At 56.8% G+C, this 282,490-nt stretch overlaps 4 protein-coding genes, 2 long non-coding RNA genes, 1 other non-coding gene and 1 pseudogene across 22 annotated transcripts in view; 3 read left to right on the top strand and 5 right to left on the bottom strand.

The window, feature by feature from the left end:
* Positions 1–51,720: 51,720 nt before the first annotated feature.
* On the bottom strand, positions 51,721–55,314 carry LOC117981522 (uncharacterized). 4 transcript variants are annotated; one of them, XR_008626523.1, is made up of 5 exons: positions 55,082–55,314; positions 54,735–54,841; positions 54,257–54,428; positions 52,160–52,265; positions 51,721–52,007 (listed from the first exon to the last, which is right to left on the bottom strand). It is a non-coding gene; the product is annotated as an uncharacterized LOC117981522 (long non-coding RNA). The 4 variants fall into 4 exon arrangements; XR_004673098.2 differs by having other exon boundaries at positions 52,160–54,428; XR_008626522.1 differs by having other exon boundaries at positions 51,721–52,454.
* A 64,186-nt stretch (positions 55,315–119,500) lies between these two features.
* On the bottom strand, positions 119,501–124,482 carry C7H8orf90 (chromosome 7 C8orf90 homolog). Of its 3 annotated transcripts, none has more exons than XM_055117014.2 (2): positions 123,863–123,969; positions 119,501–120,014 (listed from the first exon to the last, which is right to left on the bottom strand). In XM_055117014.2, exons 1-2 carry the CDS (start codon positions 123,939–123,941, stop codon positions 119,515–119,517), a joined length of 579 nt encoding a protein of 192 aa, XP_054972989.1. In that variant the 5' UTR covers positions 123,942–123,969; the 3' UTR covers positions 119,501–119,514. The 3 variants fall into 3 exon arrangements, 2 of the variants coding, with proteins under 2 accessions (XP_054972989.1, XP_008971101.2); XM_008972853.5 differs by having other exon boundaries at positions 123,905–123,969; XR_004673097.3 differs by lacking the exon at positions 123,863–123,969 and adding an exon at positions 124,347–124,482 and having other exon boundaries at positions 119,885–120,014.
* A 6,961-nt stretch (positions 124,483–131,443) lies between these two features.
* Positions 131,444–206,274, top strand: LOC100987797 (maestro heat-like repeat family member 5). The gene is given in 31 exon segments (XM_055117013.2): positions 131,444–131,581; positions 142,046–142,227; positions 143,067–143,212; positions 143,613–143,741; positions 147,489–147,648; positions 149,163–149,215; positions 157,343–157,450; positions 157,765–157,881; positions 158,463–158,582; positions 159,024–159,170; positions 159,897–160,019; positions 160,313–160,392; positions 161,648–161,870; positions 163,569–163,664; positions 164,871–164,975; positions 166,640–166,775; positions 167,068–167,234; positions 170,342–170,491; positions 171,326–171,480; positions 188,144–188,303; positions 189,808–189,989; positions 196,426–196,569; positions 196,948–197,061; positions 197,835–197,979; positions 201,112–201,288; positions 201,909–201,996; positions 201,999–202,063; positions 202,704–202,826; positions 203,028–203,130; positions 203,329–203,403; positions 203,887–206,274. Coding segments are annotated over 31 exon segments (3,954 nt in total). The 5' UTR covers positions 131,444–131,501; the 3' UTR covers positions 203,988–206,274.
* Positions 177,839–178,795, bottom strand: LOC100988142 (heterogeneous nuclear ribonucleoprotein A1-like; annotated as a pseudogene).
* On the bottom strand, positions 190,347–190,421 carry LOC112440774 (small nucleolar RNA SNORD5). Its single transcript, XR_003028786.1, has one exon. It is a non-coding gene; the product is annotated as a small nucleolar RNA SNORD5 (small nucleolar RNA).
* Positions 206,275–206,421: 147 nt separating the features above from the next.
* On the bottom strand, positions 206,422–252,728 carry PTP4A3 (protein tyrosine phosphatase 4A3). Of its 10 annotated transcripts, none has more exons than XM_055117010.2 (7): positions 252,605–252,728; positions 217,464–217,686; positions 216,733–216,897; positions 213,843–213,935; positions 211,941–212,071; positions 211,186–211,260; positions 206,422–206,981 (listed from the first exon to the last, which is right to left on the bottom strand). In XM_055117010.2, exons 3-7 carry the CDS (start codon positions 216,835–216,837, stop codon positions 206,864–206,866), a joined length of 522 nt encoding a protein of 173 aa, XP_054972985.1. In that variant the 5' UTR covers positions 216,838–216,897; positions 217,464–217,686; positions 252,605–252,728; the 3' UTR covers positions 206,422–206,863. The 10 variants fall into 10 exon arrangements, with proteins under 10 accessions (XP_054972985.1, XP_054972987.1, XP_054972984.1 ...); XM_055117012.2 differs by lacking the exon at positions 252,605–252,728 and adding an exon at positions 221,073–221,206 and having other exon boundaries at positions 216,805–216,897; XM_055117009.2 differs by lacking the exon at positions 252,605–252,728 and adding an exon at positions 221,073–221,204.
* A 47-nt stretch (positions 252,729–252,775) lies between these two features.
* LOC117981521 (uncharacterized) lies at positions 252,776–256,575 on the top strand. Of its 2 annotated transcripts, XR_008626287.2 has the most exons (4): positions 252,776–253,139; positions 253,538–255,199; positions 255,290–255,397; positions 256,080–256,388. It is a non-coding gene; the product is annotated as an uncharacterized LOC117981521 (long non-coding RNA). The 2 variants fall into 2 exon arrangements; XR_004673096.3 differs by having other exon boundaries at positions 252,776–255,199; positions 256,080–256,575.
* A 20,868-nt stretch (positions 256,576–277,443) lies between these two features.
* The window catches only part of GPR20 (G protein-coupled receptor 20), a 13,709-nt gene continuing 8,662 nt past the window's right edge, over positions 277,444–282,490 (top strand). The window contains exon 1 of the mRNA XM_003819490.7: positions 277,444–277,529. The gene's annotated coding sequence lies outside the window, so the exon portion shown is untranslated. The remainder of the gene's footprint in view (positions 277,530–282,490) is intronic.

Genomic DNA, 282,490 nt, shown 5'->3' with positions numbered 1-282,490 from the left:
TTTCCCATGCTGTTCCAGGACCTTTGCCCACACTGTTCCAGAACCTTTCCCATGCTGTTCCAGGACCTTCACCCACGCTGTTCCAGGGCCTTCACCCACGCTGTTCCAGAACGTTTCCCATGCTGTACCAGGACCTTCACCCACGCTGTTCCAGAACCTTTCCCATGCTGTTCCAGGGCCTTTGCCCATGCTGTTCCAGAACCTCTCCCATGCTGTTCCAGGACCTTTCCCATGCTGTTCCTGAATGTTCACCCATGCTGTTCCAGAACCTTTCCAATGCTGTTCCAGAACATTTCCCATGCTGTTCCAGGACATTTCCCATGCTGTTCCAGGGCCTTAACCCATACTGTTCTGGGACCTTTCCCATGCTGTTCCAGAGCCTTTCCCATGCTGTTCCAGAGCCTTTCCCATGCAGTTCCAGGACCTTCACCAATGCTGTTCCAGGAACTTCACCCATGCTGTTCCAGGACCTTACCCATGCTGTTCCAGGAACTTCACCCATGCTGTTCCAGGACCTTTCCCACGCTGTTCCAGGACCTTCACCCATCCTGTTCCAGGAACGTTACCCACGCTGTTCCAGAACCTTTCCCATGCTGTTCCAGGACCTTTCCTGCACTGTTCCAGGACCTTTCCCACGCTGTTCCAGGACCTCTCCCATGCTGTTCCAGGATCTTTCCCATGCTGTTCCAAGGCCTTCACCCACACTATTCCAGAACCTTTCCCATGCTGTTCCAGAACAGTTCCCATGCTGTTCCAGGACCTTCACCCATGCTGTTCTAGGACCTTTCCCATGCTATTCCAGGACCTTCACCCATGCTGTTCCAGGACCTTTCCCATGCTATTCCAGGACCTTCACCCACACTATTCCAGATCCTTTCCCATTTTGTTCCAGGACTTTCACCTATGCTGTTCTAGGACATTTCCCATGCTGTTCCAAGAACTTTCCCACGCTGTTCCAGGACGTTCTCTCATCCTGTTCCAGGACCTTTATCCATGCTGTTCCAGAACCTTTCCCATGCTGTTCCAGGACATTCACCTATGCTATTCCACGGCCTTCAACCATGCTGTTCCAGGACCTTCCCCATGCTATTCCAGAACCTTCACCCACACTGTTCGAGAACCTTTCCCATGCTGTTTCAGGACCTTCACCCATGCTGTTCCAGGACCTTCACCCATGCTGTTCCAGAACCTTTCCCATGCTGTTCCAGGACATTTCTCATGCTGTTCTAGGACCTTTCCCATGCTGTTCCAGAACCTTTCCCATGCTGTTCCAGGACCTTCCCCATGCTGTTCCAGGACCTTCACCCACGCTGCTCCAGAACTTTCCCATGCTGTTCCAGGACCTTTCCCATGCTGTTCTAGGACCTTTCCCATGCTGTTCCAGAACTTTTCCCATGCTGTTCCACGACTTTCACCCATGCTGTTCCAGAATCTTTCCCATGCTGTTCCATGACCTTCACCCACACTGTTCGAGAACCTTTCCCATGCTGTTCCAGACCTTCACCCATACTGTTCCAGGACATTTCCCATGCTGTTCCAGAACCTTCACCCATGCTGTTCCAGAACCTTTCCCATGCTGTTCCAGGACCTTCACCCACGCTGTTCCGGGACAATTCCCATGCTGTTCCAGAACCTTCACCCATGTTGTTCCAGGACCTTTCCCATGCTGTTCCATGACCTTCACCCATGCTGTTCCAGGACCTTCACCCATGCTGTTCTAGGACCTTCACCCATGCTGTTCCAGAACCTTTCCCATGCTGTTCCAGAACCTTCACCCATGCTGTTCCAGGACCTTTCCCATGCTGTTGCATGACCTTCACCCATGCTGTTCCAGGACCTTCACCCACGCTGTTCCAGAACCTTTCCCATGCTATTCCAGAACCTTCACACACACTGTTCCAGAACCTTTCCCATGCTGTTTCAGGACCTTCACCCATGCTTTTCCAGAACCTTTCCCATGCTGTTCCAGAACCTTCACCCACGCTGTTCCAGGACATTTCCCATGATGTTCCAGGACCTTCAGTCATGCTGTTCCAGGACCTTTCCCATGCTGTTTCAGGACCTTCACCCATGCTGTTCCAGGACCTTTCCCATGCTGTTCCAGGACCTTCACCCATGCTGTTCCAGGACCTTTCCCATGCTGTTCCAGGACCTTCACCCATGCTGTTCCAGGACCTTTCCCATGCTGTTCCAGGACCTTCACCCATACTGTTCCAGGACCTTCACCCATGCTGTTCTAGGACCTTCACCCATGCTGTTCCAGGACATTTCCCATGATGTTCCAGGACCTTCACCCATGCTGTTCCAGGACATTTCCCATGCTGTTCCAGGACCTTCACCCACGCTGTTCCAGAACCTTTCCCATGCTATTCCAGAACCTTCACCCATGCTGTTCCAGGACCTTTCCCATGCTGTTCCAGGACCTTTCCCATGCTGTTCCAGGACTTTCACCCACGCTGTTCCAGGACCTTCACCCATACTGCTCCAGGACCTTCACCCATGCTGTTCTAGGACATTTCCCATGCTGTTCCAGGACCTTTCCCATGCTGTTCCAGAACCTTCATCCATACTGCTCCAGGACCTTCACCCATGCTGTTCCAGGACCTTCACCCATGCTGTTCTAGGACCTTTCCCATGCTGTTCCAGAACCTTCATCCATACTGCTCCAGGACCTTCACCCATGCTGCTCCAGAACCTTCACCCATGCTGTTCCAGGACCTTCACCCATGCTGTTCTAGGACCTTCACCCATGCTGTTCCAGGACATTTCCCATGATGTTCCAGGACCTTCACCCATGCTGTTCCAGGACATTTCCCATGCTGTTCCAGGACCTTCACCCACGCTGTTCCAGAACCTTTCCCATGCTATTCCAGAACCTTCACCCATGCTGTTCCAGGACCTTTCCCATGCTGTTCCAGGACTTTCACCCATGCTGTTCCAGGACCTTCACCCATACTGCTCCAGGACCTTCACCCATGCTGTTCTAGGACATTTCCCATGCTGTTCCAGGACCTTTCCCATGCTGTTCCAGAACCTTCATCCATACTGCTCCAGGACCTTCACCCATGCTGTTCCAGGACCTTCACCCATGCTGTTCTAGGACCTTTCCCATGCTGTTCCAGAACCTTCATCCATACTGCTCCAGGACCTTCACCCATGCTGCTCCAGAACCTTCACCCATGCTGTTCCAGGACCTTCACCCATACTGCTCCAGGACCTTCACCCATGCTGTCCTAGGACCTTCACCCATGCTGTTCTAGGACCTTTCCCATGCTGTTCCAGAACCTTCATCCATACTGCTCCAGGACCTTCACCCATGCTGTTCTAGGACCTTCACCCATGCTGTTCTAGGACATTTCCCGTGCTGTCCTAGGACCTTCACCCATACTGTTCCAGGACCTTCACCCATGCTGTTCCAGGACCTTCACCCATGCTGTTCTAGGACATTTCCCATGCTGTTCCAGGACCTTTCCCATGCTGTTCCAGGACCTTCACCCATACTGCTCTAGGACCTTCACCCATGCTGTCCTAGGACCTTCACCCATGCTGTCCTAGGACCTTCACCCATGCTGTTCCAGGACCTTCACCCATGCTGTTCTAGGACCTTCACCCATGCTGTTCTAGGACTTTCACCCATGCTGTTCCAGGACCTTTCCCATGCTGTTCCAGGACCTTTCCCATGCTGTTCTAGGACCTTCACCCATGCTGTTCTAGGACATTTCCCATGATGTTCCAGGACCTTCACCCATGCTGTTCCAGGACCTTTCCCATGCTGTTCTAGGACTTTCACCCATGCTGTTCCAGGACCTTCACCCATACTGTTCCAGGACCTTCACCCATGCTGTTCCAGGACCTTTCCCATGCTGTTCCAGGACCTTCACCCATGCTGTTCCAGGACATTTCCCATGATGTTCCAGGACCTTCACCCATGCTGTTCCAGGACCTTTCCCATGCTGTTCTAGGACTTTCACCCATGCTGTTCCAGGACCTTCACCCATACTGTTCCAGGACCTTCACCCATGCTGTTCTAGGACCTTCACCCATGCTGTTCTAGGACTTTCACCCATGCTGTTCCAGGACCTTTCCCATGCTGTTCTAGGACTTTCACCCATGCTGTTCCAGGACCTTCACCCATACTGTTCCAGGACCTTCACCCATGCTGTTCCAGGACCTTCACCCATGCTGTTCCAGGACCTTCACCCATACTGTTCCAGGACCTTCACCCATGCTGTTCTAGGACCTTCACCCATGCTGTTCCAGGACCTTCACCCATGCTGTCCTAGGACCTTAACCCATGCTGTCCTAGGACCTTCACCCATGCTGTCCTAGGACCTTCACCCATACTGTTCCAGGACCTTCACCCATGCTGTTCCAGGACCTTCACCCATGCTGTTCCAGGACCTTTCCCATGCTGTTCCAGGACCTTCACCCATACTGCTCCAGGACCTTCACCCATGCTGTTCTAGGACCTTCACCCATGCTGTTCTAGGACCTTCACCCATACTGCTCCAGGACCTTCACCCATGCTGTTCCAGGACCTTCACCCATACTGCTCCAGGACCTTCACCCATGCTGTTCTAGGACCTTCACCCATGCTGTTCTAGGACTTTTACCCATGCTGTTCCAGAACCTTTCCCATGCTGTTCCAGGACTTTCACCCATACTGCTCCAGGACCTTCACGCATGCTGTTCCAAGGCCTTTGCCAATAGTGTTCCAGGCACCTGTGTCCATGCTGTTCCAGGCAGCCATGACAATACAGTTCCAGGACCTTTCCTGCACTATTCCAGGTGTGTGTGTTTATGCTGTTCCAGGTAGCTGTGTCCACACTGTTCTAAGCCTTCACCCACACAGTTCCAGGCACCTGCGCCATGTTGCCTGCAAAGTGGCTGCCTAGTCTTCACATTTCCTTAAATTTTACCTTTCCTTCAAGGCCTGCCCTGACTCCCAGAGGGAAAGAAGGTCGTCCTGCCCCACCCCACACCGTGGTGGCTGCCCCACATCGGCAGTGTCACTGCACTGGTGCACTGATAGACGTGTCTCCCTTTGCCTGATAGGGCAGGGCAGGTTGCTGTTCACAGCCCTGAAGGGCTGGCCTGAGGCCGGAGGTGCAGTTTGCTTCCGTGGAGCCAGAAGAGAGAGGCAGGGCCTGTTGGGGACCCTGGCTTGGTCTTGTGGGGAAGCTCGCAAGTGGAGGAAGGGGGAAAGCGTGTGCCTGGCACCTCTCACGGCAGCCTCATCCAGCCCCCAGACCCTCTGCACAGGGCGAAGCCAGTGAGCATGATTTTTTGTAGACCCTCAGTTCGATAAACGGAGGCTAGAGCTTTCCCTGTATGGAGTGGGCTGCCTTGAAACAGGTGGTAGCAAGACCCCCAACACAAGAAGCTGCCAGGCCAGAGCTGCAGGTGCACATGGCCGGGATGTCATGGAATGCTCTCCAAGATTCTCAGCTCTCAAAGGACCTCTGAGGTGCAAATGGTATCACTCAGCATCGGGGACAGGCAGAAGGACAAAGAGACACGAAGCGGGGGTGCTCAGCCAGCTCTGTCAGGGCAGAGGGCCAAGTGCTAAGGCTGTGTGCACAAAGCAGGTCACGGAGCGGTTGTGTGGCCCCATCTGGTGAGTGGCTGAGGCCCACAACAAGCCCTGGCAGATGAAGGGTTCACTGCTGAGGCCCCATCAGCCCGCCTCAGCCCCTCAACCTGGAGACAGGGCAGCTCCATAAATGTCCCTGGCCTCTGGCTGCCGGCAATACCCTAAAAAGGACCCTGGGGCAGAGCCCTGGCCTTTGGAGGGAGGAAGCTGGACCACCACTGCCACCCAGAGGCTGGCTGGGAGCCAGGCCGCCGGCTCAAGGACCGCCCTAGAACCAGCCAGCCATTCCAGCAGGCCCTGCAGAGGGGGCGTGTGCCTGAGCCCGGCAATTCCCTCCACAGGCCCAGGGAGTTTTCAGGTCACTCCCTGAGGCCCAGAGAGGGCACAGAGATGCCCAAGGGCCCCGAGAGCCAGCGGCAGGCAGCACAGGCTCCCGAGCCTTTGCCCACTCCTCCAAGCTCACAGGTGCCCCTCCCAGGACTTGCAGCCTCAGTCAGGAAGGGGACCAGGATCCTAGGAGGCTCCCCAGCCATGTCGGGCCATGCCGGGCCCCAGCTCCCTCCATCATCCCCCAGCATCCCAGGCTTGCACATGGGTCTCTCCTCAGACCTGGGCTTCCTGGTCACACCCAGCAGACTGCCTGCCAGGTGACACCAGCTGCCTCCCAGACCCGCACCAAGGCCAGGCCTGGCCTGTTAGTTGCTTTTCCCCAGGATAATAATAATAAAGCATCATAAAAACAGGCCAGGCACAGTGGCCCATGCCTGTAATCTCAGTGCTTTGGAAGGCCGAGATGGGAGGATCACTTGAGGCCGGAGTTCAAGGCCAGACTGAGCAATATAGCGAGACCACCAACCCACTTGCTCTACAAAAAATTTAAAAATTATCAGGGTGTGGTGCTGTGCACCTATAGTCCCAGCTACTCGGGAGGCTGAGGCAGGAGAATCGCTTGAGCCCAGGAGGTCGAGGCTGCAGTGAGATATGATCACGCCACTCTGCACCACTCCTGCCTGGGAGACAGAGACCCTGTCTAAAAAAAAAAACCTTTAAAAAGTCATAAAAACAAAAGCGTAACCCAGCCCCCAAAGCATGGGCTGGATGGGACAGACAAGTGTGAGGGAAAAGTTGTCTCCCACACAGCAGCTGAGCCCCTCAAGACCCACGGCTGCTCCGGATACACACACAGCAGCTGAGCCCCTCAAGACCCACGGCTGCTCCGGATACGCTCTCACTGGCTCTCCCGCGCCCTGCTAACCTCTCAGCAGGTCCCCAATGCTGCAGCCCAGTGAGACCTGCCGCTCAACAACCTCCGGGGAATACCAGCGCGTCCAGTCCCAACCGCCTGCAGGAGGCTGCCTGCTTTCAACCACACCCCAACAGCTTCACAGAGGACAACATTGAGGCCTGTGAGGGAAAGTGACCAAGTGCCCAGGCCAAGCCCACAGAGATGGTGTCCAGCATGGGGAGGGGAGCAATGGGCAGCTCCCTGGGGCTCCCTCCCAGGCTCTGCCACAGGGTGTGGCCTGGTTACACCCACCGCTGCCCTTCAGAGGCAGGTGTCCGGCCAAGACATCACCTGGGAGGAGGAACCATGACTGAGGATGTCCCTGCAGCCTCCACCCCTCCAGGCCACACTCAGGACTTGAGTGCCCTCTCCCGCCACAGCCCCTGACCTGCTTCCAGGCTCAACGACCAGTACTGTCACCCGGGATTCCTCATCTCCCAGCCCTGAGCCTCAGCTGTGCCCAGCGCCCCACAGAGCCTCGTCCTCAACTATAAAACGATGGAAGTTACCACCCGGGGGGAGCCATTGGGGCCGCCTCCCTGCACAGTTCCATGGGAGGGGATCTGGGGCCGTCACTGCGGGTCCTGAGCCCTACACAGGCCCTGGCACAGAGGAAGTACCGGTGCGAAGTCTCCTCCCTCCTGCAGTCTCAGAGCCAAGAAAGCCAGGCTGAAAGGGACCTAAGAAACGCCGGGGATGGAAATGCCTGTCACATGCGTTCATCAAATGGGAAATTGAGGCCCAGAGAGGGGATACGGCCTGGTGCTGGAGACACAGCTGTGGTGCATCCCTGTCTCCTGGAGCCTCCTTTCATCAAACACACAGGTCCCTAGGTCTGTGATGGTCCATATTCTGCCCTGGGTCCCAGGGAGGCCGGAGCGGGCTGGGGGTCCAGCAGGAGGACTGGGGGGGTCTGTGGATCCAGCCGGCAGGGCTGCGTGTCCCACCAGCAGCAGCTATGCAGACAGGAAGGAGGAGACAAGGGCCTCATCACTGACAACCATGGCAGGCACTGTGCTGTCGCTCACAGCCTAGGAGGCGGGGTATGTTCCCCTCTACAGGAAGAGGCAGGCCTGAGGCCACCCATCCGCAGGGAGCAGAGCTGGGGAGGGGACTCTGGCTGGCAGGGCCCAGAAACCTAAACCATTACCACTCAGGTTCCCCACGCTGACACACGCCAACGTGCATGCTCAGAACCACACAGGCCCTCCAAGGTGCAGCATGCGTTCTCACTATTATTCCAGTTCTAATTCTCTAATCGTCCTGGAGAAAATGTCAGTTCTTCTCTTCCTTTTCTCACTTGTCCCATGGACACCCTGCCTTCGGGGCAACATCAGGTGGCTGATAGAATGATGGAAGGTCGCGGGTTGGGAAGGCAACCTGCAGTGTTTCTAGATGAATACTTACACTTCAACTTCACCAAAAAAGTAATCATAACAGAAACAATATGATTCCCCACCACAGACCGCCACCGCCAGATGGCAGCTGTCTGAGACCACAGAGGGGGCTGTGTCCTCAGCCAGGGAGGTCACACAGACAGACAGCCCCCCGCAGCCCTTAAATGACAACCTGAAGCCGGCTGGGCACCGGCCCAAATCTGGCCAGGAGCTGGCATCGGCGGTCCCTTCTCCAGAAGGTGTCGCAGCAGGACCACCTGCCCGTCCTTCACCACAGGTCAGCTGAGCTGCAATCCCCGGGAAGGCCCTGAATCCCAGGTATGCTGGAGGGAGCGGAGAGTGGACCCCTGCCCAGAAGGGAAGGTGAGAGAAGGGGCAGAGGGCAGAGAGGGCAGGAGACCCCGGCTGCCCCTTTACAAAGCAAGGAAACTTGGAGGCAATGACTCCAATCCCTTTCATTTTGCAAATGAGGAAGGGAACATCAGAGAGGGTAAATGACTTACCCAAGGTCACACAGTGACAGAGTGAAAATTATGCCCAGAGATTCCATCCACCATACCAGGGCTTTTGATGGGCACTTAGCTCCCCCACTATCTAATTGCTAATAGGAGAGAAAGCCCAAAGTTTTGCTACTAGAAAGGTTGCAGGCATCATCCATCCCCTTACCCAAAATCTATTCATCTGGACATCTTCCTGTCCCGCCACGCATCCCCCTATCTATTCATCCATCCATTCCTCCATCCACATATGCATCTATATCCATCCTCCCACCAACTCATCCATCCATCCATCCTCCCATCCATCCACCCATCCATCCATCCATCCACCACTCAATCTATTCATGCATCCATCTACCCAGCCACCCACCCATTCATCCATCTACCCATTTATCTGGCCACCCACCTCATCCATCCATCCACCCCTTCCTCATCTGCCCACCCATCCATCCAACCACCCTCCAATCCATCCACCCATTCATCCATCCACCCACACATCCATCCTCCCATCCATTCATCTACCCACCCATCCATCCTCTCACCTATCCATCTATACATGTACCCATCCATCTACCCATTTATCCACCCACCCATCCACCCATCCATCCATCCACCCTTTCATCATTTACCCACCCACCCACCTATTCATCCACCCCTCCATCCATCCACCACTCATCCACTCTCTCTCAGGGCCATCTATTCATCCAAGATTTGCTGAGCATGTATCTATATGCTCCTGGCTATGCGCTCAACAAGAGCAATATGCCATTATAACTGGAAAAGACCCCAAAACTCATCGGCCCTTTATGCATATGAGGTAGCAGGATTAGGAGGGAGCAGAAAATAAGAGGGAACAAATCATTCTTAAAAACAATGACACTCCTGCCACTCCCATCCCGCCACCCTCTCCAAGCTCCTCACCCTGTCGCTCTACCCTGGACACGCAGCCTGCACTTGCCAAATTGCACATGTCCCATTTCCCCATCCCCACCACCATTTTACCCACCACGGTGAGGTGCAAGCCCTGGACCTTTACTTCCTCCCCTACCTCAGGCTGTAGCCAAAACCAAGTGGCCCTGGCTCTGCCTTCCATGCCTAACAAGACCCTAAGGAGCAGACAGATAAGTCAGGTCCTCGCCTGCACACCTGCCTCCTGGGCTCTGCCTCCCATGCCTAACAAGACCCTAAGGAGCAGACAGGTAAGTCAGGTCCTCGCCCGCACACCTGCCTCCTGGTGTGGGCACCATGGGCCACGCACGCGCTGTGTCTGGGTCCTCACCCTGTCCCTGCCATGACCCCTCTCTGGACCTCAGTCTGCCCACCTGTGCAAGGTGACATTAGGACTAGAGAGGTTCCAGGACCCAGGGTGTCCTGACTCACCAGGGCAGCCCGGGGAGGGGACCGGAAGCATGAGGTGGGGGTGGGGCCACGATGAGTGCACGGTGCTGGCATAGGGTCGGCCTCCCAGGCTGCGCTGTCAGTCAGCCCTGCTCTGAGCCAGCATCTCAGACCCTGGAGACCGTTCCCCAGCTCCCCCTGATGACTCACCCCATCAACACCTGATGAGTCACACTGCTGGCAACAGGGGGCCCTGCTCCAGCCACCCCCACACGGAGGACTCAGCCCAGCCCGGGCACAGCCTGAGTGATCACTGCCCCTGCCAGGGAGAGAAGCCCTGGAGGAGGAGGCAGGTGAGGCTCAGCTCCGAGGGGCTCTGGAGCCAAGGCCTGGAGAAGCCCATCCTCGACATTTTTGACAGTGAGGCCACCGCGGCCCTGAGAGGGGCACTGGCTTGCCCAAAGCCACACAGCTCACCAGGGGCAGTGAGGGTGGGACCTCAGCATGGCTCCTCAGCACAGCTTCGCTGCCTCTGCCTGCTCTGTTCCCTCCCACCATGTGGGGCTCACGCCACCAGAGCCCAAGGCGGGGCAAAGGCCCCTGTCCTGGCCACACTCATGCCCACCTCGGGCTCTCAGTCCCCTCTTCACCCTCCCCAGAAGAGAAGAGGCTCTGCCACGCAGGTTCAAGGCCCAGCCACTCCCCCACATGGGTGTGTCGCTGCCCCTGCCAGGGGAGCCAAGGTTCTGAGAGACTCTAATCACTTGCCCAAGATCTTAGGATAGGAACTGATGTGGCCGTATTGAGAGCCAGTGGGTCCGTCTGCCCACAGCACCCACCACTCCCATGGCCCCTCCCTCTGCTCTGGAGCACGCGGGGCTCCAGTTTGAAGGCCCAAGGGGCCCTGAGATGCTGTCGATTTTTGTGTGGCCTCTGGATGGGACAGGGCCCTAAGCACGGCCATCTGCACAGTTCACCCTCACTCACTCATTCACGCAGCAAGTGTCTAGTGAGCACCCACCCTGTCTGAGCATTAGGGCTGGGGGGAGAGGGCCACATGTCCACTCTCCCAGACCCTACAGGCCATAGAATGAGGGCCCCCCATCCTCAGCTAGGAGGAAGCCTGCCTGATTGCCTCTGACCCCACCCCAACCTGGGCCTTCCCAGCTGTGAGCCCTGTCTGGGCCCTGTCCACACCTCCAGTAGGTACCCTCAGCACCAGCTGACTGCTCGCCGCGATCCAGCCCACTCCTGTGACCAGGAATAGGGCCAGCCTCACAGCAGGCACTTGGCCAGCGCAGCTGAGTGCATGAGAGTAGGAATGAAGCATTGGGAATCTGTTCCTGTCATTTCACCAGACTGACCAAGGACGCCGCAAGCAGAGCCTGCACCCTATGCTAGGGAACAGAGACAAAGACAGCAAGGCTCTGTCCCGCAGGAGACATGGGAGACGCCTCCTTAGAGCACGTGGAGAGGCCTTGTCCTGGGCGCTGGCGGAAGCCAGGCTGTGGCCCAGGGAACAGCAGGGGCTGGAGTGAGAAGATCTGACAGCAAGCTAGGAGGGAAGGTCGGGGCCAGGGGCCTGCAGGAGCTGTCCTCGAACAGCCTGGGGATTGGGGGATCCAATCAGCACTTTGTGGGTGTTCGGACATGAGATCAGAACTCAGAATCTCACCAGGTCCCTGCGGCCCCATAGCGATGCCAAGAATGGCAGCCAGGCCTGCCTGGGCATCTCCAGGGACAGTGCTCACTCCCCCGGGTAGTAGAAAGAGCACCCCTGCCACCAGCAGCATGGAGAAACTCAGTACCCTGTCCATTCCAGGGTTTGCTCTGCCTCCTGGGGACAGAGGGTCAGGCCATGACCTGGGCGCCATGACCTGGGCACCGTCACCAAGGAGCTCACGGCCACGTAGAGAGCAGGTTTCAGGGCCTGGCAGCTGTGGACATGGTGTGAGACGGTGTAGGAGTGCCAGCTGCTATGAGGCCACGGAATCCAGGGCCTGCTCTTGGGACCCTTGAGCTCTGCAGATGCGTGCCTGTCCACCAGTCTGCACCTTGCCCCTGCTGAGAGAACCCATCCACGACCTCCGCCAGGGAGCCAACTTGCAGCGGGCCAGTTAGGCCTGTTGGTGCTGGGTGAGCAAAAATGGAACAATGTTGGCAGAGGCCCCATGGTGCTGGATGAGCAAAGATGCAACAATGTTGGCAGAGGCCCCGTGGTGCTAGGTGAGCAAAGATGGAACAATGGGACCTTGGGGAAGGGTGGCACTGGCCCAGCTGAGGATGCCGGGCAGAGTCAGGTGAGTGGGGCAGGAGCGCCAGCTGGGAACTGGCTCTTCTCAGGCTGCAGTGATGTGCACACAGCCAGGCCCATGGCCCAGGCCCACGCACACACAGCCCCCAGGACGTGGCAGCCACAAGCTGAGAGCTTGGACCCAGTACCTGTAGAACCGGGCCACGTGTGCTCCGGGTGGGGCCTTCAGAGCTGCAGCAGCCCCAGTGGCCTCAGTGCTCAGCCCTCCCATCAGCAGCCTCCCCTGGGTGGGCTCTTATTGGCCCCACCTCCTCTGGGCCTGGACTTAAGGCTCATGTGATGGGCCAGCACAATGCCCAGACCCCAAGGCACTAGGACCCAAATCCTCCCCAAAGAACCCCAGGTCAGAATGGCCACATCAGCCCTTGCACCAGGGGCCTCCAAATAGACCTTCACAGGGCCCTGCACAAGCCCCTCAGGCTGGGACCCAAGAGCAGATTGGTGTGAGCAGTGGCACCGGAGAGGTTCCGTCACCACCCGAATGACAGTCATAAGGACAGTGAGCATCAAGACTGACCAGGTGATGGGCGTGGTGGCCACTCAGTGACGGCCGATGACAATGGAGTGGTGACAGTGATGGAGATGCAGTGATGGCGAGGGTGACATGGTGATCTGATGACAATGGTGGTGACGATCATGGAGGCAGTGACGGGCTGTGACAATGGAGTGGTGACAGTGATGGAGATGCAGTGATGGCGAGGGGGACGTGGTGATCTGATGACAATGGCAGTGACGATCATGGAGGCAGTGATGGGGACAGCAATGAGGACATCGATGGTGAAGACAAGAGTGACAGCGGTGGAGATGAGGTGATAGTGACGTTGCAGTGAAGATCGGGGCCCTGCCAGAGACAGAGGGGTGGTGGCGGTGGGGACGGCGTGGGTGGTGCTCACGGTAGTGGGGCTCCCCATGGCCTGCGGAGGAGGGAGGTGCCCCTGACCCTCTGGCAGCAGCAAGGGCTGGGAGGAAGCTGGAGGAGCCCCACCCTGGACAGATGCGGCTCCTGCCACTGCCTCCGCAGTTCCGTTCTCACCTCCCCTGCTTCCCTTAATCTGTGTTATTATCTAATTCACAATATCAGTGTTTTAATACTTAAAGTGGATTGGAATTAGCATAACTGGCCCTAAGTGGAAATAAATTAATGTTAGTGCATATGAAGTTTCTCCAGACAATTAGAACTCGAACTAAATTAAATTAATGTCTCTAATCTTCCTTATTCTTACTTCAGAGCCTTAGTTTCCAGATGGTACAGGGTCTCCGGTGGAGCAGAGACCCGCCTAGGCCAGGAGGAAGCTGGCCCAGCACCACCCCGCCCACAGCCTCGCAGAGACGCTGGGAGGCCAGGAGTCGGAGGGGAAACTGAGGTTCCGAGGGGCGATGCGCGGACCACGGGCATGCGGTGGGAAGCTGCTGGGCAAGGCTGAGCATGGTGTTTGGGTGGCTTTGGGCCTCTCAATAGAGGGGCGGCCTCAGGAGCCCCAGCCTAGAGGGAGAGTGACCCCAGGGGTGGGCAGTGTGAGTCGCCGCTGTGGACACTTGAGGGCGGATTTTCAGTGCCTTGGACTGAATTTTGAGAGGGGTCTTGAGGCAGCCACTCTGCACTAGACACCGACATCCATTTCCGTTTTCTCCCCAACAACCTCAAAAGGCAAAGGCCCTAATCCCTACCCCATACCTAGAAAAACCAGGTCTGAGCCTGAGGCCACCGAGGGGTGAGGGGCTAGCAGGGACTCCAACCAAGCTGCAGCGTTCAACCCAGCTCTCCACGGGCAGCGGCTGCCCTGTCTTGGTCAGCATCTGGGTCTGTTTCAGAAACTCCACCTGGACTCGCCACTGCCCCAGCCCAGTGAGGGCTGGCAGTGGAGAGTGCTGTGTCCAGAGGCTGTCCGGGAGCTCCACGCCCCTGCAGGAGCCGGGGTGGACGGTTGGGCTGCCATGTGCTTGAGTTAGCCCTTCTGCCCCTCGAGGATCGTCCAGATGAAGCTGGGAGGCAGCTTACAGCCTCACTGTCCAGCCTTGGCCAGAGGGGCTCCGGGAGGGCCAGCGTCCACCCAGCTCCTCCTCAGAGGAGCCTCAGACACACTTCTCAGCCCCCAGGAGTCACCGTGTTTCTCCCCTTAGTCCTCATCTCCTTACGATGGCTGTGGGGTCACCTGTGGTCCCCGTGCCCCATGATCTGACCCCATGCCTCCTCTGTGATTGGCTGCCAGGGAGCTCGGTGCCAACCTGCCTGCCCCTAACAAATGTACAGGGCCTCAGGATGTCTCAGTTCCTCCCTGGCTGGGCTGTCTCTGACCCCCTCTTTGCAGTTGAGGACATTTCAGGTTCAAAGACATGAATTGACTTGCTCAAGGTCACACAGAGAGAGACAGGGTTGGGCCCAAACCAGGCTCTCCCGACCCCACCTCTGCATTCTCTAGCTCACCCCTGGGAGGCAGCTCCTACAGGAGAGGCCCTGCCAAGGGTCTCCCAGGTGGGCAGCTGTCATGGTGGCATGTCTTTGCTGCGAGGACTGCATGGGGCATCATGGTGACAGGGGACTCTTTAAGATTCCCCCTCACTTCCCAGATAGGAAAACAGTTCCTGGAGTGAGCCCCACACTGGTGTGCCAGCCAGGAACATGCAGGGCTGGTACCCGCAGGTGCCACCCCCAGCACTCCATCTTGGATGAGCAAACACTTCTGGCAACAAAGGTGAACACCCCCCACCAGCATCCCGGGGTGAGCACCACCCTTGGCACCTGAAGGCCCCTCGCCTCCTTCCACAGCCCTGGTGTTGACATCTTTGCCCAATCCCCACCAGCGCTCCGGGGTGCGCACCACCCTCGGCACCTGAAGGCCCTCGCCTCCTTCCACAGCCTTCGTGATGACGTCTTTTCCCAGGATTGCTTTTCTCAGTGGGGGTCTAGGAGAGAAACGTCAATTGAATGACTTTTGCCAGAAAGGACATAACCCAGATGCCTCCTGGCCCCCCAGTCCCCATGCCTCATCCACTCAAAGTCTTGGCTCAGCAACTGCCCCTCAGTGGGGACTCGCCACACAGTGCTCCTTCTGTGGCGCCACAGTGGCTGCTGGGTGGCTCTGGCTCTCTCTTGGGAGGGGGTCATGGAGGAGACAAGGGGACAGACATGCCCACCACAGCACCATGGTGTCCTCTCTGCAGTGTCAGCACACAACAGCAGCCTGGCAATCCCTGAACCGCACAGCGCCAGGACCCTGAGGAAGATGCCCATGTCCATTTTCCCTGCCAGCCGCTCTCCTATGTCCTCCCCTGGGCATGTGGCTTCCAGCTGGCTTCTCCAAAGTCCTGCCTCCCTGTCCTAGTGCCTAAAAGCTGATGGTACCCACACACCCCAGTTTGTCAAACTAATAGCAAGGAGCCTCTGAGCCTGGCAGAGGGTCTGCTCCCCACCCCCTGGGAATTACTCTTTGATTAGCCAACTGATCTGATATTGACTCCTGTATGAGAAGCAGCTGGGAGGCTGGGGAGCCCCAGGTCACCACTGCAGTGTGGAGAGGCCTCCGTGAGACACCCAGCCTCTCCGCTGATGGACAGCCTAGTGCATGTCATCCTCGCTTGGAGGGGCAGGGATGTCAGGTAAGCAAGGGCCTGAAGAACCATCACTAGGCCCACGCCAAAGACCCAGCCATCCTGGCTCTGTCCCCTCTTGCTGATGGCCTCAGGCCAGTCACTTCCATTCCCTGCGCCTCAGGGTCCCTTGTGTCAAACAGGGTGCCAATGCGGCCTCGGGGATCAGCTGCATGGATTTGCATCCACCTGGGTAAAGCTCCTTGAAGCCAGAAGCTTCTCAGCAAATGCCAAGCTCCCCGCTTGCAGTGAGAGAAGAGCGCACTCTGTATTTCAATATCTGCACTGAAGCAACCCAGAGGCAGGCGTTAAAGGGCACCCGCCCTGGGCCCAACTCCCAGGGAGCCCTATTTTTGTGTTCAGTCATGGAACAACTGTTGCTCAGGGCCCCATCCTGTGCTAGCTGCACCCGGGGAAAGGGAGATGGCAAGGCCTGGCGCCCGCCCTCGGTAGTTCACGGTGCGGGAGCTGGTGGGGGAAGGCCATGACCACATGGGGAGTCACAGCGCAGGCTTCCAGGATGAGCAGCATGCAACACCCCACGCAGGCAGCCGCAGAGGAGAGCGGGGTGAGGAATCCTGCTCGGAGCCCTGGCAGACACCCTGAGAGATGCCACATGGCTTGGATTTTGAAGTATTAGAAAAGCATGCAGCAAAGCAGTACAGGGGTGGGGGATGAAGGTGGATGGAAGGATGGCCCGGGATGGGGAGCACCTCCTTAGCACAGATCACACAGGAGGACATGGCGAGCATGCTGCCTGCCTTATCAGAGTCCCTCATGTCCCAGACCATTGTGAGTGGTTCAGGTGTGGACATGCCACCCAGCTTGGGCCAATTAGAAAGAGCTCCCTGGCTCCCTGGTTGCAGGGTGCTCTTTGTCTCTGGAGTTGGCACTGGGAAGATGTGGGCTGAAGTGGATGGGGCTGTATTGCTGCCATGTGGAGCCTGGGAAAGAAGCCAGCCAGAAGGCAAGCAGAGGCCTGGTCCTGATGGCATCATTAGACCCCTGGATCCAGCCATACCTAAATCCCACATCCATATTGGCAGCACACGGGCCCTTCATGAGTTGGGCTCCCTGTCTCTCACACCCAAATAAAGCACTGTCTGGTTGTGGGGAAAGTAGAGATGGCGTGGCTTCAATCCTGGCTCTGCCCTGTGGCCATGACCTTTAGCAAGCCACTGACCATGCTATCTGTGCTCCATCCTCCCCGTCTATGAAGAGAGGCTGCTGCCACTCACTTCTCTGCAGGGTTAGTTCCCGAGAGGTGGGGCTTCAATACAATGATTGCTGTGAAAGTGATTTGCTCGTTTTTCAATTGTTGTTACACGTGATGCCGTACTTGACTTATTCATTTGTTCTGACCTCTGCAGCAGGGAGCCTGACCTGCCTCCATCACTCCAGGGACACATACACCTACAGCCTGGTCCGTCTTCATCACCTCAGGGACACACACACCTACAGCCTGGTCTGCCTCCATCACCCCAGGGACACACACCTGCAGCCTGGTCTGCCTCCATCACCCCAGGGACACACACACACCTGCAGCCTGGTCTGCCTCTGTCACCACAGGGACACACACCTGCAGCCTGGTCCACCTCCATCACCCCAGGGACACACACATCAGCAGCCTGGTCTGCCTTCCAGAACTCAAACCCCATGGGAACCCATTCAGGCTGTGAGGCAGGCTTGGGGACATTTTGGCAGGGAATCCCATGGTTGCTGGAGCATGGTCTAGAACTGGTATGAGCTGCAGGTGTGAATGTTTCATTGCCCGACAGCCTTTTCGTGTGGTTCTCAAAGATGCAGCACCTGTCCCTACCCAAATTTAAGGCATCCCAAAGTGAGCACCCTGAAGTCTTGGAAGCCTCCCCTTGCACCATCTGGTTGTGTTTGCCATGAGCCACATGTGTTGAGCCTGCTTGGTGCCAGCTGCATGCAGGACGCAGGTACTTGGCAGACCACACAGCCTCTGGCCTCCAGAGACTTCCAGGGGGTTCCGACCACAGAGCCCTTCGGGAATCCCAGGGTGTGGAGACAAAGGCGCAGATGGAGGCAGGCACCTCTGCCCGGGGGCCTCCACAGCGCCTGCCCTTGCCACTTCCTCGAGAGGCTTTGCTTAACACCTCTTATATGTTGGAGTCTCATGCAAGATTTTCTTCCAGAAAAAGATGTGCACTGCTCTATAAAAAGTTAGAGAAACCGTGGGTCTGTGTAGACACATGGGATAAAATAGACAAGGCGGATAAAACGGCTGGGACCACGCGGGTGAAAGGTGCCGGCCTTGTCGCACCCGTGGGAGGACAGAGGCTGCCGTGGCGAGGGATCGGAGGGACCCCGTTGGAGTCCTCCGTCCCCATGGCTTGGCACTCAGTAGGATAGATAAGCATTTAAAGAACGACCCTAAACCCACAGAGCAGGGGGCAAGGAATTCCTTTGATGGGGAAGAGGGAGGGCAAGGAGCATAGCGGGCAGGTCCACGTGGCAGAGATCATTTTATTCCTGAACATGGAGCACAGGACACAGGGCACAACCACCTCACAGCAGCCTGAGGTGGAACAATGAGATGTTTCCAAGCAACACAGGAAACCAAGAGCCCGGGGTTCCTGATGCCTAGGAAATGCCGAAACAGCAGGGGCCAAACACACCCCACCCCCTGCAGGTCCCTGGTTCTCAGACCTCGGGTGCCTCTTCTACAGGCTAACGGGAGGCTCTCATCTCATTCCCAGAGCACCTGAGCTGCCGCAGCCTCGCTCTCCAAGCATTTTCCTTGTGCTCCCCCAAACATGTAAGTGCACTCCCGGCCTGTGCATATGTATTTGCGTACAGGTCGTATAACGTCGTGCCAGCGTTAGCTTCTAACCAAAGGCACAGGCATGCTGAGGAAAAGATCAGCTGTTACTGACAGTGCATGTAGTTCATATCTCAAATGATTTTTTAATTATTTGGAATCACTTTGCCCATTTTTTCTGGGAGCTGGTCAGTTGTGACGTTTTGGATGGCATCTGCTGGCAGAGCTCTGGTGTCGGGATTGAGAGAAGCGTCACCCCACTGCTCCCGGGCTTGTGGGGCGCTTGACCCTCTTCAGCCACAGTCTCTGGAGGTGCAGTAGTCAGGCAGGCTGGTTTACATGGCAGGAACAAACAGCACCCCCAAGCCTCAGGAGTTTCAACAACAAAGCTTAGTTTCTCACGCACACTGTGTGCCCACCAAGGGCTGCAGGAGCCTAGTGCAGTCTCTCCTCCCTGTGGTCATCCAGGAACCCAGTGGAAAGAGCAGCCCCATCTCCAATGCTGCCATGGACGGGGGAGGGAGAGGGAGCCTGGAAGCCATGTGCCTGGGAGGGGAGGCACTTAAAGTTCCTCTAAGCAGCCCTGGTGATCTCCAGGGACACATTCCAGGGCGCCTGTCCATTCCGTGAGGGTGATGTGAAATATGGCTGGAGCAGTTGGCGAATAAATCCACAGCACTGGGCACTCATAAACTGCAAAAGGCGCAGTACACTGGAAGGGAAGGAGAGAGTGGGTGCTGTCCATTCCTCTGCACTGTGGACCCCACTCAGGGGTGCCCTGGGGTCCACAGTGCACGCCCCTCCAACATCAGGCAGGAGCAAGGGCCAGGGCACTCCCTGCCTCAATGCTACCACTGCAGTTCCGCAGTGCACAGAAGAACCACCCTACACAGAAGCTCTCACCTGCTCCCTGCTCTCTGATGGGCGATCCTGCACACCCCCATGACCATGCAACCCACTTGAAGACCACTGCTCCCCAGGAGGGGGCCACACCCACTGTGGGAGCCGGGCAGTGAGTCAGGGGGACACACCTCCAACTGAGGCTGTCAGGAATCCTTCAAGCAGCCATTCCCAAGGGGTCATACCTGATGGCTCCCACCAGCCCCCTGCCCGTTGCCTGGTCAATACCTCTTCATCCAATTAAATGAGAGTCCAGAAACCAGGGACACAGTGGATGCTAAGCCATCCGAGCATCTCAGGGGACGTGGGCAGTGACCAGCAAACAGTGTGTGATGCTTTCTGCCTGAGCGTTCACAGAGCAGGGCTGCGAGGCCACCGGGGCAGCAGGAATAAAGCATGTCTATAACCAGCCTTTCCTTGGGGGACAGGAGGATGGCACAGAGAGCTGGGCTTTGTTACAACCCAGCTCTTACAAACAAACCACAGCCCTGCCCTTGGAGGAGAAGGGCATCTCCCCAAAGCACCTCTGGACCGAGCGGCACCCCCAGGCTGGACCACGCCTGATTCTGCGGGAGGTGCCCCCACCTCACCTGCCCAGGATCTCAGCTGGAGTTGGGATATCGCAGAGGCATGCATTCCCAATGTTTGTTTCTAGCCACCTGAAGAGTTTCTTACAACTCAGGGCATTATAACAGAAGAAATGAATTCATCAGGAACTATTTGATCCACGGTGGAACAGCAAGCATTGCAGTTTTATAAAGTCATTCATTGTTAGTATACAGGATCGACTACAAAATAATGAGGAATCTCTTTACCCGCCCTCAAGATTGTTGGAAACCATGACAACCAGTTTTGAAAACCTGGAGGTCCTCTTACAATGTCCTCCCGATTCTCTGCCCTCCCTGGAGCCTGTGGAGGTCCTCAGACCCATTCCATGAGCCTCGCAGGCCTGTCCGACCCCAGGGCCTGGAAGCCAATGTGGTCAGGAGCAGGGTCTCCTCTCCGGGCACACGTGAAGCTGAGCAAAGCCTGCCCCACTTCACGGCTTCTCTCTGATGATCCCCTGCTCCTGACTCCGACACCGGCTGCTTCCCAGAAAAGGCTGGATCGCCCTCTCCTCTGTCCTTGTCCACTCTGGCTGTACCATGGTCACAGCAGAGAGCTCATGGGTCACCCTGGGCCCCGGGGAGGGGGAGGAGAGCAGCTCCCATGATGAATACAGCCCCTGGGCTGGGGGTGGGGGGGAGCAGGAGGCCTTTCCTGTCGCTCCTCCCTGGCCTCTCTGATGTTGAGTCATCTCGGCCTCTCAACCTGCTGCCACTAAAACAGCTGTTTAGTTCTTGATCAGACTTTGGGGCCCCAAACTGGTTTGATTAAAATATAACACCTCCCTCCCCCTGCTCCAAGGAAGAAGGCCTGAGATTTCTGGCTCAACAAAGCCAACTTCAACCCGTCTCAGGTCCTGCAGCATGTGGCTGGGGACTGCTGCATCACCACGGTGCTTATAAGAGGAAGAGTTCCCATGACCTGCAGATGGAAAGGAGGCCCAGAGAGGGGCAGCCACTAGCCCGTGATCACACAGCTCATGGGGGACACATCCGTCCCCTTCAACTGTGCACACCACGCCTCCACCACTGGAACCAGCAGGCGCCTTCCTTCCATCTGGAAGCAGGGAGCACTCGAGGCAACCGAGAGACAGACGGGGACAGATGTGGGAGCTGAGGTCACTCAGGCCTGTGCTGTCAAGACAGCAAGGCTCTGTTCCAGACAGGAAGCAACATTTGGCTAGGTCAAGTGGCCAAAATCAGTGACCAAACACAATTAGAGTTATTCGATTCCTAGAAGAACACAGAGGAGTGACTCAGCCAAATCAAATGGAAAATGCATTCATTTGTTCAGCTGCAGCTGTTCTTATTATGAATTTTTCTGTGGGGAATACGCATGTAGTATGGGGGCCCAGGCCCCCCAGCCCTGGCCAAGGAACTACAGATGTTGTGAAGACAACACTCGTTCAGCGTGGCCACCAAACTCCACGGGTCCCAGCTGAGCCACCAAACGGGTGGTGGTCCCAGCATGGCCACCAAACGCCATGGGTCTCCACCTTCTCCTCCCAGCCCACTCTCCCCATGGCCTGTGGGTCAGGGGAGGGAAAGGCCCTCTTCCAAGTTTCCCCCCACAGGCAAGATCTAGGCTTGCCAGATTCATCAACTAAAATTACAGGAATTTAGATTTTTGAATTTCAGATAAACAATGAATTATTTAGTATAAGTATGTCTCAAATACTGGATGGGATATACTTATGCTGAAAAAATATTCATTAATTATCTGAAATTCTAACGTGACCAAGCATCCCTCATTTTACCTGCCAACTCTAGAAGGCGCACTAGGGTGATTGTGGCTAATTCCAGGCCACTCCCAGGACTGCCATGCTCTCCAAAGCCCTGCCCATGGGGTGAGCCGTCCCTTCTCCCAGGGGTCCCCAGCCCCAAGGCCATAGGCATGGAGCTGCCGGTGGCCTGTTAGGAACCAGGCCACACAGCAGGCAGTGAGCAGTGGACAAGTGAGCATTACTGCCTGAGCTCCACCTCCTGTCAGGTCAGTGGCATTAGATCCTCACTGGAGCTTGAATGCTGTTGTGAACTGCGTGTGCGAGGGATCTAGGTTGCTCGCTCCTTATGAAAATCTAATGCCTGAAGATCTAAGATGAAACAGTGTCATCCTGAAACCGTCCCTACCCCATCCATGGAAAAATTATCTTCCATGAAACTGGTCCCTGGTGCCAAAAAGTTTGGGCCACTGTGTTCTGCTCCCTGCTGAGTAGGCTGGGCTGCCTTGTGCTTGGCTGGAGACATCTTACTCACAGCTCAGCCTCTCCTTCCACTCCTCTTTCCAGTCCCAGCTCAGAAGACATCCCCAGGCACATAGCAGGTACTCAGTTACTACCTGTTGGGTTGAGCAGATAAAGAGTCAGACGCCAGAACCCAGCTAGCTGTGAAGCTGAGAGCTGGCCAGGAGCAGGGAGGCTGTCCTGGACCCTGGGCACAGCCTGCCCCTCAGTTCCCTAGTTAGCCTGTGGCCCCGGGTGTGGGCACCAGCGTTGCTCACCGTAGTGATGCCTGACCTCTCCTTGCTGACTGTTCCCTGCCAATGTGCACCAGGAGGAGCTCAGAGGGGAAGGAGTGAGGACAGCACATCAGGGGCCAGGCTTCTGCACCCCAGGCACCAGCTCTGTCCCCTCAACCTCTCTCCATCCTCCCTAACAAGTGCCCCCAGGGCATCCAAAAGCTGCAGCCCTCCGGCTCTCCCCTGGCCCCTGCTAGGGTGATGAGTGAGGCTGGGCATCTCCAGCCCAGACAGGGCCACAGGTTGGCTGCAGAGTAGAGATGCCCACAAGGGGCCGATCCGAGGCTGGGAGGGTAGCAGCGATGCCACGGCCCCGGGCAGCACTTGAAGGTGGCCAGATGCCCATGGAGCCTGGGGCAGCACCAAGGCTGATGTGGGACCCTCGGGGTGAGCCACAGCTCTCTTAGCCAGGCCAGCGCTGAGCAAGTGCAGGCTGGAGAGCTCCAGCTGGGGACAGCAGGGATGGGGCATGGGGGATGGCACCCAGCAGTTCTCACAGGCCTCCCCAGTCTCTCCTTGCTGCCCTCCAGCAGGGTGAGCCCCCCAGATGTGGCTCACAGTGCCACTCCCTGCTCAGCCTTCCACGACACCTCCACACCAGTGGGATGCCTACCCTGTGACAGTAGAGCCCACCTCTCTTCCTCCTGGGCTGAGGGGCCACCCACTGGGAAGGCTAAAGTCCTTACCCAGAAGTACAAATCACTCGGAGCCCTGAGTTACCTTTCCACTGATGCCATTTGCTCTGTTTTTAATAAGATGTCAGGCCTCCCACTGCCAGGAGAAAATCTCATGTTCTGAGCAGCGGGGATCCGGCAGCCCTGGTCTATTTTACGGCTGAGTTGAATGCAACCTGAAAAGGAAGCAGAGACGATGGGGGCTGAGGAGTGGGCTTGGAGGTCAGGAGGCATCCCTGGAATTCAGGAAGCAGGCCAGGCACAGGCAAGACACAGCTCCTGGGCTCAAAGCAACCGATTCACAAACTTTGCTCTTGAAGTTTGTGTTAAAATGGCATCACTTGCTGGGGCCCCTGGATTAAGAGGACGGGCTCTCGGAAGGCGGCGAGCAGTCAGCACGTGACATCAGCAGTATGAAGGGCTCTACTGTGTGCCAGCGTGATACGGATGGAGGATGAGAGACAGGCACCACTGGGACCCCTGCATGCCCCAGAGCCAACTGCCCCTGGAGCATAAGGAGACAGGGAAGCGCCTGGCGGACGCAGCCCCAGGCCCCAGCCCGGGACCCTCTGCAGAGCTCGGCTATCCTGCCACAGGAGCTGGACTCGGAGTGAGGCCGGTGATGGCAACTACTGGTTGGTGCTCACTGCGGTGCTTTAGGCTAGGAAAAGACTGCCAATTTTCTGGTGCCACGTCCTCGTGCAGAGAGGGAGGGTGGGTCTAGACGGCAAGGGATTTTTCTGCTGTCACACGCTCGGCCTCTCTGAGACCACCCTCTGACTTGAGCCTCTTGGTCTCTTCAGGGCACCATGGATGGGCAAACAATGCCTTCTGGACTCCTCCACCTGGAAGTCCTAAAGCGTCCCAAGCTCAGCACATCCAAACCCAAACCCAGTGTCTTCACCCACGTGGGTTTTGCCATGGTTTTCTATTGCTGTGTAGCAGATCGCCCTATACTTAGTGTCTTAAAACAACATCCTTTTTAGCTCCGGTCTTTCTTGCCATATGAGTTCAGCTGGGCTCTCTGCTCCGGGTCCCATGGGCCAAAATCAAGGTGTGGTGGGGCTGGACTCCAACCTGGAGGCTCCGGGAGGAATCTTTGCCCGGGCTCACTCGGGCACTGGCAGAATCCGGGTCCTTGAGGTTACAGGCCTGACACCCCTGTTTCCTTGCTGGCGTCTGCGGAGGCTGCTCTCTGCCCTAGGGCCCCCATTCCTCCTTGGGTGACCCCTCCACCTGCCAGTCAGCCACGTGCACTGCATCCTCCTCCAGCTTCAGTCTCTCTTCCTCTCCTGCTCCCTGCCAGAGAGCATTCTCCAACTAGGGGATCACCAATGACATTGGGCCCCCAGGACAGTTCAGGCTCTGGTCCCTATCCCAAAGTTGGTTGTGCCCAGAGGGGCCAACAGGGCGAGGTGAGCATGTGTGCACAGGGCACCACGTGCCCCACGGAGCCAGATACAAGACTAAGCTGCGTGCCAACCATGACGTCAGCTGTGTAGGTTCAACCTGTGGAAGAAGAAACAAAAGATCAGAGTGGTGAAGGGGCTTGCCAAGACCACATGGCCAGGAGATGGCAGGGCCAGTTTTGGAGACACTGTTTAATATATGTCTGGGGGACAGTGGCGTGACTTGGCACTGTGTTGAGGCATCAAATGAATGATATCTGGGGAGAGGAAGGCAGGCCCTAGGGACAGGTCCTGCAGGGCACTGGGGCAGTCTCACCATATCTCAACCCGGGTCCCTGTGCTCACTGGGGCCATCTCTTCTCTTCTGCAGGAGCAGAGCCTCGCCCAGGGCAGGAGCAGAGGGAGGAGGCGGGCACGGCCGGCGTTCTGGGCTGAGAGGGTGGGGCCAGATGTCCAGGACCTGCCGGTGGTTCTGTTCACACCGTGACCTTCAGCAGCATCACAACACTCTTTCATGTTTGAAAAATATAATTGTCACAAGCTAATCATTTGTGAGTTATTGAGTGAATTAAAGATAGATGAATCCTAGCTCTGAAGCCTGGCAAAGCTGTGCAGATCCTGGCTGGCGTGCCGCTCGGCATCTTTGTTGCTCCTTGCAGGATGGTGTGGTTCCGGCTTAGACCCCCTCTCGGAGCCTGACGTGGCCTCCAGCCCCCTCACGCTGGACTCAGAGCCACTGGCAACCTGGAGACTCATGGCTGCCCATCGGGAGCCACCAGGGATCCCGGTCATTACAGAATGTCTTGAAACCACCTTCCCCTGGCCCTCGGCTAGAAGAAAAGGAGCTGGTAGGGGAAGGCAGGGACATTTTAAATAAAAACAAAAGAGATGACATAATTTACAACTCCGGAACAACTAACTTCTCGCTGGCATCTGCTCAGAAAATGTAGTCCCAGCTGCTGGAGCTAATTACCCTACCAGCGCAAGAGAGCTGGATAAACGGGTCTGCTGGTGAAGGCAGCAGGGCAGGGCCCCCGGCCGTCACCCCAGGCATCGGATTCTGCAGGTGCCTAAGCAACGCTGTGGTGACTAACGGGCCCCACGCTGTGGCCGGTCTGTACGGCCTCCTCCGGGCAGCCCCACCTTGGGAAGGAAGCTGGAGCCCCCAGACTCTATTAACTCCACCACCACCTCCCCGCAACCCCCCAGCACAGCCCGGCTTGCCCCCAGCCCCCACCCCCTGCAGGAGTCCCTGCAGGCGGCGGTCCATGGAAGCCGCCCGGAGATGCCTGGCACTAGGTTCTCGGGCTTCAGCTCACAGTTCTGCCACTTTGGAGCTGCTGAACCTCAGAGATGCAGATCACTCTCTCTGCTTCACCTGTCTTCACCTGGACAATGGAGAGGTACCTGCCAGCAGAATTTCTAGAAGGGTCAGATGGGGAAATGCAGGAAAAATCCTAACATCCCACCTGCTCAGAGGATGTGTTCAGTAGCCCTCGGCCGTTGTTACCATCACTCCCCCACCCCCCGCAGCGCGAGCCCCAGCAATGCCGGTGGATCAGAGGACACCAGCACTGGTCCCTGCTCCTCATGCAGCTCCCACAGCCTTGGCCACCTAGCTGTCCCTGCCCTGCAGTACCTGTTCCTGCAGCCACTAGACGTGGGGTGCAGCCCTGGTGTCCCCAGATGCCCAGGGACAAATTCCCCTCAGCCCCTCTAATCCAGCCAACCTGGGAGCTCATCCTCAGGCATGGCTCATGACCCTGGGGGCCAGCAGTGCCTCCAATGACTGAAAAACAGCCCTTGGGCATGTGGAAGCCACTTTGCACCAACAGGAGGCTGGGACTGAGCCCCACGGGTGTCTCTGGGGACATGGAACAGCCACGGAATAGCCAAGCAGCTGACAGCAATGAAGTGCCTCCTCTCCTACGACGCGCACCTGGGCCGCACCACCTGCAGGCTGGACCCCTTGAAGGCCTGGTGTCTGAGCCCATAGAAGCTGCCATAACAGAATGTCAAAGCCTGGTGGCCTGCCTGGCAATGGGGACAGATATGGAGCCTGGACAACCGTGGGAAGGGAAGCAAGCTTATCAACAAGAGAAACTGATTTCGCACAGTTCTGGAGCTGGAACTCTAAGATCGAGGCACTAGCAGATTTGGCATCTGGAGAGGGCTGCCTCCTGGTCCATAGATGGCTGTCTTTTTGCTGTGGCCTCACATGGTGGATGGGGTAAGGCATCTCTCTGGACTCTCATTGTTTAAGGGCGCTGATCCATCATGAGACTCCACCCTCAGGACCTCCTTGCCTCCCGAAGGCCCCACCTGCCCATCCCATCACCCTGGGGGTTAGGATTTCCTCAAGAAGACTGGAGGGACAGAAACATTCAGCTGTTAGTGCCCAGCCACTGCCACAGGCCAGGGAGGAGTGCAGCTGAGGCAGGAGCTGCGGGCGAGACCCCACCAGGGCCTCTGTCTTATTCCCACCACTCCTTGCCCCTTGCAGCAGCCCATACTGCCGGCAGGACAGGGGGTGTTTGGGACTCGTGGAAAGGAAGCCCAGCCTCAGAGAGCCCAGCCACTGGCCTGTGGCCCAAGGACAGGACCTGCATTCTGTATCAGAATTGCCCTTTTCTAGGTTGTCTTTCCAAACACTGGGGACTTCATCAAGTTTTCCTACAGTCCCAGGGCCCTCCTGGCCTGAAGCAGGGGCTGCCCAGTGAGAGGGAGGAAGGAGGAAGAAGCCAGCACCAGATGCTGGGCCTGGATGGCCTCGGGCCCAGGACCCTGAGGCTGAGGGTGGCAGCCTAGCCCCAGGCTTACACAGGCAACTCCGTGTTTGACCTGCAGCACCGCTCTCTCCCGCCCCATCTAGCAGTGGAGAAGAGAAAATAATCCATAGCAGAACGATAAAGCAGCAATGAGCAGTTGTCCCAGTGGCTTTTTTTTAGTCCAAAAGCCTGGATGGAGGAGGGGGTTGCAGAGAGGAGGGCGTAGAAGACGTCTGAGCCAGCCCAGGAAGCCAGCACCTGAGTGCTTTGTCTTAAAGTTGCATTTATGAAAAGCCATGTCCATTTTCACTTAAATCCCGAGCCTAGGATACCTTCGCCTAGGATTCTATTTTAAAATGTCAAAAGCACTATTTCAGGGCAGAAATCAATAAAATACACCCAAAAAAAACGGAAAAGGAGCCTACTGGGCAAAACATCTTCCTGCCTCTTAGCACACGCTATTTTTCGAAAACATCAATAGCTGCAGTTTTAAACTTAATTCTGGGATCTGCAGTCGGTCTGTTTAGATATTTTTATGGCGACGCGGCACCTGCTGTCTTGTCCCAGACTACACAATCAGGGTGGGCAAACCAAAGCCGGGCAGGACCTGGCAGCTGCTGCCCGAGCCCCTGCAGGAACGGGGTCTCAGCACTCAGTGCCACGGCTCACAGCTCCAGGCCCTCTGAGGTGGTTGCACAATGGTCTCCAAGTCCACCAGGAAGATATGCACAGCTTACGGAAGTCAGCAAAATCCTCACTTACCCCCAACTGGGCAACAACTAAACCGCAGATAGAATAAACCTCACAAGGCTCCAGTGCCTCTGAAGCTGCAGCCTCAGGAGGCCAGGGCAGGTGGGAAACGGAGGGGAGAGACAGGGGGTTGGTCGGGGGGCCCCAGGAGTGGCCCTGAGCGCCCCAACATCCCAGCTCCCCCCGTTCATCAGGATGAATGTGGGATGAATGCCTACCCTCCTCCTTGCTCCCTCTCTTGGGATGACAGTCCCTACACCTTATCAACCTTCTCTTTTCTCCTCTGTCTTCCCTAAAGGCCCGGGAGCTTCACAAAGGTGTCCCCGCACCTACCTGGCAATGAGGGCAGACGTGAAGCCTGGACACCCTCAGGAAAGGAAGGAACCCTGCCCTGTGGACTCCAGGGGTGACTCCAGGAAAGAGCAGAGCCCTGGAGGATGAGACCCCAGCCCATGGCCTGGCCCTGCTGCCACCTGTCTGGGGGGACTTAGGCAATTGCCTCTCCCCTCTCTGAGCTAAAGTCTCATTGGGCCAAAATGCCTCCCTAGCATAAATGGAGGTTGGGCCAAACCAGCTCATGGGACCCTCCTTTTTCTCAGATCCAGTTGTCTGCTGGGAGGCTGGAGACCAGGGTGGGCACCAGGCACACCCCAGTAGCTCTGCCAGCCTTTCTGTGCCTCAGCTCCCCATGGACCCCTATCGTCCTGCAGGGCCGGGAGGCAGAGGAACCCGGCCCCTGCCTAGAAGCCCCTAGAATCTGCAGCTCACCTGCACTTGGACATGAGGGGCCCAGGCCCACTTGACCCTCTTCAAGACAAGCATCCGCTCCCATGTGGAAGCACACACAATCCTAGGTGCCCTTCCAGAAGCTTCCGAGGCTTTTGCTGAGGTCACCACCTGCCCTGATGCCCACAGCCTCCCAGCAGGAAGTGGACAAACATTGAAATTAAGAAGCATCCAGAAAACTATCAGTTGTGCAGTTGCCTCTGCCCACTCCATCCCCAACCCTATCACCCTGCAGGGGCAGGTAGGGAAGAGGAGGGTGGGGCGGGAGGGATGGGGCAGGAGCCGGCGCTCAGCCAGGCAGGAACCCACATGAGCCTCCAGCCTCCACTGCTGCCAGGAAAGAGGGTGGAGAGGAGCCCGGATGTGGATCCTGGAAGCCCGGTGTTCAGAAGCTGCCATCTCAGACGCCTGCCCACCTTGAGGCAGTGGCGGGGGAGGTGACTGGCATTACAATGATCATAACAAGGGGACGATGAAAAGCCCTGTTTGCTGAAAGAAGCCTCACTGCTGCGATCAGCTCCAGGTAAGCCAGGCCTCCGCGGACCCACTTTACAGGGGATGACTCCATGGCTTAGGGACACGGCTGCCCACCTGCGGGGGTGAGCTAAGGGTGGAGAAGGATCTGAACATGCACAAGCCTGCCAGCCTGCTCCCCAGCCCCGAGGCGCCCCGGTCACACCCCTTCTGCTCCCCTCCAGGGCACCCCTCACCCCACCTGCTCAAAGGTCCCAAGTGAGGGAGGCCTCCCCTGCCCACCTCCTAGAAACTGCCCCAGCCTCCCTGCGCCTCTGGGCTCTGGCTTTCTCCCGGCCCTTCTGGCCCCCTGATTCGGGCTTGCTGCCCCTATTTACTTCTCTGTCTAACCCCATTAGGATGTAATTCCAGAGGGCAGGGCCGGCATCGGTATCCTTCAAACCCACACTGTTCAACCGCCAGGCATCCAGGGTGCCCCGAGTGCAGGGGACAGGGCAGCCCCGGATCCAGCCTGTGGAAACTTTGGGCTCAGGACTGGCTGCCCACAGGTCCCCACTCACTCCGTCAAGCCTCAGGACACCGGCCTGGGCTCACCTGCCACCTGGCTGCCCAGAGCTCTTCACCACATCACTCAGGTGCCCCACGGAACACACAGCCAAGGGCCTGGTGCTTCTGCCCCCTCCTCACTCCAGACCCTCTGGTGGCCTTTCTGGGTAGGTGTGAGGTCCCCCTGCCCACCTGCCTGTGCACAGCACTGCCAACTCGGCCCTGCCACGAAGGCATCTGCCATAGGGGCACTGGCCATGGTCAGGCTGGGCCAGCGAGGCCCAAGCAACACCCATCCTGGCCTCTGGGCTCATTCCTGCCTCCCATGCAGATGGAGGCCACTCAGGAATTACCATGCCCTCCACAGGAAGGACAGCCGGGGCCTGCCCTAGGGCCCCACAAGATTGTCACCCAGACAGGACACCATGAGCCCTCCCCAAGCAGGGGGCACCCCCACACACCCATGCACAGGGCAGCGAGGTCGGGGTCCCTGTCTGCATGGCTTCTGAGGGCCTTGGACAGGAGAGGCCAGTGGCTCTCGGGGAAGGGGGGAACCTTCTGGAGGGCAAAGTAGAGGCCCTGGTATGAATGACAGCTGTGGTCCTTGAGCTTTGCTCATTGCCGCATGCCTTCAGCTTCTTGGGAATGAGATGGGGATCCAGCAATGTAAGAAAGGATATAAAAAGATAACACAGCATGCAACATGCGATCGATACCAACCCTCACAGCAGACTTACGGGAGGGGCACCCTTTTTTAACGGGGCTGCTGTGGCTTTGAGATTAAGGGTCGCACTGTGGTCACACCAAGCAGGGATTTGGACACTGGGTTTTCTCTTCTCCAGCCATGTCTAACCTCGCTCACCGAGACCCAGCCCACACTCTCTCTCTCTGAGCCTCACCTGGGCTCATCCTGTCCCTCTTGGGGCCCAGCAGAGGCTGCTCCTTCCAGACCTTGACCTGTCCTGGGGTCTCTGCCCAGCTTTGAGGGAGCCAGGCCCCTTGAGCCTCTGCCCGGCTCATCCCCATGAACAGGAAAAGGTGGTCTGATGCAGATCGGGCTCCCGTGGGAAGGCTGAAGCGTGGCCCTAAAAAAAGATATGGCAAAACCCTAACCCCTGGAGCCTGTGAAAAACCTTATTTTGAAAAGGGGCCTTTGAAGATGTCATTAATTTCAGGATCTTGAAATAAGGAAGTCGTTGTGGATTATCCAAGTGGGCCCTAAATCCAAGGACAAGCATCCTTAACTGCAGGAAAGGCAGAGGGCGATTTGGGCCGTCTCTTCTAACCGTCCCGGCAGGCTGTGTGAGCTTCTTTCTGGGAAGAAGAAAACTGAGGCTCAGAGAGGCCAGCATACTTGCCCAAGGACACCCAGCTGTGAAGGGAGAGAACTAAGACTTGAATCCATGCCTGGGTGGCCACAGAGTCCCTCTCTTTCCCTGATACCTGCTACCTCTCCAAAAACCCAAAGCCGGATATTGATAGCAGCTGGTTCCTCCTGGCCTGAGCGGGACTTTCAGAGACCGCCACGCCCAACTTCCCTGGAGAACGCGCCTCAGACCCGCCGAAGAGGAAAGACAGCTGTGGAGGCCCTGGATCTGGGAGGGCCGACCCAGCCCCCAGCCTGCGGGGAAGTGCGTTCAGAACCCGGAGATTCTGCTCACCCCTAGCTGCCCGACGTGGGGAAACCCCCACCCTCTCCATTAGAAGAGATCGGTACCGTCTGGCCGCATCACCAGCTCACGCTGACACACGTTTATTGGGGGCCTCCTGTGTGCCGGGCTTGGTGGGGGAAACCACACACATTCCTACAGCCTCCAGAGGAGGCCAAGGCCCCCTCCCCGTCATCTCTCACGCCTCTTCTCCTTCTCCAGGGAACTCGTACGAGAGCCTGCAATGTGCCAGGCATTATGCCAGGGCTGGGGGCCCCTAGGGACACCGTAGCCTTGAAGGCTCGGGGTTTTATTCACTGAAAATGGTGAGGACGGGGGAACTGAAGGCACAACCGGACCAAGAGAGGGATCGATCGTTTTCCCGGGGGTTGGGGGGTTGGAGGGGATGAGAAGACAGAGGTAATGTCTCCATTTCACACCCGGGAGCTGCGAGCCTCTGACGGCCCAGCTGCACCTTGTGTGAAGCGGCAGAACTTAGGTTCTCGCTCATCTCACTGTGGGTTTGTCCCATGTTCCCTAAGGCCCCAAACCCGCCTGCTGAGGCTGAGACTTTGGGCATGAGAAGCTATGCCATGGACCAATTCTTTCAGGAGCTGACGGTCACCCTGAGGAGACAGCTGCCTTCCAGTAAGCCACCGTTCTGAATGGGGGTGTGTCCAACGTGGCCGAATCAAACCAGACTGTCTCTGAAATTCCTTCAGGCGGGCCCACGGTGGCCTCCCCACACAGCCTGTCCACTGACCAGCGCAGCAGGGCAGGAGCTCCCAAGCTGCCCTCTGGCTGCCCCACGCCCGTCACAGGACCCTCTAGGCATGGAGATCTATAAGGTAACACCAGGGCCCTGTGTTCCCAAATCGTCTCCACTATTAACACCATGGAGTTGCCCTTCGCTCCTCCTGGGTGTGGGTGTTGAGGAAGCAAAATCTGATTAAACCCCAGTGTAACACACACAGGAAAGGTACTATGTTCCCCAGCACCTCCCTCAGCTCACACGCTCTCGCTCTCACTCCTGTGCTCTGTCATCCTCTTTCTCCCCTCCTCCCTCCCTCCTCCTCCCCTCCCTCCTCCCTACCTTCAGCATAAGTGCCAGCATCAGCTGGGTATCAAAATACTGCATGAAGAAGCTAAGTGTAGATAGGTAGATAACATTATATAATATCTGTACATGTACATACAGTCACATACTATGTATGACATCCTAGGGACAATCGGCAAGTAATAAGTGGGCGTTTGTCTGCACAGGCTCTCTTTGTGTTGGTGGTGGAAGCGACACAAGGCAAGTTAGCCCCAAAGTGGGGCTTAGCCAGCAAGGGTTCTTGGCTTCACCCAGGAAAGAACCCGAGGGCCAGCCAGAGGTAGAAGGGAAGAGTTTTCCTGACGCAGCAGCTCAGGTCACAGCTCCAAGGCGGCTCCTGCGGAGCAGGCTCCCCGAAGGCAGAGAGCAGCAGCCCACGGCAGTTCAGCAGTCACAATTATACCCACTTTTAACTGCATGCAGATTAAAGGACGGTTTCTGCGGAAATGTCTAGGAAAAGGGTGGGAATTTTGGGTCTTGGGTCATCGCCATGGAAAGGGGCGGTCACTCCCAGGCGCTGCCATGGCAATGGTAAACTGACAGGCACACTGGTGGGCATGTCTCAGGGAAAGCAGCTTCCACCCGCTCCCTGTTTTAGCTAGTCCTCAGTGTGGTCCTGCCTCTGGAGTTGAGTCCCGCCTCCTACCTCAGAAGGAGGGTAGGGAAAGGCAGAGAAAGACTGTGTTTGTATCCAAACAGACCCGAATAATTCAAACAGCAGTCCTTTTTTCAGAAGGACACTCAATGAGTATCTGCTCTGAAGAATTAAATTTTTCATCTTCACCTCGTCATTAAGTGAAAACAAACACATTGCTTGACAAAAACAACAGCTAAACAGCTAACACATATGTGCGTGCTGGGCTCCAGGCACGTATGATCTCAGTTCATACAGCCTACCAGGTCAGTGCCATCACAACCCCACGTTATAGCCAAGGAAACAGGCACAGAGAGACCAAGTCCACCAGTGCAACCCGCATCCAGGCCCTGGCTCCAGGCTCCAGGTTCCACCTCAGGAGGGAGGGGCAAAGGGCAAGCAACAGGGCCAAAGGTCACTGGTGTAGGTGTCCCGGGGCCAGAGGTCACTGGTGTAGGTATCCTTAGGCCAGAGGTCACGGGTGCAGGTGTCTCGGGGCCAGAGGTCACGGGTGCAGGTGTCCCGGGGCCAGAGGTCACTGGTGCAGGTGTCTCGGGGCCAGGGGTCACGGGTGCAGGTGTCTCGGGGCCAGGGGCCTGAGGCCCAGGTGTGCTATCTCTGCCCTTCTGTAGCAGTGAACTTCCGGTGGCAGTGAGGGGTAGATGGTTAAGGAATAGGAGGCCCAGAGAGGGTGCGCAAGCTGTCCAGAACCACACAGCCCAGAAGCAGTAGCGCAGGCCTGCTCACACCTGCATGTGTAGAGGGTGCCTGGCTGCAGCCAGGACCAGGACCAAGTCTCCACCACCTGCAGATGCCAGGCCAGGCTGCCCTCCCTCCTCAGGCCAGCCAGCCTCACCTGCCTTTTCCCCACCTGTGCCCCAGAGCCCCCAGCACAGCCACTTCCTCCAGCTCAGCTTGAGATTTCTCATCTCGCACTTGGGCTCCACTGGCAGCCACCCTCACGGGCCCGCCCCTGTAGCCAACCCCCAGAATAATAACATAACGGCGTTCCCTGCTCAGCCAGGTATGCGATCGCTGCCTTTGTTTATTTGATATTAATGTCCATCCCCTGGCAGCCAACACCTTCGTCAGGCTCTGCTGCATTCAAAGGGAATTTACGGCTGGTGGAGAACAAGATAAGACGTGTAAGGCCGGACGTGCTGTGACCTTTCTTTTTCCTCCGAAAACCACTTGCTTAAGAAAAATCTCAGCCATCGTAAATCACCATCACTCAGGAGCACGTGGGCCCACGCTGGAAGCTCAGGGGCATTTATCATGGTTTTGGGACTTTGACAGCCTGTTCACTCTCAAGTTTACAAATTGCAGCACCTTCCCGTCTGCCACCACTCCTCCTTTAACAGAGAAAAGTTCTTCAACTGGGATCCCCTTCCCCCTCCAGCCTCTAGGTGTCACCTCCTATTTCGAGGTAGCCTCAGACGTCACCTCCTCTAGGAAGCCCTCCCTGACCGCCTCCCTATGACTGAGTTTGTTCATGAGAGAGAAATCGGTGCTGTTGACAAGGTCATGGCAAGACTTTCTAATGATGATGTTCATTTCTCCAGGATCTGAGCACGCACAAAGGGATTTTCTTTCCTGTTGACCAGTCAGCATCCCATAGCCTGCCGATCCCATCCAGCCCGCTGTCTGTTTTTATAAATAAAGCTTTATTGAAACAGTCATGCATACTCATTTCTATATTGACTGTGACTGCTTTTGCACTACAATGGGAGAGTCTAGCAGCTGCAACAGAGACCATGTGAGTGAGCCATGAAGCCTGAAATATTTACTATCTGGGCCTTTCCGGAAAAGGCTTGCCAAGCCCTAGCTTTGACCTTGACTACTCCCCATGAGTGACTGCTCTCCTTGTGAGCACCTCCCAGTGAGCTGGTGCAGAAAGATAAGGTTCAGAAATGGTCAGAGGACCTCCCAGGGCTGCACAGCAGCACATCCTGGAGGCAGAAGGCTGGAACCCAAGTTGAGCTCTCCCAGGCCAGGCCACACTCTGCTCCCCAACAGCCCTCCTGGAGGTCTGCATGTTTGACCTTGAAGGCTGAGCTCACCTGGAGAAAGATAGCCAGAAACGGGACATCCAGAGGAGGGGACAGCGTGATCATTCCAGCAGACTCCCGCGAGGCTCAGCAAGCCCAGCCCCAAGCCTGCCTCTTCTCATGTCCCTGCTTCAGGAGCAGCAGCTTACAGGCCTCAGCTGTGTGACCGCGCCACTCATTTCCTCAGACCGACCCCCTCTGCCCAGGGGAAAGCTTTCTCAGCCCAGAGTTGACCATGGGGGAGCGACCCCCAACCCCTGGCAGCCAGGCCGCATCACACATCACAGAGCACCCAAGGAGGGGGACAGAGGAAGCTTCCAGAAAACCAGCTCCAGGCTGCAGGCTCAGAGAGGGAGGAAGCCCCAGGTGGCACAGCAATGCGGTGGGCACCTGGGCTGGGGTCCTGGCGGGAGCAAGAGGACACAGTCACGGGTCACTGAGGAGACTCTAAGGGAGGAGTCTCACAGAGGACGGGCAGGGCTAAGGACCCCAGCAAGGGACACCGAGTCACCTAGAGAGTGGCGGTGGCAGGAGCCGGGACCCGCCTGTGGCACAGGGGCTGGGCGGGAGAGCAGGCATTGAGGCTCTGCCAGAGCCAGAGGGCAGGGTCGGCAGGGTCTAGGGGTCAGGTGGAGGAAGCCACTGCCACACAACCACAGCTGGGGCTGGCATGGCCGCGGGAAGAAACCGCAGACCTCTTTCTCCTCCCACCCCCAATCTCCTGCCAGGGCCTCCCAACGCCAAACCCAACCGTGACCTAAAGGCAAGGGAGCCTGGAGGGGCGCAGTTCAAGGGCATGGCTGTGGCAACGTACCTGTGCTGTGTTCTAAGACTGGCCTTTCACCCGCCTGGTGGGGCCAGTGAGAGCTCCTGCTGTAGGGATGGAAGAGACGGAGGCCAAGGGGGAGGAGGAAGGAGGCTCTGCAGTGCTCCTGCCTCAGAGGAGAGTCCTCAGGCCGTGGAAGGTGTGAGAAGTACGAGTTCTGAGTCAGGAATAGCCACTGAGTGAGTGGGAGCTGCAACCTCTGAGGCAGTGCCTGCCAGAGAGCCCCAGGCTCATGCAGCCTGCAGCTGAAGAGCTGAGGTCAATGGAACTAGCGAGCTCCAGTAGAAGCAAGCAGACCCCCAGGAAAGTGAGGGCAGGTCAGGCCTGAATTAGGAGGCAGATATGGGCAGGGAAGAGCCTCCCAGGCTGAAGGAACAGCCTGTGTAGAGGCCCACACGGGAGACGGCGAACATAGTCAAGAAATAGGAGGCCAGGCTCAGTGGCTCACGCCTGTAATCCCAACACTTCAGGAGGCCGAGGCAGGAGGATCCCTTGAGGCCAGGAGTTTGGGACCAGCCTGGGCAACCTGGTGACACTGTCTCTATAAAAAATTTTTTTTAATTATCTGGGTTTGGTGGCTTGTGCCTATGGTCCCAGCTACTCGGGAGGCCAGGAGGTCAAGGCTGCAGTGAGCTACAGTTGCACCACTGCATTCCAGCCCGGGCAACAGAGCACGACCTGTCTCTAAAGAAGGAGGCAGAGAGAGCCGAGGCTGCAGGGCTGTAGGCACTGAGCACATAGGGCATCGCTGGCCCAGCAAGGAGCCGTCTCTGTCCTACGGGCAGCGGGACCCAACCCTCCGGCTGCCTGGTGGGGACTGTGTTATGGGAGTCTGGAGCAGGGCTGGGAGACCACACTCACCCACTCTGCCAGAACTCAGAGGTGTGGGGTGATGGATTGCAGGAGCTAAGAAAGAAAAGGGGGAATTGATGGTGGAGACCCCCACAAGGCCTCCTCCTTCCCCCACCCAGCCACCATGCCGGGTGTTTTCGGCCCTCTTCGGAGCAGCATCTTCTGCCAGGGTTGCCGGCATCGGAACAGGACGCCATACAGCCAAATACAGCCATTAGAACAAATGCCTCTGAAAGCCTGTGCCCCCATGCTGATGAAGACAGGAAGCCACTGCCGTGCCCATGGTTCCTGTCGGGGTGTATGAAGAGCCCAGAGAGGCTCCCTCCGGCCCACCCTAGTATGCACTCTGCCCCGCCCGGACCAACATGGGAGGAGAGACCCAGCCCTGGCTAAGGGAGCCCACGGTCTACGTGGGCGCCTGACACAAAAGCGAGAGTGGTGCAGACAGTCACACATGCATTCATTCAGTGAGCGCCTACTGCGTACCGGCCCTAGAGGGGAGCAGAAGGCCGGCCTGGCTCCCACCCCACGGCCACGGTTGGTCCTGCAGGGGTCAGGCACAGCTGCTCACCAACCAACGTCAAACCTCTGTGGAGGGAGCAGGCCCTGGGAGCAACTCTGATGGGGTCTGACCCAGCTGGGCAGGGGAGAGGGACTGGGAACTGCATGCCATCGGCAGGGAACAGAGCATGTGGAAGGGAGGACACAGGCCGCAGCTGGAACTGGGGATGCGGCGGTGGCAGAAGCCGGAAGGAGCCTTGCGGACCTACATGAAAGGGTTTTGTCTTTATTCCAAGAGCGAAGAGAAGCCATTGCGTGTCTGGGTTTTTGGTTTGGGCTTTTTTTTTTTTTTTTTTGCCGGGCGGGGGTGTGCTATGATCAGCTTCACAATGTGAAGTGGGAGAGCTATTTAGGGGGAAAAATTGACAAGGCAGGGTGGTGGGTGGGGTGAGGGGAATCCAGACTCCAGGCTCAGATCCTCCATGGAAGGAGGGCCCTCCCCAAGCTGGAGGGAGAGCAGGGGAGAGAGAGAGAGAGGGAGGGAGGGAGGGAGGGGGAGATCAGGAGAGCAGCTTTGACTCGAATTAAAGGGCCCATCTCTCTTTCTCTCAGGGGAGGCACGGGCTAAACTCTTGGGCTGCCAGAGGAGGTCTGCCAGAATGGGAGGCTCCCCCAGCGCGCCCTGACCTTGTCCGGGAATCTCCTCCTCCCACTGGACAAGCCTTGGGAAGTCCTGAGGCCTGTGTGGAGCCCAACCAAGGGAGGAGACGCTAACACCCCTCCCCAGCCTCCTCCTGAGTCTTAGATGAGGGACAATGTGAGGGATGCGGGAAGACGGTGCTCAGAAAAGCTGCCTCTGGGGACAGGACAAGGGGAGGCATTCTGCCGGAATCTGTTTGTTGGAATTTTCTTAAATGCCTGGAGCTTAGGCCTTTATGAAATCTGCCTGCATATTCATGCAAATAATATGCAAATCACACCACCCCCAGATCAGCTGCAGGGAAGTGTAGCTCTGTCCTCCTCCCCGAGGGTCAGCTCCGCCCAAGCAGCTGGGCCAGGAGGGACCTTGTCATTTGCCCTCACACACCTACAGCTGGGGAAACTGAGGCCAGGGAGAGGGATGGGCGTCTCTAAGATCACCCAGCGTGCCTGGGTGGAGCAAGGCAGGAAGCCCCCAGGCTAGGTGCTTTCTAGACCCCCTGCTTCCTTCTACTTAGAGAGAATGAGCCAGGCTCCCCACTCTGGCAGGGACCCAAACAAACAATGTCTAGGATCTCGCTGCTGGAAGGAGGCGTCTGCAAGAGGCTCCTAGATGCCTCTGAGAAGAAACAGTAATATTTGCTCCTAAATCTACTCCCAAGGGACATAGCTAACAATACCCTCCCCAAATCAAAGCCAGCTCCAGAAATAAAGCATCCGCCAGCCCCTGCATAGATTAAATGTCACCACAGAGAAGCGGAGGAAGAATGATTCTACGTAGAGTCGGCTGAGGGAGCTGGGTGCCGAGGGAGAGAGCGCCTCTCGCTTTCAGATAACCCCTGAAGGCCCGGCCCTGTGCCTGCTCTGGGCCGGTGCTGGGCTGGGTGCTTAGTCACCTTGAGTCTGCTCCCCACAACCAAGCAGCTCTCAGCCTCCAGCGCCATTGCTCAGGTGAGAAAACTGAGGCTTAGGGAAGTTAGCAATGCTTCAGGAAGAGCATGTGCAGGGGCCGAGATTAGAACCAGGTCTCTGGTCTTTGGCTCCCATGCGGGGATGTGCAGGAGGCTCGGATCTGCCTCTCTGAGGTTCCCCAGGCGCCTCGGAGCCAGAACACCAGGGAGACACGTGTGCTCGGGTTCAGGGCCATGGCCCCCTCTGCTCTGGAGCCTGAAGGCCCCGTGCGCTGCAGACAGGCCTACAGGATGGAACCCCAGGGGGTAGATCCCATCGTGCTGGCACAGCATGGGGGGCACCGTGCAGGACCTGAGGGGCCTCTTTTAGGGAGTGGAGGCCAAGAGCAGGACTCGCAGTGAGACAACATGAGGCCATGCCCTGGCTCTGCCACTTGTGACTCACTGGGGCCTCAGTGTCCTCATCTGTAAAATGGGGTCAAAGCAGTGCTTACTGCTCAGGGCGGCCATGCGGACAGGGTGAGATCTGGGCTCTGGAACATTAGCACTAGAAAGAACCACTCATGAGTGCATGACAAGTGTTTAGGAGGGTACACGGCAGGGTGGGGAGGCTCCAAAAATGCCAGCTGTGGTGGCTGTTAGCACTCTTAGAGATGAGAAAATAGGGTCAGCAAAAGCTAACAGCTCCGGGGCCCGAGGGCTGTCTTCCTCCACAGAACTTCTCCAAGCTACACACGCAGAAACCTGTCCACACTCCCCCAGTATTTCCTAAATGGCCTCCAGGCACTTCTGGGGACAAAGGGACACTGAGGAGGGAGGCCCAGACTGGGAAGTCTGGAGCTTAGCACAGCAGATGAACACTAAAGGGAAACCTCAGACCTGGGACTTCTCTGGACACTCAACTGACCCCTCGCCTCGTATAACAAATTACCCAGAATCTAGTGACTTCAGAAGACAACCAGGTGCTCATGAATCTGCAAGATGGGCAGGGCCCTGCAAGGATGGCTCATCTGTGCCATGAGAGCAGCTAGAGTGAGGCTGGAGGACTTCCTTTTTACGTGGCTCACTCAAGTGGCTGGCAGCTCAACCAGGGCTGTGAGCCCTGGGCCTTGGCTTTTCTCCACATGGGCCTCACCACGGGCGACTTGGGTTCCTTACAACATGGCAGCTGGGTCCTAAGTGTAAATGTCCTCTGAGAACAAGACAGAAGCTTACCACCTTCTGTGACCCAGCCCAAGAAGTGACCTAGCATCATCTCTGCCCTCATCACAAGGCCACTGGGGTGCAGGGGATGGGGACACAGACTCAACCTCTCTCTGGGAGGAATGGCAAAGCCACATGGCAAAAGAGAATGTGGCATGGGAAAGATTGTTGCAGCCTATTTGGAAGTGGGAAGCATCCATGGTCTCTGTCATTACGTGATGGAGTGGGAGAAACCCTCATCACCCAGCCACAGGATCTGGACCCCTGCTCCCTGTCACAGCCACCCTGACATGTCACCTTTGTCCAACACAACACAAGCCCCAGCATCCGGTCTGGCAGCAAATTCTGTTGGCTTCCCCATCGAGGCACACCCAGGTCCCAGCCAAGTTTCTCTGTTCTCACAGCCACGGACCCCACCATAGCCATAGGTCCTGTTAAAGCCCAGGTCACACCCTGTCCCTCCCTGTGTGGCCCCTGCCCCACTCAAAGTAAACCCGGATTCCACACCACAGTGCATGTCCCCTGGCTCACTCTGCTCCAGCTACACTGGGCTCCGTTCTGCTCCTGGGACCCCTGCCCGCCCCTGCCTTGGGGCCCCTGCAGCACCATTCCCCCTGCGGGAACTGGGCTCTCCCACACCTCCTTCACGTTTCTGCTCGGAGCTCCCTGCTCAAGGAGGCTACCCAGACCCCTCTTCACCCTCAGTTCCACATCCCCCTCATTCCTCTCAGCTTTTCCTTTCTCCTCTTGTCCAGCTTGCTCTAGAAGGCCTTGATTACAATGTTTCATATGCTTTGTCACACATACACACCCCTGCACACATGCACACACACCCTCATGTGCATGAAAACACGTACGCACATGTGCACCAGAAGGTAAGCTCCACATGCCTGCTTTGTCACTCATGGCTCTGGGGGTTCTGCTGACGACACACACTGCCCCGCTGTCCCACCACCTTGCCTGTGCAGACACTGGTCCCTCAGCCTGCAGTGCCTTCTCCCTGCTCACAGTGCAAATCCCCTTCATGGTCCTGCCGCATGCCTAGGACAGGGCAGGGCGCCACCCTCAGCGTGCTCCAAGGCCCTGGGTGCCCCTTCCCAGCCTGTACCTCCATGTGTGGGAGCCGTCTGGGGACCAGCTTGGGTCTCCCTGCACAATGGAGGCCCCTTGAGAACCAGACACAGGTGCCCTCAGCCACACCTGGGAGCCACGCCACCTACCTGTCCCCGTGACCAGGCGTGGCTGTGATCTCCATGCCCCCTCCTATGCCCACCCGCGGGTGTCGCCATCCTGGATGTGTGGCCACACTGGGCCTCACCACGCTCCCTGGCAGGAGAAATTGTGACGCCTCCTGCATCTCCATGATGAATGGCGTGTTCCATACCCGGAGCTCCCGAGAGGAGGTCGCCTTGGAGGCGGCGTGGCCTCCCAGGCCGGAGGGAATGAGGCTGAGATTTATGAAATGGCAAGAAGACACCAGGGGCAGGAGATTTAGGGAACGTGTGAGTCCCACAGCTCTCAACCAAAGAGGCTGGTATGAAAAGGGGGGAAAGTCCATCTCTGCAAGGAATCAGTGGCAACAGTCAATCTCAGCGCTTCCCGGGGAGAAAATAGAGCCAAGGAAGGCGGGGATGGAAAGAGGAAGGAGGGCAGTTTGATCCCTGGAATTTAAACACACGCCTCAGAGCTCAAGACTGGGCCCAAAACAGATACACACACTCAACTGAACCAAGCAACACACACCCAAGCTGAGGGAGCAACACACACCCAAGCCGAGGGAACAACACACACACACCCAAGCCGAGGGAACAACACACACACACCCAGGCTGGGGGAACAACACACACACACCCAAGCCGAGGGAACAACACACACACACCCAGGCTTAGGGAACAACACACACCCAAGCTGAGGGAACAACACACACCCAAGCCACGGGAACAACACACACCCAAGCCGAGAGAACAGCACACACACACCCAAGCTGAGGGAGCAACACACACCCAAGCCGAGGGAACAACACACACACACCCAAGCCGAGGGAACAACACACACACACCCAGGCTGGGGGAACAACACACACACACCCAAGCCGAGGGAACAACACACACACACCCAGGCTTAGGGAACAACACACACCCAAGCTGAGGGAACAACACACACCCAAGCCACGGGAACAACACACACCCAAGCCGAGAGAACAGCACACACACACCCAGGCTGAGGGAGCACCACACACACACCCAAGCCGAGGGAACAACACACACACACCCAAGCCGAGGGAACAACACACACACACCCAGGCTGGGGGAACAACACACACACACCCAAGCCGAGGGAACAACACACACACACCCAGGCTTAGGGAACAACACACACCCAAGCTGAGGGAACAACACACACCCAAGCCACGGGAACAACACACACCCAAGCCGAGAGAACAGCACACACACACCCAGGCTGAGGGAGCACCACACACACACCCAAGCCGAGAGAACAACACACACACACCCAAGCCGAGGGAACAACACACATACACCCAGGCTGGGGGAACAACACACACACACCAAGGCTGAGGGAAGAACACACACACACCCAGGCTTAGGGAACAACACACACCCAAGCTGAGGGAGAAGCACACACCCAAGCCAAGGGAACAACACACACCCAAGCCGAGAGAACAACACACACACACTCAGGCTGAGGGAACAACACACACACACCCAAGCTGAGGGAACAACACACACACACCCAAGCCGAGGGAACAACACGCACACACCCAAGCTGAGGGAACAACACACACACACCCAGGCTGAGGGAACAACATACACACACCCAAGCCGAGGGAACAACACACACACACCCAAGCTGAGAGAACAACACACACACACCCAAGCAGAGGGAACAACACACGCCAAAGCTGAGGGAACAACACACATCCAGGCTGAGGGAGCAACACACACACACCCAGGCTGAGGGAACAACACACACACACACCCAAGCCGAGAGAACAACACACACACACTCAGGCTAAGGGAACAACACACACACCCCCAAGCCGAGGGAACAACATACACACACCCAAGCCGAGAGAACAACACACACACACCCAGGCTGAGGGAACAACACACACACACCCAGGCTGAGGGAACAACACACACACACCCAAGCCGAGAGAACAACACACACACACCCAGGCTGAGGGAACAACACACACATACCCAAGCCGAGGGAACAACACACACACACCCAAGCTGAGGGAACAACACACACCCAGGCTGAGGGAGCAACACACACCCAGGCTGAGGGAACAACACACACCCAGGCTGAGGGAACAACCCACACACACCCAAGCTGAGGGAGGACCACACACCCAAGCTGAGGGAGGACCACACACCCAAGCTGAGGGAGGACCACACACCCAAGCCGAGAGAACAACACACACACACCCAAGCTGAGGGAACAACACACACACACCCAGGCTTAGGAAACAACACACACCCAAGCTGAGGGAGCAACACACACCCAAGCCGAGGGAACAACACACATCCAAGCCAAGGGAACAACACACACACACCCAGGCTGAGGGAACAACACACACCCAGGCTGAGGGAACAACACACACACACCCAAGCTGAGGGAGGACCACACGCCCATGCTGAGGGAATGACACACATCCAGCCTGAGGGAGCAACACACACACACCCAAGCCGAGGGAACAACACACACACACCCAAGCCGAGGGAACAACACACACACACCCAAGCTGAGGGAGGACCACACACACCCAGGCTGAGGGAACAACACACACACACCCAGGCTGAGGAAACAACACACACACAGCCAGGCTGAGGGAACAACACACACACACCCAAGCCGAGAGAACAACACACACACACTGAAGCTGAGGGAACAACACACACACACCCAAGCCGAGGGAACAACACACACACACCCAGGCTGAGGGAACAACATACACACACCCAAGCCGAGGGAACAACACACACACACCCAAGCTGAGGGAACAACACACACCCAGGCTGAGGGAACAACACACACCCAGGCTGAGGGAGCAACACACACCCAGGCTGAGAGAACAACACACACCCAGGCTGAGAGAACAACACACACCCAGGCTGAGGGAGCAACACACACCCAGGCTCAGAGAACAACACACGCCCTGGCTGAGGGAACAACACACACCCAGGCTGAGGGAGGACCACACACCCAGGCTCAGAGAACAACACACACCCAGGCTGAGGGAACAACACACACCCAGGCTGAGAGAACAACACACACCCAGGCTGAGGGAACAACACACGCCCTGGCTGAGGGAACAACACACACCCAGGCTGAGGGAGCAACACACACCCAGGCTCAGAGAACAACACACACCCAGGCTGAGGGAACAACACACACCCAGGCTGAGAGAACAACACACACCAGGCTGAGGGAGCAACACACACCCAGGCTGAGAGAACAACACACGCCCTGGCTGAGGGAACAACACACACCCAGGCTGAGGGAGGACCACACACCCAGGCTCAGAGAACAACACACACCCAGGCTGAGGGAACAACACACACCCAGGCTGAGAGAACAACACACACCCAGGCTGAGGGAACAACACACACCCAGGCTGAGGGAACAACACACACCCAGGCTGAGGGAGCAACACACACCCAGGCTGAGGGAGCAACACACACCCAGGCTCAGAGAACAACACACGCCCTGGCTGAGGGAACAACACACCCAGGCTGAGGGAGGACCACACACCCAGGCTCAGAGAACAACACACACACACCCAAGCTGAGGGAGGACCACACACCCAAGCTGAGGGAGGACCACGCGCCCAAGCTGAGGGAGGATCACGCACCCAAGCTGAGGGAACTTGGACCTCGGCCCAGGTGGGAGGAGGAGGAATGAGGAACAAGGGCTGTGTCCGCCTGGGGTCCCACACAGGGCAGGCACTGAGACGCTGCCTCATTCAGGCTGCACGACCTCCGTGGGAGAGAAGTGCTGTGACCCTGTTTCACAGAAAAAGAAACTGAGGCTCCGGAAGTTCCAGGCAGAAGCATGGATGGCAGGGCTGAGACAAACCCACTTCCACACAGCACGGGGCCTCCCCCAGCACAACTCCGTGAAGGCGAAGTGTTCTCTCCCCAGTGTTGGGCAAAGTGTGCTCCATCTCCCCTCACCAGGCTCCACCACAATGGGGACGTCACCCTCCAGGGAACCTTTTCAGTGTTCCAGCATGGGGGCTTGGGAACGTGGGGGACAGTCTCCACTAATCACCAGCACTCCAGGTGAGGAGACCTCCCACCTTCACTCAGAAGGGGAGGGAGCCAGGCCCTCCAGAGGAACAGGAGCTGGAGCCGCCAACGTCCAGAACAACACTGAGTGCCCTGTAGGTCTCTAGGGGTGTTCCCTGCACTGTCCCGAGGTGTGGCCCCTGGGAAAGCTGATGGGGCTGAGGCGGTTTCCAGGGCTGAACATTCCTTGTTGTTCCCTTGCAGGGACAGCACCCTCCCTGCCTGCCCCTGCAGGCAGCCCCCCTGTGTCACCCGTACTGCAGATGCTGGGGAGGTGGAGAGAGTGTGGGGCTCGGATGGACATAGGTTCAAGTCCAGGCTGGGGCATTCCTGAGCTGTGGGGCCTTGGAAAGCTGGGTCTGCCTGCAGGAACATGAGGAGGGCGTGGAACAGATGGTACCGGTCGGCGCTGCCCCTGCCAGACTCAGGCGGCCCCCACAGCAGCCCCGCCTCTGCCTGCAGATGACGGCTGTCATTGCAAGCCCTGATCCCTGACCCAAGCCCTGGGTCCAGAGGGAGCGTGAATCAGAGTGTTTGGGATTTTAGAAGAGCGGTATGGTGCTCTCTTATCGCAAAGTGTCTATCATATAACACCCTCTTGGGGCTGGGGGCTCCCATAACACAGACAGCAGTAGTTTCGCAGCAAAATCCACTCATATTCGCACTGGGTGAGACAGACAGAGATCCCAGATGCATCTGTTGAGGTTGGGTGCACCGCCACACAAATTTCAAGTGGGCTGGTTTGTTCAAGCACATTTTGGGTTCATGTTGCGGATGGGGGCTGTGAACCTGCATGCACGATTTGCGGATGAGGAACCTGAAGGTCAGAGATGCTGAGTCATTCACCTAGGGTCACGCAGGCTGCAGGAGAGGGAGCCCGCACCAACCAGGTCAGGCTGTCAGTTGTAGGTCTGGCTGGCTGGCTTCAGCAATTTTGCTCACTGGCCCTGTCCAGTCTGACTCCCAGTAGGGACAGCAGGGGAAAGTGTGGGCTTCAGAGATGGACACACTAGAGGTCAAAGCCTGGCCCTGGAAGCTCCAGGGGTTGATTGATTTCCTGAGCCTCAACCTTCTCCTCTGTGAAATGGGAAGAATACCCACTCTAGGGGACTGCTGGAGGGGTAGAGACAAGCTGTGTTGGGCATTATCAGAAGGCAAAGGCAAGGCATCCAGTAAAACTCTCCAACTCTTCAATTCTCTCCTTCTCTCTGGCACACACACACGTGCATGCACACACTCACACGCCTGTACACATGTGTGCACACACATACACATGCACACACGCCTGCACACACATACGTACACACACACATGCACATATGCACACACATCCCTGATATGTCAAGGTTGAGAGCCATCGTCGGGAATGTGCCCAGCCTCCCGGCCCCACTGGCTGTCTGCCCTGCACAATTCCTCTAGCTCCCTGACCACTCTAGGCCCTCTTAACTTTTCTGTCACCAGACACGGGGATCCCACCACTCCTTACCTTGAGGGACTCTGGGTCTGAGAACTTTCCTGGATCTGGCACCAGGCAGCTGACATTGACCTTCCGCTCGTCCATCCTTGACTTCTACTGATTATATATTAGCAGATGTCTTCGTGCCTGCCCAATTATCTTGCCCCTAGGAGCACAGTGTTCTAGGGCCCCCTATAGTTCCCCCCACCTTGCTTCTGCAATGAAGTAGAGTCCCCCACCAGCTTCTGCAAGTCTGGTACCTTCTCACCCTGTTGCTTCTGGGGGAGCCCAGTTCAATAACAGCAACTCCTGCTGTCAACAGCTAGAGAGGACAGGCATCGCCGAGCCTCTCCTCGCACAGGTGGCCCTTGTTGGGGCAGTCCTGATCACCTTGGTGAACACCTGGTGGGCTCCAGTTCCATGCAGTGAAGCTCTCCCGGCAAGACCACTCCTCAAAGCCTCCTGACCCCGTCCTCTGGGGCTGGGCGTGCAAGTGCTGGCCTCTCCTTCATTTAATGGAAAGCTTCCAGGAACTGCCCCAGGAGCACAGCAGCCCGGCTGCCCAGGACCCTGGTGGGCCGAAATCCAGCCTCAGGGGAGAGCACCCCAAGACCCACGGGCTCCTTTATCTCCCTCCGTGCCCACCTCCCCGCCACTTCCAGCAGCACCTCGCCCCAGGCCTGCAGGCACCACCACCAGGCTAGCAGCTGCCCCCTCAGCAGGCCCAGCTCCTCCCTCCCATTTTGCCGGGATTTGACCCTATTGTGAGTCCAGCTGGCAGATCCAGGAAGGGGCAACACTGTCTTGCAGGTACCCACCTTACTCAGTGCCTCTAGGGCCGTGTCTGTAGAACCCCAGGGCAGGGCAGGGTGGGGAGGGGGCTCAGGGTTCTCACTGCATCTCTCCAGAAATGCCCCCAGGCTCAGGGTCTGCCCCTTCCCCGTCAGGACCCAGCGGTGGTAGAAGACCCAGCTTCTGAGAACTCAGCTCCCCTCCTTCCTTCCAATTCAGTCCTGTGTGTCTTCCCAAGCCTGCTTGGCCCCTGATGCAGGGAATTAGTTCTCTTCCAATGCTTCCAAGGAGGCCCTCCAACCCCCACAATTTGTGTTAAATTGATGACTAACAGATCTGAGTGTGTCAATGTCTCTCTTGTAATCGTCAATGGCTCTTAGCTGCAGCCTCCAATTGCACCATCCTCATGGCCGTGGTGCCTCTCATCCCCTCCATCCCCGCCAAGATGTGCCTCCACTCCAGGTTCTTGTCCACCCTCCAGCTCTCTCGCCCACGTCCCCTTCCACCTGGGCTCCTCCTGGCTCACTCTGTCCATCAGGGAAGCTTCGTCTTGTCCCCTAGCCCCACTCCCAGGTTGGCACCCTCCTGGGGCAGATACAATGGCAGGACAGTGTGAGGGCCCCAGAAGCTGTCCTGCTGGTGGGGTCCTTGCTAGGACACAGCTCGCTGATCTGGGGCAGGGTTGGAGGGCTCCCTCATTCTGCCTGTAATTACACAAATATAGGGGGACTGTGGGGACTGTGGGAGCCTGCCTTCCCCTCCTCTGGCTTTCCATACACCCCAGCTTTCAAGCACATCTCTAGAGGACCCAGAGAATCATCCCATCACGGACATTAATAATGGAAGACTGCACCCGGATCATAGAATAAGATAATGAGATCACAGAAACAAGTCATGTAGTCAAAACAGAAACTGAGCCTCCCAGAATAGAATCACTGCACTTAAGTGTTACCGTGGGGTTGGGTCACAAAACCACTGGACAGGCCCAGAGAAGGCTGGATCTAGAAGGACCGCAGGGGTTACCGAGTGGACACCTTCAACTTCTGGATGAAGAGACAAGAAGTGAACTGCCCAAATTCACAGTGAGTCATCACGTCCCAGGCTTCCCAGGAAGTTGCTGCTGGGAGTTGGGGAATCTCAGGGGAGGGGCACCAGCCTGCAATGAGCTATGCTCCCTTCAATCCAGCAAGTCTCCGCTGAGCAGCCCTGGAGGCCCTGCCCCACACACCGAGCAGGAAACTCGAGGCAGAGGTGTGGACTGAGGGTTCAGGCAACCGGGAGTCTGGCTAGAGCACACCCAGTGGCACAAACACGTGGGCAGGAGTGGATAAGAGGCAGGCAAAGCCACAAGCCAGCAGGAAATTGAAGGCAGTCACGGCCACACTGGAGTCTGGTCTCCGGAGCTGGCACGCCATGGGGCTTCACGACCTCGTGCAGGAGTTTGTTGAGTGAATAAACAAGTCACCAGGATGCAGACTCTGTGAGAACAAGACACCCGCCTGCCCTGCCGACCTCTGTGTCCCCAGCCTGTGCCCAGCACAGTGTTGGTGCTCGGTTGGTATTTCTGGAGTATCTGGTGAAGAATCACAGCTAAGGCTTTTTTTAAATTGAGGCAAAATTCACATCACACAAAACCAATCATTCTGAAGTGTCCAATCCTACAACAATGAGCACATTCACGATGCTGCGCAGCCACCCCCTCTTCCTAATTCTAAAACATTTTCATCACCCCAGAGGGAAAGCCTGCACCCATGGTCAGTCCTCCACGTCCCTCCCTGCGGTGCCTGGCAACCCCCTGTCTGCACTGCGCCCGTCTCTGCAGATGCACCCGTCCTGGGTATCTCCTGGGTGGGATGTGAGGCCTTTTGCATCTGGCTTCCTCCCCTTTCACTAACACTTCCTAAGCACTGACCACATGGCAGGTGCTGCCTCTTTGGCTGTGGGCAGCTGTCCCCCTGCCCTCCAGTGGAGAACTGGCCCCAAGACAACATAACAGGGCTGTACCTTTCCTCCCCATTTTACAGACAAGGAAACTGCAAACCAAAAATAAATTTATAAGCCCCCCAACCATCTTCATGGAGTTCCTCCTCATCCAGGGAACTCTAAAATTGAACCTGAAAGACTGGCTTAGGTCATGACGGGAAGCAGGGGGGTGGACGCGCCTCATCATACCTCTCCGGCATTCACATCAACACAGAACTTGAGTCTGATAAGAAACATTTGCAATCTCTTTTCTCTAAAGCCTGCTACCTGGAGCCTTCATCTGCATGAAAAAAATAATTCTTCCAACCAATTGCCAATTCGAAAAATTTAAATCTACCTATGACCTTGTATTAGTCAATTTTCACACTGCTGATAAAGATGTGCCTAAGACTGGGCAATTTACAAAAGAAAGAGGTTTAATGGACTTACAGTTCCACATGGCCGGGGAGGCTTCACGATCACAGTGGAAGGCAAGGAGGAGCAAGTCACATCTTACAGGGATGGCAGCAGACAAAGAGAGAGCTTGTGTAGGGAAACTCTCATTTTTAAAACCATCAGATCTCTTGAGATGTATTCAGTATCACGAGAACAGCATGGGAAAGGTCCATCCCCATGATTCAGTTATCTCCCACCAGGTCCCTCCCACAACATGTGGGGATTATGGGAGCTACAAGGTGAGATTTGGGTGGGGACACAGAGCCACACCATAACAGACCTGGAAGCCCCTGTTTCAAGTTGTTCCACCTTTCTGGATCAAAGCAGTGTATATCTTCAATGTATTTGATTGATGTCTAATGTCTCCCTAAAATGGATAAAACCAAGCTGTGCCCTGACCAGCCTGGGCACATGTTCTCCACCTCCTGAGGCTGTGTCATGGGCCATGATCACTCATATCTGGCTCAGAATAAATCTCTTCAAATATTTTACAGAGGTTGACTCTTTTCTTCAACAAAACTAGGATGCAAGGAGACTAAGACACGTGCCCGAGACCCTTCAGCCAGGGAGAGCCCAGGTCGCATGAAAACCTGCCAGACCTGGCCCTGGGGTCTGTGTCCTGGACCATGAAACTGCCCCGCCTCACTCCATGACAGACTGAATGACCAGGGAGGGCTTTCTGGGGAACACGAGGCTGGGCTGAACCTTCAACAAGTGCGTGTGAAGCACCTACTATGTGTTGATCCAGGGTGAATGACCAGGGAGGGCTTTCTGGGGGACATGAGGCTGGGCTGAACCTTCAGTAAGTGTGTGTGAAGCACCTACTATGCATTGGTCCAGGGTGGGTAAGTGTGCAGTGGACTCATGTCCCCACCGTCCCCCCCACATTCGTGTAATTACAGGCAGGATAGGGGAGCCCTCGGGTACATCCATCGCGTAGACAGGTCCCCCTGTGGGCCTTTCACTCCATCCACACCTTGGCTCCTCTTGCTCCTGACAGTCCCCAGCCTCGGCCTGCTGCAGTCTCTCGGGGCTTGGGGAAGACAACTCTCCCTGATTGCTGTGACCCTGAAGGATCTGAGACAGACCTCAGTCAATTTAGAAAGTTTATTTTGCCAAGATTAAGGACACAACTGTGACACAGCCTCAGGAGGTCCTGATAACATGTGCCCAAGGTGTTCAGGACACAGCTGGGTTTTATACATTTTAGGGATACGTAAGACATCAGTCAATATATGTAAAATGATTGGTTCAGTCCAGTCAGGCAGAGCAACTCGAAGTAAGAGGCTTCCAGGTCGCAGGTAGATAAGAGACAAGCAGTTGCATTCTTCTGAGTCTCTGATTAGCCTTTCCCTGAGTCCTTAGTGTAGCTCAGTGAATCTGCATTTTTACATAAACAATAGGGCAGAGGAAGTGCATTAGTCTGTTTTCACACTGCTAAAAAGAACTACCTGAGACTGGGTAATTTACACAGAAAAGAGGTTTCATTGACTCACAGTTCCGCAGGGCTGGGGAGGCCACAGGAAACTCACCATCATGGTGGAAGTGGAGGCAGGCACATCTTACATGGTGGCAGGAGGCGGGGAGCAGGGGAAGTGCCACACTCGAAAACCATCAGCTCTCGTGAGAACTCACTCACTATCATGAGAACAGCAAGGGAGAAATCTTTCCCATGCTCCAGTCATCTCCCTCCAGGCCCCTCCTTCATCACGTGGGGATTATAATTCAAGATGAGATTTGGGTGGGGACACAGAGCCAAATCATATCAGAAAGCAATCAGATAAGTATTTGTCTCAGGTGAGCGGAGGGTGACTTTCTGTCCCATGCCTGTGAAGATAAGCTATCAGTTTACATTGGTGAAATTCAACAGAACTGCTTCATAGTAAAGATCTTGAGGTCCACAGGGAATACCCTGTGGGCAAGTGGTGAGGGAGCTGTGTAGCTTTTTTATCTTCGTAGCTGTCCTATTTAGGAATAAATCGGAGACAGGTTTGCCTCACGCAGTTCCCAGCTTGCCTTTTCCCTCTAGCTTAGTGATTTGGGGTCCTGAGATTTATTTTCCTCTCCCATTGTCATTGTCTCAGTCCGTTTGGGCTACTACACCCAAGCTCCACAGACTGCATGACCTACAAACAACAGAGATCTATTTCTTGCCATTCCGGAGGCTGGAGGCTGAGATCAGGGCACCGGCAGTGTCTGGGGAGGGACATTTCCAGGTTTCAACCCCACCTTCTCACTCAGTCCTCACACGGGACCAGGCACCTCCCTGGGGTCCCTTTTATCAGGGCGCAGTACCATTCATGAGGACAACATTCTCACGCCCCCCTCCCCTCCCATAGGCCCCACCGCCTCATACCATCACCTTCGGGGCTAGGATTTCAATGTGTGAGTTTGGGGGACACAAACATTCCATCCTTTGCACCATTTAAAGCCGCTCTGCTGCCAAGCCCACTTTCCATCTCTGGAAGCAGGACTGGCCCAGAACTGGCTTTGGCCTACAGAATACGGCAGAAGAGATGACCCCGAGCCTGGGCCTCAAGGCACGGCATGAGCTTCTACCCCCTGCCTCCCCAGACCCAGCCCCTGCCATGAGAAGCCCGCAGGGGAGCGAGCCCACCCAGCCCCACTGTCCCAGGCATGTGAGAAGGCCCAGGCCAGACCAGCAGAGCCTCCCGGCCAGCCCATTGCTAACCACAGACTTGCCAGCAAGCCCCGCAGGTGGATTAGACCCACCCGAGGCTCGGGAGAAACCACAGCACCTTGTTGTTTTGAGCCACTAAATGGCAGGACACTTGTTCACGGTGCTGCTATGGCAAGAGCTAGCGAGGCGGCTGGTACCGGGTGATGCTTCGCCACGGCTTTCCAGAAAGCGCTCCGTGACCCCAGGCCCACCCTTCCCGACACTCACGGTTCCCTCAGAAATGCTCCTCCCAAATCTCTCACTCTCCCGGCAGCCTTTGTTGTTTCTTTTTTCTTTCTTTCTCTTTTGCAAGATAGGATCAAGGAAAGGTCTCAGACACAAAACGCAACATTTTTCTTCCATGACAGATCCGATATTGAAGGGCTCAGTGAGGAGCCCTGCTCTGGGACAACTCCATGATTAGTGCTCCAAGAGGCAGTCACAGAGAAGCAGGTGCTCTGTTCCCCTCCTGGCTCACCAATCCCGCAGTCCTCCCGTCCCGCTCCAGGCCCAGCCAGCCTGGCTGCTTGGATCCGAGACAACAGCTTGGTCTGGAGGCGGCTCAGGGTGGGAGGGACCCAGGGACCCGGGCACCAGTACAGCAGCTGGGAATTCAGGCCCAGGGATGGGGATGGGGCACAGGACACCACCCCCGTCTCACACAGGGAGATGAGGGTGGGATCCAGCATGGGGACTGGACATCCCTGAGTCCAGCTGCCCCGTTACAATGGGGGAACTGAGATCCGGGGATGGGATAGTTCTCGAGCATCTCCCAGTTCTCACAGAGCTGGGAAGAACCGAGATTCCTGCCCCAGCCTGTACCCCTCAGCCTCACAGTGCCAGCTCACAGAGAAGGGGGAGGTGGCAGCACCCACTGATGCCCTGGGGAGCCTGGAGGCCCTGCGGAGCCCGCTGCTGCTCAGTGCGGCTCCCGGGCACAGTCACTTACCCTCCTGAAGCTGCAGCTTCCAGTCTCTGCAACCACAGGCCTCTGCGGGAGCCCACGGATGGACCCAACCCAGAGAAGGAGAGGCCAGGTCTTTTCCAAGACAGAGTCCGGGGTTCCCACATTCAAGGAAGGCAAGTGGAGGGAGCTAAGCAAACAGAGGTCTCTGCTCCCCCTGGGAAGTTAGACAAAAAGAGAACAGGAGTCAAATGCAGCTGGATTACGACCTAGGACAGCTGCTCGGCTCAGCCAAGAAAGAGCCTGGGCGCCTGCTGGCAGTCGGGGGCTGAGTGTCCAGGTGCTGGTAGGAAGGCGGCCTTTGCCCTCAGCCCACCCCCATCTTGGGGCCCAGAGCACAACAGCATGGCCAGCATTGACTGGGCCCTGGTTGAGCACTTTCTATGGATTAACTCATTTCATCCCAACCACCCCCTTATGAGGTAGCTAAGACTCAGAAACCAAGGCCCAGAGGTCCACTCACAGTCCGAGGTCACACGGCTGGAAGGTCGGAGAACCCCGCGTGTACCCTTTCATCTCCGATGGCAGAGCCAGTGCTTGTAACTGTTATGGGAAGCAGCAAGGCCTGGGCTGAGGAGAGAGACGCAGGGTGACCCGCCTGGGAGCGCAGAGCCCTAGGGAACCCCAACCACGCTCTGGGGGAAGACCCAGCACAGCGCAGAGCTCTCTACATCCCTCCTTGGCCTCACCCTTTCATCTCTGCCCTCTGCCCTCTGATCTCAGCCTGCCCCTTGCTGAGTCTGTCCCCTCCCTTCACTGGTCCCTCCCCTGTCTCTCCTGCCCTCTCCCTCCCTCCTGCCTCCGGCTCACCCAGGCTGAGCCTTTCCAAGGGCCGCTCAGACCAGGGACGGTGCTTTCAGGCAGTTATTCTCCGTTCCTGTGCCCGTCTTCAAGATGGAACTAAAAATACTCCTCCCCTCCTCGACATGCTGGGGGCGGGCAGGGGGCCGATGACTATGGGAAATGCCCGGCTCTGGGCCTGGCACCCAGACGGAGCCAGGCATGTCCCCTGTGCCCTCCTCAGCGCTGACTCCTGCTCCGCCTCCCAGCCTCGTGACTGCCTCGCCGAGGCGGTCTCTGTCTGTCTCTCTCTCTGTGCATCTGTCTGTATGTCTCCCCATCCCTGGGTTTCCCGCCTCTTTCTGTCTCTCTCTATCTCCCTGTCTGTCTCTCCCCAAGTTTCTCTCTGTTTCTGTCTCTCTCTCTCTGTTTCTGTCTCCCTGTCTCTGTCTCTTTCTCTGTCTCTCCATATCTCCCTGTCTCTCTCTCCCCAAGTCTCTCTCTGTCTCTTTCTGTCTCTCTTCCTGTCTCTCTCTCCCAGTCTCCACCTGTCTCTCTCGGTCTCTCTGTCTCTCTCCCAGGCTCTCTCTGTCTCTATCACTGTCTTCCTGTCTCTTTCTGACTCAACATTTTGTCCCCCACCCTCTCTCAAGGGGTGGACGGCCCAAGCCCTGCCATCAGCTCCTGAAGGGCCTGGTCCAGCTTCACCAGTGTCGCCCCAGCTGCCTCTCCCATCACTCATCACAAAGCCATGAGGGGTAGGCCTCAGGAGGCAAGAAGTGCCTGAGCCCCTTTGCCCCATGCGGAGCTTCCTGTCCACTGCACACAATCCTGAGGCTCCCAGCCCCACCGCAGCCCTGCGTCTCCGGCTCCTCCGCGGGGCTTTGGGTGGAGGGTCCTTCGGTCTTTTCGCTGTTAGTCGCGACAGCTCTGCCCTGGGGACCCTGACTCCTGACTCTCGAGGTTCCGCCCCATCTCAGTCCCATCACAGTGTTGTCAGCCGAGGGGCGCTCCCGGCTGGTGGCTCCCCCAGGCAGTGTTGTCAGCCAAGGGGCACTCCTGGCTCGCGGCTCCCCCAGGCAGGAAGGGTCTTCTTCAGTTACGATCTGATGGGTCTGCTGTGTGGGTCGGGCTGAGGCCTCCCCTTCTTCATCCTTGATGGAGAATCTTCTTCCACTACCCCCGGGGAGGGCGAAGAGACTGCAGCCGCATCTAGTTCCTTCCAGGCCCTGAGCACTTTAGAAGGGCTGCTGTGGCCTGGGGGGCTCCCCGGGAAGGGGAGACTGACTCAGGCCTGGAGGCATCCACAGAACTGTGTGGCCAGAGTGAGAAGCGCTGCCCCTCAGCAAAGAATCACCTGGATTTCTTTTGGGGGAGCGCCCTTCCCTCCCTGGAGGCGCATGACAGAGGGTGACCTGGTCAGAGCACCAATGCCCCTGGCCACAGTGGCCGGCTCAGAGCCGGGCCCGTGGCGCCAGGTGATCAAACAGAGGGACCACTGGGATGGAGAGGAAATTGCTGTGAAGATGTTTCCCGTTTGCCATGAACATCAGCCTGGCAGGAATCTGGCCAGGAGCTGAGGGCTGCCACTCCGCCTCCGCGGGAGCCCACAGATGGACCCGACCCAGAGAAGATCAAAGGAAACGAGAGAGGCTGAACGCTGCAGATACTGTTTGTGCAGCTGGAAATGAACGCTGGAACCGAACGCTGATCTTTTCAGTTACACCAGCCAATAAATACCCTTTCATGTTTAAGCCTTTTTGAGTTTCATGTTCTTCCACTCACAGCCCGAGCATCCTGGTGGTTAAGCTCTCTTTTCCAGGGGAGAGGGACACATCCCAGAACGTCCTTCCCATTTTGCTCCCTTACTCCTGGCCCTCCTCCTTCTTGCAGGTAACACGACGGCATGGACAGTAGGGGTGGGCCCAGGCCACCGTGTGCTGAGCCGCATCTTGTCATGTGGCCCAGAGGTCCTGTGGGCTCTTGCACAGCCAGGCCACTGCTCCAGGCGTGTATGGGGACCCCAAGACAGCCGGAGGCAGCAGAGCAGGAGCAGAGAGCCTGAGCGACAACCTGAGAGACCAGAGTCACATCACCCCCGCAGAAACCTCTCCAGGATCCCAGGGCCCCACATGCCCCGTGGAGAAGAGAAAAGGATGCAGGGGTCTGCCATGCCTGCCTTAGGGCCTGCTGGCCTCCCACACCTGGGACTAGTGGGCCCTCGGCCCCCCGACACCTAGGTGCTGCCCCCATGTCCACACAGTCCTCTCCCCACCAAGCCGGCTGTTCTTGGAGTCCCTCGGCGTCCAGCTTCCACACCAGGAAGCCTGCCTGAATTGTCCTGACCACGTAGCCAAGCTGACTTCCTGGACTTCCAGAGTACAGATGGACTCAGCCTGATGCTGTTACTTAACTGTGTCTGGAATGTCCATCTCATCCCTGTAGTCACACTGTAATCTCTTTAGAGGGATTGGTAAGAAGGCATCAAGATTCAGGCTGTGACCAGAATCAGGGCTCCATCAGTGGCCAGGATCAGGGCTCAGTATATAAGGGGATCAGTGCCCAGTCTATAACCAGGGTAACAGTTCAGCCTATGACCAGGGCTCAGTCTGTGACCAGAACCAGGACTCAGAGTGTGACCAAGGGCAAGGCTGTTTCCACAGTCCCTTCCAAGAGTGGGACATTTCTGCAAAACTGGAAGAAAATTCGGGACCAGCAGGACCTTCCAATGGCCGTGTTTTCTCTATGTCCACTGAGGGAGCAGGAGCCTGGCTCGGCCCTTCTGGCAGGGCCTCCTGACTCTCGTCCTCCTCCCTCACTCCCACCCTCCTGGATGGACCTGCCTCTTGGGCCTTGGAAAGGAGAAATGAGCTGCCAGCACCTCCCTGCCCATCTCTTCCCTGCCATTCCACACTGCAAGCTCCAACTCATTATTCCCCTTCCCGGCAATTGTGAGACTCTCAACCAATTCATCATGATTCCCACAAAACTCTGAGCCATCTCTGGGCTGTGGGATAAGAGGGAGGATGCTGAGGGCTCACATGGGGTCCAGCCATGGGGGCAGCAACGCCAAGACACTGGCCCAGGATCCAGGCTGCATTGCAGCACAGAGGCCGGGTGACCGCACCTCCTGCTTCAGTTTGCAGTCTTCAGAATGGGCTGGTGGAAGGGGGTTGCTGAGGAGTGAAGGTGAGCAACCTCTCTGCTGGCTACTCCTCTCCTCCTGCCCTTGAGGGGTTGATATGACCCAGCCCCATCTGTGGGGTTTTCACCTCAGGTACCATCTGTGGGATTTTCAGCTCCAGCCCCATCTGTGGGACCCTCACCTCCAGCCCCATCTGTGGGACCCTCACCTCCAGCCCCATCTATGGGATCCTCACCTCCAGCCCCATCTGTGGGATTTTCACCTCAGGCCCCATCTGTGTGATCCTCATCTCTAGCCCAGCTCTCTCTGCCAGGTTACAGGTTCCAGACCAAGTGCTCCCATCTCCCAGGAGGTCCCTCAGACACCTCAACCTTATCCTGTCCAAAGCCAAGCTGTCAGCCAGCCTTGCTAGTCACCCCCCAGGACTTCGCAGGGGAAGTGGCTCAGGCTCAGAACCAGGTTCTGACCTGGGTTGAAACCCCATTTCTTCCACTTTCCCATTGGCCGACCATGGGGAATGTCTTTGCTTCTCGGAACTTGCTTCCTTGGAGGCAGAATGGGAACAACAGTGGCTGCTTTTTGTGGTTGTGGGCATTTGAGACAATGCGTGACAAGTGTCCAGGCTGACGTGGGTCACACGTAGGCTGCTGGGAAATGGTGGCTGCACTGGTGGTGCCCGTGTTGCTGGAGCGTGGTGTCTGCTTGCCTCAGCCTCACCTGCATTTTGGGTTCCTGTTACAGGTCCAGGTCACAGCCACAGCATATCTGCTCAGGCCTCTTACCTGGGCACTGCCCCAGCTCCCTCCTGGGGCTCTCCAGCCCCTGCCTGCCCATGTGCCCTCCTCCAAGCAGCCTCCACCTTCCTTCTCTAAATGATCTGGCTGCAGCCCACGTGTGCCCAAGCACGGGACAGGCAGCACCACTTCCCGTAGGCCAACCCCACCTCCCCAGCCTGTGAGGTTGGGGAGACCTCACAGCTGTCCACAGGGCTCCTTCCACCTGCAAATAGAGAGGGGAGAATCCCCAGAGGAGGCTTCTCATTATGACCTCCACCCGCCAGAGCCACAAATCAGGGCTCTGATTGTTTTGCTTTACTGTATCTTGGCAGGGAAACAATGGGAAGACAGAGCCTCAACCTCCATTCGAATGCCAATGTCTCCAAATTCCAGGGGAGGGTTTCTGAGCACACACCCTGGACCCTGTGGCCAACCGAGGGGTATTTGGACACTGTGGGGATACAAGGCCAGTCCCAGCTCCTACTACTGCCTCAGCAACCCCAGAGAAACACCCACTCCAGAGCCAGAGAGGAGCTGTGGTCCCAAAAACGGACACTTCACAGCAGAGGCTGGTAATCCAGTGAAGAGGCTGTAGGAACCCAAAGAAAGCAGCAACCACCTGGAGAAGGTGGCCTTGGGATGGAACCAGGGAACGAGGGGCAGGGGAGGAGATGGAGTGAGACAGGCCCGGGAAGGGGTCATGGGGTGCACTTGGATTCTCCTCTTAAGAAAGAGTGGGGGCTGGGGGTGCCAGGGCCTGAGCTGGTGGAACTACAGGGTCAGGGTGATGAGATCATGAGGCTGGCAGCTTGCAGAGGACACACCAGGTCGACATCTAGGAGCTCCCCTGGCAGCCGTCTATGGTGGGGAAACTCCTGACCCTCCATGTCTGGCCCAGCCACTGGCTACGCTCCTCATACTTACCCCTCAGTCCACATGCTGCAGCCAAGCCCACGCTTTCTCTCCACTGTAGTCTCTGTTCAAGGGCCGCCTCCCCCGAGAGGCCGCCCTGACTGCCCACCCAGCCAGCAGAGCAGCCACTCAAAGACGCGTGTTCTTGACTCTCGTCACTCTGGGGCACCATGTTCTCGTGTGTTTATTACCAGCATCCGGCAGGGCTTGGGAGCAGGAGCCAGACCGCCTGTGTGCCAATGCTGGCTGAGTCCCTCCCGAGTGGTGACCCTGGAGGTCACTCGCGGTCCCCATGCCCAGGGTCCGTGTCTGTAGCACAGGCAAGCGCAGCCTCCCCTGAGAGCTGTGGTCAGGACTGAATGGGGTCAGATTCACGGAGCACTTAATGCCAGGCTGGGTGCAGAAAGTGCCCTGTGGATTTCTGTCATCTGAAATATGAACTTCAACCCTCTCTCCCAGCATGGCTGCTCTCAGGGCGGGGCCTTCTCTTGTTCACTGCTGAATCTGAAAACCTATGACAGTGTCTGGCTCACAGAAGCTCTTGGGGAATATTTCTTGAATGAGCAGACAAGCCCCAGCTCTAGGCATCCCAAGATAGCAAAGCTGTCACAGAGCTAGAAAAAGCTCCAGCCTGCCATAGTGCTGGGGACAAGGATTAGGGGTCCCCAGCATCCCAGGTCATCCCTGCCTGGGTGTACCTGGCTCCTGCAGTGAGTGGGCAGCAGTGGACTGGGGCCTTCTGAGCTGCGCCCTCATCAGTCCTGGTACCCAGAACTTTGAGGGCTGGGGAGTCTGCAGGCCGGGACCCCAGCAGCAGCACCGAAGCAGCCCCTGGAAGGGTTTGAACAGGGCCTGGCATCTCAGAACCATCCCTGGGTCACGGAGAGACCCCCTCCTCTCTGACACACAGCCCAGCATGCTTGATTAACAGGGCCTTGAGCTGTTTCCTATGACGTCTGCTAAAACCTGATCATGCCCTCATTTATTCAACTCGTCAGCTTTCATCTGCCACCCACTACTCGGGCACATGGGGGGTTTGGGAAGTGAGCGCTGAGTCTTCTCCTCTCCCCAGGCATGCTTCCTGGAGGGAACCTGAAACCACTGTTGTCCCCCGAGGGCAACACGGTTCTTGGCAGGCAGGCAGGATCAGCACTGGGAGGGGCAGGGCAGGGACCACCCGGGGCATGTAGGGCAGATGAGTACTGGCTGGCAGGGAGCCCAGAGAGCATCTAGGCCAGCCCCTCCCTGGACAGATGGGGAAACCGAGCCCTGAGGATGAGAAGCTATTGGCCCATAGTCAAAGAACTCAGTGAGCCAAGATCGTGCCATTGCACTCCAGCAGTCTGGGTGACAGAGACAGACTCCGTCTCACAAAACAGACAAACAAACAAACAAAGAGCTCACCGTGTAAATGCCAGCCCCACTCAGAAGCGAAGGACTTCAGCACCTGCCCTGAAGACAATGTGGCATTTGCCACCTGAGACGTGGGTTCATGTCCTACCACCGCCACGAGGTGGGGCTGACTGGCACCTTCAGCAAGTCACTGGATCTCAACGAGCCTCCGCGTCACTCGAGAAATGCAGCTGCAAGGATACCCCCACGGCCCAGGATCAGGGATAACTAGGACAACAGATTACCCAGAGCCTGCGGCTCGGCCAGTGCCCTAGAAACACAACTGCTATTCAATCAAATGTCTGCCTGTGGGCCCTGCACCCCTCTGAGGGACAGCCCCCTCCCATGGTCTGTGCCCAGACTGGACCCCACAGGGCTGAGCCACAGGGTCTTAGCATCTCAGGCTGGGGATGGCCTGTCTCTGCAGCAGGACGTCTGTGAGTTCAGGAGACATCAGACAGGCTGCAGGTGCTTCAAGTGCAGCCACACCAGGGCCACTTTCTGCTTTGCTGTAAAGACAAAGGTGAGAACCCATGGTGGCTGCACAGAAAAGAAAAAGCCAAGGCAGGTGGGAAAGGCCAGGCTGTTCCCTCAGCTGGAATGTCCACCTCTAGTCCCCTCAGTGCTTCAGGGTCTCACTGCAGAGCCACCTCCTCCAGGAAGCCTTCCCTAATGCAGACTTCCACCCGTCACCCGTGGACGGCATCTCTTCTCCTCCAGACTCTCTCAACACATCTGCTCCTCTTCAGTGCCTCCTCTGGGTTATTTGAAGCCTTGTGGAGCTGCTGTATGCCTTTCTGCTAATGCATAGTCTGTTCACTGTGCATTGAAGAGTCCTCTCCTCCCCTTCTCTTCCTGACAAACTCTTATTCATCCCTCAATACCCAACTCAATGCTCACCTGCAAAGGGAAGCATGCTCTGTCCTCCATGAGCTCCTGGGCTTCCCCCACCATAAGACGTCCCACTCCCGCCTGGAACTGCCTACAGAAGCTCCTCTCCCCCTGCAGGCCAAGGCATGTTCCCTGCTCATCACCTGTCATGGGTCCTAGCACACAGGAATGGCCTAATAAATGCTTGTTACATGAAGGAAGGAAGGACTGGAGCCCACTGGGGCCTCTTTAGCTTCCTCCCTGGCCTGATTAGCACCAGGAGTTTGAAACTGCCCCGTGGGCCTCCCAGGTCACCACAGACAGAGCTGCGGAGATGGGCAGGGGACTGAGCGGGGGCTCAGGACTGGACACATCAAGTGACCCAAGGACTCACCGCAGCTGCCTGGGTATGAGGAGCCTGGGGGTTGTCTCCAGAAGCCCCCAGCTCAGAGGGCTCCTGAGTGCACAGTGGAGGACACAAGCAGCCGACTCTTGTGCTGCTTCCCTTCTCTCTGGAAGGAGCTCCCTGCTCTGCCCAGACACAGGACCATGCTCCCTCCCCCGAGCTGTGAACCCTCTGGGGACAATCTGCAGTGTGTCCAATCCAGGGTCCACTGAGTGCCCTAAATCTGCTGCTCCTGGTTGTGTGACTTGTGACCACTTTGTACCCTCTCGGAGCCTCAATTTCCCCATCTGTGAAGGCGAGCAGACTTCAATCCCAGGTCCAGCTGAGGCTGGCAGGAGTCACTGAGGAGCATGTGAGGTGGAGTCACTCTGCGGCCATCCTCCCCGGGGGCTGCCGGCTCTGCTGCCTGCCTCTGGAATTGTTACCAGTTGAGGGTAGTTGTCCAGGTTCTTGGTGTTTTGAACAAAGAATTAGACAAAATGCACAAATAAAGCAAGGCAGCAAAAGTAAAGATTTATTTTAAATGAAAGTACACTCCACAGGGTGGCAGGACACTCAAGCAAGCAGCTCCACGGCCATCAGTTACAAAATTTTCTGGGATTTAAATACCCTCTAGACTTTTCTCATTGGTTCACTCAAATGAAGTAGTGGCTCACAACCAGTCTGATTGGTTGCAGGAGGGGACCAATCAGGATGAAGAGTAGCCCTGCAATCAGTCTGATTGGTTGTGGGAGGGGACCAATCAGAGTGAAGCATAGGCCTGTGACCAGCCTGATTGGTTGCAAGAGGGGACCAATCAGAGGTACTTTCATTTTTCAGCCGCTGTGCAGGAGAAAGAGCAACCTCTGATATCCAGTGAGTGTGAATCAGCCTTAGGTTCCCTGCATGCAGATCCTATTCTCCTACCTCAGAATCACCTCCTGGGGGCCCTGAGGACCAGACCATCTCACCAGCCTTGCTCAAGGCCATACAGGCCAGTGGGAGCTCCAGAACCAGCTCCCCCATCCTGTTCAGGCCATAGCTGAGGTTGTCTCCTGCCAGCCAAGCCCAGACCCCAGCACGCCTATGGGAGACAGTGCTGTCCTCGGGCACCTGGACCAGCCTCAGGCCTGGCACATCCTGGAAGGTGGCTCTGACAGACATCTGCTCCCACACTCAGGGCCTGTCCAGGGGTATTAAATGGTTGGTAAAGTTTAATACCAAAAGCGGGTTTTAAGTTGATTGAAGTTTATGACCAGTGCCAGCTCCATCATAATCACTCCAATGGCTCCTCCGCCCTCCCCGTCCCCCCCGCCACCCCGCCCTGCACACGGCTGCATTGCTCTCAGGCCCCGCGCAGGCCACTCATCACCGAAGTGTCCCTGGCAGTCATAAAAGTACAGCCAAGAGGGCGGTGCATCGGCAGACAGAGTAAGTCGTGGCCTCCCAGAGTGATTCAAAATACCCCCACTGACTGTTCCCTGGAGAAGGTGTGAAGGTCGCACCTGGAAGATGTTTGAGGAAAAGCTCTGGCATCTGCAGGTGGGGCCCGAGCAGCCTCAGAGCCCCCTTCTGCACACTGCTCTGCCTCACTGCCCCCCCACCGAGGACTCAGGCTCACCCTGGCACTGAGACAGGCCCAGCAATGAGACCAGCGCAGCCAGGTACCCAGAGGTTTCCCAGGAAGGTGGGCTGTGCCTCCGGGACTCTCCCTGAAGCTTTTGACAAATAGTCATGGGAAGTCCACTCAGAGCTGGGTGCGGGGGCCAGGGGATCAGACCCTGCCAGTTTCCCAGGGGAACACCAATCCCTGTGGGCAAGGCAGACACCAAGGAAGAAGACCGAGAGAGCCAAGTGTTTCAAACTTCCTTGCGTCTGCCGGCTCCGGGGCTCCAGGCATCTCTGGTGCATGTCCACAGCACTCTAATCTCAGCTCCCGGTCACACAACCCCATCCACCATCTTAACTGCCCTTCCCTCTCTCTAACAAGGACCCTTTGCAAGGTATGTTTCTCCTCCCAAAATCCTCCAATTAAACACATCTGCAAACAACTGTTTTCCAAATAGCACCCCGTGCACAGGTTCCAGTGATCAGAGTGTGAACATCTCTTGGGGGCTACTTTCAGTCCCTGACAGTGGGGAGCTGAGAGTTGAGCATGGCTGGTGGGCGGAGGAGGGCTGCTTCCCCAGCTCCTCCTCTGTCACCTCGCTGAGGCTGAGCAGCTCCCTCCATCTGGTTCCAGGAGACACCCCCTCATCATCCAGGAAGCTCTTCTTGACTGGGGCTGGGCCACTCTGCCCCATCTGCCATGTGGTCCCAATAGCAGGGCTGAAAGTGTCTAGGGACATCCCTGAGGAGGGGCTCCTGGTTCAGGCGGCCCAAGCCTGGCTCCTTTGGGTCACCGGGCGGACAATGGATGGGAAGGCAGAGACAGAGCAGAGCGTGGGCTCCAGGAGGCAGCCCAGGAAGAAACTGGAACATGGTGCATGGGGCGTGGAGGGAAGTGTGGGAAAGGATAGTGGAAGGAGAGGTGGCTGCGGACTGGATGATGGCAGATCCGGGGCCCCTTTGTGCTTCCTGCAGATCTAGGGCTGCTCTCTACTCAGGAGCCTCCATTTCTTCACCTGCCACCAGCTGGGTAATGACACCTGCTCCAAACCACAGCTAAGAGCAGAGCTGACCATAGGCTTGGCCCTGCCAACCCACCGCCACCCCACCGGAAAGCAGACTTGGCCATAGACGACTGGGCTTGGGTGGAGGAAGCCCATGGGGTATGGAACGTGAGAACTGCCGGTCTCTAATGTTTGGGGCAAGCGTCCCAGTGAACAGGATCCCACTGCCACTGTCCAGCCCTCACCCTGGAGAGCCGAGGCTGCTCTGCTGGGTGCTGCATGGGGCCGCCAGTGTAGACAACCAGGGCAGGTGCCATGGGAGCTGGGGACAGGCTGGCTGCCCACACTCCCCCACAAAAGCCAATAGGGTTGGGGAGGGGGGCTGTGCTGGGTATTCCTGCCATGACTGTGAGCCCTGGGTCTCAGGGGCACCCCCACCCCGCTGGGGAGCCCCTGGGACCCTCAGTCCCTGACCTGAGACATGACCCCCAGGTGTCACCCACCCAGCTCCCTGCCCCCCATATGATTTGTCTGTGTTCCCCACCCAAATCTCATCTTGAATTGTAGTTCCTATAATCCCCACATGTCGTGGGAGGGACCCAGTGGGAGGTAATTGGATCATGGGGGCGGTTACCCTCGTGCTGTTCTTGCGATGGTGAGTGAGTTCTCGCAAGATCTGATGGTTTTGTAAGGGGCTTTCCCCCTTTTACTCGGCACTTCTCTCTCCTGCCACCACTTGAAGGAGGACGTGTTTGCTTCCCCTTCGGCCATGATTGTAAGTTTTCTGAGGCCTCCCCAGCCATGCTGCACTGTGAGTCAATTAAACCTCTTTCCTTTATAAATTACCCAGTCTCGAGTATTTTTCATAGCAGTGTGAGAACAGACTAAGACACTCCTCAAGCATGAGAGTTCAAGGAGACCAGGTCCACTGTCCAGGTCTTGGCCAGGGCGCAGTGGACAGTAGGAACTCAATCAGAAAGCTCCAGTCTCTTGCCTCTACCTTGTCCCCAGGTCCTGAAGCCCTTGGTGCAGGTAGGGCCTGCACACCCGTGCCCTCCTGTGCACCCTGTGCAGCCATCAGTGTGTCACCAACAGTGCGGTGTTTATGACCAGGACAACCCAGGAGGTTTCTAATTCGGACCACAGCATACTGAGGAAACAGCTTTCTGGCTGAACTACACCTTTCCCCAAAGCCCAGCCCCCTGACCCCCCGCAGGGCCAGGGAAGGGCCTGACTGTGCTTCTAGGTTACCACCCTTGCCCCTACCTAGGCCACATACAGCAGGTGGTGTCAGTAAACATCCAGCTGCCGAGGGATCAGGCAGGCCTTTGTGGGCCCAGAGTAGCCCCAGCCACCCCATGTCACCTCTCCCTCCACAACTTCCCCCATGCCAAGGTCTTGGATTTTCAAGCTTAAATCATTCATCACCCACTGAGCTCAAATATCCTCCTTACAGATGAGAAGGAGCACACCTGGCCCAAGGTCACCACCAGACTCGCCGGAGGGGCCTCAGAAGTGGTGTGGCCCCAGCATCACTTTCTCATCAGCACACAGCCCACCCCCATGAACTTGAAGAGGCTTCTCTCCCAACTAGAAATGCACAGATAGAATGGGCTGAAAAAGCCAGCCTCATGCAAGGAGAGAATTTCAAGGAATCTGGAAACATAGCTAGTGAGAGCTGGAAGCTGAAGGGGTCAGGCCTACTGGGGGCGAGTCTGTCCAGGAGGCTAGGCTGGGGGACCCCTGAGCTTCCTGCATAGCCCTGAGAAGTTGCTCAGCCTCTGCAGCCTCAGCCTCCTGCAGGATGGGGTGCAGGTGGCACCTGCAGGATGGGGTGCAGGTGGCACCTGCAGGACAGGATGCAGGTGGAGCTCCAGGGCAAGGCACTCACAGGCTGGCCTGTGATGGGTGCTGGGGGGATCCAGAGGCCCTCCCCTCTTCCTTGTGGGAACTATATTCTTTCTGGGGGCCCTGACCCAGCAACCACAGCCAGGCCAGCACCTGGATCCAGGGGAGGGGCTTCTCCCCCTAATACTTCTCCACTCTTCCCTACACCCCACCAGGCCAGCAGACTCCAGACCACTCCACCTGGAGTGTCCCAAGGCCACTGTCCCTGAAGCCCTACCCCACTCCTCACCTTTGTTCTGCCTGGGTGTTTCAGGTGGCTCTGCCTAGGGTTGAGGCCTCCTCACCCCAGCCTACCCCTGCCATCTCTTCCAAGGCTCTCCTGGTCCCATGGTGGGGGCAATGTGGCTGTCAGTGCAGGACAGGGAATGTGAGTCTTTTACTGCTTCACCAGATGGATGGATGAGCAGCACCACGTTCCCAAGACGGCAATCCCAAAACCCCTGTCTCGCAAAACACAAAATCCCAGGAGATGCTACGGAAGAAAGACTCTAGGTCCAAAAGATCTCAGGAAATGCTGCCTCCTACAGCCTCTGCTCTTAGAGAGTCACCACGGGCACAAGCTTGTCAAAGTCCTGCCGCAAAGGCCCCTGCTCAACTGTGTCCAACCCTGAGACCCCCAGACTCCACACACCCACAAGACTCCCAGAGCCCCAGGAGTGTGAGGGGCCCCCAGAACCCCCAACCAGGACCTAGACAACATGAGACAGGTCTGTTGGGTCAGAAACAGCGGCCCGGCGGGGTGCTGCACCGATGGACTTAGCACAAAGCGGCCTTGGTCATGGGGGCCGCAGGCTGCAGATAAAGTGCTTTGACATCCCAGGCCTCACCCCGTGCTTGGTAGCAGGGCAGGGAGGACTAGGCCCCTTTCTCAAGGAGGGGCCCAGCCCATGGCCACAGTGCAGCCAGGAGAGGAGTTTGCCATCCCCTCTCAAAGTGCAGCCCTGGCCTCACTGAGCAAGCCACATTCTCCCCGCGGTCCTCTATACGCTGCCTCGTCCACTCCCACTGGTCCCTTCTTGAATCAGCATTCTGTCCATTTCCTCATGGCCTCCCCAGCCCCTCCCGCATACTGAACCTGCAAGCACCATGACTCAGCCAGGCTTCCCAGCTGCTTGGGCTCCCTGGATCTCCAAGGAGGAATGCTAGGAGAATCATTCCTTCCAGAGGTGACTCAGAGGGCAGGCTGATCCCCAAGGTTCTGCCAAGAAACAGAGAGAAAATTACAGCTGCTGCTTTATTAGGGCACATAAACGTCCTGCGTGTTTGATGCCCACTGCAACCACACACTGCCATGAAGCAGGCAGGCCGTACTTCTCTCCATCTCCCCATGGGTCCCATTTGAGCCTAGCATGGCCGAGTCATCTATCTAAACAGGCCTCCCCTCTGAGACAGGTCTGTCTGGAGACCAGCCTGTCCAGGTAGCCAATCTCCAGTACTGACCAGGCTGCAAGGGCAGCAGGACTATGGCCAGAAGGAGAAAGACAAGGCAGGGTCCCCCCTGGCCAAGTCCAGCCTCGGACTGCCACCTCCAACCAACCATTCCTGAGGACTTTGATAAGCAGGCAGGTGCAAGGCACTTTCTGAAAGAGGTGCAATCTCATTTAGGGGGAAGCGTTAGTGCCGGATTCCTAGAGGAGAAAGCCATGGTTCAGAGCGTACCTTGCTGCAAGTCACACAGCCAGGAGGTGGGGGAATCAGCTACACGGTGGGCTTCTTAGGAGAAACCAGCGAGGGCTCCGTGCATAACAAACTCCCCCAGCACCACGCTGAGCACATGGCGAATGCTGAACAAACACTGCTGTGGTCAGCGCGTGCCTGGCCCCACTCTCGGCACTGCTCCCACTAAGCCTTGTTTCTACCCACATTCAGCCCAGGGAGTCAGGCTATGAATTCAGGCCTTGAAGCTGAGAGAGGCTAAGGCAGGCCCTGATTCCTCCGGCAGGGGCACTTCACGCCCAGCCTGTAAGCTCAGGTCAATCTGACCCACATCCCTGCTGTAAGGGGCTGACCTAGTTCAGGAGAGGAAGTGACCTGGGGCACAGAACACTCAGCGTCCTTCTTGGAGGCTGTGACAGGGAGCTGAACACCTCTCAGGAGTGTCGTGCTGGAGATGTGGAGGCTGGCATTGTCTGTCCTCACGGGTGGAGCTTTGCTCCTGGGGCATGGGGCCCCCATCTTCCCAGCTGCCCCCATGCATCCTGAGCGCCTCCTGGGGCTCCCATGACAGCTGGACAGAAGCACTGAGAGGCACAGGCGAGCTTGAGGCTGGAGCCATCGGTGTGCAGGGCAGGGTCAAGAAATCCCTCTCCAAGGAGTCCCCGGGGGTTGCCACCTGGAAGATGGCACAGGTCTTGGCCAAGGGGGGGGTTTCCCTTCTATTTCTCCCCACACAGACGATGCCCTCTCAGGCCCTTGAGCCGGGGCACCCCACCCACTTTCCCGCTTTGCCTGCACTCTGGCCCCCTGGCCACCAGCATAGTTGTGCTTCAGGGAGCCCTGTGGCCTGTGATGGGCAGTGAGGTGCTCTGTCCATCTCAAACCTCCCTGTGGTCTTCCAGCAGGAAGCTGGTCTTCACATCCCTGAGCTGCCTTCACGCCCAGCCCTGCCCCTCAGGGCTCCCCTTCCATCACAAATGCCCTCATCCTTTGGTGCTGTCCATGGTGCTGATTGACAGAGGGTCTCTCTTTTCAACTAAGTTTAAAACCGGCCCCAGTGTCTGTCCCTTCCTGCCCCACAGCGAGAGGCGGCGGCCTCCACAACTGCTCTCAGGAATTCTAGAATCAGGGCCTGGTAGCAGCTGTCCCCAGGATCGCTGGACCTCACATCGCAGGGCCTGACCCTCTTTACACGGTCGAAAAGGACGAGCTTGAAAGCAGGACCGCTGACCAGGCGGGGCTTTCGTCCCTCCGGGGGCAGCGTCTGCTGTGGAGTGCGGCCTGCATCTCCGTGACAGGTCGTTATCAGTGAGAGGGCATCAGAGCCTCATCATCTGATCTTGTTGGAAAGCCTTATTCTTCTGCAAAAGGACAGAGAGGTCACATTCATCTTCAAATCCCCAAAGGAGAGGCTACTACCACAGCTTTTCTGGGACAGAATCACGCAATCACCAGGCCTGACCTTGGCACCTGGGGCCATGGCAAGCTTGGAAAGAGGACCCCAGATATCCCCTCAGCACAGCCAACTAAATGCCAGGAGCTTTCGTGTATTAGGCACTTTATGTTTGTGAACTAATTGTAAACTCACAACAAACATACAAATCCTTCCATTTATAGATGGGAGGACTGAAGCTCAGAGAGGTTAGGCAACTTGTCTGAGGTTGCACAGTGGTGACTGGAACCGGGGCTTGAACCCAGGCCCCAGGCTCCAATGCTCTTGGAGGTTCTCTATGGTTCTTGTCCCACTGCTGAGAACAAACACAGTGACAAACAGATTGAGAACTGACCACTCTACAGCACCCAGAATGCCACTGACAGAGCCAGAGCTGAAGGAACCTCATGCTCCCTCAGAGACAACCCCCTAGCTCAGACCACGAGGCTGCTAAGTACACCACAGGCCACCCCAAGCCAGAAGATTCCTTCACCCGCCTTCAAGGGCCCAGTATATCCTGCGCCTGAGGCCAGCAGGGATGCCTGTGTCTCTACTAGGAACAGGTAAGAATCTTTGTTTGTGAGCTGATTCAGCTTCAAAGAGATCTCTGGGGGCCAAAGAGGTGGACCCAGGGCTTCCCAGGCAACCATGGGGAAGAAGGGGAGAGAAAGGGCAATCCCAGAAACAAGGCAGGGAAGGGCTGGGGCGGGGGACAGCAACCGCAAGTCACCCAGCATGGCTGGAGCAGGGCAGCCAGGCTCTGGGATTAGAGGTTTGGGACAAACTGAGTTCAACAGACTTCACAGAGCCTGTACCAGGCTGGTAGCAGTAACTCCCCAAGAGCGGCACGGGAGAGGTTGTGGTTCCCAAATACACGTGCCCTCCTCCTTCCCCACCCTCACAGAGCAAAGTCTGGGAAACCTGAGGGGGCACTTCAGGGAGGGGCAAGGCCTGATGGGGGATAAGGCAGAGGCCCTGCCCAGCCTGTCATCCAAGGCCCTCCAAGTCCAGTCTGAGGATGAGGGCACAGGGAGCTGTGGGTGACTCCAAGGAGAAGAGGACCCTGACATGATTTCCAGAGAACAGAGAAAAATGCTGCAGAGCATGGGCTGAGTGAGAAGAGCTCGTGGGCCTCAGATCGGGGGCGGGAAAGGGCAAGGGGAAGAGAGTCAGTCAGCCAGTGAGAGCAGCTGGAAGTCTCATGAGGCCGTGAACCCACATGCCTTTAGATGGTACAGGGCTGGTGATAGGGAGCCATTGAAGGTTTTAGAGCAGGGAGAGACGGCATCAGGGTGGAGGTTTGAGAAGCAGCATCTGATTGTGATGGGGGAAAGGTGAGGCCTGAGGCAGGGGCCTAGTGAGGGGGCTGAAGCAGCTGTCTTTGCAAAGGACATTGAGGCCAGAGGGACTGCCCAGATTGGGGTCACACTCCAGGCAGGCCACACTGTTGTCAGGAGATGCTGGGGCTGCCTGCCAGGCAAGGCCTGGAAAGCCCCAACTGTGCACCACTGGCCCCTCAGCTGCAGCTCCTGGGGACCATTAACCTGGCCACGCAAACTCTTGAGGGGGCAGCTGGACTCAGTGGGCCAGAGTTTGGCCTCGCCATGGAAGGTCAAGAGCGAGGTGGGAGTCAGGGACCCTCTCACCCAGAAACACAAACCCCATTATCCTCCTCTGCTCCTATTTGCACCCCCTATTCTTTATGAACAGAGCTCTAGACCAAAAGCTGGGAGACCTGGGATCAAGTCCAGCCCCTTCCTGACCAACTGGGCCCTGGGTGCATCACCCAACCTTTCTGAACTGCAGTTTGCTCATCTCATGAAGAAAGGTTGCTCAGCTGCCTCAGAACATGTGATCTTGCACCACGCCTTGAAGGTGGGAGCACTCAATAAATAACTGCTTTCCTGCTCCTGGCTCAGTCTACCCACCTGCAGAATGGGAGTAATCTCCAAGTCCAGCCTGTCTTCTCTCCTGGAAGGTGTCATCATAACTTCCAATCTGTCACCACCACAGGCCTTTGCACACACCGGCCTCTCCTGCAGGAATGCCCACCTCTCCTTGTTTACCACAACAACCTGGGTTAATCTTCACAGCCCCTGAACAGAAACAGCTTTTCCTCCTCCCAGCTCCCTGGGCGCTGTGTCCCCCTCAGCCCCCATCACTGCTCTGACTACATTGGGTTTCAGGGATTTGTGCCCAGATCAGTTGCTCTAGGAACAAGGGAAAGGCATCTTTCATCCATGGTGTGTAATAGAACCTTCCAGAAGGAACGCCAAACACACCTTTGGGAGTCAGTGATTGTCCACCCCGAGAAGGGTTTCACATGTGTTACTTTATGTTGAATATTCTCTCCGATTTCCTTTTCTTAACTAGAATCTGTGCTGGGATCACACAGATCCTTCTATCAGGCTGTACTATTTTTAAATGCAAAGGATAAATTTAGAAGTTACATGTGTGTCTCATGCTAACATGGCACTCCCTGACAATATGGCCAGCACTGTTTTAAATGCTTGACTTGAATTAACTCTTTTAATCCCCCACAACAATCCTGACAGGGGAGGTATCATAATGATCCCCACCTTAGAGATGAGGAATCTGAGGCACAGAGAGATGAAGTGCCTTGCCCAAAATGGGGAAGTGAGTCCTTCCCTACTCCCCAAGGAGTAGTTACCTCACCAACTTGGCCCCCAGTTCCACAGCCCACCCCACACCTCAGCTGGCTACAGCACAGAGCTTGGGGATAGGGGGGTGGTGTTTCCTGCCACTGACCCCTCACCTGCCTGGGAGGGCCTCCAGTTCAGGGCCCATGTGGATGATTCATCCTTGGATCCCCAGGGGCTGACACAAATAGAAACTTGGTGGATACTTACAGAAGGGATGAGAGCTTGCCAGATGGATAAACTGGTGGATGGATGGATGGATGAATGAGGTTGGAGGGGGGGATGAATGGATGGACAGACAGATGGATGGATAAATTGATTTATCTGGATGAATAAACTGGTGAATGGGTGGATGGATGAACAGATGAATTGGTGGATGGATAGATGGGTGGATGGATGGATGGATGGATGGATGGATGGATGGATGGATGGATGCTTAGAATGAAGGATTGGATTGGGTCCAGCTGGAGTGCTACATGGGTAGGGCCAGCCCCTGCAAAGCCCTGGCACCCAGTGGGTGCTGTGTGCATGTGTGTGAGCATGTATGAGCAGGCGAGGTAGAGTAAGTGCAGGAATTAATCACACCGGCACCCCCTGGGCCCTTTATTAATCATGCAGGGATGATTTGCTCCTGCGTCTCTCATACATGGCTGTCATTTCCGTCATTAACAGCAACATCAATCACGATGCCAGGCACGTTTCCCTGTGGGAGGCCAGCCAGGGGGCACCAGCCAGTTCCCTCAACTGGGCACCATCTTGGCCACCGCATTGGGCTGTGTCCTGGGCCCCTGTAAGCGGTGAGGAAACTGAGGTAGGGAGGGGTTTGGCTGGTGACCCCTGATGAGCAAGGCCTGGGTCTGGGTCACTCCACTGTGACCCCCACACCTGCCTGCGGCCGGGCATGCCTGTGCATGTGTGCACACATGTGAAGTGGATATGTGTGCGCTCATAGGCTTGCATCAGAACACGTGGACAGGGCAGCCGCATGCCATGTGGCCTGTGCATTCACATGGGGCCCGAGCTCTCCAGGCCTGCTGCTTGGTTTAATGCTCTGCTGTTGCCGTCGTGGAATGATTAATAACTTTTTAACAATGGGCTCTGAGTTTTCATTTTGGAGTGAGCCCCAAAATTCCACGGGAGGCTACAGTCAGGGGCACCTGGTATCAAATGCCACCTACCTCCAGTAGCGTGGCCTCCTGTGGGGCACCAGCCTCTCCCGCTGTCTCTGCCGCTGAAATGGGTGCAGTGCTGTGCAGATGAAGCCCCTAACACTCGGCCAAGGTCTGGCCAGTCACAGGCTGCAGAATCAGTGTCTTCACCTGCTTGCCACCCCCTTCACCCACCCGCTGGGCCCCGTGCACAGTCCCTGGCTCCATCAGTGTGCCAGGAGAGAGCAGTGTGTCCGGGAATAACAGATAACGTCATTAGGGAGGCAGAGCGGCTCCATCCTTCCGAGGAGAGAAATGAGGCTGTCAGGTGGCGGGGGGACCCAGGCCTCCAGGTCATGATTACCGGGATCTGGCGGCCCACACGCTGCGGCAGAGGGTGCCAGGGGATGATTGCTTACAAAATGTACCAATTACCTCCGCGCCTTCCCTCCCACCCCCGCTGCCAGGCAAATAAACACATCAGCTGCCAGCCTGCTCCAGCCTGGGCTTGGAGAGGGCCCAGCAGCCAGTGGGCATGGTGGGAGGGGCTGGAAATGTCACATTGGAGGGTGCAGGAGGAACACCCTGTCCCCACAAACCTGGGCAGCCAATGGGACAGTCAGTTGGTACAGGAGGTGGCATCATTGCCCAGGGAAATATTTAATGTTTAAGCAGGGATACGGGAAAAGACCGAAGGCCTGCCCAAAAAGCTTCATTGAGGCCAGGCACAGTGGCTCACGCCTGTAATCCCAACACCTTGGGAGGCTAAGGCAGGAGGATCACTGTAGTCCGGGAATTTGAGGCTGCAGTGAGCTATGATTGTGCCAATGCTCTCCAGCCTGGGTGACACAGCGAGACCCTATCTCTAAAAAACAAAACAAAACCATAAAACCCTCACTGAAAGGGCTGCTGTCTCCCAGCCTGGGAGCTGGGTGCACCAAGCTGTGCACACATAACAGGCAAACTCAGGGCCACTCCAGGCTTCCTGCCAGCTCTCCAGAGCCACCGGCTGTGTCCCACACGAGGTGTATGTGTCTGTGTGCTCATGCTTGTGTCTGGACATGCACTGCATGTGGCTGTGGAGGTCCACGTTCTAATGTTCATGTATCTGCGTCCGTGTGCCTGTCGGGTTCATGGGATGCGTGTGCATATAGCCATGCCTGTGTGTGGCATATGCATCTGTGGACCTGCATCTGTGCATGTATCTGGGTCCCTGTGTGTGTGTGCTGTGTGTGTGCAAATGTGGTGTACCTACGTCCATGAGTGTGCCTAGGTGTCCGTGTGTGTGTGTGTGCTGTGTGTACATATGTGGTGTATCTGCATCTGTGCATGTATCTGGGTGCCTGTGTGTGTGCTGTGTGTGTGTATGTGGTGTGCCTACATCCATGCATGTATCTGGATCCCTGTGTGTGTGCTGTGGATGCATATGAAGGCACAAGTGCACTTTCCACACCCCAGTCCAGACCAGCATGAATGGGCAAAGGGAGGTGCTGGTGAGGTCAGGAGCCTCCTCGGGGCACCTGGCCTTCATCTGGAGGACAGTGGCCAGGGTCAGACTAGAAGGAGGCTGGGAATTTTACTGCGGGAGGGCCTGGGGCAGCAGCATGGCCATCCAGGGCCTCCATGGGCACAGCCAGGAGCAGGGACATGAGCGTAGCTTGGCTCAGCCCAAGGAGGGACTTTCTCACAGGCTCACAGTGTGCACAAGGCAATGGGTTGTCCGCAAGGTGGTGAGCCTCCTGGCCCTGGAGGTGTGCAACCAGGTTACCTCCCTTTCCCAACAAGCCTGTCATTTAGGACACTGAGAGGCTCCTCCCTTGAGGGGGACGGGCCAGAACAATGAAAGAAGCTGAGGGAGAAGAGCAAAGAGAGGCAGGGCCCCGAATCACACACGCATGCATACACACACAGGCTTGCATGCACGTGTCTGTTCACCTCCAGGCCCTAGAGACAGCCCCCGGTGACTTCATGACGTTCCAACATCGACACTGGTACATTCTCAGACACAATCTGGGCTTCTGCAGGGACAGGGAATTTACTCCCGCTGACAGACGTGGAGCAAGAACCTTTCAGGTTGATGCCAATTCTGGCCTCACTGCTGCAAATTGGCCGACAGTAGGCTGGTCACACACCCTCAGTTTCCAGTCTTGGAAAACGCAATCATAGCTGCAGCCTTGGCATCGGTCCCTCCTCCCTGGAAAGCCAGTCGCGGCCCACCATCAGCCACGCCCGATATGGGCATGGACTTCTGGGTACTGCCTGGCCGACCCTCGCAGCCCCTAGTGTTATGGCTCCTGCACTCGAGTCCCTCTTCCCCTGGCTCCCTCCCTCCTCCCCTGCCCTCCATCTGGCTCCCTCCTGGGAGGAGGACAGAGGCCTCAGATTCCACCTGGGGCTGGAGGACGCTGACGGTTCGGACCCCAGAGAGCACCCTGCCCTCAGCACAGAGCCTGGCACATGGCCACATCCAGTACCTGCCTCCCTGTGTCCCCTGAAAGGCAGCTGTTACATTTTTGGACTCTGTCTCCACTCAAAGATGCCCCCCTTCCTGCCTCCTAGCCCCGAACCACCCACCCCTGCACCCCGCCCACCCCACCCCCTCTCCTGCATTTTCAGTGCACAGCAGAGCTGGGTAGAGGCACTTGTGGCGGCCCCACAAGGATGAGGTGGCCAGTCGGCCATTCACCAGGGGTGGCCTTCCACTGTCCAGCCCCCATGCCAGCCACCAACACTGTCACAGGAAGGCCCGCTGGGCTGCATGGCGGGACCCGAGCTCACTCGGGTCATCCCCAGCTCCAGCAGACATTCCAGGCCTGGGGCATGGAGATCAAGTCTGAGGATGTCACCCCTGACCTCCCAAGCCTGGCGACTCGTGTCCTGCCAGCACCTGCTCCTGGGATCCACGTCCCTCCAAATACCCACCTCACTGGCCAGCACTTGAGTGTGTCCAACTCCAGGCCAGCTAAGAGCAAGCCCCTTAGCTCTTGCTGCCAAGTCATGACAGGAAAGTGAGCCTGCCTGGGAGCCATGCTCACACTTGCCAGGGCAGAAGGAGAGGATGCGGGGGCAGAGGTGAGGGAGTGAGGGTGTGGGGATGAGTCCCAGCCCCTGCGCCTCACGCTGAGCAGCTCTGCTGGGCTGCCTGTCCTCTCTGAGCCTCGGTCTCCACTGGCTGCTCGTGAACAGTATGCCTGTTCCCTGGCTCAGCTATGGAGGGTGTGGCCCGTTCCCTGCCCTGAACAGGAGTGACCTCTCACTGCCTCTCAGCCCAGCCAAGTCCTAACCACCCTGCGGGCCACTGCCTAGGTGTCCCCACTCCCAGGAAGCCCTCCCTGACTGGTCCTGCTCTGGCCATCTTTCTTTCCCTCTGCCAGGCACAACTTCTCTCTGCCTAATGTTCTCGGCACACAGAGGCCAGGGCCTGGGATGGAGTTGGGATTTTCATTCCAGCCTTGTCATGTGGTAAAGGCCCTGAGTAAGGCCTCTAATTTCCTGAGCCTCAGTCTCCTCATCTAGAAAATGGGGACGGTCATATCAAGAGCTTGCACTTGCTGGGCACTCATTGCCCATCCCAGGCACCATGAAAGCCTGTGGCCTGCACTTCCCCCTTTCAGCCTCACACCAGCACTGTGGGGTGGGTACTGTTACCAACATGCTTTATGCATGGGGAGACCAGAGCTCAGAGAGGTCAAGACACCTGCCTGAGGTCACACAGCTGGTCCGTGGAGAAGCCGGGGCTCTGCTACCCAGGTCTGCCTGACCTTGCCCCACAGCCTCCATCCGATGCTCTTGCTGAGGGCACCACATGGCTGTGGAAAGGGTAAGTGAGGTGGTGAGCTCAAATGCCCTTTGAAGACCAACCTCCGGGCGACTGTCAGCTGCCATGCCTCTCTCTGGCTCCCAAGCCAGACGAGCCATCTGAGGCACAGGACGAGGTCTCTGATCCCAGCCCCAGCCCTGCTCCCAGCACAGGGCCCAGGAAGCGAGAGGCCTTATTCAGCAGCATCACCAGCACCGCGAGAAGGAGAGAGGGGCACATGGGAGGGGTAGAGCCCATTTATGGAGCGCCTGCTAAGTGTAAATACGTCCCGACGGCTGACCTAATTTATCTCTAATGACCCCAGAAATCCTGTGCGGGAGAAATGGAACGCCCTGTGATGGTTTATTTATGTGTCAACCCGACCGGGCTAAGGGGTGGCCTGGCTTGGGGTCCAGAGAGAGGCATGACAGCAGATAGTCGCCCAGAGGTTGGTCTTTGAAGGGCGTTTGTGCTCATCATGTCACTTACCCTTTCCGCAGCCATGTGGTGGCGTCGGCAAGAGCATCGGACGATGGCAAGATCAGGCGGACCTGGGTAGCAGAGGCCCGGCTTCTCCACAGGCCAGCTGTGCGACCTCAGGCAGGTGGCTTGACCTCTCTGAGCTCTGGTCTCCCCTTGTATAAAACGTGTTGGGAACAGTACCCACCCCACAGTGTCAGTGTGAAACTGAAAGGGGGAAGTGCAGGCCACAGACTTGCGTGGCACCTGGGATGGGCAATGAGTGCCCAGTGCCTAGGGCATTTGTGCTCCTCGTGGACACACCTTCAACACCATGAAGAAAACATGATTTCTGGGTATATGCTTGGAAGTCAGCACTCAGGGCTCTCAGGCCTTCAGACCTGGGCTGGGCCTTACACTCTCCGCTCCCTTGGGTCCTGGGCTTACAGATGGTGGACCGTGAGATTTCTCAGGCTCCACGATGGTGTGAGCCAAACCCCCACAATAAAGCTCTCTTGATGGATCCAGCAGTCTATCTACATAACGCCTACTGGTTCTGTTTGTCTGGAGAGCCCTGACTAACATCCACCTGAAGGCAGAGAAGCCCAGGTCAGCGACATCAACAGGACATTGAGCCGTGAGCCAGCCGTGCAGGCCCACACAGGAACCTGAGTCTCACAGAGTCCCACAGGCTGGCACGCTCACGTGGGGCAGAGCTGGGCACCCTCATGGGCAGGCTGTGCCAGAGCCCAGGCTCCCCAGGGCCCTCGCACGTTGGCCGGGTGTCATCGCATCTGGTCTCAGGGCTTTATCTCCCTCCAGCAGCTTGCAGCCCCTCCCCGACAGGCCTGGCACCCGCCTCCCTCCACTTAACCCAGCACAGGCACCCCTGGCTGCTCAATAGCTAGAAATGAATTTACAGCAGGGAGAGGCAGCGGTTTGTGGGTCCTGGAGATGGGACATTTATCTTGTTTGACTGTTCTTGGAATGTCAACAATAAATGCCAAGATGAACAATGAATAAAAATATTCCCAGAAATAACGGGAGAGCAGCTCTCCCCAGACAGACACGTGAATGTGGGGATGGAGTCTCGGGGATTGGGCCAGTGGGAGTTCTCAGCCCAAGCGCCCCAGTGGACAGACATGCCCCTTTTCTGTCCAGACCACAGGGATCTCAAAGATGAGACAGGAGGCAACGGGGTGATGGCAAGGAGGGAGGGACCCAGGAAGCCCTCCCGTGCCTCTAACCCAGCTGCTCTGCCTCTGAGTCCACTCAGCCACCAGCGGAGGCAGGAGGTGCTGGATGAACCGCAGCTCTCTCACACCGCAGCTCAGCATCCGGCCTCCCTGGCTGCCCTCCAGGGTCTCCAACAGGTTTAAGTGTCAGTTTCCCAGAGCAGTGGCCAACTGGGCCACACGCCCCCAATGGGCTGCCCTCCCTTCCTGGCGTCACCCCCGTTCTGGGTTGAATCGTGCCCCCAGGCAATTCACATCACCAGAACCTGTGAGTGTCAATTTATTTGGAAATAGGGTCTATGCAGGCGTCACTAAGATGAGGTAGCGCTGAATTCATGTGAGCCCTAATCCAATAGGATGGGTCTTCATATGGAAAAGACACTTGGGGCCAGGTGCAGTGGCTCACGCCTGTAATCCCAACATTTTGTGAGGCTGAAGCAGGCAGATACCTGAGGTCAGGAGTTCAAGACCAGCCTGGCCAACATGGTAAAACCCAAACTCTACTAAAAAAAAAAATAAAATACAAAAAATTAGCCAGGTTTGGTAGCATGCACCTGTAGTCCCAGCTACTCAGGAGGCTGAGGCAGGAGAATCACCTGAACCTCAAAGGCAGAGGTTCAGTGAGCCAAGATCACACCACTGCACTCCAGCCTGGGTGACAGAGCCAGACTCTGTTTCAAAAAAAAAAAGAACAAAAAACATGGATGCAGGCACAGAGGGAAGACAGCCGTGAGACGATGAAAGCAGACTGGGGGATGCAGCCACAAGCCAAGGAATGCCTGGCACCACCGGCAGCTGGAAGAGGCAGGAAGGAGCATCCCTGGGAGCCTCGGAGAGAGGGGGCCCTGCCAGCACCTGGATCTCAGGCTTCAGCCTCCAGAGCGGTGAGAGAGTCCACGTTTGCAGTTTAAGGTGCCAACTTTGTGGAATTTTGTTACGGCCACCTGAAGACTACACGCCCTGCATCCCTGGCCAGCTCCCAGAGGACCTGCACCCTTCTCCCTGTCTCAAAATCTTCAGTGGGGCCTCAAATTAAGACAAAACTTCAACAGCATCCCTCCTGCACCACCGGCAAGACAACCCTGGGAGACTCAGTGGCCTGGGCCGGGCCCCCTCGCAGGCTTTGGAGGAAAACTGGCGAGATTTAAGCCTCAGCCCCACCAACACTAACTGCAGGACACTGGCCAGCGCCAGGCTCATGGAGCCTGGGGTCCTGGGCCAGCCCGCTGTGGGTAGGAGGCCCACCTAGAAGGAAACTCGAGGCAATCCCATGGAATGACCCAGGAAAAGCAGCAACTGGCAGTTCCCTGTCCCCCCAGGGTTCTGTCATTCTACCTCCTATATGGTCTCCATCAGCCTCCATTCTCTGTCCCCTCCCAAGCTTCTCTGTCCCTCCTGGCCTCAGCCCAACTCTCACCCTACACTGGGAGGGTGATTGTATTAGTCCATTTTCATACTGCTATGAAGAAATACTCAAGATTGGGTAATTTATAAAGAAAAAGAGGTTTAATGGACTCACAGTTCCACATAGCTGGGGAGGCCTCACAATTGTGACAGAAGGCGAAGGAGGAGAAAAGGCATATCTTACATGGTGGCAGGCAAGAGAGAATCTGCAGGGAACTTCCCTTTATACAACCATCAAATCTCATGAGACTTATTCACTATCGGGAGAACAGCCCAGGAAAAACCTGACCCCATGATTCAATTACCTCCCATGACATGTGGGGATTATGGAGCTACAATTCAAGATGAGACTGGGTGGGGACACAGCAAAACCATACCAGTGATTTTTCTCTAAATGCCTGTCAAATCAAGCCGCATGCCTTCCCAGGGCCCCCCAGGGCTCCACTGCTCCAGTGCCGAAGTCCCCACATCAAAGACCTTCAGCAAGAGTCCAACCCTCCTTTCTAGTCTTTCCTTTAACAAGCCTTTAACACATGGACATGCCTCCAATGCCATGCACACTCTTTCAGTATTGTGCACAGGCCTCCAACAGATGGACACACTTTCAATGGCATGGACACGCCTCCAATGCAATGGACATGCCTTCAACGGGATGAATACACCTCCAACGTGATGGACATGCCTCCAACGGTGTGGATACACCTCCAACACCATGGATACGCCTCCAATGCCATGAACATACCTCCAACACCATGGACACACCTTCAACACCATGACACACCTCCAACACCATGGACACACCTCCAACACCATGACATACCTCCAACACCATGGACACACCTCCAACACCATGACACACCTTCAACACCATGGACACACCTTCAACACCATGAACCACCTTGAACACCATGACACACCTCCAACACCATGACACACCTTCAACATCATGACACACTTTTAACACCGTGAACATGCCTTCAATGCCATGAGAATGCCTCCAATGCCATGGACTCGCCTCGGACTCGCCTCCAACACCATGAACACACCTCCAACACCATGGACACACCTCCAACACCATGGACATACCTCCAACACCATGGACACGCCTCCAACACTACGGACACACCTCCAACACCACGGACACACTTCCAACACCATGGCACACCTCCAACACCATGGACACACCTCCAACATCATGACACACCTCCAACACCATGGACACACCTCCAACACCATGGACACGCCTCCAACACCATGGACATGCCTTTAACACCATGGACACACCTCCAACACCATGGACACGCCTCCAACACCATGGACATGCCTTTAACACCATGGACACACCTCCAACATCATGACACACCTCCAACACTGTGGACACACCTCCAACACCATGGACACGCCTCCAACACCATGGACACGCCTCCAACACCATGGACATGCCTTTAACACCATGGACACGCCTCCAACACCATGGACACGCCTCCAACACCATGAACCACCTTGAACACCATGGACACGCCTTCAACAACATGGACACACCTCCAACACCATGGACACGCCTCCAACATCATGACACACCTCCAACACTGTGGACACACCTCCAACACCACAACACATCTTTAACATCATGACACACCTCCAACACCGTGGACACGCCTCCAACACCATGGACACGCCTCCAACACCATGGACACGCCTCCAACACCATGGACATGCTTCCAACACCGTGGACATGCCTTCAGCAACATGGACACACCTCCAACACCACAACACATCTTTAACACCATGACACAACTTCAACACCATGGACATGCCTCCAATACTATGACACACCTCCAACACCATGAACATGTCTTCAATGCCATGGGCATGCCTCCAGTGCCATGGACTTGCCTCCAGCACCATGGACACACCTCCAACACCATGGACATGCCTCTAACACCATGGACACACCTCCAACACCACGACACACCTCCAACACCATAGACACACCTCAGCTTCTGCCCAGACAGGAGTTTCTCTCCCCACCTGCCCCCTCTGTGGTTCCATTTTCCTTCTCCATTTCTCTCAACAAAGCTCTACCTTCCCTCTCTGCCTCCCTTCCCTGGAACCTGGAGGTCTGAAGGTGGCCACTCCTCTGCCTTGTGCCTCCTGAGCAGGCAGGTGCACAGTTCCAAGTCCAGTGAGACCTGACCACACTGGAGACCAGGCAGTGAAAGCCACCACCCCTCCTCCAAGTGCAGTGTTCAGCCTCCATTACGTCCTCTGCCTGTTTCTCTTCTTGCGTGCAGGCGCTGTCTGTCTCTCTCTTTCTCTCTCTCTCTCTCTCTCTCTCTCTCTCTCAAGTTTAAAGGCAAAATAAAAGTAATCTTAGCCAGCAGGACTAAGATTTGGGCCTTCTCTGTACAGATGTTGGTGGCCTGGTTCCCTCTGCAGACCTGCCCGACCCTGCATAATACTTGGTGCTCGGGGCCTGAGGAGCTGTGTGATGTAATCCCTTCCTGGCCAGCAGCCCTCAGGCCCCCTGTCCCTGTGCCTGAGCTCCCTCACCACTCCCTGGTTCTATTCCAGGAGCCTCCCCTCTCTCACTCTTCCCCTAGCCTCACCACAGCCAGGTCAGGAGTGTCTAAATTACTCATGTATGTTTAACCATTACAACAACCAATGAGTTTGGAGTCTAATATTTTTAATCCTTATTTTTCAGATGAGGAATCAGCCTCAGGGACATTAAGAGATGCAGGGTTTTGCATCCAGGTTTCTCTGTCTCCAGAGTTTGTTCTCTTAACCACCTCCCCATAGGGAGTCTGATGTCCCTCTCATAAGGATGAGCCAAGCAGTGGTGGTGATGAATCAAATGTGTCAGTTCCTGTCGTGGTATAACCATCACGCCAAAAACTAAGCAGCTTCAAGCAGTGACATTCTGTGTTCACAATCCTGAGTTGGTCGTTTGAACAGGGCTCAGCTGGGATGGGTCCTCTGCTCCACAGGATGCTGTCTGGGCTCACATGAGCCTTTGCAGTTTGCTGGCCTCACCTGCACATCTGACAGGAGCAGTGGGGATGGCTTGGCCGTGTTTGTGCCTCATATGGTGCAACGGCCCCGCTGCCACTGCTAGAATCCAGTCCCTCACTGGCCCGCTCCATCTCACATGCCAAAGACCTCAGTGCTGATAGATCAGGGAAGAGCCTGGACCTGGAGCCAAAGTCCCAAAGCCTCAGAGCAAAAAGGACCTTGGCAAAGCCCGAGGCAGCCTGCCCCATGCTACACAGGACAAGCCCAGGCTGAGAACTCAGGGGTTTGCTCAATGCACAGAGAAGCCTTGGCTCTAAGCTGGCTAGCTCTAAGCCACTTCCTCAGGACACCTCCTCCAGGAAGCCCTTCCTGATCTCAGTGCCCATCTGTGAAGAGGTAACGGTACCTGAAGGGCCAATCAGTGCCTGTCCCCTGCGTGTTCGGCCTGACAGCCTAACCTACCCAGGTCCACCCTCGGCCTGTGGGCAGGGCCGTCTCCGCTGTCCAGTGCCACTGTCCACATCTGTAAAATGCATGTGCTACCCTCCGCTGCTGGACCCCTGGCTGCTATGAGGACCCTGTAAAATGAGATGAGAGATACAAAAGCTTTTTGTACAGTGATGGTGAAGACAGTGAGGAAGAGTATGATGAAAAGAGCTCTGGAAGGTTAAGCCGAGTCCCCTTGATGCCTGGGGGATGCTCCCAGCTGGGTGGCTCTTGCTGAGTCAGCGTCTACCCTGCTTTGCAGCACCTGTGTGGGCGGCTTAGCCCTAGAGTGAATATCTGGAGCATATGGAAAGATATGTGCACTGCGTGTATGTGAGCATTCACTGAGCATTCACAATTGCTCACAGGTGGGTGCACACTCACACAAACTCATGCACACACACCATTCACTATTAGACTAAAATCAGCCTACACAGATCAAGACGGCACTGGGCAGCAGGAAGTTCCACTGTTCCCGCTTACCACCGCTGGCATCAGGCCAGAGTTATGAGCAAGCGTTTGGGACAGGAAGCTGAGGCCAGCTGCCCTTCCAAGCTGCCCAGAGCAAGAGATGGGAGGGCTGAGGGACCCTTGGTAAGTGCTCAGGCAGTGTTTGTTGAGTGACTGAATGACTGAGTCTCCTTGAGTCCCAGTGAGCTTCAGACAGCCCAGCCAGGGCCACACGCCCTCCCTATGGACAGTAGAGCCACCATGCCACACCGGTCAAGGCACCAGTGTCCCTTCTGCCCCTAAGGAACTGGCAGGTTCGGGGGTACAGTAGGGGAATTGGGGGGTGCCTGGAGAAGCAGGGCACAGCAGAAGGGGAGGGGGCTCCTGGGGGCTGTGAAAGGTGCTTTCTGCTACTGGCCCTCCATCTCTTCTGAGTAATTGTGTGCAGGGTCACCCTCAAGCAAGGAAAATGCAAGAAGCAATTCTGTGTCTCCTGTCAAAATGCGAAGAGGTGAAGTGAATGAGTAGTGGAAGATCCAACCTGGCAACCACTCAGGTTTGGTGCTTTTTTGGAAATCGGGAAGGGCGTCTCAGCTGCTGTTCCCACAGGAGAGTATGAGACGTCTCGCACAGCCAAGAGCTGGGCTGAGACTCTCAAGGACCCTGGGGGGAGGCCCAGGGACCAGAAGGAGGCAACGAGAGGCAGAGAAACTGCTCAGAGAGGGAGGGGGAAGGAGCCAGACTTGGGGCCTCATGAGCAGGAGGTGGAACTGGCCAGGTCTGGAAGGGATGGGGCTGGCGCTGCGTCTCCTGGCATCCCAGCTCAGGACAGCTGGGGTGGGCATGGCAGGGCCAGACTGCAGGGAAACTGGTGCCTGCAGGAGGGACATGGGCCGGGGTAGGGCGGAAGGGGATGGGGCCGAGCATGGAGGTCGGGGGGTGGGGGGCAGGCATGGCTCCACCTGCAGTTGGGGGCATGAGGGGGTCGGGGGCTCTGCCACCTCTGCTGCACTCCCTGCATGTGGCATGTAGCCCCTGAGGGAGCAGGACCAACTGTGCCTCCGTGCTAGGCCTGGGTGTGCCCAGCACATAAAGGAGCAACTCTGCAGACAGCCCCTGCTCAGGATGGTCAGGGAACTAAGGTCCTCTAGAGGGGCGCCGGCCCAGCCCCCAGAGAGACCCCAGCCCACCAGGCAGAAGTGCCCCAGCTCCCAGACAGACCCCTGCCCACCAGGCGGAAGCGCCCCTGGCCCCTGCTCCCTCTGCTGCATGTGCTTTTGCGACACTAGCCTCGCTGAGGAGTCCTCAGCCTGGAATCTGCCTGACGGTGGCCATCCTCCTCCCTGCTCACCTGGTTTGTCTTCTGATGTCCACCCCGACCCACTGGATCACCGTGCTTGGCAGATACAGGCCCAGCTCTGGGCCCGTGGGGAGCTGACAGGCCTGACTGTGAAGGGTGGCTCAGGTTCCAGCTGGGAGCAGCCCACCCAGCACTGAGCACATGCAGGAGAGACCACGTGGAGCCCTGGGGGCAGTGACGCCTGCCAGGGACTCACAGGGTGCGCCTGTGTCCGCAGGTGGTAAGGGACAGCATCAGAAGAAGGCTGGGTACCTGGGGCAGGCTGACCCATGTCATGGGGCTGCAGAGGACAGGCCTGGGCTGCCCGTGGGGCCTGAGGACTCCTTGGGGACAGCTGGGCTGGGCCAGTCCACTGAGTGACAGGAGGAACAGTGCCCTCCACTATGAGGCCTCCTGGGCTGAGCAGAGCGGTGGAGCCTCAAGCGGGTGGGCTGGCTCAGGAAGGCACCCATTGCTCCTCAGTGGCGGCTGCGGGGTCCAGGGGTGCTGGGACCCTGACTGCTGGGCTGGGCTGAGCTGCCCGCAGAGACAAGAGGCCCGCCACCCAGCGACCCCAGGCGGACCTCTGGTTCCACCTTCTGTCCTGGAGACCCTGGTTCTGAGCCACACACCGCAGCCAAGGCCACCGTGGCCAGTGGCGAACAGCCTAGGACATAGAGGTGGGGGCTTTCCAGGTTGAGGCACACCCAGCCAAGCAGTAGGCCAGGGGACAAGCCAGGAAGGCAAGACTCATCCCCAAGTCCCCAGGGGCCCAGTCCAGGGAGGAAACGGAGGTACAGTCGGTCCTGCTCCCTCGGGGGCCACATGCCACACGAAGGAAGCGCAGCAGAAGTGGCAGGGCTCCTGCCCCCCTCATGCCCCCCAACCGCAGGTGCAGCCAGCCTGGAAGGAAGTGAAGGCAGTGGGCCTGGGCCCCATCACCTTGGCACCCCTTCCCTGAGCAGGGCTGGGTGGCCCCGCAGGACTCTTCCTACTGGAGCCCAGGATCCAAACCTACTCCACTCAGAGTCTGGCTACCAGCCACAGACCTGGGCCCATAGTCCCGTTTCTAGATCTCTGTCCTGCAGCTCTAAGGAAGTCCCACGCTGGAGGGTAAGGGCTGCTGAGAGCATCCCTGAGGGGCCGCCTCTGAGGACCCTCGAGGGCAGTGGCGGAAGGGGTCCTGTGAGACGCCAGCCCACCTGACCCACCAGCAACCACGAGGTGCTTGTGCCTGTGAGGACAGTGCTGGCGGGCACAGAACCGCAGGAGCCCCAGGCACTCTGGAAGGCCACCTTGCCAGCCTGGGGCCCTGGGAGTCTGGGGGCGGGTGATGTGCTGCTCAGGAAGCAGAAGCACAGGCAGGTAACTGAGCCTGAACCAGCTCCTGGGTCTGTATCCCCACCCCGGCCCTCCCTGAAGCCCTGTGGGGACTCAGCTCGGACCGCCCCTGCCACCCCACGAAAGGCAGACCTGGGTGGGGAGGAGAGGGAGGAGCGTGCTGCTGGCCGGACCTAGGGTGGATGGGGTGACAGCTGGCAGAGGGAGAGTGGGCCTTCAATTCTGACCCAGAACACGGCCCGGGGAGAACCAGTTCAGGACCACAGACAGGGGCGAGGATAATTCTGAGGCTATTTTCCTCATCCTTCCTCCCTCCCTCTGTGGGTCACGGAGGCTGAAGCTTCCACCATTAAGCATGCCCCTGGAGCCCCTAAATCCTGCCTGCGTGTTCTCTGCCAGCTTCCACCGCCAGCTAATGTCACTGCAAAGGCATCTGGCTGGCCCCAGGGAGCATTCACCAATTGCACTCAAATGTTAAGTAAGCCCCAGGCCCCCCTCCTTCCAAATGTCACTTTCTGGAAAGATGCAATGAGCCTCGGGCCCCTCTCAGGACACAGGCAGTCAGACCTCCTGACTGCCCTTCCCAGACCCAAACCCCACCCACCATGCAGAGGCAAAGCAGGGCTCCAGGGCATGGGGATCCTCCCTGCACCTAAAGAAAACCACAGTGGTGGACACTACGCGTTTATCAAGCACCAACAGATGCAGTGCCTCCACCAGGCTCCTTCACTGACAATCACATTCGATTCTCACACAACCTCAACAGAAGACGATTTTCCCAATTGTACAGCTAAGGAAACAGGCTTCAAGAAGCAGAGTCATTTGCCACAGGCACTGTGACCAGGAGAGTTGTACTCCCACACATTCTGTCTGCTCCTCCACTCTCCCAATGGGCTATGAGAACAGATACCGTGTCCCTTCTAGGCCAAAGTCCAGAAGAGCCAGTGGCTGGCTGCAGTTTCCCCTCCCCTTCCTGCATTGCCCAGCAATATACCAAAGGTGGGTCTTTCATCACCCTGGAGCCCTGAGTGACTCTGTGGAGCAGACCCCCGCCAGCCTCACTCGGTCACCCCTGCCACCCTACAGAAGTCTGCATGAGCAAGAAACAGCCACTTCCACTGCCACATTGCCAAAGTTGGGAGGTGTTGGAGAAACTGAATGCATGTGGTCACATGCAGCGCTGCTCCTGCCTTAGTACCCATCATCCACCAAGCGCTCCCCAGGGCAGAGGGCCAATCCTCTGAAAACGCAGATAACCTGGAGCCCAACTCTTTGCATGTGGACATGTAATCCTAATATAGGTGGAGCATCCCAAATCCAAAAATCCCAAATTCAAAATGTTCCTAAGTCCAAAACTTTTTGAACACCAACGTGACATTCAAAGAAATGCTCAGTGGAGAAATTTGGACTTCAGATGTCCAGATTTGGGATGTTCAGCCAGTAAGTATAATACAAATATTTCAAAATCCAAAGAAATACAAGACACTTCTGGTCCCAAGAATTTCAGATCAGAGATGCTCAACCATGATACGAACGGCAGATGACAAAGGCGCATTGGCATAGCTTGTACGTCCAGGCAGTGTGGCAGGGATTTGTTGCATTTTGACCCATTCAATTCTGGTGACAATGCTGGCAGTGACCTTCTGCAAGGACCCAAGACCCTCAGCCTTAGGAACAGGCCACGAGTGTGCCCTAGGCAGTGGCCCTCAGCCAGGGATGGTCAGGAAGTGGTGACTGAACCATCCACGTCCCCACCCTTGGGGTAGAGCACATCTGCGCTGTGGGACCCACATCCCAGATCCCAGCCCAGCTGAGCTTCAGGTGCCACCATGGTAACTGCCTTGATAACAGACCCCTCCTCCCGAACAGCTGCTTCCTGAGACATCTCACACACCCCAAAATAAGCCACGCACACTAGATTCCTGGCTTCAGAATCTGCTTCTAAGGGAATCCAACCAAACAGAACAACCCTCTGAAGCCTCCATTTTACAGAAGGGGGAAACAAGGCATGGAGTGCAGAGTGACTAGGGCCCCACAGCCAGGGATGGGGATGCCAGGTCCGAGCCACCACCATTTGACTCTGGCTTCAGGTTCTGCACCTCCACAAGGCGCAAGGCCCAGCCAATGGTCAGTATGCTTACCCATCCTCTTTCCAACCTCATGAGGCCCCACGTCTTCTCTTTCCAAGCCATCCATTGAGCCCCTCAGCCGTTCATACCTCTGTGCATTTATTAGACACACACTAAGCGCCACCCCATGGAGACCCTGGGCTGTCATGATGCCACCATTCACCCTCAGCAACCCCGTGCAAGGCCAGCGTGTCCTGAGGGGTGCCCTGCAACCTGGTTTCATGGAGACTGCACGGGTGTTTAGGGAGAGAGGGATGTGGGGTCCAAAACGTTTGTAAAAGTTTGGTATAGAAAATGTTGAACACCCACAGTGAGATACCATTTCACACCCACTAACATTGCTGGAACCAAAAAGATAGACAATGACAAGTGTTGACGAGGGGTTGGAGAAATCGGACCTCGCTGACACCGCCGGCGGGAATGTGACGTGGTGCCGTCACCTTGGAAGGCTGCTGGGCACATCCTCAAACAGTTAAGGATGGCGCTGCCATGTGACCCAGCAATTCCGCTCCCAGGCATATCCCCAAGAGAAAGCAAAGCCTATGTCACACAAAACCTTGTACACAGATGTTCACAGCAGCTGTATTCCTAACAGCCAAAAAGTTCAAACAGCCCACATGCTCATCAACTGATGAAAAGATGGACAAAATGCAGTCCATCCACACAACGGAACAATGTGCCGTGGTGAGGCAGAGCACTGCACGGTCACAGGCCACAGTGTGGGCGAGCCTTCAGAGCCCTAGGAAACGGAAAGGAACCGGACAAGAAAGCCACACATGGCCTAATTCCACTCATATGAAAATGCCCAGAACAGGCAAATCCAAGGACAGAAAGTAAAGCAGGGGTTGCCTGGGGCTGCCAGGGAGTATGGAAGGGGCAGGGGCTAAGAACACAGCGTTTCTCTTTGAAAGTACGAGAATGTGCCAAAATGGACTGTGGTGCTGGTGGCACGGCCCTGCGAATATGCTGCCAACCCATCAGTTGTACACTTTAAAGCTGTGAATTGTGTGGTATGTGAACTGTATCTCAATAAAACTGGTTGTTAAAAATGTTAAAGCCTTTTTCTTCAAAGTTCCCCGGTTTTCCTCTCAGGAGGCTTTCTGGGAGCCTTTCCTGGGCGGACTCTGGGGTCTGCAGATGTCCCTGGGCCCCGCTCATGATTTCACCTTGACGATTTTCTCGAGCAGTTTTCTACAAAACTGCTTCCAGAAGCTCTCAAACTGGCCTGGCTTGGAGCAGGACAGGTGACTGGGCTTCAACACCGACAACCCCTGGCTTGGAGCCGTTGTGTCTCCATAAATGGAAAGAGAGCAGCAGCCTGGCTGTGGGAGGCAGGGGACACAGCGGGCGCTTGTCACTGTATAAACAGGAAGCACAGCACTGATGCTGGCAGCCCTTATGTGGAAGGCAAAGGACCAGAGGGAAGAGGCCACACCACGGGTGAGTGGCCGTCTCTGCTCTGCGTGGTGCCGCGTGGGGAATTTCCACCTGCATTTCTTTTGCTGGCAAGTATCAGCTCATCTTTCCACACCGGACAGGTAAAATGAGCATGACTTCAAAAAGGGGAAAGTAAAAGAATGAGCCGGCTCCATCACGTTCAGGTTTCTTTTCCACAACTTTGTGAAGCCAGGACACTGCTGTTTCCACTCGGCCCTGGAAGCAGCGGGAGCCACCAGTGAGGGGGGTTGGGAATGCCGAGAGCTCTCGGGGTTGGCGGACCCTGCTGGGTCAGGAGTGGGGGTCTAGCCCCCCGGAGCAAGGCCTGCTCCTGGGAAGGACCGCATCCCTCAGGGCCTGTGTAGGGAGGCAGGCGGACGAGCAGGTGGAAGAAGGGCCGAGTCAGGGAGGGGGCATTTCCTGGCTGATCCTCTTCATTTCTCTCCCTTTCATGACTGATTTCCGCCTCAATTGGGAGTAATTACTCTCTACTCAGCGTCATTTCTTTCCTCCATTCAAGGAGGGGAAGAAACACACCAGCATCTCTTTAGAGGGGAGGAAATTCTTTCAGACCCTACACAGCTGCTCTCTGCAGGGCGGGGAAGAAGACTTCGTCAAAGTGTCACTGTCTTTTGTGCCCTGAAAGAAGCCCCATCCTTTCTTGAGGGAGTGTGGAGGTTGGTGATCTTTACATTCCTGGGAGTCTTCAAAACCGCAGGCCTCTCTGATCTCCAAGTGGCATTTGATCCAAGACCCCCAGACTGGCAGATCGGGGAGCCGACAGCCAGCTTCTCCCCCTGTAGGAGATGAAGGGATGAGGGCAGAGAGGGGCCACACTGAGACCCTCCCACCTGACCACCTTGTCCCACCCTGAGGCCCCAGGTCGGAGGGCACAGCCTGCATCTCACAGGTGTGGAGACGGAGGCTGAGAGTTGTGCTCGGGGCTGGCAGTGCCACACTGGGGCTCCGGGGTGCCCTCTGATCCTGCAATCACAGAAAGGGGTCCCACTCCTTGGAGTCTGGTCAACAGTTCCCAGAAGCTTAAGTGTGCCATGCACAGGGACAGACTGGGGATCATGGGTGGAATGAGATGCCCAAGGAGCTTCCAGCCCCAGAGGGAGGAAAGCAGAAATCACAGCCACACAGCTGGGCATAAGAGAGCAGTGTGCGGGAGACAGAGGGAGAGGCCTCTCCCAGGTCCCAGCCTTGGGAAGCTTCCTGGGGGTGGTGCCAGGAGGTGGGCTAGGGTCTCAAAGTGGGGACAGAGTGGAAGGACCCTGCAGCGGAAGGAATGGCAAAGGCCCAGGCATGGCAGGGGAAGGTTCAGAACGGGATGGGGAAAGAGGCTGGTGGAAGCGGACACACAAGGTGGAACGAGGATCAGTGGCAGCCTGCGCCAGGGCTCAGCCCCATCTCTCCCCTCTTCCAGGAAGCCCTCCGTGAGTTTGGGGCTGAGCCTGGTGCCCTGCGCCCACCCACCCAGGGCATCTTGAGCTTTGTGTCTGCAGGGATTGAGGTTCTGTCTTCCCTGCTGGACGGAGGCCCCAGGGGGCAGTGAATTCGCCTCCCAGGCTGTCGTAGCAAATTCCCATGCACTGCACAGCTTGAAACAATCAGAGGTTGTTTCACTCCCTGTTGTGGAGGCCTGAAGTCCAAGATCAAAGTGTTGGCAGGGCTGGCACCTTCTGGAGGCTGTGAAGGGGGAGCTGCGCCAGGCCTCCCTCCCAGCTTTGGGGGTGGTCAGTTCCAGGTCTCCCTCTCAGCTTTGGGGGTGGTCAGTTCCAGGCCTCCCTCTCAGCTTTGGGGGTGATCAGTTCCAGGTCTCCCTCCCAGCTTTCGGGGTGGTCAGTTCCAGGCCTCCCTCCCAGCTTTCGGGGTGGTCAGTTCCAGGCCTCCCTCCCAGCTTTCGGGGTGGTCAGTTCCAGGCCTCCCTCCCAGCTTTCGGGGTGGTCAGTTCCAGGCCTCCCTCCCAGCTTTCGGGGTGGTCAGTTCCAGGCCTCCCTCCCAGCTTTCGGGGTGGTCAGTTCCAGGCCTCCCTCCCAGCTTTCGGGGTGGTCAGTTCCAGGCCTCCCTCCCAGCTTTCGGGGTGGTCAGTTCCAGGTCTCCCTCCCAGCTTTCGGGGTGGTCAGTTCCAGGCCTCCCTCTCAGCTTTGGGGGTGGTCAGTTCCAGGCCACCCTCCCAGCTTTTGGGATGGCCAGTGCCTGGCGTTCCTTGGCTGGAGGACGCATCGCTCTGACCTCTGCCCCCGTCATCATGCCGCCTTCTCCTGGTGCCTCCGTGTCACTGTCTTCAAGCGGCATCCTCCCCTCTCTCTGTGTCTAAATTCCCCTCTTCTCAGAAGGACACCAGTCACGTTGGATTCGGACCCACCCTACTCCAGTATGGCCTCATGTGAACTTGATGACATCTGCAAAGACCCTCTTTCCAGATAAGTTCACATTCACAGGTACTGGGGTTAGGACTTCAACACGTATTTTGGGGAGGCCGCAATTCAACCCGAAATAGAGAGCTTGTCTACATCACTCGGGGGCAAGCACAAGACAGCCACATGGGGAGACCCCCACAGTACGTCTGCTGATTGAATAATGGCCCCACTCCACCACTCCCTCCTCAGGAGCATAGCTCTCAGCACCTTGGGCCAGCATCACCCAGGCACCCAGCAGCCGACTTGAACATCTGAGTTTTCATTTCATGGGAGCAGACAGAGAGTCAGGCTGACTGGGTCCCCACCCACAGCCTGAAGGAAAGAGACCTCCAGCAAGGGGCCAGGGCCTACAGCCTCCACTTGTCTCGGGGGCTCCTCCCCTTGGAGGACGGGAAGGTGTGGACCCTCCAGGGAAGTGGCAGAAGCGTCCCCATTCTCAAACCTCCCTGAAAGACCTGCAGAACACAGAGCAGTTAGTGTGATTTATTAATCTGCCAGGAACTTCTCAAGATCTTAATTTGAAATTTAAAATCTACTTAGCTGGGTAACAAAAACATCCGACGCCAGGAATGGTAAATAATTTCCCCACCCATTGGGCCTTCCATGTGCTCTTCCTTTCTCTGAGCCGCTTGTGGCAATTTTCAACTTTTCTCTCTGCATTTGGAACAAGTGCCCAGTTCATCAAAGAAAGCACCAATGGTGGGTTTTAGGGAAAGCCAAAGAGGGACCCCTGCCAGTGTGTGATTAGAATACAAGACGAAGGATCAAGGTAATTAATTTTTTTAACTGAATTTTTTTTTTTTTTTTTACTTTCTCCATCAGCTCCTGCAAAGCTGTGTGAATTCTATCTGCTTATGTAAATAAAGCTTCCGGGTGATAACATTAATTAGCAGCATAAAACTTTTGCTCATCCAGCTGGAGATAGCAGGTAGTTGGGAGAGAGGATTAATTTCTATTTTAATTAGAAATTTACATTTTCGGCAGCTTGGCCTCCAGCAGTGAACAATGTCAGTGCCCAGTGACAGATTCCAGTTCCTCCCAAATGTGCTGGCTTCTGAAAGGGCACCGCAGACTTCTGCCCCCAGAGGGGCATCCCAGCCAGCATGGGGCTGGTTGATTAAAAATGAAGTGGTGGGATGAGAAGCGTCCTTCATGCAGTCGGCTGGTCCTGTGTGGGGCTGGTTCCTCCTGGGGCTGCCTGCCCACCTCCAGCCTCCAGCATGTGGGAGTCCTCCTGGGTCCAGGCTGTCCTTGGTGGGACAGGAGGGCAGAGGGGAAGCCCGGGAGGAAGAGGCTGCAGGAGTGGGGTCCCTGATACTGCCCCAACGCCAGGAAGGCCTTTGTCTTTCATGAGCTCCATGCAGGAAGAAGGCATGCAGCTGAGAGGCCAGGCCTGGCGTGTCCTCAGGGACTATGTGTGGCAGCCACGGGTGCCTGCTCACGGACGCACCTGGCTGGCCCCACCCAGGCATAGTGAATCAGACCCCAGGCAATCCCAGTGACCTCTGGAGCCTGAGAGCCCTGGTGTAGAGAATGCAGGACCTGGCCTTGCTCCGCCTGCACACATGTGTGCTGTGCACATGTGAAGGAGAGCCATGGCTTCTGTACAATGTATGTGTCTGTGTAACACGTGTGCCCAGCATGTGAAAGGTCTGCGTGCTTCCTGGGCTGTGCATGTGGAGCACTGGGTATGACAGGAACACACAACGGACATGGAGTTTGCAAGTGTGTGTGTGTGCTGTGTGTGCATGTGGTGTGTGTGTGTGTGTGTGCGCATGTGGTGTGTGTGTGGTGTGAGTGTGGTGTGTGTGTGATGTGAGTGTGGTGTGTGTGTGGTGTGAGTGTGGTGTGTGTGTGGTGTGAGTGTGGGGTGTGTGTGTCTGTGTGGTGTGTGTGTGGTGTGTGTGCATGTGTGGTGTGGTGTGTGTGTAGTGTGTGTCTGTGTGGTGTGTGGTGTGTGTGTGTCTGTGTGGTGTGTGGTGTGTCTGTGTGGTGTGTGGTGTGTGTGTCTGTGTGGTGTGTGTGGTGTGTGTCTGTGTGGTGTGTGGTGTGTGTGTCTGTGTGGTGTGTGGTGTGTGTGTGTCTGTGTGGTGTGTGGTGTGTGTGTCTGTGTGGTGTGTGTGTGGTGTGTGTGCATGTGTGTCTGTGTGGTGTGTGTGTGGTGTGTGTGCATGTGTGTCTGTGTGGTGTGTGTCTGTGTGGTGTGTGTGTGGCATGTGTCTGTGTGGTGTGTGTGTGTGGTGTATGTGCATGTGTGGTGTGGTGTGTGTGTGTGGTGTGTGTCTGTGTGGTGTGTGTGTGGTGTGTGTCTGTGTGGTGTGTGTGTGGTGTGTGTGTCTGTGTGGTGTGGTGTGTGTGTGTGGTGTGTGTGGTGTGTGTCTGTGTGGTGTGTGTGTGGTGTGTGTGTGGTGTGTGTGTCTGTGTGGTGTGGTGTGTGTGTGAAGCGTGTGCGTGTGGACAGGGTTGTGTAGATTGGATTCTGCGGCAATGGAGAGAACTAAAGGAAATGACACTAAACAAGAGTCTCTGCCCAGCTGCTGGGAAGTGGAGCAGGCAGTTCCGCAAACCTGGAGGAGGAGGGGTTTATGAACTGAATCAAGTGCCCCAAAAATTTCTCTGTGCAAGTCCTGCCCCCCAGGACCTCAGAATGGGACCGCATTGGGAGATAGGGTCTTTAAATAGGCAGTGAAGGTAAGCTGAAGTCACTGGGGTGGACCCTGATCCAGGATGCCTGGTGTCCTTATAAGAAGAGGCGATGGGGACACAGGCACACTCAGAAGGACGACCACATGAGGAAGCAGGGAGAAGGTGGCATCTGCAGGTCCCCCCAGGAGGGACACCTTGATCTGGCGTCCCACCTCCAGGACTGTGGGGACCCATCTGTGTTGTCTCGGCCACCCAGCCTGTGGTGCTTTGTACCACAGCCCCGGGAACTAACTCAGGAGCTCTCCCCAGCTTGCAAAGAAAAAGGAGACCCGGAGGAGACTCAGGGGCTGGGAGTGGAGGCCCCAGCCTCGTTCTCAGCCGACAAGGACCTGGGCGTCTCTGCTCCAGGCCACAGAGTGTTAGTGGGTAATGAGGCAGGGCCTGCTGGCCCAGATGAGGGCTGAGACTGGCAGGAAGCAGGGCCAGTCCCCGGGCAGGACTGGACACGGAGACACAGGGACAAACCAGGGTGCTTCCTGCTCCATCCTGACCTGGAGGGGCCTGTCCATGCTCCCTGTGGACACCAACAAAGACCCAGCTACCCTGTGAGCCAGGGCCACGGAGACAGTGAGAAGGTCCCCCAGGGAGCTCCTGACCCAGATGTCACCCTCAGTGAGACCAGTGAGCGAGAGAGCATGCCGGGGACGGGTCCTGGGGGCACCATGGATCTCGTGTGTGTGTGGAAGTGTGCACATGGACACATTTGTGTGTGCTGCGTGTGTGTGCACGTGTCTGAGTGGGTGTGGCTGTATGCGGACACGTCCTGTGTGTGTGTGCATGTATTGCACTGTGTGTGCACATGTGTCTGAGAGTGTGTGTGTGTCTACGCATTTGCATGTGCAAGAGTCCGTGTGTGCTGGTGTGCATAGTGTGCGTGTGGGTGAGGGGGACCCAGGGTTCACAGCCCTCTCTGCACTTCACCCCAAGCTGGGTGACCTCAGGCAGTCATCACAGCCCTGACCCTCTCTCTCCTCATCCAAAGCAGGGGGTGGGGGCTGCCTGCCTAGAAAGGCTATCAGTGACCAAGATGATGAGTGGGGACCCCTTTTCTGTGCCTGGATCCTGGGAGGAGGCCAGCACATGTGAGGCTCCCCAGCTTCCCCGCTCAGGGCTCTCACACACAGTTTTCTCAGACACAGGAGGGTCCTGACCTCTTCTGCTGGGCACAGCCCGAGCCCAGCCTCCTCAGGGAAGCTGTCCCAACCCCCAACCATGCCAGCTCTCCCTGCTGACCCACACCTCCCCACCGCCGAGGCCCTTGCACGGGAAGCCCTCAATCCAGCCAGGATCAGTCATTCCTACAGCTCCTACACAACCATGTCTCTCCCTGTCCCGCCACCTTCAGCTCCCGCTGCCCCAGCCAAGGACTGTGTGAGGAAGCTTCCGGGGGAGAGGCCCCCTGGAGCACCACGTGGAGGGTGACTGAGAAGCTCCCTGCATCTGGGCCAGAGAAGTGGTGCTGTGGTTGATGAGCAATGCTTGCAGGGGCCTTGGGGTGGGGCACGGCGTACACACCAACCTGCAGCTCCCAAGTCCTCAGCTGGCCCTGCGCCCTTCATGACATAGCCGCACCAGCGGCCATTCAGTCACTGTTTGACTATCACCTGCTCTGCGCCAGGGGCCTTGGATGGGGGCATGGTTTGAAAACATCACACAAAACCCTTTCCTGGGAAACCGAGTCAGCGGGGAGACAGCCCAGGAACTGTCCCAGTGGGTAGCTAATCGGGTAGGGCAGGGCAGGAGAGGGACCCCACACACAGAAGTGTCAGCCAACCCTCGGCTGATGGTCAGGCGGTCGTTAACTGTCTCTCTAAAGTAATAATTGGCCACAGCCGGTGCCAGGGAAAGGCCATCTCCCAACAGATAGGAAACACCTGAAACGTGATCCGCTGCTTCCCAATACGATCTCAGGAGCTGGGTCAAATGGTATTTCTAGCTCTAGATCCCTGAGGAATCGCCACACTGACTTCCACAATGGTTGAACTAGTTTACGGTCCCACCAACAGTGTAAAACTTAAAGTATTAAAAAAAAAAAAAAAAACTCAGGAGCTGGGCGAGTGGGTTCAAGTATGCGCATGCGGACAGCACACCCCAAGGGAAGCATCAGGGCAGAAGGGCTGCAAGACACTGGAAGTGTGAGTCTCTGCAGCCCCATTCAGATCCGCCACCCGTGACATACTCTGGTGCCATGTGACTCGGATTGCAGCCACTGCCACCAACAGAACCAGTGAGGGAAACACTCCCATGGGGGTGTGATGGAGGAGGCAGAGTGAGGGAACCCGTCCTGTGGGGTGCGATGGGGGAGGCAGAGAGTGAGGGAAACACCCCCGTGGGGTGCGGTGGAGGAGGTAGAGAGTGAGGGAAACGTTCCTGTGGGGTGCGATGGAGGAGGTAGAGAGTGAGGGAAACCCTCCTGTGGGGTGCGATGGAGGAGGTAGAGAGTGAGGGAAACCCTCCTGTGGGGTGCGATGGAGGAGGCAGAGAGTGAGGGAAACCCTCCTGTGGGGTGCGATGGAGGAGGTAGAGAGTGAGGGAAACGCTCCTGTGGGGTGCGATGGAGGAGGCAGAGAGTGAGGGAAACCCTCCTGTGGGGTGCGATGGAGGAGGTAGAGAGTGAGGGAAACGTTCCTGTGGGGTGCGATGGAGGAGGTAGAGAGTGAGGGAAACCCTCCTGTGGGGTGCGATGGAGGAGGTAGAGAGTGAGGGAAACGCTCCTGTGGGGTGCGATGGAGGAGGCAGAGAGTGAGGGAAACCCTCCTGTGGGGTGCGATGGAGGAGGTAGAGAGTGAGGGAAACGTTCCTGTGGGGTGCGATGGAGGAGGTAGAGAGTGAGGGAAACCCTCCTGTGGGGTGCGATGGAGGAGGTAGAGAGTGAGGGAAACCCTCCTGTGGGGTGCGATGGAGGAGGCAGAGAGTGAGGGAAACCCTCCTGTGGGGTGCGATGGAGGAGGCAGAGAGTGAGGGAAACGCCCCCTTGGGGTGCGATGGAGGAGGTAGAGAGTGAGGGAAACGCTCCTGTGGGGTGTGTTGGAGGAGGTAGAGAGTGAGGGAAACGCTCCCGTGGGGTGCGGTGGAGGAGGTAGAGAGTGAGGGAAACGCTCCCGTGGGGTGCGGTGGAGGAGGTAGAGAGTGAGGGAAACGCTCCTGTGGGGTGCGATGGAGGAGGTAGAGAGTGAGGGAAATGCTCCTGTGGGGTGCGATGGAGGAGGTAGAGAGTGAGGGAAACGCTCCCGTGGGGTGCGGTGGAGGAGGCAGAGAGTGAGGGAACCCCTCCTGTGGGGTGCGATGGGGGAGGTAGAGAGTGAGGGAAACCCTCCTGTGGGGTGCGATGGAGGAGGTAGAGAGTGAGGGAAACCCTCCTGTGGGGTGCGATGGAGGAGGTAGAGAGTGAGGGAAACGCTCCTGTGGGGTGTGTTGGAGGAGGTAGAGAGTGAGGGAAACCCTCCTGTGGGGTGCGATGGAGGAGGCAGAGAGTGAGGGAAACGCTCCTGTGGGGTGCGATGGAGGAGGCAGAGAGTGAGGGAAACGCTCCTGTGGGGTGCGATGGAGGAGGTAGAGAGTGAGGGAAACGCTCCTGTGGGGTGCGATGGAGGAGGCAGAGAGTGAGGGAAACGCTCCTGTGGGGTGCGATGGAGGAGGTAGAGAGTGAGGGAAACGCCCCCGAGGGGTGCGATGGAGGAGGTAGAGAGTGAGGGAAACGCCCCCGAGGGGTGCGATGGAGGAGGTAGAGAGTGAGGGAAACGCCCCCGAGGGGTGCGATGGAGGAGGTAGAGAGTGAGGGAAACGCCCCCGAGGGGTGCGATGGAGGAGGTAGAGAGTGAGGGAAACGCCCCCGAGGGGTGCGATGGAGGAGGCAGAGGCAGTGGAGGAGCTCTGGGAAGTGCCCTGCTCCCTGGACTGGGGCTGAGATCCACCCAGCTCCTCCCTGCCACTCCCACACAGAGCCACCTGTACCTAAGCAGCAACTTTGGACATGACACCTCTCCCCGCCTGGCCTCAGTTTCCCCATCTGTGAGATGCCCCCGCCAGGCTCTGACCTGCTGGGCCTTCTTGGATCTGCCATGGTGAGGGCCGTGCTGGGCCCATCCACAACCCTACAATTGGGCAGCCTGCTGATCACAGTGTCTCCCACCCCATCCATCCGAGGACACTCTGAGCCTAAACTCAGTGACTCCTGTACCCCCTCTGCCTGGCAGGCTTCCAAGACTTGACCTCCTATGTGGAAATCCTGTTTCCAAATGGCTTCTGGGGGCACCAAAAGCCAGGCTGGGAGATGCCCAGGAAGGGAGACACTCTGAAGCCACCTGAGCCCACAGGTCAGGACCATGACCCAGCCCAGGGGGAGGGCAGGGCTGCTGGGGAGAGGACGCAGGAGGTTGGGTGGCCTTCGTCATGATGACAAAGACGGCGGAGGCCAGTTCCCTGTCTGCCCGACAGCCTCCTCTGCAGGGAAAAAGTGACCCTCTCATTCTCCCCTCAGCCCCACTCTGGATGAGGAGGCGGCAGAGCCGTGTCTCTCTATTGCCCAGAGAAGAGCCCCTTCTCCCACGGAAGCTGCTCTGCTCTCCACCCTGTACGCCAGCTCCCAACTGCTCTTCAATAGCCCAGCCGCGAGCACGAGGAGGACGCGTTTGACGGGAGCCCACATGTCACCCTCCCTCCCAGCCGGGCGATGCCTCTCCTACAGCTTCCCTCCAACTGACTGTCCTAATCAGGCTCCAGAGGGGAGGCTGATTGGAGCTGCGGTGGGTGGAAGCCGGGATAGACTGGAAGAAGGACTTCCCAGACTCCCAGGGAGACCCAGGAAGCAGGGGAGGGTGTGGGACCCACTACAGCACCTCCACCAACCCAGGAAGGTCTCCAGCCCTGCTCAGACCATCACAGATTCTCACCACTGAACACCCAGCCCTGTGCACCCCAGCCCTGCACCGCCCAGGCCAGCCCAGGTGGAGGCTGGATCCCGGCCCATGGTGCTCACAGGCCCCCGCCCCGGGGAGCTGGGAAGGGCGTGCGGGCTGCGTGGCTGGGCTGTGTGGCCTCCCCTCCAAGCTGCCCAGGGACAGGGACGGCCAGAGGAGAGCAGCCCAGGGCCAGGATCCCGCCCAGGCGGGAGGCAGGTGGCTGCGCAGGACACCCCCATGGAGCTGTCCACCTCACCTGCCCTGTGGCTGGTCACACTGCACGGCCAATGTCCCTTCACTTGTCGGGCCCCAGCTGGACCTGAGATCCTGGACACAAAGCCTGACAAAGGTAACTCAACTCTGAGTCTCTGGACCCCAGAACGGGGCCCAGCCCTGAGTGGGTGCCCCGGAGCTGATGGATCCTGACAGTCATAACAGCCCACCTGTTCTCAGGCTCCAGATCCATGGCCCAGTTGGATTATCCCAACTACTCACTAAGGTGGGGTGACTAGTCCTCCATCTCACAGCTGAGGACATGGACGGCACACAGAGAGATCCATTACAGGGGCCAGAAGCAGACCCAGCAGCCCGACTCCGAGTCCATGCCACCATGCCAGTGAGGCAGAACGGGGGGTGGAGGGGGAGAGGCCTCGCCGGTCCCTCTCCAGGCAGCCTGCGGGAATGGGGGACTAGGCTAAGGGTGCCATTCCTGTGCAGCCAACAGGGCTCGTGGCGAGGCGTCCACTCTCCGCTTGAGGATGCAGAGCTCCACAGGGCCCAGGTAAGACACCAGGGGTCCGCAGTGAGGGAAGTGAGGTGAGAATTCACACCCAGCACAGTAACTGATGAATGAGCGAATGCATGAGGGGGTGAATCTGTCCCACCCGTGCCAAAGGCAGGGCCCCTCCCTTGGTGCCAGGCAGGCCAGCCCTGGCTCTGCCCCTCCTCTGTGTGACCGGGCAGTCCTGAGGCCTCTCTCCCTGGGCGTCCTTATCTGGGGAGGGACAAGAGCACCTGCCTGGCAGGTCCTTTCAGAGCGACCCTGAGGACAGACGGGCAGCACCTGGCACCCAGGAGAGCCTCGGGCAGCAGCTTGGCCTGGCCCTCTCCACCCAGAGCCAACGGCAGGGACCCAAGCGCACCCATGCCTCCAGCAGAGAGGCCCCCGCCCCTCCCCACCCCTCCCCACCGCCCGCCGCCCCCACCCGAGGCAGCATATGTTCCCGGCAGGCGGATCCGTCACCAGGCTGCTATTTTTGTGCAGCATGTTCTGCTTCTGAGAGCAAATGTTTCTGCAGCTCCGGCATCCAGGGACCAGCCAGCCCTGTCCCATCCCAGCAGGGGAAGAGAGGCACTGGCCCCGAAGCTAGATTTCAGGCCCAAACACAGCCCAAAAGCCCAGGAGATGGAGGCCATGCTGAGACAGCAGCGAAGCTCCAAGGTCACTCTCCGAGTCAAGGGACGGGCTGGGCCGGGAACCCTGGACCCACACAGGCTGCCTTGGGCCCGTGTCCTGGGCTGGCTGGCCTCCACTCCACAGCCTCACAGACCCCCCCAAGTGTCCAGGCCTGAGTCGGGGAGCGGGAGGAGGAGAGCCCCATCCCCCAGGAGTGTGGGGTCAGGCCAGCCACGGGGCTATGGAGAGCAGCCCCAGACTCCCCAGTTCGGCCAAAGTTGCAGGAAGTCCGGGGTCCATGGAGTTCTCCAGGGACAGGCTTGGGGGCAGTCACTGTCAAGCCCCTCACTCAGGAAAAGACGGAGCGTTTCCCACCTACAGGCCGCCATGCGGCCTGCCTCAAGCCCTGACTGCCCCCTCCTCCCCAGTCCCTCTGGTCACCCACTCCTGCCTGGCACCCTGAAGAGACTCACTCCGAGTGCCCACTGCATGCCCATTGATGGGACAGAGATGACCTTCCCCCTCCCCCTCGTGCTGCCTATCCAGGCCCACCCAGAAGCTGTCTCCCCTCCTGGCTCTTCATTCCTGCCCACCCAGCTCCGGTCCTCCCTCCATCCGTCCCATCCATCCCATCCGTCCAACTCAGTTTCCCCAGTCAGCAGCATTTGGCAACAAGGAAGCAGTTCCCATGACAACGGCCAGGAAGCCAGCTCCAGATAGGGGGTTGCCCTGAGAAACTGGCTCTGCCAAGGCCTGAGCTGCAGGCCAGGGTGGGGGTATAGCCACCTGGGTGGAAGGACCCTGTGGTGGGGTCTGCGGAGGACCAGTGGGAGGAGGGGTGCCAGGCAGCCCTAGAGGGTAAAACAGCCCAGCTGGAATCCTTCCTTGCTAGGTAACCCTGGACAGATCAGTTCCCCCAAACCTCAGTTTCCCCCTCTCAAAAACAAACACATTGGGACATATTTCATTAGGTTTGCAGGAAAATGGTCATTCCCAGCAATAACTGGTGCCAGGTTTAGAACCTCTACAAATGCCAGGCACTTTACAAACACTCTTCGGTCTTCAGAGGACACCTGTGAAGAAGTTACAACCATCCCATGTTCCAGAGAAGAAGACAGCGTCCCAGGGAGAAGAATGCATTTCACTCTGTTGCCCATGCTGGAGTGCAGTAGCGTGATCTCAACTCACCACAACCTCTGCCTCCTGGGTTGAAGTGATTCTCATGCCTCAGTCTCCTGAGTAGCTGGGACTACAGGCGCCCAACCACACCCGGCTAATTTTTGGATTTTTAGCACAGATGGGGTTTCACCACGTTGGCCAAGCTGGTCTCAAACTCCTGGCCTCAAGTGATCCTCCCGCCTTGGCCTCCCAAAGTGCTGGGATTACAGGCGTGAGCCACCACGCCCAGCCTCAAGGTCATGATTTAATAAAAAGTATTTTCTGTGCTTCATCAAAGACAGTCCTAGGTGAAACTGACTGTTTTGGGGCTTGGGAGTTTTGCAAGCTTGTGGAACGGCAGAACCCACGCCCGCCTTCAAGCAGCATTGGGACCACCACGGAGATCGGTGCTTGCAGATCCGCAGCAATACTGGTCATTGCTTTTGCACCATCGGGGAAAACAGCAAGAGACACCAACATCTGAGTATTCTTGCTGAAACAATTTTGAACTTGCAGATGCCCTGAAAGTATCTTGGGAGCCCAAGCTCAGGTGCTTTGCTGGGCCCAGCCCACCCCAATCCAGCCCATCCCAATCCAGCCCACCCCATCCAGCCCACCCCAATCCAGTCCATCCAGCTGGCAGCACATCCTAATTTCTTGGCCATGTCAGGCACGTCAAAAACATTTCAACCCTGGCATGGTGGTGGGGTCTTTCCATGTCCTGCCCAGGGACCACCTCCATTGGCTGGCTCCTGGCTCCCTGCACAGCTCCATCCCAAGGCTGACTTGCCCAGCCTCCTGGGGAGCCACTCCTCTTGGGGTCCCCCTCTTGAAAAGACCCCTGCCCAAAGCTCCAGCCCTGGGATGCTGATAGCAGCCGCGCTGAGATTGAGGCTGGGGTAGAGGGGCCATCTAGAGCAGTCGCTCCCACTACCTGGCAACTTTTGCAAGTTTCTCGTGCCTTCGTCCATTCCTTCACTGAAAATTATGCATTCTGAGGTCACCAAATGGTGGCCCTCAGTAGAAAGGAGGAGCTCCAAAACCCATACAAAGCGCCAGGCATGTGGCTAGCTGCCTTGGGGAGCCGACAATGGTGGTGTCGGTGCTACTATTCCTGTAGATACTGAGCAGAAGGAGAGGCAGCTGTCCCAGGGCACACACCGCCTGGCAGGAGACAGACACCAGCAGTCAGAGAGAAGCACGCAAGTGCTACGTCAGGGAGTCCCCTCAGGGTCCCGCGGGACACAGAGCCTACCCAGCCACTGGCCAGAGACACCATGGCCCCCAATGGTATCCAAGCTGGGACTTGAGAATCAGTAGGAATTCTCAAAGAAGAGAAAGAAGGCTGTTCCTGGTGGAGGAAACAGCAAGGGTGAATGCCTGGAGGAAGGAGGGGGCAGGGTACAGGAGGGTGCATTCCAACAACCCAAACCCCTTCCAGGGGACAGTGGGAGGGGCAAGTAAGGGTCATAGATGGTGGTGCGGGGCGTCTCCATCAATGTGACCCCCACGCATCTTAGGATCTTCAGATTTCAGAATCTATTTGGTTGGGTTTTTTTTGTTTTGTTTTGTGCTCTTAGTTTTACAGATGGAGCCTTTCTCTGTTACCCATGCTAGAGTGCAGTGGCACAATCACAGCTCACTGCAGCCTTGAACTCCTGGGCTCAAGCCATGCTCCCACCTCAGCCTCCCAAGTAGCTGAGACCACAGGTGCATGCCACCACACCAAGATTATGTTTTAATTCTTTGTGAGACAGAGTCTAGGTATGTTCCCCAGGCTGGTCTTGAATTCCTGGCCTCAAGCCATCCTCCTGCCTTGGCCTCCCAAAGCTCTGGGATTACAGGCATGAGCCACTGCAGCCAGCACATCAGGGAATCTAACAGCCAACGTGCTAGGCAAATAGCTATGCAGGACACTCATTCACTCACACTCTCATTTCACAAACATGCATTCATCAACAGATGTCAACCACTCCAGTTGGAAGAAAAGATTCCCTGGAGGAAGAAGAGACCCATGAACATTCTGGGGGCGAAGGAAGGACCTAGTTCCAGGGGCCGAGTTTAGCAACACTAGCTTCTTCCTCTGAGCTTTGGGAGCTACTGAAGATTCTTGGGCAAAGAAGGGTCCGGCGCGTCCTCTGTTCCTCAGTCAGGGTTCTCTAGAGGGACAGAACCAATAGGATAGATGTATATATAAAGGGGGGTTTAATAAGGAGAGTCAACTCACACAATCATAAGGTGAGGTCCCACAAGAGGCCGTCTGCAAGCTGAGGAGCAAGGAAGCCAGTCCAAGTTTCAAAATCTCAGAAGTAGGGAAGCGAACAGTCCAGCCTTCAGTCTGTGGCTGAAGGTCCAAGAGTCCCAAGGCTGAAGAGCCTGGAGTGCGATGCTCGAGGGCAGGAAGCATCCAGCACGGGAGAAAGATGAAGGCCGGGAGACAGCAAGTCAGGTCCTTCCATGTCCTTCTGCCTGCCTTATTCTAGCCATGCTGGCAGCTGATTAGATGGTGCCCACGCTGAGGGTGGGTCTGCCTCTCCCAGTCCACTGGCTCAGATGTTAACCTCCTTTGGCGACACCCTCACAGACACACCCAGGAACAATACTTTGCATCCTTCGATCCAATCAAGTTGATACTCAGTATTAACCATCACATGCAGGCTGGCATCTCTGGGATGTGACAGGCCAGTGCTTGTGAGGGTGGACAGGCACGGGACAGGCAGCCTGGGACTCAGGGGACCTGCCTTCCTGCCCCTGCTCTGAGGGGCTGTGCTGCCTCAGCAGGTCCCCGGCCTCCTCTGGCCCCCACCTCCTTTCTGGGAAGCAGCAGGTTTCACATGTGGATCGTGAGGTTCCCTCGCAGCTCTGACGCACTCTGACGCAGTAAGGGGGGAAGCGCAGGGACGTGACGGGGCTCCAGGCTCTCTGCAGTCCCCAGTCGAAAATCAGCATCACTTTTTGAAAAATGTAAGTAGAAGACTTCATAAGGAGTTAATCGCATTTATTGCTGCAGCTTATCTCCCGGCAAAAACTCACAAATATGACATTAAAATCTATAAGCAGCATGATGGTTTTATTAATTTAATATTTTCATGATTGCCACAAAATCAAAGTGGCACTGTACAACCATAAAGACGGCCAAGCCGGCCGGGCGTGGTGGCTCACGCCTGTAATCCCAGCACTTTGGGAGGCCGTGGCGGGCCGATCCCGAGGTTAGGAGACCGAGACCATCCTGGCCAACATGATGAAACCCAGTCTCTACTAAAAATGCAAAAATTAGCCGGGCGTGGTGGCGGTACCTGTAGTCCCAGCTCCTCTGGAGGCTGAGGCAGGAGAATCGTTTGAACCAGGGAGTCAGAGGTTGCAGTGAGCCGAGATCGCGCCACAGCACTCCAGCGTGGGCGACAGAGCGAGATTCTGTCTCAAAACAAAACAAAACAAAACAAAAAAAACGGCCACCCTGAATGCCCCCAGCACTGCGCTGTCCCTGGCCAGTGGTGCTCCCTGTGAAGGGAGCGGGTGGCAGTCACATGCCCCTCCCCCAGGCTCCCTGTGCCCCTCCCAGGCAGTTGGCCTGCTGGGGCGGGGCAGCACCCAACCACGAGGCTCCGTGGAGCTGCCAATCACAGCAGCCTTTTGGCCCAACAGCAGCTGATTGGTCCAGGGTGTGAGCACATGACCCAGTGTGGACCAAGCAGGGACCTTCCCTGGGAGTCTTTTGAACTGGATCTGAGAAGACGTTTCATCTTTTCCCAGTGGAGGGGCCCAGCTAAAGGAAAGAGAATGAAGACAGTGTGCACGAGTGGGCAGAGGGGCTGAGGGGAAGAGTGAGCTGTCTGGGCCTGCGTCTTGGCTCTGTCCCTGGGCGCAGCTTTCACCCTCTCCCTGGAATGAGGGTGATGGGGCTGGAGCCTGGGCTGGGCTAGAGCGAAGGCAGGACGCATCCCCACCATCACCGTCTCTGTGAATGCAGCCACCTGTCCTCAAGGGGGGTGGGGTCAGTCTCCGTGGGGCTTCCCCAACACTCCCACATCCACTGGCCCTAAGGACCTGGGCCCCCTTCTGTTTGTCTGTTGCAGGCTTTCGAAGCCAATGACTCTGCAAGGCACCAGCCGTGGGACCCTGGGCAAGTCACCTCACCTCCCACAGCCCCCACTTTATCACTTGTGAAAGGAAGAGACGGGTGGAGGGATCTGGTAGGAGGAGCTCCCAGCAGACACAGGACCATAGCACAGGCCCTCTCTCTCATTTCTGCAATGAGACCACAAGGTCCTCACTGGCAAGGAGGCAGGGATGCTGTGGACAGAACATGGAATGGGGCATCTCCATGTCACACCTGGTGACTGGGAAGCCAAGGATCATGTCTCCGCCATCAGCAAAGGAGCCTAGCACCGCGCCTCTGTCCCTGAGGCCCACACCATTAGTCCGGGCACACAAGGCCTTTCCTGCATGCTCAGACCCACCACATCTGCCTCCCCTTGGGGCCACCAGTGAAGGGAGCTGAGGTCTTCCGTACATGTCTAAGGGCTTAGTCTCTGAACATGATCAAGACTCAGTTCATGGCTGGGATCAGGGCTCAGATTATGACCACGAAATGGGCTGGGTTTGCAACCAGTGTCAAGACTCAGTTAGTGCCCAGAATCAGGGCTCAGCCTATGCCTGAAGTCATGACTCAGTCTATGACCAGGGTCAGTGTTTAGTATGTGAATGAGATCAGGGCTCGGTGTGTGGCCAGGGTCAGGGCTTAAAGCTCCAAGTATGACCGGGGATAGGAGCTCAGTACATGACCAGGATTAGGCTCAGTGTTCAACCAGAGTCAGGGCTCAGGCTGGGAGTGCAAAATAAGGGTTAGCAAGGTAGGAGCCATCCTGTACCCCCGCCAAGCTCCAGTACTGCGTGTGCCATCAGAGCAATGTCTGCAGAGGACAGATCCGGAGAAACTGCCTGTCGTTTCTGACAGCAAGACACACTTGTTTTGCCTGACTTTTTTCCCCTCCCCTACCCTCAGCCCAGCCAGGCAGCAGGGGAAGGTGTAATTAAAAATCAGGTTTGTTAACACGAACACGACGTACATAATATTTAAAACATCCAAGCGCCTTTAACTCAATACCAACGTGCATTTGCTCATTAAGCAGGAATTTTTTTTTATGGCAGCAACACTGCAAATAGCTCTTATTGAAATGCTCAAAACACCATCTGGTCCTTAGCTGAGCCTCCGAAGCATCGCGAAGGTGGCCTAACACGCCTGGAGACCTGGAGATTCCCAGCAGGACGGCAAGACTGACTTTCCCACCAGCTCCCCAAGCACCCTGGGGTCCCAGGTACACCTCAACTCAGCTCGCCTCACCTCAGTTCATGGCACCTCCATTTTACAGATGAGGGTATGGAGGCTTGGAGGGAAGGAGCCACCTGCCTGGAATCACACGGCTAATAAGAGAAGAAGCCTGGGTGTGAACCTGAGTTTTTCTGACTCTGGGCCCAGGCTGTCTCCAGGGAGTGCCTAGAGGCAGGGAGGAGGAAGCAGCAGGGCAGCCTCAGCATTTGGTGGAGGGGAGCCGGGGTCAGGAAGGCGGTCATTGTCTTGCTGCAGGATGTTTACCAAGAGACACCATCCCCAGGGCTAGGTGGGGTGGGGCAAGAGCCCACCCTTCAGGAGGCTTACAAGGGAGACAGGGAAAATGTTTTCAAACTGTTCCAGGAACACTTCATCTGTTCACCTGGGGCACTCCAGCTGAGGCTGGGGAGGGGCCCTGAGTCCCCCCCGGGCTGGGCGGGTGGCCTGCTGGGGGTTCGGGGGCTTTTTGCCAAACCTACTGGTTCTTGGGCTCCAGGCCTGCCAGGGCAGGGCCCTGCTGCCAGCTGAGCTGAGGGAGTTCCCACGCCCATGCAGCTCTGAGCCAGAGGAGAGGCGGAGTCAGCCCCACACAGGCCCGGGTTGGAAGCTTCCCTCAGTCTCCTCACCTTCCATGCCTCTTCCTCTGTGTTTCTCCCTGCTCTCCCCTGCTCCCTCCTCCCTCCTCTGCCCACTCCACACCATGGCAGACATCACCAATCCATCAGAGTGCATGCCTGACTGAGCCAAGAACTCACTTCAGGGTCTTTCTCAACACATCACCGGAGGAGGCCCACACCCAAGAACCAGGAGCAGCACACAGCATGAAACCTGCCTGTCATCCCCCAGTGACATGGGGCTGGAGAGGTCAGGATCCAGTTCATCCTGAGTTCTAGTTGATATCTCATGTCACCTTGGTGACCACAGAGCATTCTGCGTCTGGCCCTGTGCATCCAGGCCCATGAGACTCAACCCTGCTGGGAATAGATGAACAGAGTGGCAGTCACACAGAGTGATGGCAGGTGCTGAGACAAGCCCGGGGGATCCCCAGCCTGGAGTGTGGGGAGGATCTGGGGAGGCTTCCAGGAGGAGGTGTGCCAGCGTGAGGATGTGTGGTCAGGGACCATCTGAGCCACAGAGAGGGAGAGAGAAGGAAGAGTGGGGAGGTAAGCAGGCTCCTGGCGGGGGTGGGTAGGGGTGGGAGAACCGGAAGACTCCCCACTGTCTGGCTGCACAGATGGCAGGGCCATCTTGGGAGAGGCCCAGCGGGGGAAGCCAGTTCAGGGAGGATTGCAAGTCTCATTTTGCCTTTGGGCCATTTGTGGAGCTCAGAGGTGCATGCCCAGGAAACCACTGAAGTAGGAGCCAGAGGCTCTTGAAGGGGAGAAGGACCACAGCATTGGTCGTGAAGGGTGTGGTAGGAGTGGGCACTGGAAGCAGGGCTGGTGAGAATCGCAGTGAGACCAACCAGGAGGCAAGGCAACAAAGACAGGAGGGGCCTCAGAACACCGTGTCCTGCCTGCTGCTCCAATCCACCACGCAGCCACCTCTGTCCTTCCCAGGGGGTCCTTATGGACATAGATGAGACTTACAATCAGAAACCCAAGCCATGTCCCAGCCGGCAGGTCCTCTGAGCCCTCTCAGCCTCAGTTTCCCCCTCAGTAGAATATGCATAAAATGACAGAGCTCAAAGAGTTCTGACACAGAGAGGGGGCAAGGCAGGCATGGGGCTTCCAGAATTACAAGAGCTTTCTATTACCCATGTACAGAAACCACAGTGAGCGCAGGCACCCAGAGACACACACACACGAGGCACTCACACACAGGTGTGTATGTGTACTGCCACCGACACGTCTACACACACACTAGCAAGCGATGTGCACACCTGCATGCATGCACAGGTGCACACATGTACATATGTGCGAAGCATGCATGCACGTGCACCAGATACCAGCAAACATGTGCACAAGCGCAGAGCGCCCAGAGCTCCGCACAGCCATCCATTGTTCCCATGCCTCGTGTGTGGCCGCAGTCAGTATCAACAGACACAGACAGACGTGGTGTTTGATTATAAGAAAATAACAACCAGATATTCCAGGTAATAAACTGATTTATGACCTACTGCAATAAAAATGAAAATATGGAAGCAGTGTTAAAAATGAACAACATGCAGAAACTCCTCTCTACCTTCCCCTCAATCTGTCCTTGGGTCCTGCGAGGGGAGCCCGGCCCAGAGCCCAAGGGATAATGTCCGCGGATAATGCCCACAGATAACGCCTGTGGATAAAACTCAACCCCGTACCTCCTCCTACCCAGACTGCTCTCCCCACTGACCTCCTGAAAACCCTGGAGGCCGCCCACCCTGGAGATGCTGAGGACGGACAGGATCTGGCATGTGAGCTCAGCTCTGGGCCTGGGGACTTGGCACACATGGGGTGTCTTTCCCTCAGCCCCTTCCGGGCGGTAAGTGGCAGTTTTTAGAAAGTGTCAACTTATTCCCAGCTGTTGTTGCCAAAAAAAGGAAAAAAGAAAAAAACCCTCATGGTTTCAAGGAAACTCACAACAACTTCAGAGAAGCGCGTGAACATGACGGATGGACTCATCTCACTGAATACGCAGCAAAGGCCGGGGCCTCAAGTTTGTCACATGCATTTTGGAGCTGCTGGAAGTGGGCCGGGGCCGGCCAGGGACCTCTTCCAGGTCTGGCATTGTTCCTCCCCAGGCGACGCCGGGCTTCCAAAAAGGATCTGTCTTTTATGTCTCTTTATTCCCAGGAATAATGGCTCTTGACATAACCGACTCCCGCTAGCAATTAGCTGTGATTGATGTTGAAGCTGGCTGCAGAAGTGGAGGAAGTTCTGTGGAGGGGGTGGGCAACAATTGCATATTCATGGATTTGGAACCAACATGTTGAATGAGGGAGTGGGGAGCTCCCTGGGATGTTTTCCAAAGCCCTTGGCCTGGGACTGGGCACAGGGCATGGGGTGGCCAATGATCAAGGGCAGGGCTGGGGTCAGAGCGCTGAGGCCCACCCCAGGGTGGCCCCACAGTCATGGACACAAGCACCTTGGGCATCAGACCCAAGCCCTGATGACGGAGGGAGAGCCGGTCAGCCCTGTGGTCTAAGCTGGGCTGGGCACACACACGGTACGCATCTTCTTCCGTAATCCCCGGTGATCTTCTGACAGTGGTGCCCATCACCCCACTCCACAGATGAGACCAGAGCTCAGAGAAGTTGGGGGATCCAGCCAGGCCACAGGGCAGTCATTAGCAGCATGGACATTGGGACCAGAAACCTGCAGTGTCACTCTCCGCCTGCCATTGCTGTGTGCCTCAGTTTCCCCAACTGCGAAATGGGGGGATGACGGGATCCACCAGGTCTGGGGCTGGGGTGTTCTCATGCCTGCCCCTGACCTGCCATCACTCTGGAGACAGCTGATCCACCCACCTCTCATGGGGCCCACATGAGGCCCAGAGGGTTCCTGAATGTCAGAATAGCCTGTAAGACTCCATATGCCACATTCTTGGTGGCACAGGGCAGGGCCTGCTGGAAGCCTCCCTGCCCGGGCCTCCATCTGTCCCTGACATCCCTCCTGGGCTCAGAGAGAAGACAGGGTACCCCCGCTTCTTGATTGCATTTCAGGGCTAGGTAGTGTCCAGTAATGAAAGGGCTAGAGGGCATTCATCACTTCCCAGGAACAGCCCAGCCTTCGGGCCTGAAACGGGCCTCAGCAACTCCAGCCCCACCCCAGGGATGGGAACCCACCCGGGACCAAGAGTCAGCTGCCCCATTTTGCAGATGAGAAGCCTGAGGGCCTGCTATGATCAGGGGCTCCAAGCGCACCTCTCCAGGGGCACTTCAAGTGCCATCAGCAGGCAGGTCCTCGCTCCTCCCCCGGCCTGTTTGCCCGCAGCGTTCGTGTACTGAGCCCACCGCCTGCCCCTGGGCACCTCGGACTCCCCAGACAGCCCCAGCAGCCCCATCTCAGTGCGCAGAAACCTCACCCTTCCCACCGCCCCGGGCCCCAGCCTTGCCGTCCTGACCCTCTCTTTCTCCGAGTTTGTGTCTACCCTTCAGGAATCCCTACTGGCTCCCCCTTCCAGAGGACCCCTGAATCCACCCACTTCTCCACCGCCTCTGACGCCGCCAGACCCACCCAGCAAGTGAGCTGGCAGGGCTCCTCACGACAGCCCTGAACGCCTCCTGCCTCTGCCCCCAAACCTATTTCCAGCCCATGGCGGTGAAACGATCCTTCCAGATCAGCATCTCAAACTTGCTTTCCTTATCACTGCCCCCTAACCTAAGGAACGTTTATAGGCTGTTTTTTTTTAATTTGCCCGCCCACCATGGAATTTTAAAACCACAGACAAATATCCTTCTGTTTATGTGCCATGTAAGTATCTGGGCTTTCTACATAAACAGTGAGATTTCTTCATGCCCCAAGAACCAAACACTCCCCTTGGGGCTGAGACCACCCCCTTGGGAACGCTTGTTCTAATGTATGAATGAGATCATGGCATTTCTTGGCTCCAGACCCACCCAGAGGACAAGTCCGAGTTCCTTCCGTCAGGCCTGGGTCCCGGGAGCCACCGCATCCTCCAATTCTGCCCTCGTGGGCTGGAGGCTCGGGCCTCCCTCTGGCCTCCAGATTCCTGCGCTGGTGTTCCCTCTGCCCGGGCTCCCCACCCGCAACTGTCTACCTCCACAGAGCCCTCCTTTCCCTGGGGCCTCTGCTCAGTGCGCCTTCTCAGGGAGGCCTCCCTGCCATCCAGCGGGAAAGGATGCCCCTCTCCCCCGCCCTCAGGCCTGCTTAATGCCCTCGAAGGCACTTTTCTCACTGAGATGGCACACACTCCCCCATACCCTGTGCTCCATCTTCGTTCGGGAAGGCAGGGGCTCCCACTGGGTCCCAGGCCAGAGACCCGTGTCTGAAATGCAATAGGTGACCACCTGCTGAGGGAGGAAGCTTCCTCCTGCAGGCAGAAGGACAGGAGGAAAGTGAGTCACCTTGACTCATCCTCCCTGCGCCCCCTGAAGCATGGTCACACCCCTGCCCCATCCCATTCGGGCCCCACAGCCTCCCATTTCACAGATGAGGAAACTGAGGCACAGAGGAAGAAAGCCACTCAGCCGAAGCCACACATCCACACCTGCAGACCCCAAAAGACACCTGGGCCTGCAACAGAGCTGATGACGGCACGGGAGGCAACCTGAGTGGTTACAGACGGCCCGTGCTCAGAAGGACCCAGCTGGCTCTAATGTGCTGCCACTGCTGTGCCAGATCTTACTAATTTTCCCACAGTGGGCTTGCATTTCACTTCACACTGGGCCTGCACATTACACAGCCGGGCCTGCCCGCTGGATCCTGTGCTGGTCAGGAGAGGCTAGATGACACTGTGAGAAAGCCTTCCCAAACTCTCAGGGGCTGGCATCACGACGGTTCGCCTCTCACTCACACCGCAGGTCCCCCGCCTTGGGCCAGCCCAGGACTCGGGTGGTGAAGGAGCCACTGTCTTGAGCACACCCCGTGGTGGCAGACAGAAAGAGAGCTCAGAGGCTCTCACACTGGCCATAAATGCTTTGGCCCAGAAGTGACAGACGTCATTGTGCCCACAACTCGTCGGCCAGCACTGGTCACCTGCTGACCTCACCCACTGCAGGAGCCAGGAGGAGCAGCGCCCCCTGCGAAGTGCCAGAGGCCAGCAGAGAAAGCGCACGATGGACTCCACGGGCCATCACACCGAGCCCGCGGCCCCGACCTTGGCATTGAGGTCTTCATCTAGGCAGCTGCCGCCCGGGTCCCAGCCCTCGTTCTCATTCCAGCCCCACACGCCTTTGTCCAGGCCGAACATCTAAAGGGGAGGGACGTAGAGTAGGTGCTCACAGCAACTCAATCAATTCTCCATCGGAAATTCTCACACAATCAATTTAAGTAGCTGGTCGACATCATAACACAGTAATTAGGAACAACTTTCAACTCTGGGCTTCCTTTGAAGATAGTAATTGCAATTAATTAAACATCCTCGCTGCTCCTCAGAGTCCGTTCCCAGGAAACTGGAGCAGGGGCAAGGAGAGGGGCGTACCTGACCCCTGTCCCCAGCGGCCCCAGAATCAAAGGGGGAACCCGTCTCCTTTGAATATCGAAGGGCATGAAGTCTCCGGGGGCAGCTGGGGAGGTGGAAGGAACCTGGCCTCCCGATTCCAGCCAACACCCCGGATTCCTGCCCTCCCTCTGGGGCTCCGCCTGCACCCAGAATGAGCAGGGCCCCAGGAGGCCCAGCCCCTCTGCTCAGCAAGCTTATCTCCCAGATCACATTGGCCTATTCAGAAAATACTGAGCACCTCCTGCGTGCCTATCCTGGTTCTCGGAGCAGCGCCTTACGGGGAACAGGTCAAACAGCATGCCCTTGCTGTGCCCTTGGCAACTCCAGCTCCCTGTCAAGGCTGGTGTCTTCTGGGCTGAGCCGAAGAGATGGCTCCAGGGAGGATAAGAGGCACCCTGCAAGGCAACTGTGTTCTCTGGACAGAGGAGGGGTGGCCAGACAAGGGAACAAGTAATAGCCACATTTACAGAACACTGCATGGGCAGGTCCCCGGCTGGTTGCACCAGCTCATCGAGGCTGTACACCAGACATGCTTCTGACTCCCGTTTTACAGGTGAGGACATGGTACCTCAGAGAGGTCAAGAGCCTTGTCCAAGGCCACACAGCTGCAAAGAGGGGGAACATGTGTGCTTCTGATTCCAGAACCCTCTGAGCACAAGGGCCAGCTGGTGCTGGGGAAAAGCTGATGGCCCCCCTTAGCCCTGGGGAAGGTGTCTGTGCCAGCCTGCATATAGGGCAGGGAGTGCGGCCCATCATGGAGAAACAGCTGCCCTCTCTCTGTTGGGCTCTCACTGTGCCAGGCTGGGATCGGGGGCATGACCAGCAGTCTCTCTCATGATCCCCTCAGCAGCTCCCCGGAGGTCCTGTTGCTGTGTTCCCCCTCACAGCTGAGGACTAAGGCACGAAAATCAGCAGTGGCGGCTGAGGGCTGCCCGGTCAGTGGGTGGAGGACCCAGCACGCAAGCCAAGTTCTGTCACCTCCCAGAGCCCGTGCTGTAGCCCCTGCCCACCCCAGTGGCACCAGGGCCCAACGACACAGTGGCTGGCTCCCAGGGAAATAGCCATGGTATTTCCACATAGGCCACCGGGTTTTGTTCAGAAAAGATGGCAGAGTCTCCTGGCAGGTCAGTGGGAAGAAGCTCAGGGGTGAAGTGCTGCCAACCAGAGCTGGAATCCGTGACTTTACAAAAAAGGTATTTCCCCCCAGTTTCCAAAAATAATTGAAGCATCATTTTTACAATTATAATCCAGGCATTGTAAAAAAAAAAAAAAAAAAAAAAAAAAAAAAAAAAAAGCCAGGCAGCTGGAGGGGACCACAAAGCCAGAGCAGACGGGCAAGCTGCCCCAAAATGGCAAGCCTGGGAAGGTCAGAACAATGGGGCACAAATGTGCTTTGAGCATCCCAGCAGCCATAGCAAAAAGGGCAATATGAGGGCTACCTGGCTCTCTCTGTGTGATGGAGGGAAGCAGGGAAACTGAGTCCTAGGAGGCATTGCCCAGGCTGTTGTTCAAGGGGCAATGCGGGCAGTCTGTTGTCTTGACACCCTCCCAGCCCTCCATCTGCCAGCTCCTGGAGGCAGGAAGCATCTTCCCTCCGTGAATGCCCAGCCTCGGCATCAGGCACAGCACAGAACAGATGCTGAGAAAACAGATTATCGACTCTGCTTTACACAAAAGACAGAGACTCCAGCCTGGGGTCATTTCTGACCATGCTTTTCTGTAGGAGCAGCCGGTCTAACTGGAAGGAAGTCATGAGATTTAGCAGAAGTCAGCCCTGGAGCAAATCCCAGGGTTCATACCACTTGGCGGTGATGGACATGGTGGTCAGCTCCCCCACTGTGGGCCACACAGTGTTCTGGACCTTACTGTCACAATCCAGCCAACGTCACCCTACCCCCTTGCCACAGATTCAGGCAATACAGGCCTAAGCCAATCAATGCATGCTACTCCCTCGGCCACAGGGATAGTTCAGGATTGGGCACATGACCCAACCAGACCCATGGGTCATGTGAGGAGACTCCCAGGGCTTTGCAGGACATACAGCTGCTCATCTGAGACAGCTCATGGAAGCCAGTGGCCTCTGGCCTTCTCAGTGGCCAGGCAGACTGTGTAGTCAGGAGCTGCATCTACCATGTTACCACTACTGAGGAAACTAGTCTGAGGGTAGAACTGGCATCACAGAAGATTGGGCCTCCATAACAACACTGAGCCCCTGGATCAAACCTTCCCTGAAGCTCATCTTATTTCTGAATGTTCCAATTACATGAACCATTTAGTCCCTTTTGTGGTTTAAGCCAGTCAGAGCTTCAAATAACATACTGCTCCATTTGCTCCAGCCTGAAAGAGCCCTGGTTCCCATTCTTTGACCCTTGAAGCTCTGTTTCATTCCCCAGCCTTTGCCCACACGGCCCCCTTGGCCTGAAGTGTCCTCCCCAATGTCCATATAACTGGCTGCTCCTCATCCTTCCATCCTCAGCTTCAACGCCGCCTTCTCCAGGGTGACTCGCCTCTCTGACCACCCCATTTGAAGTACAGTCAGTCTCTTCATGTCCTTCACAGCACTCACTGCATTTCTACACCATGTTTGTTTCCTATTTGATTACTTGCCTTGGGTCTGGGTCCCCTAGACCAGGCTTCTCATGCTAGCAGTGGTGAAGGACCAAGGTTTTTGTTTCCAATCTGACACAGCCCCACACTGCTGTAAACTACTTTAAAAATAAATTTCTAGAAAAATGTAGTTTTAAAAAGCACAAAGTATAAACCCCACATTTATCTTGTTACACTCTCCAGTCATAAAATTACTCATCGAATTGTTATAAACATTTCTCAGTGGTCACTGTTAGTTGCTGTTTTCAGGGGAGCTGGATGCATACCCCACAGGTAAGCCAAACTGCCAGTGATGACAAGGAGGTAGTAGTGCTTGGTGCCACTCTCCCTGGGTGGGACAGCTCCGGGGCACGTGCCACACTGTCTCCCAGGGGTCCCCCGTAGGACTGACCTCCAGTGCCCACAGGGGTAACTTGCTCCCAGCGCACCCTTCCTGGCTTCTTTCCCTGCCTGTCCTGCATCCTCACTCCCTGCCTGTGTTTCCAAGGACCATGTCTCAAACAAACCACTCGCACCAAACTCCATGTTCAGGGACTGCTTCTGGGGACCCCAATTCATATGCAATATAGGATATATAGTACCTAATGTCATTACTGCTGCTGCCCCGTCAGGATTCAAATGCATGGTTATTATTGCAATGTAATTGTGCATCTGTAGAACTGAAGAAACAAGGCCCCAGGTGGGAGAAGCCTGGAGCAGGGGCTGGCATCTCAGCTGGGGCCGGTGGCAGCAGAGGAGGGGGAGGCTGGAGACGCCTCTTCCCAGCCCAGGGTTTCCTCCTTCTCCAGAGATGACTGTTCCCATCCACAACTGCTTCTTCAGCAAAACCAGGGCTTGGAAAAACCTTTTCTCCCCATGACTGGCATGTGATAAATAACTCCTGGATTCGGGAAAAAAAGAAAAGAAAAAAAAAAACACCCGGATTCCACCTGCACTTGATGTGGTCTCCCCTGCACGCCTGGATTGCAAGCTCCCAGCGTGAGACCATGGCACCTCTCCTAAAGGCCACTTGGCCTCCCTGCTTGGTGTTCTGTGGGGAGGAGGAGGAGGAGATATCGGGGTCATGCAGTCGTTCCGCCCTGCCACCAGCGGGCCCACAGCAGAGCCAGGCCTCTGGCAGGGGTTTGTCACCTGCAGAGGGAGGTGGTCCAGGGCAGAGGCCAGGTCATTGCTGGCCACGCTGGGCTCAACAGACTCTCTCAGCCCCACACGGGGGAAGCAGGAGGCAGCCCCTCCCCAAGGACCAGGAAGGGGGAGGCAGCAAGTGAGGGGCAGGTGCCTTGTGGTGCCCCCTCCTTCGCGTCTCTCTGCCCCACGCATGCTCTCCACTCCTTTCTTTTCTCTTCCTCTGTTCTGCTGCGTCGCCCCTTCTCCCGGCCCCCTCCCCATCCTGCTGCCCCCTCTATCATGGGACACGGGAAAGCCGCCAGACTTGGTGTCTGCATGTGGCGAACTAAATCCCAGTTGTTCCCTGGAGGCATGGGGCCTTGGTATGCTGGTCTGTGGGATGGGGACGCTAGTCCCCACCGCAGAGCTGTGGGGAGGGTCCCAGGGCGTGGGCACTGAGGGTGGAGGCCCGGCCCCCCACCCACCGTACCCGGGTCCTCCTCCCTCTGAAGAGGGCCTGCCTCCGTCACCGTTTCTACTGCGAATGTGTTCACTGCACCTTCGGACCCATGCGGCTTCCCAGTCCCACCGCTGCCCGGCCTGGCCCGGTGTCCCAGTTGGGTTCCTGGTCCACCGTCCCACCGTCCCACCGCCCCCCTTCCCCGCCGGGCCCAGCCGCCCAGGCCTGTCGGAGTGTGTGCAGAAAAGCGCCGGGCGCGGGAGAGCTGGGGAAACTCTTTATTTATTCTGTTGGCTCTCGGGGCAGCAGCGGGGCCTGGGCCAGCCTGGGGGTGCCGTCGCTGGAAGCGCTGGCCTCGGGCTCCGGGAAGGCGGCGGCGGGGCCGGGCAGCAGCAGGACGGGGCCGGGCCCGGGCCCCGCGCGCGGGCGTAGCTCAGGGCCAGCCGCTCCAGGTGCCGCTTGCGCATCGCTGCCTGGGCCGTGGCGTGCAGGGGCCGCAGCAGCGCTGGGGGCGAAGCTCCGGGGCCGCGCAGCAGGAAGTCGAAGTCGGCGCGGTCGCGGGGGTCGTAGAAGAGCGGCCCGCAGGCGGGGTCGGGCCCCGGCGGCCAGGCGAACGGGAAGGGCAGCGTGAAGTTCTCGGTGAGCACGCGGATGGCGAAGTCGTCCTGCTTGCCCAGCGCGCGGTAGGCGCGCCCGATGCCGCGGAAATGCGCCTCCCAGAGCTGCGCGTCCCCGCCGTAGATGTCCGGGAAGGCGGGCTGCGGGGGCGCCGCGGGACCTGCGGGCGGAGGGGACAGTGAACGCCCGGCAGGGCGGGGAGGGCCGGGAGCGGCCCGCGCAGGCGGGAGACCAGGAGGCCGGGCGCGAAGAGAGGTGGCCAGTCTGGAAGGAGCCGCCGAATGAGCTCGAAAGGCAGAGCTGGGGATGGCCAGGGCCACCTGGTGATGAGGCGAGGCCGGGCCCTGCATTTCTGAGGGAACAGCAACAGCAAACCAGGAAGAGAGGGCGGTCCTGGGTGTACGGAAGGGGATGCTCACTAAGTACTCTTTGGGCAGAGCCTTCCCGATGGCGAGGAGGCTGCAGACTTTGGCCAGCGTGACCACGTGGGGACTGAGCGAGCTTAGGATGTTGAGGTTCTCACTGAAGACAGTGGCCAGCTTGGGGCAGGAGGTGAAGCAGTCACTCTCAGTTGAAAGCTGATCCGGCCACTGTGCAGAGAATGGACTTTGGGGGCCCAGCTTCAAGGTCAGATCCAGGGGAGGACAAGATGAACATGAGGATGGGAAAACGCCACCTGGGGAGAGGCTGCAGGGCCAGATCACCAGGCCTTGTAGACGGAGACAGGGAGGAGCCTGTGGGAACAGCCTGGCTCGCAGCCTGGACACAGCTGACCCTGGAATCCAGAGGGAGGTGCGGCCCCAGGAGGGAGAGGAGGTGGAAGAGGAGTTTGGTTTTGGTTCAGTCATGCCACCCTTCAGCCTATCCGTGGTCCCCAGAAGGCACCCACGTTGCTGGCCCATGGTCAAAATCTAGGTCCTCCATTCAGGAGAGACCCCTACATTCCTTCTTTCTTTCTTTCATTCAGCAAATGTGCTTAGCTGTAGGGATACTGAAGTGAGCAAAGCAGCCATGGGACCTCACTTGGGCACACGGTCCAGGAAAGAATGTAGTCAGGTGGACACAGGAGCCAGACCAGGCAGCTGTCTGGGGATGGCCACACTGGGAGGCTAGGAAGTGGGAATGGATGAATATGACCATGAATTGTCAGATCCGTCTCCCAACACTCTTGGGAGGGGTAACAATATTCAGTCTGTTTTACTGGTGAGGATACAGACCCAGAGAAGTCATACACAGATGCCAAGCTGAAGCCCTGGGCTGGGCAATCACTTTCCACTATGCCACGCCCCCGGCTCAAGGGCCTTTTGATTAAGAGTCTCTTCCCTCTGCACAAATATTCACTGAGCACCTACTGTGTGGCAGGCAGGCTCTGTTTGAGCCATTGACTACAGCCATGAGCAGCACAGACGTGGGGGTCCTTCCACCTGTCAGGGCCTGGGCTAGTCTTTCACCTTCCATGAGCCTCTGAAAATGGAGCCAACCAACCCTGTTCTGCTGCAGTTGCAGATGAGATGACATTGACCAGCCTGTTTGATCAATGGGAAGTACTTTCCTAAATCAGCACCGTGGACAGCGCCATGCTGGGGATAAGAGTGGAGCCCAGAGGCTGGAGAAGATCCGCTCACACAAGAGCCTGGACTGCTCTGCTTGTAGAGGGGTGGAGGCTGGAGAGAGACACTGGGGAGATGATGTTTAAGCCACAAAACTAGATGAATCACTGAGGGAGTGGGGTTAGAAAGGGCAGAAGCGCAAGCAGAGAGCTTCAGGTCCTCCCTCCTGACCAGGTCAAGGAGATGAGGAGCCAGTGAGGGCACCAAGAGGGAGCGGGCAGTGATGGGAGCGTGGGAAGTGTGGGAGCAGGGACCTGAGCCATGTGCTGCCGGAGCATCACATCAAATGAGGCCCCACAAGTGACCTCGGACTTACCAGCGCAGAGGTCATTGATGACTTTTGCTAGAGCTGCTTTAGTGAAGCACTGGAAATTAAAACCCGGTGAGAGTGGGTTCAAGAGCAAAGGAGAGGGGAGAACGTGGAGGCAGCAAAGACAAATGACCTTCCTGAGGTTCGGCTCTGAATGTGGAGCAGAGAAGTAGGGCAGGAGATGGAAGGGAAGTGGGGTCAAGAGACAGGATAAATCGCAGCATGCTTTCATGCCAGTGGGAACGACCTGGGAAAGAGCGGTATCATGATGCAGGAGAAAGAGGGTGAAGAGTTGCTGGAGTGACAGCGTGAGTTGGGGGATGGAATGGGAGAAGCTGAAGGCTGCCTTTGGCTGGGAGGAGGGATGGGGCATTCACCGGAGCAGGCCGGGGTGGACAGCGCCCAATGCCACAAGTACAGTGGGTGGGCACCAGCAAAGTCCTCTTCCAATGCCTTCAGCTTCTCAGGGAAGGAGGGTGCAAGGCCAGCAGCACAGTGTGAGGAGAGAAACGATGGGGGCTTAGAGGGAGAGAAGGTGCGAGGTGGTTGCTAGGTGAGGAGAGGCTGGGCAGACCAGGGAGGGCAGCGGAGCCAGCCTCCTTGCTGCTGAAGCCAAGTGCAGGCATTAGCAAGGTGGAGTTCACTCAGCTGCAGCCCACTGCAAGGGCACAGGCAAGGGTAGCAGGGAGTTGGGGCTGCCAGACTAGTACAAGAAAACAGGAGAGGGGCCAGCGAGGGGGCAGAGGCCATGGCAAAATGTGAGGAGGGGTGGAGGAGGCCAGACAGGTGGAAGACACTGTGGGCTTCCACCTCACTAAAGGAGTGCTGGGGCTGGCCCTCGAGGGCAGGAGCTGGGGCGAGAATCCCCAGAGTGCGGTGGGGACAAGGAGACTGCAGTTTGGGTACAGTTTGTCAGGTGGGTGGCTGGGTGAGAGGACAAAATCCTTAGAGGAGTCCGAGGGGCTGAGAGAAATCACCAATAGGATGACAGGAGAGCTAGGGACAGGGCAGGGCAGGGGCCAGGGTCTTCAGGAGTGAAGGCATTGACCATGAGCAGGGTGCACGGATGGGTGGGCAGATGAGTGGGTGGAGGAGTGGGTGGATGGGTGGATGGATGGATGGATGGATGGATGGATGGATGGATGGATAGGTGGGTGGGTGGGTGGATGGGTGGATGGATGGATGGATGGATGGGTAGGTGGGTGGGTGGGTGGATGGGTGGATGGATGGATGGATGGGTAGGTGGGTTGGGTGGGTGGATGGGTGGGTGCCTGGGTGGATGCATGGATGGGTGGTTGGGTGAATGGGTGGGTGGATGGGTGGATGGATGGGTGGGTAGAGAGGTGTGTGGGTGGATGGATGTATGGATGAATGTGTGGGTGGGTGGATGGGTGGGGGAGTGAATGAGTGGGTGGGTGGGTGGAAGTGTGGGTGGATGGATGGATGGATGGATGGATGGTTGGGTGGGTGGGTGGGTGGAAGTGTGGGTGGATGGATGGATGGATGGATGGTTGGGTGGGTGGGTGGAAGTGTGGGTGGATGGATGGATGGATGGATGGATGGATGGATGGATGGATGGATGGATGGTTGGGTGGGTGGAAGTGTGGGTGGATGGATGGATGGATGGATGGATGGATGGATGGATGGGTGGGTGAATGGGTGGGTGGATGGGTGGATAGATGGATGAGTGAATGGATGGCTGGCTGCCCCTTCCACTGCCTCTGAGATCCAGAGCTGGGTTTTAGAAGAGGCAAGGGCAGGAGAATGATCTGGAAGGGGCCCTAAAGAGTGAGAAGGACCCTGCACACCTCCAGGTCCATGATCCAAAGGCTTCAGGAAGAGAGCCAACCCCTTCCCTGGGGACTTCAGAGCATCAGAGCATTGGGGAGGGTAGGGAGGAGAAGGACCTTTACAGGGAGGCTTTGATGCCCGCATGCCCCCATCCTGGCCCAGCCCCACTGCCACTCTCCTTCATGACCTTGGCAGAGCATCTTCTTCTGGAAGATGGGTCAGAGGGCCGCTTCCTGCTCCCACATTCTCAGAGCCCCAGGTGCCCCGTCCCCCTTCCCGTCCATTCCCCTCCCTCACCAAGTGGCTCGCCTGGAGTGGCTACAGAAGGAGGGGGCAGACCTGCTGGGCTGGGGGTCCCAGGACAAGAGGAGGCCATGCCAGCAGCCCGGGAGACAGGCTTCTGTTTACTTGGCTGCCCAGGAGACGGGGAGGGGCCTTCCAGGGGAGGACAGAACCTTGCGTTTAAAGGGCCTCCACTCAGGAGTGGGCTGGGGCTGTGGGGGAGGCTGAGTGGGGACCTGTGGGCTCAGTGGCCTCTTGCGCACTAAACTCTCTGTGGGCATCACTGCAGCCCCTCACCCAGCACCCTGCCCCTCGCCTGGACCCTGCAGGGCCACCCTCTGGGCCAGCCTCCCATCCTTAACCCTTCCCATTGCACCCAGCAACCCTCCGAGATCAATCCCCAGTCACATCTGCTCACCTGCCCTGCTCAGAGACCATGAGAACCTGGCACCCAGAGACCGCCAGCCTGTCCCCACCAGCACTCTTCCTCCTGACTCACCTCGGGTCAGCCTGGTGTCCACAGCCGCAGCCTGTGAGTGCCCTCAGGGCAGCCGAGGCCTTGATCCAGCCTCAGCTGGCCTGTCCCTCCAGACCACGGGGCTCCCACAGGCATTCCCGAAGTCTTCAGAGCCCAGGTCAGCAGTCCCCATCTTCAGCAACTCCAGTAGTCCCTATGAAGCAGGTCAGACCTTGCTTCAGCCACAAAGAGCTCATGGGGATATCAGTTCCCCCAAAGTGGGATCAAGTGCTGGTAGGGGTGGGGACATGAGACAGAGAAGGGAACAAAGCCTGGGAAGACGCATCCCAGCACAGTTTTACCGGGGATGGCTTCAGAGCTACCCCGCCTGCCCAAACAGCCGTGGGCTGCTGTATCCCCAGCAGGTGTGGCTTGCAAGGAGCCTGGCAGCCAGAGATGGCCTCAGGGAAAGAAAGGTAAGTGCTCCCAGGGGCCTGAGCTGGGGCCTGGCTCTTCACAAGGAGAACCCCAGCCACAGACTGGGATGTGATCGAGCAGTCAATGCCCCTGGTGTTTGAGTGTCACTCATGCCAGGCTCTCTGTTACCACAGCCTCTAATACAGCAGGGCTGTGACGCAGGACAGGACGGGGCTTGACTGGGGAGCAGGGGCCCCTCCCCTCTCCTGGTCTCTGTATTTTTGCACCTCCACATCTCTGTGCAGTTGCCTTGAGAGGGTGCCCTTCCCACTCTCCTCTGCAATGCAAACTCGTGCTCCCCCTTCAGGTTCTGGCTCATATCACCTCCTTCAGGAAGCCCACCTGGCCTGCTCCGTACCTGAGAGCCTCCCAGGCCTGGCTGGCACCCCCATCAGAAGTCATCTGTTTGGATATGGTCCCTCCATTGCCTTCCATGGGCTCCCATGTGTCCTGGTGATGACCTCAGGCTGCACATGGTCCCATGTCCAGGGCCCTGCCCCTCGGGGCCACACCCTCTGAGCAGCCCAGGCTCCAGCTCCCTCCGCTGAGATTCCTAGGTCAGTGCCAGCCTCAGACTTAGGAAGGTGGGCATGCGGGAGGCAGGGAAGGCCAGGGTTGTCATGGCAAAACCCTGTACCCATTCTGTCTTCCCACCCCCCTGAGAACCCCTCAGGACAGGCCTGGGCCACATCCTCTGGGCCAGACTTAAAGAAAGGCCTGCTCAGCCCCAGCAGGTGAGCTGGAACTCTTCTCCCCAGACAAGCCACACCCCATGCCCTCCCCCACCTCCAGCAAGGCTGGGGTGCAGCCCAGGAGACCCAGCAGAGGCTGAAGCCCAGCCCTCCAGGCACCTGTAGGCAGGAGCACACCCAGCTCTCGGACCTCAGAATCAGCCGTGGTGAGTGTGGTCCTGTATTCACATGGCCAGCATGTGTTTTCCACCTTCCTGTGCTCCAGCCAGGTGGCCCCCCGACACCAATTCTCAAGGCAGGCGCAGGTCAACTTCAGCTCAGCCTGGTGGGCTCCGGCCGCATGATGGTCCTGAATGGCAGCTCAGCTATCAATATCATTGTGTGACTACAAGAGGAAGAAACAGTTCATCCTGACATGCTCATTCTGCAGACCGCCACTGAGCACCTCCTGGGGACCAAGCCTCAGCTGGCTAGTGGCCTCTAAACCAAGCTGTATCAGTCAGGGAGACATCTAAGCTGTTGCAACAAAGCACCCCCAAATACAGTGGCTAAAACAAGACAGAACATTTGTCTCCCTCCTGCAACAGTCCAGCCACTGCAGGCCTCGAGGGCAGCTCTGCTCCATGGGGATACTCAGGAGCCCAGGCTCTTTGGCCTGTGGCTCTGCCCTCACCCAGGGGTGGGTGTCCTCATCTGCGAGGCCGAGGTGCAGCGGCACGTACCGCATCCCAGCCCGGGAAGGGCAAAGGCAGTCGTGGGCTGGCAGCTTCCTATGGAGAACACAAGGAGACACTGCCCACTCCACTTCTCAAATTCCAGGGCACTGCCCACTCCACTTCTCAAATTCCAGGGCACTGCCCACTCCACTTCTCAAATTCCAGAGCACTGCCCACTCCACTTCTCAAATTCCAGGGCTGAGGATTTGGTCTTGTGGTCCCCCTTGGCTGCAAGAGAGGCTGGGACATGCCATCCACTCCTGGGTGGCCATGTGCCCAGCATCTGGAGGGACAACTTCATTTGGCAGCAAGAATGAAGCCCACCCAGTGCGTCTCAGTGTGGGCTCCCCTGCAGCCGAGAGTGTGCTTCCTGGAGCTGCTGTAACTAATTAACACCATCCTGGGTTAAAGTTGCATCCCTGGGCCAAAATCAAGCCAACAGGGCTACGCTCGCCCCAGAGGTTCTGGCAGGAGCCTTCCTCACCTCTGCCGGAAGCTGGTGGCCGCCTCCCTCCAACCTCTGCCTCCAGGGCCACACGGCCTCCTTTCTTTCTGTAGTCAAACCTGCCTCTGCCTCCCTCTTGTAAGGCCAGACATGATTGCACTGGGGGCCACCTGGATAATAATGTCCCTAAAGATTCTTAATTTCATCCAGCTACAAAGCCCTTTTTTGCCATAAAAACTAATAAGTCCAGGTGCCAGGCATGAGAGCATTGACATTTTTGGGGCATTTCTTCTGCCTACCACGCAGACCCCAAGGCAGCAACTCAGGGCAGGCATGTTCTTGGGATGTGATCCCAGGAAACACTGTGGGGTGGGGGAGGAAGAGAGACTCAGAAGGTGGGAAGCCGGATTGGCGTTGTCAAGCACTCAGCATCCTGGAAGCCACCGGGGCTTGATCCCACTGGGTCACCCCATCGGAGGGGTAGGGCTGAGCCATCTGTCCCCACCCCCAAATCACGGGTCAAGGGCTGCTCCCAGGAAAGCTGGATTCCCTGGTAGCTTCAGCAGTGGCCAGAGATCCCCCCAGAGAGAAACACAGGTGATGGCAGGTGAAGAATGGGAATGACGAGAGCCTAAGTGTGGGGTGAGGGAGCAAGAGCATCTGTGCCCAGCCCACCCTCCGGTGCCTCTCTACTATAAGCTGGGAGGGCAACAGAGAGAAACCCAGAAGGAAATGCCACTGTGAAAGGGAAATTTGCAGGGAGCTCTGACAATGTCGAGGTCGGGGGGACACTCTGTGTCCATTCTGTGATCTGAGATGGCCTTTCAGGGAATGATGCTGAAGCAGGGGGTAGGCGGGCCTTAGGAGCAGCGTGTGCAAAGGCCCTGTGGCAGGAAAAGCCCCAGCCCCTGAGGACCATGAAACAACAGCCCAGGAGGCCTGTGGCTGGTGAGCAGTGAGCCGAGAGGAGGCCAAGGGCACCGGCGAGACAGAGGAGACGCAGGGGACTTGTAGGAGCCAGCCCCTTTCTCCTGCCTGGGGCCACGGCCTGACATACATTCCTCCACCATCAGCATCACCCCCTCCCCCCAGCAGCCACCCTGCTACACACTGGCCTTTGCTGCCTCCTCCAGCAGGTCAGGAAGGCCCCACCTTCCTGAGGGACAGAGAAGGGGGCCCGGCAGAAGAAGCCTCTAGGTGGAGGCATGCAGACCCAGGCCCCGGGGGGTGGCTGCCGATGGAGGAGGGAGAGCAGGCACAGAGGAGGGAGAGCAGGCTCGGAGGAGGGAGAGCAGGCTCGGAGGAGGGAGAGCAGGCTCGGCTGGCCTCCCCAGAAAGGCCCTGGGGGGTGGCTGCCGATGGAGGAGGGAGAGCAGGCTTGGCTGGCCTCCCCAGAAAGGCCCCTCCCAGCGCTCCCCCCGCCAGGAGTTATTTTTAAAATCTCATTTTCAGAAAGCGGAGGAGAAAACCTCTTTCTTTTGCCTTTTCTCCACTCTTTTTTCTGTGAAAGCGTAGGAGGGGGTGTGGAGGAGGAGGGGAGCCCTGGAAGGCGAGGAAGAGCCCCTGGGCAGTGTCCCAGCTTGGGGACCCGGGCCTGGGGCTGACCGGGGCTGCCCCACCCTGTGGACCCCAGAGCTGCCAGTGGGACCCTCCCTAGGCAATCTTGGCATAGGAAATCAACCATCTGCAGGATGGGAACCACCCAGGGCCAGGAGGTGGGCACTCTCTCTGCCCCCCCTGGAGGGGCCTCAGTCCATCCCTGCTGTGCACCTGAGGGCAGCGAGGCTCAGAGAGGACAGGGACTCCCTCAGCCAGGAGCACAGAGCCCCAGCAAGAGCCCAGAGCCCCGCCAGGCCGCAGCTGCTAGGGGAGGGCCAACCTGGAGGCCCTGCAGCCCCCCTTGGGGATCCCAGCGCTGCCACTAGAAGCTGGGTCGGGTGTGCTCCGTTGTGGTTGTTTGTGGTGGGTGTTTTTGTTTTTCTGTGATAAGAACACTTAACGTGAGATCTACGCACTTAACAAACATTTAAGTGTGCAGTGCAGTTCCGTTAACTATGGGTGCAATGTGGCACGGCAGACTTCTGCAACTTATCCTCACTGAAACTTTATCCCCATTCAGCAGCAATGCCTCCTTTCCCCTTTCCCCCGACCCGCCCTGGGAACCACCATTTTACTCTCTGCTTCTGACTTTGACTATTTTAGATTCCATGTAGAAGCAGAATCAAGCAGCATTGGCCTTTCTGGGTCTGGCTTTATTGCACTTGGCATAAAATCCTCCAGGTTTATTCACGTTGTCATATATGGCAGGTTTCCTTCTTTTTAAAGGTTAATATTCCATCACGTGTCTATACCACATTTTCTTTCTTCATTCATCTGACCACAGACACTTCGGGCGTTTCCGTATCTTGGCTATCCTCAACAAAGCCACAGCGATCATGGGAGTGCAGCTCTATCTTCAAGATCCTGGTGCCATTTCCTTTGGCTGTAACCCAGTAGAGGGATTGCTGGATCAGATGGCAGGTCTATCTTTAGTTTTCTGAGGAACCTCCATGCTGTTTCCTATACTGGTTGCACCATTTTACATTCCCACCAACAGGGTACAAGGGCTCCCTTTCTCCACACCCCGGCCAACACTTGCCATCTTGTCTTTTTGATGCCAGCCATCCTAACAGGTGCAAGTCGGTCTCACTGTGGCTTTGATTTGCATGTCCTGGTGATAAGTGATGTCGGGTGCCTTTTTATATACCGGTTGATTATTTGTCTTCTTTGGATAAATGTAGATTCAAATCCATTGCCCACTTTTTAATTGGCTGATTTGGTTTTCTGCTATTGAGTGACAGCAGTTCCTTATATATCTTGGATGTTAACCCCTTATCAGAGAGAGGGTTTGCAAATATTCCCTCCCATTCCGTAGGCTGCCTTTTCATTTTGTTGTTTCCTTTGCTGTGCAGAAGCTTTTGAGTTTGGTGTAGTCCCACTTGTCTATTTTTGCTTTTTCGCCTGTGCTTTTGGCTTCATATCCAAAAAATCATTGCCAAGACCCGTGTCAAACAGCATTTCCCCTGTTTCCCTCTAGGAGTTTTACAGCTTCAGGTCTTATGTTTACGTCTTCTGTGGGGGTGTCCACTGGTCAAACAGGGCCACTGTCTCCTGGGAAGGGAAATTCACAGAGTCAGGCCTTGGGGCAGCAGTGAGGGGAGCTGGTGGTGGGACCCAGCTGGACGAGGGGCATGGGTGTCCACCTGGCCCCTCCTGTCACCTCCAGTCAAACCACAGCCCCCACCATCCCGCCGCCCAGTCAAGCCCAGCAAGGTTGAACAAACCGCCTCGAGAATAAATGCTATGGGAGCCCAGAGAAATCAGGGTGGCTTCCCCGAGGAGGTGGCCTGGGCGGGGGTCTCCAAGGACAAATAGGAAAGGGCAAAAATGAGTTTCTCTAGGAAAGTGGGGGGCAGGGCACATTCCAGGAGGAAGGCACTGCACAAAGCCTCAAACCTGGCTGCAGCCTAGGAACCCCGGGGAGTTGGGCAGGGACACAGAGAAGGAGCCTGGGAGGCCAGGGGGCTGCCCGGCCCTTGAGTCTGGCCCCTTCCTCATTGCAGGCGAACAGCAGGAGGGGGAACGGCCTAGGCAAAGTCTTGGTGGTGGGATCCACGTGGCGCCCTCCGGCTTCACTGCCCCCAGTGGGTAGTGCCCGCAGCCCCAGGCCTAAGGCGGTGGGATGCCAGGCACCCCTACCCATGACGCCCTTTCTGCGGGTCCCTGGCTGGAGGGAGGGTGCGGCGGGGAGGGCGCGTGGGCTGGGTGGCACGTGTGCCTCTCACAGGCCCGCCGTCCAGGCCGCTGCCCTCCTGCCGCGCGAGTCCTGCCTGGGCCCGCAGCGCCATCTGCCGGCCGCGCGGGGGCCGGGTCGCGGAGCAGGCGGCGGGGAGGGAGGGGGTGCCACTGGTCCAGGGGCCTCGTCCTCACCCTAGACTTGGGTCTGGGGACCTGAGTTTGAGGCTCATCTCCACCACTGATTGCTGTGCGACCAGCCGCTGGCTCCTGGCCCTCTCTGAGCTCCACCCCAATCCCAGGGCGGTGAGCAGGGCCAGGCCCACAGCGGCCGCTCTGACCCTCGGTCCTGCTCCAGTCTTACAGATGGGGAGGAGTGCACAGCGAGGCACGGCGAGGTTCCCGGGCACGCGGTCAGCAGAGAGGGGGCTGGATTTGATTCGGGGCAGCCTGCCCAGCCCCACAGGCTGAGCTCCCAGGCTGTCCCTGCTCCTGGTTCCTTCGGCTGGAGAGGATCCCAGAAGCGGCAAGCACCCGCACCCAGAGGGGAGCCCACCACATGGCAGGTGCTCACTCTCACGCCCAGAGGGGAGCCCAGCACATCGCAGGTGCTCACACTCATGCCCAGAGGGGAGCCCAGCACATCGTAGGTGCTCACTCTCACGCCCAGAGGGGAGCCCAGCACATCGCAGGTGCTCACACTCAGACCCAGAGGGGAAGTCACAGCTCCAGCCCCGGGACCTGCCACCCGCACAGGGACCTGGACTTGGCAAACAAATGGCCCAAGCCGGATCATCCACGGGTCTCCCAGGAGACAACTGAGGCCCAGAGAAGGAAGGGGCAGGCCCGGGACCCCTTGAGGACACACGTCTGAGCACGCACCCACAAACACAGGCACACACGCACGCCTGCTGTAACCACAACACAGACAGACCCTAGAAAGGATGCTGTGGACACTGGAACCATTGTGACCTCAGGGGTGAGGTCAGGCCTGCCAGGGCGGGGGAGGGCCAGTGCCGTAGACAGGGCCGGCCCACAGGCGTGAGGCCAGAGTTAGTGGTGGGCTCCTGTGGGTCTGCACTGCACCCCAACCATGGACAGGCAGTGTTCTGAAAGGCCACACAGCCGCACCCCGATGGGTAGAGTGTTGTCAGCCGTGTCCCAAAACTCCAGGTCAGCTCAACCCCAGCAGGGACCCCCTGACCCCCCCCACCGGTACTCAGCCTCCTCATCTGTCAGGGGAGCCTCCCTGCAGGCCATCCAGGGGCCCCTGTGCTGAGGAAGGAGGGTCCTGTCCCCAGGAGCAGCCTGCAGGGGTTGGAGTGGGGATCAGGTTGGAGGAGAGGAGGTCAGGAGGGCGGAAGCTTAAACTGGAGTGAGGGCCTTGCCCACATAGCCTGCACCTGTGTGAGGGCCAGAGGGACCATGGCCTGTGTTGCCAACAGTGCCTGCAGGCTGTGTGAACGGGTCACTGAATGGATGGACAGACCGTTCACCTGCTTCTCTGAGCCTCGGCTTCTATTCAGCAGAATTGAGGTGATACCACAGCCAGAGTTTCTGCAGATATTTAAGGGACACGAATAAAGGAAGGTTCCTCCACAGCCTTCCAGGGTCCCCAGGAAACCCCAGTGTCCCAGGAACCTGGAAAGACACAAAGGGCATCTCTACCTTCCTGTGTCCGATATGCAGATCACAGCTGTCTGGCCCCCAGCCCAGAGCCCTGCCCGCCCCCTCTATGGGGACTCAGAGCAGGTTCTGCTGTCCAGACACTCGTCCATCAGGGCTGGGGCCCACAGCCAAGCCATGGGTTCAGAGCAGGATTCCCGGTTGCAATCCACGCTGCCTACGGTGGCTGTTCCAGGACTGTCTCGGTACCTGCCTGTGAACTCAGGTATTTCCAGCTCTCGCAGTCCGCGTTTGAATGTTGTCAGGCCTCCCTTCTCTGCCATAGCTTCTGTTGCTGCTAAGCCAAGAGTACTCCTCTGCAGATGTTTGCTAATAGTGTGTTCACATCGTTTTTCTATTTTTAAAAATGCATTTAACTCTGGAAGCCACAGGGGCTGCGATGTGGGTTTGGAGGGGCAAAGTACAGGCCTCGCTGGTGCCTGCGGCCCGCGCTGTGACCACTGCTGTTTCTGGGGGAAGCCGGGCTCTAGCTCCAACAGGATCCTCACTCCCACTCCCAGAGTGGGCCCCAGCCAGGTTTGTCTGGAAGGTCACCCTTTCCAGGATCAGGGAACTGGCTAGTTTTCTGAGAGGCCACAGGAAGGAGGCGGCTTCCAGAAGGGGTAAACTGTGTCTTGACCTCTCAAGATCAAGAGAGCAGGGTCTGAGGGCCTCCCCAGAGCTGCCCTGGCCCTGAGATGCCAAGAGATGTCAGAACACGTGATCTCTAGGACGGAGTCTCTAGAGCTCTTCAGACAGCAAAGCTCAGATGTGCAGAAATGCAGCTTCTCAGGCAACTCCAACCCTCTGCTGCAGTTATGGGATGGAGAAGCCTGGTGGGTATCCTCCTACAGCCCTGGCAAAGGGACAGAAAGAAAGGAGGAGAAGGAGACATGCTCTGGGCAGAGGGGCCAGGGAAACAGAGCCTCACAGGGTCCACCAGAAGACATTTGGGAAGCTGGATCTGGTGTGATGATTACAGGGGACAGACTGGATCCTGGAGAGGTGGGAGGGCTGTCACAATGCCATGTCCAAGGTCAGGACGGGGCCGGTGGTGGCTCTGGATACATCACCTGCTATGAAGCTCTCCATTCATTCTGCCAGTATTTGCTGAGCACCTGCTATGTGGACCAGGTGTTCTAGGTGTCGGGGATGCTGCTGGGAACAAAAGGGTTAAAGACCCTGCCCTCATGCCTTACATTCCAGGTAGGGAGACCTGCCAGTGAGACCAGAAGCAGGAAAGTAAATGATATGATGTTACAGGGCAAAAAGTGACATGGAAAAAAGAGAGGGTGGGGAGGGGGAAGTGTGGGGTAAGGATTTAAATCAGTTCTTCAAGAAGGTGACAACTGAGCAAAGACTAAAATCAGGTGAGGGACTGAGCCAGGCAGCCATCTGAAGGAAAGGTGTTCCCCAGACGGAAGGAGTGGCCACACAAAGGTCCAGAAGTAGATGTGCGCCCGGTGGTGGGAGCACCCCACCACTGGGGTGGAATAAGCAAGGGAGAGCAGAAGGAAATAAGGGCAGAGAGACCATTTTTGTTCTTATGTGTCTTTTTTCTTTTCGATTACAGTATGATTTACAGACGACAAAATTCACTATTTTTAGTGTATAGCTTTCAAATTTTGACAAATGTATATAGTCATGGACTCACCATCACAAACAAAATATGGCGGTGGGTACATGATGCCCAGACAGCTCCATCTCCCAGACACTCCCTCCCGTCCCTTTGTAGTGAACTCTCTCCAACTCCCAGTCCCGGGGAACCACTGACCTGCTCTCTGTCTGTAGTTTCACCTTTTTCAGAATGTCATAAAAGTGAAATGACACCACATGTAGCTTTTGGAGTCTGGTTTCCCTCCTGGAGCATCCATGTTTTTGTGTTTATCAGTGATTCACCTCTTTTGTTGCTGAGTAGCATTACTGTGAATGTGACATGGTTTGTTTATACATTCCCAGGGTGAGGGACATTTGGATTATTTCCATGTGGAGATATCATAAATAAAGCCAGTATAAATGTTTGTGTATATATTTTAGTCAGTAGTCATTTCACTTGAGTGAATGCCTAGGAGTGGGTAGCTGAGCCATTTGGTAAGTGTACATTCAACTTTATTAGCAAATACCAGGCTATCTTCCAAGAGGGCTGTGCCACTGTGCATTCCCACCAGCAATGTATGGAAGCTCAGAGCTATTCTGCAACCTCACCAGCACTTGGTATTTCCAGTGTCTCTGATTTTAGCCATTTCAGTAGATGTGTAGTGATAGCCCACTATGGTGTTAGTTGGTTTCCCTCGTGAGAAATGTTGAGTGCTTTTCAGTTGCTTCTTTGCCATCTGTCTGCCTCCTCTGATGCCTTGTCCCAGTCTCCTGCCTGTGTTTCCTTAGGCCGCTTGCGCTTTGCTTTGTTTTGTTTTGAGAGTTCTTTCTATATTCTGGAGATAGTCCTTTATCAGATATGTGATTTGCAAATACTGCCTCCAAGTCTGCAGCTTATCATTTTTTAATGCATATCCCTTAATCTAAATAAAAGAGAGGGGGACCAGGTGCAGTGGCTCATGCCTGTAATCCCAGCACTTTGGGAGGCGGAAGCAGGAGGATCATTTGAGCCCAGGAGTTCAAGACCAGCCTGAGCAATATAGAGACAACCTGCCTCTATAATAAAAAAAAAAAAATAGGCAGACATGGTGGCATGCATCTGTAGTCCTAGCTACTTGGGAGGCTGAGGCAGGATGATCTCTTGAGCCCAGGAGTTTGAGGCTACAGTGAGTGAGCTATGATTGTGCCACTGCACTCCAGCCTAGGCAACAGATCAAGACTCTCTCTAGAAAACAAAAATAAAATAAAGACAGAGGGGATCTCTAAAAGAAAATGATATTTATTCAGGAATGGGCATTGCAATAGTAATATGTGTGCCATAGTAAACCACATGTCTATTCAAGGCTGGGGCAAGGGTAAGTTTTTAAAGGCAAAATTAAAATGATGGATTACATAAGTTGTTCTGAAATAATAATTCTTGGCTACAAGGGTCAATAACAAGGCTGGGGTGAGTCCTAGGTTGGAAAGACAGTTTTCTGGGTAGATGACCTCACAGAAGTATTTGTGTGTGTGTGTAAGGTTGCAATTGGCCTTTGTGCAAGGTTGTGGGTTTTGCAGAGTCTTTTGTGATCGTTCTTGCAGTCAGGCATTTGTGCATGAGAACCATTCCTTTAAGGCTTCCTCCAGCCCCATTTATCAGAGTTTTAACACAGTGACTCCATTTTGATTCCAACATGTTTCACGTATCTTTCAAAAAGCAGAAGTTTTTAATTTTTATGAAATCAAATTTATCATTTCTTCTTTTATATAGTGCTTTCGGTGTCACATCTAAGAAATCTTTGTCTAACCCAAGATCATAAAGATTTCCTCCTATATTTTCTTCTGAAAGTTTTAGAAGTTTAGGTCTTACTTTTGGGTCTATGATCTTTTTGAGTAAATTTTTCATATGGTGTGAGGTATGGATTAGGGGTTATTTTTTGCATGCGTCTGTTCAATTATTGCAGCACCATCTGTTAATGCTTTTTTAATAGAGTTGCTCTTGCACACTTATCAAAAATCAGTTGAAGCCAGGCACAGTGGCATGCATCTATAGTCCCAACTACTCAGGAGGCTGAGGCAGGAGAATTGCTTTAGCCCAGAAGTTTGAGACTGCAGTGAGCTATGACCACACCACTGTACTCCAGCCTGAGCAACAGAGTGAGACCCTATCTCTAAACAAAACAAAACAAAAATAATCAATTGACCTTATATGTGTGGGCCTTTTTCCGGAATCCATGTTCTGTTACACATATTTATATTTATGTGCTTTTATCAATATTACATTGCCTTGATTACTATAGCTTGACAATAAGTCTTGACATTGGTAATGGTCCTCCAATTTTGTTCTTCTACAAAATCTTTTTGACTATCCTAGTTTCTTTACCTTTCCATATAAATTTTAGAAACAGCTTGTTGGTTACTACCAAAAAAAAATTCTTGCTGGGGTTTTTATTGAAATTGCATTGAATATTTAGAAAAAGTTAGAGAAAATTAATATCTGAACAATATTGAGTCTTCCAATCCATGAACATGGTGTATCTATTTATCTTCTTGATTTATTTCATCAATATTTTGTAGTTTACAGTATACAGACCTTGCAATTATTGGTTAGGTTTATGCCTAAATAACTCATGATTTTTGGTGCTAGTGTACATGGTACCTTTTTTATTTCAATTCCCAATTGTTCATTGCCAGTATGTATAAATATGAATAATTTTTGTTTATTGACTTTACAATTTGCAAATTTGCTGAACTTATTTTTTAGTTCTAGTAGGCTTTTCTGTAGATTTGGAATTTCCCACTTGTATAATAATGCCTTCTACAAATAAAAATAGTTTGTTTCTTCTTTCCCAGGCTGTATGACTTTTATTCCTTTTTGTTGACTTCTTACATTGATTAAGTCCATAGTCTAATGTTGAATGAGAGAGGTAAGAGCAGACTTCTTGCCTCATTCCCAGTCATGTGGAAAAATATTCAGCCTTCCACCATAAAGTGTGATGTTAGCTGTAGGATTTTTATAGATACTCTTTATCAGGTTGAGGAATTTTTCTTAATTCCTATGTTTATTTTTGAATAGATGTTGGGTTTTACCAAATGTTTCTCTGCATCTATTGAGATCATTGTATTTTCTTTCCTTAGTCAATCTAGTGAATTACATTGACTGATTTTTCAAATATTCAATTAGCCTGGTATTCCCAGGATAAGCCCCGCTAGGAGATGACGGATAAGCATTTCTGTATACTTTAAATTGTTTTATTAAGAAAGTTTGTGTCTGTTCATGGAAGATATTAGGCTGTAGTTTTCTTTATTTCCAATATCTTTATCTGGTTTTGGTGTCAGGTTTTGCCTCATGGAAGGGTTGGGAAGTGTTCCCTCCTCTTCAATTTTCTGGAAGAGTTTGTAGTATTGGTATTATTTCTTCCTTAAACACTTGATAGAATTCAAGAATGAAGGCAACTCAGCCTAAAATTTTCTTTATGGGAAAGTTTTCAACTACACATTCAATTTTCATAATTTGGGTTATTCTTGCTATTTCATTCTTGAGTAAGCTTTGGTATTTTATGACTCTAAGAAATGTGTCCATTCCATCTATGTCACCAAATTTATTGGCATAAAGTTATTCAGACTATCCCTTCATTATTCTTTTAATGTCTGTAGAACCTGTAATGATGTACCCACTCTTACTGATGTTAATAATCTGTGTTTTTACTTTTTTGCCCTAATAAATCCTGCTAGTGGTTTATCAATGTTTTCATCTTTTCAAAAAACCTACTGGTTTCATTGATTTTTTTCTATTTTTTGTTATTTTCTATTTCATTGATTTTTGCTCTTTTTTTCTTGAGTTTAATTTGCTGGTTTTTTCCTAATTTATTCAGTTATAATCTGATTTCAGACCTTCATTCTTTTCTAATACAGGTGTTTTAATGCTGCACCCCAGGGATTTTTATATGCTGTGTTTTCATTTTTCTTTTGTTCAAGATGCCTTTTACTTTCATTACCTTTTATTTCTTCTTTACCGATGGATTATTTAAAAGTATGTTATTTAGTTTCCTTATACTTAGGTATTTTCCATCTATCTTTCTGTTATTGATTTCCAATTTAATTCCATGTGGTCAGAGATCATGCTTTGTTGGATCTGAATCCTTTCCAATTTGCTAAGACTTTTTATGGCACAGAATATAGTCTGCCTTGGTAAATGTACCATGTGTATTTGAAAATAAAGTTTATTCTTTTGTGGTTAGAGTTCTATAAACGTCAATTCAGTTATGTTGGTTAATAATTGTTTGAGCCTTTTATATTCTTACTGATTACCTGTCGACTTATTTTATCAATTATCAATAGATGGATGTTGACATTTTCAACTAAGATCGTTGACTTGTCTATTTTTCCTTCTAGCTCTAACTTCTTTGCTTTATGTGTTTTGAAGTTCTGTGACTAGATGCATGAACATTTAAAATTCTTATATCTCCTTGATTAATGAACTGATTCTCTCTATCCCTGTTATATTATTTACTCTAAAATATACTTTGTCTGATATTAACATAACCACACAGTTTTTTAAATATTTGTGTTAGCATGATATATCGTTTTCCATCCTTTTACTTTTGATTGATTGGTAGCTACTATATTTCAAGTGGATTTTGTACAGGCAGTGTACACTTGGCTCTTGCTTTTTTATTCAATTTGACAATCTCTGCTATTTGACTGTGGTGATTTAATCATTTATATTTAATATGACTTTTGATATGATTTGGTTTTAGTCTACCATCTTGCAATTTGTTTTCTCTTTGTCTCATCTGTTTTTATGCATTTTTTTTTTGTCTCCTTCTGCCTTTATTTGCATTGAGTATTTTTTATGACTCCACCTTATCTCCTTTGTGGACTTGTTAGCCACACATATTTTGTCTTATGTTGTTTTAGTCATTGTTTCTTTTTTTTTTTTTTTTGAGACGGAGTCTCGGCTCTCTGCAGGCTCCGCCCCCCGGGGTTCACGCCATTCTCCTGCCTCAGCCTCCCGAGTAGCTGGGACTACAGGCACCTGCCACCTCGCCCGGCTAATTTTTTGTATTTTTAGTGGAGACAGGGTTTCACCATATTAGCCAGGATGGTCTCGATCTCCTGACCTCGTGATCCACCCGCCTCGGCCTCCCAAAGTGCTGGGATCACAGGCGTGAGCCACCGCACCTGGCCTGCTTTTGGGTTTCTAATATACATGTTAGCTTATCTCGGTCTACCTTCAAGTGAAATTATAGCTTCGAGTAAAATTAAGAGTATAAGCACCTTCCAATATTTTGTTTTCATTTCCCCCTCCTGGCTTTTGTGCTATTATTGTTATATATTTTACTTCTATATTTGTTATAAACCCACAATGCATTATTATTTCTACTTTAAATTTTAAAAATAAACAAATTCTATTTACCTACATTTTTCCCATTTGTGGTGCTTGTTATTCTTTTGTGTAGTTTCGTATTTCCATCTGTTGTCATTTTCCTTCTGTCTGGAAGACTATCTCAAACGTTTTTTGTAGTGCAGGACTCCTGGTGATAACTTCTTCTGGTTTTTGTGTACATGAAAAGTGTTTCTATATCACCTTCCGTTTTTAAAGATATTTTCTCTAGGTATGGAATTCCAGCTTGGCAGGTTGTTGTTTCATTTTGTTTTTTTCTTTCAGGGCGCTAAATTGTTGCTCACTGTCTCTCAGCTTGTACCGTTTTCAACAAGAACTGTGCTCTGATTTTTCGTTCCTTTCATGTGTCTTTTTTCTATGGCTGGTTTTAAGATTTGCTCTTATCATTGGCTTTGGGCAATATTATTTCAATGTGTCTTCATGTAGTTTTCTTTGTATTTCTTTTGCTTGGAATTCGTTGTTTCCTGGATCTGTGGATTTATCATTTTCATCAAATTTGTAAAATGTATTTGAGGTATTATTTCTTCAAATATGTTTTCTTTCCCCTTCCTTCTGTGGGGATGCAAATTCCACATACAAAATGCCATGTGATGCTGTCCCACAGCTCACTAATGCTCTGTTTTATTTTTTCCAGTCTTTTTTCTCTGTATGTTTCATTTTTGGATAGTTTCTGTTGCTGTGTCTCCAGGTTCACTCATCTTCGCTTCTACATTGTTTAATCTGCTGCTAAACTAGTGTATTCATAGTATGAAATGTATTCTTCATCATTTTATATTTTCCATGTCTTTCCTTACCATGCTTATGTTTTGCTCTACCATGTTGAACATGAGAAATATATCATTGACAGTAATGGCAAAAGTCGCAATTACTTTTGCACCAACCTTATAGTTATAATTGTTTTAATGTCCTTGTCTACTAATTATATCATTTCTGTGTTGGTTTCAATTAATTGATTTTTCTCCTAATTGTATATCATATTTTTTTGCTTCTTTCCATGCCTAGCAAATTTTGATTGGATGCTAGACATTGTGAATTTTGCCTTGTTGGGTACTGGATATTCCTGTACTTTTTAAATATTCTTCAGATTTGTTCTTGAACACAATTAAATTACTTGAAAAGTTTGGTTCCTTTGAGGCTTTGATTTTAAAGCTTTAGTAGGAAGAGCCAAAGCATTGTTGTTTAGGGCAGATTTTTTTCCCCCATTACTGAGGTCATACCATTAGCACTCTACCTAATGCGCTGTGAATTACCAGGTTTTCCATTCTTGCTGATGAGAAAAGGAACTCTTCCTAGCTCTGTGTGAGTTCCAAAGATTGTTCCCTCTACTCCTTTTGGAGCTTTGTGGTTCTTTTCCCAAACGTACTGAGCTCAGATGAAGACGGGGAATGCAGGGGATCCCCTGCAAAGCCCCAGAACTCTCTCTCCTCCTTTTGCAGCTCTCTCCTGTGACTCTTCCCAGCAAACTCCAGCCACTTTGGCTCCCCAAGACTTTCACGTCCACTTCCTCCACTCAGAGAGACTACTGGGCTTTATCAGGCTTCCTCTCCCTGCGCCGCAAACTGGAAACTTCCCAGGCAGCTGGCTGTGGCCATGCTGGGCTCACCGTGCTGGTTTTCCATTTTCAGAGATCTTTGTCCTGTGCTGCTGTTGTCTGATGTCTGATAATCATGGTTTTGTATATTTTTCCAATTTTTGAGTTGTTTAAGGCAGGAGGGTGAAGCTGGTCCTTGTTACACCCTCGTGGATGGAAGCATCGGTGTCTTATGTCATCTTCAGGACTTTGGGTTTTACTCTGAGTGAAATGGGAGGCATATGGGTAGATTTTGAGTGGCATGATCTGACATGCATCCCTCCCATGGTGGGACAAATGAATGGGTAAAATATTGAGAGATGAACTGTCTTCTAATGTACCACAGAATTCACTGATTTGATTTGCTGACTTTATCTCATTCATTGATGCATCCCAGGAGCCTAGAACATGTCCCACCCATACTAGGCACCTGGGAAGTGGGTACCAAGAGTGAACAAATGAATAAGGTCAGGAAGTGGGTGGAGCAGGAGCCTGTTCCTGCCCCAGGGGCTCACTGGCAGAACTCGTGATGGGGGACAAGGCTTGGGCAGCATCCCCAAAAGGAAGGACGCAGTCTCTTTTGGCCCTTTGTGGCCACTAACACAGCCTGAGGTAGTGCTTTCCCCATATTTGCAAGAGAAGAGGAAGGAGAGGAGGAAAAGGCAGAGGCCAGCTTGGAGGAAGGAGAGGAGGAGAAGGCAGAGGCCAGCTTGGAGGAAGGAGAGGAGGAGAAGGCAGAGGCCACCTTGGAGGAAGGAGAAGAGGAGAAGGCAGAGGCCACCTTGGAGGAAGGAGAGGAGGAGAAGGCAGAGGCCAGCTTGGAGGAAGGAGAGGAGGAGAAGGCAGAGGCCAGCTTGGAGGAAGGAGAGGAGGAGAAGGCAGAGGCCAGCTTGGAGGAAGAAGAGGAGGAGGAGGCAGAGGCCACCTTGGAGGAAGGAGAGGAGGCCTTCCTTGGAGGCCCCTGCATCCTCCCTTGCTCCACTCTCACTGCTCCTGCAGCTCCCCCACTCCCCTCGGAGACTCCACCAGATGTCTGGATGACCAAGGCAGTCTCACATGAGATCGGAATGAGATTGGCTCTCTCAAATCAAGAGCCTGAGCTAGGGATACCATACCCTGAGCCCTGCCACGTCCCACCAGCCATGTCTGTCTCAAACCCAACCTCAGAACCTGACACTTGCACGGAGGCCAGGCCCCACCAGGCCTACAGGTGATGCTGCCTACTCAACAGTGTCCCTGAGGCCTCGAGACCCCTGCCCTCCTCCCAGGGCCCAGCCAGTCCATTGAATGGAAGGACAAACACATGGAAGGATGCAGCTGACCCCAATGGAAGTCAATGCTGCGCTCAGCACCCCCTGTACTAATGCAGAAATATACACGCACTCAGATGCCAACACCCAGGGCCCCTCCTCCATTTCAGAATCTCCCTCCCTGTCTCCACATCCATGAAGGACTCATCTTGCATGAAGGTACACCAGGACTCTGCCCGCAGGGACAAATGGTCACACCCCACCACCATCTTGCTTCACAAGTCGCAGAGCAGCCAGGCCACACTGATGCCACAGGAGCACAGGATGTTCATGGCGGAAGCCTACAGTGCAGGTGACTGCCAGCCCTGGGCTCAGACAGGCAGGGGCAGGTCGGCCCAGATGGGGTCAGGCTCCAGCAGATCCCACCATGTCCCTCCACCAAAAGCAGTCCTGAGGGTGATGGCCAGAGGGAGTCTCTACTCCAGGATCTTGAGGGTATCAAGTTGTGTGGACATAGTGAAGCTTTCAGCAAAGAACCCTGCACACCCGGCTTGGCCTCTTCATGCCTCTTGAGGCACCATCCAAAGCCCAAATAATGCCCCAGCTCACCCTACACCCCACCCTCCGCTATCCTCCCTTTCCCTTTCACACCTCGGAACCGCAGTCCAGGCCTGGCCCCTCCCTATTCAAACACCATTGAATGCTGGATGACTGGATGGATGGTGAAAGGATAAAAGAATGGATGGGGGGATGGAGGGATGAATTCATGAGTGGGTGGGTGGGTGAATAAATTTATGAATAGATGGATGTTGGGCAGATGGGCAGGTAGATGAATGGAAAGATAGATGAGCAGGTGGATTAGTAGATGGAAGGATGGACAGATGGAACATGTGGGTGGATGGACAGATGGCTGGATGGACAGGTGGATGAGTGGATGATGGGCGGATGGGAATATGAATGGCGAGTGAGGACGTGCTCATGCACCTGCACTCCTGCTCCTTACCTATGTTGAACCCCAGAAAGTCCATCTGGACAGTCAGGAAGTCCTGGACTTCTCATACATCCATTCCCCAGTTCTCATTTTCAGAGCACTCCTTCCATCCCCAGACCCACCCTCCTGCCTGCCGAGCCTTGCTGCCACAATGTGAGCTACCCACAGCATGCTCACACATGCCTTCTTGCCAACCTTAGCCACCTGCTTCAAGATGCTGCAGGACATGAACAGTGCTGACCCCTTCCACTTGAAGTACATCATCAAGAAGATCAAGAACATGGCTCATGGCTCCCCCAAGCTGGTGATGGAAACCATCCACGACTACTTCAGAGACAACCCAGAGGTAGGGACAGCTTGGGCCACTGGGGCAGGCACAGGGGGCAGAGGGGGAGGGTGGGACCCCAAGGTGGGCTCAAACCCTAGATCCTGCCTAGAACAGCTACATGGCTTGGGGCAAGTCTCCATTTCCTCATATGTCAAATGGGCCAAGTGGGGAGGGAGAAAAGTGGACCCGCATACATTGACCACCCTCAGAATGCGCTCATGAGGTGGCGATCCTGACCCTCACAGGTGGAGAAACTAAGGCGTAGGGAGGCCAAGGGATTTGCCTGGAGTCATAGAACCATGAAGTGGCAGAGAGAAATGGCTCCTCTCACACCCCTCCCCATCCACGCCCCCGCCCACATCTCCCACACAATCTGACCTGATCTGTCCCCAAGCCACCGTTGCTCTGCCATCCACAGATCTCCAGCAGGCACAAGTTCCGGCTGTTCCAGACCCTGGAGATGGTCATCAGGGCCAGTGACGTCCTGGAGGAGACCTGGGAGAAAACTTTCACACGGCTCGCTCTGGAGAACATGACCAAGGCCACGGTGGGCCCCCCCTCCCACAGCAAGTGGGCCAACCCCCCACGGGTTCTGGGAATGCCAGCAGCTACCCCAGGGACCCAAGTGATGCTGGGCATGCCCAGCCTTGTGGCTTACCAAGCAATTTCCATCCAGTGACTGGCGTTCTTACCCCCAGCCCCTTCAGCGGGACAATCATACTTTTCCATCTCACTTTCCCATTCCAGGAAGGTGAGGCTCAAGAGAGCATTGCTTGTCTAAAGCCAAGGGGCTCGTAAGTTGGGGGGCCCTCTCCCCAAAGGAGGTCTCTCCCTGAAGCAGGCTATGGTTCCCCTCTGCACCGCCTTCCTCACCACTGCATGGCAGCTGCCTGCAGCCCAGCCTCTGGAAGGCCTGCTGCGAGTCTAACCCAGTCTGCAGGCTGTAACTCTGCCCTTGGCCTCCACCTTCTGGGTTCCTGCTTGATGGAGACTTGGGGGTCTGGACCTGAACTGCCCCACCCACCCCACCCCACCCCACCCCACCTGCAGCTTGCAGTCCAAGAGCCAGCCCTAGCCGCCAACAATCTCCACTCCAAGAGTGGAGACTTGGGAGCAGGTGGCTTAGACTGACTAGGCCAGGGCAGCCCCAGGGGACACCTCAATACGCACACACACTAGGGTGCCCCACAAAGCAGGAGTAGACACCATTTACCCTCCGTGTGGTGCCGAGTCTTAATTCATGATTGTGCAGGAGGCAAAGGCCACTGAAAGGTCTTTAATACTCAAAGCTCCCCCCAAAGCAAGAGGCACAGCACACCCCACGGGGCCACACAGGCCTGTCCCATGCGGGGGTCAGGAAGCAGACAGAGGGACCATCTGAACATGCCTTCAGGGCCATGGTGGTGGGAAGTAATGAAGTAGAGACATCCCCTAGGAGCTACGGGGACACAGGCAGGTCGGGGGCATTGTAATGGGACTTCCATACTCCCCAAAAGATGTAAGCAGCTCCAGCTGCTCACCTGGCCCTATGATTCAACAAACTCAAGGAGAGGTTATTTGGAATAACAGACATCAAACAGCCAGCACAGGGCCTACAAGCATGGTCAACACATCCTCCACGCAGGGGTTTGTGGCCCCATTTACGGATGCGGAGGCTGGAGCCCAGAGCTTTAGGGACTGGCCTGCAATCACAGCCCAGCTGGTGGGTGGCAGGTGGGATATGCCCCTTTGCTCCCCCAGAGAAGTGAATGAGGCCACCCTGGGTGTGAGAGACAGCAAAACGGGAAGCAAGGGCCCTGTCCACCTATTTCTTTTTTCCACCTCATTTCTTTTTCTTTTGGAATCTTATGCATGTGTTTGTCACACTCACCACTGCAAAGTCTTTCAGGCGTCTCTGCAGTTTACAGATCGATGATCCTAGGGAGATGGGGTCGGGGAGCGGTTCCCCCAGGGAGGCAAGGGCTTCGGGACACTCTCAGGGGTGTGGTCTGGCCTCAGCCTCCCTGAGGGTGGACAAGACCCTCCTGGGGCTTCATGAGGAGGGGCCTCTGCATGGAGTCTGGCATGAATGAGGCCAGGACTGGTCTACATTTTCTGCTTCTGAACACACCGCAGCCCCGCTCCAGCCCCCAAAGTCCGCTCCAGCCCCCAGAGTAAGTCGACACTTCTGTGGGTCCTACCCGCCCCCTGGGACACAGACGGACACTTCTGTGGGTCCTACCCACCTCCTGGGACACAGACGGACACTTCTGTGGGTCCTACCCGCTGCCTGGGACACAGAGGGACCCTTCTGTGGGTCCTACCCACCACCTGGGACACAGAGGGGGATCAGGCACTCTGTTACCTAGGTCAGGACCAGCCGAGTTCAGACAATCTTCCAGCCCAGCATAGAGCTTGGAGTCAGCAAGGACCGGCCTGAGCCTGCACTCCTGTTGCCCTGCTCCGGTGGGGGACTGTGTTTCCTAAACCCTAAGTCTCCCCTTTCCTGATTTACTTTCTTAAACCGGAGATAGACTTCAGCTTCTTGGAGGTGCTTCTTGGAGGTGCTTCTTGGGGTAGGGCTTAAGGGAAGTAAGGTTTTGAGCCTGTGCATTTCCAGAAATCTCTGGATTTGATTTCACACTGGACTGTGGGTTGGCAACCGCTGTCCATTGTCCTCTGGCCCTCGTGGCTGTTGAGGATCCAGAGCCATTCTGAACCGTGATCCTTCACACACGACCTGATGTCTGCTGGGGAGCTTGGGCTTGTGGAGTCTTTGCCCTGCCCATTCTGCAGGAGTGGAAGTCACTCTGGGTGCAGCATTAGCCACCGCGCTTTGTGGTCACATATCCCTTCCATCTGGCTACCTGAGCCCTTGGTTCCACCTTAGAGTGACCAGGTGAGCCCACTGCTGCCACCCTCACCCAGCTACGTCAGCATCTCTCCATCTTCCCTTCTACGCTCTGAGAAGTCCCAGGGAGACGCTCACCCAGGGGCCCTGCATAGTGGTCAGGGTCTCATCCCATGGCAGTCATGCCAGGACTGGCCTGGGAAGTGAGTATTCCTGGAGTTTACGGGCCTGGCAACCCCTGGGTAGAGACACTCATCTGCCCCCTCCAGAGACTGAGCCCCCAGAGTCTTGCTGGGGTGGGAGAGGGCCAGCTCCCTTCACGTGTGCAGAGTGTGGGAGGTACATCTACAGACTCAACTACTTCTAAAACCACATCACCTTGAGTTTCAGCCCCCTCCACTGCCCCTCCAATTCTTGAGGTTTGGAGACAAGAGATCCCCCCAACTTCAAATAGTGGGGGACAGTGCCGTGTGGGTGAGCTGGCCGCTCGGCCTCTGCTCCACTAGCCTACACGTGGTCTTCAGGCCCCTCGCCTACCTGCTTCCCGCTTCCACAGTGCGGTTGCTATTGTCCTTTTTAAAAAATCTCCTAGATGTAGTGTCAGCTGAGGTAGGTTTTTTGAAAGAGCAAAATCAGATTCAATCACCATCTTCACAAGAAGCCCCCATAACCATACTTTCCATAAGTTATAAATGATATATCTATTTCATGCGATGATTCAAGCTGCATGGCACGGCTCAGACACCCCCACTTTCAGACGCCCCCAAGTGCAGACAGGCCTCCTGTTCACCTGCCTCAGAGCCACAGAAGCTGCCTTATGGCTCCCATGAAGACTGAGAAAAGAGTAGAAATCAAAATTGCAGCAAGATCTAAAGGGATACCCACACGCTTGTTGAGAAAGGTCCCAGGTGTGGCCACACAGAGCCAGGCTCCGGGACCCATGTGGTTCCTTCCTGCTGAAGATGCCCCTCCACTGGACAGTGGGGGCTTGGCCAGGGTCAGGGAGGCCAGGGACCCAGTCAGCGGGGCTCTGCCCTTGAGCAGCTGACGCCCTGGCTCTCCTGGACAGGAATATAGCCTCTGCTTCTGAATTCATGGTGAAACATGTGACATTGTCCTGAGCCGCCAGGAGCTCAGGAGGAGAGGTGATGTGGGCTGGAGGTTTCAGGATGAGTGCCCTGAACCCAGGCCTTGGAGCAGGCTCTAAGTGGGAGTGGAGGTGAAGGCAGGCACACAGCGTGAGCAAGGGCTCAGAGGTAGGGAGGAAGAGGAGGAGGTGTCCCGGCAATGGACGCGGACCAGGAAGGCCTCAGGCTCCCTCAGCCTCAGTTTTCTACCAAAAGAAACATGGGCCGTGGCCGCTGTCCTGCCCCTCAAACCAGCCCAGGCATGTGAAGACGCGAGGTCTCGTAACAAGCCGCTCTTACTCTACCTCCCGCCCTGCCTGCTCCCACCCCACCCCAGGAGCTGGAAGACATATACCAGGACGCGGCCAGCAACGTGCTGGTGGCCATCTGCAGGCACTCGTGGCGGGTGGTGGCGCAGCATCTGGAGACGGAGCTCCTGACGGGCGTCTTCCCACACAGAAGCCTCCTCTACGTGATGGGCGTCCTGTCCTCCAGCGGTATGTCGGGCGCCAGTTTGCGGACAGGGTGGGGTGGGTCATGGAGAGTGATCCAAGAGGTGGCTCTGAGGGTCCACATGGGCAGGGTACAGGGGCTGCACGTCACTTGTGCACCATGAGGTAGCTTCATGCCCGGCAGCAACAGGCTGCTGCCCCGAGGACCCCCATTGCCCACCATCCCTCAGAGGGCCCAGGCCATGCTCAGGATCTCCCTGGAAAGAGCGACACCAGGCCCAGCCGTGTCAGCCCCTCTGATGGCTCACCCACTCCTACTGTCAGTGTTGCAACAGCTGGACCTGGACGGAGCCAGGATGACAGAGGAGGTCCCAGGAGGTGGCCCAGGACAGGTGTGAGGCTGGCACATGGCCGGGCAACCCCACTGCCAGCTGCTGCATCTGTCTCCTCCCTTGGTCACACGAGGCAGGTGGGCATTCCTCCCCTGGAAGGTGAAGAGATGGAGCTCAGAGAGGCAGCATGGCCGACCAGGGCCACTCCCAGCCTGTCACAGCCGGCAGTGTCTGGGCCCTGCATCCACATAGCCGCTGCCTCCAAGCTGCAGGAAGTGCCGGCCTGGACAGTGGGGCCTCTGAGGACCCCAGAAGAAGGACATTCAGAGAGTTGCTGACATAAAATAGCGAACACTTACTGAGCACCTACCCAGTGCCAGGCCCCCAGCCACACAGAGGCAAGGGGCAGCCTTCATTCATTCACTCATTCATTCACAGCATATGCTGTTGCGCTTCCCACTGGGAGATGCAGGGCTGCCTTGAGGGCAGCTGGGGGAGCCCAGAGAGGAAAGGGACCAGCTGTCCTGGGGCCATCAAGGAGGGCTTCCTGGAGGAGGCAGCCAGTATAGGCCACATCTAGAGGGATGCGTAGGAGGGTGAGGAGGGACACTCCTTCTGCCAAGGGCCTTGAGGAAGAGTTGGTCGGCAGCCACAGTGAGGGGTGGGGTTGGGGTGTGGCAGGCCCTGTGACCTGCAGGGAGGCCCAGGCCCAGCAGGGGTGTTTGGACGCTAAGACCTGAGGCGAAGCAGGACCTGCTCAGCTTGGCCTTGCACCTCCCACCCCAGGATTAGCAGGCTGCGTGGAGGTCCCTCTGCACCTGGGGGTACTGCTGAGGCTGCCAGATCCCTCCCCAAAGCAGCCTTTCCCTCTGGGGTAGGTTCCAAAGTTCCGGAAAAGCTCTCCACTCTCACAATGCCTCCCTCCCAAAGGCTTATTTTCCCACTCTTGAGAGGCCATGCTTGGCAGCGCCCCTCCATTCACCATGAGTGAGCCCGAGGCCCAGAGAGGGAGCCCAGCCCGCCTGAGGCCACACAGTAAGAGCAGCTGGGCCGCAAGCCCACCCCAGCTCTCTGAACCCAGAGCCAAGCCCGGCTCACATCCCTCCAGCTCCCGCGCCCCACAGAGCTAGGGCGGGCAGAGGCCAGCAGCATCAGCCCGGGCCAGCGCTAAAGGCTGGAAGAGACGGGTGTTAGACAGGGCCCTGTGACCCATCCCTCCTCCCACAGAGGAGCTCTTCAGCCAGGAAGACAAGGCCTGCTGGGAAGAGCAACTGATCCAGGTAGGGAAGGAGCCCAGCTCCCAGCCACCAGGCCTTCTGTGGGGGCAACAGGGGAGAGGCAGCAGGATGGGTGCCTGGGAGGAGGGGTAGGGGGAAGGAGGGAGGAGGAAGGGAAGGCAGAGAGAGAGAGAAGGGGAGGGGAGGGAGAAGAGAGGGTAGTGGGGAGACAGGGAGGATGGGAGGAAGGAGGGAATGTCGGGGAGGAAGGAGGGAATGTCGGGGAGGAAGGAGGGAGGAATGGGGGGGGAAGGAGGAGGAGGCAAGAAGAGGGGATTGAGGGGGAGGGAGGAAGATGGGGGAACAAGAGGGAGCAGGTAGGGAAGGAGGGAGGGAAGGAGGGAGGGAGGCCCCTACTCTGCAGATGAGCACACAAGTCTGGAAAAGGGAGGGGACTGCAGTCACAGGGCCAGTCACTTCGGCACTGGGATTAGGGAGGGGACTGCAGTCACAGGGCCCGGTCACTGCAGCACTGGGATTGGGAAGGGGACCACAGTCACAGGGCCGGTCACTGCAGCACTGGGATTGGGAAGGGGACCGCAGTCACAGGGCCAGTCACTGCAGCACTGGGATTGGGAAGCGGACCACAGTCACAGGGCCCATCACTGCAGCACTGGGATTGGGAAGGGGACTGCAGCACTGGGATTGGGAAGGGGACCGCAGTCACAGGGCCAGTCACTGCAGCACTGGGATTGGGAAGGGGACTGCAGCACTGGGATTCGGGAGGGGACCACAGTCACAGGGCCTGTCACTGAGGCGGTGGGATTCAAACCTTGGTCTCCACATGCCTGGCACAGAGCACATACGCAACGCACTCAGCCAGAGCTGTCACCCTGGAAGGCAGGAAGCAGGTTGGGGTGAACAGAGGGAGCCCCAGCCAAGAAACAGAGTCCGTGCAGGCCCATCCCTGAACACACACCCGAGTGAGTGAGGGGCTGACATAGCTGAGGGAAGGGACACAAGACCCCCGCCCCCTGGATCCAAGCCCATATTCAACCAATCACCACTCTGTGACCTGGGGGACCCACTTCACCTCTCGGTCCCTTAGTTTCCTCATCTGTCAAATGGGAATCCAAGCACTTCACTCAAATGGTGGGTATGACGAGTATACGAGGTAATCCGTGGAAAGCATCGGGCACCGTGCCAGTGACGCAGGAAACCCTCGCTAATGTCATTATTGTCCTATGGGAAGAGCTGTAGTGGTAGTGACAGGAGCAGCAGTGGTGGCGGCAGGAGAATACTTGGAATGGAATGGTATCCAGTAGAAATAGCACCAGCAGCAACACAAGCAATTAATAGAACAAGAAGACAAAAAGTTACGGAGGATAGAGAAAACTTGAACAATACATTAACCAAATTCGTCTAACAAAGTGCAAACAAAATATTCGCCAGGGGGTGTGGGGGGAAATGGAGATGGTTAATGGGTACAAAAAATAGGAAGGATGAATAAGATCAAGGTGACTATAGTCCATTAGTTAACTGTAGATTTTAAAATAACTGAAAGAGGCTGGGTGTGGTGGCTCACCCCTGTAATCCCAGCACTTTAGGAGGCCAAGACGAGCCCATCACTTGAGGTCAGGAGTTCAAGACCAGCCTGGCCAATATGGCGAAATCCCATCTCTACTAAAAATACAAAATTAGCCCAGCATCATGGCACACGCCTGTAATCCCAGCTACTCAGGAGGCTGATATGGGAGAATCACTTGAAACCAGGAAGCAGAGGTTGCAGTGAGCCGAGACCACGCCACTGCACTCCAGCCTGAGCAATACAGCAAGACTCCATCTCAAAATAAAATCAAATAACTAAAAGAGGGCCGGGCACAGTGGCTCATGCCTGTAATGCCAGCACTTTGGGAGACTGAGGCCGGTGGATCTCCTGAGGTCAGGAGTTCAAGGCCAGCCTGCCCAACATGATGAAACCCCGTCTCTACTAAAAAGTACAAAAATTAGCTGGGCATGGTGGCATGCACCTGCAGTCCCAGCTACTCGAGAAGCTGAGGCAGAGAACTGCTTGAACCCTGGAGATGGAGGTTGCAATGAGCCGAGATCGTGCCATTGCACTCCAGCCTGGGCAAAAGAGTGAGACACCATCTTAAAAAATAATAATAAAATAAAGTAAAAGAGTATAAGTGGATTGTTTGTAACACAAAGGATAAATGCTTGAAGTGACGGATACCTTATTTACCCTAATGTGATTATTGCACATTGTACACCTGTAGCAAAATATCCCATATACCCCATAAATTTATATACGTACTATATACCCACAAAAATTAAAAATATTAAAATTTTTTTTAAATTCACCAAGATAGACCATATGCTGGGCCATATATCAAGTTTCAACAAATTTAAAACAGCTGATATCAAACAGAGTACATTCTGTGATCAAAATACAAATTAGAGTCCAAAATAAAATATATCTGGAGAAACTTCAAATCCTTGGAAATTAAACAACACATTTCTAAATAACCCATCAGTCAAAGAAGAAATCACAAGGAAAATTAGAAAATATTTTGAACTGAATGATAATGAAACGCAACATATGAAAATCAGTGGGATGCGATAAAAAGCAATATTTAGAAGGAAATTTATATTTTAATGGCTATATTAGGAAAGAAGAAAGATATAAAATCAATTATCTAAGCCTCTATTTTAAGAAACTAGCCAAAAAATGAGCAGATAATAAACTTAGAGTAAGTAGAAGGAAGGAATAACAAAAACTAGAGCAGAAATCAAAGAAACAAAAAGAGATAAACAGAGAATGACTAGAACCAAAAGATCAATACATTGAGCCAGATGCCATGGCTTATGCCTGTAATGCCAGCTACTCTCGAGGCTGAGGCAGATGGACTGCTTGAGGCCAGGAGTTCAAGACCAACCTCAGCAACGCAGTAAGAACCTGTCTCTAAAAAAACTTATATTAGGGTTGAATATGAGATTTAAGAAAAAAAAAACACTTCTAAAACTTAGCCAGGCATAGTAGCTTATACCTGTAGTCCAGCTACTCATGAGGCCAAAGGCAGAAGGATCACTTGAGCCCAGGAGTTCAAGGCTGCAGTGAGCTGGGATCAAACCACTGCACTACAGCCTGGGCAATAGAGCAAGACCAATCTCTATTTAAAAAATGATAAATAAATAAGTAAATTGATAAACCCCCTCACTAGACTGATCAAAAAGAGAGAAAATACAAAATACCAATTTCAGAAAGGAATAAGGAACACTACACATCCCTCAGACATTAAAAATTATAATGAAATATTCAATAAATTAGATAATTTAGATTGAATAGACAAATTCTCTAAAAAACACGTTACCAAACTGACATAAGAAGAAACAAAAAAGAATAGTCCTATATCTATTAAATAAGTTGAAATCATAATTTAAAACATTCTCACTAAGAAAACTTCAAGCCCAGACACTTCACTGTGAATTCTATCAAAAAGTTAAAAAAGAAATAGTACTAATTCTATACAAATGTTTTCAAGAAAATAGAGGAGGAAGGAATAACTTCCTAAATCATTTTATGAGGGCTACACAACCCAAAGACATTATAAAAAGAGAAAGAAAACTAAAGACCAATATATTTTATGAAAATAGACTCAAAAATAGTTGTTGTTTTTTTTTTGAGACAGAGTATCGCTCTGTTGCTGGAGGCACATGCCAGGCTGCAGTGGCACAATATCGGCTCACTGCAACCTCTGCCTCCCAGGTTCAAGTGATTCTCCTGCCTCAGCCTCCCAAGTAGCTGGGACTACAGGCACATGCCACCACCCCCAGCTAATTTTTGTATTTTTTTCTTTTAAAGTGGAGACGGGGTTTCACCATGTTGGCCAGGATGGTCTCAATCTCTTGACCTCATGATCTGCCTGCCTCAGCCTCCCAAAGTGCTGGGATTACAGGCATGAGCCACCACCTGCCTGAAAATAGACTCAAAAATCTTAACAATATATTAACAAATTGAGTAAAAGGATAATACACCATGATCAAGGAGGGTTTATCCCAGGGACACAAGGTCAATTTAACATTTGAAAAGCAATAAGTGCAATTCAACACATTAACAGAATAAAGTAAAAAAACTTTGGTCATATTTATAAAAAATCATGTGGAAAAAGCATCTGACAGAATTCAATACCTGTCCATGATAAAAGCTCTCAACAAACTAGGAGTAGAAGGAAACTGCCTCAATGTGACAATGGACATCTAAAGCTACAGTTAACACAATTAATGATCCAAGACCAAACACTTTCCCACTAAGATCAGGAATAAAGCAAAGGTGTCCTTTCTCTCCACTTCCACTCAACATTACACTGAAGTTGCTAGCCAATGCAATAAGGTAAGAAAAAGGAGAAGGGAAAAAAGACATAGAGATTGCAATTGAAAAAGTAAAACTATCTCTTTTGTAGACAATGTGACTATATACATAGAAAATCTTACAGAATCATATTTAAAATACTAGAACTAATAATTACTAATACTTGGATGTAGCAAGATCTCAGGATACAAGATCAATATATAAAAATCAATTGAACTTCTATATACTGGTAACAAATAATTAGAAAATAAAATTTTTCTTAAAAAATGACATTTTCAGTAGCATTAAAGATATAAAAGACTCAAAGATAAATGCAACAAAATATATGGAATATTGTTACAAAGCATTGCAAAGAGAAATTAAAACAACCCTTAAAAAATGGAGACATACAATGTTTGTGGACAAAATGATTTAATAATGGTAAGATGTCAATTCTCCCAAAATTTATTTGTAGATTGAATGCAATGCCAATCCATCTCAGAAAACTATATTGTAGGATTAAATATAAGCTATAGAATAAATTTTTATAAAGAAATTTTAAAGAACCTAGAATAGCCAAAACAATTATGAAAAAGAAAAAAGTTGCAAGAAATTGGCTACTTGATTTCAAGACTTACTATAGGGCTACAGCAAACAAGACATGAAGCATTGGCATAGGTTAAACAGATAAATCAATTGAACAGAATAGAAAATCCAATATCAAACCATAGGTAAACAGTTGATTGATTTTTTTAAAGAAAAATATATCAAAGCAGTTCAATGGGGAAAGTCTTATAAACTATTTCATATATGTAAGAAAAAAAGTGAACTTTAGTGCCTAGTTCAAACCATTCGCAAATATTAATTAGAGATGGAGCCAAAGGCTAAAATGTAAAAGGTAAAACTCAAAAGTGTCTAGAAGAAAGCATGGGAGAAAATGTTGCCAGCCTTAGGGTAGCTAGATATTTCTTAGGGCTCAGAAAGTAATCATCATAAAGATTTAAAAAATGATGTTAGATTTCATCAAAATTAAAACGTTTCATCAACTGATAATGCTAAGAAAATGAAAAGGCAAGCCACAGACATGGAGAAAATACTCACAAACTGGAAAAGAGGCTATATCCAGAATAAATAAAGAACTTGTATAACTCAGTAAGCAAAAGACAAAGAGGTCAATTTTTTAAATGAGCAAAAAATCCACAACGCACCTCAGGAAGGAAGACATCTCAATGACCAATAAGCAAGTGAAAAAACGATGAGCGTCGTTAGTCCTCAGGGAAGGCTCAGTTAAAACCACAAGGAGCCGCCTCCGTGTCTCTGCCAAGGGCACACAGGTGAAACAAGGACCACAACAGACATTGGCAAGGACGCGGAGCCAGCAGAACGTTGAGGGCGGGACGGGAAAATGGCGCAACCTCTTTGGAAAACTGACATTTTCTTCTGAAGTTAACATATGACTCAGCAATCCCACTTTTCGGTATTTTACTCAAGAGATGTGAAAACATCCATACACAAAATTACTTCTACAAAAATGATCATAGCAGCCTTATTCATTCTAGCCTCAAACTGGAAACAACCCAGACGGGCAGGATGCTGCACATCCCCCTGAAAAGATCTAAAGTCAATCATCTAAGTGTCCGTCTCAGGAAACTAGAGAAGGATCAAGTTAAACCTGAACCAGGCAAAGGAAATGAAATAATAAAAGTTAAAATAGAAAAAGAGGAACGAACTTGCAGCGCATGCAACGACATGGATGAATCTCAAAAACATGCTGAGTGAAAAAGTTCCAGACACAGAAGATCACAGACTGCCTGCTTCCAATTACATGCAATTCTAGAAAAGGCCAAACTCATCGGCAGGGAAATCAGAACAGTTTTGTAGTGACGGAGCTTAACCAGGAAGGGGCATGAGAGAGCTTTTTGGGGTGGTGGCAAATGTTCTATATCCTGAGAGGATGTAAATTACGTGGGCTGGATTCATGAGCTCTACAGTAAAGATCTGTGCACTTCATTGTGAGTTAAAATATCTCAATTTTTTAAATACTTAAAACTTTAAAAATTAAAAATTTGGGGAAGAGATGTGCTTCAAAATTCAGAATATTTTAGATTTTTAAAAAAGTAATATGATATACACACTGTATATTCCAAGAACATCCTTAGGAGGGTCTGGGCAGATGTAGAATGAAATAGATTGGCATCCCTGCTACAGAAGCAAATAGTCACACCAGGTCCCACAAATCGCATCACGTCAGTGCAGCTCAGAGTCTGCTATCCAATGAGGTTGCTACAAAGCTATGGGGGGAAAATGTTTAATTTTCTGAGCTTGGGAATTTGAATTTTAGACAAGGAACTGTGGCATTGTTATATGCAGCAGTGAACAAAGACAGTAAAGGTCTGGGGGAGGGGACATTCTGGGGGACCTCAGGGCTTCCTGGGGGCTGGGGTTTCATGGACATTCTGCCATCACCTGTTTTGTGGGTGAGACAGCCCCCCAGGTCCCGCTGCACCCCAGTGTTTTACAAATGGCCAGGAGGAGGTCTATCCTGGGCAGACAAGCTCGTCCAGATTCTACCATAAGTGGGGGGCGGATTTCCATTCCAGGGACCAAGGGATCAATTCCAAGGAGGATGCAAATGGTCCCACCTGTGTCTTCTGCCCCACAAGATGTCCCCTCATGCTCACGGCATCACACATTTAGTATTCCTTTAGGATAAACTTCTAGAAATGGGGTTGCTTAGGGAAATTGTGTATATTTTCAACTTTGATATTGACATTGCCTTTTAATTGAGATTGAAAAAACGTTCCAAAAATGCAGATCCAATCACCCTCCCACCAAAGGACACTTCCTTGCTGATAGTCAGTGTTTGACTGTTTGCCAATCTTAGTCAAAACATTACATTAGTTTTCATTCCTTAAGTATTAGCAAGGTTGAGTTTACAGTGTCTTCATCATGTATGTATCCCATCATCATTTTACAGTGTCTTGTTTGTCATCTTCTTATCGATTTATAAAGTGCGGGTTGTTGATTTCTGCTGTTAACCCTTCGCAATAGGCAGCAACAAAGATAAAACAAAACTTTGCTTCATCTTTCCACTTAATTTATAGTAATTTTGCTGAACCAGCTTTTTTAAATGTTTATCTTCACATTTATCAATCTTTGCTTTTAAGGTTTTTGGGTTTGGGATCATAATTTTGGAGGTTATCACCCACCCCCAAAGAATCTTGGGATCAAAAACTTTGGAAATATTGAATCACAGAATCTGGGAACACTTGAAATTGAGAAATATTGCAGTCATCGTTATAAAATCACGTGATGTTAGGAACAGAACTTTCAGGACCTTATATTTTGAAGGGACAGTTCATTCATTCATTTGATTTCTCATTCATTGATTTATAAAATTAATGGCCTATCTGCTGTGTGCCGGGTACCATGCAGGGTGCTGGAGATCCAGCTGTGAATAACCAGACGAGGCCCTGCCCTCCTGGCACCCACCACAGAGGAGCCACCTTCAGCTGACACTCACTAATCATCTGCTATGTTGGAGACTCCTGGGTGGTGCCCAGGACACAGTCAGGACTCCAGTCTCCAGCCTCCTGGTTTTCCAGCCTCACCTTGAACCCCTCTGCAGAAAGAATCTTCGGGAATGAGTTCCCTGTCCCTGAGAACCATAGAACAAAGAAGAGAGCTGGGCGCTGGGGACTCAAAAGAAGGGAGGGACAAGGGGGTGATGGAATCAGGGTTCAGGGTGGCCAGGGTGGGCTGGGGCAGCTAGAATCTCAGGCCCTGCTCTCAGGTAGAGGGACAGATGGCTCCAGCCCCCCATGCCCCTCTGCTGACAGATGGCCATCAAGTCAGTCCCGTTCCTGAGCACGGATGTGTGGTCCAAGGAGCTGCTGTGGACACTCACCACGCCCAGCTGGACCCAACAGGAGCAGTCCCCTGAGAAGGTGAGCCCAACCCTGCCTCCAGGAGCAGCCCCTGCCTGCCCCCTACACAGCCCCAGGGGCTCTGTCCATAGGACACCCAGGGTCCTAGAAAGAAGTTGGTGGGCTTGAGGCAGGGGTGGGGCCTGGACAGCAGGACTTGAGCTGCACTCGCTGCAGCCGCAGGCAGAGGCTTGGACAGCCCACAGCCGGGTGTTGCGGTGGCTGCAGGGGCCGAGGGAGGCCAAGCGAGTGTGGTCAGGGGCAGCTGCTCAGAGGAGGTGGCAGGCCACCTTGAGGGGGGTCAAGCACAGGATAAGATGCTGCCCTTCCCACAGGCCTTCCTGTTCACCTACTATGGGCTAATCCTTCAAGCTGAAAAAAACGGTGCCACAGTCAGGAGACACCTGCAAGCCCTCCTGGAAACATCCCACCAGTGGCCCAAGCAGAGGGAGGTGAGGACCCAGGCCCCACCCTGTCCCCACCACCACCTGACCCTGACCACAGGCTGAGCCTGATGGCTGGTGTCACACCATACCCTAATCCTGACCACAGCCTGAGCCTTCTCCTTCTTCTCACCCCAACCCCTGACCCTGGTCACAAACTAAGTTCTGACCTTGGTCTACAGTTGAACCTTGACGCTGATCACAGGCTAACCCCTGACCCCAGTTACAGCCGTGATCTCAGCCGCAGCGTAGCCCTCCTCCTCCTTCTTAAACACATCTCCTCGTTCCCACTCCGGCACAGCCTGCTCATAGCCGGCAGTGAGGGATAATGGGCCTCCAGGGATTCACCTCTGCCCCCAACGCCCCTCACTCCCCCCACCAGACCCCATAAGCCGTGTGTCCCCTGGCATGGGCTCGGTCACAGGTCCTGACAGAGTGGGGTGGGTGCTGGCTGCCCTGGGGCCCTAGATGAGCCCCAACCCCCTCTGGGGGTCCCATTCCCCCTGTTTTCCCTCCTGCCAGGGGAGGAGCCAGGTCCGGTCCTGGACTTTGGGGTCCCCTGATGAGTGACCCTGATCCCCGACCCACAGGGCATGGCTCTGACCTTGGGGCTGGCAGCCACACGCCACCTGGATGACGTCTGGGCCGTCCTGGACCAGTTTGGCAGGAGCAGGCCCATCAGATGGCGTCTCCACAGCTCCTCCCCAAAGGTACTGGCTCAGGGGTCCTCAGAGACCAGCAGGGGGCTGGGACAGCAAGACCCCCACCCTCTGTGAAGGCCAGCCTCTGGGGACTCCCAGGACACTGCCCCGTTCACCCACCCCATTCAGGTGGGTGTGGGAGGGGCCCCCACAAGGAGGGGAAGGCAAGGGGCCTGGACTCCAGCCAGCTCCAGCAGAGATGAGCGCCCCACACACACCCCACCCTAACACCCCACCCAAACCGTGGCCCTAACAAGGCCCAAGCCATCCCCCAAAGAGCCAGTCCTAGTCCCCTTGTTTTCTGACCGAGGAGATGGAGGCCCACTGCCCCTCAGGACAGACACCTGCCCCCAGGGCCCTGCTAGAGCCAGGCAACCACCTCCACAGCTCCCCAGAGGAGGGTAGGGCGGGGTGCTGACTCTCCTCACCTGCCTGCCACCCCTGGGCCAGAACTCGGAGGACCTGCACTGGAAATGGGCCAGCAGCACCATCCTCCTGGCATACGGCCAGGTGGCAGCCAAAGCCCGGGCCCACATCCTCCCGTGGGTGGACAACATCGTGTCCAGGATGGTCTTCTACTTCCACTACAGCTCTTGGGTAGGCCCCTGGCTGCCCCTGCAACATCCCAACACCTGCCCCTCCCCACCAAGACCGAGTCCCGGACCCCAGCCCAGAGCTGCCCCACCGGCCTCTCAGAGCAGAGAATTCCAGGACCTCCCAGGGCCTTGGAGCCCACCCCCATGCCCCACCCCACCCTGGAATCATGAGGAACCAGGCCCAGCTTTCTAGTGGCCCCATGTTTCGTCCGTCCGTCCCACCAAAAGTTCTCTGGGCTTCATGATGCCTCTACCCTCACTTCTCCTCTTAAAGCAAACCCTGGGTTTTCACTTTGGGGGTGGGGGAGGAGAGGGGGTACGGAGAGGCCAGGCTGACGTCCATTCATGCCTTGATGACAAGCCCCTGACTCCACACCTCACACCAGGGGCCTCCAGCCCAGGTCACTGTGAGGGGCCCCGCAGGGCTGCCCCCACCCCAAAGTAGCCACATCGCTGCCCCGGGTCGCCGCTGCTGTGGCCCTGGGGCAGGGGGTTGCCACATCTCAAGAGACTTACAGGCACTCTCCCAGTGTTTAAACGTTGTAAATTACAGTTTTAAAACCATGCAGCCCCACCCCTTAAGAAGCTCCCCAGGTGTGGCCCCGGTGGGTGGTCTCTGCTGTCCCCTTTCAGCCATGACCCTGCTGCCCCTTTGATCACAGCCTCATGCTCTTGCTCCCACTGCACACTCCCGCGCCCTGGGCCCTGACCCTGTCCCCTGTTGCAGGACGAGACCCTGAAGCAGAGCTTCCTCACAGCCACCCTGATGCTGATGGGTGCGGTGAGCCGGAGTGAGGGCGCCCACAGCTACGAGTTCTACCAGACCTCCGAGCTCCTCCAGTGTCTGACGGTGTGTTCCAGGCCCTGGGCGAGGCGGGCAGCCTCCCTCAGTTTACTCCCTGCGGAAGGAGTGGGGTGGGTTTCTAGGGCATGTCCTAACCTGACTCCAGTGGCTTTGCTCTGGTGCTCCGCCCTCCTGGTGGGGCAGCTCACAGAGGCCTCTCTGGGCGGGTGAAGGGCCGGAGCGTAATCCTGCGGTTCTCGGGGATGCTGGGCACTGAGGTCTTCCCAGGGTGGGGAGACCTGGCGTCGGAAGGGGGACGGGCCAGGCCTGAGCGGCTTGGTGCCACCTGGGACTTGCAGGTTTTGATGGAGAAGGAGCCCCAGGACACTCTGTGCACGCGGAGTCGCCAGCAGGCCATGCACATCGTGTCCAGCCTCTGGTAGGCCCCCCGCCTCACACAGGGCTTCCTCAGTGCCACGCAGCAGCCTCTCCACTTGGGTTTGGAGCTGGCAGGCAGCAAGGTGGAGAGGTCAGAAATGGAGCACCATTCTGTGTGCCAGGCACCATTCTGGGGTCTGAGGACCCAGCTGTGGGACAGCAGGGAACATCCCTGTTCTCCAAGAGCTGACCCTTGGGGGATGGGGACAGACCGTGAACAAACCACACATCTCAGTGACAGCTGACACTGCTGCCTGAAGGCAGATGGAGCTGGGGGAGCGAGGTGGAGGGGAGGTAAGATCTTCATGGGTTGAGGGCTACAGGAGACCCTGCAAGGAGAATTGATTAACTGAATATTGGTGGACTGGGCACCCACCACTGGCCCCAAGCTCTTCTAGGCTCCAGGATACAGCCTGAGGCTGGGTTAGTCGGCCCTAAAAGGGGACTTTTGGGCAAAGACCTGAAAGGGTGAGAGAGTAGCCCTGCAGTTTCCAGCTGAAGGGACAGCGGGTGCAAAGGCCCCGAGGCTGCTGTGCAGCAGGGTTGCTGGAGGACCTGCAGGGGGCCAGGGTGGCAGGACTGGAATGCATGAGGGCCCCAGGAGCCACGGGGAAGGTCGTCCAGGCTACTGCAGGGCACTGGCTCTTGCCTGAGCGAGGTGGGGCCTTGGGGGAGTCACACTTGAGAAGAAATGTCTGGATCCAGTGTGGGGAGTAGATGGAGCTTCCAAGAAAAAATGGGGGACCAGTCAGGACTCCCTAGAACAATCCAGGAGAAAAGTAACAAGTGGTCTGATTAAGAGTAAGAAGTCCTTAAATGTCGAATAAATTGTGATGGTAGAGCTGTCAGGAGCTGCTGGAGGGCTGGATGCAGCTTTCAAGGGAGGGAAGAGAATGGAGAAGGTGCTGAGGCTTCGCCCAAGCAGCAAGGAGGACGGCACTGCAGTCCACTGTGATGGGGCGGGCTGCAGGTGCAGCTACCCTGGGGGAATGCATCAAGATGGAGATGCTCCTTAGACAGCATCAGGGTGGCATTTAAAGCCAGGGACTGAGAGGAGAGATGGACCAGGACATCACCTGGCCAGGATGCCCCAGCTCAAGGCCCTGCAGAGGCAGGTGGGCCAGGGAGGCAGATGTGTGCACAAGAGTCTCTGTGAACAGCTGAAGGCCTGAAGTCTGCAGGGATGAAGGCAGACGCCACTCAGGGACCTCCCCAGGCCCCAGCCCCATGCTAATGGCCCTCTGTCTTCCCAACAGCAAGCTGAGGCCTCCCATAGACTTGGAAAGGAAGTCTCAGCTCCTGTCCACCTGCTTCCGCAGCGTGTTTGCCCTGCCACTGCTGGATGCCCTGGAGAAGCACACCTGCCTCTTTCTGGAGCCTCCCAACATCCAGGTGTGGCCCGTGGCTCGGGAGCGGGCAGGCTGGACGCACCAGGGCTGGGGACCCAGGGCAGTTCTTCACTGCTCTGAGCACCTACAGGTTTGCTGTGTGCTATATGCCGCAGTGTGTTTGCCCACCTGTAAAATGGGGGTGATACTAACAGGGCCAATGGTACTTAACACTTGGCGACTGAACTGAGACACTGGGTGAGCAGTGGCGTGGAGGAGCACCCTGTAAACAGTGGCGCGTGTGGCCTCCCTCCCTCCCTGCCAGTCCTGAGAGCCAGCGGGAAGAGGCTGGCAAGCCGGTGCTGCCCAGCCCTGCAGGCCTTGGCCGCCATGCTATGTGGCAGGGTCAGGTCTGAGTTTTCGCTGAGCTCCCCAGCAGCCCAAGGGAAGCGGAGAGGAGGGGAGATGAGTTCCCCAACCTTGTAGGGGTCCCTGCAACACCTGGAGTGAGTCACCTTCCCTGCAGGGTGGGCTCAGTCTCACCACACAGCTACTCAGAGGTGGTGCCGTGCCCAGGCCGTGCCCAGCCCACCCTGCCACCCCAGGAGGCTGGGGGAAGGAACTCCAGGATTGCTCTCAGCACTTGGCCAGTGGCCACCCCTTCCTGGGTTCTGTTCAGTAAAAGCCACCCCTGCAGAGAGATGCCTGCCATTGCTCATGGCCACCACTGGGTACATGAGTGGCTCCTGGGCACAGTCACCGTGCCTGGCTTCGGGTGTGTCTGCGGTCCTCGGCCTGTGGCCAGAGTCAGTGTTAACTGAGCCCCTGCTAGGTGCCAGGCCCTAGATCAGTTATCTCACCTTCCCAGCAGCGGCCCCAGAGTAAAGAAATGCTCAGAGAAATGAGGCTGTCTGGTGGGAGAGGCAGGGTTTGAACCCCGACCCTACCCCCCAAGGGTGAGTCCAGGCTGGAACTAGACAGACAGACACTTAGGGTGGGGTGGTGAGAGAACGAGGGTGTCCTGGGACCAGGGCAACACAGCCCTCCAGAAGGGTGGCCCCTGGCCACACCCCAATCCCACCACAGTTCAGAATGACCCCGTTACCTGATGACACGGTGACACTGAGGCTGGCTCACCCAGGGAGTGCCACCTGGTGTCTGGGGGTCCGGCGCTGGGAGCTGGGAGCACTGAGCTGGGGTTCCTGTTGACTCCAATCCCCTGCCTGCCTCCATTCTGGCAGGTGAGGCTGACTTCATGCCATTCTCAGGTGAGGAAAGTAAGCTCAGAGAGTCAAAGTAAGTCTCCCCAGGGCACCTACTGAGTGACCAGAGCCCCAGGGCTCTGCTCCTAGTGGGCCCTTGAAGGGAGGGTAGCTGGGGGCATTTCTCTGGTCCTCTCCTTCCCTGAACATGCCCAGTAAGCAAAGCAGTAAAGATTAGGAGCATGGCATGTAAGACCCAGAACTCAGCCCACTGCATCATTGGCAGGGCCTGGGCAAAATGAAGATGCCAGCCCCTGCTTCAAACCTAAGAACCTCCAGAGCATTCACCCAGCGCAGGGCCCTTTTCAGCCCGGGACCCTGGGACCACTCAGGGCATCCTCCTGTGAAGCTAGCCCTGCTGGGAATGAACTCGTCTGGGCCACTGAGACACCTGTGCCCTTGGGTGATCACCAGAGGCCTCCCCACCCAGTCCCCACATCTGCCAAATGGGGGCCATGGCGGCCCCCTTGCAGGCACGGTGGCAAGCCCCAGTGGTGAGTAGCCCGGCACATGCAGGAAGTAGGCGCTCCTCAAGCCCTGCGTCCACCTGGGCGTGGCACTGCCTGACCACCCTTCTCTCTACACAGAGCCTGTACAGCAGGACCATGGAGGCGCTGGACTTCATGCTGCAAAGCCTCATCATGCAGAACCCCACCGCTGACGAGCTGCATTTCCTGCTGTCGGTGAGGCTGCGGGGAGGCCAGTCGGCTGGGGCCGAGGGGTCCTCAGCCTATGGCCAGACTCCAAAGGAGGGCATCCCAGAGGAGACAGGGCGGGACCTGGGGGCTTCGAGTGGTCCAGGAACCAGGAGGGGTGAGGGCCACCCGCACTTAGGGATCACAGTGGTTTGGGGCACTGGGGAGGGAGAGACAGCAGGTGGCCTGGTAGAAAGAGGGCTGATAGGCCAGGCACAGTGGCCCACGCCTGTAATCTCAACACTTTGGGAGGCCAAGGCGGGTGGACCACTTGAGGTCAGGAGTTCGAGACCAGCCTGGCCAACATGGTAAAACCCCATCTCTACTAAAAATACAAAAAAAAAAAAAAAAAAAAAAAAAAAAATTAGTCAGGCATGGTGGTGGGCACCTATAATCCCAGCTACTCAGGAGGCTGAGGCAAGAGAATCGCTTGAACCCGGGGGATGGAGGTTGCAGTGAGCTGAGATCTCACCACTTCACTGCAGCCCAGGCAAAAGAGAGAAACTCTGCCTCAAAAAAAAGAAAGAAAGAAAGAAAGAAGGCTGATGAGGGTCCCGCCCTCCCCTCCTAGAGAACTTCCCCTGCAGTGTCCCCTGAAGGGTCTCCCAAACCTGCTGCCCCCACTCCCCCCTGCCCTCCCTCACCTTGTCAGGAGAGAGACCAGAGCAGGCAATGACAGTCCCGGGGCAGGCGGAAGCCCAGGGAGGGGAGGCTGGCTCTGGCTCAGAGGTCAAGCCCAACGGGACTTCTCGCAGCCCTGGCTGAGGACTAAGGCAGCCACAGGCAGAGAAGGGAAGGGAGGGGCCCAGCAGGCAGAGGGCACGCAGGGCAAAGGTGAGCAGTGCAGAGGAGCCCAGCGCGTCTTGGGGAAGTCACAGATGTGTTTCTGGGACACCACTGGGTCACAGAATCTCCAAATACCATGTACCCTCATCCTACTTCAGAGCCACTAATTATATATCTAATCATATATCACCTTAATAAAGAGCTCAGATTTGGCTTAAAAACTATTTGACGTACCAGTCTCCAGATGCCTTTGTAAGTGCAGCAGGCAGAGCCTGGCCGAGGATGGATGGAGCCTTGTGGGGGGCGGGGGGGTGGTGTCAAAGTCGGTGGGCGGGGCCTGGGCCGAGTGGGCGGGGCCTGGGCCGAGGGCCCCGCAGAATCCTCTCCCTGACCCTGCCCGCCCCACAGCACCTGTACATCTGGCTGGCGCCGGAGAAGGCGCATGAGCGGCAGCGGGCTGTGCACAGCTGCATGATCCTCCTCAAATTCCTGAACCACAATGGCTACTTGGACGTGAGTACGCGGTTCGCCGGTCCCACGTCCCGCACCCGCTCTGCCGGCTGGGCCTCCTGCCCTGGATTGCAAGGGCCCAGCCAGAGCCGCCCTCCTCCCAGATCCTCCCAGGGTTCATAGGGTTCAAGGCCCCCTGGACACCTGCCTCCAGGACAGAGTGGATCCCTGAATACCCGACAGCACAGCCGGGCTCCATATTGACTGGCGGCCCAGGCAATCTCCCTCCTTGCAACTGAGGGAACAGGCAGGGAGGGGTAGGACCTGCCCGAGGCCTCACAGCTGGGATCTGAAGGCAGGTCACCCTGAACCCTGAACCCTGACCCTGGAGCTAAGCACCTGTCTATGCACCTGAGGCCTTGTACAGGTGTTTCTCCTCAACGAGCCCCAGCTTTTCACCTGTAAAGTGAATGGAAATGACCCCTCCCTAGAGCGATATGGTGGAGCTCAGATGGGGCGGAGGCCGTGAGAAGGCTGGTAAACTGTACGGCCCTGCGCCTGATTAGGGGTTCCTTGCTGCATGGAGTGGCCACCCCACCACCCTTCCGCCAGTGCAGCCCCTATCGTGACATGGCTCACAGCCCTCATCTGTCGCTACTGCCCTTGAGTTGCATCAGCACATTGTCAGAGAGTGCGCTTCCGCGAGTATGAGCCCAAACCCGCATTAACTCCCTAGGCATACTCAGGGGGATGGGGAAATAAGTTCCTTGCCCTAATGCCTGGTGGCTGCCTGGTCTAATGAGGGCAGGAGGCAGAAGTGCTGGAAGGAGGGGGGACTGTTCTGCCAAGGGAAAGACCCTGCACCCCTAGGAGGAGGAGGACAATTAAAGTGGCTTCAATTCACTCAAAATCAATTTCAACATCAGAGGACTGGACCAGGGTAAGGCAAGCAAGATACTCACCTTGCGCACAAAATTTACCACAGAAACAAAAAACTCTGTAATCAAGATGATTCATGTTTTCATGTGATGTTTTTAAAACTCAATTTGGCAAGCTATGGCCCATGGGCTGACCACCTGCTTTTGTAAATAAAGTTTTATTAAACCAGGACCAGGATGAGGGTAGGACAGGTGAGGTGACATGCAAAACCAGGGTCAGATCCTGACTTTACTTACAGTTTTGAGATTTTGCTCACCACAGAGTTTTTTGCACTTATTCTGATTTTTCTAAATAGTGCATTAAAATATTACTTTTCTTTTTTTTTTTTTTTCTTTTTTTTGAGACGGAGTCTCGCTCTGTCGCCCAGGCTGGAGTGCAGTGGCACGATTTCGGCTCACTGCAACCTCTGCCTCCCGGGTTCATGCCATTCTCCTGCCTCAGCCTCCCGAGTAGCTGGGACTACAGGCGCCCGCCACCACGCCCAGCTAATTTTTGGTATTTTTAGTACAGCCAGGGTTTCACCGTGTTAGCCAGGATGTTCTCGATCTCCTGACCTCGTGATCCGCCCGCCTCGGCCTCCCAAAGTGCTGAGATTACAGGTGTGAGCCACCGCACCCGGCCACCTAAAATATTACTTTTCTTGATTACTGAATGTTTTGCCCAGCCCCCAGTCCCAGCCCTGCCACACCGTTGGAGGGTCACCTCTGATGTAGGCCGTGCTGGGTGAGTGTGTGGCAGGGCTCTGCAGGGAGGTTCTGCCATCAGTGATTCCCGTACTCTTAACACAGCCAAAAGAGGACTTCAAAAGGATTGGGCAATTGGTGGGCATACTGGGGATGCTGTGCCAGGACCCAGACAGGGCCACCCAGCGCTGCAGCCTGGAAGGGGCAAGCCATCTCTACCAGCTCTTGATGCGCCACAAAGGTGAGTTCTATGAGTTCTGAGCACCAACTTCCACCCCAGCTACAACCTCTGGCAGACCCACACCCGCACCCCTGACCTCAACCTTGCCCCAGATTTACCCCCAGACCCAACCCGGATCTGACCCATAACCCTGTAATGGCCTCACCCTGACCCCCACCACTCTGATCCCAGTCCCCAAACTGGGCACAGGCCTGACCCTGATTACAAATGACCCTACCCTAACCCTGCCCTGTCCCAAACTAGACCCCAAGACCACCTTCGCCCTGCCCTCACCCACCCTGCCCCTGGCCAGCAGGAGAAGCTTTGCAGGCAGAATCACAGGCCCCCAAGGAGCTCTCCCAGGCCCATTCGGACGGAGCCCCACTCTGGAACAGCAGAGACCAGAAGGCCACTCCCCTGGGCCCCCAGGAGATGGCAAAGAACCACATCTTCCAGCTCTGCAGCTTCCAAGTCATCAAGGTCAAAGTCCTTAGAGTGGAGGGCAGGGCAGGGGTGCGACCAGAGCACACCACATATCTGGGGAGTGGGGAGTGGTGGGTAAATGCGCTCGCTCACTCTCTCTCATGTTGTTGAGGTGGAGCCAGGAAGGTTTGGGGGGCCAGCACACATTAGATGCCTACTTATTACCTATGCCAGGGGCTTCACAGACATTACCACATCACTTCCTCAAGTTTTATAAACTGAATTGAACCAAATGATGAAGAAATGATGGCACAGGGCTAGTCAGTGCCCCACTGGAATTTGATCCAGCCCCAGCTACTCCAGAACCCGTGCTCTCAGCAACTGTTGCAAGCCATTGGTGTGCTGAGGCCAGTTAGAAGTTTAGTGTGGAAAACCTAAAGCCCTAGGGCCAACTCACTGTTTGTGTCCAGAAGGAAGAATACCTTACTTGGCTGCAGTTTACCCTGCAGAACCTGCCCTGAAGGCAGAGGCAGGGCCGGGAAGGAAGAGTTTCACTGAAGGGACAGCTGCTTCACCCCATGTGGTCCCTGCACACAGACCACGGGTGTCCAGCTCTGGCTCTCCCCAGACAGACGGGAGCAGTAGAAGGGAGAGGATGGGAGGGTCTGCTAATCACAGAACCATCATAGAACCACAGGGCTGAGAAGCTTCCAGCTGGAAAACAGACACTTTGGGCCTAGGTTCTGGTCCCACATTTGCCCCTAACTCCTCATGTAGTCTTGGATACATGACATCTTTATCACCACCCCCACTGTCATCATCACCACCAGCATTATCACCACCATCATGATCACTGTCACTGTCACCACTACCACCATTATCACCACCATCACCATCACAGCCACCACCACCAGCATCACTGTCACCATCATCACTACCACCACCATCACCACAAGCATCATCACCACCACTACCACCGCCACCACCACAGCATCATCATCACCACCATCACCACCATCTCCCTCACCACCGACATCATCACCGCCATCCTGATCACTGCAATCATCATCACCACCATCATGATCACTGTCACCAACATTATCACCACCATCATCACCACCATCGCTATCATCACCACCACCACCATTAGTACCATCACCGCCCCCACAGTCATCACCACCAGCATCATCACCACCATCATGATCACTGTAATCATCATCACCACCATCATGGTCACTGTCACCACCACCAACATTATCACCACCACCACCACCATTGCTATCACCATAAGCATCATCAACATCACTATCATCACCACCACCACCATTAGTACCATCACCACCCCCACAGTCATCACCACCAACATCATCACCACCATCATGATCACTGTAATCATCATCACCACCATCATGGTCACTGTCACCACCACCAACATTATCACCACCATCACCACCACCATCACTATCACCATAAGCATCATCACCATCACCATCATGATCACTATCACTGTCACCACCACCATCACCATAACCACCATTGCCACAACCACCACATCACCATGACTACAACCACCATCACCATCTGCATTACTATGACCCTGCACCACCATCATTATCACCACCACCACCACTTCTACCATCACTGCCACCTTTATCTCACATTTATTCCTGCCCTTGATTGAAGGGAGATGGCTCCAAAGTCTTTGCCAATCCTGAGATTGTAGTATTCTGAGAATCTAACCACCATTCCAAGTTGAATTTCTTCACAAACATTCTAAATGCTAGCTTTAAGCAAAAGTTTAACATTCTAGCAAATGATTTTATTCATCTAACAAATATTCTAGCCAAATGTATAATAACATAATATTCTTTTTAAAAGTTCTTACCACAAATCTTCCACTAAAATTATTTTAACATTCTAACCATTGTGCTAATACTCTAACATTCTCACAAACACTGTATCAAAATTTTAGAATTAAAAGATTCTAATAAATATTCTAACATCCATTATTTAACACTTAATTTGATGTTCTAATATATTTAGAAACGTCCTAACAGATTGCAGGCACTCCAACAAATATCCTAACATGCAAAGAAGCATTTTGCCATCCTGACATCCTTGCAAATGCCCTAATTTTCTGTCAGGCTGCTCTCCTATCCCTCCTTTAGCTTCTAACTTCCTTCGGTTCAATGCTGTGTGTCCCCACTGTGCAGAGAACCCTCTGGGAGGATGGGCGTGTTCTATCTCTGTGCTACCCAAGGTAGCCACTGGCCACGGGGAGCCATGGAGCACTTGAAATGTGGCTAGTGCTACTGCAGAACTGAATTTTTAATTGTACTTAAATTGAAATATAAATAGCTGTGTACAGCTAGTGGTACAATGCCTAAAGTCTTTCCAGAAAGTTCTACCTTTGCAGCAGTGACTGAGGCCCGATCCCCCCTCCAGGAGGCTATAGTCTGAGGCTATGAGGCGGGGGTCACACCCATCATCTTGCATTTCTCTAGAACCCCTTCCTTACCCCTGAGCTCACGGCTGCTTGCAGAGGCGAGACCCACCATCCTGGACCTTTAAAGCCACTCCTAGGAGGAGATGGACAGAGGGTGTCAGGGTCCTGGAACAGTGCTGCCTGTCCTGGGACAGGAGCTGGGTCCTGGCTGCACCCACCCTGACCTGCTCCGAGGCTGACGGCAGCCCACACACCCTTCTGGGACTGGGGGTTGGCCCAGGTGACCTCGAAGCTCCTTCACAGCCAGGAAGTTCACTTTCTCTTTGATAAATGCTCATAAGGAGGACTGGAGCCTGGCAGGGGGACACCCCACAGGGCTGAGGCTGGCAGATGAGGAAGCCCTATGGGCAGAGGACAGCAGAGGAGGGGAGAGGGGAGGCTGGCCTGGCCACCCAGTCCTGAGACAAGCACGGAGTGTGAGTGTGGGAAAGAGCTGGGGCCGTGGTTGGCTCTGACAGATGTGGATGTGCGCAAGTCTAGACTGCAAATCACTGACAGGTGCTTGGAACCCAGAGGAGTGGGGCTTAGGAGGCCAGCTATGCTCAGAGACTTGCGAGATCCTGGGACAAAGGAGAAGGGGTAAAAGTGGAAGTGGGGAGGCGGACGCCCAGGCCCAGGGGGCCCAAGGTGATGGCCTCTCTCCACCCCCGCTGTACAGGATATCATGTAGCAGCTCACACTGGCAGAGTTGAACGACCTCATCTGGACGGCCATCGACGGCCTGGGCTCCACCAGCCCCTTCCGCGTGCAGGCGGCCTCCGAGATGCTGCTCACAGCCGTCCAGGAGCACGGGGCCAAGCTGGAGATCGTGAGGGCGCTGGGGCTGGGCCAGGAAGGGCCAGGGGGCGGAGGGCGGGCCCAGCAGTCAGCATCCAGGGCTCAGGTCCTTGAGCCTGATGGGGGAGACACAGATCCCACCCTAGGAAGCAACTAGTCTGATGGTTTTGAATGAGCAAATGAATGAATGAATGAATGGCCCAAGCAAGTCCCCTGGGTCCTGGGTGGTGACTGCGGGGTCTGAGCAGCCCCTGTGTGCCGTAATATGGGAATGGTGGGAAAGGAAGGGGACAGCACAGACCAGCCCCTCGAGGAGCTTGAGGTCTCGGGGAAAATGGACACACAGGCAGATGTTGCCTGGACAGCGTATGGGGATATGATGTGGGGGAGGAGGACCCTGCAGGGAGGTGAGGGGTGCACCCCAGAGAGAGGATGCCCAGTGCCAAGTCCTGCAAGTGGGTGAGCTCAGACAGGGAGACTGGCACTGGGCATTAGGGATGAGCAGGAGAGACCCCAAGGAGAAGGCAGGGTGCCCCAGGCACAGGGCACCCCATGTGCAAAGTGGCATGTTTAGGAATGAGATGGGAGGCAGGGGGCCTGGACCTTCCAGTGTCTACCTGGGCAGCGTGGACAGCATACAAAGACCTCAAATGCCATGCAGAACATGGCAGGACCTGTCCCCCCAAGACTGGGACTTCTCTTCAGACCAAGCATCCGGGGCAGGGCTGTGCCCCCCCACCCAGATGGCTCAGGACAGGGCCATATCTGAAGGGGCTCCGTGCTCATCAGGGTGAGACCTCCCTCTGCCTTCAGGCTCCCAGGGCAGGGCTGGGCCTCCCTGCCAGACCTCTCCCTCTCTGCACAGGTTTCCAGCATGGCCCAGGCCATCCGCCTCCGCCTGTGCTCTGTCCACATCCCCCAAGCCAAGGAAAAGACCCTGCATGCCATCACCCTGCTGGCCCAGAGCCACACCCGCGAGCTGGTGGCCACCTTCCTGAACATCTCCATCCCCTTGGACAGGTGCCTGCCCCTCTTGCCTCACTGCCCACTCCCCGTCCTCTCCCCAGGCAGGGGTGGTGGCCTCTGCCCTCCTGTCTGCCCCTGTCATGGCCCACAGGGACTTCTATAGGGCTGGGTGCTTGGAGGGAGCCCACATCTGTTCATCATTGCATACCTCCTGGGCGGGCACATGGGAGGCACTGCTCACTGTCTCCTGTCCTGGCTCCACATGAAACACCTGCCCCAGCCAGGCCACACTGTCACGTGATGGAGAGGCCACAGGACCCTGGGTGCTCCTGGCAAGACCCCAGCCCACACTGAAGCCTCACCGCCCAGCAGCAAACCCCTCTGTCTCTTCTCATCTACAAACACTCTATTCTCCTTCCTGCCCCTCCACAGACCACCCCACTATATCCGCCAGAGGCCATCAAAGCCCTCTCAGGTGGGGCTGGCTTTTCTCTCACAGCCCTCAGACCCCTGGGCCTAGAGATAGGCTAGGGTCCTTGTCACTGCTCATGGCCCTTCCTTCCCAAAGTCCCAGCTCTGCCTCCCAAGTCCTCAGTCCATACGCCCTGCCACCTACCTACCATGCACCTGTCCTGGATGGCCCCTCGCTCCAGTCAGGGACACCCCCTAGCTCACTCCCCATGCCTGACTCCTGGGGGATTTCCCTGTCTTCCCCTCACGCTGACTTCTCCAGGCCTGGATCTCCTCTCTCCCAAGGACCTTGTCTTCCATCCCCCACAGCCACCCACTCCCCCGGCCATCCCTTGGTGTGACCATCACCAGCTTCAGGCACTCCCGCCTTTACAGCTCGTCTCCAGACCCAGCGAGCCTTGTCCCCAGGACCTGCCGTGCACTGCCCTGCGCCCCTCTTACTCCCCCTCACCTGTCCTCACTGTCACCCTCCTTCCAGCCTGGGGCGCACGTGGCAGTGAGACAGTGACTCCCGCACACACACAGGTCCCTGGCCCCAGCTGCTGGCCTTGCTCCCATTTCAGTGAACACTCAGAAGCCACCAGAACAGGGGTGTCATAAGCTCCCAGAGCCCAAGAGTTGTTTCCAGGAAGATGTCTGATTTCCACGTGGAAGCGCATTTGTGGTTCTGTGAATAATTTCTAGTTTTACTGCACTGTGGTCAGAGAGTGTTGTCTGTAAAGTTTTTACCTTATGAAATTTACTAATCTTTTAAATGCTTTTTGTGAATGTCCCATTGGCACTCAAGAAGGAGGTGTATTTTCTGTTGTCAGGGTGTAGAGTTTGAGATACTGGCATATCTCAGGATATTACGGGTTCGGTTCCAGGCCACCACAATAGAGCAGTCACGTGTGCCTCCGTGTTTCCCAGTGCACATAAGAGTTCTGTTTATACTATACTGTGGTCTATTCAGTAGGCAATAGCATTGTGTCTTTTCAAAGAACAATGTACTTACCTTAATTTAAAAATGCTTTAGTTCTAAAAATTGCTAATGATCATCTGAGCCTTCAGCAAGTCGGGATCCTCTTGCTGGTGGGTGGTGAGGACTGCTGACTGGTCAGGGTGGTGGCTGTTGAAGGTTCAGGTGTCTGGTAAGTTCTTAAAAATAAGACAACAATGACGTTTTAGCATCAGTGGACTCTTCCTTTCCTGAAAGATTTCTCTGTACCATGTGATGCTGTTTGATAGCATTTTGCCCACAGTAAAACTTCTTTCAAATTTGGAGTCAATTCTCTCAAACCCTGCCACTGCTTTATCAGTAAGTTTATGGAATATTCTAAATCCTTTGATGTCATTTCAACAGCATCTTCACCAGGAGTACTTTCCATCTCAGAAACCACTTTCTTAGCTCATCCATAAGAAGCAGCTCTTCATCTCTTCAAGTCTGATCATGAGATTGCAGCAATTCAGTCTTCCGGCTCCACTTCTAATTCTAGTTCTCCTGCTATTTCTACCACATCTGCAGTTACTTCCTCCACCAAAGTCTTGAGCCCCTCAAAGTCATCTGTGAGGGTTGGAATCAACTTCTTCCAAACTGCTGTTCATGTTGCTCTTTTGCCCTCCTCTCCATGAATCACAAATGTTGTTAATGGCATCTAGCATGGTGAATCCTTTCCAGAAGGTTTTCAATGTACTTTGCCCAGATGCATCAGAGAAACAACTATCTATGGCAGCTACCCTCTTGCAAAGTGTATTTCTTCAATAATAAGACTTGAAAGTCAAAATGACCCCTTGATCCACAGGCTGCAGAATGGTTGTCGTGTTCACAGGCAGGAAAACAACATCAATTGCCTTGTACATCTCCAGCAGAGCTCTTGGGTGACAGGTGCATTGTCAATATGCACTTATATTTTGAAAGGAATATTTTAGTTCTGAGCAGTAGGTCTCATCAGTGGGCTTAAAATATTCAGTAAACCATGAAGTAAAGAGATGCGCTGTCAACCAGGCTTTGTTGTTCCATGTCTAGAGCACAGGCAGAGTGGATTTAGCATCATTCTGAAGGGCCCTAGGATTTTCAGAATGGGAAATGAGCATTGGCTTCAACTTAAAATCACCAGCTCCATTAGCCCCTAACACAAGAGTCAACCTGTCCTCTGAAGCTTTGAAGCCAGGCTTTGACTTTACCTCTCTAGCTATGGAAGTCCTAGATGGCATCTTCCAATAGAAGGTGGTTTCTTCATTGAAAATGTGTTGTTTAGTGTAGCCACCTTCATCAGTGATCTTAGCTAGATCTTCTCGATAACTTGCTGCAGCTTCTCCACCAGCACTTGCTGCTTCAGCTTGCACTTTTATGCCATGGAGATGGCTTTTTTCCTTCCACCTCACGAACCAACCTCGGCTAGCTTCAGACTTTTCTTTTGCAGCTTCCTCACCTCTCTCAGCCTTCACAGGGTGGAAGAGTTAGGGCCTTGCTCTAGATTAGGCTTTGGCTTAAGAGAATGTTGTGGTTGGTTTGATCTCTTCAAACCACTAAAACCTTTTATCCATATCAGCAATAAGGCTGTTTCATTTTCTTCATATGTGTGTGTCCACTGGAGTAGCATTTTTCATTTCCTTCAATAATTGTTCCTGTGTATTCACAGCTTGGCTCACTGTTTGGCAAAAGAGTCTTTGCTTTGGGCCTATCTTGGCTTTCAACATGCTTTCTTCACTGAACTTAATCATTTCTAGTTTTTGATTTAAAGTGAGAGAAATGGGACTGTTCCTTTCACTTGAACACTTACAGCCCATGTTAAGTTATTAATTGGCCTAATTTCAATGTTGTTGTGTCTTGGGGAATAGAGAGGCCCAAGGAAAGGAAGAGAGATGGGGGAACGGCCAGTGGGTGGAGCAGTCAGAACCCACAACATCTATGGATTCAGTTTGCCGTCTTATATGAGTGTGGCTCATGGTGCCTTAAAACAATTACAATAGTAACAGCAAAGATCACTGATCACAGATCACCATAACAGATTAATAATAATGAGGATGTTTAAAATACTGTGAGAATTACCAAAATATCACACAGAGGCATGAAGTGAGCACACGCTGCTGGAAAAATGGCACCAACAGACTTGCTCGATGCTGGGTTGTCACAAACCCTCAACTCGTAAAAAATGCAATATCCGCAAAGTACAATAAAGTGACGCACAGTAAAACGAGGTGTGCCTCTATATGTATAAGGTTTACCTTGATTGTGTTGTCGAGGTTTTCTACATACTTAATTTCTGTCCTCTTGATCTGTCTTGGACTGAGTGTGTGTTAAAGTCTCACTAAAGAAACATTGGTGTGTCTCTATCTATACTTTCAATCCCTGGACTTTTACTTTGTGAAGGTGATTGCCATGTTATTTGGCACATACATAGTCATAAGTATTCTATATTTATGAACCGTGACTTTTACTATTGAGATGCCCTGCTTTGTCACACTTAATGTTTTGGGGACTTGAATTCTACTGTCTGTTCAGAATCATTAACCTGCGTTTTTATTTTTCCATTTGCCCAGTATGCATTTCTCTACTTCTTTATTTTAGCCTTTGGGAATCCCTTCGTTTTAGGTCTCCATCTTATATACAGCACAAAGTTTGTCCTGATTTGTAATCCAAATTGAAAATCTTTTGTAATAGGTGAGTGAAGCCTGTCGATATTGATGCGATTGATATGTTTGTCTGTCGTGACATTTTGTAGTTGGGTGTATTTCATGATATTTGCTGTTTCTTTTTCTACAAGAGGTGCATTCTTTGCTCTTTAACTTCAATTTTGTTTTAATCTGGGAAATGTATTTTCGTCCTAGTTGTTACCTTTGTGCTCCTAACCTATTTTAATGCCCTTAGTCCCTTAGTCCTCATTTTATTATTCAGCCCTTTAACATCAGGTTTATCTTGTGTGTGTGTGTGTGTGGCAGAGTCTTGCTCTGTCACCCAGGCTGGAGTGCAGTGGTGCAATCTCAGCTCAGTGCAACCTCCGCCTCCTGGGTTGAAGCAATTCCCCTGCCTCAGCCTCCCAAGTAGCTGGGATTACAGGTGTGCACCACCACGCCTGGCTGATTTTTGTATTTTTGGTAAAGACAGACTTTTGCTATGTTGGCCAGGCTGGTGGTCTTGAACTCCTGACCTCAGGTGATCCACCCCCTCCTCGGCCTCCCAAAGTGCTGGGATTATAGGCGTGAGCCACCGTGCCCGGCCAGGTTTATCCTTTTTATTTGATACTGATGCAGGGCAGGTGAGCCACAAAGGTGGGGCTTACCCCAGGAAGGTTCTTAGCTTTGCCCAGGAAAAAATTCAAGAGCAAGCCCATGGTGTTAGACAGCAACTTTGATTGAAGCGGCCCTGCACAGCAGCAGCAGAGGCCTGCTCCTTGCAGAGCAGGGCTGCCCAGAGGAGCAGCTCAGAGGCACTTCTGCAGTTAATTATGTGCAAATTACGGGGTAGGTTATGCAGAAATTCTTAGAAAAAGGGTGGTAACTTCAGGGTCGTCAGGTCATGCCATGGAAAGAGGTGGTAACGTCCCGGTGTAGCCATGGCAATGGTAAACTGACATGGCGCGCCAGTGGGCGTGCCTTATGGAAAGGTGCTTCTGCCCCATCCCTGTGATAGCTAGTCGTCAATTTGATCCTGTATCCGTGTCCCACCTCCTGCCCCAATACTCTTTAATTCCCACCTGTTTTCTGCACAACAATTAGTGAAATTGTTCTATTTTCCTCTTTCTGTCTCCTTCTCCCATTTTTCAGTTACATATTTGTACTTTGTCAAAACATTGAACATTCACACTCTACTGCTCTACCCTCATCTCCATACTTTGTGTTTACAGGCATGCCATCGGCTCCTAGGCTGAAGTTTTCCAGTCATCTTAGTCTGAAGAAGCTCATCCTCCAAAAGATTCAGAATTCTTTAGGTTCTTTTATGTTGAAAGTTCTTTATTTGAAGAATGGTTTGGCTGGATATAAAATTCTTTGTTCACATTTTCTTTTATTAAGTATTTTTTAAATGCTGTTGCATCGTTGCCTTGCGTTGTTTTTTAAAAGTTAATGACAATAGGGGTTTTTTTGGCGTTTGTAAGTTATTTGATCTTTTTGCCCAGAGACTTTAAGTTTTTTTGTAATCTTTGAAATCTAATCATTTAGGAAATGTCTCAGAGCTGATCATTCTGGGTTAATGTTCCCAGGCACCTGGTACATCCTTTGATTATGTAGATTGAGATCTTTTTTTTTTCAAGAGAATTAAATCATTTATTGATTACACATGATAATGGATGATACACAAGCTTCATTCCCATCTATAGTTTTATCTGGTACCATTATTCAATTTACATATATTTCATAGGATGTGCCAACAATCATTTTTATAACCAATAATTCCATGACTTTTCTTGGGCCATCCCTTTTAACGGTGAACTTCAGGTGACAACAGTAACTCTCAGTTCAACTACACCAAGGTTTCTGAAGACAATGGCGTCTCCACCCAAGCAGGTTGTACATAAATTCCACATAGAACCTGGCATCACCCTGAAGGAATTCTAACTTCACACTGTTGGGGAAATTTACCAAGATGGCTTCAGAGTAGACTAACTTTACACAACACATTAAAAAAAAAAAAGACATTTATTCAGCATCACGATCAGACTATTACATTTAGCAATCAACAGCATGGGAGCAAAAAAAAAAAAAAATCTGCATTAAAACCCTTTGTTGGAAAGCTTTACACTTTCCACAGAACAGAAACTAAAATAACCTGTTATACAATTAGTCACAAATACAGTCCTCGAGTTTTTTGCCCATACACATGAGTGTCTGCCTAAAACATGTCTTCTTTGTAGCAGCTAGGCCCTGCCACCACAGTGCTTGACTGAGTTCACAAATCTGTTGTAACCCGTAGCTTCCCTGTCACTTCTCTGGCTCTCCTCTCCTGCTAAGCTTTGTTTCCTAATTAAAATCTTCTGCCACTGCCATAGCTACCGCTGCTACTGGAACCACCATAGCCACCTTGGTTTCGTGGTTTTGCGAAGTATTGGCCTCCACCACCATAGGAGCCAGAGCTTCTGCCTCCAAAGTTTCCTCCCTTCATGGGGCCAAAATTTGAAGACTCGTTGTTCTAATTGCCAAAATCATTGTAGCCTCCAAAATGGCTTCCATCATTACCAAATCCATTATAGCCATCCCCACTGCCACCATATCCACCACCACCATGGCTGCCACCAAAGCCACCATGACCACTGAAGTTTTCTCCATGACCAAAGTTGTCATTCCAACCAAAATCACCTCCACCACCACCACCAAAGTTTCCAGAACCACTTTGACCTCTTTGGCTGGATGAAGCACTCGCCATCTCTTGCTTTGACAGGACTTTCCTAACTTCACAGCTGTGGCCATTCACAGTAGGGTATTTCTGAATGACAAGCTTATCCACAGAGTCATGGTCGTCCAAGGTTACAAAGGCAAAGCCCCTTTTCTTGCCACTGCCTCGGCCCGTCGTGATTTCAGTCACTTCAATTTTCCCAAATTGTTCAAAATAATCCCTTAGGTGATGTTCTTCTGTGTCTTCTTTAATGCCACCAACAAATATCTTTTTCACAGTTAAGTGGGCAACTGATCTTTGAGAATCTTCTCTTGAGACAGCTCTCTTTGGTTCCACAGCTCTTCCATCCACCTTGTGCGGCCTTGCATTCGTGGCTGCATCCACCTCCTCCGCAGCGGCATAGTGACAAACCCAAAACCCCCGCCAGAACGCTTGGTGTTGGAATCTCTCATTACCACACAGTCCGTGAGCATTCCCCATTGCTCAGAATGGCTCCTCAAGGCTCTCATCTGTTGTTTCAAAGCTCAACCCTCCAATGAAGAGCCTCCTCAGCTGTTCGGGCTCTTTAGGAGACTCTGACTTAGACATGACAGCAGGAAGAAGAGAGACTTTAACGATGCTTCTTCAGGGGCGTCCACGGGCAAGAAGAAAAAAAAGAATTGAAATTTTTTGAGGTTGCTATTCTTGGAAAATTTTCTTGGTTACAGTTTTAAATATTAGTCATGTTCCATTGCTGTTTTTCTTCCTCAGGGACTCCAGTAATACAAATGCTATTCCTCCTGTCTTCCATTTTCACTACTTTCCCTCTGACCCCTTTTACTCTTTCTTAAATTCACTTTCATTCTCTTGGTTGCTTTTCTTGTTTTCCTAAATGCCCCTTATTAAATTATCATTTGAGTCTTATCTCTCTTGGACACCTTGTACTCTTCCTTCATTTCTGAGATAATGTTTTCATCTCATCCATTTCTTTCCTGAAGTCAATCAACTCTCTTTTCAGATCCTGTTGGATTTTTTTGTCCTTTTTTGAACTCATAATTCAAGGTAGTTTTCACATTTTTAAATGCTTATTTGAGCATATGTAATGACACGTAGAATGAATGTTGTCTTAGGGTTTTTTTCCTGCATCGTGATTTTTTCCAGGGGGCGTTCCTTATTTTGCGTGTGCTGATTTTTGTTTTCTCATTTTTTACAATAATTCTATGGATCTGTTCATTTTGTTCCTGTTCATGTTTGTGTTCTTTGCGTGTTTTATATGATTTTAAGTTCAATGGCACCCTCTTCTGTCAATACAGCAAAGTCCAGATAATTTAATAGACTGTCTGGGTGGTAAGCAAAAGGATTATGGATCCTCCAATGTTTTGGTTCCATTTCTATTGCAGGGCCGTACATTTTTCCCTTTTACCTCTTTCCCTATCACCACCTAATCTCCAAAGGATACTCTGCTTTCTTTCTTGCCCTTTCCTTTCCCAAAATCTGTGCATTTTGAAGACTGTCCTCCAAAGCAGGTAGACTTTTAAGTCACTGCTCTGTGATTGGGGCTCTGACACTTGAACTTTTTTTTTTTTTTTAAGACTTAGGGTGGACTTAGTCTTCTAGAAGGTGCTTTAGGCTTTATATCAATCTCAAGCCCTGTTGCTAACTCCTCCCTTCCCTCTTTCCCCCCAGTTTCTCTCAGCCTGCCTTTATCAAAGCCTTATGGTAGAACGGGATAGGGTGGGAGCAGTAGAGATTTCATGCTAAGGTTGATACTCTTCTCTTTGTGCTTAATTTTGAAGTTTGGGAACTCTCTGAATTTGCACTGGAGTCATAGTTTTTGTGCATTTTTATTTCCCTTCTTGTTTTTTTGTTGTATCTCAAGGAAATTTTGGGAGGTGGAGGCCTAGGCAACAGGCATCGTCTTCAGCTACCTAGAAGTTTACAGTTCTATTTTATGTATTGGAATTTTTATCTTATTTCCTCAATTCTAAGAAGCATTTTTTTTTACATTTTAACATTTATGAAATCAGGGTGCATTTTCCATTGATGGTGCCTTACACCTGGATTTATATAGTTTTCTGCCAGGCACCTGGGGGCACTGTTAGTTTGAGACCACTTTCAATTTAAAAGTCTCTGCTTGAGATTTTATTGGGCCACATTGGTGTGAATTCAGGCATCCAAAGAGGTTTGGGTTCAAATCCTCAGGACATCCGTAACCCTTCCCACTTCCACCCAGTGTGCTGACTGAAGCATGACAGTTTTCTCGATTTTTCTTTCTGCAGGGCCGAGTTTTGTTTGTTTATTTCGATCACCCTTAAACCATACATGCAGACCTTTGGGTCCCAGCTCTATGTTGGGGTCTCCTATAAGACTCCCATCTTGGCCATTTTTTCTTTCTTAGAAATACGTGAAATCATGGTGGGGTGTGTCCTAAAAGTATAAACAGAATTGTACAATATGTAGTCTTCCAATATTCTTCTGTTGTTTGGCTTGGGTGTTTGTTTGTTTGTTTGTTTGCTGAGACAAAGTCTTGCTTAGTTGCCCCGGCTGGAGTGTAGTGGTACAATCATAGCTCATTGTAACCTCAAACTCCTGGGCTCCAGTGATCCTCCCACCTTAGCCTCATGAGTAGCTAGGACTACAGGCATGCATCACCACACCTGGCTAATTTATTTTTTTTGAAGAGATGGGGTCTCATTATGTTGCCCAGGCTGATCTCAAACTCCTGGCCTCAAGCAATCCTTCCACCTTGACCTCCCAAAGCGCTGAGATTATAGGCATGAGCCACCATGCCCAGCATGTCTGGCTTATTTTTTTCCTCCAATATGATGTGTCTAAGATTCATTTTAACATGTTGTAGTTCATTCATTTTTGTTGCTGTATAGTATTCCATTTTATGAATGCCAATTATTCTTTTTACTAGAGGTCAATATTTGGGTCAATTCCTGTTTGGTACTATGGTTAGCAACGCTGCAGTGAACTTGCTTATACATGTGCCTGAATGTACATAAGCTCTCAGTTTCCACAGTGTATGCATCTAGGATGGAAATGTCTGCATCATAAAGCTATACATATATCCAACTCTAATACATAATGCAAAATGTTTCCAAAGAGCTTGTACTGATTCACACTCTCAGCAGTATTTTTTTTAGAGTTCCTGTTACTCCGCAGTTTACTAACACTTAGCATTCACTGTTTAGCCAGTAATCAAAGTTTTAGTCAGTCTGGTGGTGCTATTAATCAGTATTGTGGTATTCGTTTCCACTTTCATGATTAAATAAAGAAGTTGAACATCTTTTCATTTCTTTTTAGCCTCTTTGGTGATATGCCTATTCAAGTATCCTGCACACGTTTCTATTGTGTTGTCCGCCATTGCTAATTTCCATTCCCCTGGCTCACCCTATCTAAGGTTCATCATTACTTTGCTTTCCTTTTATTTAGTTTTATTGCACCTAAACATATTCCTAAAAGTACTTTATTGTTTTTCTAATTTCATATAAATTATAATTTCATGTGAGTTATAATTTTTATACTTTCATATGAAGGGCATTCTGTTGCATATACTTGGAGATTTCCATTTGCCTAATATTACTATAGTTTTTTAGAGTTTATATTGTCTAATATTAAGTGTCTAGTCATATAATAACACCAGTTTTCTTTTGTTGATATTGCATAGTATGCCTTTTTCCAGACTTTTACTTTTGCTATTTCTACATTCTTTTGTTTTAGATGTGTCTTTTGTAAACAGCATTTAGTTGGGTTTTTATAGCCTGACGACCTTTGTCTTTAATTGAAGCATTTATTCAATTTACATGTAATATAATTGTTTATATATTTGGGATTGAATTTACCATCTTTACTTTCTTTCCAGACCAAAAAAAAAAAAGAACCTTCAGAGTCTTCAACTGACTTAACACACTCTCAATTTTAATGCCCTTGTTGTTTAACTCTGTATATTTTTAAATCTCACAAGTCAATATTCATTTAGAGTTGCCCACATTTTCACTATTTTCTTTGCTCTTCATTTCTTTTTAAGCCTCACACCCCTCACCTGAGGCCATTTTCCTCCAACCTAAAGCACATCCTTTAGAACCCCCTTTAGTTTGGGTCTGCTGTTAGCAAATGCTTTCAGTTTTTATATGAAAATGTCTTTATTTTATCTTCAATCTTGATAGACACTTCACTGGGTATAGAATTCAATATTGGCAGTTATTTTCTTTCTGCACGCCAAGCTAACATCCCACTGTCACTGGCTTCCATTGCTGCTGTTGAGAAGTCAGCTGTCAGCAGGACTGCTGCTCTTTTCATCGTGCTATGTGCTTTATCCTGTGACTGGTTTTACAGTACCCTGGTTTTTTCTAGTTTGGGAAAGTTTGTTGTTTTGTTTGTTTTTATTTGTCTGATAAGTCACCACAGTGTGTCTAGGAATGGATTTCTTTATGTTTATCCTGTCTCGAATTCCTGTTCTGGAATATTCTGGTCCTGGAAGAATCCCAGCCATTATCTCTCCACATAGTGCTTCTCCTGCATTCTCTCTCACTTTCCTTCTAGGGCACTGATTAGGCACATGTCAATATCTTACCATATCCTCTATTTCACTAGATCACTCAGAGTGCTGAGGGGAACAGATAACACAAATTGGTAGAGGTGGAAAATTTAATAAAAGAGCTCTTGGACAAGGGGTAGAGTTTAATGTGACTGACAGGGGAAGGGCCAGTGCCCCAGGAAAAGTAACAATGCTGAGTCATTGCCACCTTCTAGACCAAAGGGGCAGGGAATGGGAGTGCTCCCAGAACCAAGGATGTCTATATGGCTAGACCACAGGACAGATGGACACGGCAATCCTGTGGCCACCCACAGGGAGAGACTCTGAGGTATAAATACCCTGACTTCCCTCCACTCCCACCTTCTGACCTCTTGCTAGTGCTTACCATTAGCCAAGTCAACTGGAAGCCAAAGGTCAAGAGAGCTCCTTGATGCAGTGTATACAGGTCAGCTTCCTGGGGCATGAGGCAGGATGGGGAGCAGCAGAGATTATATCTGCAGGAGAAAGCGGAAGATATTCAACACAATTTCTTACTTCCCTTCTGCTTCCCCATATTTGTGTCCCTCATTGCTGAATTCTGTCTAATTTATTTTGAGTGATCTTCTAGTTCACTAATTCTCCTTTAACCATGTCAATGTGATGTTAACGTTTTCCATTGCATTTTTTTTATTTCAGATTTGGTATTTTTTATTTCTAAAATGTCATTTTGGTTCTTTTTCTCACCTGCTCTATCACTTATAGGTTCCTAGTCCCTGAAGACATTTTTAAGCTTGTCTTTTATTTCTGTATTCATAATCAAATATTTGTTTCATAGTTCATACCTGACGATTCTAACATCTAAGTTTCCAGGTCTACTTTATTTGTTATTCTTGCTGTATGTTACCGATGGAGTGTGCCTTCCTCATGTGTCTGATTATCTTTTGACTACATACTGGATGTTGTTTTTGGAAAAAAAAATGTAGGAATGATTTGGGGCCCACAATTAAGGTATTTTCCTCCAACAAAAACAACTTGTCTTTGCTCTGCCAAGCACCTAAGGATACCTAAGGTAAGCCCGTGATTACCTTAAGCCAAATCCAGTGCTTCAGATTCCCTGGGTGCCCCCATTCAATTCAAACGTGGCTGAAATTTGCTTGGGTTTTTCACACCTGCTTAGGCACCAGTCTGAAAGTGGCCGAGGGTCTCCTATGAGATTAACCATGTTGTGCAGTCTGTGAGCTTAGGTCTCTGTCCCTTCATCCCACAAGGCTGTCAGAACAAAGGATCTAATTTTCCAGAATTATCAGATGCCCCCAAGGCATCAGTAGCTTTCCTGCTCCCACCCCCTCAGGGTCATCATATTCCCCACATGTTGGCCTTGCAATTTCTTACAGTCTTGTCATCTCTTTAATACTCTCAGGACCCTTGTTTGTATTTTCTTTTCTTTTTGAGACAGGGTCTCACTTCATCACCTAGGCTAGAGAGCAATGGCACAATCTTGGCTCACTGCAACCTCTGCCTCCTGGGTTGAAGCTATTCTCCTGCCTCAGCCTCCCAAGTAGCTGGAATTATAGGCATGTGCCACCACACCTAATTTTTGTATTTTTAGTAGAGATGGGGTTTCACCATGTTGGCCAGGCTGGTCTCGAACTCCTGACCTCAAGTGATCTACCCACCTCTGCCTCCCAAAATGCTGGAATTACAGGTGTGAGCCACCATGCCCAGCCTACATGTTTATATTTTCTCCAACCTTTGTAGTTGTTTTCAATGGAGGAGCTGATTCAAGTAGCTTAGTGCACCCCTACTGGAAGATGAAGAGGTCTTCTCATTCATTTTTTTAAAAAACAGATTTATTGAGATATAACTCACATACTATAAAATTTGGCCATTTAAAGTGTACAGTTCAATGGGTTTGGCATATTACATTATTTTTTAATGGTAGTAAAATATGTATAATATAAACTTTGTCATTTTATTCACTTTTAAGTGTATGATTCAGTGGCATTAATTACATTTGCAATTGTTGCACAGCTATCACCACTGTCTAATTCTAAAACTTTTTTATCACTCCAAACAGAAGCTGTGTAACTATTAAATAATAATTCCCCATCTTCCCCTCCCCATAGCCCTTGATAACCTCTAATCTACTTTCCGTCTTATGAATTTGGCTGTTCTCGACATTTCATGTAAGTGGAATGATATAATATTTGTCCTTTCGGGTCTGGATTCTTCCCCTCCGCCTAATGTTTTCAAGGTTCATCCATGCCGTAGCATGTATCGGAACTTCATTTCTTTTCATTGCTGAATAATAGTCCACTGCACGGGTAGGCCGCATTTTATTTATCCATTCATCTGTTGACGGACACTCAGGTTGCCTCCACCTTTGGGCTGTCATGAATAATGATGCCGTCAGCACTGGCATACCAGCATGTTCGAGACCCTTCTCTCAGTTATTTTGGGTGTGTACCTAGGAGTGAAGTTTCTGGGCCATGTGGCCGTACTATGTTTAGCTTTTTGAGGAACTGCCGTACCATTTTCCATAGCAACTACACCATTCTCTATTTTCACCAGCAAAGTACCAGGGTTTCTGTTTCTCCACATCCTCACCAGCACTTGGTGTCTCTCATCTTGGGGCTGTAGCCATCCTGGGAGGTGTGAAGTGACATATTTTGATTTGTGTTTCCCTGAGCATCTCTTCATGTGCTTATTGGCCATTTGTCTATCTTTTTTGGAGAAATGCCTCTTCAAGCCCTTTCTCCACTTTGGAGTTGGGTTGTTTGTCTTTGGGTTGTGACTTGTAGCTCCCATTCCTTCTTAGACCCACATGAACCAGACTTTGTCCACTGCTGCTCCAATAAAATGGTTCTCGTCAAGGTTACCAGTAACCTCGCGTCACTAGGTCCAATAGTCCATTCTCTGTCCCCACCTTATGTGACCTGTCAGCAGAATTTGACTCAGCCAGTGACTCTCTCCTCCTGGGAACGCTGCCCTCCCCGGTTCTCCTCCTACCTCCCCGGCCACTCCCGCTCAGCCTCCTGCAGTGGCTCCTCCTCATCTCCCAGATTTCATAGCCCTGGGGCCACAGGGCTGACCCCTGATCCTCCTCCTCAGCTACACTCAGTTTCACAGTGACCACCTCCATTCCCGTGGCTTCAAATATCCCCTAAATACTGACACCTCTGGCCCAGGCCTCTCCCCCAACCCCCTGATGGCAGCCCTTGGATGTCACACAGGCGTCTCCCACTGACCCAGCCAGGCCACACCCCTGGCCTCCCCCAACCTGCCCCTCCTGCAGGCTTCCCCATGTCACCGCTGGTGACTCTGTGCTCCCAGCATCTCAGGCTGGAATTCTTGATGCCATCCGACTCCTCTACAACCACATCCCATCCCCTAGGAAACCCTGCCAGCTCCACCTCTGCCTGTGTCCCGCCCCCGCTGCCACCACCCTAGTCCAGGACACCACCAGCTCTCACCTGCAGTGACTTGCCCACTTCCAGTCGCCCACCCCCCCGTCCTTGAAGAACACACGTAGGCCCATGCCACGTCTCTGCGTAAAATCCTCCAGTGGTCCCATCTCATTCAAAGCCTCCACAGCAGCCATCAAGGTCATGCTGTGGTCCCGATGATATCACCATCTTCCTCTCCTCCTCTCCCCTCCCCACTCCACCCCAATGACACTGGCCTTGCTTTCTGTCCCCTGAACACACCAGGATTGAGCTGTCTCAGGGCTGTCTCTCTGGAAGCTTCTCTCCCCTGCATCGCTGCCTGGCTCCCTCCTGATATCCTCAGGGCTTTGCTCAAGTGTCCCCTTCTCAGGGGATGCGTCCCCAACTGCCCTGTCTGAAACCGAAGGCACCCAGACTCTCCCCCGCCCCCCACACTGCTTTTTTCTCTCAAGCAGCACTGAGCATCCGGCACACTGCGCTTCCTGCTGTGTCCCCATGAGGCTGTCATGCACAGGAGTTCGGGGACTCCTGCCGATTCCTCCACTACTTGGTCCCCTGGGACACTGTCTGCACGCAATGGCGCTCGGCTCACACCTGCTGACTGAGAGGCAGGCCCACAGGCAGCAAAATAGAAACACCCACCCTCTGGGCATGCACGCTTGCTCGGGGGAGAATCCTCCCGCTTAAGCCTCTTGAGGCGGGCATTGCCCACTACTCTGCGGCCAGGAATCCAAGGCTCAGAGGGGTTAAGTGACTCCCCCAAGGTCACACAGCCAGCTTGGGGCAGAGTAGGGGTCTGAGCCTAGACCCTTCTGACTCCAAAGGCCCGGCTCTTTCCAGCTGGGTGGAAACTCATAGAGTCCTCCGAGCTGTCGTGCCCACCCAGCCAAGGGTCAGATGGTCCTGGAGTGGCTTCCCCAGGGCTTTAAGGAGAGCCACCCTTGAGTCTGTCCTAAAGCAGGGGTGGGAGCGCATGGAGCCACCCTCCTGTGGTCCTCGCAGCCCCAGCCTCCTCATGCCAGGGGCCCTCCTGCCCCTCGAACCCCTTCCACCCAACACTCAGACCCTAAGACCATTTAGGGCAGTAAACAGGGCCATCATGGTCACCAGCATCTCAGGGCAACCCAGCTGTCCCTTCCTTCCCTCCAGGCCTCACCGAGCCATGCCCCATGGAACCATGGAAAGGCCACAGGACTGGACAGCCCTGGCCTCCAGGATCCCCAGTTTCAAGACAGGGCCTTGATCAGGACAGGTCTCCTCTCTCCGGTCCTTAGTGGCCCCATCTGCAAAATGGGCACTCTACAAACTGTAAAGCACTGTGCTCATGCTAGTGAGGACCTGTCACTTGAAGCAGGTTGGGCCTGAGGAGCTGGGCCCCAGCAAACCCGGACTAGGAGGGAGTAGTCAGGGAAGGCTTCCAGAGGGAAGTGACTTTGTGGTGAGCCCTAAGGGCTGAGGGGGAATTAGTGAGGGACAAGGAGTGCTCTAAACACCAGGCCTGCACATGTGGGGGCCCAGAGGAAGGGAAGGAGAGGAAGGGAAGGACAGGCAGGGGCTGGAGGTCAGAGAGCAGAGGGCTTGGAGGTCGTGACTTTGAGTGCCGGCTGGGGCTGTGGTCTGCAGGACCTGGGAGCCAGGGAAGATGACAAGCAGTTGGGAGACAGGGCACATTAGGAAACCTCCAGCATGAGTGAGGAGCTGGCGGAGAGACCTTGAAAGTGGGGAGATCCAGGAGGGGGCTAGTGCGGATGTGAGACCACAGGCAGGGACCAGGGGCCTCCTGTCCAGCCCCCGCCTTGGGCCCCTCCCACACCAACCTGCAATGCTCGTATCTGCCCTGAGCCCCATCCCACTAGGGTCCGGCTCAGGGCCCAGCCTAAGTTTGCTGTTCCAGGCACCCAGGCCCTGGTGATGGTGGCCTGCTCATGTGGCTGAGCCCAGCCAGGCTTCGGTGGCAGCACTGCCCTCACATGCCCTCTCTGCCCACAGCCACACCTTCCAGCTGTGGAGGGCCCTGGGGGCCGAGCAGCCCACGAGCCACCTGGTGCTGACCACACTGCTGGCCTGTCTGCAGGAGCGACCCCTGCCCACCGGTGCCAGCGACAGCAGCCCCTGCCCCAAGGAGAAGACCTACCTGCGCTCGCTGGCTGTGAGTCTCTGCCACCGCCCCATCAGATACTGGCGGCACCTCGGGCACTCACTCTGTGCCGGGCTGTAGGGGGGCACCCCATATCCAGGCTGCAGACACCCAGTCCAGCCCCAGCCTGGAGGAAAGCCGCCCAGGGCTGACCACACAGGCCCAGCTCCCACCTCCTGGCCGAGGGCTGTGAGCTCCTGTCTGTGAATCAGGACAGTCATGTCAGTCCCCTGGGCTGGCAAGGAAACTCACTCACTCACTCATTGTGGGGCAGCCTCAGAGAGGGGCTTCAGGTAGAGGGAAGGGTGTGGAGAGAGTTGAGAACCCTCTCCATGCTTGGGTTCTGGGGAGTCATAGATTCTAGAGGAATCTTAGAGGCTGCCCTCTGCAGCTGCCACCCCCCAGTAGGAAGCCCCTGGTTTTCCTCATAAGCCCAGCACTGCTTCCACACTCCCAGGAGCCAGGAGCTCCCCTCCTGGCATGGCCACACCTGTCCCCCTTACCTGGACCCTGATGAGGCCACAGCTGTGTTCCTGTTTAGAGCTTTCCAGGCTGAGTCCCTGCCCCAAAGGCACCCCAGCAGTGGCCCAGAGCTCACAGCAGCTCCCCTGCCACCCAGAGCCCCCCAGACAAGCTGCTGCCTGCAGCAGGGGTGTGATGAGGGCTTAACAATGGCAGCCGGTGGGAGAGCACCCCCTCGGCCTGGGGATTTATCGGCTGGCCGTCCCCAACAGCCCCGCCCCGGTCGGCCCTGGGCTGATGCTGCCCCCCTACCAGAGAACCACACAGCAGCATGGGTGAGACCCACCCAGGGGTAGCAGGGGAGCCTTCCCTGCACCCCACCACACCGCCAGTTCCTGCCCTCCCCCAGTTGTCACTGCTCAGTGCTGGCCCCACCCTGAGAACATTCTGGACTGAAGGCTCTGGCAGGCACAGCCGGCCTTTGGGGTTGGGGGCTGCTATCAGCTGACTCTGCCTTCCAGGGCCATGGGTTCCCCAACTCCCAGGCATCAGGCCCTGCTGTGTGCCAGCCACAGAGCTGAGGGTACCGTGAGACCACACAGCACAGGACCTTGCCTTCAAGGCAGCAGAGCAGAGGGCCCAGATGCCAGCAGCTCACCCCTTAGACAGGAGCAAAGTGCAGAGGGCAGATGGTGGCATCCAGTGTGTGGTCTGAGGGAGGCCCTGGGTCAAGGTGGAGGTCTGCAGGAGTGTAGAGCGGACAGCATCCAGGTGGACAGCTGGGGGAGGCTGGGGACCACTAGGCCATCCAGCAGCAGCGAGACCCAAGCGGTGGGTCCAGAGGGTGCAAGAGACGGCCAGGCTGAGTCTGCAGAGGCACGGGGTCAGGCCCCACAGGGAGGGACAGCATGTGGACACTTGGACTTGGTCCTGGAGAGCTTGCAGCAGGGAGGGACAAGCATGCTTGGACGTGGCTTTTGTGGGACAGTAGGTCAGAACCCCTGGTCCCGGGACCCAGGGCCTGGGAGCCTCACTCCACGCCTGCCCCCGACAGGCCATGAACATGCTGCACGAGCTGCAGTTTGCCCGGGAGTTCAAGCAGGCCGTGCAGGAGGCCTACCCCAAGCTCTTCCTGGCCCTCCTCACCCAGATGCACTATGTCTTGGAGCTGAACCTACCCGGCGAGCCCCAGCCCAAGCAGCAGGCCCAGGAGGCAGCCGTGCCCAGCCCCCAAAGGTAAGACTAGAGCCTCCCAGGCCTCCTGGCCTGGCCAGACACACATAGGGTTCCGCAGGCATCCGAGGGCAAAGACTGTGTTAGCCTCATAGGGCACAGTAACAAAGACGCATACCCCATGGACTCAAAGCAACATCTCCCAGTGCTGGAGGCCAGAAGTCTAAAACCAAGGTGTCACCAGGGCGTGCTCCCCTGAAACCTGCAGGGGCCTTCCTCACTGCTTCTGGTTCCCAGTGTCTCATGGCCACGCTGGGTGTTCCTGGGCCTGAGGCTGCACCACACTCATCTCTGCCCCTGTGGTCACCTGACATTCTCTCTTGGGTGCCACTGTTTAAATTTCCTCCTTTTTTTTTCCAGCTCTGTCAGAATTAAGTTTTCGTTCATGTCTGTCGAGTGGTTCAGCAGTTGAACAGTTAAATTCAGCATCTGAATAAATTTTCCCTTCTTATAAGGATACCAATCACTGGGTTAGGGCCCCACCCTAACGACCTCAACTTGATAACATCTGCAAAGACCTTCTTTCCAAATAAGGTCACAGTCACAGGTACCGTTGGTTGACTTCAATATATCTCTTTTTGGGGGGACACAGTTCAACCCACAACAGTCATGAACCCGAGCCCCATCCACGGCCAGGGCCACAGGGGCTGTGGACAGCACCTGCAGACAGGTGTCCGTCCCACTTACCCGTCACCTCAGGGTGCTTGGCAGTAGAGATACTTAGTGTCACTGCCATACAGCGACCCCAAAGGGACAGCAGTTACCAAAAGCACCCATGCAGTGAGCCACATCTTACCCCAGTGGGTTTCCTGCGAGGACTCGAGATGAATGTCGTTGTCCCTGCTCTACAGATGAGGCAACTGAGGCTCAGAGAGGGTCAGAGGCTTCCCCTGGGCCACACAGCATGTCCATGCAGAGGTGAACTGGGCTCACCCATGGGGCAGATGCCTTTCCATGCTCTCTTGGGCATCTCATTGGTCCTCAGCACATGCTCAGACTGACATCACGGCCAGTTGCCCGCTCCCCCGCCCACCGTATTCTGGCCTCAGTAGGGCTGCCTGCCTTCATCTTCCCTCTGCACCAGGTCATATTTCCAAAAATCCAATAAGCAAGTCTAAAAACCGCTGGGGCCGACTCTTTTCATTTGTTTGTATTATGATGTGCGTCACGCAATTTGTCAGTTTTAACAGCTCTCCCCAAGGCAAGTCACTTAAAAAAAAAATGCCACTTCTTCTCATCTTGCCTCCGAATTCGAATGTGCACGAAGTTCCTTTTTTATTCAGTTCAACCATGCAAAATGCATGAATCTTTCCTAATAAGCTAATAAAACCTTCTCCCGGAACGTGGGAGGGTTGGGAGAAAGCCTCACCCCGTCTGCTCCTCCCCCTGCTGGAATGTTCTTCCCCCAGCCATCCTGTCTCTGCAGGCTCTGCTCACCAGCACCTCGCTGAGGCCTCCCCCACCACCCTCCAAAATAGCAGCCCCTTCGGCGCCTCCCACCGTCTGCTGCTTTATTCTCGCCGCAGCCCCACCATCAGCTACCATCTGTGATCTGCGCCTTTTACCTGCTTTACTGCCCGCACCCATAGACTGGAAGGTCCCGAAGAGCCAGAGACATCTGTCTGTCTCTCGCGGGCTCCCCATACAGCAAGGACGTCTGTCTGTCTCACTGGGGGCTCCCCATACAGCGGGAATGTCTGTCTGTCTCACTGGGGGCTCCCCATACAGCGGGAATGTCTGTCTGTCTCACTGGGGCCTCCCCATACAGCGGGAATGTCTGTCTGTCTCACTGGGGCCTCCCCATACAGCGGGTATGTCTGTCTGTCTCACTGGGGCCGCCCCATGCGGCTGAGACATCTGTCTCTCGCGGGTTCCCCCACCAGCAAGGACGTCTGTCTCTCTCAGGCTCCTCATACAGCTGAGACATCTGTCTGTCTCGGGCTCCTCATACAGCTGGGACGTCTGTCTATCTCTCTTGGGCTCCCCATACAGCTGGGACATCTGTCTCTCTCGGGCTCCTCATACAGCTGGGACGTCTGTCTGTCTCTCTCGGGCTCCTCATACAGCTGGGACGTCTGTCTGTCTCTCTTGGGCTCCCCATACAGCTGGGACGTCTGTCTCTCTCGGGCTCCTCATACAGCTGGGACGTCTGTCTGTCTCTCTCGGGCTCCTCATACAGCTGGGACGTCTGTCTGTCTCTCTCGGGCTCCTCATACAGCTGGGACATCTGTCTGTCTCTCTCGGGCTCCTCATACAGCTGGGACGTCTGTCTCTCTCGGGCTCCTCATACAGCTGGGACGTCTGTCTGTCTCTCTTGGGCTCCCCATACAGCTGGGACATCTGTCTCTCTCGGGCTCCTCATACAGCTGGGACGTCTGTCTGTCTCTCTCGGGCTCCTCATACAGCTGGGACGTCTGTCTGTCTCTCTCGGGCTCCTCATACAGCTGGGACGTCTGTCTCTCTTGGGCTCCTCATACAGCTGGGACGTCTGTCTGTCTCTCTCGGGCTCCTCATACAGCTGGGACGTCTGTCTGTCTCTCTCGGGCTCCTCATACAGCTGGGACGTCTGTCTGTCTCTCTCGGGCTCCTCATACAGCTGGGACGTCTGTCTGTCTCTCTCGGGCTCCTCATACAGCTGGGACGTCTGTCTGTCTCTCTCGGGCTCCTCATACAGCTGGGACGTCTGTCTGTCTCTCTCGGGCTCCTCATACAGCTGGGACGTCTGTCTGTCTCTCTCGGGCTCCTCATACAGCTGGGACGTCTGTCTCTCTCGGGCTCCTCATACAGCTGGGACGTCTGTCTCTCTCGGGCTCCTCATACAGCTGGGACGTCTGTCTGTCTCTCTTGGGCTCCCCATACAGCTGGGACGTCTGTCTCACTGGGGGCTCCTCATACAGCTGAGACATCTGTCTCTCGTGGGTTCCCCCACCGGTAAGGACGTCTCTCTCTCTCGGGCTCCCCATACAGCTGGGACGTCTGTCTGTCTCTCTCAGGCTCCCCATATAGCAGGGACTTCTGCCTCGCGCGGGGCCACCTGTGGTTTCTGCTCAGGCTGCTCCGGGCAGGTTCTCCTGGAGCCCTGGAGGTGGCCCCGGCAGCCCCCGCAGCCCCAAGAGAAAAAACTCTCACCACGGGCACAGTCCTGGGCTCTGATTGGCCTAGCTTTGCTCACATACCCAATCCTGAACCAATCACCTTGGCCACAGGGGCCTGTGCGGCTCTGACTGGCCAGGCCTGGCTCCCACGCCCTCCAGGGAGCGGCATGGGCCCAGGCCTCTTCGACCACCGCGAAGGGGCCCAGGCTCCGGTTGCCAAACCAGCAGCCATGCCACCCAGCGCCACCACGGAGCCAGGGAGAAAGGGAGGCCTGAGAGCAGAGTGTCACCCAGGTGTATCCCGGTGACTTAGGGTCTGAGGTCCCTGCCAGGCTGCTGTGGCACTGTCAAGGTGGGGACAGGGGCCCAGAAGGACATCTGGATGAGCAGTGCTGAGTAGCCACTGTCTCTGCATGCCCAAAACGGTGGGAGCGGCACAGGACACCATGGGGCAGCAGGCGAGTCTTGAGGCCTGATGGGGCCAGCCCTGGGCCTCTGAAGTTCTCATGTCCTGCTTAGATGGACAGGCCTCTGGGACCAGGAAGCAGCGAGTGGGGTTGAGCAGAGCACCCTTCCCTGGGCAGGACTGCAACAGGTGCTGCCAGGCCTGCCAGAGGGGCCTCCCTCTCCCCTGCTCCTCCATTAACAAAGCCTTTTCCTTAGAGATGTTTCCTGCGTTGGTCAGTTCTCAGCTGGGTCCTCCTCCAGCCAGTCTCCACCCTGCCCCACAAAGGAATTCTCATTGTTCTCACATGTCATCCATGTGGGCCATCTCTATTTAATTCAACTGGGCTACATTGTTTCTCTCTATTTCGAAGGCACTCATCATTCTCACCCTCATCTCATCTTCATCTTTCCCTCTGTCCCCTGGGGATTTGGGGCCAAAGGCTTGTGATCAAAAGAAGAGGAGGAACTTCACACCCATTAGGTTGGCTACTGTCCAAAAAAAAATCAGAAAATGAGTGTTGGCGAGGATGTGGAGAAATCAGAAGCCTTGTGCACTGTTGGTGGGAATGTAAAACGGTGCAGCTGCTTTGGAACAGAGCACGGAAGTTCCTCCAAAAATTAAATATAGAATTACCATATGGCCCAGGAATTCCACTAACGGGTGTACACCCAAAAGAAAGGAAAGCAGGCACCTGGGACAGATATTTGTACGCCCTGCTCACAGCAGTGTTACTCACGATAGCCAAAAGGTAGAAGCAACACAAGTGTTCATCAATGGGTGAATTAGAATAAGCAGTGTGGTCCATCCACACAATGGAATACTATTCAGCCTTGAAAAGGGAGGAAATTCTGATGCTACAACATGGATGAACCTTGAGCACATTCTGCTGAGTCAAATACTGTGTGAGTCCACCTACTTAAGGTCCATGAGTAGCCAAATCTACAGAGACAGAAAGTAGAATGCTGGGTGCCAGGGGCTGGATGGAGGGAGAATGGGGAGTTAATGTTTAATGAGGACAGAGTCTCAGTGTGGGAAGGTGAGAATGTTCTGGAGATGGATGGTGGTGATGGTTGCATAATATTATGAATATGCTCAATGCCACTGACCTGTACACTTAAAATGGTAAATTGTATGAGATGTGCATTTTACCACAATTAAAAATAAAAATAAAACCAGAAGAGGAGGAGGTAATGGGAGAGGGAAGAGGGTCTCATGGACCCTCAGGCTGGGGAGGAGTGTGGAGAGCAGAGGGGCTTTGCCTCCTCTTTCTCAGATGCCTTTGCCCTCTCCGGGGCCAGAGTGGGGAAAGGACGGTTGGTCAAGTATGGGGCAGGCATCACTGGGATGCCAAGTGTCCAAAGAGGCTGCAGGCAGGCAACGACGTTGAGACCAGCAGGAACGGAGGATGGTTCCTTGAGTCCACAGCGAGGCAGAGACTCAAGGGGCTCCACCTTCATCGGTCTTGGGACTGCGTATGGATTTCAGGAGACACATGTCCTTGAGCATTGCCGGGGGTCCTGGGCTGGAGGTGGTTTTGGGTTCTATGGACCTGCAGGGGAGTTGGGCATGGATTCCCAAGAATGCTGAATCAGCCCATCTTTCTGGAAGCCCTGCTGGGGCTGCAGGGACAAGGCAATCTTGAAGAACAAGCCAATACAGTGCCCAAGAAGTCACAGGACCAGAAGCTTCTGGAGTCCTCCCAGAGTGCCACTCCCCCCACCAAGTCCCCTTCTTCTGAAAACCATTGTCGCATTATGGCTGAGACCAGTGACCTGGAAAATGCTGCCTTTTTTTATGACACAGCTTGGGGCGAGAGGACAAGCCAGCTGGCATTTGGATTGGCACTGTCAGAACTTTCACGGATGGCATTTCATCATTTGACACTTGGTTTTGCAAATCTGCTCAGAAACGTGCCTGGTCCAAGCTGACAGCCTCGTCCAGGCATGCTCACACATCCAGGGTGATGCACTTACACTGACCGAGCACAGGGGCCAGGCCAGGGGTGGGTGGCTGGAACAGTGAGACAGGCCAGCAAGCCAGGGCCATCTCATGTTTCATGGGCCTGCATTCTGGGGCTTTCTACCTGTGCCCCAGGGACTGCGTTCAGTGACAGTGACATCCTGTGACAGTGACATCACTGGCAGGTTTGGAGCCAGGGCCCAGCTTGACCCCACCTCTGTGCCCTTGCCCAGGCTGTGTGACAGGACTGCTCCCTCCTCTGCTGAAGGACAGCGACAGTAGAGGGCCACCTCAGGCTGGGCAGGTGAGGCACCATCCATGGTACCTGGCAACTACCAAGCACACGGTGACACCACAAGCCGTGCACTCACAAGCAAGGGCCAGTGCCGTGGGTTTCTCCGTCACTCACAAGCGAGGGCCAGTGCCGCAGGTTTCTCCGTCACTCACAAGCGAGGGCCAGTGCCGCGGGTTTCTCCGTGTCCTCTGAGGGCAGGAGTCTCAGGAGTGGAGAATGGACACTTCTCTGGGCTCCGCTATGCCACACGCCCTGAGTCTCCCACGCCCTCGCCCGCTGCTACCCTCCGTACTCTTCGCCCATATTTAAATGCTGCCATCCTTGAGCTGAAGGGCAGGTGCCCTTCAGCAGAGCGCCCCTCCCTAGAAGGGCACCCCCTGGTCTCCTGCCTAAGCAAGGCCCGGGGTCTGACTGGGCACATGCTGCCTCCCCATGCTTGGCCCGGCTCCGCCAATCCTGGGTCCCAGCATTTCCGCGTAAAACAGGGCAGGAGAGAGTAGCCCCAGGGGGCCTCAGTGATGCCAGGCATAGGAACCAGAACGTGCCTTTCTATCTGGGTCAGGTGGGCACCCTTCCCAGGGCAGGGGGTGGCCCAGGGGGCTGCTTGTGGCCTGAGGCAAGCCCTAAGCCCCCTCTGCTCAGCTGCAGCACGTCACTGGAGGCACTGAAGAGCCTGCTGTCCACCACAGGGCACTGGCATGACTTTGCCCACCTGGAGCTGCAGGGATCCTGGGGGCTCTTCACCACCATCCACACCTACCCGAAGGGCGTGGGCCTCCTTGCCAGGTACGGTGGGGCCAGGGCAGGTCGAGGCAGCCTGCTTCAGGCCACGCCCATCCAGGGGACTGGGTATCTGGACTGCAGTGACAGGACACGGCCCCCTGCCCCCGGTCACAGGCACACGCTCAGAGCCTGTTGATGCAGTGTCTTCCCCCGGCCCTCACCCTGGCCTGTGACCTCCTAGGGAACAAGGGCTGTGCCTGCTTCTCTGTCTCCTGCATGTCCAACCCAAGCCTGGCACGCAGTGGGCAGCCAGTGGGTGGAAAGGAAGTGGGAACGTGCCTGCCACGTTGGGACCCTCCGGGATGCCAGCCCTGATGAGATGGGTGGGGGCAGGAGGGTGGGCTCTGAGCAGTGACCACCAGCCCAGGCCCACCCCTGCAGGGCCATGGTGCAGAACCACTGCAGGCAGATCCCAGCGGTGCTGCGTCAGCTGCTGCCCAGCCTGCAGAGCCCACAGGAGCGTGAGAGGAAGGTGGCCATCCTCATCCTCACCGAGGTAGGGATGCAGGCCAGCAGAGAGCACCTCAGATGTCTGAGCCTCCTTCTCCAGCCTCCTTGACACCCCAGCAGAACCCATTCCAGAGCTCGCCCTGACTGGGGAGGCTGCCCAGACGGACCCCCTCATACTCCTGCCTTCCCACTCCCAGCCCTCGGAGGGGGGCTGCACACTTTGGGGACCTGTCTCCCCACTCGGCCCTCCCTGGCACAATCCCTGCAGAGTTGCAGGGGCACTAGGTGCAGACTCAGGCAGGTCCAGGCTCCAACTTCAGCCCTGTCCTGCCTGTGGGACTCAGGGTAAAGCCAAAGGGGAATGGGTAGAAGCAGATGCCGCTGGGTGTGGCACACTTTGCAGCTGCGAGCTCAGGCAGGGGTGGGACTGGGGCGAGGAGGCTGCTGTTTCCGTAACTGACACTAGTAGGGGAACCCAAGCGAAAGCCTCATGCCAGCTCCCACCCACCAGCTGCCTAGGCCGCCCTCCATGGGCACTCTACCCCCAGGTGCCCCACAAGCTCAGCTCTTGATAAAAGTGAGGCCTTGCCTCGCTGTATGACCTTAGGCAAGGCCCTTTCCCTTTCTGGGGCTCAGTTTCCCCAGCTGTACATTGAGGGGTTGAACCAGGATACTTGTTCACCAAGATACCCAGAGGGTACTGGTCAACCTCCCTCCCTGAAACTCCCACCGGACTCCGGTCCTAGAGCCCCACCCCTCAACACAGATGCAGGCGCCTAAAAAAGAGTGACCTGCCTGCCCTCCCGGGGGCCGCCTCCGTTCCTCTACAGCCCTGTCCTGCTGGAGGTGCTTCCCAAACAAGCTGCCTTGACCGTGCTGGCACAAGGCCTCCGCGACCCCAGCCCTGAGGTCCGCGTGTTGAGTCTGCAGGGCCTAAGCAACATCCTCTTCCACCCAGATAAGGTAAGGGCTGTCGGGCACTGTGGCTGGTGCACATGCGACCCCACAGAACAGCTGGTGCACCGGGTGTAGCCAAGGGCCACCGGGTTGGAATCCCGGCTCTGTCACTTCAGGTGGTGTGGCTTGGGACACCTGACTCCACCTCTCTGGGCCTGTTTCCTCATCTGTAGAATGGGGCAGGTTGTGGGAGGGGTCAAAGTGTCTATTCCCCGGACACAGAGTCTCCTCCACGCCCGAAAGAGAGAGGGGCCTTGTTGCAGACCTCCAGGTGGTCACCGTGAAGCCCACCAGATGGCATCCCAGGGCTCACCCAGAGAGGACAATGCCCTCTGAGAATCTTATGAATGGGTCTCCCCAACCCATTGCTGACTTCTCCAGTCCCAACCAATTCTACCTCATCACCATAATAACCCATATCCCATCATGGACAGCTGTGGGAGAGAAAGCCTGCGATGCCGCCTTTGGGCGATCTGCCCTTACCCCAGCTACAGCCCCCCACTTAACGGACATCGCCCTTGCTGTGGGGGCCCAGGGCACCATGCAGTGGTTAAGAGTCCAGGCCCTAGACCTATCCCCGCTCCAGCACCTTCTAGCTGGCAGGATCTGTCAGCTCTCCAGGCCTCAGTGACCACAACTGTACAACGAGCAGTAATAGTGCCTGCCTCCTGTGGTAGGCAGGTCATGAGTGCCATGCAGAGACCGGTCCCTGGCACGTGGTCAGCCCTAGGGGCACCGGCTGGCAGCAGCAGCAAACTTCCTGCCTGGCTGACTCTGCACCCTGAAAATGCTGAGTTAGAGGCAGAAATTTTCTCACCTGATCAGGAAGTGTGGAGCCTCAGCCTCCCCTCATCCACCCCAGGGCTGCATTAAGACCCCAGAGGGAAGGCGACATGCCCAGCCCCCATTTCTGTTGCTGTTGGAGGAGGCTGTTATGAACATAAATATTTTCAGGGCTTGTGGGAGAAAACTGTCATCATGGGAAGGCAGCAGAAGGGGCCGTTTCCAAAGAGATCCCAAAGTCATTTGCCTAGCAGACTAGTTCACTGTGATTCTGTTCCAACCACAGGCCTCCACATGGTTAACAAGACTGACTTCCATTAGGGTCACAGTTGGCAAAGCTCTTTGTATTGTGCGTGATGCATAGTAGGTGCTTAATGGAAGATGGAGACTAGATAGCACTTCCTCATTGACCTGTTCATCTCTCCATCCTTCATCCATCCACCCACCCATTCATCCAGCTATTCACCTACCCATCCATTCATCTCTCCATCCATGCCTCCATCCATCCACCCACCCATTCATCTTCCCATCTATCCATTGATCCCTCCATCCATCCATCCACCCACCCATCCACCTACCCATTCATCCCTCCACCCATCCATCCATCCATCTACTCACCCATTCATCCAGCTATTCACCTACCCATCCATTCATCTCTCCATCCATGCCTCCATCCATCCAACCACCCATCCAACTATTCACCTACCTATCCATCCACTCACCCATTCATCCCTTCACCCATGCCTCCATCCATCCACCCACCCATTCATTCCTCCATTCATCCCTCCATTCAACCATCGACCCACCCATTCATCTCCACCCATGGCTCCATCCATCTACTCACTCATTCACCCGTCCATTCATCCATCCATAGATTCCCCCGTCCACCCACATATCCCTCCACCCACCCACTTGTTCCTTGGGTCCTTCATCTGTGACCCATTCTTGCATTATTTCGTTCATTCTTTTTATGTCTATTCATTCACCCAGTTATTCACGTTTGCTCCCTCATTCATTCATTCAGTGTTCGGTTATCTGTGCACCAAATGTTCTCTCAGGCAGGGAAATGATCAGTAGGAAGTTTCCATGTGCCTCCTCTGTACCCTGCACTGAATACAGGGAATACAGAAAGGCAAAGAAGGGCCCTGCTAGATCAGGAGGACCAGGTCCAGAGAAGAGGGAATGGTTCCCCGCCTGGCATCAGGTGGGATATGGGCAAGCAGCCACAGCAGACCAGAGGAGACAGGCCCCGAGAGCACTGCCAGCCAGGGAGGCCTGCCGGCTTGGGGATGGGAAGGCTGAACCAGGTGTGGCTGGAGCAGGCCACCCCACTCCACTCTGAGTGGAAATACGCCATGCTATGCATTTTAATTTTCTTTTCTCACCATTTCCATTACAATTTCATTCTGTTGTCTGTTCTGACCTGGCCAGAACCCTGGTCTTCGAACACTGGCTGCAAACATAGATGCTCAGAAAGTGTGACTGTTGAATGACTCACTTGCTGAAAATGAATTTAATATTTTCAAAGCAAACAGCTAAGAAAGCCAACAAAGTTGCTTTAAACTTGTTTAAAAGTTGTAAAAATCACCCTGGTTTGCACCCAAGTCACTGCTAAGGGGCCCAATGGCAGGAAACATCCATTGGTGGGCACACTGCTTTCTGACCATTCATCCCGATAACTCAGGAACTCACTGCAAACACGCAATCAAGTGGAGAAGACGGAACTGGCTGAAAATTAATTTTAAAAAAAAAAGACAAGTCGAATGTGTTGGCTCACACCTATAATCCCAGCACTTTGGGAGGCCAACGCAGGTGGACTGCTCAACCCCAGGAGTTTGAGACCAGCCTAGGCAACATAGTGAGACCCCATCTCTACCCAAAAAAAAAAAAAAAAATAGCCAGGTGTGGTGGCACGCACCTGTAGACCCAGCTACTCAGGAGGTTATGTTGGGAGGATTGCTTGAGCCTGGGAGTTCAAGGCTGCAGTAAGCTATGGTCACACCACTGTACTCCAGCCTGGGTGACAGTGTGAGACCCTGTCTCAAAAAAGAAAAGAGGCCACCCTGTCCAGACCACGCAGCTCCTGGTGGACAAAGCCCAGGTAGGGGCACAGCTCCCCATGGCGGGCAGGGCCAGGCCGGGACCCACAGCTCCCCGTGGCGGGCAGGGCCAGGCCGGGACCCACAGCTCCCCGTGGCCGGCAGGGCCAGGCCGGGACCCACAGCTCTGAATCACCACCCCCCACCCCTCCCCCCCACTGCAGATGGGGTGAGGGGGTCAAGTGGGAGAAGGAGGCGGGGGCATGGGGCCAGCGGGTCCTAGTGCTCTCTGCCCACCAGCCGCCACCGCCCCCAGGGAAGCCTGCTCCAGGGATAGCTGCGGCCCTTCCTCGACGGCTTCTTTCAGAGCAGCGAGCAGGTGATCGTGTGCGTCATGGGCACCGTGTCAGACACGCTGCACCGCCTGGGCGCGCAGGGCACAGGGAACCAGAGCCTCAGCGTTGCCATCAGCGCACGCTCCTTCTTTAATGACGTGAGCACTGGGGCAAGGCGGGGCTACCTCCTGCTCACGCCCTCCAGAACCCTCCTCCCAACCCAGCTCCCTTCCTCTGCCAAAGGGGGAACCCCAAGCTGCAGGCAGGGAGGCCCAGTCCCTGGGGAGCTGCCCGCTTGTGGCCCTCGGTTGAGGTGGGCGCTGAGCAGGTGGGCTGGGTGGGCCCCTGGCGCTCACCCCTTCTCCACAGGGCTGAACTAGTAGTTCTCACGTTCAGTCTCCAAGTACGGTGGTCTCCGGCCCCACAACAGCCTACCCAGATTTGCTTTCTGACCTGTCAGCACGGTTAGCGTGGCTGTTTTTCCTTTACTGGGGAATCTGGGGGATAGGTGCCCCTCAAATGCATTCATGAGGCCTGGGCTGCCAGGATGCAGTTGTGGATAGAAGGGAGATGTGATTCTTACATCCTCAGTGACACGAGAGAGCCCTGTGTGAGGGGGGAGCCCCAGCCCTTCCCTTCCCCGGGAGCCAAGAGCCTGGGTGAAGGAATCCTGCAGAAAGAACTGAGTTGTACCCCTACAAGGTGTGGGGTCCCAACTTGGACCAAAGCTGGGACCCCTGGACAGGTCTGGCCGTGCCTCTGAGCCTCTGCCTTGCAGGAGCGGGACGGGATTCGGGCGGCAGCCATGGCACTGTTCGGGGACCTGGTGGCAGCCATGGCAGACAGGGAGCTGAGAGGCCTGCGGACCATGTGCATCAGAGCATGGTGCCCCTGCTCCTGCACCTGAAGGACCAATGCCCAGCTGTCGCCACGGTCAGTGCCCACCCCAGGAAAGGCAGGTGATAGGCCTTCACCTTGGCCAGGGTACGGGGCAGACGGATGGCAGCAGCACTGCCTGAGAGTTGGGGGAGCTCCCACGGGGCAGCAAGTGGCGGGCAGAGGGTCTGGCCACCTGCACTGGTTTCTGTGACCACAGTTGGCCTGCCCGCTCCCCCACTGCGCACACGCATGCGAGCGAGGCTTGCCGTCGATGCGGCAGGACCCGGTCTTTTCTGCTCACTGCTGTGCCCCCAGTCCCTGTAACGGGGCAGGGGGTCCAGCAGCTCACAGAGCTTGTGTGAATATGGACTGTGCCCTGCCTGCTGTGGCAGCACATGCCCTGTGCACAGCCCACGAAGTCAGAGCTTGGCCTCGCGGGTCTCCCTGCCATGGGGAAAAGGATACGCAGCAACCGTGGAAGGGGCAGGGCCAGGGCCGCGGGCAGGCCAGCCTGGGCTCCGGGGGGCCAGGTGCTGTTGCCAGGGTCGGGGAGGCTTGCCGAGGGGCACAAGCAGGACAGAACCAGGGAACACCCGCACAGCAGGCTGCCTCCAGTGCCCATGGAGGCCTGTGGCCTCTAGGGGAAAGGGCTCAGACATAGGCGGTGGGTGACCCTCCACGCCTGTCCCTGCAGCAGGCCAAGTTCACCTTCTACCGCTGTGCTGTGCTGCTCCACTGGCGGCTACTGCACACCCTCTTCTGCACGCTGGCCTGGGAGAGGGGCCTCAGCGCCCGCCACTTCCTCTGGACCTGCCTGGTGAGAGGCCTGGGATCGGTGGGGAGGAACAGGGCCAGGGAGTGGGGGAGACCAGGCTTGCGGCTCCCCCATTCACTCCCGTCTCACACACAGCTGCTATAGCAGCTCCAGGGGCTGGGCAAGGCAAACTGGGGCTGGAGGACCCTGGTATGCCCAGGGCCCCCCAGCCCGTCCCAGCCAGGTGTGCTCTCCTCCGGCCAGATGACCCGCAGCCAGGAGGAATTCAGCATCCACTTGTCACAGGCCCTCAGCTACCTGCACAGCCACTCCTGCCACATCAAGACCTGGGTGACACTCTTCATAGGTGGGAGGGCGAGGCCGGGCTTGGAGACCCCCAGGCCTGCCCCCACCCAAGCACCCTTGACCCTCCCTGACTCACCACCCACAAGAGAGGAAAGGGGGTGGATGAGGAGGAGCTTGGGGCTGAAGAGGGGCAGGGGTGGGCTAGAGCCCCCCAGGAGACAGGGAGCCCTGAGCCACCAGCTGCCCGTCTGTTACACAGGCCACACCATCTGCTACCACCCCCAGGCCGTGTTCCAGATGCTGAATGCTGTGGACACCAACCTGCTATTCCGCAGTAAGCAGCCCTCCCTCCAGAGCTCCTGCAGCCCACACCCTCCCACCCCTGCCCAAGCACTCTTAAGACCCACTGCACAGACAGCAAGACTGAGGCCCCAGAAGGGAACCCCCTCCTGCCCCCCCGTACCCAGCATCAGCATCAGGACAAAGACACAGGCCTCCTGAGCAGCACCCAGCCCCCATCCCACCTTCATGTCTGGAGGCTGAGGTTGACCCTTCCCCTCCCCAGGCCCCCATCAGGGCACCTGGGGCCTAAGGCTCACACTCACTCCACAGCTGCCTCATGGCACCAACAGAACAAGGGGCTGGGGAATGGGGATGGTGGGTGAGTGGTGGAGGGAAGCATCCCAGGCCTGGAGTCACAGGAGGTGGGGTCTGAGATGGCCCCACCCACCACCCAACCCCCCCCAACACCTGGGCTGGAGTAAAGGGGCTGCTTCTGCGCTGGGGTCACCTCTGACCTGCTCCTCCTCTTCTGGAGCTTTTGAACATCTCAGAAGTGACCCTGAGCCCAGCATCCGGGAATTCGCCACCAGCCAGCTCTCCTTCCTCCAGAAGGTGTCGGCCAGACCCAAGCAGTGACCTCCAGCCATCCTCCCCCACCCACCGCCTTCCCCTCCCGTGTCCACCTGGTCAGCCCTGCCCCATCCGCCCCCCACAGAGCTTGGTTGCATAACGTTTTTCCATTTGAAAGAAAGATCTAGATTCAACAAAAGAAGCGTTATGCGTGTCAGCTCCCTGCCCACCACAGGCCCCTCTGCTGTGACCAAGCCAAGCCCCAGGAGACACTGGCAGGACTTGGGGACAAACTCAGGGTCAGGCCCAGGGGACAGAGACAAACTATGAAGTCTGTGAAGTGCCCTGCAGGTGGATACCCATCCACTCCTGGAGACAGGGTCACCTTGACTGGGGCCTGAGCCCAAGCCACAGCCTGCCAGGGTCCCAGGGTCCTGGGGGCTGGGGCTGGGCAGGCACTCAAATTGAGGGCAGCCTCCGCCCAGGGTGGCCACTCAATCTTCAGTTGTCTCCAGCTTGGTGCGCCACAGTGGCTGGGGGCTGACGGTGGGACGGGGTCCCCTCAGTCGGGACCCCCAGCCTCGGGCCCCCAGCGTCTCCCTCCACCCCCACCAACATCCTCCTCAGTCCATTCAGGGCTAGCAGAACCAGCCAGGCCCACCCTGGACACACTGTCGCCTGAGGCAAGAGTCTTGGCTCTCTGAGCCTCAGCTGTTCCATCTGTAAAATGGGCAGTAAGACCTTTCTCCCGAGACCCTTGGAGGGATGAGTCCAGAGGCAGGTACCCTGGACTCCCAGAGAGCCACCAGGGGACCTGCCCGACCTTCGGCCTCGGCCTGGGTTTCCGCCTGGCCTGGGGTCCACACAGCTCCTGCAGAGCCCCTCCCTGCAGAGCTCTGCCTGGGGCCTCATCCCATGCTGCATCTGTCTCGGGATCCTGCCAGGCCAGCCACCATCCCACCAATGGGATGATCCAGGCTGCACCCCCTTTCCCCTCCTGGCCAGCGCGGACCCCCACTCCACACTCAGCTCAGGCAGTCCTTCCACCTGGGGCATCTCCCCCACCTCCCGACGTGGTACTCTGCACTGTGCCCCCCCAGGCCCCGCCTCCATGCCCCTGTCCCCCTGCCCCCTAACAAGGTGGAGCACACCAAGGCCCCACCTCCATGCCCCCATTTCTCCTGCCCCACGAGGTAGAGCACACCAAGGCCCCACCTCCATGCCCCCATTTCCCCTGCCCCCCAAGGTGGAGCACGCCAAGGCCCCGCCTCCATGCCCCCCATTCCCCCGTCCCCCCCGCAAGGTGGAGCACCCTGAGGCCCTGCCTCCATGCACCCTGTCCCTCAGTCCCCCCAAGGTGCAGCACCCCAAGGCCCCACCTCCATGCCCCCTGTCCCCCTGCCACCCCCCGAGGTGGAGCACCCCTAGCTGTAACTGGGAGGCTTACCAGCCTGTCTTCCCCCCAACCCTGCTAGACTGTGAGCCTCTTGGGGCAGGGACATGGCTACACAGGGCCAGCAGAGGTGACCCCAAAACTTGGCTGGTGGATTGAAAAAATACAGCAAACTTCACCCAACATGCATCGGATTTACTTGAGTTCCAAATGTGTTTGAGGAAAGGAGAGAATAACCATCCGGGACAGCTGTTGCCCTTTCTCCACACAGGAGCTGGGGGAGCCAGGTCTGCAGCCCCCTTAGCCATCTGTCGGTCTTGGAGGCAGGGCTGCCTGAGAAGGGGCTTTGGGGTTTCCACATCTCCCCATCTTGTCCACTGACCTCCTCCAGCACCTGCCCCAGTCGCTCCTTGCGGGAACCTCCTGGGGCCCCAGGACGGAGACCACTCCCAGGCTCTCCACACCCTGGAGCCAGCCCTAGGCCCACCTTCCTCCCGGCTGGGGCCATGCCCTCCATGCACCCCGGCCCAGGGTGGGGCCAGCCCCCAACACAGACACTGCACCCAGGAACACATGAGCATCTGGTCCACACCCTCCGGCGGGCCCTGGTCCAGGCCTCTCACATCCAGCCCCAGGTGCCCAGGTGGTACCCTCCCTCCCTGGGCTGATGGATGGTGCCTTCCTCCACCCAAGCCACCACCTGCCCCTTTCTCTGCGCCTCGGAGCCGGAAATGTGGACACCTGGTTTGGGCAGCACAGGGACCAACCAGCCGAACACAGGCCCTGAGAAGCTGCCAAATGAATCCCAGCCCATCCTGCAGAGGACAGTGCTGGTGACCTGCCTCGCCTTCCAATGTCACAGTCCCAAGAACCGTCAACACGGCCACCCTGGCCAAGGCAGGGCTCCCACCTCGGTATCAGGACAGGACAGGGCAGGCCAGCCCCTGGGTCGGGGTGAAAGGACCCAGAGCGGCCACCAGAGGGCAGCGCAAGAGCACGCGGGAGCCCCATCCTGGGCAGCAGCCCAGGATCCAGACAGCAGCCTCTGGGGCCCCCAGGCCACCAGCCCGCCCCGCCTGACGCTGCAGCCCACTCCACACACACGGCCACGGCTCCTGTTTTATTGCCTTCGAGTGTCCGGAGCACCTGACTGCCCCGGGGTCTAATAATTTAAGGTGCCGAGAACAGGTCAGGGCAAGGGGTCGCAAAAGAGGGGCTGGGGGCCCAGTGGTTACAAAATATACCCCCACCCCACAACAAACAGGCTAGAGGAGACCAGCCTGGCTGGTGTGGGAGGGGGCGGGCAGAGGGCGCCCGACCCACCTCGGAGAGACAGAGCCACGGCCAGCGCCGCCAGAGGGAGTGGCAGAGACAGGAGAAAGGGCCCAGAGGCCACACAGGGCCCGAGGGGCTCCTCGCTCCTCGGACACAAGTGCACGGAGGTGTCGGGGAGGAAAAGGCGATGTGGGGCCAGCCAAGGCCTGGAGCCCCTGCTGGGCTGGGCAGAGCAGGGCTGGGCGGGGCCTCCAGGTCCAGCCAAGGTCCTGACCTACATGACGCAGCACCGGGTCTTGTGCGTGTGTGGCTCTTTGAACCGCAGCCTCTGTTTGGGCCGGTATTTCTCCAGGTAGGTGAGCTGCTTGCTGTTGATGGCTCCACGGCGCTTCCTGGGAAGAGCGGGACAAGAACAGAGGTCATCCAAGGACCTGGCTTGGCCACCTCACCTGCCCCAGGGAGCTGGAAGCTGAGAGGGCAGTGGGCTGGAGTAAGGCCTTGAGGCTGGCCAAGCCCCTCCTGCCCCAGGGCCTTGGCACGGCTGCTCCCAGAGTCACAGTCACCCTTTCCTGGCCCCCTGCAGCTCACCCCTGCTTGCCTTCCAAACTCAGCAAAGCGCCACCTCCTCCAGGCTGACTCTGGGCTCCCTACGGCCCCCAGGCTTCCCCAGCTCGGTAGGACCCACCCCAAGGCCATGAGCAGGCAACAAGGGTCCTGCCTGGGCACCTCCACCATCCAGGAAGGGGGGCCTGTGAGTAAGGGAGGGGCTGAGCCCAGAATTCCAGCCCAGCTGCGCGACCTTCCCTTACAGCAGGGACCTGGGCTGCATGCTCACCCTGTCCCCACCATCCCTGCCACCTGGTCCTTACAGTGGAAACCTAAGCTGTATGCTCACCCTGTCCCCGCCACCTGGTCCTTACAGCGGGGACCTGGGCTGTGCGCTCACCCTGTCCCCGCCACCTGGTCCTTACAGCGGGGACCTGGGCTGTGTGCTCACCCTGTCCCCGCCACCTGGTCCTTACAGAGGGGACCTGAGCTACGTGCACACCCTGTCCCCGCCACCTGGTCCTTACAGCAGAAACCTGGGCTGTGTGCTCACCCTGTCCCCGCCACCTGGTCCTTACAGCGGGGACCTGGTCTGTGTGCTCACCCTGTCCCCGCCACCTGGTCCTTACAGAGGGGACCTGAGCTACGTGCACACCCTGTCCCCGCCACCTGGTCCTTACAGCAGAAACCTGGGCTGTGTGCTCACCCTGTCCCCGCCACCTGGTCCTTACAGCGGGGACCTGGGCTGTGTGCTCACCCTGTCCCCGCCACCGGGTCCTTACAGAGGGGACCTGGGCTGTGTGCTCACCCTGTCCCCGCCACCTGGTCCTTACAGCGGGGACCTGGGCTGTGTGCTCACCCTGCCCCTGTCACCTGGTCCTTACAGCGGGGACCTGGGCTACGTGCACACCCTGTCCCCACCACCTGGTCCTTATAGCAGAAACCTGGGCTGTGTGCTCACCCTGTCCCCGCCACCTGGTCCTTACAGCGGGGACCTGGGCTGTGTGCTCACCCTGTCCCCGCCACCGGGTCCTTACAGAGGGGACCTGGGCTGTGTGCTCACCCTGCTCCCGCCACCTGGTCCTTACAGCGGGGACCTGGGCTGTGAGCTCACCCTGTCCCCGCCACCTGGTCCTTACAGTGGGGACCTGGGCTGTGTGCTCACCCTGTCCCCGCCACCGGGTCCTTACAGCGGGGACCTGGGCTGTACGCTCACCCTGCCCCCGCCACCGGGTCCTTACAGCGGGGACCTGGGCTGTACGCTCACCCTGCCCCCGCCACCGGGTCCTTACAGCGGGGACCTGGGCTGTACGCTCACCCTGCCCCCGCCACCGGGTCCTTACAGCGGGGACCTGGGCTGTGTGCTCACCCTGTCCCCGCCACCGGGTCCTTACAGCGGGGACCTGGGCTGTACGCTCACCCTGCCCCCGCCACCGGGTCCTTACAGCAGAAACCTGGGCTGTGTGCTCACCCTGTCCCCGCCACCTGGTCCTTACAGCGGGGACCTGGGCTGTGTGCTCACCCTGCCCCTGCCACCTGGTCCTTACAGAGGGGACCTGGGCTACGTGCACACCCTGTCACCGCCACCTGGTCCTTACAGCAGAAACCTGGGCTGTGTGCTCACCCTGTCCCCGCCACCTGGTCCTTACAGCGGGGACCTGGGCTGTGTGCTCACCCTGTCCCCACCACCGGGTCCTTACAGCGGGGACCTGGGCTGTGTGCTCACCCTGTCCCCGCCACCTGGTCCTTACAGCGGGGACCTGGGCTGTGTGCTCACCCTGTCCCCGCCACCGGGTCCTTACAGCAGAAACCTGGGCTGTACGCTCACCCTGCCCCCGCCACCGGGTCCTTACAGCGGGGACCTGGGCTGTGTGCTCACCCTGTCCCCACCACCGGGTCCTTACAGCGGGGACCTGGGCTGTGTGCTCACCCTGTCCCCGCCACCTGGTCCTTACAGCGGGGACCTGGGCTGTGTGCTCACCCTGTCCCCACCACCGGGTCCTTACAGCGGGGACCTGGGCTGTGTGCTCACCCTGTCCCCGCCACCTGGTCCTTACAGCGGGGACCTGGGCTGTGTGCTCACCCTGTCCCCACCACCGGGTCCTTACAGTGGGGACCTGGGCTGTGTGCTCACCCTGTCCCCGCCACTGGGTCCTTACAGCGGGGACCTGGGCTGTGTGCTCACCCTGTCCCCGCCACCTGGTCCTTACAGCGGGGACCTGGGCTGTGTGCTCACCCTGCCCCTGCCACCTGGTCCTTACAGAGGGGACCTGGGCTGTACGCTCACCCTGCCCCCGCCACCTGGTCCTTACAGGGGAAACCTAGGCTGTACGCTCACCCTGCTCCCGCCACCTGGTCCTTACAGAGGGGACCTGGGCTATGTGCTCACCCTGCCCCGCCACCTGGTCCTTGACCACATGTACCTGGCTGGGGTGGACAGGAAGACTTCCTGGAGAGGATGCTGCAGCCACACCTGAGAGGCCCTGAGGTGACAGGCGTTGAGGGGCGGGGGCTGCCCACCCAGCGCCTCTGGAGGCTCATCCATCCCCACCTGCCATGACCTCAGGCGTGGCCACAGGCTGGCCCTGGCCAAGGAAGTGGGAGCAGCAGTAGCGCGAGGAGTCTCTGCCCAGCAAAGCTGCAGGTGCCCCGTGTGGCTCCACCGTGCTCGTTTCCTCGCCCAGCAGCCGGCACACAGGGGAAGGCGCAGCCCTCAGCCACGCCTCCGCGTAGGGCCCCCACCAACAGACACACAACAGGGGCAAGAAACGCCCGTGCTGTTCTGAGTCGTTGGGGTTCAGGCCTGGCTGTTTCCCCAGCATGGCCCAACCTGTCCTGACCAGCGCAGCCTCAGGTGCGGGGAGCCACACAGCAAAAGCCACAAGGGAGAGACAAGCCCTTGCTCGGTGAGAAGTAGGGTGGGGAGAGGGCCCGGGGAAGGTGCTCGCCTGTGTGCATCCACATGTGTGAGAGTGCATGTCATGTATGAGTGCACGCTTGTGTACGTGCCTGAGTGCATCCATGTGTGTCCATGTGTGCAAATACCCACTTGTCTGTATGTGCCTGTGTTCACACACCTGCCTGTACATGAGTGTGTGCCTGCGTCTGTCTGGGTCTGTGTGCACACATGTGCTTGTGTGTGAATGTGTGCCTGTATGACCCCCATGCGTGTCTGTGTGTGAGCGTACACATCCCATGGTCCCCAGGGAGACCTGAGCACCTGCAGGCCACGCTCTCGCACAGACCCACAGGGCGGGCCACACTCTCACACAGACCCACAGGGCCAGCTGGCATGGCCGGGAACAAGCCTGCCTCTGGGAGGAAGAGATGGCCCCACCAGCCAAGCCTGTCCAAGGAGTACCACGGGTGTGTCACACTCACAGGCACACACATGGTGGGCTGGGCAGGGGCAGGCTTCAGGTGCCGCATCCGTTCCTCCAGAGTTGGCCCTGCCATCCCGGCCAGACTCCCCCAGGACCCCCTGGGCAGTGGGCAAATGGCAGCCCTCCCCAGGGAGGCCACCAAGTGACAGGGATGGGGCAGGCAAGCTGGCCTAGAAGCCTCCAAGGAGGGCAGGGAGGGGCTGAGCTGGAGAGCTCGGGGTTCGGGGGAGGGGTGGTGAGCAGCTAGACTCGGAGTAGTCCTGAGGCACTAGCCTGCTGTCAGCGTCCCTGGGGGTGGACACGGTGTGGTGTGGGGTTTCAGGTTCTAGTTTTTCATGGAGGGACTGAACTGGCTGGCTCTGGGGGTCCTTCCACCCCCGTCAGGATGGCTGCGACAGAAGGAGCTCTGTCTGTGGAGGGCGGGCAGGACGGCGTGGCGGGTGGCCTCGCTGTGTCCCTGTGTGGCTGCATGGTCACTCGGGGGCTGCTGTCCCCACCCATCAGAAACACCTCAGGCTTCCCCGTTTCTGCAGCAAGGCCCAGCTTGTGCTGATCGACGCAACCTCAGAGCGACGGAACCACACAGCCAATGCCGCCACCCTTCGTGGGCAGCCGGATCTCCCCTCCCCCAGCGCTCACAGCCCACCCCACCACCGCGGCCACTCACTGGCGGATGAACTGGATGGCGTCCTCGTACTTCATCCCGCTCTCAATAAGGGCCAGCGCCACAAGGACTGGAGCCCTGGGGGCAAACAGCAGGGCGGGGGTCATCGGAGCCTGCGCACCCCTGTCCCCTTGGCAGGGTACCTGCTGAAGATGCAGGGCACGGGGGCCCAAGGGGCCCAGACTCCCCCCTGCCTGAAGCTCCCCCATGGAGGCCACAGCCTCACAGCCCAGCCTGAGCACTGGGTCTAAATCCTGGCTCCCTCCTAGGCAACCTCTCTGTGATCTGCTGGGGGAGGGTTAAATAAGAGCTGGTGAGTGAAGCGCTAAGAGCCGGATCCACGCCTGCTATCAACTCTGCTCGCCTGGGTTTCCCTCTGCAGATGGGGGTGTCCCACTGGTCATGTCATCCGATCCCAGCTGTCATTCTTCCTCCCGTTCTCCCAGCAGGGAGTCTGAGGCCCCAGCTGTGTGTGGGGGGATCTTTGTGTCTGGAGAGGGGGACGGCGGCCCTTTCCTACACAAGATGTCAGGATGGTTTCAACCACAGCAGGAAGAAGTTGGGTTAGACTTTGGGAAGCACTTCCTCTCTGTGATGCTGGGAGAGGACCAGTCTGGGAGCCCCAGCACTAGGGGCATGGGCCTCCTGGGAAGGTCGCGTGGACGTGTGTTCAAGACCCACATCCAAAAGCGAGGCTGTCAGACCACGAGATGCCCAACCACCTGACATGGCGAGCCCCACCCCGCCCCGACACTCACCGGCCCAGGCCCGCCACGCAGTGCACAGCCACGCAGCTGCCAGGGGCCTCACAGAACTTGGCCTTCACCAGGCTCAGCCAGTCTTCCACTACCTTGCCGGGCGGGGGCGCCCCATCATCAAACGGCCAGTCCTACGGAGGGAACAGACACGAGGACCCCCGGCTGAGGGAGGGTAGAGAGGCGGCCCTGGGGCTCAGGCGAGGAAAGGGAGCTCTGAGAGGCAGAGGGTGCCAGGAGCCCACTAGGGTGGGGGCAGCAGACCCAGAGGGCACACAGGAGGGGCACAGCTTGCCTATGGGCACCCCATGGTGAGTGCTTCAGACTCCTCATCATTCCCCGTACACTGCAGCTGTCCCCTCCTCCAGGAAGCCTTCCTGGACCATCCCACCCCTTTCTGAATAGAGCCTGCTCGAGTCGCACAAATCCTAATCCCCACACCTGTCAGCCCGAGCTCTGGTTCTGGGGTCACAATCCCTCACGCCTGTGTGCCGGTGGCAGCCTGAGAGGTTTTGGGTCAGCTGGTGCAAAGGGTCTCATCCCCTGTGCTGGCATGCAAAGATGGCTGGCACATGCCACACACAGCCCAGGTGCCAGGAAGGACTGAAGACAGGGCTGTGGGGCGAGACAGGGCCCACATTTCCGAGGGCAGGACTCGAAACAGGCGGTTCCACCGGGCCCCGGCCCATTGTTCCTGGGGGTTAATTTGGTCTTGGAAGATGACCTGCGCTTCCCACTGTCCCATCCCCCAGCGCCCTAGATCGGTGGGCAACGTGAGTCTTCCTAGGGGAGGGCCCGGGCCAGGGCGCTGCAGTAGGAGTGGACACGTTTCAGTCTTGGGAAGGCGGGTTCATGCAGGGACTGTGCCAGGCATGGGGCTGTCTGGTGCCAGGGAGAGCCCACTGGGCCCACTGAGGCAGACACACAGCCCTCGGGGGCATCTCACCCCTCCCCAGCCTCCAGGCAGGGCAACTCCTAGAGACAACCGGTGTCACGGCTACTTACGTCTGACCCCAATCCCTCCCGCTGCTGTGGAAGGGGAGGGTGTGGGCGCACCCCGTGCGAGAAGCGGGGACATGCCTTTGCCTCCCATTCTTCCAAGCAGCCTCGCTTTGAGGTGAGGAACCCAAGGCTCGGAGTGACCTGGAGGGTCGCAAGGCTGGGGAGGGCAGAGGCGGGACGCAGCCCAAGGCCTGTCTGACCCCAAACCGCCAGCGCTGCCACCATTCCAAACCGCCAAGCTGAGGTCACAAAACTGCAACCCCAGCCAAAAGCAGAGTCCTGGGATGAAAAGCAGTGACTGAGGGGTGCTCCGCACTGAGACTGAGGCCCAGGCGCAGCTGGACAGGCCTGCACCAAGGGGGCAGTCGTCCACCCGGCCGGGGGTGGCTCTGGGCCTGCGGCTGCTGTGGCCCACCCCCCAAGGATATCGCAGCAGAACCGCCCCACCCCCCACCCAGACCTGGGTCCCCAGGGCCAAAGAAGCCGAGGAAACTGCCCAAGGGTCCTCCCCAGGAGCCTGCTGCCTGGCAACAGGGCCCCAGCCGCCCACGCAGCAAGACTGAGATGCACCCAAGACAGGCCCAGAGGCGGGCCTGAGACAGGCGGAGGAGCCCACCCGCCACCTTGGCCGATGCACCAAGCATGTGCCACCCCTGCCTGGCGAGCCGTGCTGGCCCACCCTAGAGACAGAAAGACGGGTGCGCAAGGGTGACTTTCTTGAGGTCACACGGCCCAACACCCTGGCCTTCCCTTGATGTACCCAGACACACACGTGGCCCAGGCACAGACATGCCCAGGGCTGCCACAGGAGGGGCACCAAACCCTCTGCGCAGGCCCGGAGCCCCCCGCCCCACCCTCCCCCGGTGGCAGCAGTGACTAGGGTCCCCGTGGCGCACGCCTCACCACAACGGTGATGCCATCCTTCTCCAGCGGCGTTTTGTCATAGGTCACTTCACACACACGCACCACAGTGGTAGCCCCGTACTTCTTCAGGTCCTGGGGGTGGGAGGACGGAGGAGGTAGGGCTGGGCTAGGGCTGCAGGGCTCAGGGGGCAGGACCCACTCACCAGGGCTCCCAGGGCACAGCTGCGTCCCCCACAGTCACCCAGGACTTGGACATGTCCCCTCAGACCTCTCGGGGTGGAGCCCTGTCCCCTCAGTCCCCCGGGGCAGGGTCATGGCCCCTGAAGCCCCCAGGGAAGGGCATGTCACCCTCCAGCCAGGCAGACCCTGATGCAGTGAGACCCACCAAGAGTGGACTTCAGGCTCCACTACTGGTCGAGGTGGTATCTGGCTATGGAAGAGCCTGTCCTAGGTCCCTTGGGCCACCCAGCAGAGGCAAAGGTGTCCCCACCTACATTCACGGTAACTGGCAGCTGGGACCCCAGCTGCCCAGCACACCACTCCCTCCTCTGGGGTGCTCAGGACCCCAGATCTACCAGCAAGGACATTTCTTCCAGAAAAGCTACTGGGTCCCCACAGCAGGAACTGGACTCCCCAGCCCATGTGTGAGCCCCTGCATCCGAACAGCGACCCCAGCTGAGCCGCAGGGATGGGTCCAGTTTTTAGGGTCTAAGAGGGGCGGGCATCAGCTGGGGCGCCTCAGAGCAGGGAGGGTGGGCACCGCTCAGATGGCAGCCAGGAGGAAGCTGGGCCCTGTACGCCAGCAGAGAAGCCCCACACGACCAGGGAAAAGGTGGTGGTAGTTCACAGCCAGGCCGATATTTATACCCCCACTGCAGAGGATCCACTCCACAGGGGTCACGTGCGGGGGCTGTTCCCACCCCACCTGCTCTCGTAGCTATTTTGGGAGGGGTGAGGAATCAGCTGATGGGTCTTGCTGGTCACGGGACAGGGACCTGGAACACAGAGAGGCCAGCACCCAACTATCTGAGAATGCAGGGAGCAGGCAGGGTGCTGGGCTCTGTGGCCATGGGGTACCTCAGAGGCCCTCTGCACCCTCAGCAGAGGGAATGGCCACCCAGCCCAGGGCTCAGCCCTGGCCCTGGTCACAGGCTGAGCCCTTCCTGATCCTGGTCACACACTGAGCCCTGATCCTGGTCACGTCCTGAGCCTTGATAGTCACACACCTCTGAGCCCTAATCCTGGTCACGTGCTGAGCCCCCAACCCTGGTCACACATTGAGCCCTGATCCTGGTCACATACCGAGCCTTGATCTGGGTCATACACTGAGCCCTGATCCTGGTCAGACACTAAGCGTTAACCCTGGTCACAGGATGAGCCCTCCCTAACCCTGCTCACCTACTAAGCCCCAACCCTGGTCACACACTGAACCCTGATCTTGGACACACACTGAGCTTCGACCCTGGTCACATATTGAGCCCTGATCCCAGACACACACCAAACCCTGACCCTGGTCACACACTAACCCCTGATCCTGGTCAAACACTGAGCCCCAACCTTGGTCACATACTAAGCGCTGATCCTGGACACACTGAGTCCCAACCTTGGTCACACACTGAGCCCTGATCCTGGACACACACTGAGCCCCAACCCTGGTCACATACTAAGCGCTGATCCTGGACACACACTGAGTCCCAACCTTGGTCACACACTGAGCCCTGATCCTGGACACACACTGAGCCTCAACCCTGGTCACACATTGAGCCCTGATCCCAGACACACACCGAACCCTGACCCTGGTCACACACAGCCCTGATCCTGGTCAAACAGTGAGCCCCAACCTTGGTCACACACTGAGACCTGACCTTGGTTACAGACTTAACCCTGATCCCAGTCATATTCTGAGGCCTCACCCTGGCCACTCACCGTGCTGTTCTCGCCAATCTTTCTGTAGATGCTGCTGTTATCTCAAGGGTCTCAGCTGCGAGAGGGACAGCCATCTTCTGTAGGGCACCTGGCTCAGTGTCCAGGGTCCAGGCTCCCTGATGGCAAGGTGCCCAATGCCTCCTGCTGCTCTACAGTTCTCAATGCCCTCTCACGCCCAAATCTGTTTCATTATGACAAGACCATGATGGCTTATCTCATGTCACAGGGGAAAGGACTCAGCCATAAATGACCCTGCACACAGCTGCAGCCTCTGACACAGCCTGGCACAGTCAGAGGCTCCGTCAACGGCCCCGCACACAACTGCAGATGCTGCAAACGGCCCCAGGCCTGCAAACAGCAGGGCGTTCTGCAGAGGCCAGGCTCCTCCAGGAGGCCATGCAGGTCGCTCCAGACTCCACTCCCAAGAAAGCTTCTGTAAACACATCTCGTCCCATCTGCCAGGGTTGCCAGCGGCAGGCATCTCTGCTGCCTCTCCAGGGCACAGCAGTCCCTCCCTCCTGTGGTCAGCGCTGACCCTTGCTCAGTCCCTCCTCACACAGAGATCTGGGCCCTGAAGCCCCTAGTCCAGCCTGGTCTAACCTGAGGCCTCATCCAGAGCCCAGCAACATCTGGGACAGCAAAGGGCTCGGGAGGGCCCCAGCCCAAGCCACGGCTGAGCACGCACAGCCTGGTCCATGTATCCCCCTGCCTCACCCCCTGCCTCTATCCACACAGCGTGGAGTCCCTCCTATCACACGCCAGCCCCCTGCAGGCCTCCCAGGGGACCCCGTTGATCCCCCAACACCCTCAACCCCGACCCCCCGGGGCACTCCCATGTCCCTCCTCCAGGATCCTGTAACAGGCGACTGGGCTTTGCTCCAAGACTGTGAGCCCTGTCTGGCCAGCCGGGGCTGGGGACCCCTCTTGCGAGGCCTGAGGGCAGCTCAGCCGGGCTTCCCAGACACCTGGGCCACCTGCCTGCCACGCCTCCGTCTCCACTCACCTCAATGAAGGTGCTGAGCGTGGCGTTGGTGGGGTTGTGGGTGATGAGGAAGCGCATGTGTTTGTAGCTCACCTCCACCGGGGCCGGGCGGTTCATCCGAGCCATGGCGCCTCCCGACAGGCCCGGCAGGGCAGAAGGGACTGCAGAGAAGGCTGGGGACACGACCTGAGAAGTCCCCACACACCCCCAAAAAATGAGGAGAACGAGATCCCTGTGCTTGTCCAAGAGAAACGAGATTTAAAAACCCACCCCCATACCCCGCACAAATATTGTGCAAATACTTGGGTGTGGGGGAGGAAGCTGCCCACTGTTTGGATAATTAAAAAAGAAAACCCAACTCTTAAAAAAGAAAAGGAACAAAACAGCCCCCCCCCCCCACCCAACCAAAGTAAAGCGGGCAACTCCGAACTCCCGTCTCTCAGAGCTGGATAGTCATAAAGAGTCAAAAAATAAAAAGAACAACCAAAAAAGCTCAGCAAAGAAAACTTAAAAACCCAAAGTGAACCCGGCCGCCAAGCAGTGTCCAGAGCTGGACCCCACGCCGGGGGCGCCCTCTCCACATTGGTGGATGGGCAGACAGCCCCCTTCACTCAGAGGTGGGCCCCAAGCCCCCAAGGGCCAGAGAAAGAATGAACTTGAACTGAACCAACTCCAGCTGCCTTGGGCCAGGGGTCACGGGCAGTGGCCGTGGGGACAGCGGCCTCTGACGTGCGGGGCCTGTGTCACGTTACCCCATCGGGGTACGGTGAGTCCTGGAGTGGGGCAGGGGGCTCAGGCGGTAGAGCTGGCCCCAGGCTGGGCAGCAGAGGCCATCGGCAGGCGAGGGCAATGGTGAGAGCCAGTGGCGCGGGGACCCCTCAGCAGGAGGCACGGTGACTCTGGGCGCAGCAGTGCTTAGGGCTGGGCCTCGTGGCCCACTCCATGAACCCCAGGTGGGTCCACAGCACACAGCATCTGTGGGGAAAGACGAAGGAAATGAATAGAAAGGGATCACAGGGGGCCCCGCCTCCCACAAGGGGTTCATGCCTGTCATGAGCCTACAGTCACAGGCGACACCTCTCCCAGAGCCCTCCTCCTGACCATGCTGAGAGAATAACCCTTTTGGGTCTATTTCCTTATGTGGGAGCACAAGGAAGCACGGCTCCTGCCAGGACTGACCCAGGGCCCAGAGGCGACAGGGTAGCCACCACACAGCCAGCAGGGCATGACGGAGGACAGAGGGGACAGGGATTTTCAGGGACACAAACACCCCCGAGGACATGATGAACCCCAGCACACAGATGACAGATCCCTCTGTGGGGACAGAGGCCGAGTTCCTAAGAAGCCTGAGCCTGGCCCCTGCCCACCTGCTGTGATCTGCGGAAACTCCACCCCAGGACAGCTGCCCTCTCCTCTTCTGATTCTCGGCCACTGTGAACATCTGAGCCCAGGTGTCTCTGGGTGGCCCATCCTCAGGGAATGGGGGCCCAGGCACTCGGTCAGTGCTGCCAGCACAGGGAGGTGAGGGGCCTGGCCCCACACGCGGCCATGGGCCACCCTAATCGCCTCTTGCTTTCTGCAGAAAGTCTCCTGCCTGTCAGCAGCCCCCTGTCCACCAGTGTCCCCCCGCCACTGTGTCTCCACTGCTCACACAGGTCTCAGACAGGCTCGGGGATAAACAGGCCAGCTCTGCCCCTCCAGGAGCTCAGGGAGGCAGGGACAGAACATGCCAATGGGCCAGCCATCAGGCACACATGCCAAGGTGGTGACAGCACAGGTGGCCAGGAGTGGGTTCACACCATGACAGGGCCCTGAAGAGGGGAGGCGGCAGGGGGGGCCACAGCAACCCAAGGCACCTCCACGCCTGCCTCTCTCCCTTTCTGGGTCTCATGACCCCAAAGCTCCCAGGCAAAGGGGTTCCAGGAGCACGCAGCCCCCTTCCCTCTCTACGGAAGGGCTGGGAGACCTTGAGCAAGGTGCCGGCCTCTTTGTTACCCCATTAGCACGATGAGGGGTGACACAAGTGACTCAAGCTGTATTTGGGCACTGCTGCTGAGGGGTCCCCGCACTGCTGGCCCTGGCTGTGACCCAGCTGTTAGCAGACTCTCCAGCCCCCTAGACTCAACCCAAGCCCGGCCCTGTCACTACTGCCTGCTACCCAAGGAAAGGCACTTCAGGGCCCCTCGCCCAGCAGAGCCCTCCATTCCCCAACCCACCCCCTCTCACCTGTGCCCCTACCCCAGCCCCAGCCCCAGCACCCCCTTCCCAGCTGCCCACCAGGCAGGCTGGGCCCTTGGAGCTTCAGCCCAGGTGCAGGTAGGGCTTGAGGCCTGGGCCCCTGGACTCAGAGGGTGGCTACCTGGGACAGTGGGCTCCTCCTTGCCTGCCCTCCACACCCTGGGTGGCAGCCAGCGCTCATGGGCTCAGAGCAGCCGCCACACCTCAGGCTCTGTCCACTGCATGGTTCTGGGAAGGTTAAAATGGGCGGTGGGTGCCAGGCGCAATGGCTCACTCCTGTAATCCCAGCATTTTGGGAGGCCAAGGCGGGCGGATCACCTGAGGTCAGGAGTTCAAGACCAGCCTGACCAACATGGAGAAACCCCATCTCTACTAAAAATAAAAAAATTAAAAATTAGCCAGGCATGGAGGTGCATGCCTGTAATCCCAGCTACTCAGGAGGCTGAGGCAGGAGAATCGCTTGAACCCCGGAGGCAGAGGTTGCAGTGAGCCGAGATCGCTCCATTGCCCTCTAGCCTGGGCAACAAGAGCAAAACTCCGTCTCAAAAAAAAAAAAAAACCAGCGGTGGGGTGGGACCCCCAGAAGGAGGTAAAGGTGGAGACAAGGATACTGTCCCTGGTCCCACCAGTCCCCACCTTGCCCGACTGGAGGGAGCACAGGCTCTGAGTGTGGGTGAGGGAAGCCACCACATGCTAACAGCACACAAACACCTGGGTCCCTCTTGGGGCAGCAGGATGTCCCTGTGTGTGTGCACATGGGAGCCGAGCTCATGTTTACAGAAAGAAAGGAGGAAAAGCACCAGAGAAACCACAGTATTGGGCCTCTCCCTGAGGGGCTGACCAACCCCTCTCACCTACAGCTGCCAGGGACCCGGGAAGACCCCACAGGCACCAGCACGTGGCCTGGACCTGCTGCCTAGTGGCCCTGCACAGGTCCTCAGGGCTGCAGGCTACTGGGAGGGAGGAGGCTCTGAACCACCCCACACTACCCCCCACTGAAGGCCTAAGGATGCCACACATCTGCCGGAATCAGGGGGTTAGCCTGGGCTACGCTCAGGGGTCACAGCCCAGGCTAGAATGGGGTTAGGGGTCCAGGGAGAGGCTGGACCAGGCTGGGCTGGGGTCTTGCCACACACCCCACTTGTCTCTGCAGCCTAGGGCCCCTACCCCTGCCCCAGGTGAGAGCAAAGCAACGATGCCCTGGCACCACTATGTGGCTCTGCCCTGCCTGGTGGCTGTCCCCCAAGGGAGAAAACCCCTCCATAACCACACACCCCCAGTGAGGTCACCAGGGAGGGCCCTGAGAGCAAGGGTTAAGGATCCCCAGGGATGGGCACTGAGAACTCCCTGAAGCCAAAGCCTCAGGCTTCCCATCTGCGAAATGGGGACAGGTTGCCCCTGCCTCCATGTGTCGTGAGTCGCTACCACCCCCACCAGGCCCGCGGCCCACAGCACGGGGACCCACTGGCAGCCGTGGCCCCTCCTTCCCTCCTGCTACCTCCTTCCCTCCTGCTACCAAGCCCTGCAGAACCCTTCCCAAGATCTGGCTCAGCCTCCTCGGGCCAGCAGGCCCAGAGCCCTCAGCTATTTCTCAAGACCCTTTAAGGGAGAGTCCATCCTTGTCCCCGTTTGCGAGATGAGGAAACAAGCCAGGGAGAGGGGAGAACATTCTCCACCGGGGCCACACCAGGCGTCCAGTTAACTGGGTTCTCTCTGGCTCAAATCTAGGAGGCAGGAACAACACGCAGCGCCCTGCACAGAAGAGGAAATCGAGGTTCAGGGAGGCTACCGCCCTCCTTCCCGATGGCACAGCAGGTTAAGAAGTTTGAATCCAGGCCCCGCTTCAGACAGGGCGCCCCCTGTGATTTTTGGGGGAGGAGGCTGGAGGCCCGGGGCTCAGCGGGTCTCAGGAGAAGTAAGCTGCGCGGCGGTCAGGGCTGAGGTGGGCGCTCTGGGGAGTCCCGGGGAACCAGTCGCGGGTGGGGTCGTGGTAAGGGGCGCGGCCCCCTCCCTGGGTGCCAGCGGGGCTCCCGCCCAGCCCTCCGGAGGGCGCCACCTCCTCCCCGGCGGGGCTGGGGTCCCGGAAGGCCTGGGTCCGCCGCGTCCCCACCTGCCAGGCTCACCCGCGCCGCAGGCGTCCCGCCGCCTCCATACGCGCCGGCCGGGCGGTGCCCACGGTGCTGGGCCCGGGTCGGGGCGCCGCCCCTCCGCCGCGGAGCCGGCTCCAGGCGCTGCCGCCACCGCCGCCTGCGGCTATTTATAGCGCCCGGGCGTCACGTGGGGGGCGTGACCGGCGGGCGACCCGGCTGCCGGGGGCTCCCACACCTGCCGCCTAAATATAGCCGCGCCCTGCCCGGGAAACAAAGGGGCCGCGCAGGGCGGGCGCGGGGAAGAGGAAGCCCGGCCAGGAAAGGGAAGTGCGGGGCGCGGCGAGGGCCGGGGGCGCTGCCGCCCGGGACCCCTCCTTCCTCCCGCCGGCCGGCCCAGCGCCCTCTCCCGGTGCGCGCCCTCCCTAGAACCTCGGAGCTCCCCCTGGCCCCCTCATGGGGCTGCACGGGCCTGTGGGCTGGGGGTCCGGAGGGCAGGAGCCACCGGGCCGCGCTCCTGGTGGGGAGGCCTGGACGGAGCGCGCCCAGCTTTGGAAATGGAAATGCGGCCCCGCCGTGCAGGTGCTGTCCTGCACCCTGAGGAGGAGGGCGCCCGAGTCCCTCCAGTTCAGACCCCCCCTGCCCAGCCCACCAGCCCCACCGCCCGGGCACTCCATGAATTTACTCAGCACCCACCGTGCCAGACACTGCTGTCCCCTCACTTAATCCTCACGACCCAGCTGTGGCTGGCTACGCTGGTCTCTCCTAGCGTACTGGTGAGGAAACTGAGGCACTGCAACGAGGAACACCCTGAGGTAACACCGGCAGGCAGGATTCAGCCAGGCGGCGGGCTCCACAAACTCTGAGGCTCGGCACTGATGCCCCCTCTTCCAGGAAGCCCTCCCAGACCCTCTCAAGCAAATGCCTCCCTGCGACTCCTGGCTCTGCCTCCTGGGAGCACTGTGCCGGGAACTCATGTGCTCCCCAGACTATGAACCCCAGGGATGCAGCTGGCATCACCGCCCACTCTGTGCCCGCCCTGGCCACCCAGGGCCCTCAGAGCAGGGTGGAGCGGCACGGGTGGTACCCCCAGCACGGGGTCCCTGGAGGTGTGGCCTTGCTTGCAGCTCTCTAACAACCTGGTCCCTGCAATCTGAGGTCATCAAGGGGCCCAGCTGAGAGCACGACCCCCCCTCCCCCTGCCAGGCTCTCCCCACCCACACTTCCAGAAAACATCACCATCAGCCTGGCCCAGCTGTGCCGGCAACCCTCGCCTCCTCCCACCTCCAGGTGGGCAAGCAGGCTGGGGAGCAGAGGACAGAAGGGCTGTGCCCAGTCTGAAGGGCCCCATGGGAGCCTCCACCTAAGGGCACACCAAGCCAGGTAGCCCTGCCTGCCAGCTCATGGACCCCCAAGGGTGTGAGCTCCCTGGCAAGGACACCCACCCACGTGGGTGCACCCAGCTCCACAGGGAGACGCTAGGCTCTGACTCCTGCCCAGTGCTCTCAGCTCACCACTTCCAGCAGCGTCTCCCTGAAGGTTGAAGGCAGGAATGGGTCAGCTTCAGGGACTCTGCCCCACCAATCTCCAACCTCAGCCACTTTCTAAGGATACCAGGCTAGACACTGCATTCCACAAGCAAGACACACACCTGCCACACTGCACTGACAAACCATAACAGCACAGAGAAGCTGAGCAACCCTTCTGAGTCACACAGCCAGAAGGCAGAAGAACCACATTTGGAGCTGGGTCTTGCTGCCCCCGAGACCCTGCTTATCCCCCACCCTAGCCCTCTGGGAGAGAGGACCTCTGCGGTAAGCTGCTCCTGCCCCCCAGCCTCAGTTTTCTTATCCATAAAAAGGGGTCTCAGAGTGAAAGTTCCCATCAAGCTCTGTGAGGCTACAACCAGACAGAGCCCATTGCCTCTGACGCTACAAAAGTGGACCCCGGCATCCTCATCACCCCCACCCGGGCTCTACCCCCTTGCCTGGGGCCCTCTGGCCGGGCCTGGGGGGCACCTGCTGCAGCTGGCACAGCCCCAGGCCTTTCGGAGAAGTCTATTTATAACCAGGCAGGAGCCGTTCCTGGAATCCTCCCAGAGCGGGCCCAAGTCCGCCCATTGCTAGGGGGGCCAGGAGGGGAGACCCAAGCAGGCCAAGCCCACGCTTGATGCACTAGGACGCCTTCCCGGACTCCTCCAGGCCCCTGCACTCGGCAGCTCCAAGGGCCCAGCCTCCTCACTGCCACATCCCCCCATGCCATGCCATCCCATCCCCTCTCCCCATCCCATCCCCTCTCCCCACCCCACCCCAGTCCCCACCCCACCCCCTCACCCCACCCCACCCCCTCTCCCCACCCCGCCCCATCCCCTCTCCGCACCCCACTCCATCCCCTCTCCCCACCCCACCCCACCCCCAATCCCCACCCCACCCCATCCCCTCTCCCCACTCCACCCCATCTCCTCTCCCCACCCCACCCCATCCCCTCTCCCCTTGCTATGTGTCCTTTAGAGTAGCGTTTCACAGGCCCCAGGGAAGGCATCCCAACTGGAGGAGGGCTGAGAGATCCTCAGTTTCACCCCACCTCCCACACAGGCCCTGGCACCAAGAGGGCTCCCATTTGTTTGTGGAAGGAACAAATGACCCAACATTGTGGGCAGACGTCCAGATCTGGGACACATCCAGAACCCCTCATGGAATCTCGACCCCTGAGGCCTAGAGGAACCTCAAAGGTCACCTATGCCACACCTAAGCACCAGCTTGCACACCTCTGGTGATGGGGACCTCACTACTCCTTAGCAGCCCTCGTGCCCTCCGCCTCCAGGCAGCCTCCCAAGCTGTTGGTCCCAGGCCCCCCCTCTCTGGTGCTTCTGAGCACTCATTGCAGGGACGGGGACCAGCAGGAGGAAAGCCCCTGAGCAGAAGCCCCAGGATGGCAGGTGATCTGGAGGGTGGGAGGTCAGGGAAGGCTTCCTGGAGGAACCGGCCAGTGGGGAGGCAGGCATGCTCCTGATGCCTGGAGTCTCACATCAGGCTTGACCCACTACCCCGACTCCCTGTGTGACCCTGGGCCAGTGCTAGCCCTCTGGGGCCCATGGCCGCCTTTACAAATAGAGACACTGCCAGAAAGGAAAGCCACCTTCCGAGATGGTGCCAGCTCCAAGCCAGTCATGGGGTGCCTGGCTGCGGCCTGGAAGCAGAGCTGTTGGGCGCCGGCTCGGGTTCTACCCACTGGGCATCTACAGACGACTGTGGGCTCCAAGGACATGCCCCTGTGCTCAGCTGCTGCCCGTCCAGGCTGCACACAGCTTTAAGAGTGCCTCCTGGGGCATTTCGCGAACTTGCCAACCCAGGAGGCCTGCCCTGCTCCTCCTGAAGCTGCTCACATGCTGCCAGCCACCAGCAGTGCCCAGGCAGGCCACAGTTCCACCACAGACCTGGGGGCTGTAACCACTGCTTCCACAGGCAGGCGGGTAGGTGGGCACCTGGTGAGAGCATGGATGAGGCCATGGGGCTCCACTCAGGCTGCCACTGGGCCCCAGGCACCCAGCATCAGGCAGGCGGCAGGTGATGCCCGCCAAGCACCAGGAGCCTCCCAAATCTGTGGCCACTCAGGCCCTGCCAGGCCCACCCGGAGCCTCCCAACCTCCAATGGCACCAGGAGAACCACCCAGGTGATGGGTAGAAACCTGACCCCAGGAGGTGCTTAATACCACACTATGGCCTGCTGTGATGCCCAATCCCAACCCAGGACTCAGACCCCTACCCCCATAGCCCAGCGCCAAGCCCCAGCCCTCTCCACCTGGACTCAGCTCGGCCAGCCTCACCCTTGTGGGCCTGGACCGTTCCCTAATGGGACCTGGGATGCCAGAAGAAAGGAGCAAGGAAGGACAGGTGGCAGGGGGAGGAGGTAGAAGAGGGGGACAGTCACAGGGAGGGGTTCTGACCCCACTCACAAGGTGGCACCAAACCACGGCAGTCAGGACTGGGCTCTGGGCTCATAGGGCCTAGGGTCAAGCCCAGTGCTGCCTGTGACCGTTTCTCCCCTCTGAGCCCTGGTTCCCCACCTGTAAAAGGTATGGCAAGCCCTGGCTCACCGGGGTCTTGAGGGGTCGAGGGGACAAGGGGACAGTGGACACTGACAGCTGGAAGACGGGGCCTCTGGCAGCAGCTCAGATGAGGAAACTGAGGCACGGCCAGGGGAAGTGTGACTCCCAAATGTGGCCATGCAAACCTTCACCCCTTCTGCCACCCTAGAAGCCCACCTGGTGGCAGAACAGGTAGGGCATCTTCCCTGCCTGGGGGCGTGACACAGCCAGGCCCCCCTCCCAACTCCCCTCACCCTGCCCTTGTCATTCCCCCAGCACCCCAGCCCCCCACCTGCCCTTCCTGGGGGCCGGGATGGGGGTGTCAGTGCTTGGAAAGCATCCCAGCAGCCACTGCCAGCCAGGCCACCTGTTGACACCACACGGTGCCACACTCCGGCACATAAGGCCTGCATCTTGGGCTGCCTGCCCTGCACAAAGCCCACCACCCACCTCCCCATCCCTGCAGGGGGCGTTCTGCCCTCTACACTGCCCTGCACCCTCCTGAGGCTCAGCAGTGCCTCTGAGCCTCCCCTACTCCCACCCTGGACCACAAGACTCCCACCAACGAGGACTGGAGACCAGGCATTCATGCATTCATTCATCCGTTCATTCATCCAATTTGACAAATATGTATTGAGCACCTTCAAGGGCCAGGTGCTGGGCTAAGCTTGGGAGATTCAGGAAAGAAATGGACAGAAACAGCACACAGCCTGCCCACCTTCACCTGCCCTCCCAGGTGGGGCTGCCCAGCCACCCCTCCACCCCCTGCCCTGCCAAGCTGCCTCCCAGACTCCCCGGGCGGGTGAGCCAGGTAATGACAATATCGTGAGTTTCCAGGGAGGGGTCCAGGGTGCCCACATGCTGGCATCTCTACTGAGTCGGGGGTCACTTCCTCCCTGGAGCCAAGCCACTTGGTTCCTCAAAGAGACCCCATGCCAACCTGTGCCTCAGTTTCCCAGGCTGTCACAAACAGGGTTAGAATGTAGGATGCCTGGCTCACAGCGGAGACACCGCCACGGCAGGCAGATCAGGACCCAGGGCTGTCAGGCCTCCACTCCCCCTACTGTCCCCAGCCATCGGCCTAGCCAAGGCCTCCACAAGCTGCCTCCACAGGGCTGCCCACCTCCCCTCCAAGCCCACCCTTACAAGCTCCCTCCCCACCTCCCAGCCTGGGTCATGCTCTCCTGGGAACACCACCTCCTCAGGGGAATCTTCACTACCTAGTAACAGCCACTCCCTGCACCTCGGCTTCCTCCTCGGAGATAAATGAATCAGGTCATGAAAAGTGCTCAGAATAGTGCCTAGTGCTGCCTGCGTGGCCCCTGTATCCCCAAACCCCAGAAAGGATGCCACCCCTTCTCCTCTGGTCTTGGTCTGGGTCCAGCGAGGAATGGGCCACCCAGGCCTGGGCATCCTCCGAGGCCACAGTGAGCCCCTGGCCGCTGCCTCCCTGACCCCTGCCTCGCTGCGGGCCCAGGTCTCAGGGCCTGTCACCCATGTCATTATGCCTTCTCCTTGTCAATGTCCCTGACACCCCCAGGCAGCTCAGGACCCCAACCAGAGAACCAAATGGGAGAGCACAGATCTGCCTCCAGAGGGCCACCGCTGGGCCAGCCCTGCTTCCACCATCGAGGCCCCAGGGGCCCACTGGTCTCCCCACCTGATTGGGGTCTCTAGTCTACCACCCCTCCTGTCCCCCACCCCCACCCAGCCAGCCAGCCCAGCCTCCTCACCAGGACACGCATCCTTGTCTCTGAGGGCAGCTTGGTTGAGGTTTGGTAAGTGTGCAGCCCACCTCCAGCCCAGACTAGACTTGGGGTCAAGAGCCCATGTCAGCTGCCCACCCACCCGGCAAGCCACCCCCCTACAGCGAGGCCTGGCACAGGATTGGAGACACAATGGTGGCCCCCACCCTGCTGCTGCTCACATACCTTCCATGGCTCCCTATGGCCTACAAACCAAGTACCGGCTTTTCAGCCTGGCCCACTGGCCCCTCTGCCCTTGCCTCCCTCACAGGTGAGGAGGGGGAGGGATTGTAGGAGTCACACCTCCAGGCACCCTCTTCTCTCTGCCCAGAATGTCCCAGGACACACCTCCTCATGCTCAAGACCAGACCAGAGTCCCTCCTCCTCCAGGAAGCCTGCAGGTACCCTCAGTGCCTGGGTCTCCCCTATCACGTTTCCATTCATACGTGTACCTGCCAAACACCCTCTGGGCTCCAGACCCCATGATAGGTGCTGGGTGGGGGTCAGGGGTGAGCAAACCCCATCACCCACACTCAGAGGGCACTGGTTGGTCAGTGGGGGCGGGGGGACACACACTAACCAGGCAAAGGATTATGGCAATGGGAAGTGGCATGTGACCCACAGAACCATTGATTCCCATCCCTCCTGTGATTGCTGGGGGTAGCAACCACGGAGGCCTCTCTGAGGAGGTGGCCTTCAGGCAGGGTAGGATCCTCCCAGAGGGTGGTATGGGCTCCCAAGGTGGGGAATGTACCAGACTCTCCACTGAGCCCCACGAGCACAGCACACATCAAGTCTGTCCCCACTGGCATCTCAGAGCCCTTTCATGCCCCATGTTCCATCACCCCCGCCCCCATGTGTGATGTCACCCCCACCACAGACCCAAGCCTATGAGCCCCATTTGACACAGAGGCCGGCCGGACGGGGCAGAGCCGCGGGAAACCAGGTTTTCCAGTGCTAAGCCCAGGGCTCCTTCTCTTCCACCCCAGCAAATCCTGAGAGCTTTAGGTGTTCAAGCCCAGGGGAGGCTGACCACACGCGGGCAGCCTGCAGAGCAGCCGAGCAGATGGCAGGAGACTCACGCCTGGACTCAGCCACTGCACCCCAGGCCAGCTTCTCAGATCCTCAACTCAGCCAGGGACTGGCCAACCAACCCAGAAAGCCACTGAGACTTCAGACCTCACAGGGATGATTAAAACCCAAGAGCAGATGACCACCTAAGCTGCCATGTGTTAACAGTAATTGTGACATTTGCCACATATTGGGAACCTGATTTTTGACACAGCCTGATGATTGTCGGGGTCAGTAGGTCCTGAGTCTCCGCTGCTTATTGGGTGGGGAGCTTCTGCGGCTCTGAACCCCCGCTGACGTGCCCTGCACAGCGGGGTTCAGGAGCCTCCCCGGCTGCTGTGAGGATGAGGAGGTGAAGCTGGTCCACACTCCGGTGCGGGCGAGAGTCGAATCCGCTCTAATGGTCATGCCAACCACGGGGCCGCGTGGCCAGGTTCCGGTCCCACGGCACCTCCAAGGGCACCTGTGTGACTGGGGTGACCCAGGCAGCCCTGGTCCACCCTGCCGTCCTGGAGTGAACGCTCACAGGACCTCCTTTAGTGACAGAGTGATAAGGGACAAACCATGCGGCCACTGCGTGATGACTCTCAGCTGTTAAGACAGGCCACGAGCAGAGGGGATCGGGAGCTTTCTCCTCCGCAGAAGAATCAGGTTGACCCCCACCCCTGGACCCCCACCCCCGCCTCCGGATGGTGCGGCTGGGAGTGGAGGCCAGACGTCAGCGATTTCGGGACCCAGCTCGAAGGGCCGGCCTCCGCACCGACGCGCACACCGAGGCCGGGGCATCGCCACGTGGGGTCTGAGGCAAAGAGCCCAAGGAGAGCGGGGTCCCGGCGCCGCTGTTCGGGGGAGCCCTGGAGGAGGCGCCCTGGAGGAGGCGCTTCCGCCACCAGGGCGGCACCCTCGCCCACCCGATCGACTGCACGCTCAGGCCCAGCGGCGCGCGTGCGCGGAAGGCAGGGTTCCCCACCCCCACCCCGACCCCTCGCGGGCCCCTCTCCCTGGTCTGTCCCACGTCCCGGGCCCGCCAAAGCCAGCGCAGACACTCACCCGGCAGGCCGGTCCTCCGCGCTCCGAGTCAGCCGAGCCGCGCCGCGGGCTTTATCCCCGCCTGCGCCGGCCCTCCCCGCCCCCGCGCCCCCCTCCCCTGCCCTGCCCTGCCCGCTCCACTCCACTCGCTCCCCCCTCCCCACGCCTTCCACTCCCCTCCCCGCACCCCCACCCTCACCGACCCTCTGACCAACCCCCCCACGCCCCCGGCCCCTACCCCTCTCCCCGCCATGCCCCCTAACCCTCTCCCCGCCACGCCCCCTACCCTTCACCACCCCCGCCCCCTGCCTTTTACCCCCTCGCCCCGCCCCCTGCCCCCTGCCCCCCCGCCCCGCCCCCTGCCCCCCGCCCTCCGCGCAAGTCAAAAGGGCCCACCCGGAGTCATGTGGGAGGCGGGGGCGCGGGGCTGGGCACTCCCCCGAAGGATCCCGGAACGCTCCGGCTGGGGCCTCGAATAGGGACTGGGGCTGCAGGGTCCCAGGGCTGCGGCGGGCACCCTGGTCCCGGCCAGAGGGCAGGAGGGTCCCTCCAGCGCTGGCCTGGGCTCTGGGGCCCACGGGGGACAGGGCGGTCCCTAGGGCCCTGTAACAGTGGGAGCGAGCGGGAGGGGGCGGGAGGGGGATGGCGCACGGAGACCCAGGCCCTGTAGTTGGGGTGGGGAAAGACTGGGGGCTGTCCAGGGCTCCGGCCTGTCTCCCCACTGCCTGCTGCAGGCTGGGAAGAGGGTCCCAGGGCGCGTTCCTTGCTGCGCTGGAGGGAGCCTCACTGCATCCCCACCACTCCCACCTGCCCACACAGAAGGGCCCGGACCCTGCAGCCTGCCCCGGCTTCACTCCCAGGTGGCAGCCCTGGGCTCAGCAGGCCCTCACTTCATCCTTTTGTCCCCATTTCCTCCAGGAGGAAGTGCAGGGAGACAGGGGAGGCGACTTAGGGGACCCCACCCAGGCCCCCCGCCACCCACACCCAACCCCCACCCCACATACACAACTTCTAACATAGTTCCTTCCGCAGGAAGTGGGAACTCCACCGGTGGAGGAGGGGCTGTTCCTGCAGTCCAGGGCCCGGGTCACTTGCCCCTCCCCCATCAGGATGCTGCCCTAGGCCTGGTGATATCAGGAGGGGGCGGAGCCCTCGTACCTCACCCTGGAAAGGATGAGGGGGCGTCTCTCAGGCCAGCCCAGCCCCCAGGACTCTACCTCCTGGGGCAGAGAGCGGTCACTAAGAAGTCCACCCTTATCCCTGCTCCCCCCAGCCACCAAGACAGCTGCCCCATAACTCACCACCCCCTGCCTAGGCACCCGATCCACCTGTGCCAGTCTGGGGCTGCCCAACAGTCACTACCCCCCCCAGCCCAGGGCTCTTCCCAAGCTCAGTGCCCGCATTCTCCTCAGCCGCCTGCCCGAACCTCTCCTGCTCCTCAAGACCCCGGCCAGGTGCAGAGACTCACACACCTGCCACCAGGCTGCTGCTCCCACGCGCCCTCTGTCTGGCTGCCCTTCTCTCTCCCTACCGGGCCACCTCTTCCAGCCTCCCGGTGAGTGAACCTCCCCTGCCCCAGCCACCTTCCACCACTACAGTCCCAGAAGCCAGGTCTACCTGGAGTCACCCACCAGGCTGGGCCCCCAGACCCTAGGGCCACACTCGGCCCCTTTTGATCTCCCCATGGGAGGATACAAACCTCAGGGGATTATTGTACACAAATGGCCTAATGTCCAGCGAGTGGACAGGACAGCTCCACAATGGCAGGCCAAGTCAGTGGCTCAGACAGGACTCCCAGTCCAGTGCTCATGCCTCACCTCCCAGGATGACTGAGAAGCCAGTGTGGAAACCGCCCAATGGGAAGCTCTGGCAAGCACACACACTGACCTGCATACACAGAGATGTGTGCTCACGTGCACACACACACACACACGCCACAGAAACAGATGACCAGATCAGATGCCTGTGCCAGGAAGATGGCCGGCACATTGCCCCGCAGCAGTCCAGCCCCACGACGCCCACCAGAGCCTCCAGGGACACCATGAGCCCGAATCCTCCATGTCCTCCTGTCCACACAGCATCTTTACACCATGAGCCCTGCATCCTCCATGTCCTCCTGTCCACACAGCATCTTTCATCTTGCCTGGAAGGCCTCCGCCCAGGCTGGAAGGAGGATGGCACAGCCACACCAGCTGTGGGCCAGTCACTGCCCTCCCTGCGGCAACCCTGACCCATCTTGGAACAGACACAGCTGGACTCCTGAGTGTTTCCAAAGCCATGGCGTCTGTAACATGCAGGTTCCCAGGCCACACCCAGACCAGGTGCCCCACTCACATGCGCACATGTGGCCCCGCCTTGCCCTGGGCAGGAGGGAGCCGTGTTCTGACGGCCCTAACCCTCCCTGCCCCCAGCCTCCCACCCCAGAGCTCTGTTATAACACACCTGCCAGCAGCAGCTTCCGTTAAGAGCCAGTCGCTCTGGAGTACGGGGTGTTGGGTCGGAAATTGTGCGGCTCCAGGATTCCAGACAGGAGGAAGCCCACATGAAGCCTGCCCTGGCCCTGGCATTAGGCCTGCATGCCCACGGTCCTGCTGCCTTCCTCCTGGGCCCCATTTAGCCAGCGCCATGCCACCCACATCCAAGGCCCCTGAAGGCCAGTACCCAGAAGTGGGCATGGTGTCCCGGAGGGCATGGAGTTTCATTCGGAGCTCACAGCCTCTGAGAAGGAGCCTCTCCCCGCCCCAGTCCCTGAGGCCCTGCCAAGAATGCAGAGGCCCCCAGCAGGCCCAGAGGAGGCCCCTGATCTGGCCTCCCGGAGAGTTCAGGGCCTCCCTGGCACACCAGGCACAGCCCCTACCCCTTCTGTGCCACACACCAGTGGACCCTCAGCAGACACAGCTGACTCCAGGGCAGGAACCGACCCCCAAGCTCTCCAAGGGTCCGCATGGCCTGATGGTCCCTCCTGCTGGCCGGAGGAGGCTGCCCAGGAAGGTCCTCACCCACCAGCATCAGCCAGAGGCCCCAAAGTGGTCCACAACGGGGGAAGGGCATGAGGCCAGCCCTGAGCCCACTGGGCCTGGCTGAGCCTCCACCCCAGGTGCCCCCTGGGAACTGCGAAACCATCCCGTGCATGCTGTGTGCCTCTGGGCCCCTCTCCTGAGCTCCCAGACCTTGTTAGTCACCCGCACAACATGGCACAACATGGGAATTATGAATCCATCACCAGATGAGAACACACAGGAACTGCCCCTGGCAGTGCCCACAGAGTTGTCGCAGAGGCTGAGAGGGCAGGGTGGGCAGTGGGCGCGCTGGCTGTGGGAGGGCTCAAGCTAAGCCTGCTCTGCAGAAAGGATCCAGAGTTTGACTGAATTCCATGTGCCTGCCTGGATGGAGCCAGGCCTTGGGCCCACAGGCCCTCTCCACGGAGAAGAGGCCATGGCTCCTCCTCGGGACCCCTGGACCATCCAGGGGACAGGGCCCTGAGGGCCATGAGCATGCAGCCAGCACTAGGCAGGCAGGCAGCCCCTGCTTGCTGTTCCTGGCATGCCTGACCCCAAACCCAGGAGCAGAGTCACACCCCACCCAGCACCTTCACGGGAACAGGAGTTCTGCCCTCTAGCAGGAGAGCCAATCCCTCACGCCCACCCAGCCGCCCGTGCTCACTTGGGAGATGGGGAGCTGGGCCGGCCTGTTCCTCCACAGTGGGACCCTGTCAGCAGGGTGTCCAGGAAGCTTGTGGTCCCTGAGGGTGGCTGGACCTTGGGGCCACTTCCACCATACCCAGACGCCCTGGGCAGGGCAGCAGGCATGTACACCTCTGCTGTGTCACAGAAAAGGAAGAGCCCACGCTTAGCCACTGCCAAGCGCACCACCCCCATATACCCATGACGCCCCTCCCTGAACCCAGTGTCCAGTCCCATGGAAGGCGGAGAAGGCCCAAGAACCCCTCTGTGTAGTGGCCTCGCATGGTGCCCTCAGCACAGGCAATGCCCATGTCCGTCCTCAGAGCAGTCCTGGAAGGTGCCCATCACCCCATTTTGTGGATGAGTAAACCGAGGCTCAGGCTGTGCAGTCAGCGAGAGCTCTGAGAGGCTGAGACAGGATTCAGGGCCTACCCAGGGTGGGCACTTTCTCTGCATTTTCTTTTTAAAACAGCCAAGCCCTACACTCCATGTCAGCCCCAGCGGGCACGGTCACCCTGTGCTCAGTCCCTGGGATCCCTTCCTCTGTGCCACCCAGGGCCCGTGGGGTCAGGGGGACAGGAAGGGGGATCGAGATCATGGAGCTAGCCAGGGCCACTGGCCAAGGCTCTAGTGGACGCACGTCAGAGGGGCCTGAGGAACCGCGGGAAAGAGCTCTGACCTGGCCTCGGGAGGCCACGTCCAAAATAGCCAGCCCCGCACGGTGAGGGGACTCAGCCGGCATGCACGTAGGCCTCTTGGCCCCAAGCGCTGCCAAGCTGGCTGCAGAAGGTCACAGCTATTTCTGGGCTGGCCCGATGGTGAGACGCAGCCTGGCACCCCCAGAGCCAGTGCACACGGCGCCACTGAGGCCCAGCGGGATAGGGCTACCCCCAGGACACACGGTGGAGGGGCTGGAGGGGCCCGCAGGTTCCCCATGGTGCCTAGATCCTACTGGGGGGACCAGTGCTGATGGCCTTTCCTCTCTGAGCCATCTCCCTCCCAAAAAGCACGTGCAGTGCTGAGTGGATTAGTTTCATAGTCACACCACTGGCTTTTACAGGCCACCAACACATGCCAAGCCTTGTGCTGGGCACTTGGGTTGACAAAGAACAAGACCTCGTCCCTGAAACAATCAAGAGGGGGCAGAAAAAGCGGGGCTCGGCCACTGTCTTCAGCTCCTGTGACCCTGGCATACAGGAGGAGGGTGGTTTGTGGCAGGGAGGCTGCTAGGCACACACAAGTCCACCCCATGCACACAGAGGTGCCCCACGCCTCGCCAGCCCACAACGCCAGTGCTGCCAGCACTGACTCGGGCTCCATCTACCCTAGGTCTTGGCCTTCCCCATCTGACAAATGGGGAACCTGAGGCTCAGAGAGGGTGCGAGACTCAGCCGGTGACCCCAGCTCAAAGCTCAGCTCAAAGCCAAGGCAGGTGGGTTCTCTGGGGTCCAGGGGAGGGGACAGCTCCTTTCCACCCCCGAGGCCTGGCCATTGCTCAGCCCATGGTACAGGAACAGGGCTGTGTGACCTGGTTCCCCTCCTGGCTCCCCATTGTGAGCTGTGTGATGGGTACATCCCTCAACCTCACTGTGCCTCGGTGTGCTCATCTGTAGCATGGGTTCGCTGGAAGGCTGTCCTTCATGGACCTGCCCTTGGTGTTCTCCTGGGATCGGAGGGACATTACCCTTTCCAAGAGGCCTCGCCTGAGTCCCTGGAACACTGGCACTTTGCCAGGTACCCACAGGGCTGTGAGGACACCGAGCGCCCCAAGAAGACCACAGTTCCCAGCAGGTGCCTCAGAACCCTCAGGGGAGCCTGCGTGGATGGGGCTTCTTCCCCGCAGGGCTTCTTAAAGCCCCTGTTCCTCCACAGATGTGGGGACCTCAGAGCCAGGCAGGTGGCCAGCAGGGCATTTCTGGAATGTTTTTGAAACCAGGCACTAGCAACAATGGTGCCTCACCGAACCCCACCTTGGCAACTCCAGATTGGGCCAGCCCCACTCCCCCAGTCTGGCTGGGAGCCTGGGGGCCGGGGCCTCCCGACTCCTGCCTGTCTGTGTGGCTGTGGGCACTTCTGTGATCCTGGGGCCTCATCCATGACACGGAACCTCAGACAGCCCAGGCCATGGCATGAGGGGGTGGCAGGCAGGCCATGTGGGCTGTGACCGCGGTGACCGTCCGCAGCAGGGGCTGGGCAGAGCCAGGCCTGGTCACCTCCCTGACCCAGGCTGTATGTCCCCATGTTCGTCACAGTCGTGGTGACAGTGGCTTGAGGGTAGCAAGTTTAGCTCCCGGCTGCAGGCATTGGCTGCCATGACAACAGCCAAGGCCAGACTGGATGCCCAGCCCAGGTGGGTGGCAGGCAGGCACTGCCCCAGGGAGTGGGCCCCCGCAGGCACCGCTGGGCACCCAGCCACGGCCCCTCGCCAGCTCAAGCAGGGCAGGAGGGGGCCTGGGTCACATGGTGCATCCTGGGAGCTGGGCACACTGGGCAGCCTGCACTGCCCGCTTTGAGCACCTGCCCAGCTCCCAGGAGAGGAGGGGAACTATCAGAACCAGCGGACCTAAGGGAGACCTGCTCTCCCAGGCATCTGAAGGCTCAGCAGGCAGGTGGGGAACACACCAGGGAGGGGCCAGAAATCCACAGGCGCTTTCCAGAGGACCTCAGCTCAGAACACATCCTGCCAGCCTAGGGGCTATGTGGAGCCCTCTGCCATCTTATGCCCTGCCTGCACAGCCCCTCAGGGGCTCTGGGCATCGCCGTGGTGCCCAGAAGGGGTGGGCAGGAGGTCGGGCCACAATCACCAGGCCTGCAGGCAGACTGGGTGCCGGGTCCACAGATGGAGGCTCCCATCCCTCCCATCCCCCTGCCCCACCAGGAGCTGCCACCAAATAGCCCTGGACCTGAAGGGTGGATCTGGGGATGGAGGGAGCTCACAGGAGCTGATCCCTACCCCGCCAGCTCCAGGGCTCAGAGACAGCCCCGGGCCAGGAACTTTGCCCTGTCTGGCAGTGCTGTGGCCAGGCCATTCACACGGGCCTGTTGGATGCTGCAGCTCCCAGGCCTCCCCTAGCAGGGCCCAGGGAGGACTCGGAAAGGCAGTGGTGGGTCAGCACCTTGGGGACTGAGAGGCCCTCAGGCCACACTGCCTTCATGTTGGGGCCAGGGATCCCCAGGGAACCATGCAGACTGGAACCCCACCCTCCAGAATCAAATGCCCCACCAGTCCACCCAGATGAGCAAAGAAAACAGGTTATCCACATCAGGGCGTGGTGACGCTACACGGCAGCGTGGGTACCTCACAACCTTGTCTGTGCCTTCACTCAACTCCCCAGTGGCAAGGCACTCTGTGAGGGCCGGGGAAGGGCCTTCTCACTCTAGTCTCTAGCGCACACCAAGCTCCTGCCCTGCCCTGAGCCCTGGGTGGGTGCCAGCATCCCTCTGTTCCCCAGCAGCTGGTGATGTCCCCACAGCACTGGGAACCCGGGGGCAGGGCAACGACACTTTCACCCTATTTTACGGACTTCTGAGAGCTGCTCAGGACAGAGTCTGTGTAGGCGGGGGTGCTATCTGAATTTATTTTTTGAGATAAAATTCATAACACATGAAATCCACCATTTTAGTCTTTTTTTTTTTTTTTTTTTTTCAGACAGAGTCTCGCTCTATTACCCAGGCTGGAGTGCAGTGGCACGACCTCAGCTCACTGCAACCTCCGCCCCCATGTTCAAGCAATTCTCCTGCCTCAGCCTCCCAAGTAGCTGGAATTACGGGCGCCCACGACCACAACTTGCTAATTTTTGTATTTTTAGTAGAGACAGGGTTTCGCCATGTTGGCCAGGCTGGTCCCAAACTCCTGACCTCAGGTGATCCGCCCACCTTGGCCTCCCAAAGTGCTGGGATTACAGGCGTGAGCCACCAGGCCCAGTCATTTTAGCCATCTTAAATGTAACCTTCAGTGTTTTTAATATGTTCACAGTGCTGTGTAATCATCACCACTAATTCCAGAACACTTCCATCACCCCCTCCCACCAGCAGTCACTCCACCCCTCCTCCCCCAGCCCCTGGCAACCACAAGTCTGCTTTCTGTCTCTGTGGACTTGCCTGTTCAGGACATTTGCTGTGAATGGCCTCACACACCACGTGGCCTTCTGCGCCTGGTTCCTTTCGCTTCTCCTGGCGTTGTAAAGGCTCAGCCACGGCGCAGCCTGAGTCTGTGCCCGCTCCACCTGTTGGCCGCCTATATTCTACTGCAGGAGTGTGCAATCTTTTGGCTTCCCTGGGCCACGCTGGAAGAATTGTCTAGGACCACACATAAAATACACTAACGCTAATGATGGCTGATGAACAACAACAACAAAAAAAACCTCATGATGTTTTAAGAAAGTTTACAAATTTGGCCAGTCACGGTGGCTCACGCCTGTCATCTTACCACTTTGGGAGGCTGAGGCAGGTGGATCACTTGAGGTCAGGAGTTTGAAACCAGCCTGGCCAACATGGCAAAACCCCATCTCTACTAAAAATACAAAAATTAGCTGGGTGTGGTGGCGGGCACCTGTAATCCCATCTACTTGGGAGGCTGAAGCAGGAGAATCACTTAAACCCAGGAGGTGGAGGTTGCAGTGAGCCAAGATCCCACCACTGCACTCCAGCCTGGGCAACAGAGTGAGACTCCATCTCAAAAAAAAAAAAAAAAAATAGAAAGTTTATGAATGTGTGTTGGGCCACATTCAAAGCCGTCCTGGGCCGCGCTGCGGGCTGGGCAAGCTTGTTCTACTCTGTGGGCCTGCCACATTTCGTTTATCCTCAGCTGATGGACATTTGGGTCATTTCCAGGTCTGTCTGAATTTTACTCTCAGGGACTGAGCCAGGGGGCTGTGCAAGGTTGGGAAGAGGGCTACACCTTAACCATCACCCACAACTTCTGTTCTCCCAAGACCCCATCGGGTACGGGAGGTTGAGGTCCTACCAGATGCACCCTTATGGGAGCCCCAGCTTTGTGCCCACGTGTGTGAAGGAATGGAGAGGGCAGGAGAGGGACTGGAGGTGGGGAGGCCTGAGAGCCCAGGCCAGCATGTGGACTGTGGGGACACAGGGCAGGCAGGCAGAATCCACACCTTCTAGGGTCTGTCCGGGCTGTGCCAGGCTGCCAAGGGAGGACGCTGGGCAGGTCAGGGAGGAAGAGAGGTCCCAGTGGCCAGGGGAGTTGGGGAGGGACTCTCCAGGATCCCCAGCAGAGAGGGCAAAGGGTACCTCCCAAGGGCCTGACCTCCTCCCCTGGAGAGAATCCAGAAGGTGAAGGTGGCATCAGAGATGGGCCTTAGAGGACAGGAAAGATTTCTGAGCGCATTTTTGGAAGTTCAAAGCGTAACCTGCGTGACCTTCCTTGCACATACAGTGGGCACAGGGCAAAGACTTATTTCATTCGCTCAGTGGGAACGGCAGGAGGCAAAGCCGGCTCAGAGGAGGATTCAGGGCGAAGTGCCTACAGCCCTTGAGAGCTGGCAAGATGGATTAAGAGGGAAAGAAGAGGCGGGCTGTCGGTGGCATGCAGGCAACACAGCCATCACCACTCGCCATCTTCTGTGCCACACAGAATCCACTTGCACCTCTACCAAAACTGTAGTTCACGCAGGATGTCAATGAGTCTGGGCCCCGTTTGATCACAAACACTGGGGTCACACATCCCCAGAGTTGGCCTAATTGGTCCAACAGAGCAGAGTGGAAGAAGTGGGCATCCAGATGGGGGCACGGCTTGAGCAAGGGCCAGAGGCAGGAGGGCAGGACTTCCCAGGGGGACACCCCAGGGAACTGCTCTCCGGAAAGGGCGGGCTCTGGGTGGCAGCAGAAAGAGGACGGCAGGACTTCCCAGGGGAAACCCCAGGGAACTGCTCCCCGGCTTCTCAGAAGTGCTTCAGGGCACGGACAGGCCTCCACAATCCCCAGTCCAGGCACATCACAGAATCAAGTGCAAGGTGAGGAAATGGAAAGTCCCCGGAATCCCCAGATGGGGCAGGAAGCAGCCGTGGGTGGCCGACAAGTGAAATGGTGACACCTGAGCCCAGATGCCTAAAGCCACTGCCCAGAGGGGCTACCGAGGGTCACCAAGAATCTGGGATACCCATCTGGCATCCTGGGTATCCCCACCACTGCCCCCACCAGTGTCCTCGACCTAAGTCAGATCAAAGCCCCCTCCGCTCAAAGCCGCCAGTGGTGCCCACGTCACTCAGGAAAGCCAAAAATCCTTGTCGCCCTAAAGGCCCCACGCGAGCTGTTCCCTGCCCTCTGACCTCCTACCACTCCCCTCTCCTCATCTGCTGTGGCCTCACCTGCCTCCCAGCTGTTCCTGCAACTTGCCAAGCACAGTCCTGCCTCCGAGCCCTTGCACTGCCTGTGCTGGTGGCCAGGAGCATGCTCTGTCCCCACATCGTCCGGTGCTGGCCCCTTCTTACCACTCGGATCTCAGGTTCAGCATCCTCCTGTTCCTCCTGCTAGCCACCGAGACCTGTCCTCTGTCCCCCACACACAGTAGGGATCATCTGTCCCCCTTCTGGCAAAGCTTGTCAGCCTCTCTCCCCACACAGGACAAGAGCCCGGCCACAGCTCCACCCTCGGCTCCCTGGTTCTCAATGGGCACCGTACACAGCAGGTGCTGGCTCAGTGGATGTGTGAACATATTCAACTGTCCTGTGAGTGGGAGTAAGGCAGAGACAAGCATCCCCAGTGATGGATGAGGATGCTGAGGATGAAGAAAGGAAGACCCGCCAGCAGCCATTCCTTCTCACCCAAGCACTCCCAGCAACACAGTGACCAGGGCATCTGTGGGTGGACCCAAAGTCACTGCTTGGGTGGTCTTGGGGAAAACTGGCTCCGACCTCAGGGACCCGGAGGTTGGGGGGCCTGGAGGAAGGAGCGTCTGCTGGGTGTCTAGCCAAAATTGCCTGGGGAGCCCCCAAGGAAGACTGGACATGCCAAGCACCCAGAAAGAACTGGGGGCCACTTCTGCATGGGGCCCACAGGATCAGGAGCCAGGCATGCAAGGCCCAAGGGACCTGGGTCCCCACAGCCTCGCTGCTCCCTCACCAGGGGGCCAAAGCCCTAAACAGTACCAGAGAGGTCCTGCTCATTCCTGGGTCAGCCCCTGCAGCCCTGTTCATGACTTGTCTGTCCCTGTCATGGACTGTGGGCGGCAGACAGGGAGTGTTGACTGACCCATGCCAGGTCCCCAGGATCAGGCACAGGGTCAGGCCCAAAGCAGGTGTCGGTTAACGCCGTGGGATGAGGATTTCTGGCAGTTTAAATTACTTCTTGAACACTCCTGGCAATGTAGACAGTCAGTGCCCAATGAGTGCTGCCAGTTGGTGGTACTGGCAGCCTGAGTGCCAGGCGCTGCTCTATGCCCTTTATATGTAAAGGCTGTGTGGCCCCCACAGTGGAGACAGGTAGGTGCGGGAGGGAGCTCAGAGCTGGGACAAGCTCACTCAGAGCTGCTGCTCCTACTTCCCCACGCACCCCATGGCTGCCTCCTCCTGGAGGCCCTCAGGGGGTCCTTGAGGATGGAGCCCCTGCCTCTGCAGAGATGCTCTGCCCCCAAGCCTCTGCTGACTCAGTACCACCTCCCGAGGACCCGTCCATTCTGTCCATCCAAATCCCACCTCCCTGGAGGCCCATTCACCAGCCCACACTTACTGGGCACCTACTGAATACCATGGCTATACTGTGGGTGCAAGAGAGTTCACGAGGAGAAAGGCTCAATTCCTGGCATGACAGCAAACTTGGCAGAGCAATCAGGAGCTGGACTCATGGGGGCCAGAGACCCCAGGACCCTAGGACGGGGGAGAGAGGCCCTCAGCTGCTGGGGGGCCCTGCCCCAATGGACCCTCCAATCCTATGAGAGTCCCCTATCCTTGATCCAGTTTCTACCCCAACCCCCTGAAAGGGGGAGAGGCACAGAGGCCCCGAAGAGGGCCCACCTTGTCCTGCACTGTCCGTCAAGTACAGCAGCTCCTCAAATAACACTGTTGCTTTCAACGTGGTTTTGTGATAACACTGACGAGAAAAAAAAATCGCTTCCCTTTCAGGGCCATTGCGTGGCATGTGCATGAGCTCCCCAGGTCTGTGTGGGTTTTCTCCCTGTCCTCCGGTTCCCCCATACCCCAGTGCTGTGCACATCCGGTGAACAGGCGTGTCGCCTTGGCCCTGGCTGAGTGGGTGTGGCTGTGCATGGGAGTGTGCCCCGCGAGGGGATGGTGTCCTGAGCAGAGTCAGGTCCCACCTTGTGCCCGGAGCTGCTGAGACAGGCTCAGCCACTCGTGACCTTGAACTGGAATTAGTGGGTTGGAAAATGAATGAATAAATGAATAAAAATTATTGCAAAATAAAAATCCGTCAAATAGACATAGACGAATGCGTGGCAATACAGGAAGCCGCCACGTTTGTGATCGTTTGATTTTGAAGTGCGTGGTGGCAGGAGGAGCTCCCGACCACGGTTGCTGTGAGATGTGTGTTCCGTTGCCACTCACTGACCCACGGAAAGCTGGGGAAGCAATTCTCTTCCCTGTTTAATTCACTTTTCTTACATGTATGTGTAGCTCACATTTACTTCAGTGTTTAATGTTAGAAGTGTTTGGGGTCTTCATTGGAAGCCTGGTGACGTTTTTGTGACCAGAAATACCTGGCAGTAACTTAACTCTTATCTATATCTATCAACTTATGGGAACACTAGTGTCCTTAAACCAATTTTCACTTAAAACTGGCATCGTTTTGCTTAAAGTTGCAGCTTCCAAGAACTTATGGATGATGTGATGTGAGGACTTACTGTACACCATGCCCAGGAAAAAAGTCTAGGGTGCCCCTGTGGCCAGCCTGGGCCCAGCCAGGCCATCTCCCCAGGCTCGGGACTCTCAGACCAGAGCCTCCCCCAGAATCCCACAACATTCTCCCATCTCAGCAGCATCGGCAACACCAGGGAGGGCAGTGCCACGGCACACACGGTGCCCAGCCTCCTTGGCCCCGCGCGGGGCCGCTGCAGCCTTTCCTCTGGGGCTGCGTGCTGGTTGCATGCCCTCTTTCACTTACTATCTCGAATGAGTCAGGAAGGAGAGGCTGATGGGGCTCATCCTGGGGTTGGCCCAGGGCTCTGCGTCTCTGACCTGGGGAGCTGGCTAACCCTAAGTCCCGTCACTCCCTCCGAATCAGGGGCACCCACACCCCAGGGCTGCTGGGAGGCTGGACGGAAGAACAGCGGCCCTGGTGCACACAGGAAGTGCTTGGGACCAGCCAGGGACCCTCCTGAGACATCTATTCCTGCTCTGGACCGGCCCGCTGGCCAGGCCCCCAACAAACAAGCCCCCGGGCTGCCCGCAGGCACCTGGATCCGCCAAAGCCCCGGTTCTCACGCTCACTTCCTCTTCAGGGGAGGCTGGGGATGCTTGCCAGGCCCGAAACCCCAAGACACTCTCAGGGAGGGCTTTACCCAAGATCATGAGTAGGCACCTTCTAAAGGGATGAGAAAGTGGAAGCAGGGGGGGAGGGGTGGGGGGAAAGTGAGGAAAAAGGGGAGCAGGAGGTATGGGGGAGGGGAAGAGGGGTAGCCAGAGGCGGAAGGGCCAATCCTCAGCCTGCCCCCACTCCACCCAACTCCTGAAGGCAGGAGGCCGGGACAGGCGCGAGGCCACCAAGAACACAGGGCGCAAGGCCCCACGGAGGTCAAAGATCCCCCTAGGGCCAGGTAGTCCCTGCTGGCAGTGTCCGTGGGAAAGGCCCTGGGCCTAGCCAGCTACACTCAGGCCTGTCAGTGGGCACTGGGGCTGCCACAAATGCCGGGGCAGCTGGACCCATCCTGTGGAGTGGAAACCCAGGCCCCTGAGCCCACTCCAGGAGGGTCCAGACCTACAGGGTTATCTGGGGGAGCCCTCCCTGAGCAGGGCGCCAGAGGGCTGGAGGAGGTGGTGGAGAGAGGGGCTCTGCAGGGGCTGCCCTGGGTTGAAGCTGGAGTGGCCTCATCCGTGCCTCGAGACTGTGAGCTTCATGGGACTGGGCCCTGCTGGGGCCACAGCGGGGGAGGGGTAGGTGACTGTGTGGATGGACAGATGGATGCGCTCGGTAAATGGTTCTGTCCATGCTCCGGCCCACGTGCTCCAGTGCCCTGGAGCCCCGCTCCACCTGCTGTTCTCTGAGCTCCCTGCCCCCGCATGCTATCCTGGGACTCCACGGCACAGACCTCTGAGCCAATGGCTGTCCTCACAGGCCCGGGGCCCCTCGGGACGGCCCTTCCGGTGACTTCCTGCCAGGGAGGCCAGGGGGAGGGGTAAACAAGGCCTCCAGATGGCTTCCTGTGGCTGGGCAGCCGTGGGAACAGCCCGGCCCGGGGAGGCCACCAAAGGAGGGGAGGGTGGGAGCAGGGGCCAGCCAGCAGCATCCGTCAGCGGAGCATCTGCTGAGATGGACCCGCTGCCCTCTTGGAGCCTCCGACATGGCGGGGGGGACATCACACCCTGTTTACAGAGGGGGACAATGAAGCACAGGCAGGCAAGTTACCCCAGGGCCAGTCCACCAAACCCAGTGTCCTCCCCTCCACACCGGAGACTCCCGTCTCTCTGGCCTCATCTGCAAAGGAGCAGATGAGCTGGCTGGCTAGAGGTCACCTCAACGACAGGACGTGCAGATGGGCAGGTGCCAGCTTGTCTGTCTTCCGTCCCAACACTGCCACTCCCCAACTGTGCTACCTAGCAGAGTGCCAGCCTCAGACACCAGCTTCCCTCCCTGGGAAACAGGACGACCATGGCAGCTGCCACCAGGGGACCCTGAGGTTTAAGGATGTGCCCTGGGTGAGCTCCAGCTGCTGACCCAGAAGACGCTCGCGACGGTGCCATTAAGAGTGATGCCGTTCCGTCAGGTCCTGGGTCCCCAGGAGGAGCCTGTCCTCACCCGGCTTGCCCCTTCCTGGTGCCTCATGCATGACTCCCTCCGTACTGTGATGCCATCTCCTCCCAAAAGCCCACCCTGACTACCTGCTTCCTGCCCCACCACGACCTCTAAGTCTTGGGGACACATGCTCCAGGAAGGGAACTGCCATCTCCTACAAGTCCTACTCACCCATGGGATTTCTCTGGGGTCAGGACCACCCCTCTCTGCCTACTGCCATCCCCACGGGGCCAGTGTGGACCCGGGCAGCCCCCGAAGAGTTATGGGGAGGCAGGAGCTACACAGCAGCCAGGATAGGGATGAAGGGGCTGGCAGACACACAGCCGGGCACCAACAACCCTCCCATCTGACCCAGGGTTCTGCCAGTGGGCCAAGAAAGACTCACCCCGGCGCCGAGACGCACATCCTGGCTGTCCATGGCCTCACTTAGGAGAGCCCATCATGGGGGTGGGGGATGGCTGGTTAATAAACAAGCATCCGACCAGACCCAGAGGCCAGGGTCCAAGGGTGCCATCGGGAGAGGACCCCAGTCAACACCCAGGGAAATTTCAAGTGACACTGTAGAACAGCACCCGAGGCCGGCACGGTTCTTGTGAAATGAAGCAGAAGCCCAGAGCTACTGCAGCCGTGTATTTCCCAGGCTGTTTGAATTTTTATAATGAACATCACCAAATGTGTGACTAAAACAATAACCACATGTTTGGGCCTGGCACAGTGGTGGGCCGGGCACAGATGTGGGCCGGGCACAGTGGTGGGCAAGGTGCAGAGGCGGGCCAGGCACAGAGGTGGGCTGGACGCAGAGGCAGGCCGGGCACAGTGGTGGGCTGGGCGCAGTGGCTCACACTGTAATCCCAGCACTTTGGGAGGCTGGGGCAGGAGGATCACTTGAGTCCAGGAGAAGCAGCCCAGCCAACATGGTGAAATGCCATCTCTACAAAAAATAGCTGGGCATAGTGGCGCATGCCTGTGGTCCCAGCTACTCAGGAGGCTGAGTCAGGAGAATCGCTTGTGCCTGGGAAGCGGAGGTTTGCAGTGAGCTGAGATCGTGCCACTGTATTCCAGCCTGGACAACAGGGTGAGACTCCGTCTCAAAAAAGAGAAAACAATAACTACATGTTTGAAGCGTTGTTCAAATGTTGCCTCTCCCCCATGTGAGCTCCTTGTGGGTCCCGCAGTGCTGCCATTGCACGTCCCCAGCCTGCCCCAAGAACACAACCTGGCAGGTAGGGAAACTGAGGCACCCATGGACAGCCCTCCCCCAGGTCACAGGCCTGAAAGAGAGTAAAGGGCATGCCACCAGGACCCCGTCCATCCATTGCAGTCACCGACTCAGAAGCAAGCAGCCTGGCTTAGGTGGCTGGAGCTCAGCTGCCGGGCCTTTGTCCTGGTCCCCACCCATCTGCTGTGGGGGCCGGGGTCTCCCCCAGGCTCCCCATTCTCCAGACACAAAAACGAAGGCCCAGAAAGGGCAGGAGCAGGGAGAGTCGGCAGAGCCAGGGCCAGGCCTTGTAGCTCCCTAGGGCCATGCGGAGGGGACAGGGAGGCCACCGAGGGGAGGGGCAGCCGGGAGCCCCGGGCACCCCCAGGGACCCCCTGAGCTCCACACGGCAATTCCCAGCAGATGGGCCTCTGGGCAGCTGGCCAGAGGGAAGCAAAGCCCGGGAGGAAGGGCCTCTGCGGCTGACCCAGGACGGGGAGATTAAAGGAGAAGATGTTTGGCTTGGCAGGGGCCCCAGGACCAGGCGAGCCAGAGGAGGGGGCCAGCGTTCCAGGCTTCAGTAGAAGATGCCAGAGTGGGGGTGCCAGGAGTAAGAGGCACCCGCTCTAGGGGCAAGGGCGGAGTGGATGAGCAGGTAAAGCACACCGTGTGCCACAGCAGGGGTGGTGACAGGGACCTGAGGCAGGCGGGCAGAAACCCTGGGTGGGGTGGCGGGGAATCCTCCGAGCCCTCCCGAGCCTCTTCCAGGAAGCCTGAGTCACAGGAGGGACCCAGGGCCAGGAGAGCAGCCGGGAGCACCGGTCCCGTGGGAAGGGGACTGAGATGGGGACAGGGACAGGGCAGGGCCACCCGTCACCTCCTCTAGTTGGGCCAGGCCTGGCTTCGAGGTCTCCGTGGCGGGTGAGGACGAGGCCGTGGGAACAGGCTCCTGCAGCTCCCCAGAGGGACTAGGGGGTGGTAGAGCTAGACAGAGTGGGTCCAGCCCATCCTGCAGAAGGGGAAACTGAGGTCCAAGAGAAAAGCCTCCTGGACGATGACGTCATCAACTGAAGTGTCCCCTGGGCAGCCCAGGCCCGGACACTGGGGAGAACAAGGCAAGAGTCTCCCCAGCCAGGCCCTGAGCACCCTCATCCAGGGGTCTTCAGGTTCCAGAGTCCAGTTCTAGCATATCCACCCTCAGCCATGGACCCGAGACCCTCCAACTCCCAGGGTTAGAGACTTCCTCTTGATGCCCCATTTCCAGGACCCCACCCCAGGGAAATCTGATCCCCGCAGGCCCTGCTCCACCTCACCACCTCACTCTAGAACATTCCCTGGCTCCTGCCACTCCATGCCCCAGGATGGGAGTCAGGGACTTGAACCCTAGTATGCTGAGTCTGGGGGGTTCCCAGATGCCCGTCTGCCCACATCAGCAACGCTGGCTCCTGCAGGGGTGCTGGAATCTCTGGGAGTTGGGAGGCTGTGCCTCAAGCAGAACCAAGCAATCAGGGAGTGCTTCCCCAGCTTATAACCACTCAAATGGTCCAGCCTGTTATTGGCAAGTGCAGAGCAGAGACTCCAAGGGATGTTATGCCCACCTCTGAGGGTCACCTAGCAGGAGACCTGGGCCCCACTGGCCCACTCCACCTCTCATCCAGCAAATAAACCCTGAGCACTGGCTAGGCCAAGCCCCAGGCAGAAGGCACAGGGGCCCTCTTCTTGGCCATCCCAACACCACTGGGCGCTGACCACATCTTCCAGGGCCAAGGGCTCCAGCCTGGGCACCTCCAAGCAGGCCTCAGGCAGACGCCTCCCTCCCTGCTCCGCCTGCGCTGACTGTCCAGGGTCCTGCATCCAGGTCTCGGCCCGTCCAGGACTGAGCCACACACAGCGAGGCTCACACATAATAAAGGCAGGAGCCGGGCCGACCCTGGACAGAGAGCAGGCTAGTGGTGCCAAGCCCTCAGAACCAGGGGCAGCAGGAGGAGCAATGCCCAACTCAGGTCCAATTTCTGCAAAACATTTTGTTCAACTCCCTTCCAGCTCTGACGGGCAAAGATAACAGAATCTCACTGAACTATCCAGAAAGATCACTGCCTTTTATGGACAAGAACACTGGTCCCAAAGAGGTCGAAACCAGGCTCCACAGCCACCGAGGCACTCAGGCCCCAAGGCAGGGTTCTCATGCCCAATACCCGCCCCGCCACCTGCCTTGTGAGGATCTGCAGGGGACGTGCACCCCACCTTCACCTCCTGACTCACTGGACTCCCAACTGAGGCCAGCGGGGAGCATGTGCCCAGCGTGGGGCAGCCAGGTGGCGGAGCTGTCATTGTTCTGTACTTGTGGTAGGAGCTGGGCATGGCAGAGGCCCTTCCCAGCAGGACTCCTGCCCTCTCCACCCAACCCCAACCCAGGACAGGCCTTACAGCAAGAAGTTCCAGCCCACCCGGGGGCTCCATTCAGGTCACTGGGACCTCCTTCAGAGAGCCCCAACTGCCTGGAGCCTGTGTGACCTCATGAAGTGACAGAGCATCAGCCTCTCATTGTATAATGGGCAGACAGCCTGTCCTGTTGTCACAGGGACCCACCAGGATGGGGTTGGCACAGCCCTGCACACCCTGGCAGCCACCTTCCCCGAGCCCCGGCTTCCCTGCCTGTAACACAGCTCTCACTCTGGCTCCAGGAGCCGCTCTGGCCCCGAGGAGGTGGCTAGAGCCACATTCAACACAGATCAACCTGCGTTCATCCCCCTAGCCCTCTGGGGTCTTCCAGCCTGGCTTCCTCCCTGGCCCGGAAAACAGCAAGGGAGGAGAGGCTGTGGGCTCCAGGCCCCCAGCCAGCCCGGCTACCCTCCCACAGGAGTACCTGGCTCAAGGGCAGGTCCCAGAGAGCACAGCCCAGGCTGTTTCCTTCCCTGGATCGTTCATCCACTGTGTCTGGAACCCCAGCGGGCTCAGTGCACTCAGGACCCGCACGTCAGCTTGTCGGCTCCACACATGCAGCCCATCGGGTTATGCGTGGTCTTGTCCCACGTGAGAAGGGAACACTGAGACTCAGAAGGTGACATGACCAAGCTGGCGTGGCCAAGCTAGCCCTTCCCAAGGCCACCTTCTCCCCACCCTGTAGCCCCCATCCCCACCTCATCTCTTCCAGGCCAAATCATCAGCGGTGCCCTTTGTCCCCCGGGTGCCTATGGTGCAGCTGCTCCACTTGGCGCCAGCTCCTCGGGGCAGGGCTCGGGACTGTCCTGTTCCCAGTGGGCCAGAGCAGGCACACACAGTAGGTGCTCCAGGGCTGTGGGCTCGGTGAGAGAGGAATGCTGGATGGGCTGCCCGGGGCCAGATTCCATACCACCTGATGACCTGGAGCTGCTCACCCCACTGGCACCATCACCCAAATGACCAGAACCCTCCCCTGCCCATTTACTGACCTTTCCCCAAAAAGGAGGCATGGCCAACGTTCAAATTCCTGCTCTCCTCCCAGCAGTGGCCCTGGCACATCACTTCTCCCCTAGGGTCCTTCCCTGTCTCTAGGGCAGGACGGTCATATGAACACTTACCCCAGAGGCCTCAGTCCTCTAGGATGAAGGGAGTTAAAATGCATCAAGTTTTACGTATGAGTCCATCACGGTCCTGACCGATGGCACCCACAGCCCAGATAATGGGGCCAGTTCTGGCTGTACCGCAATCACCAGGCACTGCCAAGGAGCCCCACCTTCACATGGCACGGGGTTACAGTCACGGCAGGGGTGGGGGTTACACATCAGGTTAGGCCTGCTTCCTCTGAGCCAGTGGCAGGGTTGGCGGGGGCAGGTGGCCAGGACAGGTGGGAGAGGGGAGGCAGCCCCATCTATCCCCAGCCAGGGTGGCCCTTGGCAGGCAACAGCAATGAGTATGCTGCATTTGCACTCCTTCTAGAAGCATGAGCCCTGACATGAGGGCACCCCTACATCTGGGGAAGACACCAGGAGAGGAGCCAGGGGGGCACGGGAGCACTCCTACATCTGGGGAAGACGCCAGGAGAGGAGCCGGGGGACATCCCCCGCGCGTAGATGAATGGGGGCTGCAGGAGGGAGGGGTGGCCCACGAACCTACCCCGGGTAGATGAACGGGGGCTGCAGGAGGGAGGGGTGGCCCACGCACCTTCCCCAGGTAGATGAACGGGGGCTGCAGGAGGGAGGGGTGGCCCACGCAACTACCCTGGGTAGATGAATGGGGGCTGCAGGAGGGAGGGGTGGCCCACGCACCTAAGGGGAAGTGGGTGTGCACTGGGCAATGGCCCCCAGTTCCCCTCCAGGAGGAAGGTAAACCTGAGGGCCCACTCTCAGGACCCCAGCTGAGCCCTGAGCCATGTGGTCATCCCTGACCCTCAGTTCCGCTTCCAAACCAGGAGGCTGCCACTAAAGCAGCCCAAGACTGAGTGACACGTGCCTGGCGGGAAGCGATGCCCCACCTAGGGGTCCTTAGGGCCACACCCTCGGCTGGGAGGAACAGCCTGTCCTTATTTTCTGAACTGTCTTTTGTACAACAGCCTTGGCGCAGCTCAAAGGATAAGTGAGGTTCTCAGGGTCCTGACCTGAGGCGCCCCGAGGAGGGGAGACACGTGCACCCTCTCTGCCAGGTGAACACCTACTGGGCCATCGGAACCCACAGCTCGTGCCCCACCCACACTGGCACGGGCTGTGTCCACGTAGCCCTGATCCCGCTCGGCTAAAGAGCGCAGCTCTCAGCTGCCTTAGGTAGCTGCCAGGACCCTCCACCCTCTGCTCAGGCTCCTGGGTGGAAGGAAGCACCCGTCCCTGTCCCCGTCCCACCTCGGGGAGGCCCCCCTCTCTCCAGGGAGGCTGGCCTACCCGATTGGCAGGCGTGGGGCACACTCTGGGCCGCCCCCAACCGCACACACCCCACTCGCGGGGCGCCGAAGTCAGGCGGCGGCGATGCCAACCCGACCATGTAACTGTGCGAAGTGCAGTACCTCCTCCTGCAGCCCACGGCCACTCCCACCCAACTCTGAACTCCTCCTGCAGCCCACGGCCACTCCCACCCAACTCTGAACTGTGCAGAGAGGACGGGGCTCATCGGCCCTCGGACCTTGCCCAGGTCCCTGCCTATGAGTCCTGCAAGCCGGTCCAGGTCAGAAGGAGGGATGGGAAGTCTTTTTTACCTCACACATGTTCACCCGTGTGACCAAGCTTCACCACTGTCCTGCCAGGAAGACCTGTCATTGCTCCCATTTTACAGGTGTGGAAACGGAGGGGCAAGAAGCCAAGTATCCAGCAAGACACTGGGAAGCCAGGCCCTCCTGCCTCTAGCCCAGCCTCCCAGGCCCTCCTGCCTCTGGCCCAGCCTCCCAGGCCCTCCTGCCTCTGGCCCGGCCTCGGGCTGCTGCACTTGCTAGGAAACACCACTGCGGGCAGGGAGGGGTGCCAGGGACCAGAGGGAGTAGGTGACAGCAAGGGCGGCCAGGGTGGAGGTGGGGAGAAGCGGTGCTCTCGAGGTGAGAAAGCGCCCTGGGGTGGTCTGGGACAGTGACCATCTGGTTACAGCCTTTGGTCAGGTTTGGGACCTTCATGGAACAAGGCAAGCCCAAGGTCTTTGGGGGGCGAAAAATCACTACTGTCTGCCAGCCCCAGGCCCAGGAGCTCCCAGCTCAGCCCCTCTGGCCAAATGCCACCTGGACACCAGCCTGGTACCCTTTCCACTTAACTCACCCTTTCGCCAGGACCTGCCAACGAGGGAGAGGCCTCCCCAAGCTGTATCACCGCCATCTGGATGTAAGTCCCTAAGGAGGTCACGTGCATAGGCATTGGGCACCAGCGGACACTCTGCCCACCCTGGCGGTGAGAGGGAGGGCTCACACCAGCTTATGCCCCCCTCTCAGGCTGACTGTGTGCACCTCTGCCCAAGTCCTCAGCCAGTAAAGTCACGTCTGTGTAGCTTGGGAGTAGTTACAGCACAGAAATTGGCCAATGCCAATTCAGGATTTGGTTAAGCGTCTGTTAAGCATGCCCTCATGTCATCTTTGAGCCCAGCCACCCATGGTGACTCCAAGACCTCCTCACCATCCAAACTGCCCACTTGTCTGAGAAAGATGCCCACCGCCCGGCCTTCCTCCTGCCTCCCATGTCCAGTGCCTGACTGCATCAGCCAGCCACCCTCACCATGTTCTGGGCTGCTACTTGGGACAGAGGGGACCAGCTGAGGCCCCCAGCCTTACTCCAGGGGTCAGCGCAAGCTTCCGGGAGGAGGGCAAAGGCGGAGAGGAGCAGGCAGCTGAGGAAACCACCTGGAGGCTGCATCTCATCCCCGCCTGCATTTTCTCCCATCACGCCGACTGCCTGCGGGGGCCTGTCCGCAACCTGCCCAGCTCAGCCAGCCAGCCATGCCCCATCTCCGGTCCAGCATTGGGCCTGGCACAGAGTAAGTGCTTGACGAACACGTTGGGGGTGTTGAGGGGTGACCAGCTCCCTAGCGGGGCTATTTGGAAACAGCCCAGGAATTCCTACACAGGGCAGTTTCTCCTCCTTCGTAACCACAGTGAGGGGGGCTGGCGTGGTGATGGGGAGATCCCCAATGCCTAATTCCACTCAGGTGACAGGCTCGGGGCCCCCCATTTACAGCAGCTCCAACGCCCCCTTTGCAGATGGGAACAACAAGGCTCTGCTTAGCCCCGCAGGCTAGGGGCTGCACCAATTCCACCTTTGTGGGCATCAGTCTCCTCATCTGAGAAATGGGGTTAACGAACTTCTTGGGAGGATTGCAGGAACTCAGTGAAGCACAGCTCTGCACAGGGCTGCCAGGGGGCTTCTGTCTGTGCAAGGCCACAGGCACCCTGTGTTCAGTGACCTCCTCTGGTCTGCAGCCGAGGACACTGCTCCATCCTGGGAGCAGGGCCCCCAGGGTCCACAGACTAGGTGGATGCCCAACACCCACCATCGTGTGTAGGGCACACCCCAGAGCCCGCAGGCAGAGAGAGGGGGTGCAGCACGTGCCTTTCTGTCTTGGCTGAGGGTGCCCGGGCACACACTGTGACCAGCTAGCCTGGACCTCACGCTGCCCTTGGAGCCGCTATCACAGAGGGCCAGGGAAGCCTCCCTCATAAAGGGCTTCCCTCCGGGAACCGGCAGGGTGAAACTGCTCTGCCCACTTGGAGCTAAGCATGCCACCACCCCACCCCTGGGCCACCAGCTGCCCAGGGGCGTGTCAGGAGTCACCCGTTTAATCCCTGAGGCACGTGGATCAAGGCTGCTGACCTGATTCTACCGGGGTGTGCTTGGAGGGCTGAGGCGCCGCCCGAGTCCCAACACTGGTATGGTCTGAGGCGGACTCCACCCGGCCTGAGACCTGACGCTCTGCTTCCCCCTGACCTCCACTGACATCTACGACCTGCCCTGGAGGCACGGAAGGCTGTGGGGTTCCAGCCCCCCAAACTGTGCAGCTGAGGAAACTGAGCCGTGAATAGGGGCAGAGCCAGATCCTGGGCGGGACCCTGGGCAGGATGAACTCAGGGTAGGAGGTCTCCCGCGCACCCAGAAACGGGAGCGGGTCACCCCCTTCCAGCCAGGGGTGTTCTGTGGCTCGCCTGGGGAAACAGCGGCCTCCTGAGGCTCGGCCCCGGCACGTGGCAGCCTCCAGGCCCACGTTCCCGCCGGATCGGCCGCCAGGCGCAGGGTCCCGGGACGCGCGGGCAGGGGGAAGGCGGCGGCCCTCCCGGCTGCGCGGCCCCGAAGCCGTGCCCGGAGCGGGCGGCGGGCTCGCGCGCGGACGGCCCCCCACGCGCCTCCACAAAGCGCCGCGCGCCCCCGCCCCGAGCGGGCGCGGAGGAGACTGACCTGGCGGTCCGGGCGGCGCCGGCACGACGGGTGGAGGGCTCGGGACGCGCGCGCCCTCGCGCACAGGCGCGGCCACGGCTCTACCGGCTTAGGGCGCGCGCAGGACCCGCTGGGTCACGTGGGGGCACGGCCCAATGGGAGCGCTCCCCACGCCGCGGCCGCGCGCCCGCCGCCCCCGAGGCCGCCCCTGGGCTGGGAGGAGGCGGCTCCGGCCGCGCGGGCGGCCTCGGGGACTGACCTTGGCTCCTGTGACTGCCGGGCGCCTAGGCCAGGTCGGCCTGGGGCAGGCGGGCGTCGGAGGGGCAGTTTTGAAGCCCGAGCGAAGAGGCAGAGGGCGGGATGCGGACGAAGCCAGGGAGTTCACGAAACTTCTGGAGTGCTCAGTTTCCCCCTAAGTCGACTGGGGCTGGGTCCCGTGCCGCCAGGCGGGCTGGCTGAGGGGATGGGCTGGGGCGACAAGACAGCAGCCACCTAGCCCGGGTACTTGGGGTCAGACCGGCTTCGAGGCCCCCGGACCGCCGTGTTATCAGGACGGGTAGGGAGCCCACGGGACGCGTGGTGCTCAGAAGAGCGGGGAGGCGTGTGGACGGGGCCTGCCCGAGCTGCACCACCGCGTGCCTCCAGGCTGCGAGGCCTGCCCAGGCGAAGGCGGCATCTCAGCCTCTAGCCCTTGGGGACCTTGAGGGCGTCCTCTTATGGGTCAGCCGTTCCTAGGGAGGCTTGTGGCTCCAGTTACTGGAAAAACCAGTGCTGGTTCACGCAGGAGGCCCCAGTACAGGGGGAAACAGAGGCAAGCTGGGGTCTCCCAGGCGGCCTCACCCACCCAGCCCTGTTCCATGCCAGTCCCTGGACCCTTGGCCCAGTCAGATGTTCAACTGCTCCAGCCCTGCCTCCACTTCCCTGAAAGATGCTTTTCCACCCATCCACCCTCAGCAGCCAGAGGGACCCCGGGAAGATGGGAGTGAGAGCTGCCTTCGTCTGCAAAAGTCTCCAGACACCACCTCACTGGTGAAGGCCAGAGACCCTAAACTGTCCCAAGACCACCTGACTGGGCTGCCTCCCTGCCACCTGGCTGCCAGCCTCTCTCAGAGCGCCTGCAAGCTATTCCTCCAACCCAGAGTTTCCTTCCCAGCTAAGGGCCTTTGCACCTGCTGTTCTTCTGCCTGGAAGTTCACCGCAGACTATCCCAGGGCCTCCATCCTTCCCATTGCATGGTCCCCATCAGCTGCCGCCGCCTCTGAGAGCTCAGTCTCCACTGGCCATCCTGTCTCTCAGCCCACTGCACTCTCCACTCTGCCAGAAAGTCCCCCAATCAGTGACAACACAGGTCATGGTCCACACCTCACCTGGTTTGTCCCCAGTGCCCAGCATCTGGCACCGAGCAGGTGCGTGCAAATCCTGGACAGGTGGGCAAGCTGATGGTGTCCAGAGGCCCCTGGTCCTTAAGGGCAGGGGTGGGGATGGCTCAGAGGACATAACCTTGCAGACCCGGGTTCAAATCTGGGCTCATCAGCTCATTTAGTCCTCACACAGCCCATGTTGGGAGAGCTAGTGTTCTCCCTGTTTTGCTGATGAGACACAGAGAAGGTCAGCAACTCCCGAAGATTGCCCAGCAAGTTGGGAGTAAAGCTGGTGCAATTCCCACGTTTAGCTGCTAAACAGGGTGTCCTGTACTTGGTGTGTTCAAGCAGAAATCCACACATGGGAAGGTCAAGGCAACATCCCTGGTGCTCCAGCTTTGAGGTCCTAGGAAAAAGGGAACCTCCCATTAAATGCTTCTATTGCCGGGAAGTTCAGCACCTGTAAAAGCAGCCCCTTCCCATTTCACTGTGGCTGCTTTTTAATTCTTATTTTTTAAATGTTTAGCTTAAGGCCGGGCACAGTGACTCACACTATAATCCCAGCAATTTGGGAGGCTGAGGCGGGAGGATCACTTGAGCCTAGGAATTCAAGACCAGCCTAGGTAACATAGTGGGACCCTATCTCCACAAAAAATAAAAAATTAGCCAGTCATGGTGGCATGCTCCTATAGTCCCAGCTTGGAGATTGAGGTGGGAGGATCACCTGAGCCTAAGAGGTCAAGGCTAGAGTAAGCCCTGATCCCGCCACCGCACCCCAGCCTAAGTGAAAGAGCGAGAGCCTGTCTCAAAAAAGATTAAAAAAAAAAAAAGCATTAATAAATAAATGTTTGGCTTCATCTAGCCTGAGCAGCACCAACACCCCCTGCCTGTTTCATGCTATTTTCCTCCTCTCCTGCCCAAAATCTCAGAGAGGTTTCTATCCCAGCCACCCAAATTTGCTGGGGTGAGTGGGCTCCCGAGAGGCTGGAGTCTCCTTCCTCCCCACGCTCTTACCATCCTGCAGGGAGTCGGGAGCAAAGGAGGAGGCTCCTCCATGCTGGATTCATTTCAGTTCTCAGACATTCACCGAGTGCTGACCACATGCCAGGGACTTACACCCACCCACCAAGTCCACACTGAGCCCTGCAGAGGAATCCCTGACACCCCCATTTTGCAGATTAGGAAGCAGAAGCTAAGCGAAAGCAGAATCAAGATTCAAACCCAGGCACGGTGAAACCAGAGCTGTCCAACTGCTGTGAGTGGAATGGGCCGGGCATGAACAGGCTTGGGGAGAATCCTGGGATTTCATAGCCGGAAGAGAGCTCAAAGTGATCGTGTTTTACAGAGGAGAAAACAGGGCCTCAGAGATGATGGCTGAGCCATGAAAAGGTGGGGTCAGAAGCCAGGCCCAGTCTCCTGAATTCCAGACTCCAGAATCTCCCCCAGGATTGAGGTATGTTCCACAGAAAGAATCCCAGCTCCACCTACCCCAGTCACTGGACCTGCCCAGCCCTGGAGGCATGGCCAGGAGGAGGCCCCCAGCAGGTGGGGGATTGTTGGAGAGGGATGCCAACCATGCAGGACGATCTAGACAGTGGTGAGGCCCACTGGGGCTGGCAGGATTAGCAGATTAGCTCCAAGGAGGACAAAGACGAGGTCAGCGTTAAGTGGATTTCTGGAAAGCCTCCTCCAGCCCAGCAGGGCCCTACAGGAGGGGCCCAGGCTGGGGGACCTAGATCCAGCCACGGAGGGCATGGGTGGGCTAATGGCACCAGCAGCAGCTCTTGAGCCCCCATCACTGGGCTGCACACTTTGACCTCTCCTGGCCTCAGTTTCCCCATCTATAAATGTCATAGTAATAGCTCCAACCTCACAGGGCTCTTGGGAAGACCCACAAGACGGTGGCTGTCAAGTGCTGCGTTGCTTCTGCCTGCGCAGAAGTAGATGTCTTTATGACTGTCCTTTTGAATCCTCCTCAAGCCCTGAGGGTCAAACAAAATAAAAAAGAGCTTGTTGTTTAGTGGTTAGTTAGGTAAACAGAAGCGGGGTGCAGGAGTATACATCTAGGAAGAGAGTAAGTGTGGGGAACGATGCTCTCTGGGCCACCTCACATCCCCTCTGTGCCCTGATTTCAGTGGCAGTGGCCCATTCTGAGCGAGCTTGGACCCTCCTCCTCAGTGCCTGCCTTCCGTGTGTACCAAGCCCTGAAGGGCAGAGGAGGGCCAGCCCTCCGCAGTGTGGCAGGGCTCTGGCGGATACACCTGCCTCCCATCTGCAGAAGGACCTTCCTCAGGTGTCCGGCACACTTCTCAGGAGGTCCTGAAACCAGCTGAGACCTCCATAACACACCTGTGTTGGCTCCCTCACCTGGTCATCACAAATAAACCACCTGCACCAATGTCCCTATCTCAGGCTCTGCTATCGAGGGAACCAGCGTAAGCAGCCATGCCCCTGATGCGAAGAGGAAGCAGGGCTTGAGGGAGGCCAGGACTCGGGGGATTGGCATGCAGGAGCTGTGAAAGTCATTTTCATTTCCCTCCTTCCCCTAGTTTCGTTAATGCAACCATGCTACTGTGATGGTGACATTTTCATTTGTGTATTAGTTGTACCTGTAAAACCTGCTGTCTCTCCACGTCTGTGGTCAGGAGTTCTGAGTGGCTGGGCTGGGCGGTTCTGGCTGGGGTCTCATGAGATGCAGTCAGATGGCCAGGGTTCCAGACATGCAAGGGCCCGACTGCGGCTGGGGGATCCCCTTCGGAACCCTCTCACTGTCCCAGCTGGCCAGGCCATGCAGGTTATTAGCTGCTGCTTCAGAGTCTTCCTCAAGACGCCCCTCTGTAGGGATGCTTGGGTGTCCTCCCAGCACTGGGGCTGGCCTCCCCCACAAGGAGCTACCCAGGAGAGCAAGACACGTGTGATCTGACCTCAGAGGCCACCCAGTGCCACCTCACTGTGTTCTGTGGGGCACCCAGGCCTGCCCTGACTTGGTGTGGGCAGGGTGGGGCAGCTTCCCAAGCCTGCAGCTGGTGCCACCTACAAGGATGAGGGAAGGCCACTGCAGGCTGAGCTCCGGCCCCTTGGGGGCTGGGGTGAAGGTAGGGCAGTGCCTGACCTGGACTTCTGAGACCACCAGTGAGGTAGGGTGTGGGAGTTTGGTGGGACACTGAGCTGGGACCTTTGCAGCAGCAGGGCTACCCTAAGCCTGGATGCTCTAGCTGTGTCGCCCATTGACAGCTGAAAGCGCTCCTGGCTCCCACTGCCCCTGCGTTTGGCAAACTTTCATTGAGCACCTGTGCCAGGCCTCACTGGGACCTGCAGCGGGAGCCCCCCTAGACAGTGCTGCAGCTACTGTAGTGGGGGCATCCAGGAGGCACGTCCCAGGCACTGCATCTGAGCAGGGACCTGCCGGCCAAGCGTTCTTCCTGGAGGAAAGAGGCTGGAGCTCAGCAGGCAGGAGGGGCGCCTTGGTGGAGGGAGGATGGGGGAGTCAGCAGGGACCCTGTGGCCTGGTGCTGGGGTCCCAGGCAAGAGCTAGGGTGTCTCCTGGGGATGACGGGGCCTCCCTGGGGGTGACCGTGGCCAGGTGTCCCACCACACACAGCCCTGCTGGCCTCAGCCCCATCTGGCACCTGCCATTGCACTTGTGACCCCCAGCTCCCGGAGGACCACCGTCCGTAGATGCTTCCGCCAGTGAGGAGACCGGGACACCCACGCTGCAGCATTGAGGATGCCGGGAGGGTCGGGGCAGGTGAGCTTGCGAGGAGTGGGCCTCAGGCACGCCACACGGGCGCCCCCTCGTGGGGCCTGTGGGGCAGGGCCGCTGCACTGGGTACGAGCTGGGCACAGGTCACGGGCACCGCCCTCAACCCGGTTGAATGCTCTGCTGTTGCTGTAGGGCGATGTTGAACATTTTTGAATGAGAGGCCTGCATTTCCATTTTGCCCCAGGCCCCTGAAATTCTGTATCAGGTCCTGCCTGCGGGTCCCTACCTGGCTTCCTCATCTGCTGGGATTCAGGGGAGACTCCAGCAAAAAGCGTCCACATGCCAGCCCTGCAGCACCCCATTCAGGGCAAGAGGCAGAGCCGCAGCCGGGGTCTGCTCCTCACCCCACAATCCCGGTGAAGGAGGATGCGATCTGCAAGCGCAGGGCCCTCCACTCAGTCCTTTGAGGCTGAGCGTGTTCACAGCTTGACTGAGGCTCCCGCACACACGGCATGGCCAAAGGGAGACCTCTCGTGTGTCTGATGTGCCCCCATCCTGTGGCCCATCAAGGTGGGGTCCAGCTCCGTCCTCTCTGCACTGCAGGGTCCAGCAGAGCCGGCCTGGAGCGGCTGGTGGGGAAAGTAGAACCGTGCTCCCTGTCTGCCCCAAGAGCAGGGCTTTGGGACACCACAGCTGGGTGTGGCCTCAAGGGTGGTGGAGGGATCGGGGACTCTCAGAGCAGGCCTGGCAGCTGGTGGGTGTCAGGGGGCTGGCCCAGCCACCACCCCCTACTTCCATCCATGGAGACTATGGCCCTGGGAGAGGCCTCCTCAGCACCCAGGGCTCCCAGGGGTCAGGACCCTCCCCCAGAGATCAGCCTGGAAGGGCCTGTCCTTTCACCCCCACCAATGCAGGGAGAGCCTGCTCCGTGAGTTGCCCCCACCAGGTCCTGAGACCCAGAGCAGAAGCCCTCCCCAGCTGCAGCCCAGACCACTGGCAAGTGGGGAGTGACAGGCTGGTCTGCAGGAAGACCCCCAGCTGGGCCTCAGCAAGCCCGCCCCTCAGTGTGACTTAGGAAAACCTGTATCTTCAGAGGGGCAGACCCCACGGGAGGTCTTCAGGGAGAGTGGGGAGTGGCCTTCCACCGGGGCCTGCCCAACTCACCCACCCACACAGGTTCAGAACGCCGCTCTCCCCTGTACCCCTGGCCCACCAGGGACCCAGGAGTGAGGCTCCTGCCTCCTGTCCTGAAGCCCTCACGTGTACCTCTGGGCAAGGGTATTGACAGAAGGCTTTCATCCCACCTCATTTTCTGGGGACCTCTTAGACCCTGGAGGGGCCCACAGGGCTCAGAGACCCTTGCCAAACCAGGAAAATGACAGTGTTTCTGGCATTGAAGTTCCCAACCCTCAATCCAAGAACAATTTGGAGAATTTGTGATGAGGCTGTTTCTCCTGTTTTTTCCAGATTCAGTGAAGGTCCCTGAGCTGAGGACGAGAGAGGAGAGATGATGAGGAAGGCAAAGAGGAGACAGGGGGAGGAGAGTGAGGAACAGAAGGAAGAAGGGAAGGAGGGAGAAGGGAAAAAGAGGGAGAGAGGGGGAAGGGAAAGAGAGAGAGGGAGGGAGAAAGGAGGGAGAAGGTGAAGGGGAAGATGAGAAGGGGAGGAGGCAGAAGATGTTCTGGGAAGGGACAAGAGACCGGCCTGGTGCCTGGGCCCCACGCCTCCCATTCCTCAGCAGATGAGGCCTGTTGGGAGGCTGAGGAAGGGAGATTGGTGTCCCCACAGGGAGCAGAGCAGGGCTAAATCTAGGGATGCAACAATGCAGAGGGTCCATATGTCCCCACCAGGCCCAGAAGAGGGCGGGGGCAGCTGGCCCCACCCAGGGACCCAGGCTCAGGCAGACTGTGCACTGCCCAGCAGCAGGGAACGTGGGGCCAGGGCCTCCATGCCTGATGTGTGCTGAGCCTGCATGCTGAGCCCTCCATGGGGAGCCTGGTGGGGGACAGAGGGCAGCCACAGAACAAGTGACCCTCCCTGGAGGTCGTGGGGCCCAAACACTGGATGCTGCCCAAGACACGGCAGGTCCAGGCTGAGGAACCTGAGGTCCCGACCCCTCTCACCGTGGGACAGGGCCTGCAGGAGGCAGCCTCCAGGCCCCCCGAACCTGACAACCCCTCATCCTCCTGGCGTGTGGGTCTGTCTTCTCCACTGGCCTGGGATCCATCCACGGTTGCCATCTCCCTCGTCCCCACCAGTGGGCACTCAGGGACAGGAGTTGAGTGAGGCTCCATGTGAGATGCAGGGAACACAGGCACTGGTGGGGGCAGCACAGCTTGCTGGAGTCCCAGCTTCCTGGCCGCTCTGGAGTCAAGGAAGGCTGTGGGTCTCATACCACGTCCTCAGGGCTGCTGACCGCCCTCCACAGGGGCCTTTATCCCAGGAAAAATCCCTCATTCCCGGGAAGCTACCATTGCCAAAAATATGGCCTGACAGGCACCCGTCTGACAGGTGCTCCTCAAGCACCCATCCGCGGACACCTGCTAAACCCATACGATGCTCTAAACGGGGGGTGCACACTGCAGCCCTCTCAGCACAGGGGCCATGCACCACCAGTTACCAGGATAATCCCTGTGGATGTCGGATTACAGCCTGCTGGGCTGGAGAAGTGGCTGCCCTCAGCAGGGCGCGTGCCTCCCCAGTCATCCCAGTCCCCCTCTGCAATGACAGGGCCCCAGGGAGCTGCAGAGAAGGGGATTTCTTCTTGCAAACAAAGCCCCACAGGGAGCCCCAAGTTCTAGCTCTAGTTTATTCCTCTATCCAGCAAGCATCAATCAGACACCTTCTGCCTGCCAGGCCTGTGCCAGGACAAGGCGACACCAGACCCTGTCCTCCGGCCACATCAGGGAGGGGTTGGCGAACAAGGGAAGGAACAACAGGAAGGTGCCAGTGGAGAGGCCAGGCGCGTGCCATGGCGGTGGCGGTCCTCCTTCCTGCAGATCACCCAAAGCCAAACAGCAAGGAAATGCAGGCGCAGGGAAGCAAAGCCAGGAGCCCCTGATGCCCACGCTGTTAGCCACCCATCCACCTGGGTGCAGAAGATGCTCTCGGGGTTCACACTGAGAGACAGGCTGGAGCTGGGTGGTGGCCCAAGTGAGTTCGGAACAGGCTGTGGGGCAGGGGCACTCCCACATCTCTAGCAGGGCTTAGAGAACAGGCAAAAGTGGATTCCGATCTCGGCAAGGCAGCGAGTATCCCCTCCTTGGAGGATAACCGAGCCTCTCTGGGGACTTCTGAGGTGGTAGACGGGAGAGGAGATTTCTCGCCGGAGGGGAGACCAGCCTGCTGTCCTGGGCTCGGCAGCAGCTGAAACTCCTTTTGGGGAATTTTCTTGGGAGCTGATTTATAAGGCACAGGAAGAGCCCTGTGTGGTGCAGCCCTACCCCGCTTGTGTCCAAACACAGCCTGTTGCTGTGGGCACCCTCACCTCACTCCTGGCCCAGGGAGGGGCGACTTGCCAGGGCACACAGAGCCCCCTACCAGGAGCCAGCCTGATCCCTGACCTCTGACCCTGGGAGCATTTGGGAGGTGCTGGCTGAGGAAGCAAAACTGCCAGTGTGGCGTCCATCACACTTTCTACATGTTTTAGCAGCAGGGTGTTTGTTTGTTTGTTTGTTTAAGAGACAGGGTCTGGCTCTGTTGCCCAGGCTGGAGTGCAGCGGTGCGAGCATGGCTCACTGCAGCCTTAAACTCCCGGGCTCAAGCGCTCCTCCTGCCTCAGCCTCCAGAGTAGCTAGGACTGTGGCATGTGCCTCTACAGCTGGCTTAGCAGCAGATTTTTTCTTGCAAACAAAACCTCACAGGGAGGAACTCCAGGTTAGAGAACTAGCTTATTCCTATACTAGCAAGCATCAGCCAAACACCTTCTACATGTCAGGCCTGCACAGGACAAGGTGATACCAGGCCCCGTCCTCCGGCCACATCAGGGAGGGGTCAGTGAACAAGTCAAGGAGCGACGGGAAGATGCTGTGAGCATGGCCAGGCGCGTGCAGGGGCAGCGGCTGCTTCCCCTCCCTGCAGAACACACCACCTAAGAGAGACGCTGCTCATAACTGGAGATCAGCAACATGCCCAGTTCACAGACAGGGAAACAGAGGCACGGTGGGAGCAAGTAACTGCGGAGGGGGAATGCAATGGGATGAGGCCCAGGTATCTACCCAAAAGAATTAAAAGCCAGGACTTGGCTGGGCGTGGTGGCTCACGCCTGTAATCCCAGCACTTTGGGAGGCCAAGGTGGGTGGATCACGAGGTCAGGGGTTCAAGACCAGCCTGACCAACATGGTGAAACCCTGTCTCTACTAAAAATACAAAAATTAGCTGGGCGTGGTGTTGGGCGCCTGTAGTCCCAGCTACTCAGGAGGCTGAGGCAGGGGAATTGCTTGAACCCGGGAGGCAGAGCTTGCAGTGAGCCGAGATCGCGCCACTGCACTCCAGCCTGGGTGACAGAGCGAGACTCCATCTCAAAAAAAAAAAAAAAAAAGCCAGGACTCAAACAAAAACTTGTATGTGAACACGCGTAGCAGTGCTGTTCACAATGACCAAAGCCAGGAAACACTCAAATGTCTGTCAACCATCAGTGGATGAACAGACAAAGAAAAGGTGGCACATCTCAGCAGTGGAATAGCATGCGGCCATGAAAAGGAAGGACACTCTGATCCAGGCTGCAGTATGGACGATTCTTGAGAAAATGAGGCTGAGTGAAAGAAGCTAGACACGACAGAATGTATATCACATGATGCCATTTCTACAAAATGCCCAGAGTGGGCACATCATAGAGATGAGCACAGACGGTTGGTTGCCAGGGCTCGGCGGGAGGAATGGGGTTTCCCATTTCGGGTGATGGAAATGTTTTGGAAGCAGAGGTGATGGGGCTCCACCCTGTGAATGAAGCCAGGTTGCATACTTTAACATGGCGAATTTTGTGTTATGTGCATTTTTTCCCGAATAAGAACAGGACGCCGCTGTGGAGGGGAGAGACCACTCACGGGGACTGGATGGCCAGGAAGCCACTGCTGTGTGCCAGGCCCCTTCCAGGCTTGGGGTCACGCCCCCTCATATTAGGCGTGGCCACCACCACTGACTGTGGTCCTTGGAATGCGAGTAGAAGAGATGAATGTATGTGATGGACACTTCAGGGACAAAGCTTTTAGGAACTGGTGCCCTGTTCTTCCACTCTCCCCCACCACAGGGGACCTGAGGCCTTGTGTTGAGACAGCACCGGCTGCAGGCAATGGCGGAGCCTCTGTCATTCAGGTCCCCAAGCCACCAAGGAGCAAGAGACCCATCCCCCACCGCACCGACCAGCAATTCATGGCGTGAGCGAGACCCACACCTCCATCAATAAGGCCACAGAAGAATCAGGGGTGTGTGTGGCTGCAGCAAACCCAGATGGTCCTGGCCACCCACCTGCCCTGAGGGGCCAACATTTGAGCTCGGCCCTCAATGAGGTGAGCAGTGACCGGCCTAAAGGAAGAATGCTCCTGGCCAAGGGAGGAGCAGCGGGAAGGCCCCACAGCAGATGTGTGCCTGGTGTGTTCAAGGACTGTCAGGGGCCGGCAGAACCCGCAGTGGGAGGCACAGGCTGTAGGGTGAAGCACTGTGCTTCCTCGTCAAGGGGTGGGAGCCCCTGACGGTTTTCAGCAGGGAGGTATGCCATCAGATGTGGGCTCTAGGAGGACACTCGGCCATGTGGACACTGAGTACTTTGAGAAGCAAGTGACAGAATCCCAGGCTTCCCAGTGAGGAAATTTAGGAACTCACATAACGGGAAGTGCAGAGGGACTGTGGGCTCCAGGACAGGGTGACCACACCCAGCTGTGCCTCTCTAAGATTTTCCCCACCGTCATTCTCAGGCAGGTTCCCCTCATGCTCACAAAAAGGCTGCCTGTCTATCCGGGGACAGGAGGGAGCTCAGAACCCACAATAAGCCTCTGGTCACCTGTCATTGGCCCAAAGCTGGCTAGGGTAACCCACCCTAAACCAATCACTGGCCAGGAGGAAGGGTAGCCAATCTGTGATTGGTCAGCAGTGACAATATAAAAGCCTCACAACCCAGCCATACAGAAAAGGCTTTGGGAGCTCAGACCCTCAGAAAGCCCAGCTCCAGCACTATTCAACCACTTGCCATAACTCCCCACTGCCTATAGGGCAGAGCACAAACTCCTGAGTATGGTATTCTAGGCTCTGTGTCTCTAGATGATTTCACCCTTGCAATGACCCTGAGAAGTTAATATGATTACTCCCTTGAGAGATGAGGCAACCGAGGTATGGGGAAGTTAAGTAACGTGCCCAAGGTCACTCAGCCATCAGGTGGTGGTGGCAGGACTCACACTCAGGCAGTGGCCCAGAGCCTCCTCTGCCCACACCGCCAGCATCTGACCAGCCCCCTCCATGGACGGCCATGATATTTCAAGCCGCTGCCTGAGGTTTTCCCTGCGGGTCATGCCGTTCACTCCATGGCGGGCACGTTTGCTCCCTGGTCTTCACAGAAAACCAATTCGGGCGTCCCCCACTCAAAAAGCCTTCCTGGGCTCACTCCACTTAGCAGCCTGAGGCCTCGCCTCAGCACTTCCCCTGTCCTGAGTGACCTCCAAGGCCTCTCCTGTGAGAACGAGAACGAGGACGAGGCTGGGAACAGGGCGACCTGAGACACTGTGTGGAAAGGACGCCCTGAAACCCCCGTGGTCCCTGCCCTGTCTCCAGCCTCCCTGCCGCACCTGCAGTTTCTGCTGATGGCCCCAGTGTAAACACACCAAGGCGGGGGGAGAAGAAGTGTCAGCCCAGCCTTAAACAAACCTGCTCAGCCGGAGATGGGGAGCAGGCTCGCAGGCAGCATGGGCTCTGGCTGGAGGGATTTGGATGGGATTTAAGCAGGACTTGGTTTACAGAGGGAAAAAATAATTATCTACAAGGCCTCGGATAAAGTAAAGCCCATTTGTTCCTGAGTGAATGAAGGAACACGTGGAAACTGACGATGTCTACCTGAGACTGGGCTCAGACAGTTACTCAATGGGAGCCCGACTGGAGGCTGGCCGTGGGAAACAAGCGGGCTGACCCCCTGTATCCACTCGAACCGGCATCTCTGTGTGTGCGCAAGAGCCAAAGGCCGGCTCAGGCACAGCCACCCTGGCAGCACATCAGAATCATGGCAGAGTCCTTAAAATGCTGTGACCGGCCAGGCACGGTGGCTCACGCCTGTAATCCCAGCACTTTGGGAGGCCGAGGCAGGCAGATCATGAGGTCAGAAGTTCGAGACCAGCCTGGCAAACATGGTGAAACCCCATCTCTACTAAAAATACAAAAATTAGCCAGGCATAGTAGCGGGCACCTGTAATTCCAGCTACTCAGGAGGCTGAGGCAGGAGAATTGCTTGAACCCTGGAGGCGGAGGTTGCAGTGAGCCGAGATCACGCCACTGCACTCCAGCCTGGGAGACAGAATGAAACTCTGTCTCGGAAAAAAAAAAAAAAAGTGCTGATGACCAGGTCTCTGCCCAGACCATTAAAGTCAGCCTCCCTGGGCCAGGCCTGGACATCTGTGTTTGATGGGAACTCCCGGTGATTCTGATGCACAGGCAGCCATGGGCACACACGGGCTCACTTGGCCCCACACAGCCACGGACCAGACCCAAACCACAACTGTTGCCTCATTTACTCCTCACACGGCCCCAAACATTGCTGTCCTCACTATGCAGATGGGGAAACTGAGGCACAGGGAGGCTAAGTAACTGCTTCTGGTGGGAGGCGGTGGGGCCTGGGTTGAGATCCAAATTTGCCATCCCAAAATGTCCCCATCACCCCGTTGATGAGTCATTTTTTTGTTGCCTCCTCCCTCAGATCAGGGTCCCCAGGGCAGATACTGTCCTCATCAGACCTGCAGTCCTCAAAGCTGCGTCCTGCCTCCTGACTTGCTCCACAGGCACCTGTGGGGAAGGGGCTGTGTGCTGGCATGGGTGGTCCTGGGTCTGAGTCCGGTCTCTGCCCCCTGCCAGCTAGGTGGTCCAGGGTCCGCATCCCATGCCTCTGAGCTGCAACCCCTGGGCCCCTGGGTAAGGGCTGGGTCCTGGCAGGCTTCAGGGTGGGGTGGGGGCTGGTTCCTGGGTCTGGGACTCTGGGGGAGGCAGCTCTGGTGGGCAGGGAGGTGTTTCACCCCTGCCCTGCCCCTGCTCCTGCCCAGGTGGAGGACATGACACATTAAGTATTCCCCTGGACGGTGGACAGTGCTGGGAGGCTTCCCTCACCCTGCCTGGCAGTCCCACCCAGATGGACCCAAATGCAGAGTGAGGAAGTGCAGAGCCCATGGCCCAGCTCCCAGCAGGAAGAACACTGAGCCAGGGGCAGCCTGGCCCTGAACACTTGTGGGACTTTGGCAATTACTATGCCTCTGGGCTTCAGGTTCTTCATGGATAAATTAAGGAGTCTGGACCCAATCCAGTCGGGGCCATGTTGCCTGCTCTGCTGGTCCACTGGGCCGGTTGCCCAGAGGGCCGGGGAGGGGGTGTCCATCCAGGCTCCTGGGGAGCAAGAGCCTCATTGATTGGTGACGCCTGCCCAGGACCAGCCAGGGGTGAGGCAGGCGTGCGCCAGGGCTTCTCTCCTCCTGTCACCCTGCACCTACAACCTGGGAAGGGAAGTTGGCATTAAGCTACACATTTCTGCCTCTACTGGTGTACAGGCCTGAGGGTGATATGCAAGTGACTGAACAATTAGAGAGCAGAGGGGTTTCTGTATTAAAATTTTTAAATAAATTAATAATAAATACAAATCAGTGGAAAGAAGAAATTAACAGTCACCTGCTTTCTCCCGCCCAGAATTAATCCTTGCTAATGTCCTGCAAGGGTTGCTTCCAGTCACTCCAGGCAACTTTTTGCTGTTCTTTAAGGAAGAAAAGGACGTGTGTTTATAGAACGGCACGAGCTCACCGTAAAGATGTCACACACGGCCAGGATGTACAAAGGTGAAGGATGAAAGCCACCGGGGCACTGCTGCCTGGAACTAACCCCACACGGTGGTGGCCGGCCCCCCGGCGGCCTTCTCTGCCAGGGTCCTGGAGAAGGACAGATAGACACATGGTCAGTTGGACAAGTGAGGTGGATCTTCCACAATCCATTTCTCTTTGGATGTTGATGGGGCTCATCTGAGGCCCATCCCAGTCTCTCTGACAGAAATCTGCCCCTGAAGGAGGGTGTGGGGCATGGGGGCAGAGAAGCCCTTCCCAACAGCTGACCTGGCTCTAACTCTCCAACTCTCAGCGTGGCTTTGGGGACTGCCTGCCCCATCTGCACTGAACGGGGCCGGACCACACCGTGGTTCTAACCCACGTGGGTTTTCAGACCCTTCACAGTCCCGATGGACCCTCATGGCACACACATGGGCAGTTGCACACACACAAAGTCTAGGGGTTCGTGAAGCCATTGGAGCTGCCCAGGACCCCAGATCCAGAACTCTGAATCAAAGGATGTTGCCCCCCCACCCACCCCAGCTAAAGGGACGAAAGGTTCTAAGAGCTTCCTCTTGGAGAATATTTTCAAATGACCTGACTGTCCACCTGCCCCACACACAGGTGTCTGGTAGAAACAGAGACTGGACTGGTGGCCAGGACCCCAGGGTCTTTGCTGGGTCTGAGAGGGCCACACCCCCTTCCCTACCCATGACCATGCCCAGTCTGCCCACTCCCCAGACACCCACAGGCGGGACACAGCAACCATCTGCTTCTAGACACGATCCCGCAGTAGCCCATCCCCAGCTGTCCTGCCCCTGCCCCCAGTGATAGTAGGCCCCACCCAGAACTGGCCCTCAGCCGTGACTCCCGCCTGAGACCTGCTGCCCCTCCCACCACCCACCAGTGGGGTCTCTCCTCCCTCCCCTCCAGGAAGCCCCACCTGCTCCACCGACCGCCAACCTTAATCCCACCTGCCACGCCAAGCAGGGCCTTTGGGGACCGGGCTCCCCCAGGTCTGGCTGGGGTCTGCAGAGTTTCTCACTTGCAGCCCTTGCACCCCATGGCCGGCCCTTGTGAGGAACAGCACAAGGTGGCTCCGTGCCCTGCTGCAGGGCCACCGTCATGAAGATACTGCCGTCACCACCATCGCTATCATGACGGCCAATTGTCCCTTTGTGTTTGTGGATCTGCTACCTAGTTTCCTGCCAGGCTCAAGGCTCTCACGCCCCCCACAGAGAAGGGCCTGAGTCACAGGGTCAGGGAAGGCGCCCAGTCTGGGCACAATGCTCATTTCCTGAGAGCAGGGTGGGGGGCAGGGGGAGTGGGGACTGGAGCCCAGAGTCCAGCTCATCAGAGGGAACGCAGGGCCCAAAACCCAGACGCTCACCATGACCCTCTTCAAAAGCAGAGGCCCGAGCAGGATGGGAACCAGGGAGCTGACCATCCAAAAGCACCCTGGCCATGGGCAGCCACCCTGCAGCCTGAGAACGTGCTTGCCCTACCCAGCCTCCCTCACCTCTTCCCTGAGCTTCAGCCGCTCCCAGGAATGTGCCTGCCCTACCCAGGCTCCCTCACCTCTTCCTGAGCTTCGGGGGCTCCCAGCCGCCCCCACCAGCTAAGCACCTTCCGGGCCTGCTCTCTGTCCTTCTGACACGCCTCATAAGCAGGAAGTGGCCTGGGGCCCTGCACAGGCAGGCCTGCTGGATCCCAGACCCCAGCAGCTCTACTGTGAGAAAGATGTGGGGAGCGCCTGGGAGGGAATGTGGGGAGAGCCTGGGAGGGGATATGGGGAGAGCCTGGGAGGGGACTTTGAGCACCTCCCCATTCCTCACTGGAAAGAGGACCGCCAACCCCACCCCGGGACAAGGCGCAGAGGTCATGAGAAATGCCCTACGTAGGGCCACCTGGTCTATGAGAGGCCTTCTTAAGGGGGCCAGAGTAGATGGGGGGCAACCTGCATCGGGTTGAGTACCCTGACTGCTGACTCCAGCCAGAGGATGAGCCCTGATCCCGCTCACGCACTGAGCCCTGATCCTGGTCACACACTGATCCCCTACCCTGGTCACACACTGATCCTTGGTTCTAGTCACAGCCTGAGCCCTGATCCTGGTCACACAGTGAACTCTGACCCTGGTCACAGGCTGAGCCCTGACCCAGGCCTCACACTTGACCCCCCATATGGCCCCACGAGTTGGTCAGGACAGAGTCCAATGCTCTTGACTCCAAGTGAGCCAGCTGAGGCTCTGAGCCATGAAACCCTGGCCTTGGTCAGGGGCCATGCTGGGACCTGAGCCCGGGGCTTAGACTTTGAGCCTAGTTCTCACTCCCACCTCCAAAGCACCTGAGGACCTGGCCTCAGCTGGTACCCTGGAGGAGCAGTGACAGAGTTGGAGGAGGTAGCCCCTCCTGGATCAGCACCCATGGGGCTGGAGGCAGAGAGGGTCTGTGCCCCAGACAGTGAACAACGGCCGGTAGGGGTCCAGAGCCAGGCAGAGCCAGGGCTGCCAGTGGGGGCTGAGCTCCCCTGGGAGGCCTCCAGGAAGACCGCTCAGGACAGAACAGGCCGATTTTAGGGGGTAGCAGAGACAGGGAAGGTACTTCCTTAGTGAGAGACTCCATAGCTCTTTGGACAACCTCAAACTGGGCCCCACCAGCAAGGGCTGGAATTCCGATCCCAAGGAGTCCTCGTCTCAGCCCCCAGGGCAGGTCCCGGCCACCCGCTGGTCCCTTCTCCAAGTCTCAGGTTTCTCGTCTGTAAAATGCAGGAGACAATCAGGTTCACAGTGGCTTGTAGAAACTTTTGAGGCTGTGTGCATTTCAGGGTCTGGCTCAGATTTTAGAAAGACAGTGAGATGCACCTAGCGGAGGTCACATACACCCCATGGGGTCTGGGAAGCACCTCCACCACACACACTGATACTTCTGCCACGAGCCTTATTGGTATGCCCACCGGGAGGGATAAATGGATGCTGAATACCCTCGGGTTGGGTCCAGTCAGTTTACGCGGCTGAGTGAGCTTGTGTCAAACCTACCTAAATGCTTCCCTGTCTCAGAGAAGTTTGGATTTCGGGGTCCTGGGCTGGGGCTTCAGCAGAGGCACGTGAGATCTGGTCTGCAGCCCCCGCCAGGGCCCCGCCTACCCTGTTGGGACCGCCCATTGGCGGGTGCCATCCACTCCCCTTTGCTCGGTTCCCAGCGCCCTCCCCCGCCTGCCAACCGGGAGACTTGGCACCAGCCTTCCGGAAAGTAACCTACCCCGCCAACAACAGCTTCCCTCCTCCCATTCCCGCACAGTCCTCCAGGGCGGCAGGCAGTCGGCAGAGGCAGCAGGCCTCTATAAATAGTGGCCCTGACTCCTCCACCGCCTCGCTGGGGTTGTACCCCCACTGCCCAGATGGACAGACCCAGGTCGGGAAGGAGACAGGCTGGGACTTGCCCAGGGCTCCCCTGGGAGGTAGGGGTCAGCCCTGGTGAGTAGGGGAGGAACCCACTGCAGGAGGGTCTCCGCACAGGGAAATGTGAGGCTCACAGCCATGGGAGCCGGTCCGAGGCCCTGGGCTCACCTGAATGGTTCAAATCCTGGCTCCACCTCCCAGTAGCTGGGTGGTTCCTCAGAGCTTAGTTTCCTTGCTTATGACAGTGGAGGTAACATCAGCGGTCCATCCCACTGCCGCCATCCCCCAGGACCACTGCATCCCTTTCACTTACTAAGAGATGGTCTCCTGGCCCCTAGGAGGAGAGGGCAGGGTGAGCAGGTCCAGCTCTTAGGAGCCAGAATGAGATGAAGCTGCTGCAGGAAGGACTAAGGTTAGAAACGGGAAAGAACTTCCTGTTCGTAAGAGCAGTGTGTGCCACCCCGGAAGGCTCTGTGGGAAAGTTTATACAGGCAGAAAAGGGGCCCAAGTGCCTGCAATGGGGCCATGGCAGCCTGGAACCCTGCCCTTCCCACCCATTTTTAAAATGAGTAGGCATTTGCATTTATTGAGCTTCTACTATATACCTCCCCACATGCTCAGCAACAGAAAGGAGGAAGAAACCAGCGAAACGTTGGCCGTGTCTCAGAGGAGTCAAACATTTGGCTGGAGACAAACTTGGCCCAGGAAAATCCCAGCAATTGATCCAGGCCCAGACTGCCCTCAGAATTCAGGGCTAAGACAAACCAGTCAGGGCAGGCTTCCTGGAAGAGGTGGCCTTGTGGCTAGAGGCTGGTTTGGATCCGTGGGAAAGGCCTTCTAGGTGGAGAGAACAGTGGGGCAGAGTTGTGCAGGTGGGAAGGCTCTCAGGCTTCTGCAGAGACAGTGAGGAGAGACCTTGGGGTCACATTCTCGGTCCTGAGCTTGTGGCCAGTGCTTGGGAGGGCTTGTCCCAGAAACCCGGAACCCAAGCGACTTCCTAAAAGTTGTTCTCAGAGCCAGAGGGTTCAGAGCCTGGGTCTCCACGTCCTGCTCCTTAGAGGTCACCAGTTTCCCTGCCCACCAGTGCCAGATGTCCAGCCAGTAGCTTTTAGCCTGTGCTGGCCTAGGCCATTTTGGCCACTCACAGTGACCAAAGCTCATTGCTATGAGGGAAGGTGGAGGGGTTGGGCAGAGAACAGCAGCTGCCACTGCAGCGTCCCCACACGGACACTACCCCTGGACATCCATGCTCCCTGCTCCTGGGCCAACGAGGAAGCCAAGGTCAGGAGAACCCGGGTACCCGGGGCCGCTCCTCTGAGGCCTGCCGAGCAGACAGACACAGACAGACACAGCTATTCCTGTCCCAAGGGGCCATCGGGGGCTGGGAAGTGCTGAAATAGAAAGCAGGTCCCCAGCCCTGCTGGGGACGTGGCCTGTTCTTGACCTGGGTGGACTGGGCCAACTCTAGAGGGAGTTGCAGCTCAGCCCAGCCTGGCCAGTTTGCAGTGGCTGGCCTGGGCCACCCCGGGCAGGCGCCTGGGCCCAGGAGGGATCTTAGACCTCACACTCTCTCCCCTGGGGTTCCCGGGCTGTGGGGTCCTTGTCACAGTTCCCCAGGTGATGGGTTCCTGGAGCTTCCAGAGAGAAAGCTCTGGCAATCTGGGGGCTTTGTAAGGGCTGAGAGACTCCAGGCCTGGTCCCAGCTCCACCCTCCTAGCTACATGACCTTGGGCAAGTGACTTTGCCTCTCTGAGCCTCCCTTTCCTCTTCTGAAGATGGGAACAGGATGCCCCATTATAAGATTATTTGGGGGAATTAATAGACCTGAAGTGCTTCCCCTGTGCCTGGCCCGCCAGAAGCTCTCAGTGAGCAGCAGCTGTTATAGGCTTGTCTCAGTGAGCGCTGCATGTTGAGTGACTGAACTGCTAGACCAGGGGTTTCAACCCGTGGATCACATCCCAGGAGGGCTCCACGCAGCAGTGCCTCATACTCTGCCCTGTTTTGTGTTCCAGTGCCTGGGATAAGAGGTGCCAAGCAGGGCCCGCATGGCCACCACCCCCGGCCACCAAGCCTGCTGGACCTGTGCTTGCTCTGGCACCTGTGCTGATCCCACTAGAGCCCCTCCCTGGCTGGGCCAAGTGTCAGAGGAGGCTGTGGAGAGAGGGAGCAGGGCCAGGCCCCTGAGAGGGTCCCGGGGCTTCCTCTCTCCCTCTCCCTGGGGAGTCTATTGCCACAGCATCCCCAACGTGGGTCAGACCCCAAAGGCTCGGCCGCCTCCTCAAACCCCAAGTGGAAGGTCCCGGGGTGGTGGGAGCCCAGTGGCCTGGCCTCTGAGCTCCCAGGTTCCTGCCTGACTCTTCAGGGGCCCAGCTGTGTGAGCCCGAGGGAGGGAAGGGACTTAGTCCCCTTGCTCTCTGTGAGGACCCTCACCAGGAGGTGGGCGGGATGAGAAGTGCTGGTCCAGGCACAGGCCAGGTGGAACGGGACACACGGGAAGCCCCCCACGGTGGCAATCCTCTTCCTGCTGTCTCTGCCCTGGGGGAACCCACCACTCACCCAGCACCTCCTGGGCTGGCCCTGGGTGGGCCTGGAGACCCAGATGGTGGGAACTGCACCCCCTCCCAGCTGTAACCTGGCTGGCCACAAGAAGGCCAGGGCGTGAAGGGGCACCCCTGCCCAGGTGGCAGGAAGGCTGGCATGGAGCTGAGCTGCCTCGGAGCTTCGATAGCTGAAGCCCCTCTCCGGCCTTCATCTCCACATGTATAAAAGGTGGGGCCAACTTGGCGGGTTCCAAGATCCTCCGGTCCCAGTGTTCCCCCTGAGGCCCTGCTGCCCCATTCTGTAAGCTAAGACTCAGCCAGCCCCACACACATTCCACACTCCACACTCAGACCTCACCCCAGGCTCCTGGACCCATGGCAAGGCCAGGCAGAGCCAGTGTGAATCCTGGGAGAGCCTGCAAGGCTGGTCACCAGCAATCCCTCCCAGATTGGGTCTTAGGAGCCTGGGGCTTTCCCTCTGCTTTCTCACCAATAAGCCCCTCGCCGCTGTCCCCCGCCATTCCCTGCGGGGACCCTCCCTGGGCTCCATGGGGCTCAAGGCTGCAGCTTCTTCCGTGTGGGCCCCTTCAGCAGTACCAGCCCACACTGAGTCTCACCACCTTGTGCCAGCCGTGGCCAGGGCCACAGCCCTGCCAGACCCCACGATGAGGCAGTGTTCTGTGGGTGCCCCTTCCCACAGTCCATGAGACTGGGTTTAACAGAAGGGTACTGGGGGGCTGCAAGCCAGGCATGGTTCCAGCCAGGGTCTGCATGCCCCATTTGCTGTGTGACTTTGGACAGGCCTCCCTCCCTTTCTGGGCCTCAGTTTCCCTGTGTGTAAGAGCAGATGGTGAGACAAGATGCCCTGGGGGGAACCCTGAGTGTTTAGCAGGCATAAGGGGGTGCCTTGGGGCACCGAGGGGGCCAGCCCAGAGGGTAGCAGTCCCAGCAGCCACCCGAGGATGACTCCCTAGAGCCCCAGAGCCGCGCGCTAACTGTGCACCAGGCACAGCACCAGGTACCCTGGACGTCCCCAGTTGTGGCTGGGTTCCAGGCATTCAGCCAAGACTGGCCTGGATGATCCGGGACTCTGGGTACTTCCCCACCCACCTCTCAAAGGCTCTGCCCTGCAGGGTCTCATAGCCTGCCCTGGTTCTTCTAGCCTCCACCCCTGGAGCCCCGACACGCTCTGCTACCGTGGGGTCCGCGTCTTCCCCTCAGATAGGAGGAGGCCGCAGACTGGGCCCAGGCTGCCCCCTCACTGCTGTGGGCCTTGGGGCTGGTCCTGTCCCTGTACCCCCAGCCCAGTTTCCTTGGTTCCCACTGTGGGGCTGAGCCTCCCTGTGGAGCTGTGATGTGGCCGGCAGGACCCAGCGCTTCCTGAGAGGAGGGACGCCCCTTCCCAGCCGTGAGCACAGGCCACAGGGCCAAGGCTGAGGATCAGAGCAGACAAGGGAGGCGCCAGGCTGAGCTTGAACCCAGGGCTGCACAAGGGGCCCCCACATTCCCTGGACGTGCAGGCTCACCTCTCCCTGGGGCAGAGAAAGGCTCCTGCCCACCCCAGCTCAATGGCAGGTGCCTGCCCGCTACCCAGCAAGTCCAGAGTGCAGGAGAGGACCTGTGGGCACTGGACCCCCCAGGAAGGAGCCTGCAGGTCTCCCGATCACCCCTCATCTGGAAGCTCTGCACTCCCCCTCTGCCCCTCCTCCATAGCTCTGGCCTCTCGAGTAGGTGGGAGTCCTGCAGAGCTGGCTGGCATCACCCCACCTTCGCAGGTCCCCTTGGGAGGACCTCACCCCTGGACACATGGCAGGAAACGGCTGCCAGGGTCCCGGGGCTGTTTACATCCTCGAGTGGCACCAAGACGAGGGTCCCTCAGGAGGACAGATGAGGTCTGCAGTGTCAGGCACCAGCAGGGGTGGCAGAACCCGCCTGTCACCACCATCTGCTGTTCCCCATTATCCTGTGCCCTCTCCACCCTGTGGACTGCTCAGTGGCCTGTTGTTGGCTTCATCCCTCAGGATGGGGACCCTACAGTGCCAGCACTGCCCGTGATGGGCGGGGCTTGTCAGTCTTGATTGCAGCGTTATGGGATTCCCAACTGCAGCTGCCACAGCGAGAGGGCCTTGGCGTCACAGGCCCATCCTCCCGGAAGCACAGGCTCTCGGACCCTCTCCGGGGTCACCGCAGCTGCAGGGTCGGGCCTTGGAGTCAAGGCCAAGGGTGGAGGACAGGAGCCATGGGTCCACCTGGCTCCCATGGAGGTTCACAAGGGGCCACTTCTGCCTCCTGCCCAGGGTGGCCTGGTAGCCCTGCTGGTGGCTCATGTGGAGATATCATTGTGGCGCTTCCCTGCACCCTGTCCCTTGGGGAAGGAGGAATGGTAGGCTGCTGATGCCTCACCGCTGGCGGGGCCTCCAAGGATGCTTCCATGGGCTTGAGAGGGCTCTCCACCAGGCCCAGTTCCCTACAGTGTCTGCCCAAGGGGCCCCTCCCACCCTGCAAAGTGTGCCAGAGCCCAGGATGAGCAGCAAGTAGGCTGGAGCCCAGGATGAGCGGTCCTGCCCTGCGAAGGGCCAGTCAGACACACCTGAAGGGGTCCTGACCCTGGGCACAGCCACTCTCTGACATCTGACCCCTGACCCCAGTCACAGACAGCCTGGCCTGACCTGCCAGCCTGGTAAAGATGACAAGGAGGAAATTGTCCCTATGCCCTGTCTCCTCTGAGGGTTGTGGAGTGTTGGCCCTGAGCTTGGGACCCCCATCCCTGGTGTCCCCCCAAGAGGATGCCTGGGTCCTGCTGAGAAGAGTCTCCCTGGGGGAGGAGTCAGGGAGACTGGCCTGGGCTGTGACCCCTCCCCAGGCAGTTCCCCGCTGTTTGCTAGGGGACCGTCTCTGAGATTTCTCTGAGAACAAGCCTGAGAGTGCAAGGCTGGAGCCCCAGGCCCTCAGAGGTGGGCATGAGGCCTGGCACTGGTGCGGTGACTCAGCCACCCTCGCCTGCTCAGGAAATCTGAGCCTCCTCTGGCTCCAGCCCTGCCCAATCTGGGCTGCCTCCAGGCCACCCCCACACAAAAATGACATTGCATCCACCCCCACCTTCCACAAGCCCGGTGAAACCCTGCCTGCCAGGAGCCAGTCCTGGTCCAGAGAGGTGCAAGAGGCTGGTGGCCAGAGACTCCTGTGCCTCTCTGGGCCTCAGTTTCCCCAGCTAAAACAGACACAACGATGTTCTAAAGGAGATAATTGCGCCTATGGGCTCAGCCCTGCAGCCGCAGGGAAGCTGCTCCAGAGTGAAGAAAACATCCTCTCCCAGAACTTTCAATGGCTCCCTGTTGCAGCACTCTGGTACCCATAGAGGCTGCTGAGACTCAGTGTAGAAGTCCCCTGCCCACTCCCAGCTTTGCTCCCCAGGAAATATTCTGATGGCCTCCTGTCCCTCTGGCCATCTGGGCTGCCTGCCTCCTGTTATACCTCCCTCTGCCCCTTCCAGGAAGCCTTCCCAGACGGCCTCCCTCCCCAGCAGGCTGGGTCAGGACCCTAGGGCCCACCTACTCTCTCCTGTTGGTCTGCATTACAACCAGCCTGAGCTCGGGAAGGCCCAGCCCCTCCCTTGGGGAGCCTTCCCTGAGTCTCCGGTGTGCAGTACAACCCACTCAGCAGGGCCTCGGCACTCAGGCGGCTGGAAGGTTAAAGTGTGAGTATCAGCAGAAGCACACGGGATGGGAACAAGAGGAGATGGTGCTCTCGGCAGAGGAGACACTAACTAAATGGCCCCAACCGCTCCCCGACAACCCCCGCTGCCACCCCAGGCTGGCCACAAGGCCTCCTGGCTCTGAAGCTGTCTGGGGAGAGTGGCCCTCCAGCAGCCCTCTGGGATCAAGCCTGTTGATGAGCTCACGCTTCCTCCAGCACTGAGGTCCGGGTCCCACACACTCTCCCCACCTGCTGGCCTGGGTCACGTCCAGGTCTTTCCCACACACCTGACCCCACATGCCACATGCCACCGGTGCATGGGTGCAAACAGAGGCCCAGATGCCAGGTGTGCAGGCTGTCGGTCACGGATACACACAGACACAGCCAAACCCAGGACACATGCAAAACAGAGAGCCATGCAGGAACCCAGGCTTGCGTGGGCTGAAGCTTCCGTGCACATGCCCCCTCCCGGGAAGGAAATTGGGCTTTCGTGTGCTCCCACCTCCTGTCCCACACACAGCACACACAAGTGCCAGCCACCATCTCCTGGATGGTGCAGCTGAGACTCAGCCCCTCCGTGCCTCAGTTTCCCCCTCCTGCCCCACACACAGCACACACAAGTGCCAGCCACCGTCTCCTGGATGGTGCAGCTGAGACTCAGCCCCTCTGTGCCTCAGTTTCCCCCTCCTGCCCCGCACACAGCACGCACAAGTGCCAGCCACCATCTCCTGGATGGTGCAGCTGAGACTCAGCCCCTCCGTGCCTCAGTTTCCCCCTCCTGCCCCGCACACAGCACACACAAGTGCCAGCCACTGTCTCCTGGATGGTGCGGCTGAGGCTTAGCCCCTCCGTGCCTCAGTTTCCCACCTCCTGCCCTGCACACGGCACACACAAGTGCCAGCCACCACCTCCTGGATGGTGCAGCTGAGGCTCAGCTCCTCTGTGCCTCAGTTTCCCCCTCTGTCTCCAGTGGGTGTGGGGACTCTGGTGCCCCAGGCCCCTCTGTGCCTCGGTTTCTTCTTCTGTCTCCAGTGGGTGTGGGGACTCTGGTGCCCCAGGCACCGTCCCTCAGGCTCTGAGCCTTGGCTCCTCCTGGGGGCGGGGAAGGAGCCTGCCCCGCCCCCACCCTGCCTTTGCCCAAAAGGAGCCCCAAGCGCTGGCCTGACGTCAGGCCCTAGGAAGGCGAGGTCCGGGCTGCATGCAGAGCTGAGAGCTGAGGACTCCCATCTCCAGCCTGCCCGGGTGAAGCGCGGTAAGTGCCCCTGTGGGCTGGCCCCAGCCTCCCTCTCCCCAGCTTCCCTAAACAGGAGGCTCCTGAGCTGCTCCCTGCAGGGGTTCTCACCCCCAGCCAAGCAGGAGTGGGAAGGGCAGAGCAGAGAAACTGCCTCCAGATCCGGGCTGGGGAGAGCTCAGAGCAGGTCCTGCTGGACAGGGAGCCATTTCTCAGATGAGAAAACAGAGACCTGAGGGAGAACATGGGCGTGAGCTGGGCTGGCTGCATAAGGGGGAGCTGCTCTGCTAGGTGCCCACCCAACTCTGGATTTCATTCATTCACTCATTCATCCCTCTGTTCAACACTCACCGAGCATCTGCTGGGTGCCCAGAGCTGGGTCTTGGTTTCCCCATCTGGCAAGGCAGCAGGGTGGCCCACAGGCCAGGCCAGGGACAGAGTTGGGGGACCCCAGAGGCACTTGGCAGGCTCTGGGGCCTCAGCCACCACCACCCCGCAGCTGGGGCAGGGCCATGGTGAGGGCTTTGTGGGCATGGGCTCCAAGCGCCATGCTCCCTCTTCAGAGTGCCCGTCCTGCCATCCCGCAGCTCAGGCCCTCTGCAGCAGCCTTGGTGCTTTCTCTACCCCTTAGGGGTGGGGAAACTGAGTCCCAGGGAAGGCTTGCTTGCCAGCCCTCAGTGTGGACCTAGAAGCTGGCTCCAGCCCCGCGAAGTTCGCACTGGGACTGCGCTGTGAGAAGGCGGCAGGACAGGGTCCCGAGGGGGCAGCGGGCTGGGAACTGGCCAGCAGCCAGGGTGCTGGCGGGGCAGACGTGGAGCAGCTGGCGACCTCGCAGGACGGGGAATGCACCCCGCAGGAGGCTGGGCCTGTCCACTTGCCCTGTCTTCTTCCTTCAACAGCTGGTCATCCTGGGTCTTCCCTCCCCTCTCCCCCCAGGACTCATCCAGTCGCTGGGCTCCAGGGCGGTCTGCTGAGTGGCCGTGGCAAGTCGCTGCCCCTCTCTGAGCCACACGGTGTGGGCCCATCAGCAAAGGCGGGGTCTGCGGCTGGAGAGCCAGGTGTGGGGGCCATGCAGTTTGGACCATTTCTGAGCAGCTCCTGGAGCCCACGGGGTGGCCTCGTTGTCTTCTTGTTAAGTGGTATTAGCATCTCCTCTTTATAGATGAGGAAACTGAGGCTCAAGGAGATCAGAGGGGTATTCTAAAATCATCCACTCCATCACTCAGCAGTGACTCAGTGACTCAGAGGGGCCAGCCAAGGCCAGGGCCCCTGAGGCACTCCAGTTCAGTGAGGGAAGCACAGCGAACAGGAAAGCAGGGACATAGGGAACTGCGCGTGGCAGGGCACTGCGAAGGAAGCCAGGCGGTGCAGGCGTGCGGGGCTGCGGGCTCTGGAGGGCCTCCCTGAGGAGGGGCGTCAGGGCCCAAAGAACCTTAAGTTGATCCCCTCACCATACGTCCCAAAGCCCTCCCCACGCCCCCGGTGTCTCACAGAGCCCTGAACACAGACTCTCCTTCCCACCTCTGGCCCTTCATGCTCACTGTGCCCTTCCTGCTGCCGGGAGCGCTGTTCCCTCTGATTGTCCTGAGGCCCATCCCGGCCGTGACCAGCCACCTCCCACCCTACCCTGAGCTGTCAGCTCGGAAAGGTGGGGCCAGGTCTGCCTGGGACCCATTTGTGCCCACAGTGCTGGGGTCTAAGTCCTGGTCTGACACCTCCAAACTGCACGGGGCTGTGTGGCCTGGGGCCTCTGATTCCCTCCACACACAGGGCTGGGTGCCGCAGAAGGCTGATCCCAGGCACTGGGACAAAGTGCCAGCAGGCAGACTGAGGCAGAGCTCAGCCCCTCCTGCACCCCAGCTGGGTGAGCCCGGACGCATGACTTAGCCCCTCTGTATTGGTTCCCCACAGGCACAGTGGGGTCGGAAACACCCACCCAGGGGCATCTTGAGGGAAGTCAATAAGACCCTGGGAAGGATGAGCCCAGCGGGTGCCCTTCAGATTGCGGGATCATAGCTCTCCCCCTGGGGCAGGGGCATCCAGGGCACTAGGGCATCAGAGGGGCTCAGGGAGGGCTCTGTGGAACAATGACTGTGGGTGCCCGGAGCCTTCACCAGGTGGCACAGGGAGAGAAACAGCATTCCAGGCAGAAGGAACAGCACATGCAGAGGGAAGAGGCTGAGAGGACCAGGCTGAGGATCTTCAGGCGGAAGGACCAGGCTGAGGCCAGGCAGGTGTACATGACAGAATGCCTGTCCCAGCAGCTCCTGGAGAGGCTGAGGTTGGGGAGGGGTTTCAGGAGCTGCTGCAGCTACGGCTATCCCAGCTAGAGGTGAGCAATGAACCCGGTGATGGGGAGGAAAGGAGGGGCTGGTGGGTGACACGCAGGACCTCCAACTGGCCATGCCCCTCCCAGAGACACCCAGCTAGAGGTGAGCAATGAACCCAATGATGGGGAGGCAGGGAGGGGCTGGCAGATGACATGCAGGACCTCCAACTGGCTATGCCCCTCCCAGAGACACTGGTGTTTCCGTTAGAGCCGCAGTCTCAGCAAGAGGGCTCTCAGCTGGTGGAACTGAGGCAGAGTCGGGCCAGATGGGGCCCAGGTGTCCTTCCCCACAGAGCTCAGTCTGTGCCCACCAGTGACATCTCTCTCTGCACTGGGGTGGAGGGAGCCCTGGCCTGTGGGCGTGGGGGACAGGGAGAAAGACTTGGCTTCTGGCCAGGGCCACCTGGGACTTGCTAGGTGACCTGGGGTGAGTCTGACCCCATTTGGAGAGCTCAGCAAGCACCCACCTGCCTCTTGGTGGAAGAAACAGAGGCTCAGACTTATCAAAAACAGCAGATGATATTCAAAAGCAGATGCTGTGAAACCAAGAATAATCATAAAAATAAACAGGCAGACAGTTCCCCGAATCATGGCTATTTTAGCCCTGGAAGGCCATGAGGGCCACGCCGTCTGGGGTGCAGGCTCAAGCACACACAGACCCGTGGTCACACATGCGGCCTCAGGGCCCCGAGAATCCCCTTGTGCACAAACTCCTGGTCCAGAGATGCCTAATCCAGCCCCTCTGCTCCCCAGCCCGCACTCTGCTCCACTCCGGCCTGTGCTGGGTCCTGCCGGTGGACCTGGGTCTGATTCCCAGCCCCACCAGCTCCATGCTGGGTAACCGTGAGGACACCACTCACCCCTCTGGGCCTCCAGTTCCTCATCTGTAAAACCTGGGATTGCTGTGTGGATGCAAAGCGCCCTTAGCAGGTGCTCAGAGCCCCTCTGTGGGGAAAAGACTGGGCCCGTCCTCCACACGTCCACAGACAGCACACAGGGTCCTGAGCCAGACCCCCAGGCAGGCTCAACAGCCACCCTGGGCCATCTGCTGCCCTGGGGCCGGGGCCACTCTGCTGCCTGGTCTCACATGTGGCAGGACAGAGGCAGACAGGCTGCTGGGCAGCCAAGAGAGAACTCCCAGGTTGGTGGGGTGGGTTTGAAAGGAGCCCAGGGAAGTGAGGACATAGCCCTCCCCACCCACCGGCCAAGGACGGAGGCCGGCATGACCCTGGTGCCCCCCTGGAGGCCTCTGGGCAGGTGCCAGCACCCCAAGCCCGGGGGTCTGGCCTTCCATGGCCGGGTGCCCAGCAGAAATTCAACAAGCTGTGGGTGAGGGCAGGGAGGCAGCAGCCCCCATCAGTGCTCTGGGCATGGAGTAGTGGTGTGGCCATTGGGATGGATGGAGCAGGAACCCCCAGGGAGGGGACAGGGTCAAATAGCTTCCATGCTCCATGCTCGCTCCCACCCCTTGGAAGTTCCCAGGACCGTGAGTTTCACAAAGGCTCTGAGAAGTCCTGCACTGAGCACACGTGTTGGCCCTGGCCTCTCCCCACTTGTGAGCGGGCTGGTCCAGACAGGGCCCTATCCAGGTGCCAAAACCAGGAGCCTCCAGTGCTCTTATATCGCACGCCTCCCATGTTGGGGGTGTCTGCAGTATTTCTCACTTAGTCCAGCCACCCTGCCTGATTTCATTCATTCATTCAACAAATATGGTTCCCAAAGTCCCAGGTGAGGGAACTGAGGCTCCCAGTGATGAAATCATTTGAGACTACCTTGGCCAACATGGTGAAACCCCATCTGTACCAAAAATACAAAAATTAGCCAGGTGTGGCACGGGCACCTGTAATCCCAGCTACTCCAGAGGCTGAGGCATGAGACTCACTTGAACCCAGGAAGTGGAGGTTGCAGTGAGCCGAGATTTCGCCACAGCCCTCCGTCTCAAAAAAAAAAAAAAAAGAAAGAAAGAGTGGTGATGGGAGATAGAGGGTGGGAAGGAATGTAAGTGTGGACACAATGGTCAGAGTGATTAGGACGGGCTTCCGGGAGGAGGTGTCAGCCTTGCTCGGCTGGGAGGACTCGTGGGTAGTGAGGATGGGGCTGGGGGTGGAAGCCAATTCCAGACCAGTACCAAGACACTGGGTAGGCAGGTTTCAGAGGGGGCCAGGCCAGGTGGCATTCACCCTGAATGCCAGGGTGAGAAACCGGGCCACACCTTGCCAGCCCTGATGGGGCTTGCTCAGGGCATTCATTCAGACAAGGGGGAAGACGGGTGCTGCTCTCTGCCAGGCCAGTCTGGGTGCTGGGCTGGTGGAACAGATGGGAGCTCAGCCCCCACCCACAGCCCCGCCTCAAGATGCTCAGAGTCCAACAGGGAAGCCTGCAGCACATAGCAGCGCCGTGGGATGAACCCTGGGGTTGAGGAAGCTCAGGGTGCCCTGGGAGGATGCACCAGGGAAAGGCAGCCCAGGGAGGAAGAAGGCTTCCCTAAGGAGGCAAGTCCAGGGGGAGTCCCAAAAACGGGCATGAATAAGCCGAAAGGGAGAGCAGGAACAGCTTGGGGATGGGCCTGGAGGGCGCGGGGAGTGTTTAGGCCCCGCTAGTAGTTTCGCCTGCAGAAGCATCAGTCAGGTGCAGTGACTGGAGAGGCACATCC

Source organism: Pan paniscus, chromosome 7, assembly GCF_029289425.2.
Source record: "Pan paniscus chromosome 7, NHGRI_mPanPan1-v2.0_pri, whole genome shotgun sequence".
NCBI lineage: Eukaryota > Metazoa > Chordata > Mammalia > Primates > Hominidae > Pan > Pan paniscus.
Note: the sequence above shows the minus strand (reverse complement) of the source record. Positions and strands in the feature narration are given on the sequence as shown.

Excerpts from the sequence above, each read along its gene's own strand:
- C7H8orf90 (XM_055117014.2), bottom strand. The coding sequence starts at position 123,941 with ATGGCCTCCTCTTGTCCTGGGACCCCCAGCCCAGCAGGTCTGCCCCCT. Across the intron at positions 120,015-123,862 it reads CACTCCAGGCGAGCCACTTG|GTCCCGCGGCGCCCCCGCAG; the intron begins GTGAGGGAGGGG and ends CTCCGCCCGCAG.
- PTP4A3 (XM_034966719.3), bottom strand. The coding sequence starts at position 216,837 with ATGGCTCGGATGAACCGCCCGGCCCCGGTGGAGGTGAGCTACAAACAC. Across the intron at positions 213,936-216,732 it reads CGCTCAGCACCTTCATTGAG|GACCTGAAGAAGTACGGGGC; the intron begins GTGAGTGGAGAC and ends TCCCACCCCCAG. Across the intron at positions 211,261-211,940 it reads TGCGTGGCGGGCCTGGGCCG|GGCTCCAGTCCTTGTGGCGC; the intron begins GTGAGTGTCGGG and ends GTTTGCCCCCAG.